Below are 288,358 nucleotides of genomic sequence, written 5' to 3' on the forward strand. Positions count from 1 at the left end.
GCTATCAAACCAATGTGCTAGCTACTGTCCATCCCAACTATGCTATCAAACCAATGTCATAGCTACTGTCCATCCCAACTATGCTACTATCAAACCAATGCGCTATCTACTGTCCATCCCAACTATGCTATCAAACCAATGTGCTAGCTACTGTCCATCCCAACTATGCTACTATCAAACCAATGTGCTATCTACTGTCCATCCCAACTATGCTATCAAACCAATGTGCTAGCTACTGTCCATCCCAACTATGCTACTATCAAACCAATGTGCTAGCTACTGTCCATCCCAACTATGCTGCAATCAAACCAATGTGCTAGCTACTGTCCATCCATCAAACCAATGCGCTAGCTACTGTCCATCCCAACTATGCTACTATCAAACCAATGCGCTAGCTACAGTCCATCCCAACTATGCTACTATCAAACCAATGCGCTAGCTACTGTCCATCCCAACTATGCTACTATCAAACCAATGCGCTAGCTACTGTCCATCCCAACTATGCTACTATCAAACCAATGCGCTAGCTACAGTCCATCCCAACTATGCTGCTATCAAACCAATTTGCTAGCTACTGTCCATCCCAACTATGCTATCAAACCAATGTAATAGCTACTGTCCATCCCAACTATGCTACTATCAAACCAATGTGCTAGCTACTGTCCATCCCAACTATGCTATCAAACCAATGTAATAGCTACTGTCCATCCCAACTATGCTGCAATCAAACCAATGTGCTAGCTACTGTCCATCCATCAAACCAATGCGCTAGCTACTGTCCATCCCAACTATGCTACTATCAAACCAATGTGCTAGCTACTGTTCATCCCAACTATGCTGCTATCAAACCAATGTGCTAGCTACTGTCCATCCCAACTATGCTTTCAAACCAATGCGCTAGCTACTGTCCATCCCAACTATGCTACTATCAAACCAATGCGCTAGCTACTGTCCATCCCAACTATGCTATCAAACCAATGTGCTAGCTACTGTCCATCCCAACTATGCTACTATCAAACCAATGTGCTAGCTACTGTCCATCCCAACTATGCTGCAATCAAACCAATGTGCTAGCTACTGTCCATCCATCAAACCAATGCGCTAGCTACTGTCCATCCCAACTATGCTACTATCAAACCAATGCGCTAGCTACTGTCCATCCCAACTATGCTACTATCAAACCAATGCGCTAGCTACTGTCCATCCCAACTATGCTACTATCAAACCAATGCGCTAGCTACTGTCCATCCCAACTATGCTACTATCAAACCAATGCGCTAGCTACAGTCCATCCCAACTATGCTACTATCAAACCAATGTGCTAGCTACTGTCCATCCCAACTATGCTACTATCAAACCAATGCGCTAGCTACTGTCCATCCCAACTATGCTACTATCAAACCAATGCGCTAGCTACAGTCCATCCCAACTATGCTGCTATCAAACCAATTTGCTAGCTACTGTCCATCCCAACTATGCTATCAAACCAATGTAATAGCTACTGTCCATCCCAACTATGCTACTATCAAACCAATGTGCTAGCTACTGTCCATCCCAACTATGCTATCAAACCAATGTAATAGCTACTGTCCATCCCAACTATGCTATCAAACCAATGTAATAGCTACTGTCCATCCCAACTATGCTGCAATCAAACCAATGTGCTAGTTACTGTCCATCCATCAAACCAATGCGCTAGCTACTGTCCATCCCAACTATGCTACTATCAAACCAATGTGCTAGCTACTGTTCATCCCAACTATGCTGCTATCAAACCAATGTGCTAGCTACTGTCCATCCCAACTATGCTATCAAACCAATGCGCTAGCTACTGTCCATCCCAACTATGCTACTATCAAACCAATGCGCTAGCTACTGTCCATCCCAACTATGCTATCAAACCAATGTGCTAGCTACTGTCCATCCCAACTATGCTATCAAACCAATGTGCTAGCTACTGTCCATCCCAACTATGCTGCAATCAAACCAATGTGCTAGCTACTGTCCATCCATCAAACCAATGCGCTAGCTACTGTCCATCCCAACTATGCTACTATCAAACCAATGCGCTAGCTACTGTCCATCCCAACTATGCTACTATCAAACCAATGCGCTAGCTACTGTCCATCCCAACTATGCTACTATCAAACCAATGCGCTAGCTACAGTCCATCCCAACTATGCTACTATCAAACCAATGCGCTAGCTACTGTCCATCCCAACTATGCTACTATCAAACCAATGCGCTAGCTACTGTCCATCCCAACTATGCTACTATCAAACCAATGCGCTAGCTACAGTCCATCCCAACTATGCTGCTATCAAACCAATTTGCTAGCTACTGTCCATCCCAACTATGCTATCAAACCAATGTAATAGCTACTGTCCATCCCAACTATGCTACTATCAAACCAATGCGCTAGCTACTGTCCATTCCAACTATGCTACTATCAAACCAATGTGCTAGCTACTGTCCATCCATCAAACCAATGTGCTAGCTACTTTCCATCCACACTATGCTACTATCAAACCAATGTGCTAGCTACAGTCCATCCCAACTATGCTGCTATCAAACCAATGTGCTAGCTACTGTCCATCCCAACTATGCTATCAAACCAATGAAATAGCTACTGTCCATCCCAACTATGCTACTATCAAACCAATGCGCTATCTACTGTCCATCCCAACTATGCTATCAAACCAATGTGCTAGCTACTGTCCATCCCAACTATGCTACTATCAAACCAATGTGCTATCTACTGTCCATCCCAACTATGCTACTATCATACCAATGCGCTAGCTACTGTCCATCCCAACTATGCTACTATCAAACCAATGCGCTAGCTACTGTCCATCCCAACTATGCTATCAAACCAATGTAATAGCTACTGTCCATCCCAACTATGCTACTATCAAACCAATGCGCTAGCTACTGTCCATTCCAACTATGCTACTATCAAACCAATGTGCTAGCTACTGTCCATCCATCAAACCAATGTGCTAGCTACTGTCCATCCACACTATGCTACTATCAAACCAATGTGCTAGCTACAGTCCATCCCAACTATGCTGCTATCAAACCAATGTGCTAGCTACTGTCCATCCCAACTATGCTATCAAACCAATGTAATAGCTACTGTCCATCCCAACTATGCTACTATCAAACCAATGCGCTATCTACTGACCATCCCAACTATGCTATCAAACCAATGTGCTAGCTACTGTCCATCCCAACTATGCTACTATCAAACCAATGTGCTAGCTACTGTCCATCCCAACTATGCTGCAATCAAACCAATGTGCTAGCTACTGTCCATCCATCAAACCAATGCGCTAGCTACTGTCCATCCCAACTATGCTACTATCAAACCAATGCGCTAGCTACTGTCCATCCCAACTATGCTACTATCAAACCAATGCGCTAGCTACTGTCCATCCCAACTATGCTACTATCAAACCAATGTGCTAGCTACTGTCCATCCCAACTATGCTGCTATCAAACCAATGCGCTAGCTACAGTCCATCCCAACTATGCTACTATCAAACCAATGCGCTAGCTACTGTCCATCCCAACTATGCTACTATCAAACCAATGCGCTAGCTACTGTCCATCCCAACTATGCTACTATCAAACCAATGCGCTAGCTACAGTCCATCCCAACTATGCTGCTATCAAACCAATTTGCTAGCTACTGTCCATCCCAACTATGCTATCAAACCAATGTAATAGCTACTGTCCATCCCAACTATGCTACTATCAAACCAATGTGCTAGCTACTGTCCATCCCAACTATGCTATCAAACCAATGTAATAGCTACTGTCCATCCCAACTATGCTGCAAGCAAACCAATGTGCTAGCTACTGTCCATCCATCAAACCAATGCGCTAGCTACTGTCCATCCCAACTATGCTACTATCAAACCAATGTGCTAGCTACTGTTCATCCCAACTATGCTGCTATCAAACCAATGTGCTAGCTACTGTCCATCCCAACTATGCTATCAAACCAATGCGCTAGCTACTGTCCATCCCAACTATGCTACTATCAAACCAATGCGCTAGCTACTGTCCATCCCAACTATGCTATCAAACCAATGTAATAGCTACTGTCCATCCCAACTATGCTACTATCAAACCAATGCGCTAGCTACTGTCCATTCCAACTATGCTACTATCAAACCAATGTGCTAGCTACTGTCCATCCATCAAACCAATGTGCTAGCTACTGTCCATCCACACTATGCTACTATCAAACCAATGTGCTAGCTACAGTCCATCCCAACTATGCTGCTATCAAACCAATGTGCTAGCTACTGTCCATCCCAACTATGCTATCAAACCAATGTAATAGCTACTGTCCATCCCAACTATGCTACTATCAAACCAATGCGCTATCTACTGTCCATCCCAACTATGCTATCAAACCAATGTGCTAGCTACTGTCCATCCCAACTATGCTACTATCAAACCAATGTGCTAGCTACTGTCCATCCCAACTATGCTGCAATCAAACCAATGTGCTAGCTACTGTCCATCCATCAAACCAATGCGCTAGCTACTGTCCATCCCAACTATGCTACTATCAAACCAATGCGCTAGCTACTGTCCATCCCAACTATGCTACTATCAAACCAATGCGCTAGCTACTGTCCATCCCAACTATGCTATCAAACCAATGTAATAGCTACTGTCCATCCCAACTATGCTACTATCAAACCAATGCGCTAGCTACTGTCCATTCCAACTATGCTACTATCAAACCAATGTGCTAGCTACTGTCCATCCATCAAACCAATGTGCTAGCTACTGTCCATCCACACTATGCTACTATCAAACCAATGTGCTAGCTACAGTCCATCCCAACTATGCTGCTATCAAACCAATGTGCTAGCTACTGTCCATCCCAACTATGCTATCAAACCAATGTAATAGCTACTGTCCATCCCAACTATGCTACTATCAAACCAATGCGCTATCTACTGTCCATCCCAACTATGCTATCAAACCAATGTGCTAGCTACTGTCCATCCCAACTATGCTACTATCAAACCAATGTGCTAGCTACTGTCCATCCCAACTATGCTGCAATCAAACCAATGTGCTAGCTACTGTCCATCCATCAAACCAATGCGCTAGCTACTGTCCATCCCAACTATGCTACTATCAAACCAATGCGCTAGCTACTGTCCATCCCAACTATGCTACTATCAAACCAATGCGCTAGCTACTGTCCATCCCAACTATGCTACTATCAAACCAATGCGCTAGCTACAGTCCATCCCAACTATGCTGCTATCAAACCAATTTGCTAGCTACTGTCCTTCCCAACTATGCTATCAAACCAATGTAATAGCTACTGTCCATCCCAACTATGCTGCAATCAAACCAATGTGCTAGCTACTGTCCATCCATCAAACCAATGCGCTAGCTACTGTCCATCCCAACTATGCTACTATCAAACCAATGTGCTAGCTACTGTTCATCCCAACTATGCTGCTATCAAACCAATGTGCTAGCTACTGTCCATCCCAACTATGCTATCAAACCAATGCGCTAGCTACTGTCCATCCCAACTATGCTACTATCAAACCAATGCGCTAGCTACTGTCCATCCCAACTATGCTATCAAACCAATGTAATAGCTACTGTCCATCCCAACTATGCTACTATCAAACCAATGCGCTAGCTACTGTCCATTCCAACTATGCTACTATCAAACCAATGTGCTAGCTACTGTCCATCCATCAAACCAATGTGCTAGCTACTGTCCATCCACACTATGCTACTATCAAACCAATGTGCTAGCTACAGTCCATCCCAACTATGCTGCTATCAAACCAATGTGCTAGCTACTGTCCATCCCAACTATGCTATCAAACCAATGTCATAGCTACTGTCCATCCCAACTATGCTACTATCAAACCAATGCGCTATCTACTGTCCATCCCAACTATGCTATCAAACCAATGTGCTAGCTACTGTCCATCCCAACTATGCTACTATCAAACCAATGTGCTATCTACTGTCCATCCCAACTATGCTATCAAACCAATGTGCTAGCTACTGTCCATCCCAACTATGCTACTATCAAACCAATGTGCTAGCTACTGTCCATCCCAACTATGCTGCAATCAAACCAATGTGCTAGCTACTGTCCATCCATCAAACCAATGCGCTAGCTACTGTCCATCCCAACTATGCTACTATCAAACCAATGCGCTAGCTACAGTCCATCCCAACTATGCTACTATCAAACCAATGCGCTAGCTACTGTCCATCCCAACTATGCTACTATCAAACCAATGCGCTAGCTACTGTCCATCCCAACTATGCTACTATCAAACCAATGCGCTAGCTACAGTCCATCCCAACTATGCTGCTATCAAACCAATTTGCTAGCTACTGTCCATCCCAACTATGCTATCAAACCAATGTAATAGCTACTGTCCATCCCAACTATGCTACTATCAAACCAATGTGCTAGCTACTGTCCATCCCAACTATGCTATCAAACCAATGTAATAGCTACTGTCCATCCCAACTATGCTGCAATCAAACCAATGTGCTAGCTACTGTCCATCCATCAAACCAATGCGCTAGCTACTGTCCATCCCAACTATGCTACTATCAAACCAATGTGCTAGCTACTGTTCATCCCAACTATGCTATCAAACCAATGTAATAGCTACTGTCCATCCCAACTATGCTACTATCAAACCAATGTGCTAGCTACTGTCCATCCCAACTATGCTATCAAACCAATGTAATAGCTACTGTCCATCCCAACTATGCTGCAATCAAACCAATGTGCTAGCTACTGTCCATCCATCAAACCAATGCGCTAGCTACTGTCCATCCCAACTATGCTACTATCAAACCAATGTGCTAGCTACTGTTCATCCCAACTATGCTGCTATCAAACCAATGTGCTAGCTACTGTCCATCCCAACTATGCTTTCAAACCAATGCGCTAGCTACTGTCCATCCCAACTATGCTACTATCAAACCAATGCGCTAGCTACTGTCCATCCCAACTATGCTATCAAACCAATGTGCTAGCTACTGTCCATCCCAACTATGCTACTATCAAACCAATGTGCTAGCTACTGTCCATCCCAACTATGCTGCAATCAAACCAATGTGCTAGCTACTGTCCATCCATCAAACCAATGCGCTAGCTACTGTCCATCCCAACTATGCTACTATCAAACCAATGCGCTAGCTACTGTCCATCCCAACTATGCTACTATCAAACCAATGCGCTAGCTACTGTCCATCCCAACTATGCTACTATCAAACCAATGCGCTAGCTACTGTCCATCCCAACTATGCTACTATCAAACCAATGCGCTAGCTACAGTCCATCCCAACTATGCTACTATCAAACCAATGTGCTAGCTACTGTCCATCCCAACTATGCTACTATCAAACCAATGCGCTAGCTACTGTCCATCCCAACTATGCTACTATCAAACCAATGCGCTAGCTACAGTCCATCCCAACTATGCTGCTATCAAACCAATTTGCTAGCTACTGTCCATCCCAACTATGCTATCAAACCAATGTAATAGCTACTGTCCATCCCAACTATGCTACTATCAAACCAATGTGCTAGCTACTGTCCATCCCAACTATGCTATCAAACCAATGTAATAGCTACTGTCCATCCCAACTATGCTATCAAACCAATGTAATAGCTACTGTCCATCCCAACTATGCTGCAATCAAACCAATGTGCTAGTTACTGTCCATCCATCAAACCAATGCGCTAGCTACTGTCCATCCCAACTATGCTACTATCAAACCAATGTGCTAGCTACTGTTCATCCCAACTATGCTGCTATCAAACCAATGTGCTAGCTACTGTCCATCCCAACTATGCTATCAAACCAATGCGCTAGCTACTGTCCATCCCAACTATGCTACTATCAAACCAATGCGCTAGCTACTGTCCATCCCAACTATGCTATCAAACCAATGTGCTAGCTACTGTCCATCCCAACTATGCTATCAAACCAATGTGCTAGCTACTGTCCATCCCAACTATGCTGCAATCAAACCAATGTGCTAGCTACTGTCCATCCATCAAACCAATGCGCTAGCTACTGTCCATCCCAACTATGCTACTATCAAACCAATGCGCTAGCTACTGTCCATCCCAACTATGCTACTATCAAACCAATGCGCTAGCTACTGTCCATCCCAACTATGCTACTATCAAACCAATGCGCTAGCTACAGTCCATCCCAACTATGCTACTATCAAACCAATGCGCTAGCTACTGTCCATCCCAACTATGCTACTATCAAACCAATGCGCTAGCTACTGTCCATCCCAACTATGCTACTATCAAACCAATGCGCTAGCTACAGTCCATCCCAACTATGCTGCTATCAAACCAATTTGCTAGCTACTGTCCATCCCAACTATGCTATCAAACCAATGTAATAGCTACTGTCCATCCCAACTATGCTACTATCAAACCAATGTGCTAGCTACTGTCCATCCCAACTATGCTACTATCAAACCAATGTAATAGCTACTGTCCATCCCAACTATGCTGCAATCAAACCAATGTGCTAGCTACTGTCCATCCATCAAACCAATGCGCTAGCTACTGTCCATCCCAACTATGCTACTATCAAACCAATGTGCTAGCTACTGTTCATCCCAACTATGCTGCTATCAAACCAATGTGCTAGCTACTGTCCATCCCAACTATGCTATCAAACCAATGCGCTAGCTACTGTCCATCCCAACTATGCTACTATCAAACCAATGCGCTAGCTACTGTCCATCCCAACTATGCTATCAAACCAATGTAATAGCTACTGTCCATCCCAACTATGCTACTATCAAACCAATGCGCTAGCTACTGTCCATTCCAACTATGCTACTATCAAACCAATGTGCTAGCTACTGTCCATCCATCAAACCAATGTGCTAGCTACTGTCCATCCACACTATGCTACTATCAAACCAATGTGCTAGCTACAGTCCATCCCAACTATGCTGCTATCAAACCAATGTGCTAGCTACTGTCCATCCCAACTATGCTGCAATCAAACCAATGTGCTAGCTACTGTCCATCCATCAAACCAATGCGATAGCTACTGTCCATCCCAACTATGCTACTATCAAACCAATGCGCTAGCTACTGTCCATCCCAACTATGCTACTATCAAACCAATGCGCTAGCTACTGTCCATCCCAACTATGCTACTATCAAACCAATGCGCTAGCTACTGTCCATCCCAACTATGCTACTATCAAACCAATGCGCTAGCTACAGTCCATCCCAACTATGCTACTATCAAACCAATGCGCTAGCTACTGTCCATCCCAACTATGCTACTATCAAACCAATGCGCTAGCTACTGTCCATCCCAACTATGCTACTATCAAACCAATGCGCTAGCTACAGTCCATCCCAACTATGCTGCTATCAAACCAATTTGCTAGCTACTGTCCATCCCAACTATGCTATCAAACCAATGTAATAGCTACTGTCCATCCCAACTATGCTACTATCAAACCAATGTGCTAGCTACTGTCCATCCCAACTATGCTATCAAACCAATGTAATAGCTACTGTCCATCCCAACTATGCTGCAATCAAACCAATGTGCTAGCTACTGTCCATCCATCAAACCAATGCGCTAGCTACTGTCCATCCCAACTATGCTACTATCAAACCAATGTGCTAGCTACTGTTCATCCCAACTATGCTGCTATCAAACCAATGTGCTAGCTACTGTCCATCCCAACTATGCTATCAAACCAATGCGCTAGCTACTGTCCATCCCAACTATGCTACTATCAAACCAATGCGCTAGCTACTGTCCATCCCAACTATGCTATCAAACCAATGTAATAGCTACTGTCCATCCCAACTATGCTACTATCAAACCAATGCGCTAGCTACTGTCCATTCCAACTATGCTACTATCAAACCAATGTGCTAGCTACTGTCCATCCATCAAACCAATGTGCTAGCTACTGTCCATCCACACTATGCTACTATCAAACCAATGTGCTAGCTACAGTCCATCCCAACTATGCTGCTATCAAACCAATGTGCTAGCTACTGTCCATCCCAACTATGCTATCAAACCAATGTAATAGCTACTGTCCATCCCAACTATGCTACTATCAAACCAATGCGCTATCTACTGTCCATCCCAACTATGCTATCAAACCAATGTGCTAGCTACTGTCCATCCCAACTATGCTACTATCAAACCAATGTGCTAGCTACTGTCCATCCCAACTATGCTGCAATCAAACCAATGTGCTAGCTACTGTCCATCCATCAAACCAATGCGCTAGCTACTGTCCATCCCAACTATGCTACTATCAAACCAATGCGCTAGCTACTGTCCATCCCAACTATGCTACTATCAAACCAATGCGCTAGCTACTGTCCATCCCAACTATGCTACTATCAAACCAATGCGCTAGCTACTGTCCATCCCAACTATGCTACTATCAAACCAATGCGCTAGCTACAGTCCATCCCAACTATGCTACTATCAAACCAATGCGCTAGCTACTGTCCATCCCAACTATGCTACTATCAAACCAATGCGCTAGCTACTGTCCATCCCAACTATGCTACTATCAAACCAATGCGCTAGCTACAGTCCATCCCAACTATGCTGCTATCAAACCAATGCGCTAGCTACTGTCCATCCCAACTATGCTATCAAACCAATGTAATAGCTACTGTCCATCCCAACTATGCTACTATCAAACCAATGCGCTAGCTACTGTCCATCCCAACTATGCTACTATCAAACCAATGCGCTAGCTACAGTCCATCCCAACTATGCTACTATCAAACCAATGCGCTAGCTACTGTCCATCCCAACTATGCTACTATCAAACCAATGCGCTAGCTACTGTCCATCCCAACTATGCTACTATCAAACCAATGCGCTAGCTTCAGTCCATCCCAACTATGCTGCTATCAAACCAATTTGCTAGCTACTGTCCATCCCAACTATGCTATCAAACCAATGTAATAGCTACTGTCCATCCCAACTATGCTACTATCAAACCAATGTGCTAGCTACTGTCCATCCCAACTATGCTATCAAACCAATGTAATAGCTACTGTCCATCCCAACTATGCTGCAATCAAACCAATGTGCTAGCTACTGTCCATCCATCAAACCAATGCGCTAGCTACTGTCCATCCCAACTATGCTACTATCAAACCAATGTGCTAGCTACTGTTCATCCCAACTATGCTGCTATCAAACCAATGTGCTAGCTACTGTCCATCCCAACTATGCTATCAAACCAATGCGCTAGCTACTGTCCATTCCAACTATGCTACTATCAAACCAATGCGCTAGCTACTGTCCATCCCAACTATGCTATCAAACCAATGTAATAGCTACTGTCCATCCCAACTATGCTACTATCAAACCAATGCGCTAGCTACTGTCCATTCCAACTATGCTGCTATCAAACCAATGTGCTAGCTACTGTCCATCCCAACTATGCTATCAAACCAATGCGCTAGCTACTGTCCATCCCAACTATGCTACTATCAAACCAATGCGCTAGCTACTGTCCATCCCAACTATGCTACTATCAAACCAATGCGCTAGCTACTGTCCATCCCAACTATGCTACTATCATACCAATGCGCTAGCTACTGTCCATCCCAACTATGCTACTATCAAACCAATGCGCTAGCTACTGTCCATCCCAACTATGCTATCAAACCAATGTAATAGCTACTGTCCATCCCAACTATGCTACTATCAAACCAATGCGCTAGCTACTGTCCATCCCAACTATGCTACTATCAAACCAATGCGCTAGCTACTGTCCATCCCAACTATGCTACTATCAAACCAATGCGCTAGCTACTGTCCATCCCAACTATGCTACTATCAAACCAATGCGCTAGCTACTGTCCATCCCAACTATGCTACTATCAAACCAATGCGCTAGCTACAGTCCATCCCAACTATGCTACTATCAAACCAATGCGCTAGCTACTGTCCATCCCAACTATGCTACTATCAAACCAATGCGCTAGCTACTGTCCATCCCAACTATGCTACTATCAAACCAATGCGCTAGCTACTGTCCATCCCAACTATGCTACTATCAAACCAATGCGCTAGCTACAGTCCATCCCAACTATGCTACTATCAAACCAATGTGCTAGCTACTGTCCATCCCAACTATGCTATCAAACCAATGTGCTAGCTACTGTCCATCCCAACTATGCTATCAAACCAATGTAATAGCTACTGTCCATCCCAACTATGCTGCAATCAAACCAATGTGCTAGCTACTGTCCATCCATCAAACCAATGCGCTAGCTACTGTCCATCCCAACTATGCTACTATCAAACCAATGTGCTAGCTACTGTTCATCCCAACTATGCTGCTATCAAACCAATGTGCTAGCTACTGTCCATCCCAACTATGCTATCAAACCAATGCGCTAGCTACTGTCCATCCCAACTATGCTACTATCAAACCAATGTGCTAGCTACTGTCCATCCCAACTATGCTGCAATCAAACCAATGTGCTAGCTACTGTCCATCCATCAAACCAATGCGCTAGCTACTGTCCATCCCAACTATGCTACTATCAAACCAATGCGCTAGCTACTGTCCATCCCAACTATGCTACTATCAAACCAATGCGCTAGCTACTGTCCATCCCAACTATGCTACTATCAAACCAATGCGCTAGCTACTGTCCATCCCAACTATGCTACTATCAAACCAATGCGCTAGCTACAGTCCATCCCAACTATGCTGCTATCAAACCAATTTGCTAGCTACTGTCCATCCCAACTATGCTATCAAACCAATGTAATAGCTACTGTCCATCCCAACTATGCTGCAATCAAACCAATGTGCTAGCTACTGTCCATCCATCAAACCAATGCGCTAGCTACTGTCCATCCCAACTATGCTACTATCAAACCAATGTGCTAGCTACTGTTCATCCCAACTATGCTGCTATCAAACCAATGTGCTAGCTACTGTCCATCCCAACTATGCTATCAAACCAATGCGCTAGCTACTGTCCATCCCAACTATGCTACTATCAAACCAATGCGCTAGCTACTGTCCATCCCAACTATGCTATCAAACCAATGTAATAGCTACTGTCCATCCCAACTATGCTACTATCAAACCAATGCGCTAGCTACTGTCCATTCCAACTATGCTACTATCAAACCAATGTGCTAGCTACTGTCCATCCATCAAACCAATGTGCTAGCTACTTTCCATCCACACTATGCTACTATCAAACCAATGTGCTAGCTACAGTCCATCCCAACTATGCTGCTATCAAACCAATGTGCTAGCTACTGTCCATCCCAACTATGCTATCAAACCAATGAAATAGCTACTGTCCATCCCAACTATGCTACTATCAAACCAATGTGCTAGCTACTGTCCATCCCAACTATGCTGCAATCAAACCAATGTGCTAGCTACTGTCCATCCATCAAACCAATGCGCTAGCTACTGTCCATCCCAACTATGCTACTATCAAACCAATGCGCTAGCTACTGTCCATTCCAACTATGCTACTATCAAACCAATGTGCTAGCTACTGTCCATCCATCAAACCAATGTGCTAGCTACTTTCCATCCACACTATGCTACTATCAAACCAATGTGCTAGCTACAGTCCATCCCAACTATGCTGCTATCAAACCAATGTGCTAGCTACTGTCCATCCCAACTATGCTATCAAACCAATGTAATAGCTACTGTCCATCCCAACTATGCTACTATCAAACCAATGCGCTATCTACTGTCCATCCCAACTATGCTATCAAACCAATGTGCTAGCTACTGTCCATCCCAACTATGCTGCAATCAAACCAATGTGCTAGCTACTGTCCATCCATCAAACCAATGCGCTAGCTACTGTCCATCCCAACTATGCTACTATCAAACCAATGCGCTAGCTACTGTCCATCCCAACTATGCTACTATCAAACCAATGCGCTAGCTACTGTCCATCCCAACTATGCTACTATCAAACCAATGTGCTAGCTACTGTCCATCCCAACTATGCTGCTATCAAACCAATGCGCTAGCTACAGTCCATCCCAACTATGCTACTATCAAACCAATGCGCTAGCTACTGTCCATCCCAACTATGCTACTATCAAACCAATGCGCTAGCTACTGTCCATCCCAACTATGCTACTATCAAACCAATGCGCTAGCTACAGTCCATCCCAACTATGCTGCTATCAAACCAATTTGCTAGCTACTGTCCATCCCAACTATGCTATCAAACCAATGTAATAGCTACTGTCCATCCCAACTATGCTACTATCAAACCAATGTGCTAGCTACTGTCCATCCCAACTATGCTATCAAACCAATGTTATAGCTACTGTCCATCCCAACTATGCTGCAAGCAAACCAATGTGCTAGCTACTGTCCATCCATCAAACCAATGCGCTAGCTACTGTCCATCCCAACTATGCTACTATCAAACCAATGTGCTAGCTACTGTTCATCCCAACTATGCTGCTATCAAACCAATGTGCTAGCTACTGTCCATCCCAACTATGCTATCAAACCAATGCGCTAGCTACTGTCCATCCCAACTATGCTACTATCAAACCAATGCGCTAGCTACTGTCCATCCCAACTATGCTATCAAACCAATGTAATAGCTACTGTCCATCCCAACTATGCTACTATCAAACCAATGCGCTAGCTACTGTCCATTCCAACTATGCTACTATCAAACCAATGTGCTAGCTACTGTCCATCCATCAAACCAATGTGCTAGCTACTGTCCATCCACACTATGCTACTATCAAACCAATGTGCTAGCTACAGTCCATCCCAACTATGCTGCTATCAAACCAATGTGCTAGCTACTGTCCATCCCAACTATGCTATCAAACCAATGTAATAGCTACTGTCCATCCCAACTATGCTACTATCAAACCAATGCGCTATCTACTGTCCATCCCAACTATGCTATCAAACCAATGTGCTAGCTACTGTCCATCCCAACTATGCTACTATCAAACCAATGTGCTAGCTACTGTCCATCCCAACTATGCTGCAATCAAACCAATGTGCTAGCTACTGTCCATCCATCAAACCAATGCGCTAGCTACTGTCCATCCCAACTATGCTACTATCAAACCAATGCGCTAGCTACTGTCCATCCCAACTATGCTACTATCAAACCAATGCGCTAGCTACTGTCCATCCCAACTATGCTATCAAACCAATGTAATAGCTACTGTCCATCCCAACTATGCTACTATCAAACCAATGCGCTAGCTACTGTCCATTCCAACTATGCTACTATCAAACCAATGTGCTAGCTACTGTCCATCCATCAAACCAATGTGCTAGCTACTGTCCATCCACACTATGCTACTATCAAACCAATGTGCTAGCTACAGTCCATCCCAACTATGCTGCTATCAAACCAATGTGCTAGCTACTGTCCATCCCAACTATGCTATCAAACCAATGTAATAGCTACTGTCCATCCCAACTATGCTACTATCAAACCAATGCGCTATCTACTGTCCATCCCAACTATGCTATCAAACCAATGTGCTAGCTACTGTCCATCCCAACTATACTACTATCAAACCAATGTGCTAGCTACTGTCCATCCCAACTATGCTGCAATCAAACCAATGTGCTAGCTACTGTCCATCCATCAAACCAATGCGCTAGCTACTGTCCATCCCAACTATGCTACTATCAAACCAATGCGCTAGCTACTGTCCATCCCAACTATGCTACTATCAAACCAATGCGCTAGCTACTGTCCATCCCAACTATGCTACTATCAAACCAATGCGCTAGCTACTGTCCATCCCAACTATGCTACTATCAAACCAATGCGCTAGCTACAGTCCATCCCAACTATGCTACTATCAAACCAATGCGCTAGCTACTGTCCATCCCAACTATGCTACTATCAAACCAATGCGCTAGCTACTGTCCATCCCAACTATGCTACTATCAAACCAATGCGCTAGCTACAGTCCATCCCAACTATGCTGCTATCAAACCAATTTGCTAGCTACTGTCCATCCCAACTATGCTATCAAACCAATGTAATAGCTACTGTCCATCCCAACTATGCTACTATCAAACCAATGTGCTAGCTACTGTCCATCCCAACTATGCTATCAAACCAATGTAATAGCTACTGTCCATCCCAACTATGCTGCAATCAAACCAATGTGCTAGCTACTGTCCATCCATCAAACCAATGCGCTAGCTACTGTCCATCCCAACTATGCTACTATCAAACCAATGTGCTAGCTACTGTTCATCCCAACTATGCTGCTATCAAACCAATGTGCTAGCTACTGTCCATCCCAACTATGCTATCAAACCAATGCGCTAGCTACTGTCCATCCCAACTATGCTACTATCAAACCAATGCGCTAGCTACTGTCCATCCCAACTATGCTATCAAACCAATGTGCTAGCTACTGTCCATCCCAACTATGCTACTATCAAACCAATGTGCTAGCTACTGTCCATCCTAACTATGCTGCAATCAAACCAATGTGCTAGCTACTGTCCATCCATCAAACCAATGCGCTAGCTACTGTCCATCCCAACTATGCTACTATCAAACCAATGCGCTAGCTACTGTCCATCCCAACTATGCTACTATCAAACCAATGCGCTAGCTACTGTCCATCCCAAATATGCTACTATCAAACCAATGCGCTAGCTACAGTCCATCCCAACTATGCTACTATCAAACCAATGCGCTAGCTACTGTCCATCCCAACTATGCTACTATCAAACCAATGCGCTAGCTACTGTCCATCCCAACTATGCTACTATCAAACCAATGCGCTAGCTACAGTCCATCCCAACTATGCTGCTATCAAACCAATTTGCTAGCTACTGTCCATCCCAACTATGCTATCAAACCAATGTAATAGCTACTGTCCATCCCAACTATGCTACTATCAAACCAATGTGCTAGCTACTGTCCATCCCAACTATGCTATCAAACCAATGTAATAGCTACTGTCCATCCATCAAACCAATGCGCTAGCTACTGTCCATCCCAACTATGCTACTATCAAACCAATGCGCTAGCTACTGTCCATTCCAACTATGCTACTATCAAACCAATGTGCTAGCTACTGTCCATCCATCAAACCAATGTGGTAGCTACTTTCCATCCACACTATGCTACTATCAAACCAATGTGCTAGCTACAGTCCATCCCAACTATGCTGCTATCAAACCAATGTGCTAGCTACTGTCCATCCCAACTATGCTATCAAACCAATGTAATAGCTACTGTCCATCCCAACTATGCTACTATCAAACCAATGCGCTATCTACTGTCCATCCCAACTATGCTATCAAACCAATGTGCTAGCTACTGTCCATCCCAACTATGCTGCAATCAAACCAATGTGCTAGCTACTGTCCATCCATCAAACCAATGCGCTAGCTACTGTCCATCCCAACTATGCTACTATCAAACCAATGCGCTAGCTACTGTCCATCCCAACTATGCTACTATCAAACCAATGCGCTAGCTACTGTCCATCCCAACTATGCTACTATCAAACCAATGTGCTAGCTACTGTCCATCCCAACTATGCTGCTATCAAACCAATGCGCTAGCTACAGTCCATCCCAACTATGCTACTATCAAACCAATGCGCTAGCTACTGTCCATCCCAACTATGCTACTATCAAACCAATGCGCTAGCTACTGTCCATCCCAACTATGCTACTATCAAACCAATGCGCTAGCTACAGTCCATCCCAACTATGCTGCTATCAAACCAATTTGCTAGCTACTGTCCATCCCAACTATGCTATCAAACCAATGTAATAGCTACTGTCCATCCCAACTATGCTACTATCAAACCAATGTGCTAGCTACTGTCCATCCCAACTATGCTATCAAACCAATGTTATAGCTACTGTCCATCCCAACTATGCTGCAAGCAAACCAATGTGCTAGCTACTGTCCATCCATCAAACCAATGCGCTAGCTACTGTCCATCCCAACTATGCTACTATCAAACCAATGTGCTAGCTACTGTTCATCCCAACTATGCTGCTATCAAACCAATGTGCTAGCTACTGTCCATCCCAACTATGCTATCAAACCAATGCGCTAGCTACTGTCCATCCCAACTATGCTACTATCAAACCAATGCGCTAGCTACTGTCCATCCCAACTATGCTATCAAACCAATGTAATAGCTACTGTCCATCCCAACTATGCTACTATCAAACCAATGCGCTAGCTACTGTCCATTCCAACTATGCTACTATCAAACCAATGTGCTAGCTACTGTCCATCCATCAAACCAATGTGCTAGCTACTGTCCATCCACACTATGCTACTATCAAACCAATGTGCTAGCTACAGTCCATCCCAACTATGCTGCTATCAAACCAATGTGCTAGCTACTGTCCATCCCAACTATGCTATCAAACCAATGTAATAGCTACTGTCCATCCCAACTATGCTACTATCAAACCAATGCGCTATCTACTGTCCATCCCAACTATGCTATCAAACCAATGTGCTAGCTACTGTCCATCCCAACTATGCTACTATCAAACCAATGTGCTAGCTACTGTCCATCCCAACTATGCTGCAATCAAACCAATGTGCTAGCTACTGTCCATCCATCAAACCAATGCGCTAGCTACTGTCCATCCCAACTATGCTACTATCAAACCAATGCGCTAGCTACTGTCCATCCCAACTATGCTACTATCAAACCAATGCGCTAGCTACTGTCCATCCCAACTATGCTATCAAACCAATGTAATAGCTACTGTCCATCCCAACTATGCTACTATCAAACCAATGCGCTAGCTACTGTCCATTCCAACTATGCTACTATCAAACCAATGTGCTAGCTACTGTCCATCCATCAAACCAATGTGCTAGCTACTGTCCATCCACACTATGCTACTATCAAACCAATGTGCTAGCTACAGTCCATCCCAACTATGCTGCTATCAAACCAATGTGCTAGCTACTGTCCATCCCAACTATGCTATCAAACCAATGTAATAGCTACTGTCCATCCCAACTATGCTACTATCAAACCAATGCGCTATCTACTGTCCATCCCAACTATGCTATCAAACCAATGTGCTAGCTACTGTCCATCCCAACTATACTACTATCAAACCAATGTGCTAGCTACTGTCCATCCCAACTATGCTGCAATCAAACCAATGTGCTAGCTACTGTCCATCCATCAAACCAATGCGCTAGCTACTGTCCATCCCAACTATGCTACTATCAAACCAATGCGCTAGCTACTGTCCATCCCAACTATGCTACTATCAAACCAATGCGCTAGCTACTGTCCATCCCAACTATGCTACTATCAAACCAATGCGCTAGCTACTGTCCATCCCAACTATGCTACTATCAAACCAATGCGCTAGCTACAGTCCATCCCAACTATGCTACTATCAAACCAATGCGCTAGCTACTGTCCATCCCAACTATGCTACTATCAAACCAATGCGCTAGCTACTGTCCATCCCAACTATGCTACTATCAAACCAATGCGCTAGCTACAGTCCATCCCAACTATGCTGCTATCAAACCAATTTGCTAGCTACTGTCCATCCCAACTATGCTATCAAACCAATGTAATAGCTACTGTCCATCCCAACTATGCTACTATCAAACCAATGTGCTAGCTACTGTCCATCCCAACTATGCTATCAAACCAATGTAATAGCTACTGTCCATCCCAACTATGCTGCAATCAAACCAATGTGCTAGCTACTGTCCATCCATCAAACCAATGCGCTAGCTACTGTCCATCCCAACTATGCTACTATCAAACCAATGTGCTAGCTACTGTTCATCCCAACTATGCTGCTATCAAACCAATGTGCTAGCTACTGTCCATCCCAACTATGCTATCAAACCAATGCGCTAGCTACTGTCCATCCCAACTATGCTACTATCAAACCAATGCGCTAGCTACTGTCCATCCCAACTATGCTATCAAACCAATGTGCTAGCTACTGTCCATCCCAACTATGCTACTATCAAACCAATGTGCTAGCTACTGTCCATCCTAACTATGCTGCAATCAAACCAATGTGCTAGCTACTGTCCATCCATCAAACCAATGCGCTAGCTACTGTCCATCCCAACTATGCTACTATCAAACCAATGCGCTAGCTACTGTCCATCCCAACTATGCTACTATCAAACCAATGCGCTAGCTACTGTCCATCCCAAATATGCTACTATCAAACCAATGCGCTAGCTACAGTCCATCCCAACTATGCTACTATCAAACCAATGCGCTAGCTACTGTCCATCCCAACTATGCTACTATCAAACCAATGCGCTAGCTACTGTCCATCCCAACTATGCTACTATCAAACCAATGCGCTAGCTACAGTCCATCCCAACTATGCTGCTATCAAACCAATTTGCTAGCTACTGTCCATCCCAACTATGCTATCAAACCAATGTAATAGCTACTGTCCATCCCAACTATGCTACTATCAAACCAATGTGCTAGCTACTGTCCATCCCAACTATGCTATCAAACCAATGTAATAGCTACTGTCCATCCCAACTATGCTACTATCAAACCAATGTGCTAGCTACTGTCCATCCCAACTATGCTATCAAACCAATGTAATAGCTACTGTCCATCCCAACTATGCTATCAAACCAATGTAATAGCTACTGTCCATCCCAACTATGCTGCAATCAAACCAATGTGCTAGCTACTGTCCATCCATCAAACCAATGCGCTAGCTACTGTCCATCCCAACTATGCTACTATCAAACCAATGTGCTAGCTACTGTTCATCCCAACTATGCTGCTATCAAACCAATGTGCTAGCTACTGTCCATCCCAACTATGCTATCAAACCAATGCGCTAGCTACTGTCCATCCCAACTATGCTACTATCAAACCAATGCGCTAGCTACTGTCCATCCCAACTATGCTATCAAACCAATGTGCTAGCTACTATCCATCCCAACTATGCTACTATCAAACCAATGTGCTAGCTACTGTCCATCCCAACTATGCTGCAATCAAACCAATTTGCTAGCTACTGTCCATCCCAACTATGCTATCAAACCAATGTAATAGCTACTGTCCATCCCAACTATGCTACTATCAAACCAATGTGCTAGCTACTGTCCATCCCAACTATGCTATCAAACCAATGTAATAGCTACTGTCCATCCCAACTATGCTGCAATCAAACCAATGTGCTAGCTACTGTCCATCCATCAAACCAATGCGCTAGCTACTGTCCATCCCAACTATGCTACTATCAAACCAATGTGCTAGCTACTGTTCATCCCAACTATGCTGCTATCAAACCAATGTGCTAGCTACTGTCCATCCCAACTATGCTATCAAACCAATGCGCTAGCTACTGTCCATCCCAACTATGCTACTATCAAACCAATGCGCTAGCTACTGTCCATCCCAACTATGCTATCAAACCAATGTGCTAGCTACTGTCCATCCCAACTATGCTACTATCAAACCAATGTGCTAGCTACTGTCCATCCCAACTATGCTGCAATCAAACCAATGTGCTAGCTACTGTCCATCCATCAAACCAATGCGCTAGCTACTGTCCATCCCAACTATGCTACTATCAAACCAATGCGCTAGCTACTGTCCATCCCAACTATGCTACTATCAAACCAATGCGCTAGCTACTGTCCATCCCAAATATGCTACTATCAAACCAATGCGCTAGCTACAGTCCATCCCAACTATGCTACTATCAAACCAATGCGCTAGCTACTGTCCATCCCAACTATGCTACTATCAAACCAATGCGCTAGCTACTGTCCATCCCAACTATGCTACTATCAAACCAATGCGCTAGCTACAGTCCATCCCAACTATGCTGCTATCAAACCAATTTGCTAGCTACTGTCCATCCCAACTATGCTATCAAACCAATGTAATAGCTACTGTCCATCCCAACTATGCTACTATCAAACCAATGTGCTAGCTACTGTCCATCCCAACTATGCTATCAAACCAATGTAATAGCTACTGTCCATCCCAACTATGCTACTATCAAACCAATGTGCTAGCTACTGTCCATCCCAACTATGCTATCAAACCAATGTAATAGCTACTGTCCATCCCAACTATGCTATCAAACCAATGTAATAGCTACTGTCCATCCCAACTATGCTGCAATCAAACCAATGTGCTAGCTACTGTCCATCCATCAAACCAATGCGCTAGCTACTGTCCATCCCAACTATGCTACTATCAAACCAATGTGCTAGCTACTGTTCATCCCAACTATGCTGCTATCAAACCAATGTGCTAGCTACTGTCCATCCCAACTATGCTATCAAACCAATGCGCTAGCTACTGTCCATCCCAACTATGCTACTATCAAACCAATGCGCTAGCTACTGTCCATCCCAACTATGCTATCAAACCAATGTGCTAGCTACTATCCATCCCAACTATGCTACTATCAAACCAATGTGCTAGCTACTGTCCATCCCAACTATGCTGCAATCAAACCAATGTGCTAGCTACTGTCCATCCATCAAACCAATGCGCTAGCTACTGTCCATCCCAACTATGCTACTATCAAACCAATGCGCTAGCTACTGTCCATCCCAACTATGCTACTATCAAACCAATGCGCTAGCTACTGTCCATCCCAACTATGCTACTATCAAACCAATGCGCTAGCTACTGTCCATCCCAACTATGCTACTATCAAACCAATGCGCTAGCTACAGTCCATCCCAACTATGCTGCTATCAAACCAATTTGCTAGCTACTGTCCTTCCCAACTATGCTATCAAACCAATGTAATAGCTACTGTCCATCCCAACTATGCTGCAATCAAACCAATGTGCTAGCTACTGTCCATCCATCAAACCAATGCGCTAGCTACTGTCCATCCCAACTATGCTACTATCAAACCAATGTGCTAGCTACTGTTCATCCCAACTATGCTGCTATCAAACCAATGTGCTAGCTACTGTCCATCCCAACTATGCTATCAAACCAATGCGCTAGCTACTGTCCATCCCAACTATGCTACTATCAAACCAATGCGCTAGCTACTGTCCATCCCAACTATGCTATCAAACCAATGTAATAGCTACTGTCCATCCCAACTATGCTACTATCAAACCAATGCGCTAGCTACTGTCCATTCCAACTATGCTACTATCAAACCAATGTGCTAGCTACTGTCCATCCATCAAACCAATGTGCTAGCTACTGTCCATCCACACTATGCTACTATCAAACCAATGTGCTAGCTACAGTCCATCCCAACTATGCTGCTATCAAACCAATGTGCTAGCTACTGTCCATCCCAACTATGCTATCAAACCAATGTAATAGCTACTGTCCATCCCAACTATGCTACTATCAAACCAATGCGCTATCTACTGTCCATCCCAACTATGCTATCAAACCAATGTGCTAGCTACTGTCCATCCCAACTATGCTACTATCAAACCAATGTGCTATCTACTGTCCATCCCAACTATGCTATCAAACCAATGTGCTAGCTACTGTCCATCCCAACTATGCTACTATCAAACCAATGTGCTAGCTACTGTCCATCCCAACTATGCTGCAATCAAACCAATGTGCTAGCTACTGTCCATCCATCAAACCAATGCGCTAGCTACTGTCCATCCCAACTATGCTACTATCAAACCAATGCGCTAGCTACTGTCCATCCCAACTATGCTACTATCAAACCAATGCGCTAGCTACTGTCCATCCCAACTATGCTACTATCAAACCAATGCGCTAGCTACAGTCCATCCCAACTATGCTACTATCAAACCAATGCGCTAGCTACTGTCCATCCCAACTATGCTACTATCAAACCAATGCGCTAGCTACTGTCCATCCCAACTATGCTACTATCAAACCAATGCGCTAGCTACAGTCCATCCCAACTATGCTGCTATCAAACCAATTTGCTAGCTACTGTCCATCCCAACTATGCTATCAAACCAATGTAATAGCTACTGTCCATCCCAACTATGCTACTATCAAACCAATGTGCTAGCTACTGTCCATCCCAACTATGCTATCAAACCAATGTAATAGCTACTGTCCATCCCAACTATGCTGCAATCAAACCAATGTGCTAGCTACTGTCCATCCATCAAACCAATGCGCTAGCTACTGTCCATCCCAACTATGCTACTATCAAACCAATGTGCTAGCTACTGTTCATCCCAACTATGCTGCTATCAAACCAATGTGCTAGCTACTGTCCATCCCAACTATGCTATCAAACCAATGCGCTAGCTACTGTCCATCCCAACTATGCTACTATCAAACCAATGCGCTAGCTACTGTCCATCCCAACTATGCTATCAAACCAATGTGCTAGCTACTGTCCATCCCAACTATGCTACTATCAAACCAATGTGCTAGCTACTGTCCATCCCAACTATGCTGCAATCAAACCAATGTGCTAGCTACTGTCCATCCATCAAACCAATGCGCTAGCTACTGTCCATCCCAACTATGCTACTATCAAACCAATGCGCTAGCTACTGTCCATCCCAACTATGCTACTATCAAACCAATGCGCTAGCTACTGTCCATCCCAACTATGCTACTATCAAACCAATGCGCTAGCTACTGTCCATCCCAACTATGCTACTATCAAACCAATGCGCTAGCTACAGTCCATCCCAACTATGCTACTATCAAACCAATGCGCTAGCTACTGTCCATCCCAACTATGCTACTATCAAACCAATGCGCTAGCTACTGTCCATCCCAACTATGCTACTATCAAACCAATGCGCTAGCTACTGTCCATCCCAACTATGCTATCAAACCAATGTGCTAGCTACTGTCCATCCCAACTATGCTACTATCAAACCAATGTGCTAGCTACTGTCCATCCTAACTATGCTGCAATCAAACCAATGTGCTAGCTACTGTCCATCCATCAAACCAATGCGCTAGCTACTGTCCATCCCAACTATGCTACTATCAAACCAATGCGCTAGCTACTGTCCATCCCAACTATGCTACTATCAAACCAATGCGCTAGCTACTGTCCATCCCAAATATGCTACTATCAAACCAATGCGCTAGCTACAGTCCATCCCAACTATGCTACTATCAAACCAATGCGCTAGCTACTGTCCATCCCAACTATGCTACTATCAAACCAATGCGCTAGCTACTGTCCATCCCAACTATGCTACTATCAAACCAATGCGCTAGCTACAGTCCATCCCAACTATGCTGCTATCAAACCAATTTGCTAGCTACTGTCCATCCCAACTATGCTATCAAACCAATGTAATAGCTACTGTCCATCCCAACTATGCTACTATCAAACCAATGTGCTAGCTACTGTCCATCCCAACTATGCTATCAAACCAATGTAATAGCTACTGTCCATCCCAACTATGCTACTATCAAACCAATGTGCTAGCTACTGTCCATCCCAACTATGCTATCAAACCAATGTAATAGCTACTGTCCATCCCAACTATGCTATCAAACCAATGTAATAGCTACTGTCCATCCCAACTATGCTGCAATCAAACCAATGTGCTAGCTACTGTCCATCCATCAAACCAATGCGCTAGCTACTGTCCATCCCAACTATGCTACTATCAAACCAATGTGCTAGCTACTGTTCATCCCAACTATGCTGCTATCAAACCAATGTGCTAGCTACTGTCCATCCCAACTATGCTATCAAACCAATGCGCTAGCTACTGTCCATCCCAACTATGCTACTATCAAACCAATGCGCTAGCTACTGTCCATCCCAACTATGCTATCAAACCAATGTGCTAGCTACTATCCATCCCAACTATGCTACTATCAAACCAATGTGCTAGCTACTGTCCATCCCAACTATGCTGCAATCAAACCAATTTGCTAGCTACTGTCCATCCCAACTATGCTATCAAACCAATGTAATAGCTACTGTCCATCCCAACTATGCTACTATCAAACCAATGTGCTAGCTACTGTCCATCCCAACTATGCTATCAAACCAATGTAATAGCTACTGTCCATCCCAACTATGCTGCAATCAAACCAATGTGCTAGCTACTGTCCATCCATCAAACCAATGCGCTAGCTACTGTCCATCCCAACTATGCTACTATCAAACCAATGTGCTAGCTACTGTTCATCCCAACTATGCTGCTATCAAACCAATGTGCTAGCTACTGTCCATCCCAACTATGCTATCAAACCAATGCGCTAGCTACTGTCCATCCCAACTATGCTACTATCAAACCAATGCGCTAGCTACTGTCCATCCCAACTATGCTATCAAACCAATGTGCTAGCTACTGTCCATCCCAACTATGCTACTATCAAACCAATGTGCTAGCTACTGTCCATCCCAACTATGCTGCAATCAAACCAATGTGCTAGCTACTGTCCATCCATCAAACCAATGCGCTAGCTACTGTCCATCCCAACTATGCTACTATCAAACCAATGCGCTAGCTACTGTCCATCCCAACTATGCTACTATCAAACCAATGCGCTAGCTACTGTCCATCCCAAATATGCTACTATCAAACCAATGCGCTAGCTACAGTCCATCCCAACTATGCTACTATCAAACCAATGCGCTAGCTACTGTCCATCCCAACTATGCTACTATCAAACCAATGCGCTAGCTACTGTCCATCCCAACTATGCTACTATCAAACCAATGCGCTAGCTACAGTCCATCCCAACTATGCTGCTATCAAACCAATTTGCTAGCTACTGTCCATCCCAACTATGCTATCAAACCAATGTAATAGCTACTGTCCATCCCAACTATGCTACTATCAAACCAATGTGCTAGCTACTGTCCATCCCAACTATGCTATCAAACCAATGTAATAGCTACTGTCCATCCCAACTATGCTACTATCAAACCAATGTGCTAGCTACTGTCCATCCCAACTATGCTATCAAACCAATGTAATAGCTACTGTCCATCCCAACTATGCTATCAAACCAATGTAATAGCTACTGTCCATCCCAACTATGCTGCAATCAAACCAATGTGCTAGCTACTGTCCATCCATCAAACCAATGCGCTAGCTACTGTCCATCCCAACTATGCTACTATCAAACCAATGTGCTAGCTACTGTTCATCCCAACTATGCTGCTATCAAACCAATGTGCTAGCTACTGTCCATCCCAACTATGCTATCAAACCAATGTGCTAGCTACTGTCCATCCCAACTATGCTACTATCAAACCAATGCGCTAGCTACTGTCCATCCCAACTATGCTATCAAACCAATGTGCTAGCTACTATCCATCCCAACTATGCTACTATCAAACCAATGTGCTAGCTACTGTCCATCCCAACTATGCTGCAATCAAACCAATGTGCTAGCTACTGTCCATCCATCAAACCAATGCGCTAGCTACTGTCCATCCCAACTATGCTACTATCAAACCAATGCGCTAGCTACTGTCCATCCCAACTATGCTACTATCAAACCAATGCGCTAGCTACTGTCCATCCCAACTATGCTACTATCAAACCAATGCGCTAGCTACTGTCCATCCCAACTATGCTACTATCAAACCAATGCGCTAGCTACAGTCCATCCCAACTATGCTGCTATCAAACCAATTTGCTAGCTACTGTCCTTCCCAACTATGCTATCAAACCAATGTAATAGCTACTGTCCATCCCAACTATGCTGCAATCAAACCAATGTGCTAGCTACTGTCCATCCATCAAACCAATGCGCTAGCTACTGTCCATCCCAACTATGCTACTATCAAACCAATGTGCTAGCTACTGTTCATCCCAACTATGCTGCTATCAAACCAATGTGCTAGCTACTGTCCATCCCAACTATGCTATCAAACCAATGCGCTAGCTACTGTCCATCCCAACTATGCTACTATCAAACCAATGCGCTAGCTACTGTCCATCCCAACTATGCTATCAAACCAATGTAATAGCTACTGTCCATCCCAACTATGCTACTATCAAACCAATGCGCTAGCTACTGTCCATTCCAACTATGCTACTATCAAACCAATGTGCTAGCTACTGTCCATCCATCAAACCAATGTGCTAGCTACTGTCCATCCACACTATGCTACTATCAAACCAATGTGCTAGCTACAGTCCATCCCAACTATGCTGCTATCAAACCAATGTGCTAGCTACTGTCCATCCCAACTATGCTATCAAACCAATGTAATAGCTACTGTCCATCCCAACTATGCTACTATCAAACCAATGCGCTATCTACTGTCCATCCCAACTATGCTATCAAACCAATGTGCTAGCTACTGTCCATCCCAACTATGCTACTATCAAACCAATGTGCTATCTACTGTCCATCCCAACTATGCTATCAAACCAATGTGCTAGCTACTGTCCATCCCAACTATGCTACTATCAAACCAATGTGCTAGCTACTGTCCATCCCAACTATGCTGCAATCAAACCAATGTGCTAGCTACTGTCCATCCATCAAACCAATGCGCTAGCTACTGTCCATCCCAACTATGCTACTATCAAACCAATGCGCTAGCTACTGTCCATCCCAACTATGCTACTATCAAACCAATGCGCTAGCTACTGTCCATCCCAACTATGCTACTATCAAACCAATGCGCTAGCTACAGTCCATCCCAACTATGCTACTATCAAACCAATGCGCTAGCTACTGTCCATCCCAACTATGCTACTATCAAACCAATGCGCTAGCTACTGTCCATCCCAACTATGCTACTATCAAACCAATGCGCTAGCTACAGTCCATCCCAACTATGCTGCTATCAAACCAATTTGCTAGCTACTGTCCATCCCAACTATGCTATCAAACCAATGTAATAGCTACTGTCCATCCCAACTATGCTACTATCAAACCAATGTGCTAGCTACTGTCCATCCCAACTATGCTATCAAACCAATGTAATAGCTACTGTCCATCCCAACTATGCTGCAATCAAACCAATGTGCTAGCTACTGTCCATCCATCAAACCAATGCGCTAGCTACTGTCCATCCCAACTATGCTACTATCAAACCAATGTGCTAGCTACTGTTCATCCCAACTATGCTGCTATCAAACCAATGTGCTAGCTACTGTCCATCCCAACTATGCTATCAAACCAATGCGCTAGCTACTGTCCATCCCAACTATGCTACTATCAAACCAATGCGCTAGCTACTGTCCATCCCAACTATGCTATCAAACCAATGTGCTAGCTACTGTCCATCCCAACTATGCTACTATCAAACCAATGTGCTAGCTACTGTCCATCCCAACTATGCTGCAATCAAACCAATGTGCTAGCTACTGTCCATCCATCAAACCAATGCGCTAGCTACTGTCCATCCCAACTATGCTACTATCAAACCAATGCGCTAGCTACTGTCCATCCCAACTATGCTACTATCAAACCAATGCGCTAGTTACTGTCCATCCCAACTATGCTACTATCAAACCAATGCGCTAGCTACTGTCCATCCCAACTATGCTACTATCAAACCAATGCGCTAGCTACAGTCCATCCCAACTATGCTACTATCAAACCAATGCGCTAGCTACTGTCCATCCCAACTATGCTACTATCAAACCAATGCGCTAGCTACTGTCCATCCCAACTATGCTACTATCAAACCAATGCGCTAGCTACAGTCCATCCCAACTATGCTGCTATCAAACCAATTTGCTAGCTACTGTCCATCCCAACTATGCTATTAAACCAATGTAATAGCTACTGTCCATCCCATCTATGCTACTATCAAACCAATGTGCTAGCTACTGTCCATCCCAACTATGCTATCAAACCAATGTAATAGCTACTGTCCATCCCAACTATGCTATCAAACCAATGTAATAGCTACTGTCCATCCCAACTATGCTGCAATCAAACCAATGTGCTAGCTACTGTCCATCCATCAAACCAATGCGCTAGCTACTGTCCATCCCAACTATGCTACTATCAAACCAATGTGCTAGCTACTGTTCATCCCAACTATGCTGCTATCAAACCAATGTGCTAGCTACTGTCCATCCCAACTATGCTATCAAACCAATGCGCTAGCTACTGTCCATCCCAACTATGCTACTATCAAACCAATGCGCTAGCTACTGTCCATCCCAACTATGCTATCAAACCAATGTGCTAGCTACTGTCCATCCCAACTATGCTACTATCAAACCAATGTGCTAGCTACTGTCCATCCCAACTATGCTGCAATCAAACCAATGTGCTAGCTACTGTCCATCCATCAAACCAATGCGCTAGCTACTGTCCATCCCAACTATGCTACTATCAAACCAATGCGCTAGCTACTGTCCATCCCAACTATGCTACTATCAAACCAATGCGCTAGCTACTGTCCATCCCAACTATGCTACTATCAAACCAATGCGCTAGCTACTGTCCATCCCAACTATGCTACTATCAAACCAATGCGCTAGCTACAGTCCATCCCAACTATGCTACTATCAAACCAATGCGCTAGCTACTGTCCATCCCAACTATGCTACTATCAAACCAATGCGCTAGCTACTGTCCATCCCAACTATGCTACTATCAAACCAATGCGCTAGCTACAGTCCATCCCAACTATGCTGCTATCAAACCAATTTGCTAGCTACTGTCCATCCCAACTATGCTATCAAACCAATGTAATAGCTACTGTCCATCCCAACTATGCTACTATCAAACCAATGTGCTAGCTACTGTCCATCCCAACTATGCTACTATCAAACCAATGTAATAGCTACTGTCCATCCCAACTATGCTGCAATCAAACCAATGTGCTAGCTACTGTCCATCCATCAAACCAATGCGCTAGCTACTGTCCATCCCAACTATGCTACTATCAAACCAATGTGCTAGCTACTGTTCATCCCAACTATGCTGCTATCAAACCAATGTGCTAGCTACTGTCCATCCCAACTATGCTATCAAACCAATGCGCTAGCTACTGTCCATCCCAACTATGCTACTATCAAACCAATGCGCTAGCTACTGTCCATCCCAACTATGCTATCAAACCAATGTAATAGCTACTGTCCATCCCAACTATGCTACTATCAAACCAATGCGCTAGCTACTGTCCATTCCAACTATGCTACTATCAAACCAATGTGCTAGCTACTGTCCATCCATCAAACCAATGTGCTAGCTACTGTCCATCCACACTATGCTACTATCAAACCAATGTGCTAGCTACAGTCCATCCCAACTATGCTGCTATCAAACCAATGTGCTAGCTACTGTCCATCCCAACTATGCTATCAAACCAATGTAATAGCTACTGTCCATCCCAACTATGCTACTATCAAACCAATGCGCTATCTACTGTCCATCCCAACTATGCTATCAAACCAATGTGCTAGCTACTGTCCATCCCAACTATGCTACTATCAAACCAATGTGCTATCTACTGTCCATCCCAACTATGCTATCAAACCAATGTGCTAGCTACTGTCCATCCCAACTATGCTACTATCAAACCAATGTGCTAGCTACTGTCCATCCCAACTATGCTGCAATCAAACCAATGTGCTAGCTACTGTCCATCCATCAAACCAATGCGCTAGCTACTGTCCATCCCAACTATGCTACTATCAAACCAATGCGCTAGCTACTGTCCATCCCAACTATGCTACTATCAAACCAATGCGCTAGCTACTGTCCATCCCAACTATGCTACTATCAAACCAATGCGCTAGCTACAGTCCATCCCAACTATGCTACTATCAAACCAATGCGCTAGCTACTGTCCATCCCAACTATGCTACTATCAAACCAATGCGCTAGCTACTGTCCATCCCAACTATGCTACTATCAAACCAATGCGCTAGCTACAGTCCATCCCAACTATGCTGCTATCAAACCAATTTGCTAGCTACTGTCCATCCCAACTATGCTATCAAACCAATGTAATAGCTACTGTCCATCCCAACTATGCTACTATCAAACCAATGTGCTAGCTACTGTCCATCCCAACTATGCTATCAAACCAATGTAATAGCTACTGTCCATCCCAACTATGCTGCAATCAAACCAATGTGCTAGCTACTGTCCATCCATCAAACCAATGCGCTAGCTACTGTCCATCCCAACTATGCTACTATCAAACCAATGTGCTAGCTACTGTTCATCCCAACTATGCTGCTATCAAACCAATGTGCTAGCTACTGTCCATCCCAACTATGCTATCAAACCAATGCGCTAGCTACTGTCCATCCCAACTATGCTACTATCAAACCAATGCGCTAGCTACTGTCCATCCCAACTATGCTATCAAACCAATGTGCTAGCTACTGTCCATCCCAACTATGCTACTATCAAACCAATGTGCTAGCTACTGTCCATCCCAACTATGCTGCAATCAAACCAATGTGCTAGCTACTGTCCATCCATCAAACCAATGCGCTAGCTACTGTCCATCCCAACTATGCTACTATCAAACCAATGCGCTAGCTACTGTCCATCCCAACTATGCTACTATCAAACCAATGCGCTAGTTACTGTCCATCCCAACTATGCTACTATCAAACCAATGCGCTAGCTACTGTCCATCCCAACTATGCTACTATCAAACCAATGCGCTAGCTACAGTCCATCCCAACTATGCTACTATCAAACCAATGCGCTAGCTACTGTCCATCCCAACTATGCTACTATCAAACCAATGCGCTAGCTACTGTCCATCCCAACTATGCTACTATCAAACCAATGCGCTAGCTACAGTCCATCCCAACTATGCTGCTATCAAACCAATTTGCTAGCTACTGTCCATCCCAACTATGCTATTAAACCAATGTAATAGCTACTGTCCATCCCATCTATGCTACTATCAAACCAATGTGCTAGCTACTGTCCATCCCAACTATGCTATCAAACCAATGTAATAGCTACTGTCCATCCCAACTATGCTATCAAACCAATGTAATAGCTACTGTCCATCCCAACTATGCTGCAATCAAACCAATGTGCTAGCTACTGTCCATCCATCAAACCAATGCGCTAGCTACTGTCCATCCCAACTATGCTACTATCAAACCAATGTGCTAGCTACTGTTCATCCCAACTATGCTGCTATCAAACCAATGTGCTAGCTACTGTCCATCCCAACTATGCTATCAAACCAATGCGCTAGCTACTGTCCATCCCAACTATGCTACTATCAAACCAATGCGCTAGCTACTGTCCATCCCAACTATGCTATCAAACCAATGTGCTAGCTACTGTCCATCCCAACTATGCTACTATCAAACCAATGTGCTAGCTACTGTCCATCCCAACTATGCTGCAATCAAACCAATGTGCTAGCTACTGTCCATCCATCAAACCAATGCGCTAGCTACTGTCCATCCCAACTATGCTACTATCAAACCAATGCGCTAGCTACTGTCCATCCCAACTATGCTACTATCAAACCAATGCGCTAGCTACTGTCCATCCCAACTATGCTACTATCAAACCAATGCGCTAGCTACTGTCCATCCCAACTATGCTACTATCAAACCAATGCGCTAGCTACAGTCCATCCCAACTATGCTACTATCAAACCAATGCGCTAGCTACTGTCCATCCCAACTATGCTACTATCAAACCAATGCGCTAGCTACTGTCCATCCCAACTATGCTACTATCAAACCAATGCGCTAGCTACAGTCCATCCCAACTATGCTGCTATCAAACCAATTTGCTAGCTACTGTCCATCCCAACTATGCTATCAAACCAATGTAATAGCTACTGTCCATCCCAACTATGCTACTATCAAACCAATGTGCTAGCTACTGTCCATCCCAACTATGCTACTATCAAACCAATGTAATAGCTACTGTCCATCCCAACTATGCTGCAATCAAACCAATGTGCTAGCTACTGTCCATCCATCAAACCAATGCGCTAGCTACTGTCCATCCCAACTATGCTACTATCAAACCAATGTGCTAGCTACTGTTCATCCCAACTATGCTGCTATCAAACCAATGTGCTAGCTACTGTCCATCCCAACTATGCTATCAAACCAATGCGCTAGCTACTGTCCATCCCAACTATGCTACTATCAAACCAATGCGCTAGCTACTGTCCATCCCAACTATGCTATCAAACCAATGTAATAGCTACTGTCCATCCCAACTATGCTACTATCAAACCAATGCGCTAGCTACTGTCCATTCCAACTATGCTACTATCAAACCAATGTGCTAGCTACTGTCCATCCATCAAACCAATGTGCTAGCTACTGTCCATCCACACTATGCTACTATCAAACCAATGTGCTAGCTACAGTCCATCCCAACTATGCTGCTATCAAACCAATGTGCTAGCTACTGTCCATCCCAACTATGCTATCAAACCAATGTAATAGCTACTGTCCATCCCAACTATACTACTATCAAACCAATGCGCTATCTACTGTCCATCCCAACTATGCTATCAAACCAATGTGCTAGCTACTGTCCATCCCAACTATGCTACTATCAAACCAATGTGCTAGCTACTGTCCATCCCAACTATGCTGCAATCAAACCAATGTGCTAGCTACTGTCCATCCATCAAACCAATGCGCTAGCTACTGTCCATCCCAACTATGCTACTATCAAACCAATGCGCTAGCTACTGTCCATCCCAACTATGCTACTATCAAACCAATGCGCTAGCTACTGTCCATCCCAACTATGCTACTATCAAACCAATGCGCTAGCTACTGTCCATCCCAACTATGCTACTATCAAACCAATGCGCTAGCTACAGTCCATCCCAACTATGCTACTATCAAACCAATGCGCTAGCTACTGTCCATCCCAACTATGCTACTATCAAACCAATGCGCTAGCTACTGTCCATCCCAACTATGCTACTATCAAACCAATGCGCTAGCTACAGTCCATCCCAACTATGCTGCTATCAAACCAATTTGCTAGCTACTGTCCATCCCAACTATGCTATCAAACCAATGTAATAGCTACTGTCCATCCCAACTATGCTACTATCAAACCAATGTGCTAGCTACTGTCCATCCCAACTATGCTATCAAACCAATGTAATAGCTACTGTCCATCCCAACTATGCTGCAATCAAACCAATGTGCTAGCTACTGTCCATCCATCAAACCAATGCGCTAGCTACTGTCCATCCCAACTATGCTACTATCAAACCAATGTGCTAGCTACTGTTCATCCCAACTATGCTGCTATCAAACCAATGTGCTAGCTACTGTCCATCCCAACTATGCTATCAAACCAATGCGCTAGCTACTGTCCATCCCAACTATGCTACTATCAAACCAATGCGCTAGCTACTGTCCATCCCAACTATGCTACTATCAAACCAATGCGCTAGCTACTGTCCATCCCAACTATGCTACTATCATACCAATGCGCTAGCTACTGTCCATCCCAACTATGCTACTATCAAACCAATGCGCTAGCTACTGTCCATCCCAACTATGCTATCAAACCAATGTAATAGCTACTGTCCATCCCAACTATGCTACTATCAAACCAATGCGCTAGCTACTGTCCATTCCAACTATGCTACTATCAAACCAATGTGCTAGCTACTGTCCATCCATCAAACCAATGTGCTAGCTACTGTCCATCCACACTATGCTACTATCAAACCAATGTGCTAGCTACAGTCCATCCCAACTATGCTGCTATCAAACCAATGTGCTAGCTACTGTCCATCCCAACTATGCTATCAAACCAATGTAATAGCTACTGTCCATCCCAACTATGCTACTATCAAACCAATGCGCTATCTACTGTCCATCCCAACTATGCTATCAAACCAATGTGCTAGCTACTGTCCATCCCAACTATGCTACTATCAAACCAATGTGCTAGCTACTGTCCATCCCAACTATGCTGCAATCAAACCAATGTGCTAGCTACTGTCCATCCATCAAACCAATGCGCTAGCTACTGTCCATCCCAACTATGCTACTATCAAACCAATGCGCTAGCTACTGTCCATCCCAACTATGCTACTATCAAACCAATGCGCTAGCTACTGTCCATCCCAACTATGCTACTATCAAACCAATGCGCTAGCTACTGTCCATCCCAACTATGCTACTATCAAACCAATGCGCTAGCTACAGTCCATCCCAACTATGCTACTATCAAACCAATGCGCTAGCTACTGTCCATCCCAACTATGCTACTATCAAACCAATGCGCTAGCTACTGTCCATCCCAACTATGCTACTATCAAACCAATGCGCTAGCTACAGTCCATCCCAACTATGCTGCTATCAAACCAATGCGCTAGCTACTGTCCATCCCAACTATGCTATCAAACCAATGTAATAGCTACTGTCCATCCCAACTATGCTACTATCAAACCAATGCGCTAGCTACTGTCCATCCCAACTATGCTACTATCAAACCAATGCGCTAGCTACAGTCCATCCCAACTATGCTACTATCAAACCAATGCGCTAGCTACTGTCCATCCCAACTATGCTACTATCAAACCAATGCGCTAGCTACTGTCCATCCCAACTATGCTACTATCAAACCAATGCGCTAGCTTCAGTCCATCCCAACTATGCTGCTATCAAACCAATTTGCTAGCTACTGTCCATCCCAACTATGCTATCAAACCAATGTAATAGCTACTGTCCATCCCAACTATGCTACTATCAAACCAATGTGCTAGCTACTGTCCATCCCAACTATGCTATCAAACCAATGTAATAGCTACTGTCCATCCCAACTATGCTGCAATCAAACCAATGTGCTAGCTACTGTCCATCCATCAAACCAATGCGCTAGCTACTGTCCATCCCAACTATGCTACTATCAAAACAATGTGCTAGCTACTGTTCATCCCAACTATGCTGCTATCAAACCAATGTGCTAGCTACTGTCCATCCCAACTATGCTATCAAACCAATGCGCTAGCTACTGTCCATCCCAACTATGCTACTATCAAACCAATGCGCTAGCTACTGTCCATCCCAACTATGCTATCAAACCAATGTAATAGCTACTGTCCATCCCAACTATGCTACTATCAAACCAATGCGCTAGCTACTGTCCATTCCAACTATGCTGCTATCAAACCAATGTGCTAGCTACTGTCCATCCCAACTATGCTATCAAACCAATGCGCTAGCTACTGTCCATCCCAACTATGCTACTATCAAACCAATGCGCTAGCTACTGTCCATCCCAACTATGCTACTATCAAACCAATGCGCTAGCTACTGTCCATCCCAACTATGCTACTATCATACCAATGCGCTAGCTACTGTCCATCCCAACTATGCTACTATCAAACCAATGAGCTAGCTACTGTCCATCCCAACTATGCTATCAAACCAATGTAATAGCTACTGTCCATCCCAACTATGCTACTATCAAACCAATGCGCTAGCTACTGTCCATCCCAACTATGCTACTATCAAACCAATGCGCTAGCTACTGTCCATCCCAACTATGCTACTATCAAACCAATGCGCTAGCTACTGTCCATCCCAACTATGCTACTATCAAACCAATGCGCTAGCTACTGTCCATCCCAACTATGCTACTATCAAACCAATGCGCTAGCTACAGTCCATCCCAACTATGCTACTATCAAACCAATGCGCTAGCTACTGTCCATCCCAACTATGCTGCTATCAAACCAATGCGCTAGCTACTGTCCATCCCAACTATGCTACTATCAAACCAATGCGCTAGCTACAGTCCATCCCAACTATGCTGCTATCAAACCAATTTGCTAGCTACTGTCCATCCCAACTATGCTATCAAACCAATGTTATAGCTACTGTCCATCCCAACTATGCTACTATCAAACCAATGTGCTAGCTACTGTCCATCCCAACTATGCTATCAAACCAATGTAATAGCTACTGTCCATCCCAACTATGCTATCAAACCAATGTAATAGCTACTGTCCATCCCAACTATGCTGCAATCAAACCAATGTGCTAGCTACTGTCCATCCATCAAACCAATGCGCTAGCTACTGTCCATCCCAACTATGCTACTATCAAACCAATGTGCTAGCTACTGTTCATCCCAACTATGCTGCTATCAAACCAATGTGCTAGCTACTGTCCATCCCAACTATGCTATCAAACCAATGCGCTAGCTACTGTCCATCCCAACTATGCTACTATCAAACCAATGCGCTAGCTACTGTCCATCCCAACTATGCTATCAAACCAATGTGCTAGCTACTGTCCATCCCAACTATGCTACTATCAAACCAATGTGCTAGCTACTGTCCATCCCAACTATGCTGCAATCAAACCAATGTGCTAGCTACTGTCCATCCATCAAACCAATGCGCTAGCTACTGTCCATCCCAACTATGCTACTATCAAACCAATGCACTAGCTACTGTCCATCCCAACTATGCTACTATCAAACCAATGCGCTAGCTACTGTCCATCCCAACTATGCTACTATCAAACCAATGCGCTAGCTACTGTCCATCCCAACTATGCTACTATCAAACCAATGCGCTAGCTACAGTCCATCCCAACTATGCTACTATCAAACCAATGCACTAGCTACTGTCCATCCCAACTATGCTACTATCAAACCAATGCGCTAGCTACTGTCCATCCCAACTATGCTACTATCAAACCAATGCGCTAGCTACAGTCCATCCCAACTATGCTGCTATCAAACCAATTTGCTAGCTACTGTCCATCCCAACTATGCTATCAAACCAATGTAATAGCTACTGTCCATCCCAACTATGCTACTATCAAACCAATGTGCTAGCTACTGTCCATCCCAACTATGCTATCAAACCAATGTAATAGCTACTGTCCATCCCAACTATGCTGCAATCAAACCAATGTGCTAGCTACTGTCCATCCATCAAACCAATGCGCTAGCTACTGTCCATCCCAACTATGCTACTATCAAACCAATGTGCTAGCTACTGTTCATCCCAACTATGCTGCTATCAAACCAATGTGCTAGCTACTGTCCATCCCAACTATGCTATCAAACCAATGCGCAAGCTACTGTCCATCCCAACTATGCTACTATCAAACCAATGCGCTAGCTACTGTCCATCCCAACTATGCTATCAAACCAATGTAATAGCTACTGTCCATCCCAACTATGCTACTATCAAACCAATGCGCTAGCTACTGTCCATTCCAACAATGCTACTATCAAACCAATGTGCTAGCTACTGTCCATCCATCAAACCAATGTGCTAGCTACTGTCCATCCACACTATGCTACTATCAAACCAATGTGCTAGCTACAGTCCATCCCAACTATGCTGCTATCAAACCAATGTGCTAGCTACTGTCCATCCCAACTATGCTATCAAACCAATGTAATAGCTACTGTCCATCCCAACTATGCTACTATCAAACCAATGCGCTATCTACTGTCCATCCCAACTATGCTATCAAACCAATGTGCTAGCTACTGTCCATCCCAACTATGCTACTATCAAACCAATGTGCTAGCTACTGTCCATCCCAACTATGCTGCAATCAAACCAATGTGCTAGCTACTGTCCATCCATCAAACCAATGCGCTAGCTACTGTCCATCCCAACTATGCTACTATCAAACCAATGCGCTAGCTACTGTCCATCCCAACTATGCTACTATCAAACCAATGCGCTAGCTACTGTCCATCCCAACTATGCTACTATCAAACCAATGCGCTAGCTACTGTCCATCCCAACTATGCTACTATCAAACCAATGCGCTAGCTACAGTCCATCCCAACTATGCTACTATCAAACCAATGCGCTAGCTACTGTCCATCCCAACTATGCTACTATCAAACCAATGCGCTAGCTACTGTCCATCCCAACTATGCTACTATCAAACCAATGCGCTAGCTACAGTCCATCCCAACTATGCTGCTATCAAACCAATTTGCTAGCTACTGTCCATCCCAACTATGCTATCAAACCAATGTAATAGCTACTGTCCATTCCAACTATGCTACTATCAAACCAATGTGCTAGCTACTGTCCATCCCAACTATGCTATCAAACCAATGTAATAGCTACTGTCCATCCCAACTATGCTGCAATCAAACCAATGTGCTAGCTACTGTCCATCCATCAAACCAATGCGCTAGCTACTGTCCATCCCAACTATGCTACTATCAAACCAATGTGCTAGCTACTGTTCATCCCAACTATGCTGCTATCAAACCAATGTGCTAGCTACTGTCCATCCCAACTATGCTATCAAACCAATGCGCTAGCTACTGTCCATCCCAACTATGCTACTATCAAACCAATGCGCTAGCTACTGTCCATCCCAACTATGCTACTATCAAACCAATGCGCTAGCTACTGTCCATCCCAACTATGCTACTATCATACCAATGCGCTAGCTACTGTCCATCCCAACTATGCTACTATCAAACCAATGCGCTAGCTACTGTCCATCCCAACTATGCTATCAAACCAATGTAATAGCTACTGTCCATCCCAACTATGCTACTATCAAACCAATGCGCTAGCTACTGTCCATTCCAACTATGCTACTATCAAACCAATGTGCTAGCTACTGTCCATCCATCAAACCAATGTGCTAGCTACTGTCCATCCACACTATGCTACTATCAAACCAATGTGCTAGCTACAGTCCATCCCAACTATGCTGCTATCAAACCAATGTGCTAGCTACTGTCCATCCCAACTATGCTATCAAACCAATGTAATAGCTACTGTCCATCCCAACTATGCTACTATCAAACCAATGCGCTATCTACTGTCCATCCCAACTATGCTATCAAACCAATGTGCTAGCTACTGTCCATCCCAACTATGCTACTATCAAACCAATGTGCTAGCTACTGTCCATCCCAACTATGCTGCAATCAAACCAATGTGCTAGCTACTGTCCATCCATCAAACCAATGCGCTAGCTACTGTCCATCCCAACTATGCTACTATCAAACCAATGCGCTAGCTACTGTCCATCCCAACTATGCTACTATCAAACCAATGCGCTAGCTACTGTCCATCCCAACTATGCTACTATCAAACCAATGCGCTAGCTACTGTCCATCCCAACTATGCTACTATCAAACCAATGCGCTAGCTACAGTCCATCCCAACTATGCTACTATCAAACCAATGCGCTAGCTACTGTCCATCCCAACTATGCTACTATCAAACCAATGCGCTAGCTACTGTCCATCCCAACTATGCTACTATCAAACCAATGCGCTAGCTACAGTCCATCCCAACTATGCTGCTATCAAACCAATTTGCTAGCTACTGTCCATCCCAACTATGCTATCAAACCAATGTAATAGCTACTGTCCATCCCAACTATGCTACTATCAAACCAATGCGCTAGCTACTGTCCATCCCAACTATGCTACTATCAAACCAATGCGCTAGCTACTGTCCATCCCAACTATGCTACTATCAAACCAATGCGCTAGCTACTGTCCATCCCAACTATGCTACTATCAAACCAATGCGCTAGCTTCAGTCCATCCCAACTATGCTGCTATCAAACCAATTTGCTAGCTACTGTCCATCCCAACTATGCTATCAAACCAATGTAATAGCTACTGTCCATCCCAACTATGCTACTATCAAACCAATGTGCTAGCTACTGTCCATCCCAACTATGCTATCAAACCAATGTAATAGCTACTGTCCATCCCAACTATGCTGCAATCAAACCAATGTGCTAGCTACTGTCCATCCATCAAACCAATGCGCTAGCTACTGTCCATCCCAACTATGCTACTATCAAACCAATGTGCTAGCTACTGTTCATCCCAACTATGCTGCTATCAAACCAATGTGCTAGCTACTGTCCATCCCAACTATGCTATCAAACCAATGCGCTAGCTACTGTCCATCCCAACTATGCTACTATCAAACCAATGCGCTAGCTACTGTCCATCCCAACTATGCTATCAAACCAATGTAATAGCTACTGTCCATCCCAACTATGCTACTATCAAACCAATGCGCTAGCTACTGTCCATTCCAACTATGCTGCTATCAAACCAATGTGCTAGCTACTGTCCATCCCAACTATGCTATCAAACCAATGCGCTAGCTACTGTCCATCCCAACTATGCTACTATCAAACCAATGCGCTAGCTACTGTCCATCCCAACTATGCTACTATCAAACCAATGCGCTAGCTACTGTCCATCCCAACTATGCTACTATCATACCAATGCGCTAGCTACTGTCCATCCCAACTATGCTACTATCAAACCAATGCGCTAGCTACTGTCCATCCCAACTATGCTATCAAACCAATGTAATAGCTACTGTCCATCCCAACTATGCTACTATCAAACCAATGCGCTAGCTACTGTCCATTCCAACTATGCTACTATCAAACCAATGTGCTAGCTACTGTCCATCCATCAAACCAATGTGCTAGCTACTGTCCATCCACACTATGCTACTATCAAACCAATGTGCTAGCTACAGTCCATCCCAACTATGCTGCTATCAAACCAATGTGCTAGCTACTGTCCATCCCAACTATGCTATCAAACCAATGTAATAGCTACTGTCCATCCCAACTATGCTACTATCAAACCAATGCGCTATCTACTGTCCATCCCAACTATGCTATCAAACCAATGTGCTAGCTACTGTCCATCCCAACTATGCTACTATCAAACCAATGTGCTAGCTACTGTCCATCCCAACTATGCTGCAATCAAACCAATGTGCTAGCTACTGTCCATCCATCAAACCAATGCGCTAGCTACTGTCCATCCCAACTATGCTACTATCAAACCAATGCGCTAGCTACTGTCCATCCCAACTATGCTACTATCAAACCAATGCGCTAGCTACTGTCCATCCCAACTATGCTACTATCAAACCAATGCGCTAGCTACTGTCCATCCCAACTATGCTACTATCAAACCAATTCGCTAGCTACAGTCCATCCCAACTATGCTACTATCAAACCAATGCGCTAGCTACTGTCCATCCCAACTATGCTACTATCAAACCAATGCGCTAGCTACTGTCCATCCCAACTATGCTACTATCAAACCAATGCGCTAGCTACAGTCCATCCCAACTATGCTACTATCAAACCAATGCGCTAGCTACTGTCCATCCCAACTATGCTACTATCAAACCAATGCGCTAGCTACTGTCCATCCCAACTATGCTACTATCAAACCAATGCGCTAGCTACAGTCCATCCCAACTATGCTGCTATCAAACCAATTTGCTAGCTACTGTCCATCCCAACTATGCTATCAAACCAATGTAATAGCTACTGTCCATCCCAACTATGCTACTATCAAACCAATGCGCTAGCTACTGTCCATCCCAACTATGCTACTATCAAACCAATGCGCTAGCTACTGTCCATCCCAACTATGCTACTATCAAACCAATGCGCTAGCTACTGTCCATCCCAACTATGCTACTATCAAACCAATGCGCTAGCTTCAGTCCATCCCAACTATGCTGCTATCAAACCAATTTGCTAGCTACTGTCCATCCCAACTATGCTATCAAACCAATGTAATAGCTACTGTCCATCCCAACTATGCTACTATCAAACCAATGTGCTAGCTACTGTCCATCCCAACTATGCTATCAAACCAATGTAATAGCTACTGTCCATCCCAACTATGCTGCAATCAAACCAATGTGCTAGCTACTGTCCATCCATCAAACCAATGCGCTAGCTACTGTCCATCCCAACTATGCTACTATCAAACCAATGTGCTAGCTACTGTTCATCCCAACTATGCTGCTATCAAACCAATGTGCTAGCTACTGTCCATCCCAACTATGCTATCAAACCAATGCGCTAGCTACTGTCCATCCCAACTATGCTACTATCAAACCAATGCGCTAGCTACTGTCCATCCCAACTATGCTATCAAACCAATGTAATAGCTACTGTCCATCCCAACTATGCTACTATCAAACCAATGCGCTAGCTACTGTCCATTCCAACTATGCTGCTATCAAACCAATGTGCTAGCTACTGTCCATCCCAACTATGCTATCAAACCAATGCGCTAGCTACTGTCCATCCCAACTATGCTACTATCAAACCAATGCGCTAGCTACTGTCCATCCCAACTATGCTACTATCAAACCAATGCACTAGCTACTGTCCATCCCAACTATGCTACTATCATACCAATGCGCTAGCTACTGTCCATCCCAACTATGCTACTATCAAACCAATGCGCTAGCTACTGTCCATCCCAACTATGCTATCAAACCAATGTAATAGCTACTGTCCATCCCAACTATGCTACTATCAAACCAATGCGCTAGCTACTGTCCATTCCAACTATGCTACTATCAAACCAATGTGCTAGCTACTGTCCATCCATCAAACCAATGTGCTAGCTACTGTCCATCCACACTATGCTACTATCAAACCAATGTGCTAGCTACAGTCCATCCCAACTATGCTGCTATCAAACCAATGTGCTAGCTACTGTCCATCCCAACTATGCTATCAAACCAATGTAATAGCTACTGTCCATCCCAACTATGCTACTATCAAACCAATGCGCTATCTACTGTCCATCCCAACTATGCTATCAAACCAATGTGCTAGCTACTGTCCATCCCAACTATGCTACTATCAAACCAATGTGCTAGCTACTGTCCATCCCAACTATGCTGCAATCAAACCAATGTGCTAGCTACTGTCCATCCATCAAACCAATGCGCTAGCTACTGTCCATCCCAACTATGCTACTATCAAACCAATGCGCTAGCTACTGTCCATCCCAACTATGCTACTATCAAACCAATGCGCTAGCTACTGTCCATCCCAACTATGCTACTATCAAACCAATGCGCTAGCTACTGTCCATCCCAACTATGCTACTATCAAACCAATTCGCTAGCTACAGTCCATCCCAACTATGCTACTATCAAACCAATGCGCTAGCTACTGTCCATCCCAACTATGCTACTATCAAACCAATGCGCTAGCTACTGTCCATCCCAACTATGCTACTATCAAACCAATGCGCTAGCTACAGTCCATCCCAACTATGCTGCTATCAAACCAATTTGCTAGCTACTGTCCATCCCAACTATGCTATCAAACCAATGTAATAGCTACTGTCCATCCCAACTATGCTACTATCAAACCAATGCGCTAGCTACTGTCCATCCCAACTATGCTACTATCAAACCAATGCGCTAGCTACAGTCCATCCCAACTATGCTACTATCAAACCAATGCGCTAGCTACTGTCCATCCCAACTATGCTACTATCAAACCAATGCGCTAGCTACTGTCCATCCCAACTATGCTACTATCAAACCAATGCGCTAGCTTCAGTCCATCCCAACTATGCTGCTATCAAACCAATTTGCTAGCTACTGTCCATCCCAACTATGCTATCAAACCAATGTAATAGCTACTGTCCATCCCAACTATGCTACTATCAAACCAATGTGCTAGCTACTGTCCATCCCAACTATGCTATCAAACCAATGTAATAGCTACTGTCCATCCCAACTATGCTGCAATCAAACCAATGTGCTAGCTACTGTCCATCCATCAAACCAATGCGCTAGCTACTGTCCATCCCAACTATGCTACTATCAAACCAATGTGCTAGCTACTGTTCATCCCAACTATGCTGCTATCAAACCAATGTGCTAGCTACTGTCCATCCCAACTATGCTATCAAACCAATGCGCTAGCTACTGTCCATCCCAACTATGCTACTATCAAACCAATGCGCTAGCTACTGTCCATCCCAACTATGCTATCAAACCAATGTAATAGCTACTGTCCATCCCAACTATGCTACTATCAAACCAATGCGCTAGCTACTGTCCATTCCAACTATGCTACTATCAAACCAATGTGCTAGCTACTGTCCATCCCAACTATGCTATCAAACCAATGTAATAGCTACTGTCCATCCCAACTATGCTGCAATCAAACCAATGTGCTAGCTACTGTCCATCCATCAAACCAATGCGCTAGCTACTGTCCATCCCAACTATGCTGCTATCAAACCAATTTGCTAGCTACTGTCCATCCCAACTATGCTATCAAACCAATGTAATAGCTACTGTCCATTCCAACTATGCTACTATCAAACCAATGTGCTAGCTACTGTCCATCCCAACTATGCTATCAAACCAATGTAATAGCTACTGTCCATCCCAACTATGCTGCAATCAAACCAATGTGCTAGCTACTGTCCATCCATCAAACCAATGCGCTAGCTACTGTCCATCCCAACTATGCTACTATCAAACCAATGTGCTAGCTACTGTTCATCCCAACTATGCTGCTATCAAACCAATGTGCTAGCTACTGTCCATCCCAACTATGCTATCAAACCAATGCGCTAGCTACTGTCCATCCCAACTATGCTACTATCAAACCAATGCGCTAGCTACTGTCCATCCCAACTATGCTACTATCAAACCAATGCGCTAGCTACTGTCCATCCCAACTATGCTACTATCATACCAATGCGCTAGCTACTGTCCATCCCAACTATGCTACTATCAAACCAATGCGCTAGCTACTGTCCATCCCAACTATGCTATCAAACCAATGTAATAGCTACTGTCCATCCCAACTATGCTACTATCAAACCAATGCGCTAGCTACTGTCCATTCCAACTATGCTACTATCAAACCAATGTGCTAGCTACTGTCCATCCATCAAACCAATGTGCTAGCTACTGTCCATCCACACTATGCTACTATCAAACCAATGTGCTAGCTACAGTCCATCCCAACTATGCTGCTATCAAACCAATGTGCTAGCTACTGTCCATCCCAACTATGCTATCAAACCAATGTAATAGCTACTGTCCATCCCAACTATGCTACTATCAAACCAATGCGCTATCTACTGTCCATCCCAACTATGCTATCAAACCAATGTGCTAGCTACTGTCCATCCCAACTATGCTACTATCAAACCAATGTGCTAGCTACTGTCCATCCCAACTATGCTGCAATCAAACCAATGTGCTAGCTACTGTCCATCCATCAAACCAATGCGCTAGCTACTGTCCATCCCAACTATGCTACTATCAAACCAATGCGCTAGCTACTGTCCATCCCAACTATGCTACTATCAAACCAATGCGCTAGCTACTGTCCATCCCAACTATGCTACTATCAAACCAATGCGCTAGCTACTGTCCATCCCAACTATGCTACTATCAAACCAATGCGCTAGCTACAGTCCATCCCAACTATGCTACTATCAAACCAATGCGCTAGCTACTGTCCATCCCAACTATGCTACTATCAAACCAATGCGCTAGCTACTGTCCATCCCAACTATGCTACTATCAAACCAATGCGCTAGCTACAGTCCATCCCAACTATGCTGCTATCAAACCAATTTGCTAGCTACTGTCCATCCCAACTATGCTATCAAACCAATGTAATAGCTACTGTCCATCCCAACTATGCTACTATCAAACCAATGCGCTAGCTACTGTCCATCCCAACTATGCTACTATCAAACCAATGCGCTAGCTACTGTCCATCCCAACTATGCTACTATCAAACCAATGCGCTAGCTACTGTCCATCCCAACTATGCTACTATCAAACCAATGCGCTAGCTTCAGTCCATCCCAACTATGCTGCTATCAAACCAATTTGCTAGCTACTGTCCATCCCAACTATGCTATCAAACCAATGTAATAGCTACTGTCCATCCCAACTATGCTACTATCAAACCAATGTGCTAGCTACTGTCCATCCCAACTATGCTATCAAACCAATGTAATAGCTACTGTCCATCCCAACTATGCTGCAATCAAACCAATGTGCTAGCTACTGTCCATCCATCAAACCAATGCGCTAGCTACTGTCCATCCCAACTATGCTACTATCAAACCAATGTGCTAGCTACTGTTCATCCCAACTATGCTGCTATCAAACCAATGTGCTAGCTACTGTCCATCCCAACTATGCTATCAAACCAATGCGCTAGCTACTGTCCATCCCAACTATGCTACTATCAAACCAATGCGCTAGCTACTGTCCATCCCAACTATGCTATCAAACCAATGTAATAGCTACTGTCCATCCCAACTATGCTACTATCAAACCAATGCGCTAGCTACTGTCCATTCCAACTATGCTGCTATCAAACCAATGTGCTAGCTACTGTCCATCCCAACTATGCTATCAAACCAATGCGCTAGCTACTGTCCATCCCAACTATGCTACTATCAAACCAATGCGCTAGCTACTGTCCATCCCAACTATGCTACTATCAAACCAATGCGCTAGCTACTGTCCATCCCAACTATGCTACTATCATACCAATGCGCTAGCTACTGTCCATCCCAACTATGCTACTATCAAACCAATGCGCTAGCTACTGTCCATCCCAACTATGCTATCAAACCAATGTAATAGCTACTGTCCATCCCAACTATGCTACTATCAAACCAATGCGCTAGCTACTGTCCATTCCAACTATGCTACTATCAAACCAATGTGCTAGCTACTGTCCATCCATCAAACCAATGTGCTAGCTACTGTCCATCCACACTATGCTACTATCAAACCAATGTGCTAGCTACAGTCCATCCCAACTATGCTGCTATCAAACCAATGTGCTAGCTACTGTCCATCCCAACTATGCTATCAAACCAATGTAATAGCTACTGTCCATCCCAACTATGCTACTATCAAACCAATGCGCTATCTACTGTCCATCCCAACTATGCTATCAAACCAATGTGCTAGCTACTGTCCATCCCAACTATGCTACTATCAAACCAATGTGCTAGCTACTGTCCATCCCAACTATGCTGCAATCAAACCAATGTGCTAGCTACTGTCCATCCATCAAACCAATGCGCTAGCTACTGTCCATCCCAACTATGCTACTATCAAACCAATGCGCTAGCTACTGTCCATCCCAACTATGCTACTATCAAACCAATGCGCTAGCTACTGTCCATCCCAACTATGCTACTATCAAACCAATGCGCTAGCTACTGTCCATCCCAACTATGCTACTATCAAACCAATTCGCTAGCTACAGTCCATCCCAACTATGCTACTATCAAACCAATGCGCTAGCTACTGTCCATCCCAACTATGCTACTATCAAACCAATGCGCTAGCTACTGTCCATCCCAACTATGCTACTATCAAACCAATGCGCTAGCTACAGTCCATCCCAACTATGCTACTATCAAACCAATGCGCTAGCTACTGTCCATCCCAACTATGCTACTATCAAACCAATGCGCTAGCTACTGTCCATCCCAACTATGCTACTATCAAACCAATGCGCTAGCTACAGTCCATCCCAACTATGCTGCTATCAAACCAATTTGCTAGCTACTGTCCATCCCAACTATGCTATCAAACCAATGTAATAGCTACTGTCCATCCCAACTATGCTACTATCAAACCAATGCGCTAGCTACTGTCCATCCCAACTATGCTACTATCAAACCAATGCGCTAGCTACTGTCCATCCCAACTATGCTACTATCAAACCAATGCGCTAGCTACTGTCCATCCCAACTATGCTACTATCAAACCAATGCGCTAGCTTCAGTCCATCCCAACTATGCTGCTATCAAACCAATTTGCTAGCTACTGTCCATCCCAACTATGCTATCAAACCAATGTAATAGCTACTGTCCATCCCAACTATGCTACTATCAAACCAATGTGCTAGCTACTGTCCATCCCAACTATGCTATCAAACCAATGTAATAGCTACTGTCCATCCCAACTATGCTGCAATCAAACCAATGTGCTAGCTACTGTCCATCCATCAAACCAATGCGCTAGCTACTGTCCATCCCAACTATGCTACTATCAAACCAATGTGCTAGCTACTGTTCATCCCAACTATGCTGCTATCAAACCAATGTGCTAGCTACTGTCCATCCCAACTATGCTATCAAACCAATGCGCTAGCTACTGTCCATCCCAACTATGCTACTATCAAACCAATGCGCTAGCTACTGTCCATCCCAACTATGCTATCAAACCAATGTAATAGCTACTGTCCATCCCAACTATGCTACTATCAAACCAATGCGCTAGCTACTGTCCATTCCAACTATGCTGCTATCAAACCAATGTGCTAGCTACTGTCCATCCCAACTATGCTATCAAACCAATGCGCTAGCTACTGTCCATCCCAACTATGCTACTATCAAACCAATGCGCTAGCTACTGTCCATCCCAACTATGCTACTATCAAACCAATGCACTAGCTACTGTCCATCCCAACTATGCTACTATCATACCAATGCGCTAGCTACTGTCCATCCCAACTATGCTACTATCAAACCAATGCGCTAGCTACTGTCCATCCCAACTATGCTATCAAACCAATGTAATAGCTACTGTCCATCCCAACTATGCTACTATCAAACCAATGCGCTAGCTACTGTCCATTCCAACTATGCTACTATCAAACCAATGTGCTAGCTACTGTCCATCCATCAAACCAATGTGCTAGCTACTGTCCATCCACACTATGCTACTATCAAACCAATGTGCTAGCTACAGTCCATCCCAACTATGCTGCTATCAAACCAATGTGCTAGCTACTGTCCATCCCAACTATGCTATCAAACCAATGTAATAGCTACTGTCCATCCCAACTATGCTACTATCAAACCAATGCGCTATCTACTGTCCATCCCAACTATGCTATCAAACCAATGTGCTAGCTACTGTCCATCCCAACTATGCTACTATCAAACCAATGTGCTAGCTACTGTCCATCCCAACTATGCTGCAATCAAACCAATGTGCTAGCTACTGTCCATCCATCAAACCAATGCGCTAGCTACTGTCCATCCCAACTATGCTACTATCAAACCAATGCGCTAGCTACTGTCCATCCCAACTATGCTACTATCAAACCAATGCGCTAGCTACTGTCCATCCCAACTATGCTACTATCAAACCAATGCGCTAGCTACTGTCCATCCCAACTATGCTACTATCAAACCAATTCGCTAGCTACAGTCCATCCCAACTATGCTACTATCAAACCAATGCGCTAGCTACTGTCCATCCCAACTATGCTACTATCAAACCAATGCGCTAGCTACTGTCCATCCCAACTATGCTACTATCAAACCAATGCGCTAGCTACAGTCCATCCCAACTATGCTGCTATCAAACCAATTTGCTAGCTACTGTCCATCCCAACTATGCTATCAAACCAATGTAATAGCTACTGTCCATCCCAACTATGCTACTATCAAACCAATGCGCTAGCTACTGTCCATCCCAACTATGCTACTATCAAACCAATGCGCTAGCTACAGTCCATCCCAACTATGCTACTATCAAACCAATGCGCTAGCTACTGTCCATCCCAACTATGCTACTATCAAACCAATGCGCTAGCTACTGTCCATCCCAACTATGCTACTATCAAACCAATGCGCTAGCTTCAGTCCATCCCAACTATGCTGCTATCAAACCAATTTGCTAGCTACTGTCCATCCCAACTATGCTATCAAACCAATGTAATAGCTACTGTCCATCCCAACTATGCTACTATCAAACCAATGTGCTAGCTACTGTCCATCCCAACTATGCTATCAAACCAATGTAATAGCTACTGTCCATCCCAACTATGCTGCAATCAAACCAATGTGCTAGCTACTGTCCATCCATCAAACCAATGCGCTAGCTACTGTCCATCCCAACTATGCTACTATCAAACCAATGTGCTAGCTACTGTTCATCCCAACTATGCTGCTATCAAACCAATGTGCTAGCTACTGTCCATCCCAACTATGCTATCAAACCAATGCGCTAGCTACTGTCCATCCCAACTATGCTACTATCAAACCAATGCGCTAGCTACTGTCCATCCCAACTATGCTATCAAACCAATGTAATAGCTACTGTCCATCCCAACTATGCTACTATCAAACCAATGCGCTAGCTACTGTCCATTCCAACTATGCTACTATCAAACCAATGTGCTAGCTACTGTCCATCCCAACTATGCTATCAAACCAATGTAATAGCTACTGTCCATCCCAACTATGCTGCAATCAAACCAATGTGCTAGCTACTGTCCATCCATCAAACCAATGCGCTAGCTACTGTCCATCCCAACTATGCTACTATCAAACCAATGTGCTAGCTACTGTTCATCCCAACTATGCTGCTATCAAACCAATGTGCTAGCTAATGTCCATCCCAACTATGCTATCAAACCAATGCGCTAGCTACTGTCCATCCCAACTATGCTACTATCAAACCAATGCGCTAGCTACTGCCATCCCAACTATGCTACTATCAAACCAATGCGCTAGCTACAGTCCATCCCAACTATGCTGCTATCAAACCAATTTGCTAGCTACTGTCCATCCCAACTATGCTATCAAACCAATGTAATAGCTACTGTCCATCCCAACTATGCTTCTATCAAACCAATGTGCTAGCTACTGTCCATCCCAACTATGCTATCAAACCAATGCGCTAGCTACAGTCCATCCCAACTATGCTACTATCAAACCAATGCGCTAGCTACTGTCCATCCCAACTATGCTACTATCAAACCAATGCGCTAGCTACTGTCCATCCCAACTATGCTACTATCAAACCAATGCGCTAGCTACAGTCCATCCCAACTATGCTGCTATCAAACCAATTTGCTAGCTACTGTCCATCCCAACTATGCTATCAAACCAATGTAATAGCTACTGTCCATCCCAACTATGCTACTATCAAACCAATGCGCTAGCTACTGTCCATCCCAACTATGCTACTATCAAACCAATGCGCTAGCTACAGTCCATCCCAACTATGCTACTATCAAACCAATGCGCTAGCTACTCTCCATCCCAACTATGCTACTATCAAACCAATGCGCTAGCTACTGTCCATCCCAACTATGCTACTATCAAACCAATGCGCTAGCTTCAGTCCATCCCAACTATGCTGCTATCAAACCAATTTGCTAGCTACTGTCCATCCCAACTATGCTATCAAACCAATGTTATAGCTACTGTCCATCCCAACTATGCTACTATCAAACCAATGTGCTAGCTACTGTCCATCCCAACTATGCTATCAAACCAATGTAATAGCTACTGTCCATCCCAACTATGCTGCAATCAAACCAATGTGCTAGCTACTGTCCATCCATCAAACCAATGCGCTAGCTACTGTCCATCCCAACTATGCTACTATCAAACCAATGTGCTAGCTACTGTTCATCCCAACTATGCTGCTATCATACCAATGTGCTAGCTACTGTCCATCCCAACTATGCTATCAAACCAATGCGCTAGCTACTGTCCATCCCAACTATGCTACTATCAAACCAATGCGCTAGCTACTGTCCATCCCAACTATGCTATCAAACCAATGTAATAGCTACTGTCCATCCCAACTATGCTACTATCAAACCAATGCGCTAGCTACTGTCCATTCCAACTATGCTGCTATCAAACCAATGTGCTAGCTACTGTCCATCCCAACTATGCTATCAAACCAATGCGCTAGCTACTGTCCATCCCAACTATGCTACTATCAAACCAATGCGCTAGCTACTGTCCATCCCAACTATGCTACTATCAAACCAATGCGCTAGCTACTGTCCATCCCAACTATGCTACAATCATACCAATGCGCTAGCTACTGTCCATCCCAACTATGCTACTATCAAACCAATGCGCTAGCTACTGTCCATCCCAACTATGCTATCAAACCAATGTAATAGCTACTGTCCATCCCAACTATGCTACTATCAAACCAATGCGCTAGCTACTGTCCATTCCAACTATGCTACTATCAAACCAATGTGCTAGCTACTGTCCATCCACACTATGCTACTTTCAAACCAATGTGCTAGCTACAGTCCATCCCAACTATGCTGCTATCAAACCAATGTGCTAGCTACTGTCCATCCCAACTATGCTATCAAACCAATGTAATAGCTACTGTCCATCCCAACTATGCTACTATCAAACCAATGCGCTAGCTACTGTCCATTCCAACTATGCTGCTATCAAACCAATGTGCTAGCTACTGTCCATCCCAACTATGCTATCAAACCAATGCGCTAGCTACTGTCCATCCCAACTATGCTACTATCAAACCAATGCGCTAGCTACTGTCCATCCCAACTATGCTACTATCAAACCAATGCGCTAGCTACTGTCCATCCCAACTATGCTACTATCATACCAATGCGCTAGCTACTGTCCATCCCAACTATGCTACTATCAAACCAATGCGCTAGCTACTGTCCATCCCAACTATGCTATCAAACCAATGTAATAGCTACTGTCCATCCCAACTATGCTACTATCAAACCAATGCGCTAGCTACTGTCCATTCCAACTATGCTACTATCAAACCAATGTGCTAGCTACTGTCCATCCATCAAACCAATGTGCTAGCTACTGTCCATCCACACTATGCTACTATCAAACCAATGTGCTAGCTACAGTCCATCCCAACTATGCTGCTATCAAACCAATGTGCTAGCTACTGTCCATCCCAACTATGCTATCAAACCAATGTAATAGCTACTGTCCATCCCAACTATGCTACTATCAAACCAATGCGCTATCTACTGTCCATCCCAACTATGCTATCAAACCAATGTGCTAGCTACTGTCCATCCCAACTATGCTACTATCAAACCAATGTGCTAGCTACTGTCCATCCCAACTATGCTGCAATCAAACCAATGTGCTAGCTACTGTCCATCCATCAAACCAATGCGCTAGCTACTGTCCATCCCAACTATGCTACTATCAAACCAATGCGCTAGCTACTGTCCATCCCAACTATGCTACTATCAAACCAATGCGCTAGCTACTGTCCATCCCAACTATGCTACTATCAAACCAATGCGCTAGCTACTGTCCATCCCAACTATGCTACTATCAAACCAATTCGCTAGCTACAGTCCATCCCAACTATGCTACTATCAAACCAATGCGCTAGCTACTGTCCATCCCAACTATGCTACTATCAAACCAATGCGCTAGCTACTGTCCATCCCAACTATGCTACTATCAAACCAATGCGCTAGCTACAGTCCATCCCAACTATGCTGCTATCAAACCAATTTGCTAGCTACTGTCCATCCCAACTATGCTATCAAACCAATGTAATAGCTACTGTCCATCCCAACTATGCTACTATCAAACCAATGCGCTAGCTACTGTCCATCCCAACTATGCTACTATCAAACCAATGCGCTAGCTACAGTCCATCCCAACTATGCTACTATCAAACCAATGCGCTAGCTACTGTCCATCCCAACTATGCTACTATCAAACCAATGCGCTAGCTACTGTCCATCCCAACTATGCTACTATCAAACCAATGCGCTAGCTTCAGTCCATCCCAACTATGCTGCTATCAAACCAATTTGCTAGCTACTGTCCATCCCAACTATGCTATCAAACCAATGTAATAGCTACTGTCCATCCCAACTATGCTACTATCAAACCAATGTGCTAGCTACTGTCCATCCCAACTATGCTATCAAACCAATGTAATAGCTACTGTCCATCCCAACTATGCTGCAATCAAACCAATGTGCTAGCTACTGTCCATCCATCAAACCAATGCGCTAGCTACTGTCCATCCCAACTATGCTACTATCAAACCAATGTGCTAGCTACTGTTCATCCCAACTATGCTGCTATCAAACCAATGTGCTAGCTACTGTCCATCCCAACTATGCTATCAAACCAATGCGCTAGCTACTGTCCATCCCAACTATGCTACTATCAAACCAATGCGCTAGCTACTGTCCATCCCAACTATGCTATCAAACCAATGTAATAGCTACTGTCCATCCCAACTATGCTACTATCAAACCAATGCGCTAGCTACTGTCCATTCCAACTATGCTACTATCAAACCAATGTGCTAGCTACTGTCCATCCCAACTATGCTATCAAACCAATGTAATAGCTACTGTCCATCCCAACTATGCTGCAATCAAACCAATGTGCTAGCTACTGTCCATCCATCAAACCAATGCGCTAGCTACTGTCCATCCCAACTATGCTACTATCAAACCAATGTGCTAGCTACTGTTCATCCCAACTATGCTGCTATCAAACCAATGTGCTAGCTAATGTCCATCCCAACTATGCTATCAAACCAATGCGCTAGCTACTGTCCATCCCAACTATGCTACTATCAAACCAATGCGCTAGCTACTGCCATCCCAACTATGCTACTATCAAACCAATGCGCTAGCTACAGTCCATCCCAACTATGCTGCTATCAAACCAATTTGCTAGCTACTGTCCATCCCAACTATGCTATCAAACCAATGTAATAGCTACTGTCCATCCCAACTATGCTTCTATCAAACCAATGTGCTAGCTACTGTCCATCCCAACTATGCTATCAAACCAATGCGCTAGCTACAGTCCATCCCAACTATGCTACTATCAAACCAATGCGCTAGCTACTGTCCATCCCAACTATGCTACTATCAAACCAATGCGCTAGCTACTGTCCATCCCAACTATGCTACTATCAAACCAATGCGCTAGCTACAGTCCATCCCAACTATGCTGCTATCAAACCAATTTGCTAGCTACTGTCCATCCCAACTATGCTATCAAACCAATGTAATAGCTACTGTCCATCCCAACTATGCTACTATCAAACCAATGCGCTAGCTACTGTCCATCCCAACTATGCTACTATCAAACCAATGCGCTAGCTACAGTCCATCCCAACTATGCTACTATCAAACCAATGCGCTAGCTACTCTCCATCCCAACTATGCTACTATCAAACCAATGCGCTAGCTACTGTCCATCCCAACTATGCTACTATCAAACCAATGCGCTAGCTTCAGTCCATCCCAACTATGCTGCTATCAAACCAATTTGCTAGCTACTGTCCATCCCAACTATGCTATCAAACCAATGTTATAGCTACTGTCCATCCCAACTATGCTACTATCAAACCAATGTGCTAGCTACTGTCCATCCCAACTATGCTATCAAACCAATGTAATAGCTACTGTCCATCCCAACTATGCTGCAATCAAACCAATGTGCTAGCTACTGTCCATCCATCAAACCAATGCGCTAGCTACTGTCCATCCCAACTATGCTACTATCAAACCAATGTGCTAGCTACTGTTCATCCCAACTATGCTGCTATCATACCAATGTGCTAGCTACTGTCCATCCCAACTATGCTATCAAACCAATGCGCTAGCTACTGTCCATCCCAACTATGCTACTATCAAACCAATGCGCTAGCTACTGTCCATCCCAACTATGCTATCAAACCAATGTAATAGCTACTGTCCATCCCAACTATGCTACTATCAAACCAATGCGCTAGCTACTGTCCATTCCAACTATGCTGCTATCAAACCAATGTGCTAGCTACTGTCCATCCCAACTATGCTATCAAACCAATGCGCTAGCTACTGTCCATCCCAACTATGCTACTATCAAACCAATGCGCTAGCTACTGTCCATCCCAACTATGCTACTATCAAACCAATGCGCTAGCTACTGTCCATCCCAACTATGCTACTATCATACCAATGCGCTAGCTACTGTCCATCCCAACTATGCTACTATCAAACCAATGCGCTAGCTACTGTCCATCCCAACTATGCTATCAAACCAATGTAATAGCTACTGTCCATCCCAACTATGCTACTATCAAACCAATGCGCTAGCTACTGTCCATTCCAACTATGCTACTATCAAACCAATGTGCTAGCTACTGTCCATCCACACTATGCTACTTTCAAACCAATGTGCTAGCTACAGTCCATCCCAACTATGCTGCTATCAAACCAATGTGCTAGCTACTGTCCATCCCAACTATGCTATCAAACCAATGTAATAGCTACTGTCCATCCCAACTATGCTACTATCAAACCAATGCGCTATCTACTGTCCATCCCAACTATGCTATCAAACCAATGTGCTAGCTACTGTCCATCCCAACTATGCTACTATCAAACCAATGTGCTAGCTACTGTCCATCCCAACTATGCTGCAATCAAACCAATGTGCTAGCTACTGTCCATCCATCAAACCAATGCGCTAGCTACTGTCCATCCCAACTATGCTACTATCAAACCAATGCGCTAGCTACTGTCCATCCCAACTATGCTACTATCAAACCAATGCGCTAGCTACTGTCCATCCCAACTATGCTACTATCAAACCAATGCGCTAGCTACTGTCCATCCCAACTATGCTACTATCAAACCAATTCGCTAGCTACAGTCCATCCCAACTATGCTACTATCAAACCAATGCGCTAGCTACTGTCCATCCCAACTATGCTACTATCAAACCAATGCGCTAGCTACTGTCCATCCCAACTATGCTACTATCAAACCAATGCGCTAGCTACAGTCCATCCAAACTATGCTGCTATCAAACCAATTTGCTAGCTACTGTCCATCCCAACTATGCTATCAAACCAATGTAATAGCTACTGTCCATCCCAACTATGCTACTATCAAACCAATGCGCTAGCTACTGTCCATCCCAACTATGCTACTATCAAACCAATGCGCTAGCTACAGTCCATCCCAACTATGCTACTATCAAACCAATGCGCTAGCTACTGTCCATCCCAACTATGCTACTATCAAACCAATGCGCTAGCTACTGTCCATCCCAACTATGCTACTATCAAACCAATGCGCTAGCTTCAGTCCATCCCAACTATGCTGCTATCAAACCAATTTGCTAGCTACTGTCCATCCCAACTATGCTATCAAACCAATGTAATAGCTACTGTCCATCCCAACTATGCTACTATCAAACCAATGTGCTAGCTACTGTCCATCCCAACTATGCTATCAAACCAATGTAATAGCTACTGTCCATCCCAACTATGCTGCAATCAAACCAATGTGCTAGCTACTGTCCATCCATCAAACCAATGCGCTAGCTACTGTCCATCCCAACTATGCTACTATCAAACCAATGTGCTAGCTACTGTTCATCCCAACTATGCTGCTATCAAACCAATGTGCTAGCTACTGTCCATCCCAACTATGCTATCAAACCAATGCGCTAGCTACTGTCCATCCCAACTATGCTACTATCAAACCAATGCGCTAGCTACTGTCCATCCCAACTATGCTATCAAACCAATGTAATAGCTACTGTCCATCCCAACTATGCTACTATCAAACCAATGCGCTAGCTACTGTCCATTCCAACTATGCTACTATCAAACCAATGTGCTAGCTACTGTCCATCCCAACTATGCTATCAAACCAATGTAATAGCTACTGTCCATCCCAACTATGCTGCAATCAAACCAATGTGCTAGCTACTGTCCATCCATCAAACCAATGCGCTAGCTACTGTCCATCCCAACTATGCTACTATCAAACCAATGTGCTAGCTACTGTTCATCCCAACTATGCTGCTATCAAACCAATGTGCTAGCTAATGTCCATCCCAACTATGCTATCAAACCAATGCGCTAGCTACTGTCCATCCCAACTATGCTACTATCAAACCAATGCGCTAGCTACTGTCCATCCCAACTATGCTACTATCAAACCAATGCGCTAGCTACAGTCCATCCCAACTATGCTGCTATCAAACCAATTTGCTAGCTACTGTCCATCCCAACTATGCTATCAAACCAATGTAATAGCTACTGTCCATCCCAACTATGCTACTATCAAACCAATGTGCTAGCTACTGTCCATCCCAACTATGCTATCAAACCAATGTAATAGCTACTGTCCATCCCAACTATGCTGCAATCAAACCAATGTGCTAGCTACTGTCCATCCATCAAACCAATGCGCTAGCTACTGTCCATCCCAACTATGCTACTATCAAACCAATGTGCTAGCTACTGTTCATCCCAACTATGCTGCTATCAAACCAATGTGCTAGCTACTGTCCATCCCAACTATGCTATCAAACCAATGTAATAGCTACTGTCCATCCCAACTATGCTGCAATCAAACCAATGTGCTAGCTACTGTCCATCCATCAAACCAATGCGCTAGCTACTGTCCATCCCAACTATGCTACTATCAAACCAATGTGCTAGCTACTGTTCATCCCAACTATGCTGCTATCAAACCAATGTGCTAGCTACTGTCCATCCCAACCATGCTATCAAACCAATGCGCTAGCTACTGTCCATCCCAACTATGCTACTATCAAACAAATGCGCTAGCTACTGTCCATCCCAACTATGCTACTATCATACCAATGCGCTAGCTACTGTCCATCCCAACTATGCTACTATCAAACCAATGCGCTAGCTACTGTCCATCCCAACTATGCTATCAAACCAATGTAATAGCTACTGTCCATCCCAACTATGCTACTATCAAACCAATGCGCTAGCTACTGTCCATTCCAACTATGCTACTATCAAACCAATGTGCTAGCTACTGTCCATCCATCAAACCAATGTGCTAGCTACTGTCCATCCACACTATGCTACTATCAAACCAATGTGCTAGCTACAGTCCATCCCAACTATGCTGCTATCAAACCAATGTGCTAGCTACTGTCCATCCCAACTATGCTATCAAACCAATGTAATAGCTACTGTCCATCCCAACTATGCTACTATCAAACCTATGCGCTATCTACTGTCCATCCCAACTATGCTATCAAACCAATGTGCTAGCTACTGTCCATCCCAACTATGCTACTATCAAACCAATGTGCTAGCTACTGTCCATCCCAACTATGCTGCAATCAAACCAATGTGCTAGCTACTGTCCATCCATCAAACCAATGCGCTAGCTACTGTCCATCCCAACTATGCTACTATCAAACCAATGCGCTAGCTACTGTCCATCCCAACTATGCTACTATCAAACCAATGCGCTAGCTACTGTCCATCCCAACTATGCTACTATCAAACCAATGTGCTAGCTACTGTCCATCCCAACTATGCTACTATCAAACCAATGCGCTAGCTACAGTCCATCCCAACTATGCTACTATCAAACCAATGCGCTAGCTACTGTCCATCCCAACTATGCTACTATCAAACCAATGCGCTAGCTACTGTCCATCCCAACTATGCTACTATCAAACCAATGCGCTAGCTACAGTCCATCCCAACTATGCTGCTATCAAACCAATTTGCTAGCTACTGTCCATCCCAACTATGCTATCAAACCAATGTAATAGCTACTGTCCATCCCAACTATGCTACTATCAAACCAATGTGCTAGCTACTGTCCATCCCAACTATGCTATCAAACCAATGTAATAGCTACTGTCCATCCCAACTATGCTGCAATCAAACCAATGTGCTAGCTACTGTCCATCCATCAAACCAATGCGCTAGCTACTGTCCATCCCAACTATGCTACTATCAAACCAATGTGCTAGCTACTGTTCATCCCAACTATGCTGCTATCAAACCAATGTGCTAGCTACTGTCCATCCCAACTATGCTATCAAACCAATGCGCTAGCTACTGTCCATCCCAACTATGCTATCAAACCAATGTAATAGCTACTGTCCATCCCAACTATGCTACTATCAAACCAATGCGCTAGCTACTGTCCATTCCAACTATGCTACTATCAAACCAATGTGCTAGCTACTGTCCATCCATCAAACCAATGTGCTAGCTACTGTCCATCCACACTATGCTACTATCAAACCAATGTGCTAGCTACAGTCCATCCCAACTATGCTGCTATCAAACCAATGTGCTAGCTACTGTTCATCCCAAGTATGCTATCAAACCAATGTAATAGCTACTGTCCATCCCAACTATGCTACTATCAAACCAATGCGCTATCTACTGTCCATCCCAACTATGCTATCAAACCAATGCGCTAGCTACTGTCCATTCCAACTATGCTACTATCAAACCAATGTGCTAGCTACTGTCCATCCATCAAACCAATGTGCTAGCTACTGTCCATCCACACTATGCTACTATCAAACCAATGTGCTAGCTACAGTCCATCCCAACTATGCTGCTATCAAACCAATGTGCTAGCTACTGTCCATCCCAACTATGCTATCAAACCAATGTAATAGCTACTGTCCATCCCAACTATGCTACTATCAAACCTATGCGCTATCTACTGTCCATCCCAACTATGCTATCAAACCAATGTGCTAGCTACTGTCCATCCCAACTATGCTACTATCAAACCAATGTGCTAGCTACTGTCCATCCCAACTATGCTGCAATCAAACCAATGTGCTAGCTACTGTCCATCCATCAAACCAATGCGCTAGCTACTGTCCATCCCAACTATGCTACTATCAAACCAATGCGCTAGCTACTGTCCATCCCAACTATGCTACTATCAAACCAATGCGCTAGCTACTGTCCATCCCAACTATGCTACTATCAAACCAATGTGCTAGCTACTGTCCATCCCAACTATGCTACTATCAAACCAATGCGCTAGCTACAGTCCATCCCAACTATGCTATCAAACCAATGCGCTAGCTACTGTCCATCCCAACTATGCTACTATCAAACCAATGCGCTAGCTACTGTCCATCCCAACTATGCTACTATCAAACCAATGCGCTAGCTACAGTCCATCCCAACTATGCTGCTATCAAACCAATTTGCTAGCTACTGTCCATCCCAACTATGCTATCAAACCAATGTAATAGCTACTGTCCATCCCAACTATGCTACTATCAAACCAATGTGCTAGCTACTGTCCATCCCAACTATGCTATCAAACCAATGTAATAGCTACTGTCCATCCCAACTATGCTGCAATCAAACCAATGTGCTAGCTACTGTCCATCCATCAAACCAATGCGCTAGCTACTGTCCATCCCAACTATGCTACTATCAAACCAATGTGCTAGCTACTGTTCATCCCAACTATGCTGCTATCAAACCAATGTGCTAGCTACTGTCCATCCCAACTATGCTATCAAACCAATGCGCTAGCTACTGTCCATCCCAACTATGCTATCAAACCAATGTAATAGCTACTGTCCATCCCAACTATGCTACTATCAAACCAATGCGCTAGCTACTGTCCATTCCAACTATGCTACTATCAAACCAATGTGCTAGCTACTGTCCATCCATCAAACCAATGTGCTAGCTACTGTCCATCCACACTATGCTACTATCAAACCAATGTGCTAGCTACAGTCCATCCCAACTATGCTGCTATCAAACCAATGTGCTAGCTACTGTTCATCCCAACTATGCTATCAAACCAATGTAATAGCTACTGTCCATCCCAACTATGCTACTATCAAACCAATGCGCTATCTACTGTCCATCCCAACTATGCTATCAAACCAATGTGCTAGCTACTGTCCATCCCAACTATGCTACTATCAAACCAATGTGCTAGCTACTGTCCATCCCAACTATGCTGCAATCAAACCAATGTGCTAGCTACTGTCCATCCATCAAACCAATGCGCTAGCTACTGTCCATCCCAACTATGCTACTATCAAACCAATGCGCTAGCTACTGTCCATCCCAACTATGCTACTATCAAACCAATGCGCTAGCTACTGTCCATCCCAACTATGCTATCAAACCAATGTAATAGCTACTGTCCATCCCAACTATGCTACTATCAAACCAATGCGCTAGCTACTGTCCATTCCAACTATGCTACTATCAAACCAATGTGCTAGCTACTGTCCATCCATCAAACCAATGTGCTAGCTACTGTCCATCCACACTATGCTACTATCAAACCAATGTGCTAGCTACAGTCCATCCCAACTATGCTGCTATCAAACCAATGTGCTAGCTACTGTCCATCCCAACTATGCTATCAAACCAATGTAATAGCTACTGTCCATCCCAACTATGCTACTATCAAACCAATGCGCTATCTACTGTCCATCCCAACTATGCTATCAAACCAATGTGCTAGCTACTGTCCATCCCAACTATGCTACTATCAAACCAATGTGCTAGCTACTGTCCATCCCAACTATGCTGCAATCAAACCAATGTGCTAGCTACTGTCCATCCATCAAACCAATGCGCTAGCTACTGTCCATCCCAACTATGCTACTATCAAACCAATGCGCTAGCTACTGTCCATCCCAACTATGCTACTATCAAACCAATGCGCTAGCTACTGTCCATCCCAACTATGCTACTATCAAACCAATGCGCTAGCTACAGTCCATCCCAACTATGCTGCTATCAAACCAATTTGCTAGCTACTGTCCATCCCAACTATGCTATCAAACCAATGTAATAGCTACTGTCCATCCCAACTATGCTACTATCAAACCAATGCGCTAGCTACTGTCCATCCCAACTATGCTACTATCAAACCAATGCGCTAGCTACAGTCCATCCCAACTATGCTACTATCAAACCAATGCGCTAGCTACTGTCCATCCCAACTATGCTACTATCAAACCAATGCGCTAGCTACTGTCCATCCCAACTATGCTACTATCAAACCAATGCGCTAGCTTCAGTCCATCCCAACTATGCTGCTATCAAACCAATTTGCTAGCTACTGTCCATCCCAACTATGCTATCAAACCAATGTAATTGCTACTGTCCATCCCAACTATGCTACTATCAAACCAATGTGCTAGCTACTGTCCATCCCAACTATGCTATCAAACCAATGTAATAGCTACTGTCCATCCCAACTATGCTGCAATCAAACCAATGTGCTAGCTACTGTCCATCCATCAAACCAATGCGCTAGCTACTGTCCATCCCAACTATGCTACTATCAAACCAATGTGCTAGCTACTGTTCATCCCAACTATGCTGCTATCAAACCAATGTGCTAGCTACTGTCCATCCCAACTATGCTATCAAACCAATGCGCTAGCTACTGTCCATCCCAACTATGCTACTATCAAACCAATGCGCTAGCTACTGTCCATCCCAACTATGCTATCAAACCAATGTAATAGCTACTGTCCATCCCAACTATGCTACTATCAAACCAATGCGCTAGCTACTGTCCATTCCAACTATGCTACTATCAAACCAATGTGCTAGCTACTGTCCATCCCAACTATGCTATCAAACCAATGTAATAGCTACTGTCCATCCCAACTATGCTGCAATCAAACCAATGTGCTAGCTACTGTCCATCCATCAAACCAATGCGCTAGCTACTGTCCATCCCAACTATGCTACTATCAAACCAATGTGCTAGCTACTGTTCATCCCAACTATGCTGCTATCAAACCAATGTGCTAGCTAATGTCCATTCCAACTATGCTACTATCAAACCAATGTGCTAGCTACTGTCCATCCATCAAACCAATGTGCTAGCTACTGTCCATCCACACTATGCTACTATCAAACCAATGTGCTAGCTACAGTCCATCCCAACTATGCTGCTATCAAACCAATTTGCTAGCTACTGTCCATCCCAACTATGCTATCAAACCAATGTAATAGCTACTGTTCATCCCAACTATGCTATCAAACCAATGTAATAGCTACTGTCCATCCCAACTATGCTACTATCAAACCAATGCGCTATCTACTGTCCATCCCAACTATGCTATCAAACCAATGTGCTAGCTACTGTCCATCCCAACTATGCTACTATCAAACCAATGTGCTAGCTACTGTCCATCCCAACTATGCTGCAATCAAACCAATGTGCTAGCTACTGTCCATCCATCAAACCAATGCGCTAGCTACTGTCCATCCCAACTATGCTACTATCAAACCAATGCGCTAGCTACTGTCCATCCCAACTATGCTACTATCAAACCAATGCGCTAGCTACTGTCCATCCCAACTATGCTATCAAACCAATGTAATAGCTACTGTCCATCCCAACTATGCTACTATCAAACCAATGCGCTAGCTACTGTCCATTCCAACTATGCTACTATCAAACCAATGTGCTAGCTACTGTCCATCCATCAAACCAATGTGCTAGCTACTGTCCATCCACACTATGCTACTATCAAACCAATGTGCTAGCTACAGTCCATCCCAACTATGCTGCTATCAAACCAATGTGCTAGCTACTGTCCATCCCAACTATGCTATCAAACCAATGTAATAGCTACTGTCCATCCCAACTATGCTACTATCAAACCAATGCGCTATCTACTGTCCATCCCAACTATGCTATCAAACCAATGTGCTAGCTACTGTCCATCCCAACTATGCTACTATCAAACCAATGTGCTAGCTACTGTCCATCCCAACTATGCTGCAATCAAACCAATGTGCTAGCTACTGTCCATCCATCAAACCAATGCGCTAGCTACTGTCCATCCCAACTATGCTACTATCAAACCAATGCGCTAGCTACTGTCCATCCCAACTATGCTACTATCAAACCAATGCGCTAGCTACAGTCCATCCCAACTATGCTGCTATCAAACCAATTTGCTAGCTACTGTCCATCCCAACTATGCTATCAAACCAATGTAATAGCTACTGTCCATCCCAACTATGCTACTATCAAACCAATGCGCTAGCTACTGTCCATCCCAACTATGCTACTATCAAACCAATGCGCTAGCTACAGTCCATCCCAACTATGCTACTATCAAACCAATGCGCTAGCTACTGTCCATCCCAACTATGCTACTATCAAACCAATGCGCTAGCTACTGTCCATCCCAACTATGCTACTATCAAACCAATGCGCTAGCTTCAGTCCATCCCAACTATGCTGCTATCAAACCAATTTGCTAGCTACTGTCCATCCCAACTATGCTATCAAACCAATGTAATAGCTACTGTCCATCCCAACTATGCTACTATCAAACCAATGTGCTAGCTACTGTCCATCCCAACTATGCTATCAAACCAATGTAATAGCTACTGTCCATCCCAACTATGCTGCAATCAAACCAATGTGCTAGCTACTGTCCATCCATCAAACCAATGCGCTAGCTACTGTCCATCCCAACTATGCTACTATCAAACCAATGTGCTAGCTACTGTTCATCCCAACTATGCTGCTATCAAACCAATGTGCTAGCTACTGTCCATCCCAACTATGCTATCAAACCAATGCGCTAGCTACTGTCCATCCCAACTATGCTGCAATCAAACCAATGTGCTAGCTACTGTCCATCCATCAAACCAATGCGCTAGCTACTGTCCATCCCAACTATGCTACTATCAAACCAATGCGCTAGCTACTGTCCATCCCAACTATGCTACTATCAAACCAATGCGCTAGCTACAGTCCATCCCAACTATGCTGCTATCAAACCAATTTGCTAGCTACTGTCCATCCCAACTATGCTATCAAACCAATGTAATAGCTACTGTCCATCCCAACTATGCTACTATCAAACCAATGCGCTAGCTACTGTCCATCCCAACTATGCTACTATCAAACCAATGCGCTAGCTACAGTCCATCCCAACTATGCTACTATCAAACCAATGCGCTAGCTACTGTCCATCCCAACTATGCTACTATCAAACCAATGCGCTAGCTACTGTCCATCCCAACTATGCTACTATCAAACCAATGCGCTAGCTTCAGTCCATCCCAACTATGCTGCTATCAAACCAATTTGCTAGCTACTGTCCATCCCAACTATGCTATCAAACCAATGTAATAGCTACTGTCCATCCCAACTATGCTACTATCAAACCAATGTGCTAGCTACTGTCCATCCCAACTATGCTATCAAACCAATGTAATAGCTACTGTCCATCCCAACTATGCTGCAATCAAACCAATGTGCTAGCTACTGTCCATCCATCAAACCAATGCGCTAGCTACTGTCCATCCCAACTATGCTACTATCAAACCAATGTGCTAGCTACTGTTCATCCCAACTATGCTGCTATCAAACCAATGTGCTAGCTACTGTCCATCCCAACTATGCTATCAAACCAATGCGCTAGCTACTGTCCATCCCAACTATGCTACTATCAAACCAATGCGCTAGCTACTGTCCATCCCAACTATGCTATCAAACCAATGTAATAGCTACTGTCCATCCCAACTATGCTACTATCAAACCAATGCGCTAGCTACTGTCCATTCCAACTATGCTACTATCAAACCAATGTGCTAGCTACTGTCCATCCCAACTATGCTATCAAACCAATGTAATAGCTACTGTCCATCCCAACTATGCTGCAATCAAACCAATGTGCTAGCTACTGTCCATCCATCAAACCAATGCGCTAGCTACTGTCCATCCCAACTATGCTACTATCAAACCAATGTGCTAGCTACTGTTCATCCCAACTATGCTGCTATCAAACCAATGTGCTAGCTAATGTCCATTCCAACTATGCTACTATCAAACCAATGTGCTAGCTACTGTCCATCCATCAAACCAATGTGCTAGCTACTGTCCATCCACACTATGCTACTATCAAACCAATGTGCTAGCTACAGTCCATCCCAACTATGCTGCTATCAAACCAATTTGCTAGCTACTGTCCATCCCAACTATGCTATCAAACCAATGTAATAGCTACTGTCCATCCCAACTATGCTACTATCAAACCAATGTGCTAGCTACTGTCCATCCCAACTATGCTATCAAACCAATGTAATAGCTACTGTCCATCCCAACTATGCTATCAAACCAATGTGCTAGCTACTGTCCATCCCAACTATGCTACTATCAAACCAATGTGCTAGCTACTGTCCATCCCAACTATGCTGCAATCAAACCAATGTGCTAGCTACTGTCCATCCATCAAACCAATGCGCTAGCTACTGTCCATCCCAACTATGCTACTATCAAACCAATGCGCTAGCTACTGTCCATCCCAACTATGCTACTATCAAACCAATGCGCTAGCTACTGTCCATCCCAACTATGCTACTATCAAACCAATGCGCTAGCTACAGTCCATCCCAACTATGCTGCTATCAAACCAATTTGCTAGCTACTGTCCATCCCAACTATGCTATCAAACCAATGTAATAGCTACTGTCCATCCCAACTATGCTACTATCAAACCAATGCGCTAGCTACTGTCCATCCCAACTATGCTACTATCAAACCAATGCGCTAGCTACAGTCCATCCCAACTATGCTACTATCAAACCAATGCGCTAGCTACTGTCCATCCCAACTATGCTACTATCAAACCAATGCGCTAGCTACTGTCCATCCCAACTATGCTACTATCAAACCAATGCGCTAGCTTCAGTCCATCCCAACTATGCTGCTATCAAACCAATTTGCTAGCTACTGTCCATCCCAACTATGCTATCAAACCAATGTAATAGCTACTGTCCATCCCAACTATGCTACTATCAAACCAATGTGCTAGCTACTGTCCATCCCAACTATGCTATCAAACCAATGTAATAGCTACTGTCCATCCCAACTATGCTGCAATCAAACCAATGTGCTAGCTACTGTCCATCCATCAAACCAATGCGCTAGCTACTGTCCATCCCAACTATGCTACTATCAAACCAATGTGCTAGCTACTGTTCATCCCAACTATGCTGCTATCAAACCAATGTGCTAGCTACTGTCCATCCCAACTATGCTATCAAACCAATGCGCTAGCTACTGTCCATCCCAACTATGCTACTATCAAACCAATGCGCTAGCTACTGTCAATCCCAACTATGCTATCAAACCAATGTAATAGCTACTGTCCATCCCAACTATGCTACTATCAAACCAATGCGCTAGCTACTGTCCATTCCAACTATGCTACTATCAAACCAATGTGCTAGCTACTGTCCATCCCAACTATGCTATCAAACCAATGTAATAGCTACTGTCCATCCCAACTATGCTGCAATCAAACCAATGTGCTAGCTACTGTCCATCCATCAAACCAATGCGCTAGCTACTGTCCATCCCAACTATGCTACTATCAAACCAATGTGCTAGCTACTGTTCATCCCAACTATGCTGCTATCAAACCAATGTGCTAGCTAATGTCCATTCCAACTATGCTACTATCAAACCAATGTGCTAGCTACTGTCCATCCATCAAACCAATGTGCTAGCTACTGTCCATCCACACTATGCTACTATCAAACCAATGTGCTAGCTACAGTCCATCCCAACTATGCTGCTATCAAACCAATTTGCTAGCTACTGTCCATCCCAACTATGCTATCAAACCAATGTAATAGCTACTGTCCATCCCAACTATGCTACTATCAAACCAATGTGCTAGCTACTGTCCATCCCAACTATGCTATCAAACCAATGTAATAGCTACTGTCCATCCCAACTATGCTACTATCAAACCAATGTGCTAGCTACTGTCCATCCCAACTATGCTATCAAACCAATGTAATAGCTACTGTCCATCCCAACTATGCTGCAATCAAACCAATGTGCTAGCTACTGTCCATCCATCAAACCAATGCGCTAGCTACTGTCCATCCCAACTATGCTACTATCAAACCAATGTGCTAGCTACTGTTCATCCCAACTATGCTGCTATCAAACCAATGTGCTAGCTACTGTCCATCCCAACTATGCTATCAAACCAATGCGCTAGCTACTGTCCATCCCAACTATGCTACTATCAAACCAATGCGCTAGCTACTGTCCATCCCAACTATGCTACTATCAAACCAATGCGCTAGCTACAGTCCATCCCAACTATGCTGCTATCAAACCAATTTGCTAGCTACTGTCCATCCCAACTATGCTATCAAACCAATGTAATAGCTACTGTCCATCCCAACTATGCTACTATCAAACCAATGTGCTAGCTACTGTCCATCCCAACTATGCTATCAAACCAATGTAATAGCTACTGTCCATCCCAACTATGCTGCAATCAAACCAATGTGCTAGCTACTGTCCATCCATCAAACCAATGCGCTAGCTACTGTCCATCCCAACTATGCTACTATCAAACCAATGTGCTAGCTACTGTTCATCCCAACTATGCTGCTATCAAACCAATGTGCTAGCTACTGTCCATCCCAACTATGCTATCAAACCAATGCGCTAGCTACTGTCCATCCCAACTATGCTACTATCAAACCAATGCGCTAGCTACTGTCCATCCATCAAACCAATGTGCTAGCTACTGTCCATCCACACTATGCTACTATCAAACCAATGTGCTAGCTACAGTCCATCCCAACTATGCTGCTATCAAACCAATGTGCTAGCTACTGTCCATCCCAACTATGCTATCAAACCAATCTAATAGCTACTGTCCATCCCAACTATGCTACTATCAAACCAATGCGCTATCTACTGTCCATCCCAACTATGCTATCAAACCAATGTGCTAGCTACTGTCCATCCCAACTATGCTACTATCAAACCAATGTGCTAGCTACTGTCCATCCCAACTATGCTGCAATCAAACCAATGTGCTAGCTACTGTCCATCCATCAAACCAATGCGCTAGCTACTGTCCATCCCAACTATGCTACTATCAAACCAATGCGCTAGCTACTGTCCATCCCAACTATGCTACTATCAAACCAATGCGCTAGCTACTGTCCATCCCAACTATGCTACTATCAAACCAATGCGCTAGCTACTGTCCATCCCAACTATGCTACTATCAAACCAATGCGCTAGCTACAGTCCATCCCAACTATGCTGCTATCAAACCAATTTGCTAGCTACTGTCCATCCCAACTATGCTATCAAACCAATGTAATAGCTACTGTCCATCCCAACTATGCTACTATCAAACCAATGTGCTAGCTACTGTCCATCCCAACTATGCTATCAAACCAATGTAATAGCTACTGTCCATCCCAACTATGCTGCAATCAAACCAATGTGCTAGCTACTGTCCATCCATCAAACCAATGCGCTAGCTACTGTCCATCCCAACTATGCTACTATCAAACCAATGTGCTAGCTACTGTTCATCCCAACTATGCTGCTATCAAACCAATGTGCTAGCTACTGTCCATCCCAACTATGCTATCAAACCAATGCGCTAGCTACTGTCCATCCCAACTATGCTACTATCAAACCAATGCGCTAGCTACTGTCCATCCATCAAACCAATGTGCTAGCTACTGTCCATCCACACTATGCTACTATCAAACCAATGTGCTAGCTACAGTCCATCCCAACTATGCTGCTATCAAACCAATGTGCTAGCTACTGTCCATCCCAACTATGCTATCAAACCAATCTAATAGCTACTGTCCATCCCAACTATGCTACTATCAAACCAATGCGCTATCTACTGTCCATCCCAACTATGCTATCAAACCAATGTGCTAGCTACTGTCCATCCCAACTATGCTACTATCAAACCAATGTGCTAGCTACTGTCCATCCCAACTATGCTGCAATCAAACCAATGTGCTAGCTACTGTCCATCCATCAAACCAATGCGCTAGCTACTGTCCATCCCAACTATGCTACTATCAAACCAATGCGCTAGCTACTGTCCATCCCAACTATGCTACTATCAAACCAATGCGCTAGCTACTGTCCATCCCAACTATGCTACTATCAAACCAATGCGCTAGCTACTGTCCATCCCAACTATGCTACTATCAAACCAATGCGCTAGCTACAGTCCATCCCAACTATGCTGCTATCAAACCAATTTGCTAGCTACTGTCCATCCCAACTATGCTATCAAACCAATGTAATAGCTACTGTCCATCCCAACTATGCTACTATCAAACCAATGTGCTAGCTACTGTCCATCCCAACTATGCTATCAAACCAATGTAATAGCTACTGTCCATCCCAACTATGCTACTATCAAACCAATGTGCTAGCTACTGTCCATCCCAACTATGCTATCAAACCAATGTAATAGCTACTGTCCATCCCAACTATGCTGCAATCAAACCAATGTGCTAGCTACTGTCCATCCATCAAACCAATGCGCTAGCTACTGTCCATCCCAACTATGCTACTATCAAACCAATGTGCTAGCTACTGTTCATCCCAACTATGCTGCTATCAAACCAATGTGCTAGCTACTGTCCATCCCAACTATGCTATCAAACCAATGCGCTAGCTACTGTCCATCCCAACTATGCTACTATCAAACCAATGCGCTAGCTACTGTCCATCCCAACTATGCTACTATCAAACCAATGCGCTAGCTACAGTCCATCCCAACTATGCTGCTATCAAACCAATTTGCTAGCTACTGTCCATCCCAACTATGCTATCAAACCAATGTAATAGCTACTGTCCATCCCAACTATGCTACTATCAAACCAATGTGCTAGCTACTGTCCATCCCAACTATGCTATCAAACCAATGTAATAGCTACTGTCCATCCCAACTATGCTGCAATCAAACCAATGTGCTAGCTACTGTCCATCCATCAAACCAATGCGCTAGCTACTGTCCATCCCAACTATGCTACTATCAAACCAATGTGCTAGCTACTGTTCATCCCAACTATGCTGCTATCAAACCAATGTGCTAGCTACTGTCCATCCCAACTATGCTATCAAACCAATGCGCTAGCTACTGTCCATCCCAACTATGCTACTATCAAACCAATGCGCTAGCTACTGTCCATCCCAACTATGCTACTATCAAACCAATGCGCTAGCTACTGTCCATCCCAACTATGCTATCAAACCAATGTAATAGCTACTGTCCATCCCAACTATGCTGCAATCAAACCAATGTGCTAGCTACTGTCCATCCATCAAACCAATGCGCTAGCTACTGTCCATCCCAACTATGCTACTATCAAACCAATGTGCTAGCTACTGTTCATCCCAACTATGCTACTATCAAACCAATGCGCTAGCTACTGTCCATCCCAACTATGCTACTATCAAACCAATGCGCTAGCTTCAGTCCATCCCAACTATGCTGCTATCAAACCAATTTGCTAGCTACTGTCCATCCCAACTATGCTATCAAACCAATGTAATAGCTACTGTCCATCCCAACTATGCTACTATCAAACCAATGTGCTAGCTACTGTTCATCCCAACTATGCTGCTATCAAACCAATGTGCTAGCTACTGTCCATCCCAACTATGCTATCAAACCAATGCGCTAGCTACTGTCCATCCCAACTATGCTACTATCAAACCAATGCGCTAGCTACTGTCCATCCCAACTATGCTACTATCATACCAATGCGCTAGCTACTGTCCATCCCAACTATGCTACTATCAAACCAATGCGCTAGCTACTGTCCATCCCAACTATGCTATCAAACCAATGTAATAGCTACTGTCCATCCCAACTATGCTACTATCAAACCAATGCGCTAGCTACTGTCCATTCCAACTATGCTACTATCAAACCAATGTGCTAGCTACTGTCCATCCATCAAACCAATGTGCTAGCTACTGTCCATCCACACTATGCTACTATCAAACCAATGTGCTAGCTACAGTCCATCCCAACTATGCTGCTATCAAACCAATGTGCTAGCTACTGTCCATCCCAACTATGCTATCAAACCAATGTAATAGCTACTGTCCATCCCAACTATGCTACTATCAAACCAATGCGCTATCTACTGTCCATCCCAACTATGCTATCAAACCAATGTGCTAGCTACTGTCCATCCCAACTATGCTACTATCAAACCAATGTGCTAGCTACTGTCCATCCCAACTATGCTGCAATCAAACCAATGTGCTAGCTACTGTCCATCCATCAAACCAATGCGCTAGCTACTGTCCATCCCAACTATGCTACTATCAAACCAATGCGCTAGCTACTGTCCATCCCAACTATGCTACTATCAAACCAATGCGCTAGCTACTGTCCATCCCAACTATGCTACTATCAAACCAATGCGCTAGCTACAGTCCATCCCAACTATGCTGCTATCAAACCAATGTGCTAGCTACTGTCCATCCCAACTATGCTATCAAACCAATGTAATAGCTACTGTCCATCCCAACTATGCTACTATCAAACCAATGTGCTAGCTACTGTCCATCCCAACTATGCTATCAAACCAATGTAATAGCTACTGTCCATCCCAACTATGCTGCAATCAAACCAATGTGCTAGCTACTGTCCATCCATCAAACCAATGCGCTAGCTACTGTCCATCCCCACTATGCTACTATCAAACCAATGTGCTAGCTACTGTTCATCCCAACTATGCTGCTATCAAACCAATGTGCTAGCTACTGTCCATCCCAACTATGCTATCAAACCAATGCGCTAGCTACTGTCCATCCCAACTATGCTACTATCAAACCAATGCGCTAGCTACTGTCCATCCCAACTATGCTATCAAACCAATGTAATAGCTACTGTCCATCCCAACTATGCTACTATCAAACCAATGTGCTAGCTACTGTTCATCCCAACTATGCTGCTATCAAACCAATGTGCTAGCTACTGTCCATCCCAACTATGCTATCAAACCAATGCGCTAGCTACTGTCCATCCCAACTATGCTACTATCAAACCAATGCGCTAGCTACTGTCCATCCCAACTATGCTACTATCAAACCAATGCGCTAGCTACAGTCCATCCCAACTATGCTGCTATCAAACCAATTTGCTAGCTACTGTCCATCCCAACTATGCTATCAAACCAATGTAATAGCTACTGTCCATCCCAACTATGCTACTATCAAACCAATGTGCTAGCTACTGTCCATCCCAACTATGCTATCAAACCAATGTAATAGCTACTGTCCATCCCAACTATGCTGCAATCAAACCAATGTGCTAGCTACTGTCCATCCATCAAACCAATGCGCTAGCTACTGTCCATCCCAACTATGCTACTATCAAACCAATGTGCTAGCTACTGTTCATCCCAACTATGCTGCTATCAAACCAATGTGCTAGCTACTGTCCATCCCAACTATGCTATCAAACCAATGCGCTAGCTACTGTCCATCCCAACTATGCTACTATCAAACCAATGCGCTAGCTACTGTCCATCCATCAAACCAATGTGCTAGCTACTGTCCATCCACACTATGCTACTATCAAACCAATGTGCTAGCTACAGTCCATCCCAACTATGCTGCTATCAAACCAATGTGCTAGCTACTGTCCATCCCAACTATGCTATCAAACCAATCTAATAGCTACTGTCCATCCCAACTATGCTACTATCAAACCAATGCGCTATCTACTGTCCATCCCAACTATGCTATCAAACCAATGTGCTAGCTACTGTCCATCCCAACTATGCTACTATCAAACCAATGTGCTAGCTACTGTCCATCCCAACTATGCTGCAATCAAACCAATGTGCTAGCTACTGTCCATCCATCAAACCAATGCGCTAGCTACTGTCCATCCCAACTATGCTACTATCAAACCAATGCGCTAGCTACTGTCCATCCCAACTATGCTACTATCAAACCAATGCGCTAGCTACTGTCCATCCCAACTATGCTACTATCAAACCAATGCGCTAGCTACTGTCCATCCCAACTATGCTACTATCAAACCAATGCGCTAGCTACTGTCCATCCCAACTATGCTACTATCAAACCAATGCGCTAGCTACAGTCCATCCCAACTATGCTGCTATCAAACCAATTTGCTAGCTACTGTCCATCCCAACTATGCTATCAAACCAATGTAATAGCTACTGTCCATCCCAACTATGCTACTATCAAACCAATGTGCTAGCTACTGTCCATCCCAACTATGCTATCAAACCAATGTAATAGCTACTGTCCATCCCAACTATGCTACTATCAAACCAATGTGCTAGCTACTGTCCATCCCAACTATGCTATCAAACCAATGTAATAGCTACTGTCCATCCCAACTATGCTGCAATCAAACCAATGTGCTAGCTACTGTCCATCCATCAAACCAATGCGCTAGCTACTGTCCATCCCAACTATGCTACTATCAAACCAATGTGCTAGCTACTGTTCATCCCAACTATGCTGCTATCAAACCAATGTGCTAGCTACTGTCCATCCCAACTATGCTATCAAACCAATGCGCTAGCTACTGTCCATCCCAACTATGCTACTATCAAACCAATGCGCTAGCTACAGTCCATCCCAACTATGCTGCTATCAAACCAATTTGCTAGCTACTGTCCATCCCAACTATGCTATCAAACCAATGTAATAGCTACTGTCCATCCCAACTATGCTACTATCAAACCAATGTGCTAGCTACTGTCCATCCCAACTATGCTATCAAACCAATGTAATAGCTACTGTCCATCCCAACTATGCTACTATCAAACCAATGTGCTAGCTACTGTCCATCCCAACTATGCTATCAAACCAATGTAATAGCTACTGTCCATCCCAACTATGCTGCAATCAAACCAATGTGCTAGCTACTGTCCATCCATCAAACCAATGCGCTAGCTACTGTCCATCCCAACTATGCTACTATCAAACCAATGTGCTAGCTACTGTTCATCCCAACTATGCTGCTATCAAACCAATGTGCTAGCTACTGTCCATCCCAACTATGCTATCAAACCAATGCGCTAGCTACTGTCCATCCCAACTATGCTACTATCAAACCAATGCGCTAGCTACTGTCCATCCCAACTATGCTACTATCAAACCAATGCGCTAGCTACAGTCCATCCCAACTATGCTGCTATCAAACCAATTTGCTAGCTACTGTCCATCCCAACTATGCTATCAAACCAATGTAATAGCTACTGTCCATCCCAACTATGCTACTATCAAACCAATGTGCTAGCTACTGTCCATCCCAACTATGCTATCAAACCAATGTAATAGCTACTGTCCATCCCAACTATGCTGCAATCAAACCAATGTGCTAGCTACTGTCCATCCATCAAACCAATGCGCTAGCTACTGTCCATCCCAACTATGCTACTATCAAACCAATGTGCTAGCTACTGTTCATCCCAACTATGCTGCTATCAAACCAATGTGCTAGCTACTGTCCATCCCAACTATGCTATCAAACCAATGCGCTAGCTACTGTCCATCCCAACTATGCTACTATCAAACCAATGCGCTAGCTACTGTCCATCCCAACTATGCTACTATCAAACCAATGCGCTAGCTACTGTCCATCCCAACTATGCTATCAAACCAATGTAATAGCTACTGTCCATCCCAACTATGCTGCAATCAAACCAATGTGCTAGCTACTGTCCATCCATCAAACCAATGCGCTAGCTACTGTCCATCCCAACTATGCTACTATCAAACCAATGTGCTAGCTACTGTTCATCCCAACTATGCTGCTATCAAACCAATGTGCTAGCTACTGTCCATCCCAACTATGCTATCAAACCAATGCGCTAGCTACTGTCCATCCCAACTATGCTACTATCAAACCAATGCGCTAGCTACTGTCCATCCCAACTATGCTACTATCATACCAATGCGCTAGCTACTGTCCATCCCAACTATGCTACTATCAAACCAATGCGCTAGCTACTGTCCATCCCAACTATGCTATCAAACCAATGTAATAGCTACTGTCCATCCCAACTATGCTACTATCAAACCAATGCGCTAGCTACTGTCCATTCCAACTATGCTACTATCAAACCAATGTGCTAGCTACTGTCCATCCATCAAACCAATGTGCTAGCTACTGTCCATCCACACTATGCTACTATCAAACCAATGTGCTAGCTACAGTCCATCCCAACTATGCTGCTATCAAACCAATGTGCTAGCTACTGTCCATCCCAACAATGCTATCAAACCAATGTAATAGCTACTGTCCATCCCAACTATGCTACTATCAAACCAATGCGCTATCTACTGTCCATCCCAACTATGCTATCAAACCAATGTGCTAGCTACTGTCCATCCCAACTATGCTACTATCAAACCAATGTGCTAGCTACTGTCCATCCCAACTATGCTGCAATCAAACCAATGTGCTAGCTACTGTCCATCCATCAAACCAATGCGCTAGCTACTGTCCATCCCAACTATGCTACTATCAAACCAATGCGCTAGCTACTGTCCATCCCAACTATGCTACTATCAAACCAATGCGCTAGCTACTGTCCATCCCAACTATGCTACTATCAAACCAATGCGCTAGCTACAGTCCATCCCAACTATGCTGCTATCAAACCAATGTGCTAGCTACTGTCCATCCCAACTATGCTATCAAACCAATGTAATAGCTACTGTCCATCCCAACTATGCTACTATCAAACCAATGTGCTAGCTACTGTCCATCCCAACTATGCTATCAAACCAATGTAATAGCTACTGTCCATCCCAACTATGCTGCAATCAAACCAATGTGCTAGCTACTGTCCATCCATCAAACCAATGCGCTAGCTACTGTCCATCCCAACTATGCTACTATCAAACCAATGTGCTAGCTACTGTTCATCCCAACTATGCTGCTATCAAACCAATGTGCTAGCTACTGTCCATCCCAACTATGCTATCAAACCAATGCGCTAGCTACTGTCCATCCCAACTATGCTACTATCAAACCAATGCGCTAGCTACTGTCCATCCCAACTATGCTATCAAACCAATGTAATAGCTACTGTCCATCCCAACTATGCTACTATCAAACCAATGCGCTAGCTACTGTCCATCCCAACTATGCTACTATCAAACCAATGCGCTAGCTACTGTCCATCCATCAAACCAATGTGCTAGCTACTGTCCATCCACACTATGCTACTATCAAACCAATGTGCTAGCTACAGTCCATCCCAACTATGCTGCTATCAAACCAATGTGCTAGCTACTGTCCATCCCAACTATGCTATCAAACCAATGTAATAGCTACTGTCCATCCCAACTATGCTACTATCAAACCAATGCGCTATCTACTGTCCATCCCAACTATGCTATCAAACCAATGTGCTAGCTACTGTCCATCCCAACTATGCTACTATCAAACCAATGTGCTAGCTACTGTCCATCCCAACTATGCTGCAATCAAACTAATGTGCTAGCTACTGTCCATCCATCAAACCAATGCGCTAGCTACTGTCCATCCCAACTATGCTACTATCAAACCAATGCGCTAGCTACTGTCCATCCCAACTATGCTACTATCAAACCAATGCGCTAGCTACTGTCCATCCCAACTATGCTACTATCAAACCAATGCGCTAGCTACTGTCCATCCCAACTATGCTACTATCAAACCAATGCGCTAGCTACTGTCCATCCCAACTATGCTACTATCAAACCAATGCGCTAGCTACTGTCCATCCCAACTATGCTATCAAACCAATGTAATAGCTACTGTCCATCCCAACTATGCTGCAATCAAACCAATGTGCTAGCTACTGTCCATCCATCAAACCAATGCGCTAGCTACTGTCCATCCCAACTATGCTACTATCAAACCAATGTGCTAGCTACTGTTCATCCCAACTATGCTGCTATCAAACCAATGTGCTAGCTAATGTCCATTCCAACTATGCTACTATCAAACCAATGTGCTAGCTACTGTCCATCCATCAAACCAATGTGCTAGCTACTGTCCATCCACACTATGCTACTATCAAACCAATGTGCTAGCTACAGTCCATCCCAACTATGCTGCTATCAAACCAATTTGCTAGCTACTGTCCATCCCAACTATGCTATCAAACCAATGTAATAGCTACTGTCCATCCCAACTATGCTACTATCAAACCAATGTGCTAGCTACTGTCCATCCCAACTATGCTATCAAACCAATGTAATAGCTACTGTCCATCCCAACTATGCTATCAAACCAATGTGCTAGCTACTGTCCATCCCAACTATGCTACTATCAAACCAATGTGCTAGCTACTGTCCATCCCAACTATGCTGCAATCAAACCAATGTGCTAGCTACTGTCCATCCATCAAACCAATGCGCTAGCTACTGTCCATCCCAACTATGCTACTATCAAACCAATGCGCTAGCTACTGTCCATCCCAACTATGCTACTATCAAACCAATGCGCTAGCTACTGTCCATCCCAACTATGCTACTATCAAACCAATGCGCTAGCTACAGTCCATCCCAACTATGCTGCTATCAAACCAATTTGCTAGCTACTGTCCATCCCAACTATGCTATCAAACCAATGTAATAGCTACTGTCCATCCCAACTATGCTACTATCAAACCAATGCGCTAGCTACTGTCCATCCCAACTATGCTACTATCAAACCAATGCGCTAGCTACAGTCCATCCCAACTATGCTACTATCAAACCAATGCGCTAGCTACTGTCCATCCCAACTATGCTACTATCAAACCAATGCGCTAGCTACTGTCCATCCCAACTATGCTACTATCAAACCAATGCGCTAGCTTCAGTCCATCCCAACTATGCTGCTATCAAACCAATTTGCTAGCTACTGTCCATCCCAACTATGCTATCAAACCAATGTAATAGCTACTGTCCATCCCAACTATGCTACTATCAAACCAATGTGCTAGCTACTGTCCATCCCAACTATGCTATCAAACCAATGTAATAGCTACTGTCCATCCCAACTATGCTGCAATCAAACCAATGTGCTAGCTACTGTCCATCCATCAAACCAATGCGCTAGCTACTGTCCATCCCAACTATGCTACTATCAAACCAATGTGCTAGCTACTGTTCATCCCAACTATGCTGCTATCAAACCAATGTGCTAGCTACTGTCCATCCCAACTATGCTATCAAACCAATGCGCTAGCTACTGTCCATCCCAACTATGCTACTATCAAACCAATGCGCTAGCTACTGTCAATCCCAACTATGCTATCAAACCAATGTAATAGCTACTGTCCATCCCAACTATGCTACTATCAAACCAATGCGCTAGCTACTGTCCATTCCAACTATGCTACTATCAAACCAATGTGCTAGCTACTGTCCATCCCAACTATGCTATCAAACCAATGTAATAGCTACTGTCCATCCCAACTATGCTGCAATCAAACCAATGTGCTAGCTACTGTCCATCCATCAAACCAATGCGCTAGCTACTGTCCATCCCAACTATGCTACTATCAAACCAATGTGCTAGCTACTGTTCATCCCAACTATGCTGCTATCAAACCAATGTGCTAGCTAATGTCCATTCCAACTATGCTACTATCAAACCAATGTGCTAGCTACTGTCCATCCATCAAACCAATGTGCTAGCTACTGTCCATCCACACTATGCTACTATCAAACCAATGTGCTAGCTACAGTCCATCCCAACTATGCTGCTATCAAACCAATTTGCTAGCTACTGTCCATCCCAACTATGCTATCAAACCAATGTAATAGCTACTGTCCATCCCAACTATGCTACTATCAAACCAATGTGCTAGCTACTGTCCATCCCAACTATGCTATCAAACCAATGTAATAGCTACTGTCCATCCCAACTATGCTACTATCAAACCAATGTGCTAGCTACTGTCCATCCCAACTATGCTATCAAACCAATGTAATAGCTACTGTCCATCCCAACTATGCTGCAATCAAACCAATGTGCTAGCTACTGTCCATCCATCAAACCAATGCGCTAGCTACTGTCCATCCCAACTATGCTACTATCAAACCAATGTGCTAGCTACTGTTCATCCCAACTATGCTGCTATCAAACCAATGTGCTAGCTACTGTCCATCCCAACTATGCTATCAAACCAATGCGCTAGCTACTGTCCATCCCAACTATGCTACTATCAAACCAATGCGCTAGCTACTGTCCATCCCAACTATGCTACTATCAAACCAATGCGCTAGCTACAGTCCATCCCAACTATGCTGCTATCAAACCAATTTGCTAGCTACTGTCCATCCCAACTATGCTATCAAACCAATGTAATAGCTACTGTCCATCCCAACTATGCTACTATCAAACCAATGTGCTAGCTACTGTCCATCCCAACTATGCTATCAAACCAATGTAATAGCTACTGTCCATCCCAACTATGCTGCAATCAAACCAATGTGCTAGCTACTGTCCATCCATCAAACCAATGCGCTAGCTACTGTCCATCCCAACTATGCTACTATCAAACCAATGTGCTAGCTACTGTTCATCCCAACTATGCTGCTATCAAACCAATGTGCTAGCTACTGTCCATCCCAACTATGCTATCAAACCAATGCGCTAGCTACTGTCCATCCCAACTATGCTACTATCAAACCAATGCGCTAGCTACTGTCCATCCATCAAACCAATGTGCTAGCTACTGTCCATCCACACTATGCTACTATCAAACCAATGTGCTAGCTACAGTCCATCCCAACTATGCTGCTATCAAACCAATGTGCTAGCTACTGTCCATCCCAACTATGCTATCAAACCAATCTAATAGCTACTGTCCATCCCAACTATGCTACTATCAAACCAATGCGCTATCTACTGTCCATCCCAACTATGCTATCAAACCAATGTGCTAGCTACTGTCCATCCCAACTATGCTACTATCAAACCAATGTGCTAGCTACTGTCCATCCCAACTATGCTGCAATCAAACCAATGTGCTAGCTACTGTCCATCCATCAAACCAATGCGCTAGCTACTGTCCATCCCAACTATGCTACTATCAAACCAATGCGCTAGCTACTGTCCATCCCAACTATGCTACTATCAAACCAATGCGCTAGCTACTGTCCATCCCAACTATGCTACTATCAAACCAATGCGCTAGCTACTGTCCATCCCAACTATGCTACTATCAAACCAATGCGCTAGCTACTGTCCATCCCAACTATGCTACTATCAAACCAATGCGCTAGCTACAGTCCATCCCAACTATGCTGCTATCAAACCAATTTGCTAGCTACTGTCCATCCCAACTATGCTATCAAACCAATGTAATAGCTACTGTCCATCCCAACTATGCTACTATCAAACCAATGTGCTAGCTACTGTCCATCCCAACTATGCTATCAAACCAATGTAATAGCTACTGTCCATCCCAACTATGCTACTATCAAACCAATGTGCTAGCTACTGTCCATCCCAACTATGCTATCAAACCAATGTAATAGCTACTGTCCATCCCAACTATGCTGCAATCAAACCAATGTGCTAGCTACTGTCCATCCATCAAACCAATGCGCTAGCTACTGTCCATCCCAACTATGCTACTATCAAACCAATGTGCTAGCTACTGTTCATCCCAACTATGCTGCTATCAAACCAATGTGCTAGCTACTGTCCATCCCAACTATGCTATCAAACCAATGCGCTAGCTACTGTCCATCCCAACTATGCTACTATCAAACCAATGCGCTAGCTACTGTCCATCCCAACTATGCTACTATCAAACCAATGCGCTAGCTACAGTCCATCCCAACTATGCTGCTATCAAACCAATTTGCTAGCTACTGTCCATCCCAACTATGCTATCAAACCAATGTAATAGCTACTGTCCATCCCAACTTTGCTACTATCAAACCAATGTGCTAGCTACTGTCCATCCCAACTATGCTATCAAACCAATGTAATAGCTACTGTCCATCCCAACTATGCTGCAATCAAACCAATGTGCTAGCTACTGTCCATCCATCAAACCAATGCGCTAGCTACTGTCCATCCCAACTATGCTACTATCAAACCAATGTGCTAGCTACTGTTCATCCCAACTATGCTGCTATCAAACCAATGTGCTAGCTACTGTCCATCCCAACTATGCTATCAAACCAATGCGCTAGCTACTGTCCATCCCAACTATGCTACTATCAAACCAATGCGCTAGCTACTGTCCATCCCAACTATGCTACTATCAAACCAATGCGCTAGCTACTGTCCATCCCAACTATGCTATCAAACCAATGTAATAGCTACTGTCCATCCCAACTATGCTGCAATCAAACCAATGTGCTAGCTACTGTCCATCCATCAAAACAATGCGCTAGCTACTGTCCATCCCAACTATGCTACTATCAAACCAATGTGCTAGCTACTGTTCATCCCAACTATGCTGCTATCAAACCAATGTGCTAGCTACTGTCCATCCCAACTATGCTATCAAACCAATGCGCTAGCTACTGTCCATCCCAACTATGCTACTATCAAACCAATGCGCTAGCTACTGTCCATCCCAACTATGCTACTATCATACCAATGCGCTAGCTACTGTCCATCCCAACTATGCTACTATCAAACCAATGCGCTAGCTACTGTCCATCCCAACTATGCTATCAAACCAATGTAATAGCTACTGTCCATCCCAACTATGCTACTATCAAACCAATGCGCTAGCTACTGTCCATTCCAACTATGCTACTATCAAACCAATGTGCTAGCTACTGTCCATCCATCAAACCAATGTGCTAGCTACTGTCCATCCACACTATGCTACTATCAAACCAATGTGCTAGCTACAGTCCATCCCAACTATGCTGCTATCAAACCAATGTGCTAGCTACTGTCCATCCCAACTATGCTATCAAACCAATGTAATAGCTACTGTCCATCCCAACTATGCTACTATCAAACCAATGCGCTATCTACTGTCCATCCCAACTATGCTATCAAACCAATGTGCTAGCTACTGTCCATCCCAACTATGCTACTATCAAACCAATGTGCTAGCTACTGTCCATCCCAACTATGCTGCAATCAAACCAATGTGCTAGCTACTGTCCATCCATCAAACCAATGCGCTAGCTACTGTCCATCCCAACTATGCTACTATCAAACCAATGCGCTAGCTACTGTCCATCCCAACTATGCTACTATCAAACCAATGCGCTAGCTACTGTCCATCCCAACTATGCTACTATCAAACCAATGCGCTAGCTACAGTCCATCCCAACTATGCTGCTATCAAACCAATGTGCTAGCTACTGTCCATCCCAACTATGCTATCAAACCAATGTAATAGCTACTGTCCATCCCAACTATGCTACTATCAAACCAATGTGCTAGCTACTGTCCATCCCAACTATGCTATCAAACCAATGTAATAGCTACTGTCCATCCCAACTATGCTGCAATCAAACCAATGTGCTAGCTACTGTCCATCCATCAAACCAATGCGCTAGCTACTGTCCATCCCAACTATGCTACTATCAAACCAATGTGCTAGCTACTGTTCATCCCAACTATGCTGCTATCAAACCAATGTGCTAGCTACTGTCCATACCAACTATGCTATCAAACCAATGCGCTAGCTACTGTCCATCCCAACTATGCTACTATCAAACCAATGCGCTAGCTACTGTCCATCCCAACTATGCTATCAAACCAATGTAATAGCTACTGTCCATCCCAACTATGCTACTATCAAACCAATGCGCTAGCTACTGTCCATCCCAACTATGCTACTATCAAACCAATGCGCTAGCTACTGTCCATCCATCAAACCAATGTGCTAGCTACTGTCCATCCACACTATGCTACTATCAAACCAATGTGCTAGCTACAGTCCATCCCAACTATGCTGCTATCAAACCAATGTGCTAGCTACTGTCCATCCCAACTATGCTATCAAACCAATGTAATAGCTACTGTCCATCCCAACTATGCTACTATCAAACCAATGCGCTATCTACTGTCCATCCCAACTATGCTATCAAACCAATGTGCTAGCTACTGTCCATCCCAACTATGCTACTATCAAACCAATGTGCTAGCTACTGTCCATCCCAACTATGCTGCAATCAAACCAATGTGCTAGCTACTGTCCATCCATCAAACCAATGCGCTAGCTACTGTCCATCCCAACTATGCTACTATCAAACCAATGCGCTAGCTACTGTCCATCCCAACTATGCTACTATCAAACCAATGCGCTAGCTACTGTCCATCCCAACTATGCTACTATCAAACCAATGCGCTAGCTACTGTCCATCCCAACTATGCTACTATCAAACCAATGCGCTAGCTACTGTCCATCCCAACTATGCTACTATCAAACCAATGCGCTAGCTACAGTCCATCCCAACTATGCTATCAAACCAATTTGCTAGCTACTGTCCATCCCAACTATGCTATCAAACCAATGTAATAGCTACTGTCCATCCCAACTATGCTACTATCAAACCAATGTGCTAGCTACTGTCCATCCCAACTATGCTATCAAACCAATGTAATAGCTACTGTCCATCCCAACTATGCTACTATCAAACCAATGCGCTAGCTACTGTCCATCCCAACTATGCTATCAAACCAATGTAATAGCTACTGTCCATCCCAACTATGCTGCAATCAAACCAATGTGCTAGCTACTGTCCATCCATCAAACCAATGCGCTAGCTACTGTCCATCCCAACTATGCTACTATCAAACCAATGTGCTAGCTACTGTTCATCCCAACTATGCTGCTATCAAACCAATGTGCTAGCTACTGTCCATCCCAACTATGCTATCAAACCAATGCGCTAGCTACTGTCCATCCCAACTATGCTACTATCAAACCAATGCGCTAGCTACTGTCCATCCCAACTATGCTACTATCAAACCAATGCGCTAGCTACTGTCCATCCCAACTATGCTACTATCATACCAATGCGCTAGCTACTGTCCATCCCAACTATGCTACTATCAAACCAATGCGCTAGCTACTGTCCATCCCAACTATGCTATCAAACCAATGTAATAGCTACTGTCCATCCCAACTATGCAACTATCAAACCAATGCGCTAGCTACTGTCCATTCCAACTATGCTACTATCAAACCAATGTGCTAGCTACTGTCCATCCATCAAACCAATGTGCTAGCTACTGTCCATCCACACTATGCTACTATTAAACCAATGCGCTAGCTACTGTCCATCCCAACTATGCTACTATCATACCAATGCGCTAGCTACTGTCCATCCCAACTATGCTACTATCAAACCAATGCGCTAGCTACTGTCCATCCCAACTATGCTATCAAACCAATGTAATAGCTACTGTCCATCCCAACTATGCTACTATCAAACCAATGCGCTAGCTACTGTCCATTCCAACTATGCTACTATCAAACCAATGTGCTAGCTACTGTCCATCCATCAAACCAATGTGCTAGCTACTGTCCATCCACACTATGCTACTATCAAACCAATGTGCTAGCTACAGTCCATCCCAACTATGCTGCTATCAAACCAATGTGCTAGCTACTGTCCATCCCAACTATGCTATCAAACCAATGTAATAGCTACTGTCCATCCCAACTATGCTATCAAACCAATGTGCTAGCTACTGTCCATCCCAACTATGCTACTATCAAACCAATGTGCTAGCTACTGTCCATCCCAACTATGCTGCAATCAAACCAATGTGCTAGCTACTGTCCATCCATCAAACCAATGCGCTAGCTACTGTCCATCCCAACTATGCTACTATCAAACCAATGCGCTAGCTACTGTCCATCCCAACTATGCTACTATCAAACCAATGCGCTAGCTACTGTCCATCCCAACTATGCTACTATCAAACCAATGCGCTAGCTACTGTCCATCCCAACTATGCTACTATCAAACCAATGCGCTAGCTACAGTCCATCCCAACTATGCTACTATCAAACCAATGCGCTAGCTACTGTCCATCCCAACTATGCTACTATCAAACCAATGCGCTAGCTACTGTCCATCCCAACTATGCTACTATCAAACCAATGCGCTAGCTACAGTCCATCCCAACTATGCTGCTATCAAACCAATTTGCTAGCTACTGTCCATCCCAACTATGCTATCAAACCAATGTAATAGCTACTGTCCATCCCAACTATGCTACTATCAAACCAATGTGCTAGCTACTGTCCATCCCAACTATGCTATCAAACCAATGTAATAGCTACTGTCCATCCCAACTATGCTGCAATCAAACCAATGTGCTAGCTACTGTCCATCCATCAAACCAATGCGCTAGCTACTGTCCATCCCAACTATGCTACTATCAAACCAATGTGCTAGCTACTGTTCATCCCAACTATGCTGCTATCAAACCAATGTGCTAGCTACTGTCCATCCCAACTATGCTATCAAACCAATGCGCTAGCTACTGTCCATCCCAACTATGCTACTATTAAACCAATGCGCTAGCTACTGTCCATCCCAACTATGCTATCAAACCAATGTAATAGCTACTGTCCATCCCAACTATGCTACTATCAAACCAATGCGCTAGCTACTGTCCATTCCAACTATGCTACTATCAAACCAATGTGCTAGCTACTGTCCATCCATCAAACCAATGTGCTAGCTACTGTCCATCCACACTATGCTACTATCAAACCAATGTGCTAGCTACAGTCCATCCCAACTATGCTGCTATCAAACCAATGTGCTAGCTACTGTCCATCCCAACTATGCTATCAAACCAATGTAATAGCTACTGTCCATCCCAACTATGCTATCAAACCAATGTGCTAGCTACTGTCCATCCCAACTATGCTACTATCAAACCAATGTGCTAGCTACTGTCCATCCCAACTATGCTGCAATCAAACCAATGTGCTAGCTACTGTCCATCCATCAAACCAATGCGCTAGCTACTGTCCATCCCAACTATGCTACTATCAAACCAATGCGCTAGGTACTGTCCATCCCAACTATGCTACTATCAAACCAATGCGCTAGCTACTGTCCATCCCAACTATGCTACTATCAAACCAATGCGCTAGCTACAGTCCATCCCAACTATGCTACTATCAAACCAATGCGCTAGCTACTGTCCATCCCAACTATGCTACTATCAAACCAATGCGCTAGCTACTGTCCATCCCAACTATGCTACTATCAAACCAATGCGCTAGCTACAGTCCATCCCAACTATGCTGCTATCAAACCAATTTGCTAGCTACTGTCCATCCCAACTATGCTATCAAACCAATGTAATAGCTACTGTCCATCCCAACTATGCTACTATCAAACCAATGCGCTAGCTACTGTCCATCCCAACTATGCTACTATCAAACCAATGCGCTAGCTACTGTCCATCCCAACTATGCTACTATCAAACCAATGTGCTAGCTACTGTCCATCCCAACTATGCTGCAATCAAACCAATGTGCTAGCTACTGTCCATCCATCAAACCAATGCGCTAGCTACTGTCCATCCCAACTATGCTACTATCAAACCAATGTGCTAGCTACAGTCCATCCCAACTATGCTGCTATCAAACCAATGTGCTAGCTACTGTCAATCCCAACTATGCTATCAAACCAATGTAATAGCTACTGTCCATCCCAACTATGCTACTATCAAACCAATGCGCTATCTACTGTCCATCCCAACTATGCTATCAAACCAATGTGCTAGCTACTGTCCATCCCAACTATGCTACTATCAAACCAATGTGCTAGCTACTGTCCATCCCAACTATGCTGCAATCAAACCAATGTGCTAGCTACTGTCCATCCATCAAACCAATGCGCTAGCTACTGTCCATCCCAACTATGCTACTATCAAACCAATGCGCTAGCTACTGTCCATCCCAACTATGCTACTATCAAACCAATGCGCTAGCTACTGTCCATCCCAACTATGCTACTATCAAACCAATGCGCTAGCTACTGTCCATCCCAACTATGCTACTATCAAACCAATGCGCTAGCTACTGTCCATCCCAACTATGCTACTATCAAACCAATGCGCTAGCTACAGTCCATCCCAACTATGCTACTATCAAACCAATGCGCTAGCTACTGTCCATCCCAACTATGCTACTATCAAACCAATGCGCTAGCTACTGTCCATCCCAACTATGCTACTATCAAACCAATGCGCTAGCTACAGTCCATCCCAACTATGCTGCTATCAAACCAATTTGCTAGCTACTGTCCATCCCAACTATGCTATCAAACCAATGTAATAGCTACTGTCCATCCCAACTATGCTACTATCAAACCAATGCGCTAGCTACTGTCCATCCCAACTATGCTACTATCAAACCAATGCGCTAGCTACAGTCCATCCCAACTATGCTACTATCAAACCAATGCGCTATCTACTGTCCATCCCAACTATGCTACTATCAAACCAATGCGCTAGCTACTGTCCATCCCAACTATGCTACTATCAAACCAATGCGCTAGCTACTGTCCATCCCAACAATGCTATCAAACCAATGTGCTAGCTACTGTCCATCCCAACTATGCTACTATCAAACCAATGTGCTAGCTACTGTCCATCCCAACTATGCTGCAATCAAACCAATGTGCTAGCTACTGTCCATCCATCAAACCAATGCGCTAGCTACTGTCCATCCCAACTATGCTACTATCAAACCAATGTGCTAGCTACTGTTCATCCCAACTATGCTGCTATCAAACCAATGTGCTAGCTACTGTCCATCCCAACTATGCTACTATCAAAGCAATGCGCTAGCTACTGTCCATCCCAACTATGCTACTATCATACCAATGCGCTAGCTACTGTCCATCCCAACTATGCTACTATCAAACCAATGCGCTAGCTACTGTCCATCCCAACTATGCTATCAAACCAATGTAATAGCTACTGTCCATCCCAACTATGCTACTATCAAACCAATGCGCTAGCTACTGTCCATTCCAACTATGCTACTATCAAACCAATGTGCTAGCTACTGTCCATCCATCAAACCAATGTGCTAGCTACTGTCCATCCACACTATGCTACTATCAAACCAATGTGCTAGCTACAGTCCATCCCAACTATGCTGCTATCAAACCAATGTGCTAGCTACTGTCCATCCCAACTATGCTATCAAACCAATGTAATAGCTACTGTCCATCCCAACTATGCTACTATCAAACCAATGCGCTATCTACTGTCCATCCCAACTATGCTATCAAACCAATGTGCTAGCTACTGTCCATCCCAACTATGCTACTATCAAACCAATGTGCTAGCTACTGTCCATCCCAACTATGCTGCAATCAAACCAATGTGCTAGCTACTGTCCATCCATCAAACCAATGCGCTAGCTACTGTCCATCCCAACTATGCTACTATCAAACCAATGCGCTAGCTACTGTCCATCCCAACTATGCTACTATCAAACCAATGCGCTAGCTACTGTCCATCCCAACTATGCTACTATCAAACCAATGCGCTAGCTACTGTCCATCCCAACTATGCTACTATCAAACCAATGCGCTAGCTACAGTCCATCCCAACTATGCTACTATCAAACCAATGCGCTAGCTACTGTCCATCCCAACTATGCTACTATCAAACCAATGCGCTAGCTACTGTCCATCCCAACTATGCTACTATCAAACCAATGCGCTAGCTACAGTCCATCCCAACTATGCTGCTATCAAACCAATTTGCTAGCTACTGTCCATCCCAACTATGCTATCAAACCAATGTAATAGCTACTGTCCATCCCAACTATGCTACTATCAAACCAATGCGCTAGCTACTGTCCATCCCAACTATGCTACTATCAAACCAATGCGCTAGCTACTGTCCATCCCAACTATGCTACTATCAAACCAATGCGCTAGCTACAGTCCATCCCAACTATGCTGCAATCAAACCAATGTGCTAGCTACTGTCCATCCATCAAACCAATGCGCTAGCTACTGTCCATCCCAACTATGCTACTATCAAACCAATGCGCTAGCTACTGTCCATCCCAACTATGCTACTATCAAACCAATGCGCTAGCTACTGTCCATCCCAACTATGCTACTATCAAACCAATGTGCTAGCTACTGTCCATCCCAACTATGCTGCAATCAAACCAATGTGCTAGCTACTGTCCATCCATCAAACCAATGCGCTAGCTACTGTCCATCCCAACTATGCTACTATCAAACCAATGCGCTAGCTACTGTCCATCCCAACTATGCTACTATCAAACCAATGCGCTAGCTACTGTCCATCCCAACTATGCTACTATCAAACCAATGCGCTAGCTACTGTCCATCCCAACTATGCTACTATCAAACCAATGCGCTAGCTACAGTCCATCCCAACTATGCTACTATCAAACCAATGCGCTAGCTACTGTCCATCCCAACTATGCTACTATCAAACCAATGCGCTAGCTACTGTCCATCCCAACTATGCTACTATCAAACCAATGCGCTAGCTACAGTCCATCCCAACTATGCTGCTATCAAACCAATTTGCTAGCTACTGTCCATCCCAACTATGCTATCAAACCAATGTAATAGCTACAGTCCATCCCAACTATGCTACTATCAAACCAATGCGCTAGCTACTGTCCATCCCAACTATGCTACTATCAAACCAATGCGCTAGCTACTGTCCATCCCAACTATGCTACTATCAAACCAATGCGCTAGCTACAGTCCATCCCAACTATGCTGCTATCAAACCAATGTGCTAGCTACTGTCCATCCCAACTATGCTATCAAACCAATGTGCTAGCTACTGTCCATCCCAACTATGCTACTATCAAACCAATGCGCTAGCTACTGTCCATCCCAACTATGCTACTATCAAACCAATGCGCTAGCTACTGTCCATCCCAACTATGCTACTATCAAACCAATGCGCTAGCTACAGTCCATCCCAACTATGCTACTATCAAACCAATGCGCTAGCTACTGTCCATCCCAACTATGCTACTATCAAACCAATGCGCTAGCTACTGTCCATCCCAACTATGCTACTATCAAACCAATGCGCTAGCTACAGTCCATCCCAACTATGCTGCTATCAAACCAATTTGCTAGCTACTGTCCATCCCAACTATGCTATCAAACCAATGTAATAGCTACAGTCCATCCCAACTATGCTACTATCAAACCAATGCGCTAGCTACTGTCCATCCCAACTATGCTACTATCAAACCAATGCGCTAGCTACTGTCCATCCCAACTATGCTACTATCAAACCAATGCGCTAGCTACAGTCCATCCCAACTATGCTACTATCAAACCAATGCGCTAGCTACAGTCCATCCCAACTATGCTACTATCAAACCAATGCGCTAGCTACTGTCCATCCCAACTATGCTACTATCAAACCAATGCGCTAGCTACTGTCCATCCCAACTATGCTACTATCAAACCAATGCGCTAGCTACAGTCCATCCCAACTATGCTGCTATCAAACCAATTTGCTAGCTACTGTCCATCCCAACTATGCTATCAAACCAATGTAATAGCTACTGTCCATCCCAACTATGCTACTATCAAACCAATGTGCTAGCTACTGTCCATCCCAACTATGCTATCAAACCAATGTAATAGCTACTGTCCATCCCAACTATGCTATCAAACCAATGTAATAGCTACTGTCCATCCATCAAACCAATGCGCTAGCTACTGTCCATCCCAACTATGCTACTATCAAACCAATGTGCTAGCTACTGTTCATCCCAACTATGCTGCTATCAAACCAATGTGCTAGCTACTGTCCATCCCAACTATGCTATCAAACCAATGCGCTAGCTACTGTCCATCCCAACTATGCTACTATCAAACCAATGCGCTAGCTACTGTCCATCCCAACTATGCTATCAAACCAATGTAATAGCTACTGTCCATCCCAACTATGCTACTATCAAACCAATGCGCTAGCTACTGTCCATTCCAACTATGCTACTATCAAACCAATGTGCTAGCTACTGTCCATCCATCAAACCAATGTGCTAGCTACTGTCCATCCACACTATGCTACTATCAAACCAATGTGCTAGCTACAGTCCATCCCAACTATGCTGCTATCAAACCAATGTGCTAGCTACTGTCCATCCCAACTATGCTATCAAACCAATGTAATAGCTACTGTCCATCCCAACTATGCTACTATCAAACCAATGCGCTATCTACTGTCCATCCCAACTATGCTATCAAACCAATGTGCTAGCTACTGTCCATCCCAACTATGCTACTATCAAACCAATGTGCTAGCTACTGTCCATCCCAACTATGCTGCAATCAAACCAATGTGCTAGCTACTGTCCATCCATCAAACCAATGCGCTAGCTACTGTCCATCCCAACTATGCTACTATCAAACCAATGCGCTAGCTACTGTCCATCCCAACTATGCTACTATCAAACCAATGCGCTAGCTACTGTCCATCCCAACTATGCTATCAAACCAATGTAATAGCTACTGTTTATCCCAACTATGCTACTATCAAACCAATGCGCTAGCTACTGTCCATTCCAACTATGCTACTATCAAACCAATGTGCTAGCTACTGTCCATCCATCAAACCAATGTGCTAGCTACTGTCCATCCACACTATGCTACTATCAAACCAATGTGCTAGCTACAGTCCATCCCAACTATGCTGCTATCAAACCAATGTGCTAGCTACTGTCCATCCCAACTATGCTATCAAACCAATGTAATAGCTACTGTCCATCCCAACTATGCTACTATCAAACCAATGCGCTATCTACTGTCCATCCCAACTATGCTATCAAACCAATGTGCTAGCTACTGTCCATCCCAACTATGCTACTATCAAACCAATGTGCTAGCTACTGTCCATCCCAACTATGCTGCAATCAAACCAATGTGCTAGCTACTGTCCATCCATCAAACCAATGCGCTAGCTACTGTCCATCCCAACTATGCTACTATCAAACCAATGCGCTAGCTACTGTCCATCCCAACTATGCTACTATCAAACCAATGCGCTAGCTACTGTCCATCCCAACTATGCTACTATCAAACCAATGCGCTAGCTACTGTCCATCCCAACTATGCTACTATCAAACCAATGCGCTAGCTACAGTCCATCCCAACTATGCTACTATCAAACCAATGCGCTAGCTACTGTCCATCCCAACTATGCTACTATCAAACCAATGCGCTAGCTACTGTCCATCCCAACTATGCTACTATCAAACCAATGCGCTAGCTACAGTCCATCCCAACTATGCTGCTATCAAACCAATTTGCTAGCTACTGTCCATCCCAACTATGCTATCAAACCAATGTAATAGCTACTGTCCATCCCAACTATGCTACTATCAAACCAATGTGCTAGCTACTGTCCATCCCAACTATGCTATCAAACCAATGTAATAGCTACTGTCCATCCCAACTATGCTGCAATCAAACCAATGTGCTAGCTACTGTCCATCCATCAAACCAATGCGCTAGCTACTGTCCATCCCAACTATGCTACTATCAAACCAATGTGCTAGCTACTGTTCATCCCAACTATGCTGCTATCAAACCAATGTGCTAGCTACTGTCCATCCCAACTATGCTATCAAACCAATGCGCTAGCTACTGTCCATCCCAACTATGCTACTATCAAACCAATGCGCTAGCTACTGTCCATCCCAACTATGCTATCAAACCAATGTGCTAGCTACTGTCCATCCCAACTATGCTACTATCAAACCAATGTGCTAGCTACTGTCCATCCCAACTATGCTGCAATCAAACCAATGTGCTAGCTACTGTCCATCCATCAAACCAATGCGCTAGCTACTGTCCATCCCAACTATGCTACTATCAAACCAATGCGCTAGCTACTGTCCATCCCAACTATGCTACTATCAAACCAATGCGCTAGCTACTGTCCATCCCAACTATGCTACTATCAAACCAATGCGCTAGCTACTGTCCATCCCAACTATGCTACTATCAAACCAATGCGCTAGCTACAGTCCATCCCAACTATGCTACTATCAAACCAATGCGCTAGCTACTGTCCATCCCAACTATGCTACTATCAAACCAATGCGCTAGCTACTGTCCATCCCAACTATGCTACTATCAAACCAATGCGCTAGCTACAGTCCATCCCAACTATGCTGCTATCAAACCAATTTGCTAGCTACTGTCCATCCCAACTATGCTATCAAACCAATGTAATAGCTACTGTCCATCCCAACTATGCTACTATCAAACCAATGTGCTAGCTACTGTTCATCCCAACTATGCTGCTATCAAACCAATGTGCTAGCTACTGTCCATCCCAACTATGCTATCAAACCAATGCGCTAGCTACTGTCCATCCCAACTATGCTACTATCAAACCAATGCGCTAGCTACTGTCCATCCCAACTATGCTACTATCAAACCAATGCGCTAGCTACTGTCCATCCCAACTATGCTACTATCATACCAATGCGCTAGCTACTGTCCATCCCAACTATGCTACTATCAAACCAATGCGCTAGCTACTGTCCATCCCAACTATGCTATCAAACCAATGTAATAGCTACTGTCCATCCCAACTATGCTACTATCAAACCAATGCGCTAGCTACTGTCCATTCCAACTATGCTACTATCAAACCAATGTGCTAGCTACTGTCCATCCATCAAACCAATGTGCTAGCTACTGTCCATCCACACTATGCTACTATCAAACCAATGTGCTAGCTACAGTCCATCCCAACTATGCTGCTATCAAACCAATGTGCTAGCTACTGTCCATCCCAACTATGCTATCAAACCAATGTAATAGCTACTGTCCATCCCAACTATGCTACTATCAAACCAATGCGCTATCTACTATCCATCCCAACTATGCTATCAAACCAATGTGCTAGCTACTGTCCATCCCAACTATGCTACTATCAAACCAATGTGCTAGCTACTGTCCATCCCAACTATGCTGCAATCAAACCAATGTGCTAGCTACTGTCCATCCATCAAACCAATGCGCTAGCTACTGTCCATCCCAACTATGCTACTATCAAACCAATGCGCTAGCTACTGTCCATCCCAACTATGCTACTATCAAACCAATGCGCTAGCTACTGTCCATCCCAACTATGCTACTATCAAACCAATGTGCTAGCTACTGTCCATCCCAACTATGCTACTATCAAACCAATGCGCTAGCTACAGTCCATCCCAACTATGCTACTATCAAACCAATGCGCTAGCTACTGTCCATCCCAACTATGCTACTATCAAACCAATGCGCTAGCTACTGTCCATCCCAACTATGCTACTATCAAACCAATGCGCTAGCTACAGTCCATCCCAACTATGCTGCTATCAAACCAATTTGCTAGCTACTGTCCATCCCAACTATGCTATCAAACCAATGTAATAGCTACTGTCCATCCCAACTATGCTACTATCAAACCAATGTGCTAGCTACTGTCCATCCCAACTATGCTATCAAACCAATGTAATAGCTACTGTCCATCCCAACTATGCTATCAAACCAATGTAATAGCTACTGTCCATCCATCAAACCAATGCGCTAGCTACTGTCCATCCCAACTATGCTACTATCAAACCAATGTGCTAGCTACTGTTCATCCCAACTATGCTGCTATCAAACCAATGTGCTAGCTACTGTCCATCCCAACTATGCTATCAAACCAATGCGCTAGCTACTGTCCATCCCAACTATGCTACTATCAAACCAATGCGCTAGCTACTGTCCATCCCAACTATGCTATCAAACCAATGTAATAGCTACTGTCCATCCCAACTATGCTACTATCAAACCAATGCGCTAGCTACTGTCCATTCCAACTATGCTACTATCAAACCAATGTGCTAGCTACTGTCCATCCATCAAACCAATGTGCTAGCTACTGTCCATCCACACTATGCTACTATCAAACCAATGTGCTAGCTACAGTCCATCCCAACTATGCTGCTATCAAACCAATGTGCTAGCTACTGTCCATCCCAACTATGCTATCAAACCAATGTAATAGCTACTGTCCATCCCAACTATGCTACTATCAAACCAATGCGCTATCTACTGTCCATCCCAACTATGCTATCAAACCAATGTGCTAGCTACTGTCCATCCCAACTATGCTACTATCAAACCAATGTGCTAGCTACTGTCCATCCCAACTATGCTGCAATCAAACCAATGTGCTAGCTACTGTCCATCCATCAAACCAATGCGCTAGCTACTGTCCATCCCAACTATGCTACTATCAAACCAATGCGCTAGCTACTGTCCATCCCAACTATGCTACTATCAAACCAATGCGCTAGCTACTGTCCATCCCAACTATGCTATCAAACCAATGTAATAGCTACTGTTTATCCCAACTATGCTACTATCAAACCAATGCGCTAGCTACTGTCCATTCCAACTATGCTACTATCAAACCAATGTGCTAGCTACTGTCCATCCATCAAACCAATGTGCTAGCTACTGTCCATCCACACTATGCTACTATCAAACCAATGTGCTAGCTACAGTCCATCCCAACTATGCTGCTATCAAACCAATGTGCTAGCTACTGTCCATCCCAACTATGCTATCAAACCAATGTAATAGCTACTGTCCATCCCAACTATGCTACTATCAAACCAATGCGCTATCTACTGTCCATCCCAACTATGCTATCAAACCAATGTGCTAGCTACTGTCCATCCCAACTATGCTACTATCAAACCAATGTGCTAGCTACTGTCCATCCCAACTATGCTGCAATCAAACCAATGTGCTAGCTACTGTCCATCCATCAAACCAATGCGCTAGCTACTGTCCATCCCAACTATGCTACTATCAAACCAATGCGCTAGCTACTGTCCATCCCAACTATGCTACTATCAAACCAATGCGCTAGCTACTGTCCATCCCAACTATGCTACTATCAAACCAATGCGCTAGCTACTGTCCATCCCAACTATGCTACTATCAAACCAATGCGCTAGCTACAGTCCATCCCAACTATGCTACTATCAAACCAATGCGCTAGCTACTGTCCATCCCAACTATGCTACTATCAAACCAATGCGCTAGCTACTGTCCATCCCAACTATGCTACTATCAAACCAATGCGCTAGCTACAGTCCATCCCAACTATGCTGCTATCAAACCAATTTGCTAGCTACTGTCCATCCCAACTATGCTATCAAACCAATGTAATAGCTACTGTCCATCCCAACTATGCTACTATCAAACCAATGTGCTAGCTACTGTCCATCCCAACTATGCTATCAAACCAATGTAATAGCTACTGTCCATCCCAACTATGCTGCAATCAAACCAATGTGCTAGCTACTGTCCATCCATCAAACCAATGCGCTAGCTACTGTCCATCCCAACTATGCTACTATCAAACCAATGTGCTAGCTACTGTTCATCCCAACTATGCTGCTATCAAACCAATGTGCTAGCTACTGTCCATCCCAACTATGCTATCAAACCAATGCGCTAGCTACTGTCCATCCCAACTATGCTACTATCAAACCAATGCGCTAGCTACTGTCCATCCCAACTATGCTATCAAACCAATGTGCTAGCTACTGTCCATCCCAACTATGCTACTATCAAACCAATGTGCTAGCTACTGTCCATCCCAACTATGCTGCAATCAAACCAATGTGCTAGCTACTGTCCATCCATCAAACCAATGCGCTAGCTACTGTCCATCCCAACTATGCTACTATCAAACCAATGCGCTAGCTACTGTCCATCCCAACTATGCTACTATCAAACCAATGCGCTAGCTACTGTCCATCCCAACTATGCTACTATCAAACCAATGCGCTAGCTACTGTCCATCCCAACTATGCTACTATCAAACCAATGCGCTAGCTACAGTCCATCCCAACTATGCTACTATCAAACCAATGCGCTAGCTACTGTCCATCCCAACTATGCTACTATCAAACCAATGCGCTAGCTACTGTCCATCCCAACTATGCTACTATCAAACCAATGCGCTAGCTACAGTCCATCCCAACTATGCTGCTATCAAACCAATTTGCTAGCTACTGTCCATCCCAACTATGCTATCAAACCAATGTAATAGCTACTGTCCATCCCAACTATGCTACTATCAAACCAATGTGCTAGCTACTGTCCATCCCAACTATGCTATCAAACCAATGTAATAGCTACTGTCCATCCCAACTATGCTACTATCAAACCAATGTGCTAGCTACTGTCCATCCCAACTATGCTATCAAACCAATGTAATAGCTACTGTCCATCCCAACTATGCTATCAAACCAATGTAATAGCTACTGTCCATCCCAACTATGCTGCAATCAAACCAATGTGCTAGCTACTGTCCATCCATCAAACCAATGCGCTAGCTACTGTCCATCCCAACTATGCTACTATCAAACCAATGTGCTAGCTACTGTTCATCCCAACTATGCTGCTATCAAACAAATGTGCTAGCTACTGTCCATCCCAACTATGCTATCAAACCAATGCGCTAGCTACTGTCCATCCCAACTATGCTACTATCAAACCAATGCGCTAGCTACTGTCCATCCCAACTATGCTATCAAACCAATGTGCTAGCTACTGTCCATCCCAACTATGCTACTATCAAACCAATGTGCTAGCTACTGTCCATCCCAACTATGCTGCAATCAAACCAATGTGCTAGCTACTGTCCATCCATCAAACCAATGCGCTAGCTACTGTCCATCCCAACTATGCTACTCTCAAACCAATGCGCTAGCTACTGTCCATCCCAACTATGCTACTATCAAACCAATGCGCTAGCTACTGTCCATCCCAACTATGCTACTATCAAACCAATGCGCTAGCTACAGTCCATCCCAACTATGCTGCTATCAAACCAATTTGCTAGCTACTATCCATCCCAACTATGCTATCAAACCAATGTAATAGCTACTGTCCATCCCAACTATGCTGCAATCAAACCAATGTGCTAGCTATTGTCCATTCATCAAACCAATGCGCTAGCTACTGTCCATCCCAACTATGCTACTATCAAACCAATGTGCTAGCTACTGTTCATCCCAACTATGCTGCTATCAAACCAATGTGCTAGCTACTGTCCATCCCAACTATGCTATCAAACCAATGCGCTAGCTACTGTCCATCCCAACTATGCTACTATCAAACCAATGCGCTAGCTACTGTCCATCCCAACTATGCTATCAAACCAATGTAATAGCTACTGTCCATCCCAACTATGCTACTATCAAACCAATGCGCTAGCTACTGTCCATTCCAACTATGCTACTATCAAACCAATGTGCTAGCTACTGTCCATCCATCAAACCAATGTGCTAGCTACTTTCCATCCACACTATGCTACTATCAAACCAATGTGCTAGCTACAGTCCATCCCAACTATGCTGCTATCAAACCAATGTGCTAGCTACTGTCCATCCCAACTATGCTATCAAACCAATGAAATAGCTACTGTCCATCCCAACTATGCTACTATCAAACCAATGCGCTATCTACTGTCCATCCCAACTATGCTATCAAACCAATGTGCTAGCTACTGTCCATCCCAACTATGCTACTATCAAACCAATGTGCTATCTACTGTCCATCCCAACTATGCTACTATCATACCAATGCGCTAGCTACTGTCCATCCCAACTATGCTACTATCAAACCAATGCGCTAGCTACTGTCCATCCCAACTATGCTATCAAACCAATGTAATAGCTACTGTCCATCCCAACTATGCTACTATCAAACCAATGCGCTAGCTACTGTCCATTCCAACTATGCTACTATCAAACCAATGTGCTAGCTACTGTCCATCCATCAAACCAATGTGCTAGCTACTGTCCATCCACACTATGCTACTATCAAACCAATGTGCTAGCTACAGTCCATCCCAACTATGCTGCTATCAAACCAATGTGCTAGCTACTGTCCATCCCAACTATGCTATCAAACCAATGTAATAGCTACTGTCCATCCCAACTATGCTACTATCAAACCAATGCGCTATCTACTGTCCATCCCAACTATGCTATCAAACCAATGTGCTAGCTACTGTCCATCCCAACTATGCTACTATCAAACCAATGTGCTAGCTACTGTCCATCCCAACTATGCTGCAATCAAACCAATGTGCTAGCTACTGTCCATCCATCAAACCAATGCGCTAGCTACTGTCCATCCCAACTATGCTACTATCAAACCAATGCGCTAGCTACTGTCCATCCCAACTATGCTACTATCAAACCAATGCGCTAGCTACTGTCCATCCCAACTATGCTACTATCAAACCAATGTGCTAGCTACTGTCCATCCCAACTATGCTGCTATCAAACCAATGCGCTAGCTACAGTCCATCCCAACTATGCTACTATCAAACCAATGCGCTAGCTACTGTCCATCCCAACTATGCTACTATCAAACCAATGCGCTAGCTACAGTCCATCCCAACTATGCTGCTATCAAACCAATTTGCTAGCTACTGTCCATCCCAACTATGCTATCAAACCAATGTAATAGCTACTGTCCATCCCAACTATGCTACTATCAAACCAATGTGCTAGCTACTGTCCATCCCAACTATGCTATCAAACCAATGTAATAGCTACTGTCCATCCCAACTATGCTGCAAGCAAACCAATGTGCTAGCTACTGTCCATCCATCAAACCAATGCGCTAGCTACTGTCCATCCCAACTATGCTACTATCAAACCAATGTGCTAGCTACTGTTCATCCCAACTATGCTGCTATCAAACCAATGTGCTAGCTACTGTCCATCCCAACTATGCTATCAAACCAATGCGCTAGCTACTGTCCATCCCAACTATGCTACTATCAAACCAATGCGCTAGCTACTGTCCATCCCAACTATGCTATCAAACCAATGTAATAGCTACTGTCCATCCCAACTATGCTACTATCAAACCAATGCGCTAGCTACTGTCCATTCCAACTATGCTACTATCAAACCAATGTGCTAGCTACTGTCCATCCATCAAACCAATGTGCTAGCTACTGTCCATCCACACTATGCTACTATCAAACCAATGTGCTAGCTACAGTCCATCCCAACTATGCTGCTATCAAACCAATGTGCTAGCTACTGTCCATCCCAACTATGCTATCAAACCAATGTAATAGCTACTGTCCATCCCAACTATGCTACTATCAAACCAATGCGCTATCTACTGTCCATCCCAACTATGCTATCAAACCAATGTGCTAGCTACTGTCCATCCCAACTATGCTACTATCAAACCAATGTGCTAGCTACTGTCCATCCCAACTATGCTGCAATCAAACCAATGTGCTAGCTACTGTCCATCCATCAAACCAATGCGCTAGCTACTGTCCATCCCAACTATGCTACTATCAAACCAATGCGCTAGCTACTGTCCATCCCAACTATGCTACTATCAAACCAATGCGCTAGCTACTGTCCATCCCAACTATGCTATCAAACCAATGTAATAGCTACTGTCCATCCCAACTATGCTACTATCAAACCAATGCGCTAGCTACTGTCCATTCCAACTATGCTACTATCAAACCAATGTGCTAGCTACTGTCCATCCATCAAACCAATGTGCTAGCTACTGTCCATCCACACTATGCTACTATCAAACCAATGTGCTAGCTACAGTCCATCCCAACTATGCTGCTATCAAACCAATGTGCTAGCTACTGTCCATCCCAACTATGCTATCAAACCAATGTAATAGCTACTGTCCATCCCAACTATGCTACTATCAAACCAATGCGCTATCTACTGTCCATCCCAACTATGCTATCAAACCAATGTGCTAGCTACTGTCCATCCCAACTATGCTACTATCAAACCAATGTGCTAGCTACTGTCCATCCCAACTATGCTGCAATCAAACCAATGTGCTAGCTACTGTCCATCCATCAAACCAATGCGCTAGCTACTGTCCATCCCAACTATGCTACTATCAAACCAATGCGCTAGCTACTGTCCATCCCAACTATGCTACTATCAAACCAATGCGCTAGCTACTGTCCATCCCAACTATGCTACTATCAAACCAATGCGCTAGCTACTGTCCATCCCAACTATGCTACTATCAAACCAATGCGCTAGCTACAGTCCATCCCAACTATGCTACTATCAAACCAATGCGCTAGCTACTGTCCATCCCAACTATGCTACTATCAAACCAATGCGCTAGCTACTGTCCATCCCAACTATGCTACTATCAAACCAATGCGCTAGCTACAGTCCATCCCAACTATGCTGCTATCAAACCAATTTGCTAGCTACTGTCCATCCCAACTATGCTATCAAACCAATGTAATAGCTACTGTCCATCCCAACTATGCTACTATCAAACCAATGTGCTAGCTACTGTCCATCCCAACTATGCTATCAAACCAATGTAATAGCTACTGTCCATCCCAACTATGCTGCAATCAAACCAATGTGCTAGCTACTGTCCATCCATCAAACCAATGCGCTAGCTACTGTCCATCCCAACTATGCTACTATCAAACCAATGTGCTAGCTACTGTTCATCCCAACTATGCTGCTATCAAACCAATGTGCTAGCTACTGTCCATCCCAACTATGCTATCAAACCAATGCGCTAGCTACTGTCCATCCCAACTATGCTACTATCAAACCAATGCGCTAGCTACTGTCCATCCCAACTATGCTATCAAACCAATGTGCTAGCTACTGTCCATCCCAACTATGCTACTATCAAACCAATGTGCTAGCTACTGTCCATCCCAACTATGCTGCAATCAAACCAATGTGCTAGCTACTGTCCATCCATCAAACCAATGCGCTAGCTACTGTCCATCCCAACTATGCTACTATCAAACCAATGCGCTAGCTACTGTCCATCCCAACTATGCTACTATCAAACCAATGCGCTAGCTACTGTCCATCCCAAATATGCTACTATCAAACCAATTTGCTAGCTACTGTCCATCCCAACTATGCTATCAAACCAATGTAATAGCTACTGTCCATCCCAACTATGCTACTATCAAACCAATGTGCTAGCTACTGTCCATCCCAACTATGCTATCAAACCAATGTAATAGCTACTGTCCATCCCAACTATGCTACTATCAAACCAATGTGCTAGCTACTGTCCATCCCAACTATGCTATCAAACCAATGTAATAGCTACTGTCCATCCCAACTATGCTATCAAACCAATGTAATAGCTACTGTCCATCCCAACTATGCTATCAAACCAATGTGCTAGCTACTGTCCATCCATCAAACCAATGCGCTAGCTACTGTCCATCCCAACTATGCTACTATCAAACCAATGTGCTAGCTACTGTTCATCCCAACTATGCTGCTATCAAACCAATGTGCTAGCTACTGTCCATCCCAACTATGCTATCAAACCAATGCGCTAGCTACTGTCCATCCCAACTATGCTACTATCAAACCAATGCGCTAGCTACTGTCCATCCCAACTATGCTATCAAACCAATGTGCTAGCTACTATCCATCCCAACTATGCTACTATCAAACCAATGTGCTAGCTACTGTCCATCCCAACTATGCTGCAATCAAACCAATGTGCTAGCTACTGTCCATCCATCAAACCAATGCGCTAGCTACTGTCCATCCCAACTATGCTACTATCAAACCAATGCGCTAGCTACTGTCCATCCCAACTATGCTACTATCAAACCAATGCGCTAGCTACTGTCCATCCCAACTATGCTACTATCAAACCAATGCGCTAGCTACTGTCCATCCCAACTATGCTACTATCAAACCAATGCGCTAGCTACAGTCCATCCCAACTATGCTGCTATCAAACCAATTTGCTAGCTACTGTCCTTCCCAACTATGCTATCAAACCAATGTAATAGCTACTGTCCATCCCAACTATGCTGCAATCAAACCAATGTGCTAGCTACTGTCCATCCATCAAACCAATGCGCTAGCTACTGTCCATCCCAACTATGCTACTATCAAACCAATGTGCTAGCTACTGTTCATCCCAACTATGCTGCTATCAAACCAATGTGCTAGCTACTGTCCATCCCAACTATGCTATCAAACCAATGCGCTAGCTACTGTCCATCCCAACTATGCTACTATCAAACCAATGCGCTAGCTACTGTCCATCCCAACTATGCTATCAAACCAATGTAATAGCTACTGTCCATCCCAACTATGCTACTATCAAACCAATGCGCTAGCTACTGTCCATTCCAACTATGCTACTATCAAACCAATGTGCTAGCTACTGTCCATCCATCAAACCAATGTGCTAGCTACTGTCCATCCACACTATGCTACTATCAAACCAATGTGCTAGCTACAGTCCATCCCAACTATGCTGCTATCAAACCAATGTGCTAGCTACTGTCCATCCCAACTATGCTATCAAACCAATGTCATAGCTACTGTCCATCCCAACTATGCTACTATCAAACCAATGCGCTATCTACTGTCCATCCCAACTATGCTATCAAACCAATGTGCTAGCTACTGTCCATCCCAACTATGCTACTATCAAACCAATGTGCTATCTACTGTCCATCCCAACTATGCTATCAAACCAATGTGCTAGCTACTGTCCATCCCAACTATGCTACTATCAAACCAATGTGCTAGCTACTGTCCATCCCAACTATGCTGCAATCAAACCAATGTGCTAGCTACTGTCCATCCATCAAACCAATGCGCTAGCTACTGTCCATCCCAACTATGCTACTATCAAACCAATGCGCTAGCTACAGTCCATCCCAACTATGCTACTATCAAACCAATGCGCTAGCTACTGTCCATCCCAACTATGCTACTATCAAACCAATGCGCTAGCTACTGTCCATCCCAACTATGCTACTATCAAACCAATGCGCTAGCTACAGTCCATCCCAACTATGCTGCTATCAAACCAATTTGCTAGCTACTGTCCATCCCAACTATGCTATCAAACCAATGTAATAGCTACTGTCCATCCCAACTATGCTACTATCAAACCAATGTGCTAGCTACTGTCCATCCCAACTATGCTATCAAACCAATGTAATAGCTACTGTCCATCCCAACTATGCTGCAATCAAACCAATGTGCTAGCTACTGTCCATCCATCAAACCAATGCGCTAGCTACTGTCCATCCCAACTATGCTACTATCAAACCAATGTGCTAGCTACTGTTCATCCCAACTATGCTGCTATCAAACCAATGTGCTAGCTACTGTCCATCCCAACTATGCTTTCAAACCAATGCGCTAGCTACTGTCCATCCCAACTATGCTACTATCAAACCAATGCGCTAGCTACTGTCCATCCCAACTATGCTATCAAACCAATGTGCTAGCTACTGTCCATCCCAACTATGCTACTATCAAACCAATGTGCTAGCTACTGTCCATCCCAACTATGCTGCAATCAAACCAATGTGCTAGCTACTGTCCATCCATCAAACCAATGCGCTAGCTACTGTCCATCCCAACTATGCTACTATCAAACCAATGCGCTAGCTACTGTCCATCCCAACTATGCTACTATCAAACCAATGCGCTAGCTACTGTCCATCCCAACTATGCTACTATCAAACCAATGCGCTAGCTACTGTCCATCCCAACTATGCTACTATCAAACCAATGCGCTAGCTACAGTCCATCCCAACTATGCTACTATCAAACCAATGTGCTAGCTACTGTCCATCCCAACTATGCTACTATCAAACCAATGCGCTAGCTACTGTCCATCCCAACTATGCTACTATCAAACCAATGCGCTAGCTACAGTCCATCCCAACTATGCTGCTATCAAACCAATTTGCTAGCTACTGTCCATCCCAACTATGCTATCAAACCAATGTAATAGCTACTGTCCATCCCAACTATGCTACTATCAAACCAATGTGCTAGCTACTGTCCATCCCAACTATGCTATCAAACCAATGTAATAGCTACTGTCCATCCCAACTATGCTATCAAACCAATGTAATAGCTACTGTCCATCCCAACTATGCTGCAATCAAACCAATGTGCTAGTTACTGTCCATCCATCAAACCAATGCGCTAGCTACTGTCCATCCCAACTATGCTACTATCAAACCAATGTGCTAGCTACTGTTCATCCCAACTATGCTGCTATCAAACCAATGTGCTAGCTACTGTCCATCCCAACTATGCTATCAAACCAATGCGCTAGCTACTGTCCATCCCAACTATGCTACTATCAAACCAATGCGCTAGCTACTGTCCATCCCAACTATGCTATCAAACCAATGTGCTAGCTACTGTCCATCCCAACTATGCTATCAAACCAATGTGCTAGCTACTGTCCATCCCAACTATGCTGCAATCAAACCAATGTGCTAGCTACTGTCCATCCATCAAACCAATGCGCTAGCTACTGTCCATCCCAACTATGCTACTATCAAACCAATGCGCTAGCTACTGTCCATCCCAACTATGCTACTATCAAACCAATGCGCTAGCTACTGTCCATCCCAACTATGCTACTATCAAACCAATGCGCTAGCTACAGTCCATCCCAACTATGCTACTATCAAACCAATGCGCTAGCTACTGTCCATCCCAACTATGCTACTATCAAACCAATGCGCTAGCTACTGTCCATCCCAACTATGCTACTATCAAACCAATGCGCTAGCTACAGTCCATCCCAACTATGCTGCTATCAAACCAATTTGCTAGCTACTGTCCATCCCAACTATGCTATCAAACCAATGTAATAGCTACTGTCCATCCCAACTATGCTACTATCAAACCAATGCGCTAGCTACTGTCCATTCCAACTATGCTACTATCAAACCAATGTGCTAGCTACTGTCCATCCATCAAACCAATGTGCTAGCTACTTTCCATCCACACTATGCTACTATCAAACCAATGTGCTAGCTACAGTCCATCCCAACTATGCTGCTATCAAACCAATGTGCTAGCTACTGTCCATCCCAACTATGCTATCAAACCAATGAAATAGCTACTGTCCATCCCAACTATGCTACTATCAAACCAATGCGCTATCTACTGTCCATCCCAACTATGCTATCAAACCAATGTGCTAGCTACTGTCCATCCCAACTATGCTACTATCAAACCAATGTGCTATCTACTGTCCATCCCAACTATGCTACTATCATACCAATGCGCTAGCTACTGTCCATCCCAACTATGCTACTATCAAACCAATGCGCTAGCTACTGTCCATCCCAACTATGCTATCAAACCAATGTAATAGCTACTGTCCATCCCAACTATGCTACTATCAAACCAATGCGCTAGCTACTGTCCATTCCAACTATGCTACTATCAAACCAATGTGCTAGCTACTGTCCATCCATCAAACCAATGTGCTAGCTACTGTCCATCCACACTATGCTACTATCAAACCAATGTGCTAGCTACAGTCCATCCCAACTATGCTGCTATCAAACCAATGTGCTAGCTACTGTCCATCCCAACTATGCTATCAAACCAATGTAATAGCTACTGTCCATCCCAACTATGCTACTATCAAACCAATGCGCTATCTACTGACCATCCCAACTATGCTATCAAACCAATGTGCTAGCTACTGTCCATCCCAACTATGCTACTATCAAACCAATGTGCTAGCTACTGTCCATCCCAACTATGCTGCAATCAAACCAATGTGCTAGCTACTGTCCATCCATCAAACCAATGCGCTAGCTACTGTCCATCCCAACTATGCTACTATCAAACCAATGCGCTAGCTACTGTCCATCCCAACTATGCTACTATCAAACCAATGCGCTAGCTACTGTCCATCCCAACTATGCTACTATCAAACCAATGTGCTAGCTACTGTCCATCCCAACTATGCTGCTATCAAACCAATGCGCTAGCTACAGTCCATCCCAACTATGCTACTATCAAACCAATGCGCTAGCTACTGTCCATCCCAACTATGCTGCTATCAAACCAATGTGCTAGCTACTGTCCATCCCAACTATGCTATCAAACCAATGTAATAGCTACTGTCCATCCCAACTATGCTACTATCAAACCAATGCGCTATCTACTGACCATCCCAACTATGCTATCAAACCAATGTGCTAGCTACTGTCCATCCCAACTATGCTACTATCAAACCAATGTGCTAGCTACTGTCCATCCCAACTATGCTGCAATCAAACCAATGTGCTAGCTACTGTCCATCCATCAAACCAATGCGCTAGCTACTGTCCATCCCAACTATGCTACTATCAAACCAATGCGCTAGCTACTGTCCATCCCAACTATGCTACTATCAAACCAATGCGCTAGCTACTGTCCATCCCAACTATGCTACTATCAAACCAATGTGCTAGCTACTGTCCATCCAAACTATGCTGCTATCAAACCAATGCGCTAGCTACAGTCCATCCCAACTATGCTACTATCAAACCAATGCGCTAGCTACTGTCCATCCCAACTATGCTACTATCAAACCAATGCGCTAGCTACTGTCCATCCCAACTATGCTACTATCAAACCAATGCGCTAGCTACAGTCCATCCCAACTATGCTGCTATCAAACCAATTTGCTAGCTACTGTCCATCCCAACTATGCTATCAAACCAATGTAATAGCTACTGTCCATCCCAACTATGCTACTATCAAACCAATGTGCTAGCTACTGTCCATCCCAACTATGCTATCAAACCAATGTAATAGCTACTGTCCATCCCAACTATGCTGCAAGCAAACCAATGTGCTAGCTACTGTCCATCCATCAAACCAATGCGCTAGCTACTGTCCATCCCAACTATGCTACTATCAAACCAATGTGCTAGCTACTGTTCATCCCAACTATGCTGCTATCAAACCAATGTGCTAGCTACTGTCCATCCCAACTATGCTATCAAACCAATGCGCTAGCTACTGTCCATCCCAACTATGCTACTATCAAACCAATGCGCTAGCTACTGTCCATCCCAACTATGCTATCAAACCAATGTAATAGCTACTGTCCATCCCAACTATGCTACTATCAAACCAATGCGCTAGCTACTGTCCATTCCAACTATGCTACTATCAAACCAATGTGCTAGCTACTGTCCATCCATCAAACCAATGTGCTAGCTACTGTCCATCCACACTATGCTACTATCAAACCAATGTGCTAGCTACAGTCCATCCCAACTATGCTGCTATCAAACCAATGTGCTAGCTACTGTCCATCCCAACTATGCTATCAAACCAATGTAATAGCTACTGTCCATCCCAACTATGCTACTATCAAACCAATGCGCTATCTACTGTCCATCCCAACTATGCTATCAAACCAATGTGCTAGCTACTGTCCATCCCAACTATGCTACTATCAAACCAATGTGCTAGCTACTGTCCATCCCAACTATGCTGCAATCAAACCAATGTGCTAGCTACTGTCCATCCATCAAACCAATGCGCTAGCTACTGTCCATCCCAACTATGCTACTATCAAACCAATGCGCTAGCTACTGTCCATCCCAACTATGCTACTATCAAACCAATGCGCTAGCTACTGTCCATCCCAACTATGCTATCAAACCAATGTAATAGCTACTGTCCATCCCAACTATGCTACTATCAAACCAATGCGCTAGCTACTGTCCATTCCAACTATGCTACTATCAAACCAATGTGCTAGCTACTGTCCATCCATCAAACCAATGTGCTAGCTACTGTCCATCCACACTATGCTACTATCAAACCAATGTGCTAGCTACAGTCCATCCCAACTATGCTGCTATCAAACCAATGTGCTAGCTACTGTCCATCCCAACTATGCTATCAAACCAATGTAATAGCTACTGTCCATCCCAACTATGCTACTATCAAACCAATGCGCTATCTACTGTCCATCCCAACTATGCTATCAAACCAATGTGCTAGCTACTGTCCATCCCAACTATGCTACTATCAAACCAATGTGCTAGCTACTGTCCATCCCAACTATGCTGTAATCAAACCAATGTGCTAGCTACTGTCCATCCATCAAACCAATGCGCTAGCTACTGTCCATCCCAACTATGCTACTATCAAACCAATGCGCTAGCTACTGTCCATCCCAACTATGCTACTATCAAACCAATGCGCTAGCTACTGTCCATCCCAACTATGCTACTATCAAACCAATGCGCTAGCTACAGTCCATCCCAACTATGCTGCTATCAAACCAATTTGCTAGCTACTGTCCTTCCCAACTATGCTATCAAACCAATGTAATAGCTACTGTCCATCCCAACTATGCTGCAATCAAACCAATGTGCTAGCTACTGTCCATCCATCAAACCAATGCGCTAGCTACTGTCCATCCCAACTATGCTACTATCAAACCAATGTGCTAGCTACTGTTCATCCCAACTATGCTGCTATCAAACCAATGTGCTAGCTACTGTCCATCCCAACTATGCTATCAAACCAATGCGCTAGCTACTGTCCATCCCAACTATGCTACTATCAAACCAATGCGCTAGCTACTGTCCATCCCAACTATGCTATCAAACCAATGTAATAGCTACTGTCCATCCCAACTATGCTACTATCAAACCAATGCGCTAGCTACTGTCCATTCCAACTATGCTACTATCAAACCAATGTGCTAGCTACTGTCCATCCATCAAACCAATGTGCTAGCTACTGTCCATCCACACTATGCTACTATCAAACCAATGTGCTAGCTACAGTCCATCCCAACTATGCTGCTATCAAACCAATGTGCTAGCTACTGTCCATCCCAACTATGCTATCAAACCAATGTCATAGCTACTGTCCATCCCAACTATGCTACTATCAAACCAATGCGCTATCTACTGTCCATCCCAACTATGCTATCAAACCAATGTGCTAGCTACTGTCCATCCCAACTATGCTACTATCAAACCAATGTGCTATCTACTGTCCATCCCAACTATGCTATCAAACCAATGTGCTAGCTACTGTCCATCCCAACTATGCTACTATCAAACCAATGTGCTAGCTACTGTCCATCCCAACTATGCTGCAATCAAACCAATGTGCTAGCTACTGTCCATCCATCAAACCAATGCGCTAGCTACTGTCCATCCCAACTATGCTACTATCAAACCAATGCGCTAGCTACAGTCCATCCCAACTATGCTACTATCAAACCAATGCGCTAGCTACTGTCCATCCCAACTATGCTACTATCAAACCAATGCGCTAGCTACTGTCCATCCCAACTATGCTACTATCAAACCAATGCGCTAGCTACAGTCCATCCCAACTATGCTGCTATCAAACCAATTTGCTAGCTACTGTCCATCCCAACTATGCTATCAAACCAATGTAATAGCTACTGTCCATCCCAACTATGCTACTATCAAACCAATGTGCTAGCTACTGTCCATCCCAACTATGCTATCAAACCAATGTAATAGCTACTGTCCATCCCAACTATGCTGCAATCAAACCAATGTGCTAGCTACTGTCCATCCATCAAACCAATGCGCTAGCTACTGTCCATCCCAACTATGCTACTATCAAACCAATGTGCTAGCTACTGTTCATCCCAACTATGCTATCAAACCAATGTAATAGCTACTGTCCATCCCAACTATGCTACTATCAAACCAATGTGCTAGCTACTGTCCATCCCAACTATGCTATCAAACCAATGTAATAGCTACTGTCCATCCCAACTATGCTGCAATCAAACCAATGTGCTAGCTACTGTCCATCCATCAAACCAATGCGCTAGCTACTGTCCATCCCAACTATGCTACTATCAAACCAATGTGCTAGCTACTGTTCATCCCAACTATGCTGCTATCAAACCAATGTGCTAGCTACTGTCCATCCCAACTATGCTTTCAAACCAATGCGCTAGCTACTGTCCATCCCAACTATGCTACTATCAAACCAATGCGCTAGCTACTGTCCATCCCAACTATGCTATCAAACCAATGTGCTAGCTACTGTCCATCCCAACTATGCTACTATCAAACCAATGTGCTAGCTACTGTCCATCCCAACTATGCTGCAATCAAACCAATGTGCTAGCTACTGTCCATCCATCAAACCAATGCGCTAGCTACTGTCCATCCCAACTATGCTACTATCAAACCAATGCGCTAGCTACTGTCCATCCCAACTATGCTACTATCAAACCAATGCGCTAGCTACTGTCCATCCCAACTATGCTACTATCAAACCAATGCGCTAGCTACTGTCCATCCCAACTATGCTACTATCAAACCAATGCGCTAGCTACAGTCCATCCCAACTATGCTACTATCAAACCAATGTGCTAGCTACTGTCCATCCCAACTATGCTACTATCAAACCAATGCGCTAGCTACTGTCCATCCCAACTATGCTACTATCAAACCAATGCGCTAGCTACAGTCCATCCCAACTATGCTGCTATCAAACCAATTTGCTAGCTACTGTCCATCCCAACTATGCTATCAAACCAATGTAATAGCTACTGTCCATCCCAACTATGCTACTATCAAACCAATGTGCTAGCTACTGTCCATCCCAACTATGCTATCAAACCAATGTAATAGCTACTGTCCATCCCAACTATGCTATCAAACCAATGTAATAGCTACTGTCCATCCCAACTATGCTGCAATCAAACCAATGTGCTAGTTACTGTCCATCCATCAAACCAATGCGCTAGCTACTGTCCATCCCAACTATGCTACTATCAAACCAATGTGCTAGCTACTGTTCATCCCAACTATGCTGCTATCAAACCAATGTGCTAGCTACTGTCCATCCCAACTATGCTATCAAACCAATGCGCTAGCTACTGTCCATCCCAACTATGCTACTATCAAACCAATGCGCTAGCTACTGTCCATCCCAACTATGCTATCAAACCAATGTGCTAGCTACTGTCCATCCCAACTATGCTATCAAACCAATGTGCTAGCTACTGTCCATCCCAACTATGCTGCAATCAAACCAATGTGCTAGCTACTGTCCATCCATCAAACCAATGCGCTAGCTACTGTCCATCCCAACTATGCTACTATCAAACCAATGCGCTAGCTACTGTCCATCCCAACTATGCTACTATCAAACCAATGCGCTAGCTACTGTCCATCCCAACTATGCTACTATCAAACCAATGCGCTAGCTACAGTCCATCCCAACTATGCTACTATCAAACCAATGCGCTAGCTACTGTCCATCCCAACTATGCTACTATCAAACCAATGCGCTAGCTACTGTCCATCCCAACTATGCTACTATCAAACCAATGCGCTAGCTACAGTCCATCCCAACTATGCTGCTATCAAACCAATTTGCTAGCTACTGTCCATCCCAACTATGCTATCAAACCAATGTAATAGCTACTGTCCATCCCAACTATGCTACTATCAAACCAATGTGCTAGCTACTGTCCATCCCAACTATGCTACTATCAAACCAATGTAATAGCTACTGTCCATCCCAACTATGCTGCAATCAAACCAATGTGCTAGCTACTGTCCATCCATCAAACCAATGCGCTAGCTACTGTCCATCCCAACTATGCTACTATCAAACCAATGTGCTAGCTACTGTTCATCCCAACTATGCTGCTATCAAACCAATGTGCTAGCTACTGTCCATCCCAACTATGCTATCAAACCAATGCGCTAGCTACTGTCCATCCCAACTATGCTACTATCAAACCAATGCGCTAGCTACTGTCCATCCCAACTATGCTATCAAACCAATGTAATAGCTACTGTCCATCCCAACTATGCTACTATCAAACCAATGCGCTAGCTACTGTCCATTCCAACTATGCTACTATCAAACCAATGTGCTAGCTACTGTCCATCCATCAAACCAATGTGCTAGCTACTGTCCATCCACACTATGCTACTATCAAACCAATGTGCTAGCTACAGTCCATCCCAACTATGCTGCTATCAAACCAATGTGCTAGCTACTGTCCATCCCAACTATGCTGCAATCAAACCAATGTGCTAGCTACTGTCCATCCATCAAACCAATGCGCTAGCTACTGTCCATCCCAACTATGCTACTATCAAACCAATGCACTAGCTACTGTCCATCCCAACTATGCTACTATCAAACCAATGCGCTAGCTACTGTCCATCCCAACTATGCTACTATCAAACCAATGCGCTAGCTACTGTCCATCCCAACTATGCTACTATCAAACCAATGCGCTAGCTACAGTCCATCCCAACTATGCTACTATCAAACCAATGCGCTAGCTACTGTCCATCCCAACTATGCTACTATCAAACCAATGCGCTAGCTACTGTCCATCCCAACTATGCTACTATCAAACCAATGCGCTAGCTACAGTCCATCCCAACTATGCTGCTATCAAACCAATTTGCTAGCTACTGTCCATCCCAACTATGCTATCAAACCAATGTAATAGCTACTGTCCATCCCAACTATGCTACTATCAAACCAATGTGCTAGCTACTGTCCATCCCAACTATGCTATCAAACCAATGTAATAGCTACTGTCCATCCCAACTATGCTGCAATCAAACCAATGTGCTAGCTACTGTCCATCCATCAAACCAATGCGCTAGCTACTGTCCATCCCAACTATGCTACTATCAAACCAATGTGCTAGCTACTGTTCATCCCAACTATGCTGCTATCAAACCAATGTGCTAGCTACTGTCCATCCCAACTATGCTATCAAACCAATGCGCTAGCTACTGTCCATCCCAACTATGCTACTATCAAACCAATGCGCTAGCTACTGTCCATCCCAACTATGCTACTATCAAACCAATGCGCTAGCTACTGTCCATCCCAACTATGCTACTATCATACCAATGCGCTAGCTACTGTCCATCCCAACTATGCTACTATCAAACCAATGCGCTAGCTACTGTCCATCCCAACTATGCTATCAAACCAATGTAATAGCTACTGTCCATCCCAACTATGCTACTATCAAACCAATGCGCTAGCTACTGTCCATTCCAACTATGCTACTATCAAACCAATGTGCTAGCTACTGTCCATCCATCAAACCAATGTGCTAGCTACTGTCCATCCACACTATGCTACTATCAAACCAATGTGCTAGCTACAGTCCATCCCAACTATGCTGCTATCAAACCAATGTGCTAGCTACTGTCCATCCCAACTATGCTATCAAACCAATGTAATAGCTACTGTCCATCCCAACTATGCTACTATCAAACCAATGCGCTATCTACTGTCCATCCCAACTATGCTATCAAACCAATGTGCTAGCTACTGTCCATCCCAACTATGCTACTATCAAACCAATGTGCTAGCTACTGTCCATCCCAACTATGCTGCAATCAAACCAATGTGCTAGCTACTGTCCATCCATCAAACCAATGCGCTAGCTACTGTCCATCCCAACTATGCTACTATCAAACCAATGCGCTAGCTACTGTCCATCCCAACTATGCTACTATCAAACCAATGCGCTAGCTACTGTCCATCCCAACTATGCTACTATCAAACCAATGCGCTAGCTACTGTCCATCCCAACTATGCTACTATCAAACCAATGCGCTAGCTACAGTCCATCCCAACTATGCTACTATCAAACCAATGCGCTAGCTACTGTCCATCCCAACTATGCTACTATCAAACCAATGCGCTAGCTACTGTCCATCCCAACTATGCTACTATCAAACCAATGCGCTAGCTACAGTCCATCCCAACTATGCTGCTATCAAACCAATGCGCTAGCTACTGTCCATCCCAACTATGCTATCAAACCAATGTAATAGCTACTGTCCATCCCAACTATGCTACTATCAAACCAATGCGCTAGCTACTGTCCATCCCAACTATGCTACTATCAAACCAATGCGCTAGCTACAGTCCATCCCAACTATGCTACTATCAAACCAATGCGCTAGCTACTGTCCATCCCAACTATGCTACTATCAAACCAATGCGCTAGCTACTGTCCATCCCAACTATGCTACTATCAAACCAATGCGCTAGCTTCAGTCCATCCCAACTATGCTGCTATCAAACCAATTTGCTAGCTACTGTCCATCCCAACTATGCTATCAAACCAATGTAATAGCTACTGTCCATCCCAACTATGCTACTATCAAACCAATGTGCTAGCTACTGTCCATCCCAACTATGCTATCAAACCAATGTAATAGCTACTGTCCATCCCAACTATGCTGCAATCAAACCAATGTGCTAGCTACTGTCCATCCATCAAACCAATGCGCTAGCTACTGTCCATCCCAACTATGCTACTATCAAACCAATGTGCTAGCTACTGTTCATCCCAACTATGCTGCTATCAAACCAATGTGCTAGCTACTGTCCATCCCAACTATGCTATCAAACCAATGCGCTAGCTACTGTCCATCCCAACTATGCTACTATCAAACCAATGCGCTAGCTACTGTCCATCCCAACTATGCTATCAAACCAATGTAATAGCTACTGTCCATCCCAACTATGCTACTATCAAACCAATGCGCTAGCTACTGTCCATTCCAACTATGCTGCTATCAAACCAATGTGCTAGCTACTGTCCATCCCAACTATGCTATCAAACCAATGCGCTAGCTACTGTCCATCCCAACTATGCTACTATCAAACCAATGCGCTAGCTACTGTCCATCCCAACTATGCTACTATCAAACCAATGCGCTAGCTACTGTCCATCCCAACTATGCTACTATCATACCAATGCGCTAGCTACTGTCCATCCCAACTATGCTACTATCAAACCAATGCGCTAGCTACTGTCCATCCCAACTATGCTATCAAACCAATGTAATAGCTACTGTCCATCCCAACTATGCTACTATCAAACCAATGCGCTAGCTACTGTCCATCCCAACTATGCTACTATCAAACCAATGCGCTAGCTACTGTCCATCCCAACTATGCTACTATCAAACCAATGCGCTAGCTACTGTCCATCCCAACTATGCTACTATCAAACCAATGCGCTAGCTACTGTCCATCCCAACTATGCTACTATCAAACCAATGCGCTAGCTACAGTCCATCCCAACTATGCTACTATCAAACCAATGCGCTAGCTACTGTCCATCCCAACTATGCTACTATCAAACCAATGCGCTAGCTACTGTCCATCCCAACTATGCTACTATCAAACCAATGCGCTAGCTACTGTCCATCCCAACTATGCTACTATCAAACCAATGCGCTAGCTACAGTCCATCCCAACTATGCTACTATCAAACCAATGTGCTAGCTACTGTCCATCCCAACTATGCTATCAAACCAATGTGCTAGCTACTGTCCATCCCAACTATGCTATCAAACCAATGTAATAGCTACTGTCCATCCCAACTATGCTGCAATCAAACCAATGTGCTAGCTACTGTCCATCCATCAAACCAATGCGCTAGCTACTGTCCATCCCAACTATGCTACTATCAAACCAATGTGCTAGCTACTGTTCATCCCAACTATGCTGCTATCAAACCAATGTGCTAGCTACTGTCCATCCCAACTATGCTATCAAACCAATGCGCTAGCTACTGTCCATCCCAACTATGCTACTATCAAACCAATGTGCTAGCTACTGTCCATCCCAACTATGCTGCAATCAAACCAATGTGCTAGCTACTGTCCATCCATCAAACCAATGCGCTAGCTACTGTCCATCCCAACTATGCTACTATCAAACCAATGCGCTAGCTACTGTCCATCCCAACTATGCTACTATCAAACCAATGCGCTAGCTACTGTCCATCCCAACTATGCTACTATCAAACCAATGCGCTAGCTACTGTCCATCCCAACTATGCTACTATCAAACCAATGCGCTAGCTACAGTCCATCCCAACTATGCTGCTATCAAACCAATTTGCTAGCTACTGTCCATCCCAACTATGCTATCAAACCAATGTAATAGCTACTGTCCATCCCAACTATGCTGCAATCAAACCAATGTGCTAGCTACTGTCCATCCATCAAACCAATGCGCTAGCTACTGTCCATCCCAACTATGCTACTATCAAACCAATGTGCTAGCTACTGTTCATCCCAACTATGCTGCTATCAAACCAATGTGCTAGCTACTGTCCATCCCAACTATGCTATCAAACCAATGCGCTAGCTACTGTCCATCCCAACTATGCTACTATCAAACCAATGCGCTAGCTACTGTCCATCCCAACTATGCTATCAAACCAATGTAATAGCTACTGTCCATCCCAACTATGCTACTATCAAACCAATGCGCTAGCTACTGTCCATTCCAACTATGCTACTATCAAACCAATGTGCTAGCTACTGTCCATCCATCAAACCAATGTGCTAGCTACTTTCCATCCACACTATGCTACTATCAAACCAATGTGCTAGCTACAGTCCATCCCAACTATGCTGCTATCAAACCAATGTGCTAGCTACTGTCCATCCCAACTATGCTATCAAACCAATGAAATAGCTACTGTCCATCCCAACTATGCTACTATCAAACCAATGTGCTAGCTACTGTCCATCCCAACTATGCTGCAATCAAACCAATGTGCTAGCTACTGTCCATCCATCAAACCAATGCGCTAGCTACTGTCCATCCCAACTATGCTACTATCAAACCAATGCGCTAGCTACTGTCCATTCCAACTATGCTACTATCAAACCAATGTGCTAGCTACTGTCCATCCATCAAACCAATGTGCTAGCTACTTTCCATCCACACTATGCTACTATCAAACCAATGTGCTAGCTACAGTCCATCCCAACTATGCTGCTATCAAACCAATGTGCTAGCTACTGTCCATCCCAACTATGCTATCAAACCAATGTAATAGCTACTGTCCATCCCAACTATGCTACTATCAAACCAATGCGCTATCTACTGTCCATCCCAACTATGCTATCAAACCAATGTGCTAGCTACTGTCCATCCCAACTATGCTGCAATCAAACCAATGTGCTAGCTACTGTCCATCCATCAAACCAATGCGCTAGCTACTGTCCATCCCAACTATGCTACTATCAAACCAATGCGCTAGCTACTGTCCATCCCAACTATGCTACTATCAAACCAATGCGCTAGCTACTGTCCATCCCAACTATGCTACTATCAAACCAATGTGCTAGCTACTGTCCATCCCAACTATGCTGCTATCAAACCAATGCGCTAGCTACAGTCCATCCCAACTATGCTACTATCAAACCAATGCGCTAGCTACTGTCCATCCCAACTATGCTACTATCAAACCAATGCGCTAGCTACTGTCCATCCCAACTATGCTACTATCAAACCAATGCGCTAGCTACAGTCCATCCCAACTATGCTGCTATCAAACCAATTTGCTAGCTACTGTCCATCCCAACTATGCTATCAAACCAATGTAATAGCTACTGTCCATCCCAACTATGCTACTATCAAACCAATGTGCTAGCTACTGTCCATCCCAACTATGCTATCAAACCAATGTTATAGCTACTGTCCATCCCAACTATGCTGCAAGCAAACCAATGTGCTAGCTACTGTCCATCCATCAAACCAATGCGCTAGCTACTGTCCATCCCAACTATGCTACTATAAACCAATGTGCTAGCTACTGTTCATCCCAACTATGCTGCTATCAAACCAATGTGCTAGCTACTGTCCATCCCAACTATGCTATCAAACCAATGCGCTAGCTACTGTCCATCCCAACTATGCTACTATCAAACCAATGCGCTAGCTACTGTCCATCCCAACTATGCTATCAAACCAATGTAATAGCTACTGTCCATCCCAACTATGCTACTATCAAACCAATGCGCTAGCTACTGTCCATTCCAACTATGCTACTATCAAACCAATGTGCTAGCTACTGTCCATCCATCAAACCAATGTGCTAGCTACTGTCCATCCACACTATGCTACTATCAAACCAATGTGCTAGCTACAGTCCATCCCAACTATGCTGCTATCAAACCAATGTGCTAGCTACTGTCCATCCCAACTATGCTATCAAACCAATGTAATAGCTACTGTCCATCCCAACTATGCTACTATCAAACCAATGCGCTATCTACTGTCCATCCCAACTATGCTATCAAACCAATGTGCTAGCTACTGTCCATCCCAACTATGCTACTATCAAACCAATGTGCTAGCTACTGTCCATCCCAACTATGCTGCAATCAAACCAATGTGCTAGCTACTGTCCATCCATCAAACCAATGCGCTAGCTACTGTCCATCCCAACTATGCTACTATCAAACCAATGCGCTAGCTACTGTCCATCCCAACTATGCTACTATCAAACCAATGCGCTAGCTACTGTCCATCCCAACTATGCTATCAAACCAATGTAATAGCTACTGTCCATCCCAACTATGCTACTATCAAACCAATGCGCTAGCTACTGTCCATTCCAACTATGCTACTATCAAACCAATGTGCTAGCTACTGTCCATCCATCAAACCAATGTGCTAGCTACTGTCCATCCACACTATGCTACTATCAAACCAATGTGCTAGCTACAGTCCATCCCAACTATGCTGCTATCAAACCAATGTGCTAGCTACTGTCCATCCCAACTATGCTATCAAACCAATGTAATAGCTACTGTCCATCCCAACTATGCTACTATCAAACCAATGCGCTATCTACTGTCCATCCCAACTATGCTATCAAACCAATGTGCTAGCTACTGTCCATCCCAACTATACTACTATCAAACCAATGTGCTAGCTACTGTCCATCCCAACTATGCTGCAATCAAACCAATGTGCTAGCTACTGTCCATCCATCAAACCAATGCGCTAGCTACTGTCCATCCCAACTATGCTACTATCAAACCAATGCGCTAGCTACTGTCCATCCCAACTATGCTACTATCAAACCAATGCGCTAGCTACTGTCCATCCCAACTATGCTACTATCAAACCAATGCGCTAGCTACTGTCCATCCCAACTATGCTACTATCAAACCAATGCGCTAGCTACAGTCCATCCCAACTATGCTACTATCAAACCAATGCGCTAGCTACTGTCCATCCCAACTATGCTACTATCAAACCAATGCGCTAGCTACTGTCCATCCCAACTATGCTACTATCAAACCAATGCGCTAGCTACAGTCCATCCCAACTATGCTGCTATCAAACCAATTTGCTAGCTACTGTCCATCCCAACTATGCTATCAAACCAATGTAATAGCTACTGTCCATCCCAACTATGCTACTATCAAACCAATGTGCTAGCTACTGTCCATCCCAACTATGCTATCAAACCAATGTAATAGCTACTGTCCATCCCAACTATGCTGCAATCAAACCAATGTGCTAGCTACTGTCCATCCATCAAACCAATGCGCTAGCTACTGTCCATCCCAACTATGCTACTATCAAACCAATGTGCTAGCTACTGTTCATCCCAACTATGCTGCTATCAAACCAATGTGCTAGCTACTGTCCATCCCAACTATGCTATCAAACCAATGCGCTAGCTACTGTCCATCCCAACTATGCTACTATCAAACCAATGCGCTAGCTACTGTCCATCCCAACTATGCTATCAAACCAATGTGCTAGCTACTGTCCATCCCAACTATGCTACTATCAAACCAATGTGCTAGCTACTGTCCATCCTAACTATGCTGCAATCAAACCAATGTGCTAGCTACTGTCCATCCATCAAACCAATGCGCTAGCTACTGTCCATCCCAACTATGCTACTATCAAACCAATGCGCTAGCTACTGTCCATCCCAACTATGCTACTATCAAACCAATGCGCTAGCTACTGTCCATCCCAAATATGCTACTATCAAACCAATGCGCTAGCTACAGTCCATCCCAACTATGCTACTATCAAACCAATGCGCTAGCTACTGTCCATCCCAACTATGCTACTATCAAACCAATGCGCTAGCTACTGTCCATCCCAACTATGCTACTATCAAACCAATGCGCTAGCTACAGTCCATCCCAACTATGCTGCTATCAAACCAATTTGCTAGCTACTGTCCATCCCAACTATGCTATCAAACCAATGTAATAGCTACTGTCCATCCCAACTATGCTACTATCAAACCAATGTGCTAGCTACTGTCCATCCCAACTATGCTATCAAACCAATGTAATAGCTACTGTCCATCCCAACTATGCTACTATCAAACCAATGTGCTAGCTACTGTCCATCCCAACTATGCTATCAAACCAATGTAATAGCTACTGTCCATCCCAACTATGCTATCAAACCAATGTAATAGCTACTGTCCATCCCAACTATGCTGCAATCAAACCAATGTGCTAGCTACTGTCCATCCATCAAACCAATGCGCTAGCTACTGTCCATCCCAACTATGCTACTATCAAACCAATGTGCTAGCTACTGTTCATCCCAACTATGCTGCTATCAAACCAATGTGCTAGCTACTGTCCATCCCAACTATGCTATCAAACCAATGCGCTAGCTACTGTCCATCCCAACTATGCTACTATCAAACCAATGCGCTAGCTACTGTCCATCCCAACTATGCTATCAAACCAATGTGCTAGCTACTATCCATCCCAACTATGCTACTATCAAACCAATGTGCTAGCTACTGTCCATCCCAACTATGCTGCAATCAAACCAATTTGCTAGCTACTGTCCATCCCAACTATGCTATCAAACCAATGTAATAGCTACTGTCCATCCCAACTATGCTACTATCAAACCAATGTGCTAGCTACTGTCCATCCCAACTATGCTATCAAACCAATGTAATAGCTACTGTCCATCCCAACTATGCTGCAATCAAACCAATGTGCTAGCTACTGTCCATCCATCAAACCAATGCGCTAGCTACTGTCCATCCCAACTATGCTACTATCAAACCAATGTGCTAGCTACTGTTCATCCCAACTATGCTGCTATCAAACCAATGTGCTAGCTACTGTCCATCCCAACTATGCTATCAAACCAATGCGCTAGCTACTGTCCATCCCAACTATGCTACTATCAAACCAATGCGCTAGCTACTGTCCATCCCAACTATGCTATCAAACCAATGTGCTAGCTACTGTCCATCCCAACTATGCTACTATCAAACCAATGTGCTAGCTACTGTCCATCCCAACTATGCTGCAATCAAACCAATGTGCTAGCTACTGTCCATCCATCAAACCAATGCGCTAGCTACTGTCCATCCCAACTATGCTACTATCAAACCAATGCGCTAGCTACTGTCCATCCCAACTATGCTACTATCAAACCAATGCGCTAGCTACTGTCCATCCCAAATATGCTACTATCAAACCAATGCGCTAGCTACAGTCCATCCCAACTATGCTACTATCAAACCAATGCGCTAGCTACTGTCCATCCCAACTATGCTACTATCAAACCAATGCGCTAGCTACTGTCCATCCCAACTATGCTACTATCAAACCAATGCGCTAGCTACAGTCCATCCCAACTATGCTGCTATCAAACCAATTTGCTAGCTACTGTCCATCCCAACTATGCTATCAAACCAATGTAATAGCTACTGTCCATCCCAACTATGCTACTATCAAACCAATGTGCTAGCTACTGTCCATCCCAACTATGCTATCAAACCAATGTAATAGCTACTGTCCATCCCAACTATGCTACTATCAAACCAATGTGCTAGCTACTGTCCATCCCAACTATGCTATCAAACCAATGTAATAGCTACTGTCCATCCCAACTATGCTATCAAACCAATGTAATAGCTACTGTCCATCCCAACTATGCTGCAATCAAACCAATGTGCTAGCTACTGTCCATCCATCAAACCAATGCGCTAGCTACTGTCCATCCCAACTATGCTACTATCAAACCAATGTGCTAGCTACTGTTCATCCCAACTATGCTGCTATCAAACCAATGTGCTAGCTACTGTCCATCCCAACTATGCTATCAAACCAATGCGCTAGCTACTGTCCATCCCAACTATGCTACTATCAAACCAATGCGCTAGCTACTGTCCATCCCAACTATGCTATCAGACCAATGTGCTAGCTACTATCCATCCCAACTATGCTACTATCAAACCAATGTGCTAGCTACTGTCCATCCCAACTATGCTGCAATCAAACCAATGTGCTAGCTACTGTCCATCCATCAAACCAATGCGCTAGCTACTGTCCATCCCAACTATGCTACTATCAAACCAATGCGCTAGCTACTGTCCATCCCAACTATGCTACTATCAAACCAATGCGCTAGCTACTGTCCATCCCAACTATGCTACTATCAAACCAATGCGCTAGCTACTGTCCATCCCAACTATGCTACTATCAAACCAATGCGCTAGCTACAGTCCATCCCAACTATGCTGCTATCAAACCAATTTGCTAGCTACTGTCCTTCCCAACTATGCTATCAAACCAATGTAATAGCTACTGTCCATCCCAACTATGCTGCAATCAAACCAATGTGCTAGCTACTGTCCATCCATCAAACCAATGCGCTAGCTACTGTCCATCCCAACTATGCTACTATCAAACCAATGTGCTAGCTACTGTTCATCCCAACTATGCTGCTATCAAACCAATGTGCTAGCTACTGTCCATCCCAACTATGCTATCAAACCAATGCGCTAGCTACTGTCCATCCCAACTATGCTACTATCAAACCAATGCGCTAGCTACTGTCCATCCCAACTATGCTATCAAACCAATGTAATAGCTACTGTCCATCCCAACTATGCTACTATCAAACCAATGCGCTAGCTACTGTCCATTCCAACTATGCTACTATCAAACCAATGTGCTAGCTACTGTCCATCCATCAAACCAATGTGCTAGCTACTGTCCATCCACACTATGCTACTATCAAACCAATGTGCTAGCTACAGTCCATCCCAACTATGCTGCTATCAAACCAATGTGCTAGCTACTGTCCATCCCAACTATGCTATCAAACCAATGTAATAGCTACTGTCCATCCCAACTATGCTACTATCAAACCAATGCGCTATCTACTGTCCATCCCAACTATGCTATCAAACCAATGTGCTAGCTACTGTCCATCCCAACTATGCTACTATCAAACCAATGTGCTATCTACTGTCCATCCCAACTATGCTATCAAACCAATGTGCTAGCTACTGTCCATCCCAACTATGCTACTATCAAACCAATGTGCTAGCTACTGTCCATCCCAACTATGCTGCAATCAAACCAATGTGCTAGCTACTGTCCATCCATCAAACCAATGCGCTAGCTACTGTCCATCCCAACTATGCTACTATCAAACCAATGCGCTAGCTACTGTCCATCCCAACTATGCTACTATCAAACCAATGCGCTAGCTACTGTCCATCCCAACTATGCTACTATCAAACCAATGCGCTAGCTACAGTCCATCCCAACTATGCTACTATCAAACCAATGCGCTAGCTACTGTCCATCCCAACTATGCTACTATCAAACCAATGCGCTAGCTACTGTCCATCCCAACTATGCTACTATCAAACCAATGCGCTAGCTACAGTCCATCCCAACTATGCTGCTATCAAACCAATTTGCTAGCTACTGTCCATCCCAACTATGCTATCAAACCAATGTAATAGCTACTGTCCATCCCAACTATGCTACTATCAAACCAATGTGCTAGCTACTGTCCATCCCAACTATGCTATCAAACCAATGTAATAGCTACTGTCCATCCCAACTATGCTGCAATCAAACCAATGTGCTAGCTACTGTCCATCCATCAAACCAATGCGCTAGCTACTGTCCATCCCAACTATGCTACTATCAAACCAATGTGCTAGCTACTGTTCATCCCAACTATGCTGCTATCAAACCAATGTGCTAGCTACTGTCCATCCCAACTATGCTATCAAACCAATGCGCTAGCTACTGTCCATCCCAACTATGCTACTATCAAACCAATGCGCTAGCTACTGTCCATCCCAACTATGCTATCAAACCAATGTGCTAGCTACTGTCCATCCCAACTATGCTACTATCAAACCAATGTGCTAGCTACTGTCCATCCCAACTATGCTGCAATCAAACCAATGTGCTAGCTACTGTCCATCCATCAAACCAATGCGCTAGCTACTGTCCATCCCAACTATGCTACTATCAAACCAATGCGCTAGCTACTGTCCATCCCAACTATGCTACTATCAAACCAATGCGCTAGCTACTGTCCATCCCAACTATGCTACTATCAAACCAATGCGCTAGCTACTGTCCATCCCAACTATGCTACTATCAAACCAATGCGCTAGCTACAGTCCATCCCAACTATGCTACTATCAAACCAATGCGCTAGCTACTGTCCATCCCAACTATGCTACTATCAAACCAATGCGCTAGCTACTGTCCATCCCAACTATGCTACTATCAAACCAATGCGCTAGCTACTGTCCATCCCAACTATGCTATCAAACCAATGTGCTAGCTACTGTCCATCCCAACTATGCTACTATCAAACCAATGTGCTAGCTACTGTCCATCCTAACTATGCTGCAATCAAACCAATGTGCTAGCTACTGTCCATCCATCAAACCAATGCGCTAGCTACTGTCCATCCCAACTATGCTACTATCAAACCAATGCGCTAGCTACTGTCCATCCCAACTATGCTACTATCAAACCAATGCGCTAGCTACTGTCCATCCCAAATATGCTACTATCAAACCAATGCGCTAGCTACAGTCCATCCCAACTATGCTACTATCAAACCAATGCGCTAGCTACTGTCCATCCCAACTATGCTACTATCAAACCAATGCGCTAGCTACTGTCCATCCCAACTATGCTACTATCAAACCAATGCGCTAGCTACAGTCCATCCCAACTATGCTGCTATCAAACCAATTTGCTAGCTACTGTCCATCCCAACTATGCTATCAAACCAATGTAATAGCTACTGTCCATCCCAACTATGCTACTATCAAACCAATGTGCTAGCTACTGTCCATCCCAACTATGCTATCAAACCAATGTAATAGCTACTGTCCATCCCAACTATGCTACTATCAAACCAATGTGCTAGCTACTGTCCATCCCAACTATGCTATCAAACCAATGTAATAGCTACTGTCCATCCCAACTATGCTATCAAACCAATGTAATAGCTACTGTCCATCCCAACTATGCTGCAATCAAACCAATGTGCTAGCTACTGTCCATCCATCAAACCAATGCGCTAGCTACTGTCCATCCCAACTATGCTACTATCAAACCAATGTGCTAGCTACTGTTCATCCCAACTATGCTGCTATCAAACCAATGTGCTAGCTACTGTCCATCCCAACTATGCTATCAAACCAATGCGCTAGCTACTGTCCATCCCAACTATGCTACTATCAAACCAATGCGCTAGCTACTGTCCATCCCAACTATGCTATCAAACCAATGTGCTAGCTACTATCCATCCCAACTATGCTACTATCAAACCAATGTGCTAGCTACTGTCCATCCCAACTATGCTGCAATCAAACCAATTTGCTAGCTACTGTCCATCCCAACTATGCTATCAAACCAATGTAATAGCTACTGTCCATCCCAACTATGCTACTATCAAACCAATGTGCTAGCTACTGTCCATCCCAACTATGCTATCAAACCAATGTAATAGCTACTGTCCATCCCAACTATGCTGCAATCAAACCAATGTGCTAGCTACTGTCCATCCATCAAACCAATGCGCTAGCTACTGTCCATCCCAACTATGCTACTATCAAACCAATGTGCTAGCTACTGTTCATCCCAACTATGCTGCTATCAAACCAATGTGCTAGCTACTGTCCATCCCAACTATGCTATCAAACCAATGCGCTAGCTACTGTCCATCCCAACTATGCTACTATCAAACCAATGCGCTAGCTACTGTCCATCCCAACTATGCTATCAAACCAATGTGCTAGCTACTGTCCATCCCAACTATGCTACTATCAAACCAATGTGCTAGCTACTGTCCATCCCAACTATGCTGCAATCAAACCAATGTGCTAGCTACTGTCCATCCATCAAACCAATGCGCTAGCTACTGTCCATCCCAACTATGCTACTATCAAACCAATGCGCTAGCTACTGTCCATCCCAACTATGCTACTATCAAACCAATGCGCTAGCTACTGTCCATCCCAAATATGCTACTATCAAACCAATGCGCTAGCTACAGTCCATCCCAACTATGCTACTATCAAACCAATGCGCTAGCTACTGTCCATCCCAACTATGCTACTATCAAACCAATGCGCTAGCTACTGTCCATCCCAACTATGCTACTATCAAACCAATGCGCTAGCTACAGTCCATCCCAACTATGCTGCTATCAAACCAATTTGCTAGCTACTGTCCATCCCAACTATGCTATCAAACCAATGTAATAGCTACTGTCCATCCCAACTATGCTACTATCAAACCAATGTGCTAGCTACTGTCCATCCCAACTATGCTATCAAACCAATGTAATAGCTACTGTCCATCCCAACTATGCTACTATCAAACCAATGTGCTAGCTACTGTCCATCCCAACTATGCTATCAAACCAATGTAATAGCTACTGTCCATCCCAACTATGCTATCAAACCAATGTAATAGCTACTGTCCATCCCAACTATGCTGCAATCAAACCAATGTGCTAGCTACTGTCCATCCATCAAACCAATGCGCTAGCTACTGTCCATCCCAACTATGCTACTATCAAACCAATGTGCTAGCTACTGTTCATCCCAACTATGCTGCTATCAAACCAATGTGCTAGCTACTGTCCATCCCAACTATGCTATCAAACCAATGTGCTAGCTACTGTCCATCCCAACTATGCTACTATCAAACCAATGCGCTAGCTACTGTCCATCCCAACTATGCTATCAAACCAATGTGCTAGCTACTATCCATCCCAACTATGCTACTATCAAACCAATGTGCTAGCTACTGTCCATCCCAACTATGCTGCAATCAAACCAATGTGCTAGCTACTGTCCATCCATCAAACCAATGCGCTAGCTACTGTCCATCCCAACTATGCTACTATCAAACCAATGCGCTAGCTACTGTCCATCCCAACTATGCTACTATCAAACCAATGCGCTAGCTACTGTCCATCCCAACTATGCTACTATCAAACCAATGCGCTAGCTACTGTCCATCCCAACTATGCTACTATCAAACCAATGCGCTAGCTACAGTCCATCCCAACTATGCTGCTATCAAACCAATTTGCTAGCTACTGTCCTTCCCAACTATGCTATCAAACCAATGTAATAGCTACTGTCCATCCCAACTATGCTGCAATCAAACCAATGTGCTAGCTACTGTCCATCCATCAAACCAATGCGCTAGCTACTGTCCATCCCAACTATGCTACTATCAAACCAATGTGCTAGCTACTGTTCATCCCAACTATGCTGCTATCAAACCAATGTGCTAGCTACTGTCCATCCCAACTATGCTATCAAACCAATGCGCTAGCTACTGTCCATCCCAACTATGCTACTATCAAACCAATGCGCTAGCTACTGTCCATCCCAACTATGCTATCAAACCAATGTAATAGCTACTGTCCATCCCAACTATGCTACTATCAAACCAATGCGCTAGCTACTGTCCATTCCAACTATGCTACTATCAAACCAATGTGCTAGCTACTGTCCATCCATCAAACCAATGTGCTAGCTACTGTCCATCCACACTATGCTACTATCAAACCAATGTGCTAGCTACAGTCCATCCCAACTATGCTGCTATCAAACCAATGTGCTAGCTACTGTCCATCCCAACTATGCTATCAAACCAATGTAATAGCTACTGTCCATCCCAACTATGCTACTATCAAACCAATGCGCTATCTACTGTCCATCCCAACTATGCTATCAAACCAATGTGCTAGCTACTGTCCATCCCAACTATGCTACTATCAAACCAATGTGCTATCTACTGTCCATCCCAACTATGCTATCAAACCAATGTGCTAGCTACTGTCCATCCCAACTATGCTACTATCAAACCAATGTGCTAGCTACTGTCCATCCCAACTATGCTGCAATCAAACCAATGTGCTAGCTACTGTCCATCCATCAAACCAATGCGCTAGCTACTGTCCATCCCAACTATGCTACTATCAAACCAATGCGCTAGCTACTGTCCATCCCAACTATGCTACTATCAAACCAATGCGCTAGCTACTGTCCATCCCAACTATGCTACTATCAAACCAATGCGCTAGCTACAGTCCATCCCAACTATGCTACTATCAAACCAATGCGCTAGCTACTGTCCATCCCAACTATGCTACTATCAAACCAATGCGCTAGCTACTGTCCATCCCAACTATGCTACTATCAAACCAATGCGCTAGCTACAGTCCATCCCAACTATGCTGCTATCAAACCAATTTGCTAGCTACTGTCCATCCCAACTATGCTATCAAACCAATGTAATAGCTACTGTCCATCCCAACTATGCTACTATCAAACCAATGTGCTAGCTACTGTCCATCCCAACTATGCTATCAAACCAATGTAATAGCTACTGTCCATCCCAACTATGCTGCAATCAAACCAATGTGCTAGCTACTGTCCATCCATCAAACCAATGCGCTAGCTACTGTCCATCCCAACTATGCTACTATCAAACCAATGTGCTAGCTACTGTTCATCCCAACTATGCTGCTATCAAACCAATGTGCTAGCTACTGTCCATCCCAACTATGCTATCAAACCAATGCGCTAGCTACTGTCCATCCCAACTATGCTACTATCAAACCAATGCGCTAGCTACTGTCCATCCCAACTATGCTATCAAACCAATGTGCTAGCTACTGTCCATCCCAACTATGCTACTATCAAACCAATGTGCTAGCTACTGTCCATCCCAACTATGCTGCAATCAAACCAATGTGCTAGCTACTGTCCATCCATCAAACCAATGCGCTAGCTACTGTCCATCCCAACTATGCTACTATCAAACCAATGCGCTAGCTACTGTCCATCCCAACTATGCTACTATCAAACCAATGCGCTAGTTACTGTCCATCCCAACTATGCTACTATCAAACCAATGCGCTAGCTACTGTCCATCCCAACTATGCTACTATCAAACCAATGCGCTAGCTACAGTCCATCCCAACTATGCTACTATCAAACCAATGCGCTAGCTACTGTCCATCCCAACTATGCTACTATCAAACCAATGCGCTAGCTACTGTCCATCCCAACTATGCTACTATCAAACCAATGCGCTAGCTACAGTCCATCCCAACTATGCTGCTATCAAACCAATTTGCTAGCTACTGTCCATCCCAACTATGCTATCAAACCAATGTAATAGCTACTGTCCATCCCATCTATGCTACTATCAAACCAATGTGCTAGCTACTGTCCATCCCAACTATGCTATCAAACCAATGTAATAGCTACTGTCCATCCCAACTATGCTATCAAACCAATGTAATAGCTACTGTCCATCCCAACTATGCTGCAATCAAACCAATGTGCTAGCTACTGTCCATCCATCAAACCAATGCGCTAGCTACTGTCCATCCCAACTATGCTACTATCAAACCAATGTGCTAGCTACTGTTCATCCCAACTATGCTGCTATCAAACCAATGTGCTAGCTACTGTCCATCCCAACTATGCTATCAAACCAATGCGCTAGCTACTGTCCATCCCAACTATGCTACTATCAAACCAATGCGCTAGCTACTGTCCATCCCAACTATGCTATCAAACCAATGTGCTAGCTACTGTCCATCCCAACTATGCTACTATCAAACCAATGTGCTAGCTACTGTCCATCCCAACTATGCTGCAATCAAACCAATGTGCTAGCTACTGTCCATCCATCAAACCAATGCGCTAGCTACTGTCCATCCCAACTATGCTACTATCAAACCAATGCGCTAGCTACTGTCCATCCCAACTATGCTACTATCAAACCAATGCGCTAGCTACTGTCCATCCCAACTATGCTACTATCAAACCAATGCGCTAGCTACTGTCCATCCCAACTATGCTACTATCAAACCAATGCGCTAGCTACAGTCCATCCCAACTATGCTACTATCAAACCAATGCGCTAGCTACTGTCCATCCCAACTATGCTACTATCAAACCAATGCGCTAGCTACTGTCCATCCCAACTATGCTACTATCAAACCAATGCGCTAGCTACAGTCCATCCCAACTATGCTGCTATCAAACCAATTTGCTAGCTACTGTCCATCCCAACTATGCTATCAAACCAATGTAATAGCTACTGTCCATCCCAACTATGCTACTATCAAACCAATGTGCTAGCTACTGTCCATCCCAACTATGCTACTATCAAACCAATGTAATAGCTACTGTCCATCCCAACTATGCTGCAATCAAACCAATGTGCTAGCTACTGTCCATCCATCAAACCAATGCGCTAGCTACTGTCCATCCCAACTATGCTACTATCAAACCAATGTGCTAGCTACTGTTCATCCCAACTATGCTGCTATCAAACCAATGTGCTAGCTACTGTCCATCCCAACTATGCTATCAAACCAATGCGCTAGCTACTGTCCATCCCAACTATGCTACTATCAAACCAATGCGCTAGCTACTGTCCATCCCAACTATGCTATCAAACCAATGTAATAGCTACTGTCCATCCCAACTATGCTACTATCAAACCAATGCGCTAGCTACTGTCCATTCCAACTATGCTACTATCAAACCAATGTGCTAGCTACTGTCCATCCATCAAACCAATGTGCTAGCTACTGTCCATCCACACTATGCTACTATCAAACCAATGTGCTAGCTACAGTCCATCCCAACTATGCTGCTATCAAACCAATGTGCTAGCTACTGTCCATCCCAACTATGCTATCAAACCAATGTAATAGCTACTGTCCATCCCAACTATGCTACTATCAAACCAATGCGCTATCTACTGTCCATCCCAACTATGCTATCAAACCAATGTGCTAGCTACTGTCCATCCCAACTATGCTACTATCAAACCAATGTGCTAGCTACTGTCCATCCCAACTATGCTGCAATCAAACCAATGTGCTAGCTACTGTCCATCCATCAAACCAATGCGCTAGCTACTGTCCATCCCAACTATGCTACTATCAAACCAATGCGCTAGCTACTGTCCATCCCAACTATGCTACTATCAAACCAATGCGCTAGCTACTGTCCATCCCAACTATGCTACTATCAAACCAATGCGCTAGCTACTGTCCATCCCAACTATGCTACTATCAAACCAATGCGCTAGCTACAGTCCATCCCAACTATGCTACTATCAAACCAATGCGCTAGCTACTGTCCATCCCAACTATGCTACTATCAAACCAATGCGCTAGCTACTGTCCATCCCAACCCTACTAACACAATCAGGTTGCAGCAATGTTGCAGAAACGTGCAATTTAGACTTTTGTATGGTCCACTCAACGTCAAGTTAAACGTGCATGCAACGCAAACGCGGTATCTGCACACAAGTTGCTGCAACGTGCAGGTCCAACGTGTCTGCAACGTGCCTGCAATGTGTACACAACGTTGTGATTTCCGCGATGATTTCGATGTATATTGCTGCAACGTTGTATACACGTTTATATATTACTTTGTTACGTTGCTGCAACGTGGTCTACACTTCCGTTGGCTACATTTATAATTTGCATTACAAAACAAATCAGCTCTTTGCACAAGCTCCACTACTTCCTGAAACTACAGGCATATTTCTTTACCGTCCTATACTATTGGATAGCAATAGCGATGAATCCGGTGTGCAGCACACCTGATCAATCACTTCCATCCACTAGTATAGGACAGGAAAGAAATACGCCTGTAGAGTGTCAGGAAGTAGTGGAGCTTGTGCAAGGAGCCTATTAATGTCATAGTCAATGCAGCAAGCAAAATTATGGTACAAAAGTTATGACACAACACCATTCAGTCAAGAACAATTTATTTTATTAAAAAAGTACACAATGTCTGGCCTGCAACATGATAAACAAGTTTAAAAACAAAAAGGATAAAAAAAAATAATACAAAAACAGTTATTTACAAAAAAAATGGCAGGCTGTGCTCAGATAGGCTGGGGGTGGGCGTCAGATGGGCTGGGGGGGGGGGCTGTGCTCAGATGGGCTGGGGGGGGGGGCTGTGCTCAGATAGGCTGGGGGTGGGCGTCAGATGGGCTGGGGGGGGGGGCTGTGCTCAGATGGGCTGGGGGGGGGGGGCTGTGCTCAGATGGGCTGGGGGGGGGGGCTGTGCTCAGATGGGCTGGGGGGGGGGCTGTGCTCAGATGGGCTGGGGGGGGGGGCTGTGCTCAGATGGGCTGGGGGGGGGGGCTGTGCTCAGATGGGCTGCGGGTGGGCGTCAGATGGGCTGGGGGGGGGGGCTGTGCTCAGATGGGCTGGGGGGGGGGCTGTGCTCAGATGGGCTGGGGGGGGGGCTGTGCTCAGATGGGCTGGGGGGGGGGCTGTGCTCAGATGGGCTGGGGGGGGGGGCTGTGCTCAGATGGGCTGGGGGGCAGCTAGGAAGGGAAGTCTTCCTCATCAGAATGCTGGGGAGTGCTCAGATGGACTGTTCTTGGATGGGCTGTGCTCAGGCGGACTTCTGCAGATACCTAAAGACACAATGAAATGGCCGTAAATACACAACGCACATACATGCACAAAAAAGTGGTACACAATCTTTGGAACCATGCAGTCACACTGGGTAGGAGAAACCAAAAAAAAAGACATCACTTACCCTTCTGCATTTAGCAGGGGCATGTTTCAATGTCTCCTGCAGCTGGGCGGCCACCTCCGCCATCGTAGCCTTTGGCATGGAGACCATCACTGCACCTTTAAGTTATCAAGAAAGGTAATGGTTTCAATTCACATCGGTCATGGAACAAAGACGATGTATTAAAAAATATTCAAAATATGAACCATTTCTTACATGTTAGAACATTGAAGAGTGTCAAACTCTTCAGTGGCTTCTTCCCCTTCTTCCCGTGCACACTGTAGGCGCTCCACACCGCATGTGTGGCTACAGCTGACAGCACCCGCCGGACTGTGTCCGCCAAGTCTCTGCCACCAATGGCACCTAGGTATTGTGTCTGCAAAACAAAGACAGTCATTTACTGTACCCTTCCCTGCACTGCAAAAATAAGACAAAGTTCCGCCCTGCAGACACTCACCATCTTCCTCTGATGTTCCCGGTCCTTCAACCTGGCCTCACAGACCTGCAGCTCCTCGTCCGTTTGGGCAGGGTTCAGTACATCCAGCACTTCTCCCTGGGCTCCAGACTCCACAGGCCGCGTGCTCTGGGCCAGTTCCCTCACAGTCCGTGCCAGCTCACGGAGTTGCTCCCGCATCTCTGAGAACTGCTGATGTACAGACCTCTGGAAATCTAGATAAACACAGATGTGGCTATAAGTACATTGACATAAAACTAAATGAAACGGGATTAGCAGGAAACTTTATGGTGTTGGCTTTGGCTTCTGGCATTTGGAGGGAAACTAAATAAAGACAAGACAGGTAGACACCACAGCAGTACATGCCACTCTTACCTGGTCTGGCTGGGGTGCTGTATGATCTGGCTGGGGTGCTATACATGGGACTGGGCCCCGCTCGCCCACATGGGACAAGCTTGGAAAATCTGCAAGATGAGTAAAATGGTATTCAAAATAAATAAAAAATAGTCCAACTATCAGTGTGCAGTAGGCATAGACATTTCATTCTTAACACAAACATGCATACCTGGATTGTACAGCACACGTGGATTGTACTGGACCGCTGGCAGAGGCCTTTCAACTCCAGCACCTGGCACCTGGTCTTTGGCCTGCATAGTGGGGACCAATGGCTGCCCGGGGCTTGGAATATCTAGTGGAATATCAGTAAATTAGCTCAGATTACTCGATTTCAAAAGTACTACTCTTTTGGGACTGTTGAATGCACTTTAGTATATTACCTTCGTCACTGGAGTGATAGCATGTGTTGCGCCGTCTCTTTCGAACGTCTTGGCACTCGTCCATTGACGACTGCTGCTCAAAGACTTTTGCCATGAGCCTGGCACCTTCGTAATGATCTGTGTGCATAAAGTACCATAATCAATACATTTCAGACATCCTTTTTTCCTCAGAATAATGAGTCATGATCTTCCCCCCACCCCCATCAGTATTTTTTAATAGCTTAAAATGCAAACAGTACCAGTTGTGGACTTTGGGAAAACCCGGACTCTGTGGAGCGCCCAGCCAGGGTTAGGTTCCACACAGCTCTTTATCCGTTGGCTGACTCATTCATTGGCCAGGAACACATCTGCAACTGTGAGTGAAACCATTAGTAGCCGCTTCCCTGTACAATTGAAAAGTAGCACACCAAACACACAAACATGTTCTTACCCCATCCTTTTTGGAGAGCCAGGATACTGGGACAACCGACAGTGTCCTCCCCCAGAAACTCCACACTGCAATAGTCTGCCCAATAAACAAAAAAATATTAAGTTTATAAACACATAAGGACCCTATGGGAAAGTAGGCAGAGGGGAAGAAGCGACTAAAACAACAATTCAACAAGTCATTACAGCCGATAAGTAATTAGTGACACGCCACTATTCTATTTTTTTGATTCTCTGCCGGCCCAGGACAGATGCGGTCAATGGCGGTCAATCAGTGTGGGAAACATGAAGTTAGTTTAGGCAGTAGCCACTGCAGTGCACAGATTAAATGTATAAGGCCCGTGAATCATACGTTACTACTCGCAGTTTTAACAGGAACGCCTGTTTTTGACTCGTGTACTCCAACAATACACACCGATACTACTAATGTGGCAAACAAAGCTGCCTCCATCTTTGTTTCGAGCTATAACGCTATTGGTCCATGGTAACCCCGCTTACCTCGTGGGTGGCATTGTTCTCAGTCTCCTACTTTCCAGACAAATGGAAAATATATAAAGCATTATCTTGGCTTCGCCTTCACCTTTGCCTATGTAAAATTAGCCTAAGATTCGTGATGTCCTCAGAAAGCCTGACACGAGCGAGCTCCCAACGTGTCTCAAATTCAGCAGAGTCAAACAAACAAACAATTCACATGTGCAGCGGCCATTTTAGATTAGAACAGCTCAGACCGTTCGCTTGCTTATTTTTCTGCCAATGTTCGCGGCGAACACAAAGCCAGCAGTAACAGAAAAAATGTTTGCAATAGTTTGTCGGAGTATTTTCAATATTGTCTAAACGTTGGTCAAGTTCGGGCCTTGACTTAGCTAGCTAACACTAGGTAGCGTGCTAGCTAGCACTAGCTAACGTTAGCTAGCTAGCATTGGGCTTCCAATTCCTGAACTTAGTTTAGCGTGCAGGTTATGAGTTACTTCTGTTTACTTAAATTATTACCGGTAAGTAAACAAATAAATAGCTAAACCAACAGTCAAATCAATGTAATTTGATGAGGAAAAAAACCCCGAGGTAAACTTACCAGAGATGAAGTTCGCACCACACTGTGTTTGTTAGTCCCCAATCTGCTCTCTTTATGGCTTTAAACCACAGCTTTCGGCGGTTCCTCTGAAAAGGGTGACATCTCGAGGGGATGCTGAAGAATCTGAGGCCATCATCTTGTCCTTTTCTGTTTGTACAGTTCACAGCACAGCAGCTTTGAGGCATAATTAGCTACACGAAACGGAGCTGCTGTGGCTAGCGAGTTCGTTCCTCGTTCGCTCGTTCCTTTTTCCCAAAGAGGCTGCGTGCGTGCGCACCCCGCTGTGACGTAGACGGCGAACCCATCTATAGGGAGGGAAAGTGATCTCATCGCCCCCTAGTGGAAGCGTTCCATAATGCCGAGAGAATGAATGGGATTTCTCGACACGTCTTTTGAAAAATGATATCTTGGTCGACACCGAAACGTTAGTTTTAATTAATGAAAAAGCATTAAATTTATAACAAACAGGGAAATATACAATCAATAACATTTCTAAGATGAGTTATTCACCTCAAAATACAGTACAATATGAAGGATATAAGCGAAAATTTAAAAAAAGAACAAAAGACAGGAGCAGTTTGGCAAAGAATCCTGCCTACTTCAACTGTGAACCAAGCAAGCAGTGACGTCACGGGATAGCCCAATCCTAATGCTAGCCTAATAGGACTTTAATCCAACGTCACTGCAACGTTTATTTAATGACGTTGCAGGGACCCATATTGCAAATGTTTCTGCAACGTTGCAGAAAAGTCTAATTAGACTTAGGAGGGTAAAGTTATTTTCGACCTTAGATGGACGTTGTCACAACATCGCCTGATGGTAACGTTGCAACTTACCTAAGTACAACTTATGTGCAACGTTGCTGCAACCCACTGTGTTAGTAGGGAACTATGCTACTATCAAACCAATGCGCTAGCTACAGTCCATCCCAACTATGCTGCTATCAAACCAATTTGCTAGCTACTGTCCATCCCAACTATGCTATCAAACCAATGTAATAGCTACTGTCCATCCCAACTATGCTACTATCAAACCAATGTGCTAGCTACTGTCCATCCCAACTATGCTATCAAACCAATGTAATAGCTACTGTCCATCCCAACTATGCTGCAATCAAACCAATGTGCTAGCTACTGTCCATCCATCAAACCAATGCGCTAGCTACTGTCCATCCCAACTATGCTACTATCAAACCAATGTGCTAGCTACTGTTCATCCCAACTATGCTGCTATCAAACCAATGTGCTAGCTACTGTCCATCCCAACTATGCTATCAAACCAATGCGCTAGCTACTGTCCATCCCAACTATGCTACTATCAAACCAATGCGCTAGCTACTGTCCATCCCAACTATGCTACTATCAAACCAATGCGCTAGCTACTGTCCATCCCAACTATGCTACTATCATACCAATGCGCTAGCTACTGTCCATCCCAACTATGCTACTATCAAACCAATGCGCTAGCTACTGTCCATCCCAACTATGCTATCAAACCAATGTAATAGCTACTGTCCATCCCAACTATGCTACTATCAAACCAATGCGCTAGCTACTGTCCATTCCAACTATGCTACTATCAAACCAATGTGCTAGCTACTGTCCATCCATCAAACCAATGTGCTAGCTACTGTCCATCCACACTATGCTACTATCAAACCAATGTGCTAGCTACAGTCCATCCCAACTATGCTGCTATCAAACCAATGTGCTAGCTACTGTCCATCCCAACTATGCTATCAAACCAATGTAATAGCTACTGTCCATCCCAACTATGCTACTATCAAACCAATGCGCTATCTACTGTCCATCCCAACTATGCTATCAAACCAATGTGCTAGCTACTGTCCATCCCAACTATGCTACTATCAAACCAATGTGCTAGCTACTGTCCATCCCAACTATGCTGCAATCAAACCAATGTGCTAGCTACTGTCCATCCATCAAACCAATGCGCTAGCTACTGTCCATCCCAACTATGCTACTATCAAACCAATGCGCTAGCTACTGTCCATCCCAACTATGCTACTATCAAACCAATGCGCTAGCTACTGTCCATCCCAACTATGCTACTATCAAACCAATGCGCTAGCTACTGTCCATCCCAACTATGCTACTATCAAACCAATGCGCTAGCTACAGTCCATCCCAACTATGCTACTATCAAACCAATGCGCTAGCTACTGTCCATCCCAACTATGCTACTATCAAACCAATGCGCTAGCTACTGTCCATCCCAACTATGCTACTATCAAACCAATGCGCTAGCTACAGTCCATCCCAACTATGCTGCTATCAAACCAATGCGCTAGCTACTGTCCATCCCAACTATGCTATCAAACCAATGTAATAGCTACTGTCCATCCCAACTATGCTACTATCAAACCAATGCGCTAGCTACTGTCCATCCCAACTATGCTACTATCAAACCAATGCGCTAGCTACAGTCCATCCCAACTATGCTACTATCAAACCAATGCGCTAGCTACTGTCCATCCCAACTATGCTACTATCAAACCAATGCGCTAGCTACTGTCCATCCCAACTATGCTACTATCAAACCAATGCGCTAGCTTCAGTCCATCCCAACTATGCTGCTATCAAACCAATTTGCTAGCTACTGTCCATCCCAACTATGCTATCAAACCAATGTAATAGCTACTGTCCATCCCAACTATGCTACTATCAAACCAATGTGCTAGCTACTGTCCATCCCAACTATGCTATCAAACCAATGTAATAGCTACTGTCCATCCCAACTATGCTGCAATCAAACCAATGTGCTAGCTACTGTCCATCCATCAAACCAATGCGCTAGCTACTGTCCATCCCAACTATGCTACTATCAAAACAATGTGCTAGCTACTGTTCATCCCAACTATGCTGCTATCAAACCAATGTGCTAGCTACTGTCCATCCCAACTATGCTATCAAACCAATGCGCTAGCTACTGTCCATCCCAACTATGCTACTATCAAACCAATGCGCTAGCTACTGTCCATCCCAACTATGCTATCAAACCAATGTAATAGCTACTGTCCATCCCAACTATGCTACTATCAAACCAATGCGCTAGCTACTGTCCATTCCAACTATGCTGCTATCAAACCAATGTGCTAGCTACTGTCCATCCCAACTATGCTATCAAACCAATGCGCTAGCTACTGTCCATCCCAACTATGCTACTATCAAACCAATGCGCTAGCTACTGTCCATCCCAACTATGCTACTATCAAACCAATGCGCTAGCTACTGTCCATCCCAACTATGCTACTATCATACCAATGCGCTAGCTACTGTCCATCCCAACTATGCTACTATCAAACCAATGAGCTAGCTACTGTCCATCCCAACTATGCTATCAAACCAATGTAATAGCTACTGTCCATCCCAACTATGCTACTATCAAACCAATGCGCTAGCTACTGTCCATCCCAACTATGCTACTATCAAACCAATGCGCTAGCTACTGTCCATCCCAACTATGCTACTATCAAACCAATGCGCTAGCTACTGTCCATCCCAACTATGCTACTATCAAACCAATGCGCTAGCTACTGTCCATCCCAACTATGCTACTATCAAACCAATGCGCTAGCTACAGTCCATCCCAACTATGCTACTATCAAACCAATGCGCTAGCTACTGTCCATCCCAACTATGCTGCTATCAAACCAATGCGCTAGCTACTGTCCATCCCAACTATGCTACTATCAAACCAATGCGCTAGCTACAGTCCATCCCAACTATGCTGCTATCAAACCAATTTGCTAGCTACTGTCCATCCCAACTATGCTATCAAACCAATGTTATAGCTACTGTCCATCCCAACTATGCTACTATCAAACCAATGTGCTAGCTACTGTCCATCCCAACTATGCTATCAAACCAATGTAATAGCTACTGTCCATCCCAACTATGCTATCAAACCAATGTAATAGCTACTGTCCATCCCAACTATGCTGCAATCAAACCAATGTGCTAGCTACTGTCCATCCATCAAACCAATGCGCTAGCTACTGTCCATCCCAACTATGCTACTATCAAACCAATGTGCTAGCTACTGTTCATCCCAACTATGCTGCTATCAAACCAATGTGCTAGCTACTGTCCATCCCAACTATGCTATCAAACCAATGCGCTAGCTACTGTCCATCCCAACTATGCTACTATCAAACCAATGCGCTAGCTACTGTCCATCCCAACTATGCTATCAAACCAATGTGCTAGCTACTGTCCATCCCAACTATGCTACTATCAAACCAATGTGCTAGCTACTGTCCATCCCAACTATGCTGCAATCAAACCAATGTGCTAGCTACTGTCCATCCATCAAACCAATGCGCTAGCTACTGTCCATCCCAACTATGCTACTATCAAACCAATGCACTAGCTACTGTCCATCCCAACTATGCTACTATCAAACCAATGCGCTAGCTACTGTCCATCCCAACTATGCTACTATCAAACCAATGCGCTAGCTACTGTCCATCCCAACTATGCTACTATCAAACCAATGCGCTAGCTACAGTCCATCCCAACTATGCTACTATCAAACCAATGCACTAGCTACTGTCCATCCCAACTATGCTACTATCAAACCAATGCGCTAGCTACTGTCCATCCCAACTATGCTACTATCAAACCAATGCGCTAGCTACAGTCCATCCCAACTATGCTGCTATCAAACCAATTTGCTAGCTACTGTCCATCCCAACTATGCTATCAAACCAATGTAATAGCTACTGTCCATCCCAACTATGCTACTATCAAACCAATGTGCTAGCTACTGTCCATCCCAACTATGCTATCAAACCAATGTAATAGCTACTGTCCATCCCAACTATGCTGCAATCAAACCAATGTGCTAGCTACTGTCCATCCATCAAACCAATGCGCTAGCTACTGTCCATCCCAACTATGCTACTATCAAACCAATGTGCTAGCTACTGTTCATCCCAACTATGCTGCTATCAAACCAATGTGCTAGCTACTGTCCATCCCAACTATGCTATCAAACCAATGCGCAAGCTACTGTCCATCCCAACTATGCTACTATCAAACCAATGCGCTAGCTACTGTCCATCCCAACTATGCTATCAAACCAATGTAATAGCTACTGTCCATCCCAACTATGCTACTATCAAACCAATGCGCTAGCTACTGTCCATTCCAACAATGCTACTATCAAACCAATGTGCTAGCTACTGTCCATCCATCAAACCAATGTGCTAGCTACTGTCCATCCACACTATGCTACTATCAAACCAATGTGCTAGCTACAGTCCATCCCAACTATGCTGCTATCAAACCAATGTGCTAGCTACTGTCCATCCCAACTATGCTATCAAACCAATGTAATAGCTACTGTCCATCCCAACTATGCTACTATCAAACCAATGCGCTATCTACTGTCCATCCCAACTATGCTATCAAACCAATGTGCTAGCTACTGTCCATCCCAACTATGCTACTATCAAACCAATGTGCTAGCTACTGTCCATCCCAACTATGCTGCAATCAAACCAATGTGCTAGCTACTGTCCATCCATCAAACCAATGCGCTAGCTACTGTCCATCCCAACTATGCTACTATCAAACCAATGCGCTAGCTACTGTCCATCCCAACTATGCTACTATCAAACCAATGCGCTAGCTACTGTCCATCCCAACTATGCTACTATCAAACCAATGCGCTAGCTACTGTCCATCCCAACTATGCTACTATCAAACCAATGCGCTAGCTACAGTCCATCCCAACTATGCTACTATCAAACCAATGCGCTAGCTACTGTCCATCCCAACTATGCTACTATCAAACCAATGCGCTAGCTACTGTCCATCCCAACTATGCTACTATCAAACCAATGCGCTAGCTACAGTCCATCCCAACTATGCTGCTATCAAACCAATTTGCTAGCTACTGTCCATCCCAACTATGCTATCAAACCAATGTAATAGCTACTGTCCATTCCAACTATGCTACTATCAAACCAATGTGCTAGCTACTGTCCATCCCAACTATGCTATCAAACCAATGTAATAGCTACTGTCCATCCCAACTATGCTGCAATCAAACCAATGTGCTAGCTACTGTCCATCCATCAAACCAATGCGCTAGCTACTGTCCATCCCAACTATGCTACTATCAAACCAATGTGCTAGCTACTGTTCATCCCAACTATGCTGCTATCAAACCAATGTGCTAGCTACTGTCCATCCCAACTATGCTATCAAACCAATGCGCTAGCTACTGTCCATCCCAACTATGCTACTATCAAACCAATGCGCTAGCTACTGTCCATCCCAACTATGCTACTATCAAACCAATGCGCTAGCTACTGTCCATCCCAACTATGCTACTATCATACCAATGCGCTAGCTACTGTCCATCCCAACTATGCTACTATCAAACCAATGCGCTAGCTACTGTCCATCCCAACTATGCTATCAAACCAATGTAATAGCTACTGTCCATCCCAACTATGCTACTATCAAACCAATGCGCTAGCTACTGTCCATTCCAACTATGCTACTATCAAACCAATGTGCTAGCTACTGTCCATCCATCAAACCAATGTGCTAGCTACTGTCCATCCACACTATGCTACTATCAAACCAATGTGCTAGCTACAGTCCATCCCAACTATGCTGCTATCAAACCAATGTGCTAGCTACTGTCCATCCCAACTATGCTATCAAACCAATGTAATAGCTACTGTCCATCCCAACTATGCTACTATCAAACCAATGCGCTATCTACTGTCCATCCCAACTATGCTATCAAACCAATGTGCTAGCTACTGTCCATCCCAACTATGCTACTATCAAACCAATGTGCTAGCTACTGTCCATCCCAACTATGCTGCAATCAAACCAATGTGCTAGCTACTGTCCATCCATCAAACCAATGCGCTAGCTACTGTCCATCCCAACTATGCTACTATCAAACCAATGCGCTAGCTACTGTCCATCCCAACTATGCTACTATCAAACCAATGCGCTAGCTACTGTCCATCCCAACTATGCTACTATCAAACCAATGCGCTAGCTACTGTCCATCCCAACTATGCTACTATCAAACCAATGCGCTAGCTACAGTCCATCCCAACTATGCTACTATCAAACCAATGCGCTAGCTACTGTCCATCCCAACTATGCTACTATCAAACCAATGCGCTAGCTACTGTCCATCCCAACTATGCTACTATCAAACCAATGCGCTAGCTACAGTCCATCCCAACTATGCTGCTATCAAACCAATTTGCTAGCTACTGTCCATCCCAACTATGCTATCAAACCAATGTAATAGCTACTGTCCATTCCAACTATGCTACTATCAAACCAATGTGCTAGCTACTGTCCATCCCAACTATGCTATCAAACCAATGTAATAGCTACTGTCCATCCCAACTATGCTGCAATCAAACCAATGTGCTAGCTACTGTCCATCCATCAAACCAATGCGCTAGCTACTGTCCATCCCAACTATGCTACTATCAAACCAATGTGCTAGCTACTGTTCATCCCAACTATGCTGCTATCAAACCAATGTGCTAGCTACTGTCCATCCCAACTATGCTATCAAACCAATGCGCTAGCTACTGTCCATCCCAACTATGCTACTATCAAACCAATGCGCTAGCTACTGTCCATCCCAACTATGCTACTATCAAACCAATGCGCTAGCTACTGTCCATCCCAACTATGCTACTATCATACCAATGCGCTAGCTACTGTCCATCCCAACTATGCTACTATCAAACCAATGCGCTAGCTACTGTCCATCCCAACTATGCTATCAAACCAATGTAATAGCTACTGTCCATCCCAACTATGCTACTATCAAACCAATGCGCTAGCTACTGTCCATTCCAACTATGCTACTATCAAACCAATGTGCTAGCTACTGTCCATCCATCAAACCAATGTGCTAGCTACTGTCCATCCACACTATGCTACTATCAAACCAATGTGCTAGCTACAGTCCATCCCAACTATGCTGCTATCAAACCAATGTGCTAGCTACTGTCCATCCCAACTATGCTATCAAACCAATGTAATAGCTACTGTCCATCCCAACTATGCTACTATCAAACCAATGCGCTATCTACTGTCCATCCCAACTATGCTATCAAACCAATGTGCTAGCTACTGTCCATCCCAACTATGCTACTATCAAACCAATGTGCTAGCTACTGTCCATCCCAACTATGCTGCAATCAAACCAATGTGCTAGCTACTGTCCATCCATCAAACCAATGCGCTAGCTACTGTCCATCCCAACTATGCTACTATCAAACCAATGCGCTAGCTACTGTCCATCCCAACTATGCTACTATCAAACCAATGCGCTAGCTACTGTCCATCCCAACTATGCTACTATCAAACCAATGCGCTAGCTACTGTCCATCCCAACTATGCTACTATCAAACCAATGCGCTAGCTACAGTCCATCCCAACTATGCTACTATCAAACCAATGCGCTAGCTACTGTCCATCCCAACTATGCTACTATCAAACCAATGCGCTAGCTACTGTCCATCCCAACTATGCTACTATCAAACCAATGCGCTAGCTACAGTCCATCCCAACTATGCTGCTATCAAACCAATTTGCTAGCTACTGTCCATCCCAACTATGCTATCAAACCAATGTAATAGCTACTGTCCATCCCAACTATGCTACTATCAAACCAATGCGCTAGCTACTGTCCATCCCAACTATGCTACTATCAAACCAATGCGCTAGCTACTGTCCATCCCAACTATGCTACTATCAAACCAATGCGCTAGCTACTGTCCATCCCAACTATGCTACTATCAAACCAATGCGCTAGCTTCAGTCCATCCCAACTATGCTGCTATCAAACCAATTTGCTAGCTACTGTCCATCCCAACTATGCTATCAAACCAATGTAATAGCTACTGTCCATCCCAACTATGCTACTATCAAACCAATGTGCTAGCTACTGTCCATCCCAACTATGCTATCAAACCAATGTAATAGCTACTGTCCATCCCAACTATGCTGCAATCAAACCAATGTGCTAGCTACTGTCCATCCATCAAACCAATGCGCTAGCTACTGTCCATCCCAACTATGCTACTATCAAACCAATGTGCTAGCTACTGTTCATCCCAACTATGCTGCTATCAAACCAATGTGCTAGCTACTGTCCATCCCAACTATGCTATCAAACCAATGCGCTAGCTACTGTCCATCCCAACTATGCTACTATCAAACCAATGCGCTAGCTACTGTCCATCCCAACTATGCTATCAAACCAATGTAATAGCTACTGTCCATCCCAACTATGCTACTATCAAACCAATGCGCTAGCTACTGTCCATTCCAACTATGCTGCTATCAAACCAATGTGCTAGCTACTGTCCATCCCAACTATGCTATCAAACCAATGCGCTAGCTACTGTCCATCCCAACTATGCTACTATCAAACCAATGCGCTAGCTACTGTCCATCCCAACTATGCTACTATCAAACCAATGCGCTAGCTACTGTCCATCCCAACTATGCTACTATCATACCAATGCGCTAGCTACTGTCCATCCCAACTATGCTACTATCAAACCAATGCGCTAGCTACTGTCCATCCCAACTATGCTATCAAACCAATGTAATAGCTACTGTCCATCCCAACTATGCTACTATCAAACCAATGCGCTAGCTACTGTCCATTCCAACTATGCTACTATCAAACCAATGTGCTAGCTACTGTCCATCCATCAAACCAATGTGCTAGCTACTGTCCATCCACACTATGCTACTATCAAACCAATGTGCTAGCTACAGTCCATCCCAACTATGCTGCTATCAAACCAATGTGCTAGCTACTGTCCATCCCAACTATGCTATCAAACCAATGTAATAGCTACTGTCCATCCCAACTATGCTACTATCAAACCAATGCGCTATCTACTGTCCATCCCAACTATGCTATCAAACCAATGTGCTAGCTACTGTCCATCCCAACTATGCTACTATCAAACCAATGTGCTAGCTACTGTCCATCCCAACTATGCTGCAATCAAACCAATGTGCTAGCTACTGTCCATCCATCAAACCAATGCGCTAGCTACTGTCCATCCCAACTATGCTACTATCAAACCAATGCGCTAGCTACTGTCCATCCCAACTATGCTACTATCAAACCAATGCGCTAGCTACTGTCCATCCCAACTATGCTACTATCAAACCAATGCGCTAGCTACTGTCCATCCCAACTATGCTACTATCAAACCAATTCGCTAGCTACAGTCCATCCCAACTATGCTACTATCAAACCAATGCGCTAGCTACTGTCCATCCCAACTATGCTACTATCAAACCAATGCGCTAGCTACTGTCCATCCCAACTATGCTACTATCAAACCAATGCGCTAGCTACAGTCCATCCCAACTATGCTACTATCAAACCAATGCGCTAGCTACTGTCCATCCCAACTATGCTACTATCAAACCAATGCGCTAGCTACTGTCCATCCCAACTATGCTACTATCAAACCAATGCGCTAGCTACAGTCCATCCCAACTATGCTGCTATCAAACCAATTTGCTAGCTACTGTCCATCCCAACTATGCTATCAAACCAATGTAATAGCTACTGTCCATCCCAACTATGCTACTATCAAACCAATGCGCTAGCTACTGTCCATCCCAACTATGCTACTATCAAACCAATGCGCTAGCTACTGTCCATCCCAACTATGCTACTATCAAACCAATGCGCTAGCTACTGTCCATCCCAACTATGCTACTATCAAACCAATGCGCTAGCTTCAGTCCATCCCAACTATGCTGCTATCAAACCAATTTGCTAGCTACTGTCCATCCCAACTATGCTATCAAACCAATGTAATAGCTACTGTCCATCCCAACTATGCTACTATCAAACCAATGTGCTAGCTACTGTCCATCCCAACTATGCTATCAAACCAATGTAATAGCTACTGTCCATCCCAACTATGCTGCAATCAAACCAATGTGCTAGCTACTGTCCATCCATCAAACCAATGCGCTAGCTACTGTCCATCCCAACTATGCTACTATCAAACCAATGTGCTAGCTACTGTTCATCCCAACTATGCTGCTATCAAACCAATGTGCTAGCTACTGTCCATCCCAACTATGCTATCAAACCAATGCGCTAGCTACTGTCCATCCCAACTATGCTACTATCAAACCAATGCGCTAGCTACTGTCCATCCCAACTATGCTATCAAACCAATGTAATAGCTACTGTCCATCCCAACTATGCTACTATCAAACCAATGCGCTAGCTACTGTCCATTCCAACTATGCTGCTATCAAACCAATGTGCTAGCTACTGTCCATCCCAACTATGCTATCAAACCAATGCGCTAGCTACTGTCCATCCCAACTATGCTACTATCAAACCAATGCGCTAGCTACTGTCCATCCCAACTATGCTACTATCAAACCAATGCACTAGCTACTGTCCATCCCAACTATGCTACTATCATACCAATGCGCTAGCTACTGTCCATCCCAACTATGCTACTATCAAACCAATGCGCTAGCTACTGTCCATCCCAACTATGCTATCAAACCAATGTAATAGCTACTGTCCATCCCAACTATGCTACTATCAAACCAATGCGCTAGCTACTGTCCATTCCAACTATGCTACTATCAAACCAATGTGCTAGCTACTGTCCATCCATCAAACCAATGTGCTAGCTACTGTCCATCCACACTATGCTACTATCAAACCAATGTGCTAGCTACAGTCCATCCCAACTATGCTGCTATCAAACCAATGTGCTAGCTACTGTCCATCCCAACTATGCTATCAAACCAATGTAATAGCTACTGTCCATCCCAACTATGCTACTATCAAACCAATGCGCTATCTACTGTCCATCCCAACTATGCTATCAAACCAATGTGCTAGCTACTGTCCATCCCAACTATGCTACTATCAAACCAATGTGCTAGCTACTGTCCATCCCAACTATGCTGCAATCAAACCAATGTGCTAGCTACTGTCCATCCATCAAACCAATGCGCTAGCTACTGTCCATCCCAACTATGCTACTATCAAACCAATGCGCTAGCTACTGTCCATCCCAACTATGCTACTATCAAACCAATGCGCTAGCTACTGTCCATCCCAACTATGCTACTATCAAACCAATGCGCTAGCTACTGTCCATCCCAACTATGCTACTATCAAACCAATTCGCTAGCTACAGTCCATCCCAACTATGCTACTATCAAACCAATGCGCTAGCTACTGTCCATCCCAACTATGCTACTATCAAACCAATGCGCTAGCTACTGTCCATCCCAACTATGCTACTATCAAACCAATGCGCTAGCTACAGTCCATCCCAACTATGCTGCTATCAAACCAATTTGCTAGCTACTGTCCATCCCAACTATGCTATCAAACCAATGTAATAGCTACTGTCCATCCCAACTATGCTACTATCAAACCAATGCGCTAGCTACTGTCCATCCCAACTATGCTACTATCAAACCAATGCGCTAGCTACAGTCCATCCCAACTATGCTACTATCAAACCAATGCGCTAGCTACTGTCCATCCCAACTATGCTACTATCAAACCAATGCGCTAGCTACTGTCCATCCCAACTATGCTACTATCAAACCAATGCGCTAGCTTCAGTCCATCCCAACTATGCTGCTATCAAACCAATTTGCTAGCTACTGTCCATCCCAACTATGCTATCAAACCAATGTAATAGCTACTGTCCATCCCAACTATGCTACTATCAAACCAATGTGCTAGCTACTGTCCATCCCAACTATGCTATCAAACCAATGTAATAGCTACTGTCCATCCCAACTATGCTGCAATCAAACCAATGTGCTAGCTACTGTCCATCCATCAAACCAATGCGCTAGCTACTGTCCATCCCAACTATGCTACTATCAAACCAATGTGCTAGCTACTGTTCATCCCAACTATGCTGCTATCAAACCAATGTGCTAGCTACTGTCCATCCCAACTATGCTATCAAACCAATGCGCTAGCTACTGTCCATCCCAACTATGCTACTATCAAACCAATGCGCTAGCTACTGTCCATCCCAACTATGCTATCAAACCAATGTAATAGCTACTGTCCATCCCAACTATGCTACTATCAAACCAATGCGCTAGCTACTGTCCATTCCAACTATGCTACTATCAAACCAATGTGCTAGCTACTGTCCATCCCAACTATGCTATCAAACCAATGTAATAGCTACTGTCCATCCCAACTATGCTGCAATCAAACCAATGTGCTAGCTACTGTCCATCCATCAAACCAATGCGCTAGCTACTGTCCATCCCAACTATGCTACTATCAAACCAATGTGCTAGCTACTGTTCATCCCAACTATGCTGCTATCAAACCAATGTGCTAGCTAATGTCCATCCCAACTATGCTATCAAACCAATGCGCTAGCTACTGTCCATCCCAACTATGCTACTATCAAACCAATGCGCTAGCTACTGCCATCCCAACTATGCTACTATCAAACCAATGCGCTAGCTACAGTCCATCCCAACTATGCTGCTATCAAACCAATTTGCTAGCTACTGTCCATCCCAACTATGCTATCAAACCAATGTAATAGCTACTGTCCATCCCAACTATGCTTCTATCAAACCAATGTGCTAGCTACTGTCCATCCCAACTATGCTATCAAACCAATGCGCTAGCTACAGTCCATCCCAACTATGCTACTATCAAACCAATGCGCTAGCTACTGTCCATCCCAACTATGCTACTATCAAACCAATGCGCTAGCTACTGTCCATCCCAACTATGCTACTATCAAACCAATGCGCTAGCTACAGTCCATCCCAACTATGCTGCTATCAAACCAATTTGCTAGCTACTGTCCATCCCAACTATGCTATCAAACCAATGTAATAGCTACTGTCCATCCCAACTATGCTACTATCAAACCAATGCGCTAGCTACTGTCCATCCCAACTATGCTACTATCAAACCAATGCGCTAGCTACAGTCCATCCCAACTATGCTACTATCAAACCAATGCGCTAGCTACTCTCCATCCCAACTATGCTACTATCAAACCAATGCGCTAGCTACTGTCCATCCCAACTATGCTACTATCAAACCAATGCGCTAGCTTCAGTCCATCCCAACTATGCTGCTATCAAACCAATTTGCTAGCTACTGTCCATCCCAACTATGCTATCAAACCAATGTTATAGCTACTGTCCATCCCAACTATGCTACTATCAAACCAATGTGCTAGCTACTGTCCATCCCAACTATGCTATCAAACCAATGTAATAGCTACTGTCCATCCCAACTATGCTGCAATCAAACCAATGTGCTAGCTACTGTCCATCCATCAAACCAATGCGCTAGCTACTGTCCATCCCAACTATGCTACTATCAAACCAATGTGCTAGCTACTGTTCATCCCAACTATGCTGCTATCATACCAATGTGCTAGCTACTGTCCATCCCAACTATGCTATCAAACCAATGCGCTAGCTACTGTCCATCCCAACTATGCTACTATCAAACCAATGCGCTAGCTACTGTCCATCCCAACTATGCTATCAAACCAATGTAATAGCTACTGTCCATCCCAACTATGCTACTATCAAACCAATGCGCTAGCTACTGTCCATTCCAACTATGCTGCTATCAAACCAATGTGCTAGCTACTGTCCATCCCAACTATGCTATCAAACCAATGCGCTAGCTACTGTCCATCCCAACTATGCTACTATCAAACCAATGCGCTAGCTACTGTCCATCCCAACTATGCTACTATCAAACCAATGCGCTAGCTACTGTCCATCCCAACTATGCTACTATCATACCAATGCGCTAGCTACTGTCCATCCCAACTATGCTACTATCAAACCAATGCGCTAGCTACTGTCCATCCCAACTATGCTATCAAACCAATGTAATAGCTACTGTCCATCCCAACTATGCTACTATCAAACCAATGCGCTAGCTACTGTCCATTCCAACTATGCTACTATCAAACCAATGTGCTAGCTACTGTCCATCCACACTATGCTACTTTCAAACCAATGTGCTAGCTACAGTCCATCCCAACTATGCTGCTATCAAACCAATGTGCTAGCTACTGTCCATCCCAACTATGCTATCAAACCAATGTAATAGCTACTGTCCATCCCAACTATGCTACTATCAAACCAATGCGCTAGCTACTGTCCATTCCAACTATGCTGCTATCAAACCAATGTGCTAGCTACTGTCCATCCCAACTATGCTATCAAACCAATGCGCTAGCTACTGTCCATCCCAACTATGCTACTATCAAACCAATGCGCTAGCTACTGTCCATCCCAACTATGCTACTATCAAACCAATGCGCTAGCTACTGTCCATCCCAACTATGCTACTATCATACCAATGCGCTAGCTACTGTCCATCCCAACTATGCTACTATCAAACCAATGCGCTAGCTACTGTCCATCCCAACTATGCTATCAAACCAATGTAATAGCTACTGTCCATCCCAACTATGCTACTATCAAACCAATGCGCTAGCTACTGTCCATTCCAACTATGCTACTATCAAACCAATGTGCTAGCTACTGTCCATCCATCAAACCAATGTGCTAGCTACTGTCCATCCACACTATGCTACTATCAAACCAATGTGCTAGCTACAGTCCATCCCAACTATGCTGCTATCAAACCAATGTGCTAGCTACTGTCCATCCCAACTATGCTATCAAACCAATGTAATAGCTACTGTCCATCCCAACTATGCTACTATCAAACCAATGCGCTATCTACTGTCCATCCCAACTATGCTATCAAACCAATGTGCTAGCTACTGTCCATCCCAACTATGCTACTATCAAACCAATGTGCTAGCTACTGTCCATCCCAACTATGCTGCAATCAAACCAATGTGCTAGCTACTGTCCATCCATCAAACCAATGCGCTAGCTACTGTCCATCCCAACTATGCTACTATCAAACCAATGCGCTAGCTACTGTCCATCCCAACTATGCTACTATCAAACCAATGCGCTAGCTACTGTCCATCCCAACTATGCTACTATCAAACCAATGCGCTAGCTACTGTCCATCCCAACTATGCTACTATCAAACCAATTCGCTAGCTACAGTCCATCCCAACTATGCTACTATCAAACCAATGCGCTAGCTACTGTCCATCCCAACTATGCTACTATCAAACCAATGCGCTAGCTACTGTCCATCCCAACTATGCTACTATCAAACCAATGCGCTAGCTACAGTCCATCCCAACTATGCTGCTATCAAACCAATTTGCTAGCTACTGTCCATCCCAACTATGCTATCAAACCAATGTAATAGCTACTGTCCATCCCAACTATGCTACTATCAAACCAATGCGCTAGCTACTGTCCATCCCAACTATGCTACTATCAAACCAATGCGCTAGCTACAGTCCATCCCAACTATGCTACTATCAAACCAATGCGCTAGCTACTGTCCATCCCAACTATGCTACTATCAAACCAATGCGCTAGCTACTGTCCATCCCAACTATGCTACTATCAAACCAATGCGCTAGCTTCAGTCCATCCCAACTATGCTGCTATCAAACCAATTTGCTAGCTACTGTCCATCCCAACTATGCTATCAAACCAATGTAATAGCTACTGTCCATCCCAACTATGCTACTATCAAACCAATGTGCTAGCTACTGTCCATCCCAACTATGCTATCAAACCAATGTAATAGCTACTGTCCATCCCAACTATGCTGCAATCAAACCAATGTGCTAGCTACTGTCCATCCATCAAACCAATGCGCTAGCTACTGTCCATCCCAACTATGCTACTATCAAACCAATGTGCTAGCTACTGTTCATCCCAACTATGCTGCTATCAAACCAATGTGCTAGCTACTGTCCATCCCAACTATGCTATCAAACCAATGCGCTAGCTACTGTCCATCCCAACTATGCTACTATCAAACCAATGCGCTAGCTACTGTCCATCCCAACTATGCTATCAAACCAATGTAATAGCTACTGTCCATCCCAACTATGCTACTATCAAACCAATGCGCTAGCTACTGTCCATTCCAACTATGCTACTATCAAACCAATGTGCTAGCTACTGTCCATCCCAACTATGCTATCAAACCAATGTAATAGCTACTGTCCATCCCAACTATGCTGCAATCAAACCAATGTGCTAGCTACTGTCCATCCATCAAACCAATGCGCTAGCTACTGTCCATCCCAACTATGCTACTATCAAACCAATGTGCTAGCTACTGTTCATCCCAACTATGCTGCTATCAAACCAATGTGCTAGCTAATGTCCATCCCAACTATGCTATCAAACCAATGCGCTAGCTACTGTCCATCCCAACTATGCTACTATCAAACCAATGCGCTAGCTACTGCCATCCCAACTATGCTACTATCAAACCAATGCGCTAGCTACAGTCCATCCCAACTATGCTGCTATCAAACCAATTTGCTAGCTACTGTCCATCCCAACTATGCTATCAAACCAATGTAATAGCTACTGTCCATCCCAACTATGCTTCTATCAAACCAATGTGCTAGCTACTGTCCATCCCAACTATGCTATCAAACCAATGCGCTAGCTACAGTCCATCCCAACTATGCTACTATCAAACCAATGCGCTAGCTACTGTCCATCCCAACTATGCTACTATCAAACCAATGCGCTAGCTACTGTCCATCCCAACTATGCTACTATCAAACCAATGCGCTAGCTACAGTCCATCCCAACTATGCTGCTATCAAACCAATTTGCTAGCTACTGTCCATCCCAACTATGCTATCAAACCAATGTAATAGCTACTGTCCATCCCAACTATGCTACTATCAAACCAATGCGCTAGCTACTGTCCATCCCAACTATGCTACTATCAAACCAATGCGCTAGCTACAGTCCATCCCAACTATGCTACTATCAAACCAATGCGCTAGCTACTCTCCATCCCAACTATGCTACTATCAAACCAATGCGCTAGCTACTGTCCATCCCAACTATGCTACTATCAAACCAATGCGCTAGCTTCAGTCCATCCCAACTATGCTGCTATCAAACCAATTTGCTAGCTACTGTCCATCCCAACTATGCTATCAAACCAATGTTATAGCTACTGTCCATCCCAACTATGCTACTATCAAACCAATGTGCTAGCTACTGTCCATCCCAACTATGCTATCAAACCAATGTAATAGCTACTGTCCATCCCAACTATGCTGCAATCAAACCAATGTGCTAGCTACTGTCCATCCATCAAACCAATGCGCTAGCTACTGTCCATCCCAACTATGCTACTATCAAACCAATGTGCTAGCTACTGTTCATCCCAACTATGCTGCTATCATACCAATGTGCTAGCTACTGTCCATCCCAACTATGCTATCAAACCAATGCGCTAGCTACTGTCCATCCCAACTATGCTACTATCAAACCAATGCGCTAGCTACTGTCCATCCCAACTATGCTATCAAACCAATGTAATAGCTACTGTCCATCCCAACTATGCTACTATCAAACCAATGCGCTAGCTACTGTCCATTCCAACTATGCTGCTATCAAACCAATGTGCTAGCTACTGTCCATCCCAACTATGCTATCAAACCAATGCGCTAGCTACTGTCCATCCCAACTATGCTACTATCAAACCAATGCGCTAGCTACTGTCCATCCCAACTATGCTACTATCAAACCAATGCGCTAGCTACTGTCCATCCCAACTATGCTACTATCATACCAATGCGCTAGCTACTGTCCATCCCAACTATGCTACTATCAAACCAATGCGCTAGCTACTGTCCATCCCAACTATGCTATCAAACCAATGTAATAGCTACTGTCCATCCCAACTATGCTACTATCAAACCAATGCGCTAGCTACTGTCCATTCCAACTATGCTACTATCAAACCAATGTGCTAGCTACTGTCCATCCACACTATGCTACTTTCAAACCAATGTGCTAGCTACAGTCCATCCCAACTATGCTGCTATCAAACCAATGTGCTAGCTACTGTCCATCCCAACTATGCTATCAAACCAATGTAATAGCTACTGTCCATCCCAACTATGCTACTATCAAACCAATGCGCTATCTACTGTCCATCCCAACTATGCTATCAAACCAATGTGCTAGCTACTGTCCATCCCAACTATGCTACTATCAAACCAATGTGCTAGCTACTGTCCATCCCAACTATGCTGCAATCAAACCAATGTGCTAGCTACTGTCCATCCATCAAACCAATGCGCTAGCTACTGTCCATCCCAACTATGCTACTATCAAACCAATGCGCTAGCTACTGTCCATCCCAACTATGCTACTATCAAACCAATGCGCTAGCTACTGTCCATCCCAACTATGCTACTATCAAACCAATGCGCTAGCTACTGTCCATCCCAACTATGCTACTATCAAACCAATTCGCTAGCTACAGTCCATCCCAACTATGCTACTATCAAACCAATGCGCTAGCTACTGTCCATCCCAACTATGCTACTATCAAACCAATGCGCTAGCTACTGTCCATCCCAACTATGCTACTATCAAACCAATGCGCTAGCTACAGTCCATCCAAACTATGCTGCTATCAAACCAATTTGCTAGCTACTGTCCATCCCAACTATGCTATCAAACCAATGTAATAGCTACTGTCCATCCCAACTATGCTACTATCAAACCAATGCGCTAGCTACTGTCCATCCCAACTATGCTACTATCAAACCAATGCGCTAGCTACAGTCCATCCCAACTATGCTACTATCAAACCAATGCGCTAGCTACTGTCCATCCCAACTATGCTACTATCAAACCAATGCGCTAGCTACTGTCCATCCCAACTATGCTACTATCAAACCAATGCGCTAGCTTCAGTCCATCCCAACTATGCTGCTATCAAACCAATTTGCTAGCTACTGTCCATCCCAACTATGCTATCAAACCAATGTAATAGCTACTGTCCATCCCAACTATGCTACTATCAAACCAATGTGCTAGCTACTGTCCATCCCAACTATGCTATCAAACCAATGTAATAGCTACTGTCCATCCCAACTATGCTGCAATCAAACCAATGTGCTAGCTACTGTCCATCCATCAAACCAATGCGCTAGCTACTGTCCATCCCAACTATGCTACTATCAAACCAATGTGCTAGCTACTGTTCATCCCAACTATGCTGCTATCAAACCAATGTGCTAGCTACTGTCCATCCCAACTATGCTATCAAACCAATGCGCTAGCTACTGTCCATCCCAACTATGCTACTATCAAACCAATGCGCTAGCTACTGTCCATCCCAACTATGCTATCAAACCAATGTAATAGCTACTGTCCATCCCAACTATGCTACTATCAAACCAATGCGCTAGCTACTGTCCATTCCAACTATGCTACTATCAAACCAATGTGCTAGCTACTGTCCATCCCAACTATGCTATCAAACCAATGTAATAGCTACTGTCCATCCCAACTATGCTGCAATCAAACCAATGTGCTAGCTACTGTCCATCCATCAAACCAATGCGCTAGCTACTGTCCATCCCAACTATGCTACTATCAAACCAATGTGCTAGCTACTGTTCATCCCAACTATGCTGCTATCAAACCAATGTGCTAGCTAATGTCCATCCCAACTATGCTATCAAACCAATGCGCTAGCTACTGTCCATCCCAACTATGCTACTATCAAACCAATGCGCTAGCTACTGTCCATCCCAACTATGCTACTATCAAACCAATGCGCTAGCTACAGTCCATCCCAACTATGCTGCTATCAAACCAATTTGCTAGCTACTGTCCATCCCAACTATGCTATCAAACCAATGTAATAGCTACTGTCCATCCCAACTATGCTACTATCAAACCAATGTGCTAGCTACTGTCCATCCCAACTATGCTATCAAACCAATGTAATAGCTACTGTCCATCCCAACTATGCTGCAATCAAACCAATGTGCTAGCTACTGTCCATCCATCAAACCAATGCGCTAGCTACTGTCCATCCCAACTATGCTACTATCAAACCAATGTGCTAGCTACTGTTCATCCCAACTATGCTGCTATCAAACCAATGTGCTAGCTACTGTCCATCCCAACTATGCTATCAAACCAATGTAATAGCTACTGTCCATCCCAACTATGCTGCAATCAAACCAATGTGCTAGCTACTGTCCATCCATCAAACCAATGCGCTAGCTACTGTCCATCCCAACTATGCTACTATCAAACCAATGTGCTAGCTACTGTTCATCCCAACTATGCTGCTATCAAACCAATGTGCTAGCTACTGTCCATCCCAACCATGCTATCAAACCAATGCGCTAGCTACTGTCCATCCCAACTATGCTACTATCAAACCAATGCGCTAGCTACTGTCCATCCCAACTATGCTACTATCAAACAAATGCGCTAGCTACTGTCCATCCCAACTATGCTACTATCATACCAATGCGCTAGCTACTGTCCATCCCAACTATGCTACTATCAAACCAATGCGCTAGCTACTGTCCATCCCAACTATGCTATCAAACCAATGTAATAGCTACTGTCCATCCCAACTATGCTACTATCAAACCAATGCGCTAGCTACTGTCCATTCCAACTATGCTACTATCAAACCAATGTGCTAGCTACTGTCCATCCATCAAACCAATGTGCTAGCTACTGTCCATCCACACTATGCTACTATCAAACCAATGTGCTAGCTACAGTCCATCCCAACTATGCTGCTATCAAACCAATGTGCTAGCTACTGTCCATCCCAACTATGCTATCAAACCAATGTAATAGCTACTGTCCATCCCAACTATGCTACTATCAAACCTATGCGCTATCTACTGTCCATCCCAACTATGCTATCAAACCAATGTGCTAGCTACTGTCCATCCCAACTATGCTACTATCAAACCAATGTGCTAGCTACTGTCCATCCCAACTATGCTGCAATCAAACCAATGTGCTAGCTACTGTCCATCCATCAAACCAATGCGCTAGCTACTGTCCATCCCAACTATGCTACTATCAAACCAATGCGCTAGCTACTGTCCATCCCAACTATGCTACTATCAAACCAATGCGCTAGCTACTGTCCATCCCAACTATGCTACTATCAAACCAATGTGCTAGCTACTGTCCATCCCAACTATGCTACTATCAAACCAATGCGCTAGCTACAGTCCATCCCAACTATGCTACTATCAAACCAATGCGCTAGCTACTGTCCATCCCAACTATGCTACTATCAAACCAATGCGCTAGCTACTGTCCATCCCAACTATGCTACTATCAAACCAATGCGCTAGCTACAGTCCATCCCAACTATGCTGCTATCAAACCAATTTGCTAGCTACTGTCCATCCCAACTATGCTATCAAACCAATGTAATAGCTACTGTCCATCCCAACTATGCTACTATCAAACCAATGTGCTAGCTACTGTCCATCCCAACTATGCTATCAAACCAATGTAATAGCTACTGTCCATCCCAACTATGCTGCAATCAAACCAATGTGCTAGCTACTGTCCATCCATCAAACCAATGCGCTAGCTACTGTCCATCCCAACTATGCTACTATCAAACCAATGTGCTAGCTACTGTTCATCCCAACTATGCTGCTATCAAACCAATGTGCTAGCTACTGTCCATCCCAACTATGCTATCAAACCAATGCGCTAGCTACTGTCCATCCCAACTATGCTATCAAACCAATGTAATAGCTACTGTCCATCCCAACTATGCTACTATCAAACCAATGCGCTAGCTACTGTCCATTCCAACTATGCTACTATCAAACCAATGTGCTAGCTACTGTCCATCCATCAAACCAATGTGCTAGCTACTGTCCATCCACACTATGCTACTATCAAACCAATGTGCTAGCTACAGTCCATCCCAACTATGCTGCTATCAAACCAATGTGCTAGCTACTGTTCATCCCAAGTATGCTATCAAACCAATGTAATAGCTACTGTCCATCCCAACTATGCTACTATCAAACCAATGCGCTATCTACTGTCCATCCCAACTATGCTATCAAACCAATGCGCTAGCTACTGTCCATTCCAACTATGCTACTATCAAACCAATGTGCTAGCTACTGTCCATCCATCAAACCAATGTGCTAGCTACTGTCCATCCACACTATGCTACTATCAAACCAATGTGCTAGCTACAGTCCATCCCAACTATGCTGCTATCAAACCAATGTGCTAGCTACTGTCCATCCCAACTATGCTATCAAACCAATGTAATAGCTACTGTCCATCCCAACTATGCTACTATCAAACCTATGCGCTATCTACTGTCCATCCCAACTATGCTATCAAACCAATGTGCTAGCTACTGTCCATCCCAACTATGCTACTATCAAACCAATGTGCTAGCTACTGTCCATCCCAACTATGCTGCAATCAAACCAATGTGCTAGCTACTGTCCATCCATCAAACCAATGCGCTAGCTACTGTCCATCCCAACTATGCTACTATCAAACCAATGCGCTAGCTACTGTCCATCCCAACTATGCTACTATCAAACCAATGCGCTAGCTACTGTCCATCCCAACTATGCTACTATCAAACCAATGTGCTAGCTACTGTCCATCCCAACTATGCTACTATCAAACCAATGCGCTAGCTACAGTCCATCCCAACTATGCTATCAAACCAATGCGCTAGCTACTGTCCATCCCAACTATGCTACTATCAAACCAATGCGCTAGCTACTGTCCATCCCAACTATGCTACTATCAAACCAATGCGCTAGCTACAGTCCATCCCAACTATGCTGCTATCAAACCAATTTGCTAGCTACTGTCCATCCCAACTATGCTATCAAACCAATGTAATAGCTACTGTCCATCCCAACTATGCTACTATCAAACCAATGTGCTAGCTACTGTCCATCCCAACTATGCTATCAAACCAATGTAATAGCTACTGTCCATCCCAACTATGCTGCAATCAAACCAATGTGCTAGCTACTGTCCATCCATCAAACCAATGCGCTAGCTACTGTCCATCCCAACTATGCTACTATCAAACCAATGTGCTAGCTACTGTTCATCCCAACTATGCTGCTATCAAACCAATGTGCTAGCTACTGTCCATCCCAACTATGCTATCAAACCAATGCGCTAGCTACTGTCCATCCCAACTATGCTATCAAACCAATGTAATAGCTACTGTCCATCCCAACTATGCTACTATCAAACCAATGCGCTAGCTACTGTCCATTCCAACTATGCTACTATCAAACCAATGTTCTAGCTACTGTCCATCCATCAAACCAATGTGCTAGCTACTGTCCATCCACACTATGCTACTATCAAACCAATGTGCTAGCTACAGTCCATCCCAACTATGCTGCTATCAAACCAATGTGCTAGCTACTGTTCATCCCAACTATGCTATCAAACCAATGTAATAGCTACTGTCCATCCCAACTATGCTACTATCAAACCAATGCGCTATCTACTGTCCATCCCAACTATGCTATCAAACCAATGTGCTAGCTACTGTCCATCCCAACTATGCTACTATCAAACCAATGTGCTAGCTACTGTCCATCCCAACTATGCTGCAATCAAACCAATGTGCTAGCTACTGTCCATCCATCAAACCAATGCGCTAGCTACTGTCCATCCCAACTATGCTACTATCAAACCAATGCGCTAGCTACTGTCCATCCCAACTATGCTACTATCAAACCAATGCGCTAGCTACTGTCCATCCCAACTATGCTATCAAACCAATGTAATAGCTACTGTCCATCCCAACTATGCTACTATCAAACCAATGCGCTAGCTACTGTCCATTCCAACTATGCTACTATCAAACCAATGTGCTAGCTACTGTCCATCCATCAAACCAATGTGCTAGCTACTGTCCATCCACACTATGCTACTATCAAACCAATGTGCTAGCTACAGTCCATCCCAACTATGCTGCTATCAAACCAATGTGCTAGCTACTGTCCATCCCAACTATGCTATCAAACCAATGTAATAGCTACTGTCCATCCCAACTATGCTACTATCAAACCAATGCGCTATCTACTGTCCATCCCAACTATGCTATCAAACCAATGTGCTAGCTACTGTCCATCCCAACTATGCTACTATCAAACCAATGTGCTAGCTACTGTCCATCCCAACTATGCTGCAATCAAACCAATGTGCTAGCTACTGTCCATCCATCAAACCAATGCGCTAGCTACTGTCCATCCCAACTATGCTACTATCAAACCAATGCGCTAGCTACTGTCCATCCCAACTATGCTACTATCAAACCAATGCGCTAGCTACTGTCCATCCCAACTATGCTACTATCAAACCAATGCGCTAGCTACAGTCCATCCCAACTATGCTGCTATCAAACCAATTTGCTAGCTACTGTCCATCCCAACTATGCTATCAAACCAATGTAATAGCTACTGTCCATCCCAACTATGCTACTATCAAACCAATGCGCTAGCTACTGTCCATCCCAACTATGCTACTATCAAACCAATGCGCTAGCTACAGTCCATCCCAACTATGCTACTATCAAACCAATGCGCTAGCTACTGTCCATCCCAACTATGCTACTATCAAACCAATGCGCTAGCTACTGTCCATCCCAACTATGCTACTATCAAACCAATGCGCTAGCTTCAGTCCATCCCAACTATGCTGCTATCAAACCAATTTGCTAGCTACTGTCCATCCCAACTATGCTATCAAACCAATGTAATTGCTACTGTCCATCCCAACTATGCTACTATCAAACCAATGTGCTAGCTACTGTCCATCCCAACTATGCTATCAAACCAATGTAATAGCTACTGTCCATCCCAACTATGCTGCAATCAAACCAATGTGCTAGCTACTGTCCATCCATCAAACCAATGCGCTAGCTACTGTCCATCCCAACTATGCTACTATCAAACCAATGTGCTAGCTACTGTTCATCCCAACTATGCTGCTATCAAACCAATGTGCTAGCTACTGTCCATCCCAACTATGCTATCAAACCAATGCGCTAGCTACTGTCCATCCCAACTATGCTACTATCAAACCAATGCGCTAGCTACTGTCCATCCCAACTATGCTATCAAACCAATGTAATAGCTACTGTCCATCCCAACTATGCTACTATCAAACCAATGCGCTAGCTACTGTCCATTCCAACTATGCTACTATCAAACCAATGTGCTAGCTACTGTCCATCCCAACTATGCTATCAAACCAATGTAATAGCTACTGTCCATCCCAACTATGCTGCAATCAAACCAATGTGCTAGCTACTGTCCATCCATCAAACCAATGCGCTAGCTACTGTCCATCCCAACTATGCTACTATCAAACCAATGTGCTAGCTACTGTTCATCCCAACTATGCTGCTATCAAACCAATGTGCTAGCTAATGTCCATTCCAACTATGCTACTATCAAACCAATGTGCTAGCTACTGTCCATCCATCAAACCAATGTGCTAGCTACTGTCCATCCACACTATGCTACTATCAAACCAATGTGCTAGCTACAGTCCATCCCAACTATGCTGCTATCAAACCAATTTGCTAGCTACTGTCCATCCCAACTATGCTATCAAACCAATGTAATAGCTACTGTTCATCCCAACTATGCTATCAAACCAATGTAATAGCTACTGTCCATCCCAACTATGCTACTATCAAACCAATGCGCTATCTACTGTCCATCCCAACTATGCTATCAAACCAATGTGCTAGCTACTGTCCATCCCAACTATGCTACTATCAAACCAATGTGCTAGCTACTGTCCATCCCAACTATGCTGCAATCAAACCAATGTGCTAGCTACTGTCCATCCATCAAACCAATGCGCTAGCTACTGTCCATCCCAACTATGCTACTATCAAACCAATGCGCTAGCTACTGTCCATCCCAACTATGCTACTATCAAACCAATGCGCTAGCTACTGTCCATCCCAACTATGCTATCAAACCAATGTAATAGCTACTGTCCATCCCAACTATGCTACTATCAAACCAATGCGCTAGCTACTGTCCATTCCAACTATGCTACTATCAAACCAATGTGCTAGCTACTGTCCATCCATCAAACCAATGTGCTAGCTACTGTCCATCCACACTATGCTACTATCAAACCAATGTGCTAGCTACAGTCCATCCCAACTATGCTGCTATCAAACCAATGTGCTAGCTACTGTCCATCCCAACTATGCTATCAAACCAATGTAATAGCTACTGTCCATCCCAACTATGCTACTATCAAACCAATGCGCTATCTACTGTCCATCCCAACTATGCTATCAAACCAATGTGCTAGCTACTGTCCATCCCAACTATGCTACTATCAAACCAATGTGCTAGCTACTGTCCATCCCAACTATGCTGCAATCAAACCAATGTGCTAGCTACTGTCCATCCATCAAACCAATGCGCTAGCTACTGTCCATCCCAACTATGCTACTATCAAACCAATGCGCTAGCTACTGTCCATCCCAACTATGCTACTATCAAACCAATGCGCTAGCTACAGTCCATCCCAACTATGCTGCTATCAAACCAATTTGCTAGCTACTGTCCATCCCAACTATGCTATCAAACCAATGTAATAGCTACTGTCCATCCCAACTATGCTACTATCAAACCAATGCGCTAGCTACTGTCCATCCCAACTATGCTACTATCAAACCAATGCGCTAGCTACAGTCCATCCCAACTATGCTACTATCAAACCAATGCGCTAGCTACTGTCCATCCCAACTATGCTACTATCAAACCAATGCGCTAGCTACTGTCCATCCCAACTATGCTACTATCAAACCAATGCGCTAGCTTCAGTCCATCCCAACTATGCTGCTATCAAACCAATTTGCTAGCTACTGTCCATCCCAACTATGCTATCAAACCAATGTAATAGCTACTGTCCATCCCAACTATGCTACTATCAAACCAATGTGCTAGCTACTGTCCATCCCAACTATGCTATCAAACCAATGTAATAGCTACTGTCCATCCCAACTATGCTGCAATCAAACCAATGTGCTAGCTACTGTCCATCCATCAAACCAATGCGCTAGCTACTGTCCATCCCAACTATGCTACTATCAAACCAATGTGCTAGCTACTGTTCATCCCAACTATGCTGCTATCAAACCAATGTGCTAGCTACTGTCCATCCCAACTATGCTATCAAACCAATGCGCTAGCTACTGTCCATCCCAACTATGCTGCAATCAAACCAATGTGCTAGCTACTGTCCATCCATCAAACCAATGCGCTAGCTACTGTCCATCCCAACTATGCTACTATCAAACCAATGCGCTAGCTACTGTCCATCCCAACTATGCTACTATCAAACCAATGCGCTAGCTACAGTCCATCCCAACTATGCTGCTATCAAACCAATTTGCTAGCTACTGTCCATCCCAACTATGCTATCAAACCAATGTAATAGCTACTGTCCATCCCAACTATGCTACTATCAAACCAATGCGCTAGCTACTGTCCATCCCAACTATGCTACTATCAAACCAATGCGCTAGCTACAGTCCATCCCAACTATGCTACTATCAAACCAATGCGCTAGCTACTGTCCATCCCAACTATGCTACTATCAAACCAATGCGCTAGCTACTGTCCATCCCAACTATGCTACTATCAAACCAATGCGCTAGCTTCAGTCCATCCCAACTATGCTGCTATCAAACCAATTTGCTAGCTACTGTCCATCCCAACTATGCTATCAAACCAATGTAATAGCTACTGTCCATCCCAACTATGCTACTATCAAACCAATGTGCTAGCTACTGTCCATCCCAACTATGCTATCAAACCAATGTAATAGCTACTGTCCATCCCAACTATGCTGCAATCAAACCAATGTGCTAGCTACTGTCCATCCATCAAACCAATGCGCTAGCTACTGTCCATCCCAACTATGCTACTATCAAACCAATGTGCTAGCTACTGTTCATCCCAACTATGCTGCTATCAAACCAATGTGCTAGCTACTGTCCATCCCAACTATGCTATCAAACCAATGCGCTAGCTACTGTCCATCCCAACTATGCTACTATCAAACCAATGCGCTAGCTACTGTCCATCCCAACTATGCTATCAAACCAATGTAATAGCTACTGTCCATCCCAACTATGCTACTATCAAACCAATGCGCTAGCTACTGTCCATTCCAACTATGCTACTATCAAACCAATGTGCTAGCTACTGTCCATCCCAACTATGCTATCAAACCAATGTAATAGCTACTGTCCATCCCAACTATGCTGCAATCAAACCAATGTGCTAGCTACTGTCCATCCATCAAACCAATGCGCTAGCTACTGTCCATCCCAACTATGCTACTATCAAACCAATGTGCTAGCTACTGTTCATCCCAACTATGCTGCTATCAAACCAATGTGCTAGCTAATGTCCATTCCAACTATGCTACTATCAAACCAATGTGCTAGCTACTGTCCATCCATCAAACCAATGTGCTAGCTACTGTCCATCCACACTATGCTACTATCAAACCAATGTGCTAGCTACAGTCCATCCCAACTATGCTGCTATCAAACCAATTTGCTAGCTACTGTCCATCCCAACTATGCTATCAAACCAATGTAATAGCTACTGTCCATCCCAACTATGCTACTATCAAACCAATGTGCTAGCTACTGTCCATCCCAACTATGCTATCAAACCAATGTAATAGCTACTGTCCATCCCAACTATGCTATCAAACCAATGTGCTAGCTACTGTCCATCCCAACTATGCTACTATCAAACCAATGTGCTAGCTACTGTCCATCCCAACTATGCTGCAATCAAACCAATGTGCTAGCTACTGTCCATCCATCAAACCAATGCGCTAGCTACTGTCCATCCCAACTATGCTACTATCAAACCAATGCGCTAGCTACTGTCCATCCCAACTATGCTACTATCAAACCAATGCGCTAGCTACTGTCCATCCCAACTATGCTACTATCAAACCAATGCGCTAGCTACAGTCCATCCCAACTATGCTGCTATCAAACCAATTTGCTAGCTACTGTCCATCCCAACTATGCTATCAAACCAATGTAATAGCTACTGTCCATCCCAACTATGCTACTATCAAACCAATGCGCTAGCTACTGTCCATCCCAACTATGCTACTATCAAACCAATGCGCTAGCTACAGTCCATCCCAACTATGCTACTATCAAACCAATGCGCTAGCTACTGTCCATCCCAACTATGCTACTATCAAACCAATGCGCTAGCTACTGTCCATCCCAACTATGCTACTATCAAACCAATGCGCTAGCTTCAGTCCATCCCAACTATGCTGCTATCAAACCAATTTGCTAGCTACTGTCCATCCCAACTATGCTATCAAACCAATGTAATAGCTACTGTCCATCCCAACTATGCTACTATCAAACCAATGTGCTAGCTACTGTCCATCCCAACTATGCTATCAAACCAATGTAATAGCTACTGTCCATCCCAACTATGCTGCAATCAAACCAATGTGCTAGCTACTGTCCATCCATCAAACCAATGCGCTAGCTACTGTCCATCCCAACTATGCTACTATCAAACCAATGTGCTAGCTACTGTTCATCCCAACTATGCTGCTATCAAACCAATGTGCTAGCTACTGTCCATCCCAACTATGCTATCAAACCAATGCGCTAGCTACTGTCCATCCCAACTATGCTACTATCAAACCAATGCGCTAGCTACTGTCAATCCCAACTATGCTATCAAACCAATGTAATAGCTACTGTCCATCCCAACTATGCTACTATCAAACCAATGCGCTAGCTACTGTCCATTCCAACTATGCTACTATCAAACCAATGTGCTAGCTACTGTCCATCCCAACTATGCTATCAAACCAATGTAATAGCTACTGTCCATCCCAACTATGCTGCAATCAAACCAATGTGCTAGCTACTGTCCATCCATCAAACCAATGCGCTAGCTACTGTCCATCCCAACTATGCTACTATCAAACCAATGTGCTAGCTACTGTTCATCCCAACTATGCTGCTATCAAACCAATGTGCTAGCTAATGTCCATTCCAACTATGCTACTATCAAACCAATGTGCTAGCTACTGTCCATCCATCAAACCAATGTGCTAGCTACTGTCCATCCACACTATGCTACTATCAAACCAATGTGCTAGCTACAGTCCATCCCAACTATGCTGCTATCAAACCAATTTGCTAGCTACTGTCCATCCCAACTATGCTATCAAACCAATGTAATAGCTACTGTCCATCCCAACTATGCTACTATCAAACCAATGTGCTAGCTACTGTCCATCCCAACTATGCTATCAAACCAATGTAATAGCTACTGTCCATCCCAACTATGCTACTATCAAACCAATGTGCTAGCTACTGTCCATCCCAACTATGCTATCAAACCAATGTAATAGCTACTGTCCATCCCAACTATGCTGCAATCAAACCAATGTGCTAGCTACTGTCCATCCATCAAACCAATGCGCTAGCTACTGTCCATCCCAACTATGCTACTATCAAACCAATGTGCTAGCTACTGTTCATCCCAACTATGCTGCTATCAAACCAATGTGCTAGCTACTGTCCATCCCAACTATGCTATCAAACCAATGCGCTAGCTACTGTCCATCCCAACTATGCTACTATCAAACCAATGCGCTAGCTACTGTCCATCCCAACTATGCTACTATCAAACCAATGCGCTAGCTACAGTCCATCCCAACTATGCTGCTATCAAACCAATTTGCTAGCTACTGTCCATCCCAACTATGCTATCAAACCAATGTAATAGCTACTGTCCATCCCAACTATGCTACTATCAAACCAATGTGCTAGCTACTGTCCATCCCAACTATGCTATCAAACCAATGTAATAGCTACTGTCCATCCCAACTATGCTGCAATCAAACCAATGTGCTAGCTACTGTCCATCCATCAAACCAATGCGCTAGCTACTGTCCATCCCAACTATGCTACTATCAAACCAATGTGCTAGCTACTGTTCATCCCAACTATGCTGCTATCAAACCAATGTGCTAGCTACTGTCCATCCCAACTATGCTATCAAACCAATGCGCTAGCTACTGTCCATCCCAACTATGCTACTATCAAACCAATGCGCTAGCTACTGTCCATCCATCAAACCAATGTGCTAGCTACTGTCCATCCACACTATGCTACTATCAAACCAATGTGCTAGCTACAGTCCATCCCAACTATGCTGCTATCAAACCAATGTGCTAGCTACTGTCCATCCCAACTATGCTATCAAACCAATCTAATAGCTACTGTCCATCCCAACTATGCTACTATCAAACCAATGCGCTATCTACTGTCCATCCCAACTATGCTATCAAACCAATGTGCTAGCTACTGTCCATCCCAACTATGCTACTATCAAACCAATGTGCTAGCTACTGTCCATCCCAACTATGCTGCAATCAAACCAATGTGCTAGCTACTGTCCATCCATCAAACCAATGCGCTAGCTACTGTCCATCCCAACTATGCTACTATCAAACCAATGCGCTAGCTACTGTCCATCCCAACTATGCTACTATCAAACCAATGCGCTAGCTACTGTCCATCCCAACTATGCTACTATCAAACCAATGCGCTAGCTACTGTCCATCCCAACTATGCTACTATCAAACCAATGCGCTAGCTACAGTCCATCCCAACTATGCTGCTATCAAACCAATTTGCTAGCTACTGTCCATCCCAACTATGCTATCAAACCAATGTAATAGCTACTGTCCATCCCAACTATGCTACTATCAAACCAATGTGCTAGCTACTGTCCATCCCAACTATGCTATCAAACCAATGTAATAGCTACTGTCCATCCCAACTATGCTGCAATCAAACCAATGTGCTAGCTACTGTCCATCCATCAAACCAATGCGCTAGCTACTGTCCATCCCAACTATGCTACTATCAAACCAATGTGCTAGCTACTGTTCATCCCAACTATGCTGCTATCAAACCAATGTGCTAGCTACTGTCCATCCCAACTATGCTATCAAACCAATGCGCTAGCTACTGTCCATCCCAACTATGCTACTATCAAACCAATGCGCTAGCTACTGTCCATCCATCAAACCAATGTGCTAGCTACTGTCCATCCACACTATGCTACTATCAAACCAATGTGCTAGCTACAGTCCATCCCAACTATGCTGCTATCAAACCAATGTGCTAGCTACTGTCCATCCCAACTATGCTATCAAACCAATCTAATAGCTACTGTCCATCCCAACTATGCTACTATCAAACCAATGCGCTATCTACTGTCCATCCCAACTATGCTATCAAACCAATGTGCTAGCTACTGTCCATCCCAACTATGCTACTATCAAACCAATGTGCTAGCTACTGTCCATCCCAACTATGCTGCAATCAAACCAATGTGCTAGCTACTGTCCATCCATCAAACCAATGCGCTAGCTACTGTCCATCCCAACTATGCTACTATCAAACCAATGCGCTAGCTACTGTCCATCCCAACTATGCTACTATCAAACCAATGCGCTAGCTACTGTCCATCCCAACTATGCTACTATCAAACCAATGCGCTAGCTACTGTCCATCCCAACTATGCTACTATCAAACCAATGCGCTAGCTACAGTCCATCCCAACTATGCTGCTATCAAACCAATTTGCTAGCTACTGTCCATCCCAACTATGCTATCAAACCAATGTAATAGCTACTGTCCATCCCAACTATGCTACTATCAAACCAATGTGCTAGCTACTGTCCATCCCAACTATGCTATCAAACCAATGTAATAGCTACTGTCCATCCCAACTATGCTACTATCAAACCAATGTGCTAGCTACTGTCCATCCCAACTATGCTATCAAACCAATGTAATAGCTACTGTCCATCCCAACTATGCTGCAATCAAACCAATGTGCTAGCTACTGTCCATCCATCAAACCAATGCGCTAGCTACTGTCCATCCCAACTATGCTACTATCAAACCAATGTGCTAGCTACTGTTCATCCCAACTATGCTGCTATCAAACCAATGTGCTAGCTACTGTCCATCCCAACTATGCTATCAAACCAATGCGCTAGCTACTGTCCATCCCAACTATGCTACTATCAAACCAATGCGCTAGCTACTGTCCATCCCAACTATGCTACTATCAAACCAATGCGCTAGCTACAGTCCATCCCAACTATGCTGCTATCAAACCAATTTGCTAGCTACTGTCCATCCCAACTATGCTATCAAACCAATGTAATAGCTACTGTCCATCCCAACTATGCTACTATCAAACCAATGTGCTAGCTACTGTCCATCCCAACTATGCTATCAAACCAATGTAATAGCTACTGTCCATCCCAACTATGCTGCAATCAAACCAATGTGCTAGCTACTGTCCATCCATCAAACCAATGCGCTAGCTACTGTCCATCCCAACTATGCTACTATCAAACCAATGTGCTAGCTACTGTTCATCCCAACTATGCTGCTATCAAACCAATGTGCTAGCTACTGTCCATCCCAACTATGCTATCAAACCAATGCGCTAGCTACTGTCCATCCCAACTATGCTACTATCAAACCAATGCGCTAGCTACTGTCCATCCCAACTATGCTACTATCAAACCAATGCGCTAGCTACTGTCCATCCCAACTATGCTATCAAACCAATGTAATAGCTACTGTCCATCCCAACTATGCTGCAATCAAACCAATGTGCTAGCTACTGTCCATCCATCAAACCAATGCGCTAGCTACTGTCCATCCCAACTATGCTACTATCAAACCAATGTGCTAGCTACTGTTCATCCCAACTATGCTACTATCAAACCAATGCGCTAGCTACTGTCCATCCCAACTATGCTACTATCAAACCAATGCGCTAGCTTCAGTCCATCCCAACTATGCTGCTATCAAACCAATTTGCTAGCTACTGTCCATCCCAACTATGCTATCAAACCAACGTAATAGCTACTGTCCATCCCAACTATGCTACTATCAAACCAATGTGCTAGCTACTGTTCATCCCAACTATGCTGCTATCAAACCAATGTGCTAGCTACTGTCCATCCCAACTATGCTATCAAACCAATGCGCTAGCTACTGTCCATCCCAACTATGCTACTATCAAACCAATGCGCTAGCTACTGTCCATCCCAACTATGCTACTATCATACCAATGCGCTAGCTACTGTCCATCCCAACTATGCTACTATCAAACCAATGCGCTAGCTACTGTCCATCCCAACTATGCTATCAAACCAATGTAATAGCTACTGTCCATCCCAACTATGCTACTATCAAACCAATGCGCTAGCTACTGTCCATTCCAACTATGCTACTATCAAACCAATGTGCTAGCTACTGTCCATCCATCAAACCAATGTGCTAGCTACTGTCCATCCACACTATGCTACTATCAAACCAATGTGCTAGCTACAGTCCATCCCAACTATGCTGCTATCAAACCAATGTGCTAGCTACTGTCCATCCCAACTATGCTATCAAACCAATGTAATAGCTACTGTCCATCCCAACTATGCTACTATCAAACCAATGCGCTATCTACTGTCCATCCCAACTATGCTATCAAACCAATGTGCTAGCTACTGTCCATCCCAACTATGCTACTATCAAACCAATGTGCTAGCTACTGTCCATCCCAACTATGCTGCAATCAAACCAATGTGCTAGCTACTGTCCATCCATCAAACCAATGCGCTAGCTACTGTCCATCCCAACTATGCTACTATCAAACCAATGCGCTAGCTACTGTCCATCCCAACTATGCTACTATCAAACCAATGCGCTAGCTACTGTCCATCCCAACTATGCTACTATCAAACCAATGCGCTAGCTACAGTCCATCCCAACTATGCTGCTATCAAACCAATGTGCTAGCTACTGTCCATCCCAACTATGCTATCAAACCAATGTAATAGCTACTGTCCATCCCAACTATGCTACTATCAAACCAATGTGCTAGCTACTGTCCATCCCAACTATGCTATCAAACCAATGTAATAGCTACTGTCCATCCCAACTATGCTGCAATCAAACCAATGTGCTAGCTACTGTCCATCCATCAAACCAATGCGCTAGCTACTGTCCATCCCCACTATGCTACTATCAAACCAATGTGCTAGCTACTGTTCATCCCAACTATGCTGCTATCAAACCAATGTGCTAGCTACTGTCCATCCCAACTATGCTATCAAACCAATGCGCTAGCTACTGTCCATCCCAACTATGCTACTATCAAACCAATGCGCTAGCTACTGTCCATCCCAACTATGCTATCAAACCAATGTAATAGCTACTGTCCATCCCAACTATGCTACTATCAAACCAATGTGCTAGCTACTGTTCATCCCAACTATGCTGCTATCAAACCAATGTGCTAGCTACTGTCCATCCCAACTATGCTATCAAACCAATGCGCTAGCTACTGTCCATCCCAACTATGCTACTATCAAACCAATGCGCTAGCTACTGTCCATCCCAACTATGCTACTATCAAACCAATGCGCTAGCTACAGTCCATCCCAACTATGCTGCTATCAAACCAATTTGCTAGCTACTGTCCATCCCAACTATGCTATCAAACCAATGTAATAGCTACTGTCCATCCCAACTATGCTACTATCAAACCAATGTGCTAGCTACTGTCCATCCCAACTATGCTATCAAACCAATGTAATAGCTACTGTCCATCCCAACTATGCTGCAATCAAACCAATGTGCTAGCTACTGTCCATCCATCAAACCAATGCGCTAGCTACTGTCCATCCCAACTATGCTACTATCAAACCAATGTGCTAGCTACTGTTCATCCCAACTATGCTGCTATCAAACCAATGTGCTAGCTACTGTCCATCCCAACTATGCTATCAAACCAATGCGCTAGCTACTGTCCATCCCAACTATGCTACTATCAAACCAATGCGCTAGCTACTGTCCATCCATCAAACCAATGTGCTAGCTACTGTCCATCCACACTATGCTACTATCAAACCAATGTGCTAGCTACAGTCCATCCCAACTATGCTGCTATCAAACCAATGTGCTAGCTACTGTCCATCCCAACTATGCTATCAAACCAATCTAATAGCTACTGTCCATCCCAACTATGCTACTATCAAACCAATGCGCTATCTACTGTCCATCCCAACTATGCTATCAAACCAATGTGCTAGCTACTGTCCATCCCAACTATGCTACTATCAAACCAATGTGCTAGCTACTGTCCATCCCAACTATGCTGCAATCAAACCAATGTGCTAGCTACTGTCCATCCATCAAACCAATGCGCTAGCTACTGTCCATCCCAACTATGCTACTATCAAACCAATGCGCTAGCTACTGTCCATCCCAACTATGCTACTATCAAACCAATGCGCTAGCTACTGTCCATCCCAACTATGCTACTATCAAACCAATGCGCTAGCTACTGTCCATCCCAACTATGCTACTATCAAACCAATGCGCTAGCTACTGTCCATCCCAACTATGCTACTATCAAACCAATGCGCTAGCTACAGTCCATCCCAACTATGCTGCTATCAAACCAATTTGCTAGCTACTGTCCATCCCAACTATGCTATCAAACCAATGTAATAGCTACTGTCCATCCCAACTATGCTACTATCAAACCAATGTGCTAGCTACTGTCCATCCCAACTATGCTATCAAACCAATGTAATAGCTACTGTCCATCCCAACTATGCTACTATCAAACCAATGTGCTAGCTACTGTCCATCCCAACTATGCTATCAAACCAATGTAATAGCTACTGTCCATCCCAACTATGCTGCAATCAAACCAATGTGCTAGCTACTGTCCATCCATCAAACCAATGCGCTAGCTACTGTCCATCCCAACTATGCTACTATCAAACCAATGTGCTAGCTACTGTTCATCCCAACTATGCTGCTATCAAACCAATGTGCTAGCTACTGTCCATCCCAACTATGCTATCAAACCAATGCGCTAGCTACTGTCCATCCCAACTATGCTACTATCAAACCAATGCGCTAGCTACAGTCCATCCCAACTATGCTGCTATCAAACCAATTTGCTAGCTACTGTCCATCCCAACTATGCTATCAAACCAATGTAATAGCTACTGTCCATCCCAACTATGCTACTATCAAACCAATGTGCTAGCTACTGTCCATCCCAACTATGCTATCAAACCAATGTAATAGCTACTGTCCATCCCAACTATGCTACTATCAAACCAATGTGCTAGCTACTGTCCATCCCAACTATGCTATCAAACCAATGTAATAGCTACTGTCCATCCCAACTATGCTGCAATCAAACCAATGTGCTAGCTACTGTCCATCCATCAAACCAATGCGCTAGCTACTGTCCATCCCAACTATGCTACTATCAAACCAATGTGCTAGCTACTGTTCATCCCAACTATGCTGCTATCAAACCAATGTGCTAGCTACTGTCCATCCCAACTATGCTATCAAACCAATGCGCTAGCTACTGTCCATCCCAACTATGCTACTATCAAACCAATGCGCTAGCTACTGTCCATCCCAACTATGCTACTATCAAACCAATGCGCTAGCTACAGTCCATCCCAACTATGCTGCTATCAAACCAATTTGCTAGCTACTGTCCATCCCAACTATGCTATCAAACCAATGTAATAGCTACTGTCCATCCCAACTATGCTACTATCAAACCAATGTGCTAGCTACTGTCCATCCCAACTATGCTATCAAACCAATGTAATAGCTACTGTCCATCCCAACTATGCTGCAATCAAACCAATGTGCTAGCTACTGTCCATCCATCAAACCAATGCGCTAGCTACTGTCCATCCCAACTATGCTACTATCAAACCAATGTGCTAGCTACTGTTCATCCCAACTATGCTGCTATCAAACCAATGTGCTAGCTACTGTCCATCCCAACTATGCTATCAAACCAATGCGCTAGCTACTGTCCATCCCAACTATGCTACTATCAAACCAATGCGCTAGCTACTGTCCATCCCAACTATGCTACTATCAAACCAATGCGCTAGCTACTGTCCATCCCAACTATGCTATCAAACCAATGTAATAGCTACTGTCCATCCCAACTATGCTGCAATCAAACCAATGTGCTAGCTACTGTCCATCCATCAAACCAATGCGCTAGCTACTGTCCATCCCAACTATGCTACTATCAAACCAATGTGCTAGCTACTGTTCATCCCAACTATGCTGCTATCAAACCAATGTGCTAGCTACTGTCCATCCCAACTATGCTATCAAACCAATGCGCTAGCTACTGTCCATCCCAACTATGCTACTATCAAACCAATGCGCTAGCTACTGTCCATCCCAACTATGCTACTATCATACCAATGCGCTAGCTACTGTCCATCCCAACTATGCTACTATCAAACCAATGCGCTAGCTACTGTCCATCCCAACTATGCTATCAAACCAATGTAATAGCTACTGTCCATCCCAACTATGCTACTATCAAACCAATGCGCTAGCTACTGTCCATTCCAACTATGCTACTATCAAACCAATGTGCTAGCTACTGTCCATCCATCAAACCAATGTGCTAGCTACTGTCCATCCACACTATGCTACTATCAAACCAATGTGCTAGCTACAGTCCATCCCAACTATGCTGCTATCAAACCAATGTGCTAGCTACTGTCCATCCCAACAATGCTATCAAACCAATGTAATAGCTACTGTCCATCCCAACTATGCTACTATCAAACCAATGCGCTATCTACTGTCCATCCCAACTATGCTATCAAACCAATGTGCTAGCTACTGTCCATCCCAACTATGCTACTATCAAACCAATGTGCTAGCTACTGTCCATCCCAACTATGCTGCAATCAAACCAATGTGCTAGCTACTGTCCATCCATCAAACCAATGCGCTAGCTACTGTCCATCCCAACTATGCTACTATCAAACCAATGCGCTAGCTACTGTCCATCCCAACTATGCTACTATCAAACCAATGCGCTAGCTACTGTCCATCCCAACTATGCTACTATCAAACCAATGCGCTAGCTACAGTCCATCCCAACTATGCTGCTATCAAACCAATGTGCTAGCTACTGTCCATCCCAACTATGCTATCAAACCAATGTAATAGCTACTGTCCATCCCAACTATGCTACTATCAAACCAATGTGCTAGCTACTGTCCATCCCAACTATGCTATCAAACCAATGTAATAGCTACTGTCCATCCCAACTATGCTGCAATCAAACCAATGTGCTAGCTACTGTCCATCCATCAAACCAATGCGCTAGCTACTGTCCATCCCAACTATGCTACTATCAAACCAATGTGCTAGCTACTGTTCATCCCAACTATGCTGCTATCAAACCAATGTGCTAGCTACTGTCCATCCCAACTATGCTATCAAACCAATGCGCTAGCTACTGTCCATCCCAACTATGCTACTATCAAACCAATGCGCTAGCTACTGTCCATCCCAACTATGCTATCAAACCAATGTAATAGCTACTGTCCATCCCAACTATGCTACTATCAAACCAATGCGCTAGCTACTGTCCATCCCAACTATGCTACTATCAAACCAATGCGCTAGCTACTGTCCATCCATCAAACCAATGTGCTAGCTACTGTCCATCCACACTATGCTACTATCAAACCAATGTGCTAGCTACAGTCCATCCCAACTATGCTGCTATCAAACCAATGTGCTAGCTACTGTCCATCCCAACTATGCTATCAAACCAATGTAATAGCTACTGTCCATCCCAACTATGCTACTATCAAACCAATGCGCTATCTACTGTCCATCCCAACTATGCTATCAAACCAATGTGCTAGCTACTGTCCATCCCAACTATGCTACTATCAAACCAATGTGCTAGCTACTGTCCATCCCAACTATGCTGCAATCAAACCAATGTGCTAGCTACTGTCCATCCATCAAACCAATGCGCTAGCTACTGTCCATCCCAACTATGCTACTATCAAACCAATGCGCTAGCTACTGTCCATCCCAACTATGCTACTATCAAACCAATGCGCTAGCTACTGTCCATCCCAACTATGCTACTATCAAACCAATGCGCTAGCTACTGTCCATCCCAACTATGCTACTATCAAACCAATGCGCTAGCTACTGTCCATCCCAACTATGCTACTATCAAACCAATGCGCTAGCTACTGTCCATCCCAACTATGCTATCAAACCAATGTAATAGCTACTGTCCATCCCAACTATGCTGCAATCAAACCAATGTGCTAGCTACTGTCCATCCATCAAACCAATGCGCTAGCTACTGTCCATCCCAACTATGCTACTATCAAACCAATGTGCTAGCTACTGTTCATCCCAACTATGCTGCTATCAAACCAATGTGCTAGCTACTGTCCATCCATCAAACCAATGTGCTAGCTACTGTCCATCCACACTATGCTACTATCAAACCAATGTGCTAGCTACAGTCCATCCCAACTATGCTGCTATCAAACCAATTTGCTAGCTACTGTCCATCCCAACTATGCTATCAAACCAATGTAATAGCTACTGTCCATCCCAACTATGCTACTATCAAACCAATGTGCTAGCTACTGTCCATCCCAACTATGCTATCAAACCAATGTAATAGCTACTGTCCATCCCAACTATGCTATCAAACCAATGTGCTAGCTACTGTCCATCCCAACTATGCTACTATCAAACCAATGTGCTAGCTACTGTCCATCCCAACTATGCTGCAATCAAACCAATGTGCTAGCTACTGTCCATCCATCAAACCAATGCGCTAGCTACTGTCCATCCCAACTATGCTACTATCAAACCAATGCGCTAGCTACTGTCCATCCCAACTATGCTACTATCAAACCAATGCGCTAGCTACTGTCCATCCCAACTATGCTACTATCAAACCAATGCGCTAGCTACAGTCCATCCCAACTATGCTGCTATCAAACCAATTTGCTAGCTACTGTCCATCCCAACTATGCTATCAAACCAATGTAATAGCTACTGTCCATCCCAACTATGCTACTATCAAACCAATGCGCTAGCTACTGTCCATCCCAACTATGCTACTATCAAACCAATGCGCTAGCTACAGTCCATCCCAACTATGCTACTATCAAACCAATGCGCTAGCTACTGTCCATCCCAACTATGCTACTATCAAACCAATGCGCTAGCTACTGTCCATCCCAACTATGCTACTATCAAACCAATGCGCTAGCTTCAGTCCATCCCAACTATGCTGCTATCAAACCAATTTGCTAGCTACTGTCCATCCCAACTATGCTATCAAACCAATGTAATAGCTACTGTCCATCCCAACTATGCTACTATCAAACCAATGTGCTAGCTACTGTCCATCCCAACTATGCTATCAAACCAATGTAATAGCTACTGTCCATCCCAACTATGCTGCAATCAAACCAATGTGCTAGCTACTGTCCATCCATCAAACCAATGCGCTAGCTACTGTCCATCCCAACTATGCTACTATCAAACCAATGTGCTAGCTACTGTTCATCCCAACTATGCTGCTATCAAACCAATGTGCTAGCTACTGTCCATCCCAACTATGCTATCAAACCAATGCGCTAGCTACTGTCCATCCCAACTATGCTACTATCAAACCAATGCGCTAGCTACTGTCAATCCCAACTATGCTATCAAACCAATGTAATAGCTACTGTCCATCCCAACTATGCTACTATCAAACCAATGCGCTAGCTACTGTCCATTCCAACTATGCTACTATCAAACCAATGTGCTAGCTACTGTCCATCCCAACTATGCTATCAAACCAATGTAATAGCTACTGTCCATCCCAACTATGCTGCAATCAAACCAATGTGCTAGCTACTGTCCATCCATCAAACCAATGCGCTAGCTACTGTCCATCCCAACTATGCTACTATCAAACCAATGTGCTAGCTACTGTTCATCCCAACTATGCTGCTATCAAACCAATGTGCTAGCTAATGTCCATTCCAACTATGCTACTATCAAACCAATGTGCTAGCTACTGTCCATCCATCAAACCAATGTGCTAGCTACTGTCCATCCACACTATGCTACTATCAAACCAATGTGCTAGCTACAGTCCATCCCAACTATGCTGCTATCAAACCAATTTGCTAGCTACTGTCCATCCCAACTATGCTATCAAACCAATGTAATAGCTACTGTCCATCCCAACTATGCTACTATCAAACCAATGTGCTAGCTACTGTCCATCCCAACTATGCTATCAAACCAATGTAATAGCTACTGTCCATCCCAACTATGCTACTATCAAACCAATGTGCTAGCTACTGTCCATCCCAACTATGCTATCAAACCAATGTAATAGCTACTGTCCATCCCAACTATGCTGCAATCAAACCAATGTGCTAGCTACTGTCCATCCATCAAACCAATGCGCTAGCTACTGTCCATCCCAACTATGCTACTATCAAACCAATGTGCTAGCTACTGTTCATCCCAACTATGCTGCTATCAAACCAATGTGCTAGCTACTGTCCATCCCAACTATGCTATCAAACCAATGCGCTAGCTACTGTCCATCCCAACTATGCTACTATCAAACCAATGCGCTAGCTACTGTCCATCCCAACTATGCTACTATCAAACCAATGCGCTAGCTACAGTCCATCCCAACTATGCTGCTATCAAACCAATTTGCTAGCTACTGTCCATCCCAACTATGCTATCAAACCAATGTAATAGCTACTGTCCATCCCAACTATGCTACTATCAAACCAATGTGCTAGCTACTGTCCATCCCAACTATGCTATCAAACCAATGTAATAGCTACTGTCCATCCCAACTATGCTGCAATCAAACCAATGTGCTAGCTACTGTCCATCCATCAAACCAATGCGCTAGCTACTGTCCATCCCAACTATGCTACTATCAAACCAATGTGCTAGCTACTGTTCATCCCAACTATGCTGCTATCAAACCAATGTGCTAGCTACTGTCCATCCCAACTATGCTATCAAACCAATGCGCTAGCTACTGTCCATCCCAACTATGCTACTATCAAACCAATGCGCTAGCTACTGTCCATCCATCAAACCAATGTGCTAGCTACTGTCCATCCACACTATGCTACTATCAAACCAATGTGCTAGCTACAGTCCATCCCAACTATGCTGCTATCAAACCAATGTGCTAGCTACTGTCCATCCCAACTATGCTATCAAACCAATCTAATAGCTACTGTCCATCCCAACTATGCTACTATCAAACCAATGCGCTATCTACTGTCCATCCCAACTATGCTATCAAACCAATGTGCTAGCTACTGTCCATCCCAACTATGCTACTATCAAACCAATGTGCTAGCTACTGTCCATCCCAACTATGCTGCAATCAAACCAATGTGCTAGCTACTGTCCATCCATCAAACCAATGCGCTAGCTACTGTCCATCCCAACTATGCTACTATCAAACCAATGCGCTAGCTACTGTCCATCCCAACTATGCTACTATCAAACCAATGCGCTAGCTACTGTCCATCCCAACTATGCTACTATCAAACCAATGCGCTAGCTACTGTCCATCCCAACTATGCTACTATCAAACCAATGCGCTAGCTACTGTCCATCCCAACTATGCTACTATCAAACCAATGCGCTAGCTACAGTCCATCCCAACTATGCTGCTATCAAACCAATTTGCTAGCTACTGTCCATCCCAACTATGCTATCAAACCAATGTAATAGCTACTGTCCATCCCAACTATGCTACTATCAAACCAATGTGCTAGCTACTGTCCATCCCAACTATGCTATCAAACCAATGTAATAGCTACTGTCCATCCCAACTATGCTACTATCAAACCAATGTGCTAGCTACTGTCCATCCCAACTATGCTATCAAACCAATGTAATAGCTACTGTCCATCCCAACTATGCTGCAATCAAACCAATGTGCTAGCTACTGTCCATCCATCAAACCAATGCGCTAGCTACTGTCCATCCCAACTATGCTACTATCAAACCAATGTGCTAGCTACTGTTCATCCCAACTATGCTGCTATCAAACCAATGTGCTAGCTACTGTCCATCCCAACTATGCTATCAAACCAATGCGCTAGCTACTGTCCATCCCAACTATGCTACTATCAAACCAATGCGCTAGCTACTGTCCATCCCAACTATGCTACTATCAAACCAATGCGCTAGCTACAGTCCATCCCAACTATGCTGCTATCAAACCAATTTGCTAGCTACTGTCCATCCCAACTATGCTATCAAACCAATGTAATAGCTACTGTCCATCCCAACTTTGCTACTATCAAACCAATGTGCTAGCTACTGTCCATCCCAACTATGCTATCAAACCAATGTAATAGCTACTGTCCATCCCAACTATGCTGCAATCAAACCAATGTGCTAGCTACTGTCCATCCATCAAACCAATGCGCTAGCTACTGTCCATCCCAACTATGCTACTATCAAACCAATGTGCTAGCTACTGTTCATCCCAACTATGCTGCTATCAAACCAATGTGCTAGCTACTGTCCATCCCAACTATGCTATCAAACCAATGCGCTAGCTACTGTCCATCCCAACTATGCTACTATCAAACCAATGCGCTAGCTACTGTCCATCCCAACTATGCTACTATCAAACCAATGCGCTAGCTACTGTCCATCCCAACTATGCTATCAAACCAATGTAATAGCTACTGTCCATCCCAACTATGCTGCAATCAAACCAATGTGCTAGCTACTGTCCATCCATCAAACCAATGCGCTAGCTACTGTCCATCCCAACTATGCTACTATCAAACCAATGTGCTAGCTACTGTTCATCCCAACTATGCTGCTATCAAACCAATGTGCTAGCTACTGTCCATCCCAACTATGCTATCAAACCAATGCGCTAGCTACTGTCCATCCCAACTATGCTACTATCAAACCAATGCGCTAGCTACTGTCCATCCCAACTATGCTACTATCATACCAATGCGCTAGCTACTGTCCATCCCAACTATGCTACTATCAAACCAATGCGCTAGCTACTGTCCATCCCAACTATGCTATCAAACCAATGTAATAGCTACTGTCCATCCCAACTATGCTACTATCAAACCAATGCGCTAGCTACTGTCCATTCCAACTATGCTACTATCAAACCAATGTGCTAGCTACTGTCCATCCATCAAACCAATGTGCTAGCTACTGTCCATCCACACTATGCTACTATCAAACCAATGTGCTAGCTACAGTCCATCCCAACTATGCTGCTATCAAACCAATGTGCTAGCTACTGTCCATCCCAACTATGCTATCAAACCAATGTAATAGCTACTGTCCATCCCAACTATGCTACTATCAAACCAATGCGCTATCTACTGTCCATCCCAACTATGCTATCAAACCAATGTGCTAGCTACTGTCCATCCCAACTATGCTACTATCAAACCAATGTGCTAGCTACTGTCCATCCCAACTATGCTGCAATCAAACCAATGTGCTAGCTACTGTCCATCCATCAAACCAATGCGCTAGCTACTGTCCATCCCAACTATGCTACTATCAAACCAATGCGCTAGCTACTGTCCATCCCAACTATGCTACTATCAAACCAATGCGCTAGCTACTGTCCATCCCAACTATGCTACTATCAAACCAATGCGCTAGCTACAGTCCATCCCAACTATGCTGCTATCAAACCAATGTGCTAGCTACTGTCCATCCCAACTATGCTATCAAACCAATGTAATAGCTACTGTCCATCCCAACTATGCTACTATCAAACCAATGTGCTAGCTACTGTCCATCCCAACTATGCTATCAAACCAATGTAATAGCTACTGTCCATCCCAACTATGCTGCAATCAAACCAATGTGCTAGCTACTGTCCATCCATCAAACCAATGCGCTAGCTACTGTCCATCCCAACTATGCTACTATCAAACCAATGTGCTAGCTACTGTTCATCCCAACTATGCTGCTATCAAACCAATGTGCTAGCTACTGTCCATACCAACTATGCTATCAAACCAATGCGCTAGCTACTGTCCATCCCAACTATGCTACTATCAAACCAATGCGCTAGCTACTGTCCATCCCAACTATGCTATCAAACCAATGTAATAGCTACTGTCCATCCCAACTATGCTACTATCAAACCAATGCGCTAGCTACTGTCCATCCCAACTATGCTACTATCAAACCAATGCGCTAGCTACTGTCCATCCATCAAACCAATGTGCTAGCTACTGTCCATCCACACTATGCTACTATCAAACCAATGTGCTAGCTACAGTCCATCCCAACTATGCTGCTATCAAACCAATGTGCTAGCTACTGTCCATCCCAACTATGCTATCAAACCAATGTAATAGCTACTGTCCATCCCAACTATGCTACTATCAAACCAATGCGCTATCTACTGTCCATCCCAACTATGCTATCAAACCAATGTGCTAGCTACTGTCCATCCCAACTATGCTACTATCAAACCAATGTGCTAGCTACTGTCCATCCCAACTATGCTGCAATCAAACCAATGTGCTAGCTACTGTCCATCCATCAAACCAATGCGCTAGCTACTGTCCATCCCAACTATGCTACTATCAAACCAATGCGCTAGCTACTGTCCATCCCAACTATGCTACTATCAAACCAATGCGCTAGCTACTGTCCATCCCAACTATGCTACTATCAAACCAATGCGCTAGCTACTGTCCATCCCAACTATGCTACTATCAAACCAATGCGCTAGCTACTGTCCATCCCAACTATGCTACTATCAAACCAATGCGCTAGCTACAGTCCATCCCAACTATGCTATCAAACCAATTTGCTAGCTACTGTCCATCCCAACTATGCTATCAAACCAATGTAATAGCTACTGTCCATCCCAACTATGCTACTATCAAACCAATGTGCTAGCTACTGTCCATCCCAACTATGCTATCAAACCAATGTAATAGCTACTGTCCATCCCAACTATGCTACTATCAAACCAATGCGCTAGCTACTGTCCATCCCAACTATGCTATCAAACCAATGTAATAGCTACTGTCCATCCCAACTATGCTGCAATCAAACCAATGTGCTAGCTACTGTCCATCCATCAAACCAATGCGCTAGCTACTGTCCATCCCAACTATGCTACTATCAAACCAATGTGCTAGCTACTGTTCATCCCAACTATGCTGCTATCAAACCAATGTGCTAGCTACTGTCCATCCCAACTATGCTATCAAACCAATGCGCTAGCTACTGTCCATCCCAACTATGCTACTATCAAACCAATGCGCTAGCTACTGTCCATCCCAACTATGCTACTATCAAACCAATGCGCTAGCTACTGTCCATCCCAACTATGCTACTATCATACCAATGCGCTAGCTACTGTCCATCCCAACTATGCTACTATCAAACCAATGCGCTAGCTACTGTCCATCCCAACTATGCTATCAAACCAATGTAATAGCTACTGTCCATCCCAACTATGCAACTATCAAACCAATGCGCTAGCTACTGTCCATTCCAACTATGCTACTATCAAACCAATGTGCTAGCTACTGTCCATCCATCAAACCAATGTGCTAGCTACTGTCCATCCACACTATGCTACTATTAAACCAATGCGCTAGCTACTGTCCATCCCAACTATGCTACTATCATACCAATGCGCTAGCTACTGTCCATCCCAACTATGCTACTATCAAACCAATGCGCTAGCTACTGTCCATCCCAACTATGCTATCAAACCAATGTAATAGCTACTGTCCATCCCAACTATGCTACTATCAAACCAATGCGCTAGCTACTGTCCATTCCAACTATGCTACTATCAAACCAATGTGCTAGCTACTGTCCATCCATCAAACCAATGTGCTAGCTACTGTCCATCCACACTATGCTACTATCAAACCAATGTGCTAGCTACAGTCCATCCCAACTATGCTGCTATCAAACCAATGTGCTAGCTACTGTCCATCCCAACTATGCTATCAAACCAATGTAATAGCTACTGTCCATCCCAACTATGCTATCAAACCAATGTGCTAGCTACTGTCCATCCCAACTATGCTACTATCAAACCAATGTGCTAGCTACTGTCCATCCCAACTATGCTGCAATCAAACCAATGTGCTAGCTACTGTCCATCCATCAAACCAATGCGCTAGCTACTGTCCATCCCAACTATGCTACTATCAAACCAATGCGCTAGCTACTGTCCATCCCAACTATGCTACTATCAAACCAATGCGCTAGCTACTGTCCATCCCAACTATGCTACTATCAAACCAATGCGCTAGCTACTGTCCATCCCAACTATGCTACTATCAAACCAATGCGCTAGCTACAGTCCATCCCAACTATGCTACTATCAAACCAATGCGCTAGCTACTGTCCATCCCAACTATGCTACTATCAAACCAATGCGCTAGCTACTGTCCATCCCAACTATGCTACTATCAAACCAATGCGCTAGCTACAGTCCATCCCAACTATGCTGCTATCAAACCAATTTGCTAGCTACTGTCCATCCCAACTATGCTATCAAACCAATGTAATAGCTACTGTCCATCCCAACTATGCTACTATCAAACCAATGTGCTAGCTACTGTCCATCCCAACTATGCTATCAAACCAATGTAATAGCTACTGTCCATCCCAACTATGCTGCAATCAAACCAATGTGCTAGCTACTGTCCATCCATCAAACCAATGCGCTAGCTACTGTCCATCCCAACTATGCTACTATCAAACCAATGTGCTAGCTACTGTTCATCCCAACTATGCTGCTATCAAACCAATGTGCTAGCTACTGTCCATCCCAACTATGCTATCAAACCAATGCGCTAGCTACTGTCCATCCCAACTATGCTACTATTAAACCAATGCGCTAGCTACTGTCCATCCCAACTATGCTATCAAACCAATGTAATAGCTACTGTCCATCCCAACTATGCTACTATCAAACCAATGCGCTAGCTACTGTCCATTCCAACTATGCTACTATCAAACCAATGTGCTAGCTACTGTCCATCCATCAAACCAATGTGCTAGCTACTGTCCATCCACACTATGCTACTATCAAACCAATGTGCTAGCTACAGTCCATCCCAACTATGCTGCTATCAAACCAATGTGCTAGCTACTGTCCATCCCAACTATGCTATCAAACCAATGTAATAGCTACTGTCCATCCCAACTATGCTATCAAACCAATGTGCTAGCTACTGTCCATCCCAACTATGCTACTATCAAACCAATGTGCTAGCTACTGTCCATCCCAACTATGCTGCAATCAAACCAATGTGCTAGCTACTGTCCATCCATCAAACCAATGCGCTAGCTACTGTCCATCCCAACTATGCTACTATCAAACCAATGCGCTAGGTACTGTCCATCCCAACTATGCTACTATCAAACCAATGCGCTAGCTACTGTCCATCCCAACTATGCTACTATCAAACCAATGCGCTAGCTACAGTCCATCCCAACTATGCTACTATCAAACCAATGCGCTAGCTACTGTCCATCCCAACTATGCTACTATCAAACCAATGCGCTAGCTACTGTCCATCCCAACTATGCTACTATCAAACCAATGCGCTAGCTACAGTCCATCCCAACTATGCTGCTATCAAACCAATTTGCTAGCTACTGTCCATCCCAACTATGCTATCAAACCAATGTAATAGCTACTGTCCATCCCAACTATGCTACTATCAAACCAATGCGCTAGCTACTGTCCATCCCAACTATGCTACTATCAAACCAATGCGCTAGCTACTGTCCATCCCAACTATGCTACTATCAAACCAATGTGCTAGCTACTGTCCATCCCAACTATGCTGCAATCAAACCAATGTGCTAGCTACTGTCCATCCATCAAACCAATGCGCTAGCTACTGTCCATCCCAACTATGCTACTATCAAACCAATGTGCTAGCTACAGTCCATCCCAACTATGCTGCTATCAAACCAATGTGCTAGCTACTGTCAATCCCAACTATGCTATCAAACCAATGTAATAGCTACTGTCCATCCCAACTATGCTACTATCAAACCAATGCGCTATCTACTGTCCATCCCAACTATGCTATCAAACCAATGTGCTAGCTACTGTCCATCCCAACTATGCTACTATCAAACCAATGTGCTAGCTACTGTCCATCCCAACTATGCTGCAATCAAACCAATGTGCTAGCTACTGTCCATCCATCAAACCAATGCGCTAGCTACTGTCCATCCCAACTATGCTACTATCAAACCAATGCGCTAGCTACTGTCCATCCCAACTATGCTACTATCAAACCAATGCGCTAGCTACTGTCCATCCCAACTATGCTACTATCAAACCAATGCGCTAGCTACTGTCCATCCCAACTATGCTACTATCAAACCAATGCGCTAGCTACTGTCCATCCCAACTATGCTACTATCAAACCAATGCGCTAGCTACAGTCCATCCCAACTATGCTACTATCAAACCAATGCGCTAGCTACTGTCCATCCCAACTATGCTACTATCAAACCAATGCGCTAGCTACTGTCCATCCCAACTATGCTACTATCAAACCAATGCGCTAGCTACAGTCCATCCCAACTATGCTGCTATCAAACCAATTTGCTAGCTACTGTCCATCCCAACTATGCTATCAAACCAATGTAATAGCTACTGTCCATCCCAACTATGCTACTATCAAACCAATGCGCTAGCTACTGTCCATCCCAACTATGCTACTATCAAACCAATGCGCTAGCTACAGTCCATCCCAACTATGCTACTATCAAACCAATGCGCTATCTACTGTCCATCCCAACTATGCTACTATCAAACCAATGCGCTAGCTACTGTCCATCCCAACTATGCTACTATCAAACCAATGCGCTAGCTACTGTCCATCCCAACAATGCTATCAAACCAATGTGCTAGCTACTGTCCATCCCAACTATGCTACTATCAAACCAATGTGCTAGCTACTGTCCATCCCAACTATGCTGCAATCAAACCAATGTGCTAGCTACTGTCCATCCATCAAACCAATGCGCTAGCTACTGTCCATCCCAACTATGCTACTATCAAACCAATGTGCTAGCTACTGTTCATCCCAACTATGCTGCTATCAAACCAATGTGCTAGCTACTGTCCATCCCAACTATGCTACTATCAAAGCAATGCGCTAGCTACTGTCCATCCCAACTATGCTACTATCATACCAATGCGCTAGCTACTGTCCATCCCAACTATGCTACTATCAAACCAATGCGCTAGCTACTGTCCATCCCAACTATGCTATCAAACCAATGTAATAGCTACTGTCCATCCCAACTATGCTACTATCAAACCAATGCGCTAGCTACTGTCCATTCCAACTATGCTACTATCAAACCAATGTGCTAGCTACTGTCCATCCATCAAACCAATGTGCTAGCTACTGTCCATCCACACTATGCTACTATCAAACCAATGTGCTAGCTACAGTCCATCCCAACTATGCTGCTATCAAACCAATGTGCTAGCTACTGTCCATCCCAACTATGCTATCAAACCAATGTAATAGCTACTGTCCATCCCAACTATGCTACTATCAAACCAATGCGCTATCTACTGTCCATCCCAACTATGCTATCAAACCAATGTGCTAGCTACTGTCCATCCCAACTATGCTACTATCAAACCAATGTGCTAGCTACTGTCCATCCCAACTATGCTGCAATCAAACCAATGTGCTAGCTACTGTCCATCCATCAAACCAATGCGCTAGCTACTGTCCATCCCAACTATGCTACTATCAAACCAATGCGCTAGCTACTGTCCATCCCAACTATGCTACTATCAAACCAATGCGCTAGCTACTGTCCATCCCAACTATGCTACTATCAAACCAATGCGCTAGCTACTGTCCATCCCAACTATGCTACTATCAAACCAATGCGCTAGCTACAGTCCATCCCAACTATGCTACTATCAAACCAATGCGCTAGCTACTGTCCATCCCAACTATGCTACTATCAAACCAATGCGCTAGCTACTGTCCATCCCAACTATGCTACTATCAAACCAATGCGCTAGCTACAGTCCATCCCAACTATGCTGCTATCAAACCAATTTGCTAGCTACTGTCCATCCCAACTATGCTATCAAACCAATGTAATAGCTACTGTCCATCCCAACTATGCTACTATCAAACCAATGCGCTAGCTACTGTCCATCCCAACTATGCTACTATCAAACCAATGCGCTAGCTACTGTCCATCCCAACTATGCTACTATCAAACCAATGCGCTAGCTACAGTCCATCCCAACTATGCTGCAATCAAACCAATGTGCTAGCTACTGTCCATCCATCAAACCAATGCGCTAGCTACTGTCCATCCCAACTATGCTACTATCAAACCAATGCGCTAGCTACTGTCCATCCCAACTATGCTACTATCAAACCAATGCGCTAGCTACTGTCCATCCCAACTATGCTACTATCAAACCAATGTGCTAGCTACTGTCCATCCCAACTATGCTGCAATCAAACCAATGTGCTAGCTACTGTCCATCCATCAAACCAATGCGCTAGCTACTGTCCATCCCAACTATGCTACTATCAAACCAATGCGCTAGCTACTGTCCATCCCAACTATGCTACTATCAAACCAATGCGCTAGCTACTGTCCATCCCAACTATGCTACTATCAAACCAATGCGCTAGCTACTGTCCATCCCAACTATGCTACTATCAAACCAATGCGCTAGCTACAGTCCATCCCAACTATGCTACTATCAAACCAATGCGCTAGCTACTGTCCATCCCAACTATGCTACTATCAAACCAATGCGCTAGCTACTGTCCATCCCAACTATGCTACTATCAAACCAATGCGCTAGCTACAGTCCATCCCAACTATGCTGCTATCAAACCAATTTGCTAGCTACTGTCCATCCCAACTATGCTATCAAACCAATGTAATAGCTACAGTCCATCCCAACTATGCTACTATCAAACCAATGCGCTAGCTACTGTCCATCCCAACTATGCTACTATCAAACCAATGCGCTAGCTACTGTCCATCCCAACTATGCTACTATCAAACCAATGCGCTAGCTACAGTCCATCCCAACTATGCTGCTATCAAACCAATGTGCTAGCTACTGTCCATCCCAACTATGCTATCAAACCAATGTGCTAGCTACTGTCCATCCCAACTATGCTACTATCAAACCAATGCGCTAGCTACTGTCCATCCCAACTATGCTACTATCAAACCAATGCGCTAGCTACTGTCCATCCCAACTATGCTACTATCAAACCAATGCGCTAGCTACAGTCCATCCCAACTATGCTACTATCAAACCAATGCGCTAGCTACTGTCAATCCCAACTATGCTACTATCAAACCAATGCGCTAGCTACTGTCCATCCCAACTATGCTACTATCAAACCAATGCGCTAGCTACAGTCCATCCCAACTATGCTGCTATCAAACCAATTTGCTAGCTACTGTCCATCCCAACTATGCTATCAAACCAATGTAATAGCTACAGTCCATCCCAACTATGCTACTATCAAACCAATGCGCTAGCTACTGTCCATCCCAACTATGCTACTATCAAACCAATGCGCTAGCTACTGTCCATCCCAACTATGCTACTATCAAACCAATGCGCTAGCTACAGTCCATCCCAACTATGCTGCTATCAAACCAATGTGCTAGCTACTGTCCATCCCAACTATGCTATCAAACCAATGTGCTAGCTACTGTCCATCCCAACTATGCTACTATCAAACCAATGCGCTAGCTACTGTCCATCCCAACTATGCTACTATCAAACCAATGCGCTAGCTACTGTCCATCCCAACTATGCTACTATCAAACCAATGCGCTAGCTACAGTCCATCCCAACTATGCTACTATCAAACCAATGCGCTAGCTACTGTCCATCCCAACTATGCTACTATCAAACCAATGCGCTAGCTACTGTCCATCCCAACTATGCTACTATCAAACCAATGCGCTATCTACAGTCCATCCCAACTATGCTGCTATCAAACCAATTTGCTAGCTACTGTCCATCCCAACTATGCTATCAAACCAATGTAATAGCTACTGTCCATCCCAACTATGCTACTATCAAACCAATGCGCTAGCTACTGTCCATCCCAACTATGCTACTATCAAACCAATGCGCTAGCTACAGTCCATCCCAACTATGCTACTATCAAACCAATGCGCTAGCTACTGTCCATCCCAACTATGCTACTATCAAACCAATGCGCTAGCTACTGTCCATCCCAACTATGCTACTATCAAACCAATGCGCTAGCTACAGTCCATCCCAACTATGCTGCTATCAAACCAATGTGCTAGCTACTGTCCATCCCAACTATGCTATCAAACCAATGTAATAGCTACTGTCCATCCCAACTATGCTACTATCAAACCAATGCGCTATCTACTGTCCATCCCAACTATGCTACTATCAAACCAATGCGCTAGCTACTGTCCATCCCAACTATGCTACTATCAAACCAATGCGCTAGCTACTGTCCATCCCAACTATGCTATCAAACCAATGTGCTAGCTACTGTCCATCCCAACTATGCTACTATCAAACCAATGTGCTAGCTACTGTCCATCCCAACTATGCTGCAATCAAACCAATGTGCTAGCTACTGTCCATCCATCAAACCAATGCGCTAGCTACTGTCCATCCCAACTATGCTACTATCAAACCAATGTGCTAGCTACTGTTCATCCCAACTATGCTGCTATCAAACCAATGTGCTAGCTACTGTCCATCCCAACTATGCTGCAATCAAACCAATGTGCTAGCTACTGTCCATCCATCAAACCAATGCGCTAGCTACTGTCCATCCCAACTATGCTACTATCAAACCAATGTGCTAGCTACTGTTCATCCCAACTATGCTGCTATCAAACCAATGTGCTAGCTACTGTCCATCCCAACTATGCTATCAAACCAATGCGCTAGCTACTGTCCATCCCAACTATGCTACTATCAAACCAATGCGCTAGCTACTGTCCATCCCAACTATGCTACTATCAAACCAATGCGCTAGCTACTGTCCATCCCAACTATGCTACTATCATACCAATGCGCTAGCTACTGTCCATCCCAACTATGCTACTATCAAACCAATGCGCTAGCTACTGTCCATCCCAACTATGCTATCAAACCAATGTAATAGCTACTGTCCATCCCAACTATGCTACTATCAAACCAATGCGCTAGCTACTGTCCATTCCAACTATGCTACTATCAAACCAATGTGCTAGCTACTGTCCATCCATCAAACCAATGTGCTAGCTACTGTCCATCCACACTATGCTACCATCAAACCAATGTGCTAGCTACAGTCCATCCCAACTATGCTGCTATCAAACCAATGTGCTAGCTACTGTCCATCCCAACTATGCTATCAAACCAATGTAATAGCTACTGTCCATCCCAACTATGCTACTATCAAACCAATGCGCTATCTACTGTCCATCCCAACTATGCTACTATCAAACCAATGCGCTAGCTACTGTCCATCCCAACTATGCTACTATCAAACCAATGCGCTAGCTACTGTCCATCCCAACTATGCTTTCAAACCAATGTGCTAGCTACTGTCCATCCCAACTATGCTACTATCAAACCAATGTGCTAGCTACTGTCCATCCCAACTATGCTGCAATCAAACCAATGTGCTAGCTACTGTCCATCCATCAAACCAATGCGCTAGCTACTGTCCATCCCAACTATGCTACTATCAAACCAATGCGCTAGCTACTGTTCATCCCAACTATGCTGCTATCAAACCAATGTGCTAGCTACTGTCCATCCCAACTATGCTATCAAACCAATGCGCTAGCTACTGTCCATCCCAACTATGCTACTATCAAACCAATGCGCTAGCTACTGTCCATCCCAACTATGCTACTATCAAACCAATGCGCTAGCTACTGTCCATCCCAACTATGCTACTATCAAACCAATGCGCTAGCTACTGTCCATCCCAACTATGCTACTATCAAACCAATGCGCTAGCTACTGTCCATCCCAACAATGCTACTATCAAACCAATGCGCTAGCTACTGTCCATCCCAACTATGCTACTGTCAAACCAATGCACTAGCTACTGTCCATCCCAACTATGCTACTATCAAACCAATGCGCTAGCTACAGTCCATCCCAACTATGCTGCTATCAAACCAATTTGCTAGCTACTGTCCATCCCAACTATGCTATCAAACCAATGTTATAGCTACTGTCCATCCCAACTATGCTACTATCAAACCAATGTGCTAGCTACTGTCCATCCCAACTATGCTATCAAACCAATGTAATAGCTACTGTCCATCCCAACTATGCTACTATCAAACCAATGTGCTAGCTACTGTCCATCCCAACTATGCTATCAAACCAATGTAATAGCTACTGTCCATCCCAACTATGCTGCAATCAAACCAATGTGCTAGCTACTGTCCATCCATCAAACCAATGCGCTAGCTACTGTCCATCCCAACTATGCTACTATCAAACCAATGTGCTAGCTACTGTTCATCCCAACTATGCTGCTATCAAACCAATGTGCTAGCTACTGTCCATCCCAACTATGCTATCAAACCAATGCGCTAGCTACTGTCCATTCCAACTATGCTACTATCAAACCAATGTGCTAGCTACTGTCCATCCATCAAACCAATGTGCTAGCTACTGTCCATCCACACTATGCTACTATCAAACCAATGTGCTAGCTACAGTCCATCCCAACTATGCTGCTATCAAACCAATGTGCTAGCTACTGTCCATCCCAACTATGCTATCAAACCAATGTAATAGCTACTGTCCATCCCAACTATGCTACTATCAAACCAATGCGCTAGCTACAGTCCATCCCAACTATGCTGCTATCAAACCAATTTGCTAGCTACTGTCCATCCCAACTATGCTATCAAACCAATGTAATAGCTACTGTCCATCCCAACTATGCTACTATCAAACCAATGCGCTAGCTACTGTCCATCCCAACTATGCTACTATCAAACCAATGCGCTAGCTACAGTCCATCCCAACTATGCTACTATCAAACCAATGCGCTAGCTACTGTCCATCCCAACTATGCTACTATCAAACCAATGCGCTAGCTACTGTCCATCCCAACTATGCTACTATCAAACCAATGCGCTAGCTACAGTCCATCCCAACTATGCTGCTATCAAACCAATGTGCTAGCTACTGTCCATCCCAACTATGCTATCAAACCAATGTAATAGCTACTGTCCATCCCAACTATGCTACTATCAAACCAATGCGCTATCTACTGTCCATCCCAACTATGCTACTATCAAACCAATGCGCTAGCTACTGTCCATCCCAACTATGCTACTATCAAACCAATGCGCTAGCTACTGTCCATCCCAACTATGCTATCAAACCAATGTGCTAGCTACTGTCCATCCCAACTATGCTACTATCAAACCAATGTGCTAGCTACTGTCCATCCCAACTATGCTGCAATCAAACCAATGTGCTAGCTACTGTCCATCCATCAAACCAATGCGCTAGCTACTGTCCATCCCAACTATGCTACTATCAAACCAATGTGCTAGCTACTGTTCATCCCAACTATGCTGCTATCAAACCAATGTGCTAGCTACTGTCCATCCCAACTATGCTGCAATCAAACCAATGTGCTAGCTACTATCCATCCATCAAACCAATGCGCTAGCTACTGTCCATCCCAACTATGCTACTATCAAACCAATGTGCTAGCTACTGTTCATCCCAACTATGCTGCTATCAAACCAATGTGCTAGCTACTGTCCATCCCAACTATGCTATCAAACCAATGCGCTAGCTACTGTCCATCCCAACTATGCTACTATCAAACCAATGCGCTAGCTACTGTCCATCCCAACTATGCTACTATCAAACCAATGCGCTAGCTACTGTCCATCCCAACTATGCTACTATCAAACCAATGTGCTAGCTACTGTCCATCCCAACTATGCTGCAATCAAACCAATGTGCTAGCTACTGTCCATCCATCAAACCAATGCGCTAGCTACTGTCCATCCCAACTATGCTACTATCAAACCAATGCGCTAGCTACTGTTCATCCCAACTATGCTGCTATCAAACCAATGTGCTAGCTACTGTCCATCCCAACTATGCTATCAAACCAATGCGCTAGCTACTGTCCATCCCAACTATGCTACTATCAAACCAATGCGCTAGCTACTGTCCATCCCAACTATGCTACTATCAAACCAATGCGCTAGCTACTGTCCATCCCAACTATGCTACTATCAAACCAATGCGCTAGCTACTGTCCATCCCAACTATGCTACTATCAAACCAATGCGCTAGCTACTGTCCATCCCAACTATGCTACTATCAAACCAATGCGCTAGCTACTGTCCATCCCAACTATGCTACTGTCAAACCAATGCACTAGCTACTGTCCATCCCAACTATGCTACTATCAAACCAATGCGCTAGCTACAGTCCATCCCAACTATGCTGCTATCAAACCAATTTGCTAGCTACTGTCCATCCCAACTATGCTATCAAACCAATGTTATAGCTACTGTCCATCCCAACTATGCTACTATCAAACCAATGTGCTAGCTACTGTCCATCCCAACTATGCTATCAAACCAATGTAATAGCTACTGTCCATCCCAACTATGCTACTATCAAACCAATGTGCTAGCTACTGTCCATCCCAACTATGCTATCAAACCAATGTAATAGCTACTGTCCATCCCAACTATGCTGCAATCAAACCAATGTGCTAGCTACTGTCCATCCATCAAACCAATGCGCTAGCTACTGTCCATCCCAACTATGCTACTATCAAACCAATGTGCTAGCTACTGTTCATCCCAACTATGCTGCTATCAAACCAATGTGCTAGCTACTGTCCATCCCAACTATGCTATCAAACCAATGCGCTAGCTACTGTCCATTCCAACTATGCTACTATCAAACCAATGTGCTAGCTACTGTCCATCCATCAAACCAATGTGCTAGCTACTGTCCATCCACACTATGCTACTATCAAACCAATGTGCTAGCTACAGTCCATCCCAACTATGCTGCTATCAAACCAATGTGCTAGCTACTGTCCATCCCAACTATGCTATCAAACCAATGTAATAGCTACTGTCCATCCCAACTATGCTACTATCAAACCAATGCGCTAGCTACAGTCCATCCCAACTATGCTGCTATCAAACCAATTTGCTAGCTACTGTCCATCCCAACTATGCTATCAAACCAATGTAATAGCTACTGTCCATCCCAACTATGCTACTATCAAACCAATGCGCTAGCTACTGTCCATCCCAACTATGCTACTATCAAACCAATGCGCTAGCTACAGTCCATCCCAACTATGCTACTATCAAACCAATGCGCTAGCTACTGTCCATCCCAACTATGCTACTATCAAACCAATGCGCTAGCTACTGTCCATCCCAACTATGCTACTATCAAACCAATGCGCTAGCTACAGTCCATCCCAACTATGCTGCTATCAAACCAATGTGCTAGCTACTGTCCATCCCAACTATGCTATCAAACCAATGTAATAGCTACTGTCCATCCCAACTATGCTACTATCAAACCAATGCGCTATCTACTGTCCATCCCAACTATGCTACTATCAAACCAATGCGCTAGCTACTGTCCATCCCAACTATGCTACTATCAAACCAATGCGCTAGCTACTGTCCATCCCAACTATGCTATCAAACCAATGTGCTAGCTACTGTCCATCCCAACTATGCTACTATCAAACCAATGTGCTAGCTACTGTCCATCCCAACTATGCTGCAATCAAACCAATGTGCTAGCTACTGTCCATCCATCAAACCAATGCGCTAGCTACTGTCCATCCCAACTATGCTACTATCAAACCAATGTGCTAGCTACTGTTCATCCCAACTATGCTGCTATCAAACCAATGTGCTAGCTACTGTCCATCCCAACTATGCTGCAATCAAACCAATGTGCTAGCTACTATCCATCCATCAAACCAATGCGCTAGCTACTGTCCATCCCAACTATGCTACTATCAAACCAATGTGCTAGCTACTGTTCATCCCAACTATGCTGCTATCAAACCAATGTGCTAGCTACTGTCCATCCCAACTATGCTATCAAACCAATGCGCTAGCTACTGTCCATCCCAACTATGCTACTATCAAACCAATGCGCTAGCTACTGTCCATCCCAACTATGCTACTATCAAACCAATGCGCTAGCTACTGTCCATCCCAACTATGCTACTATCATACCAATGCGCTAGCTACTGTCCATCCCAACTATGCTACTATCAAACCAATGCGCTAGCTACTGTCCATCCCAACTATGCTATCAAACCAATGTAATAGCTACTGTCCATCCCAACTATGCTACTTTCAAACCAATGCGCTAGCTACTGTCCATTCCAACTATGCTACTATCAAACCAATGTGCTAGCTACTGTCCATCCATCAAACCAATGTGCTAGCTACTGTCCATCCACACTATGCTACCATCAAACCAATGTGCTAGCTACAGTCCATCCCAACTATGCTGCTATCAAACCAATGTGCTAGCTACTGTCCATCCCAACTATGCTATCAAACCAATGTAATAGCTACTGTCCATCCCAACTATGCTACTATCAAACCAATGCGCTATCTACTGTCCATCCCAACTATGCTACTATCAAACCAATGCGCTAGCTACTGTCCATCCCAACTATGCTACTATCAAACCAATGCGCTAGCTACTGTCCATCCCAACTATGCTACTATCAAACCAATGCGCTAGCTACTGTCCATCCCAACTATGCTACTATCAAACCAATGCGCTAGCTACTGTCCATCCCAACTATGCTACTATCAAACCAATGCGCTAGCTACTGTCCATCCCAACTATGCTACTGTCAAACCAATGCACTAGCTACTGTCCATCCCAACTATGCTACTATCAAACCAATGCGCTAGCTACAGTCCATCCCAACTATGCTGCTATCAAACCAATTTGCTAGCTACTGTCCATCCCAACTATGCTATCAAACCAATGTTATAGCTACTGTCCATCCCAACTATGCTACTATCAAACCAATGTGCTAGCTACTGTCCATCCCAACTATGCTATCAAACCAATGTAATAGCTACTGTCCATCCCAGCTATGCTACTATCAAACCAATGTGCTAGCTACTGTCCATCCCAACTATGCTATCAAACCAATGTAATAGCTACTGTCCATCCCAACTATGCTGCAATCAAACCAATGTGCTAGCTACTGTCCATCCATCAAACCAATGCGCTAGCTACTGTCCATCCCAACTATGCTACTATCAAACCAATGTGCTAGCTACTGTTCATCCCAACTATGCTGCTATCAAACCAATGTGCTAGCTACTGTCCATCCCAACTATGCTATCAAACCAATGCGCTAGCTACTGTCCATTCCAACTATGCTACTATCAAACCAATGTGCTAGCTACTGTCCATCCATCAAACCAATGTGCTAGCTACTGTCCATCCACACTATGCTACTATCAAACCAATGTGCTAGCTACAGTCCATCCCAACTATGCTGCTATCAAACCAATGTGCTAGCTACTGTCCATCCCAACTATGCTATCAAACCAATGTAATAGCTACTGTCCATCCCAACTATGCTACTATCAAACCAATGCGCTAGCTACAGTCCATCCCAACTATGCTGCTATCAAACCAATTTGCTAGCTACTGTCCATCCCAACTATGCTATCAAACCAATGTAATAGCTACTGTCCATCCCAACTATGCTACTATCAAACCAATGCGCTAGCTACTGTCCATCCCAACTATGCTACTATCAAACCAATGCGCTAGCTACAGTCCATCCCAACTATGCTACTATCAAACCAATGCGCTAGCTACTGTCCATCCCAACTATGCTACTATCAAACCAATGCGCTAGCTACTGTCCATCCCAACTATGCTACTATCAAACCAATGCGCTAGCTACAGTCCATCCCAACTATGCTGCTATCAAACCAATGTGCTAGCTACTGTCCATCCCAACTATGCTATCAAACCAATGTAATAGCTACTGTCCATCCCAACTATGCTACTATCAAACCAATGCGCTATCTACTGTCCATCCCAACTATGCTACTATCAAACCAATGCGCTAGCTACTGTCCATCCCAACTATGCTACTATCAAACCAATGCGCTAGCTACTGTCCATCCCAACTATGCTATCAAACCAATGTGCTAGCTACTGTCCATCCCAACTATGCTACTATCAAACCAATGTGCTAGCTACTGTCCATCCCAACTATGCTGCAATCAAACCAATGTGCTAGCTACTGTCCATCCATCAAACCAATGCGCTAGCTACTGTCCATCCCAACTATGCTACTATCAAACCAATGTGCTAGCTACTGTTCATCCCAACTATGCTGCTATCAAACCAATGTGCTAGCTACTGTCCATCCCAACTATGCTGCAATCAAACCAATGTGCTAGCTACTATCCATCCATCAAACCAATGCGCTAGCTACTGTCCATCCCAACTATGCTACTATCAAACCAATGTGCTAGCTACTGTTCATCCCAACTATGCTGCTATCAAACCAATGTGCTAGCTACTGTCCATCCCAACTATGCTATCAAACCAATGCGCTAGCTACTGTCCATCCCAACTATGCTACTATCAAACCAATGCGCTAGCTACTGTCCATCCCAACTATGCTACTATCAAACCAATGCGCTAGCTACTGTCCATCCCAACTATGCTACTATCATACCAATGCGCTAGCTACTGTCCATCCCAACTATGCTACTATCAAACCAATGCGCTAGCTACTGTCCATTCCAACTATGCTACTATCAAACCAATGTGCTAGCTACTGTCCATCCATCAAACCAATGTGCTAGCTACTGTCCATCCACACTATGCTACCATCAAACCAATGTGCTAGCTACAGTCCATCCCAACTATGCTGCTATCAAACCAATGTGCTAGCTACTGTCCATCCCAACTATGCTATCAAACCAATGTAATAGATACTGTCCATCCCAACTATGCTACTATCAAACCAATGCGCTATCTACTGTCCATCCCAACTATGCTACTATCAAACCAATGCGCTAGCTACTGTCCATCCCAACTATGCTACTATCAAACCAATGCGCTAGCTACTGTCCATCCCAACTATGCTATCAAACCAATGTGCTAGCTACTGTCCATCCCAACTATGCTACTATCAAACCAATGTGCTAGCTACTGTCCATCCCAACTATGCTGCAATCAAACCAATGTGCTAGCTACTGTCCATCCATCAAACCAATGCGCTAGCTACTGTCCATCCCAACTATGCTACTATCAAACCAATGCGCTAGCTACTGTTCATCCCAACTATGCTGCTATCAAACCAATGTGCTAGCTACTGTCCATCCCAACTATGCTATCAAACCAATGCGCTAGCTACTGTCCATCCCAACTATGCTACTATCAAACCAATGCGCTAGCTACTGTCCATCCCAACTATGCTACTATCAAACCAATGCGCTAGCTACTGTCCATCCCAACTATGCTACTATCAAACCAATGCGCTAGCTACTGTCCATCCCAACTATGCTACTATCAAACCAATGCGCTAGCTACTGTCCATCCCAACTATGCTACTGTCAAACCAATGCACTAGCTACTGTCCATCCCAACTATGCTACTATCAAACCAATGCGCTAGCTACAGTCCATCCCAACTATGCTGCTATCAAACCAATTTGCTAGCTACTGTCCATCCCAACTATGCTATCAAACCAATGTTATAGCTACTGTCCATCCCAACTATGCTACTATCAAACCAATGTGCTAGCTACTGTCCATCCCAACTATGCTATCAAACCAATGTAATAGCTACTGTCCATCCCAACTATGCTACTATCAAACCAATGTGCTAGCTACTGTCCATCCCAACTATGCTATCAAACCAATGTAATAGCTACTGTCCATCCCAACTATGCTGCAATCAAACCAATGTGCTAGCTACTGTCCATCCATCAAACCAATGCGCTAGCTACTGTCCATCCCAACTATGCTACTATCAAACCAATGTGCTAGCTACTGTTCATCCCAACTATGCTGCTATCAAACCAATGTGCTAGCTACTGTCCATCCCAACTATGCTATCAAACCAATGCGCTAGCTACTGTCCATTCCAACTATGCTACTATCAAACCAATGTGCTAGCTACTGTCCATCCATCAAACCAATGTGCTAGCTACTGTCCATCCACACTATGCTACTATCAAACCAATGTGCTAGCTACAGTCCATCCCAACTATGCTGCTATCAAACCAATGTGCTAGCTACTGTCCATCCCAACTATGCTATCAAACCAATGTAATAGCTACTGTCCATCCCAACTATGCTACTATCAAACCAATGCGCTATCTACTGTCCATCCCAACTATGCTATCAAACCAATGTGCTAGCTACTGTCCATCCCAACTATGCTACTATCAAACCAATGTGCTAGCTACTGTCCATCCCAACTATGCTGCAATCAAACCAATGTGCTAGCTACTGTCCATCCATCAAACCAATGCGCTAGCTACTGTCCATCCCAACTATGCTACTATCAAACCAATGCGCTAGCTACTGTCCATCCCAACTATGCTACTATCAAACCAATGCGCTAGCTACTGTCCATCCCAACTATGCTACTATCAAACCAATGCGCTAGCTACTGTCCATCCCAACTATGCTACTATCAAACCAATGCGCTAGCTACAGTCCATCCCAACTATGCTACTATCAAACCAATGCGCTAGCTACTGTCCATCCCAACTATGCTACTATCAAACCAATGCGCTAGCTACTGTCCATCCCAACTATGCTGCTATCAAACCAATGTGCTAGCTACTGTCCATCCCAACTATGCTATCAAACCAATGTAATAGCTACTGTCCATCCCAACTATGCTACTATCAAACCAATGCGCTATCTACTGTCCATCCCAACTATGCTATCAAACCAATGTGCTAGCTACTGTCCATCCCAACTATGCTACTATCAAACCAATGTGCTAGCTACTGTCCATCCCAACTATGCTGCAATCAAACCAATGTGCTAGCTACTGTCCATCCATCAAACCAATGCGCTAGCTACTGTCCATCCCAACTATGCTACTATCAAACCAATGCGCTAGCTACTGTCCATCCCAACTATGCTACTATCAAACCAATGCGCTAGCTACTGTCCATCCCAACTATGCTACTATCAAACCAATGCGCTAGCTACTGTCCATCCCAACTATGCTACTATCAAACCAATGCGCTAGCTACAGTCCATCCCAACTATGCTACTATCAAACCAATGCGCTAGCTACTGTCCATCCCAACTATGCTACTATCAAACCAATGCGCTAGCTACTGTCCATCCCAACTATGCTACTATCAAACCAATGCGCTAGCTACAGTCCATCCCAACTATGCTGCTATCAAACCAATGTGCTAGCTACTGTCCATCCCAACTATGCTATCAAACCAATGTAATAGCTACTGTCCATCCCAACTATGCTACTATCAAACCAATGCGCTATCTACTGTCCATCCCAACTATGCTACTATCAAACCAATGCGCTAGCTACTGTCCATCCCAACTATGCTATCAAACCAATGTGCTAGCTACTGTCCATCCCAACTATGCTACTATCAAACCAATGTGCTAGCTACTGTCCATCCCAACTATGCTGCAATCAAACCAATGTGCTAGCTACTGTCCATCCATCAAACCAATGCGCTAGCTACTGTCCATCCCAACTATGCTACTATCAAACCAATGTGCTAGCTACTGTTCATCCCAACTATGCTGCTATCAAACCAATGTGCTAGCTACTGTCCATCCCAACTATGCTGCAATCAAACCAATGTGCTAGCTACTGTCCATCCATCAAACCAATGCGCTAGCTACTGTCCATCCCAACTATGCTACTATCAAACCAATGTGCTAGCTACTGTTCATCCCAACTATGCTGCTATCAAACCAATGTGCTAGCTACTGTCCATCCCAACTATGCTATCAAACCAATGCGCTAGCTACTGTCCATCCCAACTATGCTACTATCAAACCAATGCGCTAGCTACTGTCCATCCCAACTATGCTACTATCAAACCAATGCGCTAGCTACTGTCCATCCCAACTATGCTACTATCATACCAATGCGCTAGCTACTGTCCATCCCAACTATGCTACTATCAAACCAATGCGCTAGCTACTGTCCATCCCAACTATGCTATCAAACCAATGTAATAGCTACTGTCCATCCCAACTATGCTACTATCAAACCAATGCGCTAGCTACTGTCCATTCCAACTATGCTACTATCAAACCAATGTGCTAGCTACTGTCCATCCATCAAACCAATGTGCTAGCTTCTGTCCATCCACACTATGCTACCATCAAACCAATGTGCTAGCTACAGTCCATCCCAACTATGCTGCTATCAAACCAATGTGCTAGCTACTGTCCATCCCAACTATGCTATCAAACCAATGTAATAGCTACTGTCCATCCCAACTATGCTACTATCAAACCAATGCGCTATCTACTGTCCATCCCAACTATGCTACTATCAAACCAATGCGCTAGCTACTGTCCATCCCAACTATGCTACTATCAAACCAATGCGCTAGCTACTGTCCATCCCAACTATGCTATCAAACCAATGTGCTAGCTACTGTCCATCCCAACTATGCTACTATCAAACCAATGTGCTAGCTACTGTCCATCCCAACTATGCTGCAATCAAACCAATGTGCTAGCTACTGTCCATCCATCAAACCAATGCGCTAGCTACTGTCCATCCCAACTATGCTACTATCAAACCAATGCGCTAGCTACTGTTCATCCCAACTATGCTGCTATCAAACCAATGTGCTAGCTACTGTCCATCCCAACTATGCTATCAAACCAATGCGCTAGCTACTGTCCATCCCAACTATGCTACTATCAAACCAATGCGCTAGCTACTGTCCATCCCAACTATGCTACTATCAAACCAATGCGCTAGCTACTGTCCATCCCAACTATGCTACTATCAAACCAATGCGCTAGCTACTGTCCATCCCAACTATGCTACTATCAAACCAATGCGCTAGCTACTGTCCATCCCAACTATGCTACTATCAAACCAATGCGCTAGCTACTGTCCATCCCAACTATGCTACTGTCAAACCAATGCACTAGCTACTGTCCATCCCAACTATGCTACTATCAAACCAATGCGCTAGCTACAGTCCATCCCAACTATGCTGCTATCAAACCAATTTGCTAGCTACTGTCCATCCCAACTATGCTATCAAACCAATGTTATAGCTACTGTCCATCCCAACTATGCTACTATCAAACCAATGTGCTAGCTACTGTCCATCCCAACTATGCTATCAAACCAATGTAATAGCTACTGTCCATCCCAACTATGCTACTATCAAACCAATGTGCTAGCTACTGTCCATCCCAACTATGCTATCAAACCAATGTAATAGCTACTGTCCATCCCAACTATGCTGCAATCAAACCAATGTGCTAGCTACTGTCCATCCATCAAACCAATGCACTAGCTACTGTCCATCCCAACTATGCTACTATCAAACCAATGTGCTAGCTACTGTTCATCCCAACTATGCTGCTATCAAACCAATGTGCTAGCTACTGTCCATCCCAACTATGCTATCAAACCAATGCGCTAGCTACTGTCCATTCCAACTATGCTACTATCAAACCAATGTGCTAGCTACTGTCCATCCATCAAACCAATGTGCTAGCTACTGTCCATCCACACTATGCTACTATCAAACCAATGTGCTAGCTACAGTCCATCCCAACTATGCTGCTATCAAACCAATGTGCTAGCTACTGTCCATCCCAACTATGCTATCAAACCAATGTAATAGCTACTGTCCATCCCAACTATGCTACTATCAAACCAATGCGCTATCTACTGTCCATCCCAACTATGCTATCAAACCAATGTGCTAGCTACTGTCCATCCCAACTATGCTACTATCAAACCAATGTGCTAGCTACTGTCCATCCCAACTATGCTGCAATCAAACCAATGTGCTAGCTACTGTCCATCCATCAAACCAATGCGCTAGCTACTGTCCATCCCAACTATGCTACTATCAAACCAATGCGCTAGCTACTGTCCATCCCAACTATGCTACTATCAAACCAATGCGCTAGCTACTGTCCATCCCAACTATGCTACTATCAAACCAATGCGCTAGCTACTGTCCATCCCAACTATGCTACTATCAAACCAATGCGCTAGCTACAGTCCATCCCAACTATGCTACTATCAAACCAATGCGCTAGCTACTGTCCATCCCAACTATGCTACTATCAAACCAATGCGCTAGCTACTGTCCATCCCAACTATGCTACTATCAAACCAATGCGCTAGCTACAGTCCATCCCAACTATGCTGCTATCAAACCAATTTGCTAGCTACTGTCCATCCCAACTATGCTATCAAACCAATGTAATAGCTACTGTCCATCCCAACTATGCTACTATCAAACCAATGTGCTAGCTACTGTCCATCCCAACTATGCAATCAAACCAATGTGCTAGCTACTGTCCATCCCAACTATGCTGCAATCAAACCAATGTGCTAGCTACTGTCCATCCATCAAACCAATGCGCTAGCTACTGTCCATCCCAACTATGCTACTATCAAACCAATGTGCTAGCTACTGTTCATCCCAACTATGCTGCTATCAAACCAATGTGCTAGCTACTGTCCATCCCAACTATGCTATCAAACCAATGCGCTAGCTACTGTCCATCCCAACTATGCTACTATCAAACCAATGCGCTAGCTACTGTCCATCCCAACTATGCTACTATCAAACTAATGCGCTAGCTACTGTCCATCCCAACTATGCTATCAAACCAATGTTATAGCTACTGTCCATCCCAACTATGCTGCAATCAAACCAATGTGCTAGCTACTGTCCATCCATCAAACCAATGCGCTAGCTACTGTCCATCCCAACTATGCTACTATCAAACCAATGTGCTAGCTACTGTTCATCCCAACTATGCTGCTATCAAACCAATGTGCTAGCTACTGTCCATCCATCAAACCAATGTGCTAGCTACTGTCCATCCCAACTATGCTATCAAACCAATGTAATAGCTACTGTCCATCCCAACTATGCTACTATCAAACCAATGCGCTATCTACTGTCCATCCCAACTATGCTACTATCAAACCAATGCGCTAGCTACTGTCCATCCCAACTATGCTACTATCAAACCAATGCGCTAGCTACTGTCCATCCCAACTATGCTATCAAACCAATGTGCTAGCTACTGTCCATCCCAACTATGCTACTATCAAACCAATGTGCTAGCTACTGTCCATCCCAACTATGCTGCAATCAAACCAATGTGCTAGCTACTGTCCATCCATCAAACCAATGCGCTAGCTACTGTCCATCCCAACTATGCTACTATCAAACCAATGTGCTAGCTACTGTTCATCCCAACTATGCTGCTATCAAACCAATGTGCTAGCTACTGTCCATCCCAACTATGCTGCAATCAAACCAATGTGCTAGCTACTGTCCATCCATCAAACCAATGCGCTAGCTACTGTCCATCCCAACTATGCTACTATCAAACCAATGTGCTAGCTACTGTTCATCCCAACTATGCTGCTATCAAACCAATGTGCTAGCTACTGTCCATCCCAACTATGCTATCAAACCAATGCGCTAGCTACTGTCCATCCCAACTATGCTACTATCAAACCAATGCGCTAGCTACTGTCCATCCCAACTATGCTACTATCAAACCAATGCGCTAGCTACTGTCCATCCCAACTATGCTACTATCATACCAATGCGCTAGCTACTGTCCATCCCAACTATGCTACTATCAAACCAATGCGCTAGCTACTGTCCATCCCAACTATGCTATCAAACCAATGTAATAGCTACTGTCCATCCCAACTATGCTACTATCAAACCAATGCGCTAGCTACTGTCCATTCCAACTATGCTACTATCAAACCAATGTGCTAGCTACTGTCCATCCATCAAACCAATGTGCTAGCTACTGTCCATCCACACTATGCTACCATCAAACCAATGTGCTAGCTACAGTCCATCCCAACTATGCTGCTATCAAACCAATGTGCTAGCTACTGTCCATCCCAACTATGCTATCAAACCAATGTAATAGCTACTGTCCATCCCAACTATGCTACTATCAAACCAATGCGCTATCTACTGTCCATCCCAACTATGCTACTATCAAACCAATGCGCTAGCTACTGTCCATCCCAACTATGCTACTATCAAACCAATGCGCTAGCTACTGTCCATCCCAACTATGCTATCAAACCAATGTGCTAGCTACTGTCCATCCCAACTATGCTACTATCAAACCAATGTGCTAGCTACTGTCCATCCCAACTATGCTGCAATCAAACCAATGTGCTAGCTACTGTCCATCCATCAAACCAATGCGCTAGCTACTGTCCATCCCAACTATGCTACTATCAAACCAATGCGCTAGCTACTGTTCATCCCAACTATGCTGCTATCAAACCAATGTGCTAGCTACTGTCCATCCCAACTATGCTATTAAACCAATGCGCTAGCTACTGTCCATCCCAACTATGCTACTATCAAACCAATGCGCTAGCTACTGTCCATCCCAACTATGCTACTATCAAACCAATGCGCTAGCTACTGTCCATCCCAACTATGCTACTATCAAACCAATGCGCTAGCTACAGTCCATCCCAACTATGCTACTATCAAACCAATGCGCTAGCTACTGTCCATCCCAACTATGCTACTATCAAACCAATGCGCTAGCTACTGTCCATCCCAACTATGCTACTATCAAACCAATGCGCTAGCTACAGTCCATCCCAACTATGCTGCTATCAAACCAATTTGCTAGCTACTGTCCATCCCAACTATGCTATCAAACCAATGTAATAGCTACTGTCCATCCCAACTATGCTACTATCAAACCAATGTGCTAGCTACTGTCCATCCCAACTATGCAATCAAACCAATGTGCTAGCTACTGTCCATCCCAACTATGCTGCAATCAAACCAATGTGCTAGCTACTGTCCATCCATCAAACCAATGCGCTAGCTACTGTCCATCCCAACTATGCTACTATCAAACCAATGTGCTAGCTACTGTTCATCCCAACTATGCTGCTATCAAACCAATGTGCTAGCTACTGTCCATCCCAACTATGCTATCAAACCAATGCGCTAGCTACTGTCCATCCCAACTATGCTACTATCAAACCAATGCGCTAGCTACTGTCCATCCCAACTATGCTATCAAACCAATGTAATAGCTACTGTCCATCCCAACTATGCTGCAATCAAACCAATGTGCTAGCTACTGTCCATCCATCAAACCAATGCGCTAGCTACTGTCCATCCCAACTATGCTACTATCAAACCAATGTGCTAGCTACTGTTCATCCCAACTATGCTGCTATCAAACCAATGTGCTAGCTACTGTCCATCCATCAAACCAATGTGCTAGCTACTGTCCATCCCAACTATGCTATCAAACCAATGTAATAGCTACTGTCCATCCCAACTATGCTACTATCAAACCAATGCGCTATCTACTGTCCATCCCAACTATGCTACTATCAAACCAATGCGCTAGCTACTGTCCATCCCAACTATGCTACTATCAAACCAATGCGCTAGCTACTGTCCATCCCAACTATGCTATCAAACCAATGTGCTAGCTACTGTCCATCCCAACTATGCTACTATCAAACCAATGTGCTAGCTACTGTCCATCCCAACTATGCTGCAATCAAACCAATGTGCTAGCTACTGTCCATCCATCAAACCAATGCGCTAGCTACTGTCCATCCCAACTATGCTACTATCAAACCAATGTGCTAGCTACTGTTCATCCCAACTATGCTGCTATCAAACCAATGTGCTAGCTACTGTCCATCCCAACTATGCTGCAATCAAACCAATGTGCTAGCTACTGTCCATCCATCAAACCAATGCGCTAGCTACTGTCCATCCCAACTATGCTACTATCAAACCAATGTGCTAGCTACTGTTCATCCCAACTATGCTGCTATCAAACCAATGTGCTAGCTACTGTCCATCCCAACTATGCTATCAAACCAATGCGCTAGCTACTGTCCATCCCAACTATGCTACTATCAAACCAATGCGCTAGCTACTGTCCATCCCAACTATGCTACTATCAAACCAATGCGCTAGCTACTGTCCATCCCAACTATGCTACTATCATACCAATGCGCTAGCTACTGTCCATCCCAACTATGCTACTATCAAACCAATGCGCTAGCTACTGTCCATCCCAACTATGCTATCAAACCAATGTAATAGCTACTGTCCATCCCAACTATGCTACTATCAAACCAATGCGCTAGCTACTGTCCATTCCAACTATGCTACTATCAAACCAATGTGCTAGCTACTGTCCATCCATCAAACCAATGTGCTAGCTACTGTCCATCCACACTATGCTACCATCAAACCAATGTGCTAGCTACAGTCCATCCCAACTATGCTGCTATCAAACCAATGTGCTAGCTACTGTCCATCCCAACTATGCTATCAAACCAATGTAATAGCTACTGTCCATCCCAACTATGCTACTATCAAACCAATGCGCTATCTACTGTCCATCCCAACTATGCTACTATCAAACCAATGCGCTAGCTACTGTCCATCCCAACTATGCTACTATCAAACCAATGCGCTAGCTACTGTCCATCCCAACTATGCTATCAAACCAATGTGCTAGCTACTGTCCATCCCAACTATGCTACTATCAAACCAATGTGCTAGCTACTGTCCATCCCAACTATGCTGCAATCAAACCAATGTGCTAGCTACTGTCCATCCATCAAACCAATGCGCTAGCTACTGTCCATCCCAACTATGCTACTATCAAACCAATGCGCTAGCTACTGTTCATCCCAACTATGCTGCTATCAAACCAATGTGCTAGCTACTGTCCATCCCAACTATGCTATCAAACCAATGCGCTAGCTACTGTCCATCCCAACTATGCTACTATCAAACCAATGCGCTAGCTACTGTCCATCCCAACTATGCTACTATCAAACCAATGCGCTAGCTACTGTCCATCCCAACTATGCTACTATCAAACCAATGCGCTAGCTACTGTCCATCCCAACTATGCTACTATCAAACCAATGCGCTAGCTACTGTCCATCCCAACTATGCTACTATCAAACCAATGCACTAGCTACTGTCCATCCCAACTATGCTACTGTCAAACCAATGCGCTAGCTACTGTCCATCCCAACTATGCTACTATCAAACCAATGCGCTAGCTACAGTCCATCCCAACTATGCTGCTATCAAACCAATTTGCTAGCTACTGTCCATCCCAACTATGCTATCAAACCAATGTTATAGCTACTGTCCATCCCAACTATGCTACTATCAAACCAATGTGCTAGCTACTGTCCATCCCAACTATGCTATCAAACCAATGTAATAGCTACTGTCCATCCCAACTATGCTACTATCAAACCAATGTGCTAGCTACTGTCCATCCCAACTATGCTATCAAACCAATGTAATAGCTACTGTCCATCCCAACTATGCTGCAATCAAACCAATGTGCTAGCTACTGTCCATCCATCAAACCAATGCGCTAGCTACTGTCCATCCCAACTATGCTACTATCAAACCAATGTGCTAGCTACTGTTCATCCCAACTATGCTGCTATCAAACCAATGTGCTAGCTACTGTCCATCCCAACTATGCTATCAAACCAATGCGCTAGCTACTGTCCATTCCAACTATGCTACTATCAAACCAATGTGCTAGCTACTGTCCATCCATCAAACCAATGTGCTAGCTACTGTCCATCCACACTATGCTACTATCAAACCAATGTGCTAGCTACAGTCCATCCCAACTATGCTGCTATCAAACCAATGTGCTAGCTACTGTCCATCCCAACTATGCTATCAAACCAATGTAATAGCTACTGTCCATCCCAACTATGCTACTATCAAACCAATGCGCTATCTACTGTCCATCCCAACTATGCTATCAAACCAATGTGCTAGCTACTGTCCATCCCAACTATGCTACTATCAAACCAATGTGCTAGCTACTGTCCATCCCAACTATGCTGCAATCAAACCAATGTGCTAGCTACTGTCCATCCATCAAACCAATGCGCTAGCTACTGTCCATCCCAACTATGCTACTATCAAACCAATGCGCTAGCTACTGTCCATCCCAACTATGCTACTATCAAACCAATGCGCTAGCTACTGTCCATCCCAACTATGCTACTATCAAACCAATGCGCTAGCTACTGTCCATCCCAACTATGCTACTATCAAACCAATGCGCTAGCTACAGTCCATCCCAACTATGCTACTATCAAACCAATGCGCTAGCTACAGTCCATCCCAACTATGCTGCTATCAAACCAATTTGCTAGCTACTGTCCATCCCAACTATGCTATCAAACCAATGTTATAGCTACTGTCCATCCCAACTATGCTACTATCAAACCAATGTGCTAGCTACTGTCCATCCCAACTATGCTATCAAACCAATGTAATAGCTACTGTCCATCCCAACTATGCTACTATCAAACCAATGTGCTAGCTACTGTCCATCCCAACTATGCTATCAAACCAATGTAATAGCTACTGTCCATCCCAACTATGCTGCAATCAAACCATTGTGCTAGCTACTGTCCATCCATCAAACCAATGCGCTAGCTACTGTCCATCCCAACTATGCTACTATCAAACCAATGTGCTAGCTACTGTTCATCCCAACTATGCTGCTATCAAACCAATGTGCTAGCTACTGTCCATCCCAACTATGCTATCAAACCAATGCGCTAGCTACTGTCCATTCCAACTATGCTACTATCAAACCAATGTGCTAGCTACTGTCCATCCATCAAACCAATGTGCTAGCTACTGTCCATCCACACTATGCTACTATCAAACCAATGTGCTAGCTACAGTCCATCCCAACTATGCTGCTATCAAACCAATGTGCTAGCTACTGTCCATCCCAACTATGCTATCAAACCAATGTAATAGCTACTGTCCATCCCAACTATGCTACTATCAAACCAATGCGCTATCTACTGTCCATCCCAACTATGCTATCAAACCAATGTGCTAGCTACTGTCCATCCCAACTATGCTACTATCAAACCAATGTGCTAGCTACTGTCCATCCCAACTATGCTGCAATCAAACCAATGTGCTAGCTACTGTCCATCCATCAAACCAATGCGCTAGCTACTGTCCATCCCAACTATGCTACTATCAAACCAATGCGCTAGCTACTGTTCATCCCAACTATGCTGCTATCAAACCAATGTGCTAGCTACTGTCCATCCCAACTATGCTATCAAACCAATGCGCTAGCTACTGTCCATCCCAACTATGCTACTATCAAACCAATGCGCTAGCTACTGTCCATCCCAACTATGCTACTATCAAACCAATGCGCTAGCTACTGTCCATCCCAACTATGCTACTATCAAACCAATGCGCTAGCTACTGTCCATCCCAACTATGCTACTATCAAACCAATGCGCTAGCTACAGTCCATCCCAACTATGCTGCTATCAAACCAATTTGCTAGCTACTGTCCATCCCAACTATGCTATCAAACCAATGTAATAGCTACTGTCCATCCCAACTATGCTACTATCAAACCAATGTGCTAGCTACTGTCCATCCCAACTATGCAATCAAACCAATGTAATAGCTACTGTCCATCCCAACTATGCTGCAATCAAACCAATGTGCTAGCTACTGTCCATCCATCAAACCAATGCGCTAGCTACTGTCCATCCCAACTATGCTACTATCAAACCAATGTGCTAGCTACTGTTCATCCCAACTATGCTGCTATCAAACCAATGTGCTAGCTACTGTCCATCCCAACTATGCTATCAAACCAATGCGCTAGCTACTGTCCATCCCAACTATGCTACTATCAAACCAATGCGCTAGCTACTGTCCATCCCAACTATGCTACTATCAAACTAATGCGCTAGCTACTGTCCATCCCAACTATGCTATCAAACCAATGTAATAGCTACTGTCCATCCCAACTATGCTGCAATCAAACCAATGTGCTAGCTACTGTCCATCCATCAAACCAATGCGCTAGCTACTGTCCATCCCAACTATGCTACTATCAAACCAATGTGCTAGCTACTGTTCATCCCAACTATGCTGCTATCAAACCAATGTGCTAGCTACTGTCCATCCCAACTATGCTATCAAACCAATGCGCTAGCTACTGTCCATCCCAACTATGCTACTATCAAACCAATGCGCTAGCTACTGTCCATCCCAACTATGCTACTATCAAACCAATGCGCTAGCTACTGTCCATCCCAACTATGCTACTATCATACCAATGCGCTAGCTACTGTCCATCCCAACTATGCTACTATCAAACCAATGCGCTAGCTACTGTCCATCCCAACTATGCTATCAAACCAATGTAATAGCTACTGTCCATCCCAACTATGCTACTATCAAACCAATGCGCTAGCTACTGTCCATCCCAACTATGCTACTATCATACCAATGCGCTAGCTACTGTCCATCCCAACTATGCTACTATCAAACCAATGCGCTAGCTACTGTCCATCCCAACTATGCTATCAAACCAATGTAATAGCTACTGTCCATCCCAACTATGCTACTATCAAACCAATGCGCTAGCTACTGTCCATCCCAACTATGCTACTATCAAACCAATGCGCTAGCTACAGTCCATCCCAACTATGCTACTATCAAACCAATGCGCTAGCTACTGTCCATCCCAACTATGCTACTATCAAACCAATGCGCTAGCTACTGTCCATCCCAACTATGCTACTATCAAACCAATGCGCTAGCTACTGTCCATCCCAACTATGCTACTATCAAACTAATGCGCTAGCTACTGTCCATCCCAACTATGCTATCAAACCAATGTAATAGCTACTGTCCATCCCAACTATGCTGCAATCAAACCAATGTGCTAGCTACTGTCCATCCATCAAACCAATGCGCTAGCTACTGTCCATCCCAACTATGCTACTATCAAACCAATGTGCTAGCTACTGTTCATCCCAACTATGCTGCTATCAAACCAATGTGCTAGCTACTGTCCATCCATCAAACCAATGTGCTAGCTACTGTCCATCCCAACTATGCTATCAAACCAATGTAATAGCTCCTGTCCATCCCAACTATGCTACTATCAAACCAATGCGCTATCTACTGTCCATCCCAACTATGCTACTATCAAACCAATGCGCTAGCTACTGTCCATCCCAACTATGCTACTATCAAACCAATGCGCTAGCTACTGTCCATCCCAACTATGCTATCAAACCAATGTGCTAGCAACTGTCCATCCCAACTATGCTACTATCAAACCAATGTGCTAGCTACTGTCCATCCCAACTATGCTGCAATCAAACCAATGTGCTAGCTACTGTCCATCCATCAAACCAATGCGCTAGCTACTGTCCATCCCAACTATGCTACTATCAAACCAATGTGCTAGCTACTGTTCATCCCAACTATGCTGCTATCAAACCAATGTGCTAGCTACTGTCCATCCCAACTATGCTGCAATCAAACCAATGTGCTAGCTTCTGTCCATCCATCAAACCAATGCGCTAGCTACTGTCCATCCCAACTATGCTACTATCAAACCAATGTGCTAGCTACTGTTCATCCCAACTATGCTGCTATCAAACCAATGTGCTAGCTACTGTCCATCCCAACTATGCTATCAAACCAATGCGCTAGCTACTGTCCATCCCAACTATGCTACTATCAAACCAATGCGCTAGCTACTGTCCATCCCAACTATGCTACTATCATACCAATGCGCTAGCTACTGTCCATCCCAACTATGCTACTATCAAACCAATGCGCTAGCTACTGTCCATCCCAACTATGCTATCAAACCAATGTAATAGCTACTGTCCATCCCAACTATGCTACTATCAAACCAATGCGCTAGCTACTGTCCATTCCAACTATGCTACTATCAAACCAATGTGCTAGCTACTGTCCATCCATCAAACCAATGTGCTAGCTACTGTCCATCCACACTATGCTACCATCAAACCAATGTGCTAGCTACAGTCCATCCCAACTATGCTGCTATCAAACCAATGTGCTAGCTACTGTCCATCCCAACTATGCTATCAAACCAATGTAATAGCTACTGTCCATCCCAACTATGCTACTATCAAACCAATGCGCTATCTACTGTCCATCCCAACTATGCTACTATCAAACCAATGCGCTAGCTACTGTCCATCCCAACTATGCTACTATCAAACCAATGCGCTAGCTACTGTCCATCCCAACTATGCTATCAAACCAATGTGCTAGCTACTGTCCATCCCAACTATGCTACTATCAAACCAATGTGCTAGCTACTGTCCATCCCAACTATGCTGCAATCAAACCAATGTGCTAGCTACTGTCCATCCATCAAACCAATGCGCTAGCTACTGTCCATCCCAACTATGCTACTATCAAACCAATGCGCTAGCTACTGTTCATCCCAACTATGCTGCTATCAAACCAATGTGCTAGCTACTGTCCATCCCAACTATGCTATCAAACCAATGCGCTAGCTACTGTCCATCCCAACTATGCTACTATCAAACCAATGCGCTAGCTACTGTCCATCCCAACTATGCTACTATCAAACCAATGCGCTAGCTACTGTCCATCCCAACTATGCTACTATCAAACCAATGCGCTAGCTACTGTCCATCCCAACTATGCTACTATCAAACCAATGCGCTAGCTACTGTCCATCCCAACTATGCTACTATCAAACCAATGCACTAGCTACTGTCCATCCCAACTATGCTACTGTCAAACCAATGCGCTAGCTACTGTCCATCCCAACTATGCTACTATCAAACCAATGCGCTAGCTACAGTCCATCCCAACTATGCTGCTATCAAACCAATTTGCTAGCTACTGTCCATCCCAACTATGCTATCAAACCAATGTTATAGCTACTGTCCATCCCAACTATGCTACTATCAAACCAATGTGCTAGCTACTGTCCATCCCAACTATGCTATCAAACCAATGTAATAGCTACTGTCCATCCCAACTATGCTACTATCAAACCAATGTGCTAGCTACTGTCCATCCCAACTATGCTATCAAACCAATGTAATAGCTACTGTCCATCCCAACTATGCTGCAATCAAACCAATGTGCTAGCTACTGTCCATCCATCAAACCAATGCGCTAGCTACTGTCCATCCCAACTATGCTACTATCAAACCAATGTGCTAGCTACTGTTCATCCCAACTATGCTGCTATCAAACCAATGTGCTAGCTACTGTCCATCCCAACTATGCTATCAAACCAATGCGCTAGCTACTGTCCATACCAACTATGCTACTATCAAACCAATGTGCTAGCTACTGTCCATCCATCAAACCAATGTGCTAGCTACTGTCCATCCACACTATGCTACTATCAAACCAATGTGCTAGCTACAGTCCATCCCAACTATGCTGCTATCAAACCAATGTGCTAGCTACTGTCCATCCCAACTATGCTATCAAACCAATGTAATAGCTACTGTCCATCCCAACTATGCTACTATCAAACCAATGCGCTATCTACTGTCCATCCCAACTATGCTATCAAACCAATGTGCTAGCTACTGTCCATCCCAACTATGCTACTATCAAACCAATGTGCTAGCTACTGTCCATCCCAACTATGCTGCAATCAAACCAATGTGCTAGCTACTGTCCATCCATCAAACCAATGCGCTAGCTACTGTCCATCCCAACTATGCTACTATCAAACCAATGCGCTAGCTACTGTCCATCCCAACTATGCTACTATCAAACCAATGCGCTAGCTACTGTCCATCCCAACTATGCTACTATCAAACCAATGCGCTAGCTACTGTCCATCCCAACTATGCTACTATCAAACCAATGCACTAGCTACAGTCCATCCCAACTATGCTACTATCAAACCAATGCGCTAGCTACAGTCCATCCCAACTATGCTGCTATCAAACCAATTTGCTAGCTACTGTCCATCCCAACTATGCTATCAAACCAATGTTATAGCTACTGTCCATCCCAACTATGCTACTATCAAACCAATGTGCTAGCTACTGTCCATCCCAACTATGCTATCAAACCAATGTAATAGCTACTGGCCATCCCAACTATGCTACTATCAAACCAATGTGCTAGCTACTGTCCATCCCAACTATGCTATCAAACCAATGTAATAGCTACTGTCCATCCCAACTATGCTGCAATCAAACCATTGTGCTAGCTACTGTCCATCCATCAAACCAATGCGCTAGCTACTGTCCATCCCAACTATGCTACTATCAAACCAATGTGCTAGCTACTGTTCATCCCAACTATGCTGCTATCAAACCAATGTGCTAGCTACTGTCCATCCCAACTATGCTATCAAACCAATGCGCTAGCTACTGTCCATTCCAACTATGCTACTATCAAACCAATGTGCTAGCTACTGTCCATCCATCAAACCAATGTGCTAGCTACTGTCCATCCACACTATGCTACTATCAAACCAATGTGCTAGCTACAGTCCATCCCAACTATGCTGCTATCAAACCAATGTGCTAGCTACTGTCCATCCCAACTATGCTATCAAACCAATGTAATAGCTACTGTCCATCCCAACTATGCTACTATCAAACCAATGCGCTATCTACTGTCCATCCCAACTATGCTATCAAACCAATGTGCTAGCTACTGTCCATCCCAACTATGCTACTATCAAACCAATGTGCTAGCTACTGTCCATCCCAACTATGCTGCAATCAAACCAATGTGCTAGCTACTGTCCATCCATCAAACCAATGCGCTAGCTACTGTCCATCCCAACTATGCTACTATCAAACCAATGCGCTAGCTACTGTTCATCCCAACTATGCTGCTATCAAACCAATGTGCTAGCTACTGTCCATCCCAACTATGCTATCAAACCAATGCGCTAGCTACTGTCCATCCCAACTATGCTACTATCAAACCAATGCGCTAGCTACTGTCCATCCCAACTATGCTACTATCAAACCAATGCGCTAGCTACTGTCCATCCCAACTATGCTACTATCAAACCAATGCGCTAGCTACTGTCCATCCCAACTATGCTACTATCAAACCAATGCGCTAGCTACAGTCCATCCCAACTATGCTGCTATCAAACCAATTTGCTAGCTACTGTCCATCCCAACTATGCTATCAAACCAATGTAATAGCTACTGTCCATCCCAACTATGCTACTATCAAACCAATGTGCTAGCTACTGTCCATCCCAACTATGCAATCAAACCAATGTAATAGCTACTGTCCATCCCAACTATGCTGCAATCAAACCAATGTGCTAGCTACTGTCCATCCATCAAACCAATGCGCTAGCTACTGTCCATCCCAACTATGCTACTATCAAACCAATGTGCTAGCTACTGTTCATCCCAACTATGCTGCTATCAAACCAATGTGCTAGCTACTGTCCATCCCAACTATGCTATCAAACCAATGCGCTAGCTACTGTCCATCCCAACTATGCTACTATCAAACCAATGCGCTAGCTACTGTCCATCCCAACTATGCTACTATCAAACTAATGCGCTAGCTACTGTCCATCCCAACTATGCTATCAAACCAATGTAATAGCTACTGTCCATCCCAACTATGCTGCAATCAAACCAATGTGCTAGCTACTGTCCATCCATCAAACCAATGCGCTAGCTACTGTCCATCCCAACTATGCTACTATCAAACCAATGTGCTAGCTACTGTTCATCCCAACTATGCTGCTATCAAACCAATGTGCTAGCTACTGTCCATCCCAACTATGCTATCAAACCAATGCGCTAGCTACTGTCCATCCCAACTATGCTACTATCAAACCAATGCGCTAGCTACTGTCCATCCCAACTATGCTATCAAACCAATGTAATAGCTACTGTCCATCCCAACTATGCTGCAATCAAACCAATGTGCTAGCTACTGTCCATCCATCAAACCAATGCGCTAGCTACTGTCCATCCCAACTATGCTACTATCAAACCAATGTGCTAGCTACTGTTCATCCCAACTATGCTGCTATCAAACCAATGTGCTAGCTACTGTCCATCCCAACTATGCTATCAAACCAATGTGCTAGCTACTGTCCATCCCAACTATGCTACTATCAAACCAATGCGCTAGCTACTGTCCATCCCAACTATGCTACTATCAAACCAATGCGCTAGCTACTGTCCATCCCAACTATGCTACTATCATACCAATGCGCTAGCTACTGTCCATCCCAACTATGCTACTATCAAACCAATGCGCTAGCTACTGTCCATCCCAACTATGCTATCAAACCAATGTAATAGCTACTGTCCATCCCAACTATGCTACTATCAAACCAATGCGCTAGCTACTGTCTATTCCAACTATGCTACTATCAAACCAATGTGCTAGCTACTGTCCATCCATCAAACCAATGTGCTAGCTACTGTCCATCCACACTATGCTACTATCAAACCAATGTGCTAGCTACAGTCCATCCCAACTATGCTGCTATCAAACCAATGTGCTAGCTACTGTCCATCCCAACTATGCTATCAAACCAATGTAATAGCTACTGTCCATCCCAACTATGCTACTATCAAACCAATGCGCTATCTACTGTCCATCCCAACTATGCTATCAAACCAATGTGCTAGCTACTGTCCATCCCAACTATGCTACTATCAAACCAATGTAATAGCTACTGTCCATCCCAACTATGCTACTATCAAACCAATGCGCTATCTACTGTCCATCCCAACTATGCTATCAAACCAATGTGCTAGCTACTGTCCATCCCAACTATGCTACTATCAAACCAATGTGCTAGCTACTGTCCATCCCAACTATGCTGCAATCAAACCAATGTGCTAGCTACTGTCCATCCATCAAACCAATGCGCTAGCTACTGTCCATCCCAACTATGCTACTATCAAACCAATGCGCTAGCTACTGTCCATCCCAACTATGCTACTATCAAACCAATGCGCTAGCTACTGTCCATCCCAACTATGCTACTATCAAACCAATGCGCTAGCTACAGTCCATCCCAACTATGCTGCTATCAAACCAATGTGCTAGCTACTGTCCATCCCAACTATGCTATCAAACCAATGTAATAGCTACTGTCCATCCCAACTATGCTACTATCAAACCAATGTGCTAGCTACTGTCCATCCCAACTATGCTATCAAACCAATGTAATAGCTACTGTCCATCCCAACTATGCTATCAAACCAATGTAATAGCTACTGTCCATCCATCAAACCAATGCGCTAGCTACTGTCCATCCCAACTATGCTACTATCAAACCAATGTGCTAGCTACTGTTCATCCCAACTATGCTGCTATCAAACCAATGTGCTAGCTACTGTCCATCCCAACAATGCTATCAAACCAATGCGCTTGCTACTGTCCATCCCAACTATGCTACTATCAAACCAATGCGCTAGCTACTGTCCATCCCAACTATGCTATCAAACCAATGTAATAGCTACTGTCCATCCCAACTATGCTACTATCAAACCAATGCGCTAGCTACTGTCCATCCCAACTATGCTACTATCAAACCAATGCGCTAGCTACTGTCCATCCATCAAACCAATGTGCTAGCTACTGTCCATCCACACTATGCTACTATCAAACCAATGTGCTAGCTACAGTCCATCCCAACTATGCTGCTATCAAACCAATGTGCTAGCTACTGTCCATCCCAACTATGCTATCAAACCAATGTAATAGCTACTGTCCATCCCAACTATGCTACTATCAAACCAATGCGCTATCTACTGTCCATCCCAACTATGCTATCAAACCAATGTGCTAGCTACTGTCCATCCCAACTATGCTACTATCAAACCAATGTGCTAGCTACTGTCCATCCCAACTATGCTGCAATCAAACCAATGTGCTAGCTACTGTCCATCCATCAAACCAATGCGCTAGCTACTGTCCATCCCAACTATGCTACTATCAAACCAATGCACTAGCTACTGTCCATCCCAACTATGCTACTATCAAACCAATGCGCTAGCTACTGTCCATCCCAACTATGCTACTATCAAACCAATGCGCTAGCTACTGTCCATCCCAACTATGCTACTATCAAACCAATGCGCTAGCTACTGTCCATCCCAACTATGCTACTATCAAACCAATGCGCTAGCTACAGTCCATCCCAACTATGCTTCTATCAAACCAATGCGCTAGCTACTGTCCATCCCAACTATGCTACTATCAAACCAATGCGCTAGCTACAGTCCATCCCAACTATGCTACTATCAAACCAATGCGCTAGCTACTGTCCATCCCAACTATGCTACTATCAAACCAATGCGCTAGCTACTGTCCATCCCAACTATGCTACTATCAAACCAATGCGCTAGCTACAGTCCATCCCAACTATGCTGCTATCAAACCAATTTGCTAGCTACTGTCCATCCCAACTATGCTATCAAACCAATGTAATAGCTACTGTCCATCCCAACTATGCTACTATCAAACCAATGTGCTAGCTACTGTCCATCCCAACTATGCTATCAAACCAATGTAATAGCTACTGTCCATCCCAACTATGCTGCAATCAAACCAATGTGCTAGCTACTGTCCATCCATCAAACCAATGCGCTAGCTACTGTCCATCCCAACTATGCTACTATCAAACCAATGTGCTAGCTACTGTTCATCCCAACTATGCTGCTATCAAACCAATGTGCTAGCTACTGTCCATCCCAACTATGCTATCAAACCAATGCGCTAGCTACTGTCCATCCCAACTATGCTACTATCAAACCAATGCGCTAGCTACTGTCCATCCCAACTATGCTACTATCAAACCAATGCGCTAGCTACTGTCCATCCCAACTATGCTACTATCATACCAATGCGCTAGCTACTGTCCATCCCAACTATGCTACTATCAAACCAATGCGCTAGCTACTGTCCATCCCAACTATGCTATCAAACCAATGTAATAGCTACTGTCCATCCCAACTATGCTACTATCAAACCAATGCGCTAGCTACTGTCCATTCCAACAATGCTACTATCAAACCAATGTGCTAGCTACTGTCCATCCATCAAACCAATGTGCTAGCTACTGTCCATCCACACTATGCTACTATCAAACCAATGTGCTAGCTACAGTCCATCCCAACTATGCTGCTATCAAACCAATGTGCTAGCTACTGTCCATCACAACTATGCTATCAAACCAATGTAATAGCTACTGTCCATCCCAACTATGCTACTATCAAACCAATGCGCTATCTACTGTCCATCCCAACTATGCTATCAAACCAATGTGCTAGCTACTGTCCATCCCAACTATGCTACTATCAAACCAATGTGCTAGCTACTGTCCATCCCAACTATGCTGCAATCAAACCAATGTGCTAGCTACTGTCCATCCATCAAACCAATGCGCTAGCTACTGTCCATCCCAACTATGCTACTATCAAACCAATGCGCTAGCTACTGTCCATCCCAACTATGCTACTATCAAACCAATGCGCTAGCTACTGTCCATCCCAACTATGCTACTATCAAACCAATGCGCTAGCTACAGTCCATCCCAACTATGCTACTATCAAACCAATGCGCTAGCTACTGTCCATCCCAACTATGCTACTATCAAACCAATGCGCTAGCTACTGTCCATCCCAACTATGCTACTATCAAACCAATGCGCTAGCTACAGTCCATCCCAACTATGCTGCTATCAAACCAATTTGCTAGCTACTGTCCATCCCAACTATGCTATCAAACCAATGTGATAGCTACTGTCCATCCCAACTATGCTTCTATCAAACCAATGCGCTAGCTACTGTCCATCCCAACTATGCTACTATCAAACCAATGCGCTAGCTACAGTCCATCCCAACTATGCTACTATCAAACCAATGCGCTAGCTACTGTCCATCCCAACTATGCTACTATCAAACCAATGCGCTAGCTACTGTCCATCCCAACTATGCTACTATCAAACCAATGCGCTAGCTACAGTCCATCCCAACTATGCTGCTATCAAACCAATTTGCTAGCTACTGTCCATCCCAACTATGCTATCAAACCAATGTAATAGCTACTGTCCATCCCAACTATGCTACTATCAAACCAATGTGCTAGCTACTGTCCATCCCAACTATGCTATCAAACCAATGTAATAGCTACTGTCCATCCCAACTATGCTGCAATCAAACCAATGTGCTAGCTACTGTCCATCCATCAAACCAATGCGCTAGCTACTGTCCATCCCAACTATGCTACTATCAAACCAATGTGCTAGCTACTGTTCATCCCAACTATGCTGCTATCAAACCAATGTGCTAGCTACTGTCCATCCCAACTATGCTATCAAACCAATGCGCTAGCTACTGTCCATCCCAACTATGCTACTATCAAACCAATGCGCTAGCTACTGTCCATCCCAACTATGCTACTATCAAACCAATGCGCTAGCTACTGTCCATCCCAACTATGCTACTATCATACCAATGCGCTAGCTACTGTCCATCCCAACTATGCTACTATCAAACCAATGCGCTAGCTACTGTCCATCCCAACTATGCTATCAAACCAATGTAATAGCTACTGTCCATCCCAACTATGCTACTATCAAACCAATGTGCTAGCTACTGTCCATCCATCAAACCAATGTGCTAGCTACTGTCCATCCACACTATGCTACTATCAAACCAATGTGCTAGCTACAGTCCATCCCAACTATGCTGCTATCAAACCAATGTGCTAGCTACTGTCAATCCCAACTATGCTATCAAACCAATGTAATAGCTACTGTCCATCCCAACTATGCTACTATCAAACCAATGCGCTATCTACTGTCCATCCCAACTATGCTATCAAACCAATGTGCTAGCTACTGTCCATCCCAACTATGCTACTATCAAACCAATGTGCTAGCTACTGTCCATCCCAACTATGCTGCAATCAAACCAATGTGCTAGCTACTGTCCATCCATCAAACCAATGCGCTAGCTACTGTCCATCCCAACTATGCTACTATCAAACCAATGCGCTAGCTACTGTCCATCCCAACTATGCTACTATCAAACCAATGCGCTAGCTACAGTCCATCCCAACTATGCTACTATCAAACCAACGCGCTAGCTACTGTCCATCCCAACTATGCTAATATCAAACCAATGCGCTAGCTACTGTCCATCCCAACTATGCTACTATCAAACCAATGCGCTAGCTACAGTCCATCCCAACTATGCTGCTATCAAACCAATTTGCTAGCTACTGTCCATCCCAACTATGCTATCAAACCAATGTGATAGCTACTGTCCATCCCAACTATGCTTCTATCAAACCAATGCGCTAGCTACTGTCCATCCCAACTATGCTACTATCAAACCAATGCGCTAGCTACAGTCCATCCCAACTATGCTACTATCAAACCAATGCGCTAGCTACTGTCCATCCCAACTATGCTACTATCAAACCAATGCGCTAGCTACTGTCCATCCCAACTATGCTACTATCAAACCAATGCGCTAGCTACAGTCCATCCCAACTATGCTGCTATCAAACCAATTTGCTAGCTACTGTCCATCCCAACTATGCTATCAAACCAATGTAATAGCTACTGTCCATCCCAACTATGCTACTATCAAACCAATGTGCTAGCTACTGTCCATCCCAACTATGCTATCAAACCAATGTAATAGCTACTGTCCATCCCAACTATGCTGCAATCAAACCAATGTGCTAGCTACTGTCCATCCATCAAACCAATGCGCTAGCTACTGTCCATCCCAACTATGCTACTATCAAACCAATGTGCTAGCTACTGTTCATCCCAACTATGCTGCTATCAAACCAATGTGCTAGCTACTGTCCATCCCAACTATGCTATCAAACCAATGCGCTAGCTACTGTCCATCCCAACTATGCTACTATCAAACCAATGCGCTAGCTACTGTCCATCCCAACTATGCTACTATCAAACCAATGCGCTAGCTACTGTCCATCCCAACTATGCTACTATCATACCAATGCGCTAGCTACAGTCCATCCCAACTATGCTACTATCAAACCAATGCGCTAGCTACTGTCCATCCCAACTATGCTATCAAACCAATGTAATAGCTACTGTCCATCCCAACTATGCTACTATCAAACCAATGTGCTAGCTACTGTCCATCCATCAAACCAATGTGCTAGCTACTGTCCATCCACACTATGCTACTATCAAACCAATGTGCTAGCTACAGTCCATCCCAACTATGCTGCTATCAAACCAATGTGCTAGCTACTGTCAATCCCAACTATGCTATCAAACCAATGTAATAGCTACTGTCCATCCCAACTATGCTACTATCAAACCAATGCGCTATCTACTGTCCATCCCAACTATGCTATCAAACCAATGTGCTAGCTACTGTCCATCCCAACTATGCTACTATCAAACCAATGTGCTAGCTACTGTCCATCCCAACTATGCTGCAATCAAACCAATGTGCTAGCTACTGTCCATCCATCAAACCAATGCGCTAGCTACTGTCCATCCCAACTATGCTACTATCAAACCAATGCGCTAGCTACTGTCCATCCCAACTATGCTACTATCAAACCAATGCGCTAGCTACAGTCCATCCCAACTATGCTACTATCAAACCAATGCGCTAGCTACTGTCCATCCCAACTATGCTACTATCAAACCAATGCGCTAGCTACTGTCCATCCCAACTATGCTACTATCAAACCAATGCGCTAGCTACTGTCCATCCCAACTATGCTACTATCAAACCAATGGGCTAGCTACTGTCCATCCCAACTATGCTACTATCAAACCAATGCGCTAGCTACAGTCCATCCCAACTATGCTGCTATCAAACCAATTTGCTAGCTACTGTCCATCCCAACTATGCTATCAAACCAATGTAATAGCTACTGTCCATCCCAACTATGCTACTATCAAACCAATGCGCTAGCTACTGTCCATCCCAACTATGCTACTATCAAACCAATGCGCTAGCTACAGTCCATCCCAACTATGCTACTATCAAACCAATGCGCTAGCTACTGTCCATCCCAACTATGCTACTATCAAACCAATGCGCTAGCTACTGTCCATCCCAACTATGCTGCTATCAAACCAATGTGCTAGCTACTGTCCATCCCAACTATGCTATCAAACCAATGTAATAGCTACTGTCCATCCCAACTATGCTACTATCAAACCAATGCGCTATCTACTGTCCATCCCAACTATGCTACTATCAAACCAATGCGCTAGCTACTGTCCATCCCAACTATGCTACTATCAAACCAATGCGCTAGCTACTGTCCATCCCAACTATGCTATCAAACCAATGTGCTAGCTACTGTCCATCCCAACTATGCTACTATCAAACCAATGTGCTAGCTACTGTCCATCCCAACTATGCTGCAATCAAACCAATGTGCTAGCTACTGTTCATCCCAACTATGCTGCTATCAAACCAATGTGCTAGCTACTGTCCATCCCAACTATGCTATCAAACCAATGCGCTAGCTACTGTCCATCCCAACTATGCTACTATCAAACCAATGCGCTAGCTACTGTCCATCCCAACTATGCTACTATCATACCACTGCGCTAGCTACTGTCCATCCCAACTATGCTACTATCAAACCAATGCGCTAGCTACTGTCCATCCCAACTATGCTATCAAACCAATGTAATAGCTACTGTCCATCCCAACTATGCTACTATCAAACCAATGCGCTAGCTACTGTCCATTCCAACTATGCTACTATCAAACCAATGTGCTAGCTACTGTCCATCCATAAAACCAATGTGCTAGCTACTGTCCATCCACACTATGCTACTATCAAACCAATGTGCTAGCTACAGTCCATCCCAACTATGCTGCTATCAAACCAATGTGCTAGCTACTGTCCATCCCAACTATGCTATCAAACCAATGTAATAGCTACTGTCCATCCCAACTATGCTACTATCAAACCAATGCGCTATCTACTGTCCATCCCAACTATGCTATCAAACCAATGTGCTAGCTACTGTCCATCCCAACTATGCTACTATCAAACCAATGTGCTAGCTACTGTCCTTCCCAACTATGCTGCAATCAAACCAATGTGCTAGCTACTGTCCATCCATCAAACCAATGCGCTAGCTACTGTCCATCCCAACTATGCTACTATCAAACCAATGCGCTAGCTACTGTCCATCCCAACTATGCTACTATCAAACCAATGCGCTAGCTACTGTCCATCCCAACTATGCTACTATCAAACCAATGAGCTAGCTACTGTCCATCCCAACTATGCTACTATCAAACCAATGCGCTAGCTACAGTCCATCCCAACTATGCTACTATCAAACCAATGCGCTAGCTACTGTCCATCCCAACTATGCTACTATCAAACCAATGCGCTAGCTACTGTCCATCCCAACTATGCTACTATCAAACCAATGCGCTAGCTACAGTCCATCCCAACTATGCTGCTATCAAACCAATTTGCTAGCTACTGTCCATCCCAACTATGCTATCAAACCAATGTAATAGCTACTGTCCATCCCAACTATGCTACTATCAAACCAATGCGCTAGCTACTGTCCATCCCAACTATGCTACTATCAAACCAATGCGCTAGCTACAGTCCATCCCAACTATGCTACTATCAAACCAATGCGCTAGCTACTGTCCATCCCAACTATGCTACTATCAAACCAATGCGCTAGCTACTGTCCATCCCAACTATGCTATCAAACCAATGTGCTAGCTACTGTCCATCCCAACTATGCTACTATCAAACCAATGTGCTAGCTACTGTCCATCCCAACTATGCTGCAATCAAACCAATGTGCTAGCTACTGTCCATCCATCAAACCAATGCGCTAGCTACTGTCCATCCCAACTATGCTACTATCAAACCAATGCGCTAGCTACTGTCCATCCCAACTATGCTATCAAACCAATGTGCTAGCTACTGTCCATCCCAACTATGCTACTATCAAACCAATGTGCTAGCTACTGTCCATCCCAACTATGCTACTATCAAACCAATGCGCTAGCTACTGTCCATCCCAACTATGCTACTATCAAACCAATGCGCTAGCTACAGTCCATCCCAACTATGCTGCTATCAAACCAATTTGCTAGCTACTGTCCATCCCAACTATGCTATCAAACCAATGTGCTAGCTACTGTCCATCCCAACTATGCTGCTATCAAACCAATGTGCTAGCTACTGTCCATCCATCAAACCAATGCGCTAGCTACTGTCCATCCCAACTATGCTACTATCAAACCAATGCGCTAGCTACTGTCCATCCCAACTATGCTACTATCAAACCAATGCGCTAGCTACAGTCCATCCCAACTATGCTACTATCAAACCAATGCGCTAGCTACTGTCCATCCCAACTATGCTACTATCAAACCAATGCGCTAGCTACTGTCCATCCCAACTATGCTACTATCAAACCAATGCGCTAGCTACAGTCCATCCCAACTATGCTGCTATCAAACCAATGTGCTAGCTACTGTCCATCCCAACTATGCTGCTATCAAACCAATGTAATAGCTACTGTCCATCCCTACTATGCTACTATCAAACCAATGCGCTAGCTACTGTCCATCCCAACTATGCTACTATCAAACCAATGCGCTAGCTACTGTCCATCCCAACTATGCTACTATCAAACCAATGCGCTAGCTACAGTCCATCCCAACTATGCTACTATCAAACCAATGCGCTAGCTACTGTCCATCCCAACTATGCTACTATCAAACCAATGCGCTAGCTACTGTCCATCCCAACTATGCTACTATCAAACCAATGTGCTAGCTACTGTCCATCCCAACTATGCTACTATCAAACCAATGTGCTAGCTACTGTCCATCCATCAAACCAATGTGCTAGCTACTGTCCATCCCAACTATGCTTCTATCAAACCAATGCACTAGCTACTGTCCATCCCAACTATGCTACTATCAAACCAATGCGCTAGCTACTGTCCATCCCAACTATGCTACTATCAAACCAATGTGCTAGCTACTGTCCATCCATCAAACCAATGTGCTAGCTACTGTCCATCCACACTATGCTACTATCAAACCAATGCGCTAGCTACTGTCCATCCCAACTATGATGCTATCAAACCAATGCGCTAGCTACTGTCCATCCCAACTATGCTACTATCAAACCAATGCGCTAGCTACTGTCCATCCCAACTATGCTATCAAACTAATGTAATAGCTACTGTCCATCCCAACTATGCTACTATCAAACCAATGCGCTAGCTACTGTCCATCCCAACTATGCTACTATCAAACCAACGCGCTAGCTACTGTCCATCCCAACTATGCTACTATCAAACCAATGCGCTAGCTACTGTCCATCCCAACTATGCTACTATCAAACCAATGCGCTAGCTACTGTCCATCCCAACTATGATACTATCAAACCAATGTGCTAGCTACTGTCCATCCCAACTATGCTACTATCAAACCAATGCGCTAGCTACAGTCCATCCCAACTATGCTGCTATCAAACCAATGTGCTAGCTACTGTCCATCCCAACTATGCTATCAAACCAATGTAATAGCTACTGTCCATCCCAACTATGCTACTATCAAACCAATGCGCTATCTACTGTCCATCCCAACTATGCTACTATCAAACCAATGTGCTAGCTACTGTCCATCCCAACTATGCTACTATCAAACCAATGCACTAGCTACTGTCCATCCCAACTATGCTATCAAACCAATGTGCTAGCTACTGTCCATCCCAACTATGCTACTATCAAACCAATGTGCTAGCTACTGTCCATCCCAACAATGCTGCAATCAAACCAATGTGCTAGCTACTGTCCATCCATCAAACCAATGCGCTAGCTACTGTCCATCCCAACAATGCTGCAATCAAACCAATGTGCTAGCTACTGTCCATCCATCAAACCAATGCGCTAGCTACTGTCCATCCCAACTATGCTATCAAACCAATGTAATAGCTACTGTCCATCCCAACTATGCTACTATCAAACCAATGCCCTAGCTACTGTCCATCCCAACTATGCTACTATCAAACCAATGTGCTAGCTACAGTCCATCCCAACTATGCTGCTATCAAACCAATGTGCTAGCTACTGTCCATCCCAACTATGCTACTATCAAACCAATGCACTAGCTACTGTCCATCCCAACTATGCTACTATCAAACCAATGCGCTAGCTACTGTCCATCCCAACTATGCTACTATCAAACCAATGTGCTAGCTACTGTCCATCCCAACTATGCTACTATCAAACCAATGTGCTAGCTACTGTCCATCCCAACTATGCTACTATCAAACCAATGTGCTAGCTACTATCCATCCCAACTATGCTATCAAACCAATGTAATAGCTACTGTCCATCCCAACTATGCTACTATCAAACCAATGCGCTAGCTGCTGTCCATCCTAACTATGCTACTATCAAACCAATGCGCTAGCTACTGTCCATCCCAACTATCCTACTATCAAACCAATGTGCTAGCTACTGTCCATCCCAACTATGCTACTATCAAACCAATGTGCTAGCTACTGTCCATCCCAACTATGCTGCTATCAAACCAATGTGCTAGCTACTGTCCATCCATCAAACCAATGTGCTAGCTACTGTCCATCCCAACTATGCTTCTATCAAACCAATGCGCTAGCTACTGTCCATCCCAACTATGCTACTATCAAACCAATGCGCTAGCTACTGTCCATCCCAACTATGCTACTATCAAACCAATGTGCTAGCTACTGTCCATCCATCAAACCAATGTGCTAGCTTCTGTCCATCCACACTATGCTACTATCAAACCAATGCGCTAGCTACTGTCCATCCCAACTATGATGCTATCAAACCAATGCGCTAGCTACTGTCCATCCCAACTATGCTACTATCAAACCAATGCGCTAGCTACTGTCCATCCCAACTATGCTATCAAACCAATGTAATAGCTACTGTCCATCCCAACTATGCTACTATCAAACCAATGCGCTAGCTACTGTCCATCCCAACTATGCTACTATCAAACCAACGCGCTAGCTACTGTCCATCCCAACTATGCTACTATCAAACCAATGCGCTAGCTACTGTCCATCCCAACTATGCTACTATCAAACCAATGCGCTAGCTACTGTCCATCCCAACTATGCTACTATCAAACCAATGTGCTAGCTACTGTCCATCCCAACTATGCTACTATCAAACCAATGCGCTAGCTACAGTCCATCCCAACTATGCTGCTATCAAACCAATGTGCTAGCTACTGTCCATCCCAACTATGCTATCAAACCAATGTAATAGCTACTGTCCATCCCAACTATGCTACTATCAAACCAATGCGCTATCTACTGTCCATCCCAACTATGCTACTATCAAACCAATGTGCTAGCTACTGTCCATCCCAACTATGCTACTATCAAACCAATGCACTAGCTACTGTCCATCCCAACTATGCTATCAAACCAATGTGCTAGCTACTGTCCATCCCAACTATGCTACTATCAAACCAATGTGCTAGCTACTGTCCATCCCAACAATGCTGCAATAAAACCAATGTGCTAGCTACTGTCCATCCATCAAACCAATGCGCTAGCTACTGTCCATCCCAACTATGCTATCAAACCAATGTAATAGCTACTGTCCATCCCAACTATGCTACTATCAAACCAATGCCCTAGCTACTGTCCATCCCAACTATGCTACTATCAAACCAATGTGCTAGCTACAGTCCATCCCAACTATGCTGCTATCAAACCAATGTGCTAGCTACTGTCCATCCCAACTATGCTATCAAACCAATGTAATAGCTACTGTCCATCCCAACTATGCTACTATCAAACCAATGCGCTATCTACTGTCCATCCCAACTATGCTACTATCAAACCAATGCGCTAGCTACTGTCCATCCCAACTATGCTACTATCAAACCAATGCGCTAGCTACTGTCCATCCCAACTATGCTATCAAACCAATGTGCTAGCTACTGTCCATCCCAACTATGCTACTATCAAACCAATGTGCTAGCTACTGTCCATCCCAACTATGCTGCAATCAAACCAATGTGCTAGCTACTGTCCATCCATCAAACCAATGCGCTAGCTACTGTCCATCCCAACTATGCTACTATCAAACCAATGCGCTAGCTACTGTCCATCCCAACTATGCTACTATCAAACCAATGCGCTAGCTACTGTCCATCCCATCTATGCTACTATCAAACCAATGTGATAGCTACTGTACATCCCAACTATGCTACTATCAAACCAATGTGCTAGCTACTGTACATCCCAACTATGCTACTATCAAACCAATGTGCTAGCTACTGTACATCCCAACTATGCTATTAAACCAATGTGCTAGTTACTGTACATCCCAACTATGCTATTATCAAACCAATGTGCTAGCTACTGTACATCCCAGCTATGCTACTATCAAACCTATGTGCTAGCTACTGTACATCCCAACTATGCTATCAACCCTATGTGGTAGCTACTGTCCATCCCAACTATGCTACTATCAAACCAATGTGCTAGCTACTGTACATCCCAACTATGCTATTATCAAACCAGTGTGCTAGCTACTGTACATCCCAGCTATGCTACTATCAAACCAATGTGCTAGCTACTGTCCATCCCAACTATGCTACTGTCAAACCTATGTGCTAGCTACTGTACATCCCAACTATGCTACTATCAAACCAATGTGCTAGCTACTGTACATCCCAACTATGCTACTATCAAACCAATGTGCTAGCTACTGTCCATCCCAACTATGCTACTATCAAACCAATGCGCTAGCTACTGTCCATCCCAACTATGCTACTATCAAACCAATGCGCTAGCTACAGTCCATCCCAACTATGCTACTATCAAACCAATGCGCTAGCTACTGTCCATCCCAACTATGCTACTATCAAACCAATGCGCTAGCTACTGTCCATCCCAACTATGCTACTATCAAACCAATGCGCTAGCTACAGTCCATCCCAACTATGCTGCTATCAAACCAATGTGCTAGCTACTGTCCATCCCAACTATGCTATCAAACCAATGTAATAGCTACTGTCCATCCCAACTATGCTACTATCAAACCAATGCGCTATCTACTGTCCATCCCAACTATGCTACTATCAAACCAATGCGCTAGCTACTGTCCATCCCAACTATGCTACTATCAAACCAATGCGCTAGCTACTGTCCATCCCAACTATGCTATCAAACCAATGTGCTAGCTACTGTCCATCCCAACTATGCTACTATCAAACCAATGTGCTAGCTACTGTCCATCCCAACTATGCTGCAATCAAACCAATGTGCTAGCTACTGTCCATCCATCAAACCAATGCGCTAGCTACTGTCCATCCCAACTATGCTACTATCAAACCAATGTGCTAGCTACTGTTCATCCCAACTATGCTGCTATCAAACCAATGTGCTAGCTACTGTCCATCCCAACTATGCTGCAATCAAACCAATGTGCTAGCTACTGTCCATCCATCAAACCAATGCGCTAGCTACTGTCCATCCCAACTATGCTACTATCAAACCAATGTGCTAGCTACTGTTCATCCCAACTATGCTGCTATCAAACCAATGTGCTAGCTACTGTCCATCCCAACTATGCTATCAAACCAATGCGCTAGCTACTGTCCATCCCAACTATGCTACTATCAAACCAATGCGCTAGCTACTGTCCATCCCAACTATGCTACTATCAAACCAATGCGCTAGCTACTGTCCATCCCAACTATGCTACTATCATACCAATGCGCTAGCTACTGTCCATCCCAACTATGCTACTATCAAACCAATGCGCTAGCTACTGTCCATCCCAACTATGCTATCAAACCAATGTAATAGCTACTGTCCATCCCAACTATGCTACTATCAAACCAATGCGCTAGCTACTGTCCATTCCAACTATGCTACTATCAAACCAATGTGCTAGCTACTGTCCATCCATCAAACCAATGTGCTAGCTACTGTCCATCCACACTATGCTACCATCAAACCAATGTGCTAGCTACAGTCCATCCCAACTATGCTGCTATCAAACCAATGTGCTAGCTACTGTCCATCCCAACTATGCTATCAAACCAATGTAATAGCTACTGTCCATCCCAACTATGCTACTATCAAACCAATGCGCTATCTACTGTCCATCCCAACTATGCTACTATCAAACCAATGCGCTAGCTACTGTCCATCCCAACTATGCTACTATCAAACCAATGCGCTAGCTACTGTCCATCCCAACTATGCTATCAAACCAATGTGCTAGCTACTGTCCATCCCAACTATGCTACTATCAAACCAATGTGCTAGCTACTGTCCATCCCAACTATGCTGCAATCAAACCAATGTGCTAGCTACTGTCCATCCATCAAACCAATGCGCTAGCTACTGTCCATCCCAACTATGCTACTATCAAACCAATGCGCTAGCTACTGTTCATCCCAACTATGCTGCTATCAAACCAATGTGCTAGCTACTGTCCATCCCAACTATGCTATCAAACCAATGCGCTAGCTACTGTCCATCCCAACTATGCTACTATCAAACCAATGCGCTAGCTACTGTCCATCCCAACTATGCTACTATCAAACCAATGCGCTAGCTACTGTCCATCCCAACTATGCTACTATCAAACCAATGCGCTAGCAACTGTCCATCCCAACTATGCTACTATCAAACCAATGCGCTAGCTACTGTCCATCCCAACTATGCTACTATCAAACCAATGCGCTAGCTACTGTCCATCCCAACTATGCTACTGTCAAACCAATGCGCTAGCTACTGTCCATCCCAACTATGCTACTATCAAACCAATGCGCTAGCTACAGTCCATCCCAACTATGCTGCTATCAAACCAATTTGCTAGCTACTGTCCATCCCAACTATGCTATCAAACCAATGTTATAGCTACTGTCCATCCCAACTATGCTACTATCAAACCAATGTGCTAGCTACTGTCCATCCCAACTATGCTATCAAACCAATGTAATAGCTACTGTCCATCCCAACTATGCTACTATCAAACCAATGTGCTAGCTACTGTCCATCCCAACTATGCTATCAAACCAATGTAATAGCTACTGTCCATCCCAACTATGCTGCAATCAAACCAATGTGCTAGCTACTGTCCATCCATCAAACCAATGCGCTAGCTACTGTCCATCCCAACTATGCTACTATCAAACCAATGTGCTAGCTACTGTTCATCCCAACTATGCTGCTATCAAACCAATGTGCTAGCTACTGTCCATCCCAACTATGCTATCAAACCAATGCGCTAGCTACTGTCCATTCCAACTATGCTACTATCAAACCAATGTGCTAGCTACTGTCCATCCATCAAACCAATGTGCTAGCTACTGTCCATCCACACTATGCTACTATCAAACCAATGTGCTAGCTACAGTCCATCCCAACTATGCTGCTATCAAACCAATGTGCTAGCTACTGTCCATCCCAACTATGCTATCAAACCAATGTAATAGCTACTGTCCATCCCAACTATGCTACTATCAAACCAATGCGCTATCTACTGTCCATCCCAACTATGCTATCAAACCAATGTGCTAGCTACTGTCCATCCCAACTATGCTACTATCAAACCAATGTGCTAGCTACTGTCCATCCCAACTATGCTGCAATCAAACCAATGTGCTAGCTACTGTCCATCCATCAAACCAATGCGCTAGCTACTGTCCATCCCAACTATGCTACTATCAAACCAATGCGCTAGCTACTGTCCATCCCAACTATGCTACTATCAAACCAATGCGCTAGCTACTGTCCATCCCAACTATGCTACTATCAAACCAATGCGCTAGCTACTGTCCATCCCAACTATGCTACTATCAAACCAATGCGCTAGCTACAGTCCATCCCAACTATGCTACTATCAAACCAATGCGCTAGCTACTGTCCATCCCAACTATGCTACTATCAAACCAATGCGCTAGCTACTGTCCATCCCAACTATGCTACTATCAAACCAATGCGCTAGCTACAGTCCATCCCAACTATGCTGCTATCAAACCAATTTGCTAGCTACTGTCCATCCCAACTATGCTATCAAACCAATGTAATAGCTACTGTCCATCCCAACTATGCTACTATCAAACCAATGTGCTAGCTACTGTCCATCCCAACTATGCAATCAAACCAATGTAATAGCTACTGTCCATCCCAACTATGCTGCAATCAAACCAATGTGCTAGCTACTGTCCATCCATCAAACCAATGCGCTAGCTACTGTCCATCCCAACTATGCTACTATCAAACCAATGTGCTAGCTACTGTTCATCCCAACTATGCTGCTATCAAACCAATGTGCTAGCTACTGTCCATCCCAACTATGCTATCAAACCAATGCGCTAGCTACTGTCCATCCCAACTATGCTACTATCAAACCAATGCGCTAGCTACTGTCCATCCCAACTATGCTACTATCAAACTAATGCGCTAGCTACTGTCCATCCCAACTATGCTATCAAACCAATGTAATAGCTACTGTCCATCCCAACTATGCTGCAATCAAACCAATGTGCTAGCTACTGTCCATCCATCAAACCAATGCGCTAGCTACTGTCCATCCCAACTATGCTACTATCAAACCAATGTGCTAGCTACTGTTCATCCCAACTATGCTGCTATCAAACCAATGTGCTAGCTACTGTCCATCCATCAAACCAATGTGCTAGCTACTGTCCATCCCAACTATGCTATCAAACCAATGTAATAGCTACTGTCCATCCCAACTATGCTACTATCAAACCAATGTGCTATCTACTGTCCATCCCAACTATGCTACTATCAAACCAATGCGCTAGCTACTGTCCATCCCAACTATGCTACTATCAAACCAATGCGCTAGCTACTGTCCATCCCAACTATGCTATCAAACCAATGTGCTAGCTACTGTCCATCCCAACTATGCTACTATCAAACCAATGTGCTAGCTACTGTCCATCCCAACTATGCTGCAATCAAACCAATGTGCTAGCTACTGTCCATCCATCAAACCAATGCGCTAGCTACTGTCCATCCCAACTATGCTACTATCAAACCAATGTGCTAGCTACTGTTCATCCCAACTATGCTGCTATCAAACCAATGTGCTAGCTACTGTCCATCCCAACTATGCTGCAATCAAACCAATGTGCTAGCTACTGTCCATCCATCAAACCAATGCGCTAGCTACTGTCCATCCCAACTATGCTACTATCAAACCAATGTGCTAGCTACTGTTCATCCCAACTATGCTGCTATCAAACCAATGTGCTAGCTACTGTCCATCCCAACTATGCTATCAAACCAATGCGCTAGCTACTGTCCATCCCAACTATGCTACTATCAAACCAATGCGCTAGCTACTGTCCATCCCAACTATGCTACTATCAAACCAATGCGCTAGCTACTGTCCATCCCAACTATGCTACTATCATACCAATGCGCTAGCTACTGTCCATCCCAACTATGCTACTATCAAACCAATGCGCTAGCTACTGTCCATCCCAACTATGCTATCAAACCAATGTAATAGCTACTGTCCATCCCAACTATGCTACTATCAAACCAATGCGCTAGCTACTGTCCATTCCAACTATGCTACTATCAAACCAATGTGCTAGCTACTGTCCATCCATCAAACCAATGTGCTAGCTACTGTCCATCCACACTATGCTACCATCAAACCAATGTGCTAGCTACAGTCCATCCCAACTATGCTGCTATCAAACCAATGTGCTAGCTACTGTCCATCCCAACTATGCTATCAAACCAATGTAATAGCTACTGTCCATCCCAACTATGCTACTATCAAACCAATGCGCTATCTACTGTCCATCCCAACTATGCTACTATCAAACCAATGCGCTAGCTACTGTCCATCCCAACTATGCTACTATCAAACCAATGCGCTAGCTACTGTCCATCCCAACTATGCTATCAAACCAATGTGCTAGCTACTGTCCATCCCAACTATGCTACTATCAAACCAATGTGCTAGCTACTGTCCATCCCAACTATGCTGCAATCAAACCAATGTGCTAGCTACTGTCCATCCATCAAACCAATGCGCTAGCTACTGTCCATCCCAACTATGCTACTATCAAACCAATGCGCTAGCTACTGTTCATCCCAACTATGCTGCTATCAAACCAATGTGCTAGCTACTGTCCATCCCAACTATGCTATCAAACCAATGCGCTAGCTACTGTCCATCCCAACTATGCTACTATCAAACCAATGCGCTAGCTACTGTCCATCCCAACTATGCTACTATCAAACCAATGCGCTAGCTACTGTCCATCCCAACTATGCTACTATCAAACCAATGCGCTAGCTACTGTCCATCCCAACTATGCTACTATCAAACCAATGCGCTAGCTACTGTCCATCCCAACTATGCTACTATCAAACCAATGCACTAGCTACTGTCCATCCCAACTATGCTACTGTCAAACCAATGCGCTAGCTACTGTCCATCCCAACTATGCTACTATCAAACCAATGCGCTAGCTACAGTCCATCCCAACTATGCTGCTATCAAACCAATTTGCTAGCTACTGTCCATCCCAACTATGCTATCAAACCAATGTTATAGCTACTGTCCATCCCAACTATGCTACTATCAAACCAATGTGCTAGCTACTGTCCATCCCAACTATGCTATCAAACCAATGTAATAGCTACTTTCCATCCCAACTATGCTACTATCAAACCAATGTGCTAGCTACTGTCCATCCCAACTATGCTATCAAACCAATGTAATAGCTACTGTCCATCCCAACTATGCTGCAATCAAACCAATGTGCTAGCTACTGTCCATCCATCAAACCAATGCGCTAGCTACTGTCCATCCCAACTATGCTACTATCAAACCAATGTGCTAGCTACTGTTCATCCCAACTATGCTGCTATCAAACCAATGTGCTAGCTACTGTCCATCCCAACTATGCTATCAAACCAATGCGCTAGCTACTGTCCATTCCAACTATGCTACTATCAAACCAATGTGCTAGCTACTGTCCATCCATCAAACCAATGTGCTAGCTACTGTCCATCCACACTATGCTACTATCAAACCAATGTGCTAGCTACAGTCCATCCCAACTATGCTGCTATCAAACCAATGTGCTAGCTACTGTCCATCCCAACTATGCTATCAAACCAATGTAATAGCTACTGTCCATCCCAACTATGCTACTATCAAACCAATGCGCTATCTACTGTCCATCCCAACTATGCTATCAAACCAATGTGCTAGCTACTGTCCATCCCAACTATGCTACTATCAAACCAATGTGCTAGCTACTGTCCATCCCAACTATGCTGCAATCAAACCAATGTGCTAGCTACTGTCCATCCATCAAACCAATGCGCTAGCTACTGTCCATCCCAACTATGCTACTATCAAACCAATGCGCTAGCTACTGTCCATCCCAACTATGCTACTATCAAACCAATGCGCTAGCTACTGTCCATCCCAACTATGCTACTATCAAACCAATGCGCTAGCTACTGTCCATCCCAACTATGCTACTATCAAACCAATGCGCTAGCTACAGTCCATCCCAACTATGCTACTATCAAACCAATGCGCTAGCTACAGTCCATCCCAACTATGCTGCTATCAAACCAATTTGCTAGCTACTGTCCATCCCAACTATGCTATCAAACCAATGTTATAGCTACTGTCCATCCCAACTATGCTACTATCAAACCAATGTGCTAGCTACTGTCCATCCCAACTATGCTATCAAACCAATGTAATAGCTACTGTCCATCCCAACTATGCTACTATCAAACCAATGTGCTAGCTACTGTCCATCCCAACTATGCTATCAAACCAATGTAATAGCTACTGTCCATCCCAACTATGCTGCAATCAAACCAATGTAATAGCTACTGTCCATCCATCAAACCAATGCGCTAGCTACTGTCCATCCCAACTATGCTACTATCAAACCAATGTGCTAGCTACTGTTCATCCCAACTATGCTGCTATCAAACCAATGTGCTAGCTACTGTCCATCCCAACTATGCTATCAAACCAATGCGCTAGCTACTGTCCATTCCAACTATGCTACTATCAAACCAATGTGCTAGCTACTGTCCATCCATCAAACCAATGTGCTAGCTACTGTCCATCCACACTATGCTACTATCAAACCAATGTGCTAGCTACAGTCCATCCTAACTATGCTGCTATCAAACCAATGTGCTAGCTACTGTCCATCCCAACTATGCTATCAAACCAATGTAATAGCTACTGTCCATCCCAACTATGCTATCAAACCAATGTGCTAGCTACTGTCCATCCCAACTATGCTACTATCAAACCAATGTGCTAGCTACTGTCCATCCCAACTATGCTGCAATCAAACCAATGTGCTAGCTACTGTCCATCCATCAAACCAATGCGCTAGCTACTGTCCATCCCAACTATGCTACTATCAAACCAATGCGCTAGCTACTGTTCATCCCAACTATGCTGCTATCAAACCAATGTGCTAGCTACTGTCCATCCCAACTATGCTATCAAACCAATGCGCTAGCTACTGTCCATCCCAACTATGCTACTATCAAACCAATGCGCTAGCTACTGTCCATCCCAACTATGCTACTATCAAACCAATGCGCTAGCTACTGTCCATCCCAACTATGCTACTATCAAACCAATGCGCTAGCTACTGTCCATCCCAACTATGCTACTATCAAACCAATGCGCTAGCTACAGTCCATCCCAACTATGCTGCTATCAAACCAATTTGCTAGCTACTGTCCATCCCAACTATGCTATCAAACCAATGTAATAGCTACTGTCCATCCCAACTATGCTACTATCAAACCAATGTGCTAGCTACTGTCCATCCCAACTATGCAATCAAACCAATGTAATAGCTACTGTCCATCCCAACTATGCTGCAATCAAACCAATGTGCTAGCTACTGTCCATCCATCAAACCAATGCGCTAGCTACTGTCCATCCCAACTATGCTACTATCAAACCAATGTGCTAGCTACTGTTCATCCCAACTATGCTGCTATCAAACCAATGTGCTAGCTACTGTCCATCCCAACTATGCTATCAAATCAATGCGCTAGCTACTGTCCATCCCAACTATGCTACTATCAAACCAATGCGCTAGCTACTGTCCATCCCAACTATGCTACTATCAAACTAATGCGCTAGCTACTGTCCATCCCAACTATGCTATCAAACCAATGTAATAGCTACTGTCCATCCCAACTATGCTGCAATCAAACCAATGTGCTAGCTACTGTCCATCCATCAAACCAATGCGCTAGCTACTGTCCATCCCAACTATGCTACTATCAAACCAATGTGCTAGCTACTGTTCATCCCAACTATGCTGCTATCAAACCAATGTGCTAGCTACTGTCCATCCCAACTATGCTATCAAACCAATGCGCTAGCTACTGTCCATCCCAACTATGCTACTATCAAACCAATGCGCTAGCTACTGTCCATCCCAACTATGCTACTATCAAACCAATGCGCTAGCTACTGTCCATCCCAACTATGCTACTATCATACCAATGCGCTAGCTACTGTCCATCCCAACTATGCTACTATCAAACCAATGCGCTAGCTACTGTCCATCCCAACTATGCTATCAAACCAATGTAATAGCTACTGTCCATCCCAACTATGCGACTATAAAACCAATGCGCTAGCTACTGTCCATTCCAACTATGCTACTATCAAACCAATGTGCTAGCTACTGTCCATCCATCAAACCAATGTGCTAGCTACTGTCCATCCACACTATGCTACCATCAAACCAATGTGCTAGCTACAGTCCATCCCAACTATGCTGCTATCAAACCAATGTGCTAGCTACTGTCCATCCCAACTATGCTATCAAACCAATGTAATAGCTACTGTCCATCCCAACTATGCTACTATCAAACCAATGTGCTATCTACTGTCCATCCCAACTATGCTACTATCAAACCAATGCGCTAGCTACTGTCCATCCCAACTATGCTACTATCAAACCAATGCGCTAGCTACTGTCCATCCCAACTATGCTATCAAACCAATGTGCTAGCTACTGTCCATCCCAACTATGCTACTATCAAACCAATGTGCTAGCTACTGTCCATCCCAACTATGCTGCAATCAAACCAATGTGCTAGCTACTGTCCATCCATCAAACCAATGCGCTAGCTACTGTCCATCCCAACTATGCTACTATCAAACCAATGCGCTAGCTACTGTTCATCCCAACTATGCTGCTATCAAACCAATGTGCTAGCTACTGTCCATCCCAACTATGCTATCAAACCAATGTGCTAGCTACTGTCCATCCCAACTATGCTACTATCAAACCAATGCGCTAGCTACTGTCCATCCCAACTATGCTACTATCAAACCAATGCGCTAGCTACTGTCCATCCCAACTATGCTACTATCAAACCAATGCGCTAGCTACTGTCCATCCCAACTATGCTACTATCAAACCAATGCGCTAGCTACTGTCCATCCCAACTATGCTACTATCAAACCACTGCGCTAGCTACTGTCCATCCCAACTATGCTACTGTCAAACCAATGCGCTAGCTACTGTCCATCCCAACTATGCTACTATCAAACCAATGCGCTAGCTACAGTCCATCCCAACTATGCTGCTATCAAACCAATTTGCTAGCTACTGTCCATCCCAACTATGCTATCAAACCAATGTTATAGCTACTGTCCATCCCAACTATGCTGCTATCAAACCAATGTGCTAGCTACTGTCCATCCCAACTATGCTATCAAACCAATGCGCTAGCTACTGTCCATCCCAACTATGCTACTATCAAACCAATGCGCTAGCTACTGTCCATCCCAACTATGCTACTATCAAACTAATGCGCTAGCTACTGTCCATCCCAACTATGCTATCAAACCAATGTAATAGCTACTGTCCATCCCAACTATGCTGCAATCAAACCAATGTGCTAGCTACTGTCCATCCATCAAACCAATGCGCTAGCTACTGTCCATCCCAACTATGCTACTATCAAACCAATGTGCTAGCTACTGTTCATCCCAACTATGCTGCTATCAAACCAATGTGCTAGCTACTGTCCATCCCAACTATGCTATCAAACCAATGCGCTAGCTACTGTCCATCCCAACTATGCTACTATCAAACCAATGCGCTAGCTACTGTCCATCCCAACTATGCTACTATCAAACCAATGCGCTAGCTACTGTCCATCCCAACTATGCTACTATCATACCAATGCGCTAGCTACTGTCCATCCCAACTATGCTACTATCAAACCAATGCGCTAGCTACTGTCCATCCCAACTATGCTATCAAACCAATGTAATAGCTACTGTCCATCCCAACTATGCTACTATCAAACCAATGCGCTAGCTACTGTCCATTCCAACTATGCTACTATCAAACCAATGTGCTAGCTACTGTCCATCCATCAAACCAATGTGCTAGCTACTGTCCATCCACACTATGCTACCATCAAACCAATGTGCTAGCTACAGTCCATCCCAACTATGCTGCTATCAAACCAATGTGCTAGCTACTGTCCATCCCAACTATGCTATCAAACCAATGTAATAGCTACTGTCCATCCCAACTATGCTACTATCAAACCAATGCGCTATCTACTGTCCATCCCAACTATGCTACTATCAAACCAATGCGCTAGCTACTGTCCATCCCAACTATGCTACTATCAAACCAATGCGCTAGCTACTGTCCATCCCAACTATGCTATCAAACCAATGTGCTAGCTACTGTCCATCCCAACTATGCTACTATCAAACCAATGTGCTAGCTACTGTCCATCCCAACTATGCTGCAATCAAACCAATGTGCTAGCTACTGTCCATCCATCAAACCAATGCGCTAGCTACTGTCCATCCCAACTATGCTACTATCAAACCAATGCGCTAGCTACTGTTCATCCCAACTATGCTGCTATCAAACCAATGTGCTAGCTACTGTCCATCCCAACTATGCTATCAAACCAATGCGCTAGCTACTGTCCATCCCAACTATGCTACTATCAAACCAATGCGCTAGCTACTGTCCATCCCAACTATGCTACTATCAAACCAATGCGCTAGCTACTGTCCATCCCAACTATGCTACTATCAAACCAATGCGCTAGCTACTGTCCATCCCAACTATGCTACTATCAAACCAATGCGCTAGCTACTGTCCATCCCAACTATGCTACTATCAAACCAATGCGCTAGCTACTGTCCATCCCAACTATGCTACTGTCAAACCAATGCGCTAGCTACTGTCCATCCCAACTATGCTACTATCAAACCAATGCGCTAGCTACAGTCCATCCCAACTATGCTGCTATCAAACCAATTTGCTAGCTACTGTCCATCCCAACTATGCTACTGTCAAACCAATGCGCTAGCTACTGTCCATCCCAACTATGCTACTATCAAACCAATGCGCTAGCTACAGTCCATCCCAACTATGCTGCTATCAAACCAATTTGCTAGCTACTGTCCATCCCAACTATGCTATCAAACCAATGTTATAGCTACTGTCCATCCCAACTATGCTGCTATCAAACCAATGTGCTAGCTACTGTCCATCCCAACTATGCTATCAAACCAATGTAATAGCTACTGTCCATCCCAACTATGCTGCAATCAAACCAATGTGCTAGCTACTGTCCATCCATCAAACCAATGCGCTAGCTACTGTCCATCCCAACTATGCTACTATCAAACCAATGTGCTAGCTACTGTTCATCCCAACTATGCTGCTATCAAACCAATGTGCTAGCTACTGTCCATCCCAACTATGCTATCAAACCAATGCGCTAGCTACTGTCCATCCCAACTATGCTACTATCAAACCAATGCGCTAGCTACTGTCCATCCCAACTATGCTACTATCAAACCAATGCGCTAGCTACTGTCCATCCCAACTATGCTACTATCATACCAATGCGCTAGCTACTGTCCATCCCAACTATGCTACTATCAAACCAATGCGCTAGCTACTGTCCATCCCAACTATGCTATCAAACCAATGTAATAGCTACTGTCCATCCCAACTATGCTACTATCAAACCAATGCGCTAGCTACTGTCCATTCCAACTATGCTACTATCAAACCAATGTGCTAGCTACTGTCCATCCATCAAACCAATGTGCTAGCTACTGTCCATCCACACTATGCTACCATCAAACCAATGTGCTAGCTACAGTCCATCCCAACTATGCTGCTATCAAACCAATGTGCTAGCTACTGTCCATCCCAACTATGCTATCAAACCAATGTAATAGCTACTGTCCATCCCAACTATGCTACTATCAAACCAATGCGCTATCTACTGTCCATCCCAACTATGCTACTATCAAACCAATGCGCTAGCTACTGTCCATCCCAACTATGCTACTATCAAACCAATGCGCTAGCTACTGTCCATCCCAACTATGCTATCAAACCAATGTGCTAGCTACTGTCCATCCCAACTATGCTACTATCAAACCAATGTGCTAGCTACTGTCCATCCCAACTATGCTGCAATCAAACCAATGTGCTAGCTACTGTCCATCCATCAAACCAATGCGCTAGCTACTGTCCATCCCAACTATGCTACTATCAAACCAATGCGCTAGCTACTGTTCATCCCAACTATGCTGCTATCAAACCAATGTGCTAGCTACTGTCCATCCCAACTATGCTATCAAACCAATGCGCTAGCTACTGTCCATCCCAACTATGCTACTATCAAACCAATGCGCTAGCTACTGTCCATCCCAACTATGCTACTATCAAACCAATGCGCTAGCTACTGTCCATCCCAACTATGCTACTATCAAACCAATGCGCTAGCTACTGTCCATCCCAACTATGCTACTATCAAACCAATGCGCTAGCTACTGTCCATCCCAACTATGCTACTATCAAACCAATGCGCTAGCTACTGTCCATCCCAACTATGCTACTGTCAAACCAATGCGCTAGCTACTGTCCATCCCAACTATGCTACTATCAAACCAATGCGCTAGCTACAGTCCATCCCAACTATGCTGCTATCAAACCAATTTGCTAGCTACTGTCCATCCCAACTATGCTATCAAACCAATGTTATAGCTACTGTCCATCCCAACTATGCTACTATCAAACCAATGTGCTAGCTACTGTCCATCCCAACTATGCTATCAAACCAATGTAATAGCTACTGTCCATCCCAACTATGCTACTATCAAACCAATGTGCTAGCTACTGTCCATCCCAACTATGCTATCAAACCAATGTAATAGCTACTGTCCATCCCAACTATGCTGCAATCAAACCAATGTAATAGCTACTGTCCATCCATCAAACCAATGCGCTAGCTACTGTCCATCCCAACTATGCTACTATCAAACCAATGTGCTAGCTACTGTTCATCCCAACTATGCTGCTATCAAACCAATGTGCTAGCTACTGTCCATCCCAACTATGCTATCAAACCAATGCGCTAGCTACTGTCCATTCCAACTATGCTACTATCAAACCAATGTGCTAGCTACTGTCCATCCATCAAACCAATGTGCTAGCTACTGTCCATCCCAACTATGCTACTATCAAACCAATGCGCTAGCTACTGTCCATCCCAACTATGCTACTATCAAACCAATGCGCTAGCTACTGTCCATCCCAACTATGCTACTATCATACCAATGCGCTAGCTACTGTCCATCCCAACTATGCTACTATCAAACCAATGCGCTAGCTACTGTCCATCCCAACTATGCTATCAAACCAATGTAATAGCTACTGTCCATCCCAACTATGCTACTATCAAACCAATGCGCTAGCTACTGTCCATTCCAACTATGCTACTATCAAACCAATGTGCTAGCTACTGTCCATCCATCAAACCAATGTGCTAGCTACTGTCCATCCACACTATGCTACCATCAAACCAATGTGCTAGCTACAGTCCATCCCAACTATGCTGCTATCAAACCAATGTGCTAGCTACTGTCCATCCCAACTATGCTATCAAACCAATGTAATAGCTACTGTCCATCCCAACTATGCTACTATCAAACCAATGCGCTATCTACTGTCCATCCCAACTATGCTACTATCAAACCAATGCGCTAGCTACTGTCCATCCCAACTATGCTACTATCAAACCAATGCGCTAGCTACTGTCCATCCCAACTATGCTATCAAACCAATGTGCTAGCTACTGTCCATCCCAACTATGCTACTATCAAACCAATGTGCTAGCTACTGTCCATCCCAACTATGCTGCAATCAAACCAATGTGCTAGCTACTGTCCATCCATCAAACCAATGCGCTAGCTACTGTCCATCCCAACTATGCTACTATCAAACCAATGCGCTAGCTACTGTTCATCCCAACTATGCTGCTATCAAACCAATGTGCTAGCTACTGTCCATCCCAACTATGCTATCAAACCAATGCGCTAGCTACTGTCCATCCCAACTATGCTACTATCAAACCAATGCGCTAGCTACTGTCCATCCCAACTATGCTACTATCAAACCAATGCGCTAGCTACTGTCCATCCCAACTATGCTACTATCAAACCAATGCGCTAGCTACTGTCCATCCCAACTATGCTACTATCAAACCAATGCGCTAGCTACTGTCCATCCCAACTATGCTACTATCAAACCAATGCGCTAGCTACTGTCCATCCCAACTATGCTACTGTCAAACCAATGCGCTAGCTACTGTCCATCCCAACTATGCTACTATCAAACCAATGCGCTAGCTACAGTCCATCCCAACTATGCTGCTATCAAACCAATTTGCTAGCTACTGTCCATCCCAACTATGCTACTGTCAAACCAATGCGCTAGCTACTGTCCATCCCAACTATGCTACTATCAAACCAATGCGCTAGCTACAGTCCATCCCAACTATGCTGCTATCAAACCAATTTGCTAGCTACTGTCCATCCCAACTATGCTATCAAACCAATGTTATAGCTACTGTCCATCCCAACTATGCTGCTATCAAACCAATGTGCTAGCTACTGTCCATCCCAACTATGCTATCAAACCAATGCGCTAGCTACTGTCCATCCCAACTATGCTACTATCAAACCAATGCGCTAGCTACTGTCCATCCCAACTATGCTACTATCAAACTAATGCGCTAGCTACTGTCCATCCCAACTATGCTATCAAACCAATGTAATAGCTACTGTCCATCCCAACTATGCTGCAATCAAACCAATGTGCTAGCTACTGTCCATCCATCAAACCAATGCGCTAGCTACTGTCCATCCCAACTATGCTACTATCAAACCAATGTGCTAGCTACTGTTCATCCCAACTATGCTGCTATCAAACCAATGTGCTAGCTACTGTCCATCCCAACTATGCTATCAAACCAATGCGCTAGCTACTGTCCATCCCAACTATGCTACTATCAAACCAATGCGCTAGCTACTGTCCATCCCAACTATGCTACTATCAAACCAATGCGCTAGCTACTGTCCATCCCAACTATGCTACTATCATACCAATGCGCTAGCTACTGTCCATCCCAACTATGCTACTATCAAACCAATGCGCTAGCTACTGTCCATCCCAACTATGCTACTATCAAACCAATGCGCTAGCTACTGTCCATCCCAACTATGCTACTATCATACCAATGCGCTAGCTACTGTCCATCCCAACTATGCTACTATCAAACCAATGCGCTAGCTACTGTCCATCCCAACTATGCTATCAAACCAATGTAATAGCTACTGTCCATCCCAACTATGCTACTATCAAACCAATGCGCTAGCTACTGTCCATTCCAACTATGCTACTATCAAACCAATGTGCTAGCTACTGTCCATCCATCAAACCAATGTGCTAGCTACTGTCCATCCACACTATGCTACCATCAAACCAATGTGCTAGCTACAGTCCATCCCAACTATGCTGCTATCAAACCAATGTGCTAGCTACTGTCCATCCCAACTATGCTATCAAACCAATGTAATAGCTACTGTCCATCCCAACTATGCTACTATCAAACCAATGCGCTATCTACTGTCCATCCCAACTATGCTACTATCAAACCAATGCGCTAGCTACTGTCCATCCCAACTATGCTACTATCAAACCAATGCGCTAGCTACTGTCCATCCCAACTATGCTATCAAACCAATGTGCTAGCTACTGTCCATCCCAACTATGCTACTATCAAACCAATGTGCTAGCTACTGTCCATCCCAACTATGCTGCAATCAAACCAATGTGCTAGCTACTGTCCATCCATCAAACCAATGCGCTAGCTACTGTCCATCCCAACTATGCTACTATCAAACCAATGCGCTAGCTACTGTTCATCCCAACTATGCTGCTATCAAACCAATGTGCTAGCTACTGTCCATCCCAACTATGCTATCAAACCAATGCGCTAGCTACTGTCCATCCCAACTATGCTACTATCAAACCAATGCGCTAGCTACTGTCCATCCCAACTATGCTACTATCAAACCAATGCGCTAGCTACTGTCCATCCCAACTATGCTACTATCAAACCAATGCGCTAGCTACTGTCCATCCCAACTATGCTACTATCAAACCAATGCGCTAGCTACTGTCCATCCCAACTATGCTACTATCAAACCAATGCGCTAGCTACTGTCCATCCCAACTATGCTACTGTCAAACCAATGCGCTAGCTACTGTCCATCCCAACTATGCTACTATCAAACCAATGCGCTAGCTACAGTCCATCCCAACTATGCTGCTATCAAACCAATTTGCTAGCTACTGTCCATCCCAACTATGCTATCAAACCAATGTTATAGCTACTGTCCATCCCAACTATGCTACTATCAAACCAATGTGCTAGCTACTGTCCATCCCAACTATGCTATCAAACCAATGTAATAGCTACTGTCCATCCCAACTATGCTACTATCAAACCAATGTGCTAGCTACTGTCCATCCCAACTATGCTATCAAACCAATGTAATAGCTACTGTCCATCCCAACTATGCTGCAATCAAACCAATGTAATAGCTACTGTCCATCCATCAAACCAATGCGCTAGCTACTGTCCATCCCAACTATGCTACTATCAAACCAATGTGCTAGCTACTGTTCATCCCAACTATGCTGCTATCAAACCAATGTGCTAGCTACTGTCCATCCCAACTATGCTATCAAACCAATGCGCTAGCTACTGTCCATTCCAACTATGCTACTATCAAACCAATGTGCTAGCTACTGTCCATCCATCAAACCAATGTGCTAGCTACTGTCCATCCACACTATGCTACTATCAAACCAATGTGCTAGCTACAGTCCATCCCAACTATGCTGCTATCAAACCAATGTGCTAGCTACTGTCCATCCCAACAATGCTATCAAACCAATGTAATAGCTACTGTCCATCCCAACTATGCTACTATCAAACCAATGCGCTATCTACTGTCCATCCCAACTATGCTATCAAACCAATGTGCTAGCTACTGTCCATCCCAACTATGCTACTATCAAACCAATGTGCTAGCTACTGTCCATCCCAACTATGCTGCAATCAAACCAATGTGCTAGCTACTGTCCATCCATCAAACCAATGCGCTAGCTACTGTCCATCCCAACTATGCTACTATCAAACCAATGCGCTAGCTACTGTCCATCCCAACTATGCTACTATCAAACCAATGCGCTAGCTACTGTCCATCCCAACTATGCTACTATCAAACCAATGCGCTAGCTACTGTCCATCCCAACTATGCTACTATCAAACCAATGCGCTAGCTACAGTCCATCCCAACTATGCTACTATCAAACCAATGCGCTAGCTACTGTCCATCCCAACTATGCTACTATCAAACCAATGCGCTAGCTACTGTCCATCCCAACTATGCTACTATCAAACCAATGCGCTAGCTACAGTCCATCCCAACTATGCTGCTATCAAACCAATTTGCTAGCTACTGTCCATCCCAACTATGCTATCAAACCAATGTAATAGCTACTGTCCATCCCAACTATGCTACTATCAAACCAATGTGCTAGCTACTGTCCATCCCAACTATGCAATCAAACCAATGTAATAGCTACTGTCCATCCCAACTATGCTGCAATCAAACCAATGTGCTAGCTACTGTCCATCCATCAAACCAATGCGCTAGCTACTGTCCATCCCAACTATGCTACTATCAAACCAATGTGCTAGCTACTGTTCATCCCAACTATGCTGCTATCAAACCAATGTGCTAGCTACTGTCCATCCCAACTATGCTATCAAACCAATGCGCTAGCTACTGTCCATCCCAACTATGCTACTATCAAACCAATGCGCTAGCTACTGTCCATCCCAACTATGCTACTATCAAACTAATGCGCTAGCTACTGTCCATCCCAACTATGCTATCAAACCACTGTAATAGCTACTGTCCATCCCAACTATGCTGCAATCAAACCAATGTGCTAGCTACTGTCCATCCATCAAACCAATGCGCTAGCTACTGTCCATCCCAACTATGCTACTATCAAACCAATGTGCTAGCTACTGTTCATCCCAACTATGCTGCTATCAAACCAATGTGCTAGCTACTGTCCATCCCAACTATGCTATCAAACCAATGCGCTAGCTACTGTCCATCCCAACTATGCTACTATCAAACCAATGCGCTAGCTACTGTCCATCCCAACTATGCTACTATCAAACCAATGCGCTAGCTACTGTCCATCCCAACTATGCTACTATCATACCAATGCGCTAGCTACTGTCCATCCCAACTATGCTACTATCAAACCAATGCGCTAGCTACTGTCCATCCCAACTATGCTATCAAACCAATGTAATAGCTACTGTCCATCCCAACTATGCTACTATCAAACCAATGCGCTAGCTACTGTCCATTCCAACTATGCTACTATCAAACCAATGTGCTAGCTACTGTCCATCCATCAAACCAATGTGCTAGCTACTGTCCATCCACACTATGCTACTATCAAACCAATGTGCTAGCTACAGTCCATCCCAACTATGCTGCTATCAAACCAATGTGCTAGCTACTGTCCATCCCAACTATGCTATCAAACCAATGTAATAGCTACTGTCCATCCCAACTATGCTACTATCAAACCAATGCGCTATCTACTGTCCATCCCAACTATGCTATCAAACCAATGTGCTAGCTACTGTCCATCCCAACTATGCTACTATCAAACCAATGTGCTAGCTACTGTCCATCCCAACTATGCTGCAATCAAACCAATGTGCTAGCTACTGTCCATCCATCAAACCAATGCGCTAGCTACTGTCCATCCCAACTATGCTACTATCAAACCAATGCGCTAGCTACTGTCCATCCCAACTATGCTACTATCAAAGCAATGCGCTAGCTACTGTCCATCCCAACTATGCTACTATCAAACCAATGCGCTAGCTACAGTCCATCCCAACTATGCTGCTATCAAACCAATGTGCTAGCTACTGTCCATCCCAACTATGCTATCAAACCAATGTAATAGCTACTGTCCATCCCAACTATGCTACTATCAAACCAATGTGCTAGCTACTGTCCATCCCAACTATGCTATCTATCAAACCAATGTGCTAGCTACTGTCCATCCCAACCATGCTGCAATCAAACCAATGTGCTAGCTACTGTCCATCCATCAAACCAATGCGCTAGCTACTGTCCATCCCAACTATGCTACTATCAAACCAATGCGCTAGCTACTGTCCATCCCAACTATGCTACTATCAAACCAATGCGCTAGCTACAGTCCATCCCAACTATGCTACTATCAAACCAATGCGCTAGCTACTGTCCATCCCAACTATGCTACTATCAAACCAATGCGCTAGCTACTGTCCATCCCAACTATGCTACTATCAAACCAATGCGCTAGCTACTGTCCATCCCAACTATGCTACTATCAAACCAATGCGCTAGCTACTGTCCATCCCAACTATGCTACTATCAAACCAATGCGCTAGCTACAGTCCATCCCAACTATGCTGCTATCAAACCAATTTGCTAGCTACTGTCCATCCCAACTATGCTATCAAACCAATGTAATAGCTACTGTCCATCCCAACTATGCTACTATCAAACCAATGCGCTAGCTACTGTCCATCCCAACTATGCTACTATCAAACCAATGCGCTAGCTACAGTCCATCCCAACTATGCTACTATCAAACCAATGCGCTAGCTACTGTCCATCCCAACTATGCTACTATCAAACCAATGCGCTAGCTACTGTCCATCCCAACTATGCTACTATCAAACCAATGCGCTAGCTACAGTCCATCCCAACTATGCTGCTATCAAACCAATGTGCTAGCTACTGTCCATCCCAACTATGCTATCAAACCAATGTAATAGCTACTGTCCATCCCAACTATGCTACTATCAAACCAATGCGCTATCTACTGTCCATCCCAACTATGCTACTATCAAACCAATGCGCTAGCTACTGTCCATCCCAACTATGCTACTATCAAACCAATGCGCTAGCTACTGTCCATCCCAACTATGCTATCAAACCAATGTGCTAGCTACTGTCCATCCCAACTATGCTACTATCAAACCAATGTGCTAGCTACTGTCCATCCCAACTATGCTGCAATCAAACCAATGTGCTAGCTACTGTCCATCCATCAAACCAATGCGCTAGCTACTGTCCATCCCAACTATGCTACTATCAAACCAATGTGCTAGCTACTGTTCATCCCAACTATGCTGCTATCAAACCAATGTGCTAGCTACTGTCCATCCCAACTATGCTATCAAACCAATGCGCTAGCTACTGTCCATCCCAACTATGCTACTATCAAACCAATGCGCTAGCTACTGTCCATCCCAACTATGCTACTATCATACCAATGCGCTAGCTACTGTCCATCCCAACTATGCTACTATCAAACCAATGCGCTAGCTACTGTCCATCCCAACTATGCTATCAAACCAATGTAATAGCTACTGTCCATCCCAACTATGCTACTATCAAACCAATGCGCTAGCTACTGTCCATTCCAACTATGCTACTATCAAACCAATGTGCTAGCTACTGTCCATCCATCAAACCAATGTGCTAGCTACTGTCCATCCACACTATGCTACTATCAAACCAATGTGCTAGCTACAGTCCATCCCAACTATGCTGCTATCAAACCAATGTGCTAGCTACTGTCCATCCCAACTATGCTATCAAACCAATGTAATAGCTACTGTCCATCCCAACTATGCTACTATCAAACCAATGCGCTATCTACTGTCCATCCCAACTATGCTATCAAACCAATGTGCTAGCTACTGTCCATCCCAACTATGCTACTATCAAACCAATGTGCTAGCTACTGTCCTTCCCAACTATGCTGCAATCAAACCAATGTGCTAGCTACTGTCCATCCATCAAACCAATGCGCTAGCTACTGTCCATCCCAACTATGCTACTATCAAACCAATGCGCTAGCTACTGTCCATCCCAACTATGCTACTATCAAACCAATGCGCTAGCTACTGTCCATCCCAACTATGCTACTATCAAACCAATGAGCTAGCTACTGTCCATCCCAACTATGCTACTATCAAACCAATGCGCTAGCTACAGTCCATCCCAACTATGCTACTATCAAACCAATGCGCTAGCTACTGTCCATCCCAACTATGCTACTATCAAACCAATGCGCTAGCTACTGTCCATCCCAACTATGCTACTATCAAACCAATGCGCTAGCTACAGTCCATCCCAACTATGCTGCTATCAAACCAATTTGCTAGCTACTGTCCATCCCAACTATGCTATCAAACCAATGTAATAGCTACTGTCCATCCCAACTATGCTACTATCAAACCAATGCGCTAGCTACTGTCCATCCCAACTATGCTACTATCAAACCAATGCGCTAGCTACAGTCCATCCCAACTATTCTACTATCAAACCAATGCGCTAGCTACTGTCCATCCCAACTATGCTACTATCAAACCAATGCGCTAGCTACTGTCCATCCCAACTATGCTATCAAACCAATGTGCTAGCTACTGTCCATCCCAACTATGCTACTATCAAACCAATGTGCTAGCTACTGTCCATCCCAACTATGCTGCAATCAAACCAATGTGCTAGCTACTGTCCATCCATCAAACCAATGCGCTAGCTACTGTCCATCCCAACTATGCTACTATCAAACCAATGCGCTAGCTACTGTCCATCCCAACTATGCTATCAAACCAATGTAATAGCTACTGTCCATCCCAACTATGCTACTATCAAACCAATGTGCTAGCTACTGTCCATCCCAACTATGCTACTATCAAACCAATGCGCTAGCTACTGTCCATCCCAACTATGCTACTATCAAACCAATGCGCTAGCTACAGTCCATCCCAACTATGCTGCTATCAAACCAATTTGCTAGCTACTGTCCATCCCAACTATGCTATCAAACCAATGTGCTAGCTACTGTCCATCCCAACTATGCTGCTATCAAACCAATGTGCTAGCTACTGTCCATCCATCAAACCAATGCGCTAGCTACTGTCCATCCCAACTATGCTACTATCAAACCAATGCGCTAGCTACTGTCCATCCCAACTATGCTACTATCAAACCAATGCGCTAGCTACAGTCCATCCCAACTATGCTACTATCAAACCAATGCGCTAGCTACTGCCCATCCCAACTATGCTACTATCAAACCAATGCGCTAGCTACTGTCCATCCCAACTATGCTACTATCAAACCAATGCGCTAGCTACAGTCCATCCCAACTATGCTGCTATCAAACCAATGCGCTAGCTACTGTCCATCCCAACTATGCTGCTATCAAACCAATGTAATAGCTACTGTCCATCCCTACTATGCTACTATCAAACCAATGCGCTAGCTACTGTCCATCCCAACTATGCTACTATCAAACCAATGCGCTAGCTACTGTCCATCCCAACTATGCTGCTATCAAACCAATTTGCTAGCTACTGTCCATCCCAACTATGCTATCAAACCAATGTAATAGCTACTGTCCATCCCAACTATGCTACTATCAAACCAATGCGCTAGCTACTGTCCATCCCAACTATGCTACTATCAAACCAATGCGCTAGCTACAGTCCATCCCAACTATGCTACTATCAAACCAATGCGCTAGCTACTGTCCATCCCAACTATGCTACTATCAAACCAATGCGCTAGCTACTGTCCATCCCAACTATGCTATCAAACCAATGTGCTAGCTACTGTCCATCCCAACTATGCTACTATCAAACCAATGTGCTAGCTACTGTCCATCCCAACTATGCTGCAATCAAACCAATGTGCTAGCTACTGTCCATCCATCAAACCAATGCGCTAGCTACTGTCCATCCCAACTATGCTACTATCAAACCAATGCGCTAGCTACTGTCCATCCCAACTATGCTACTATCAAACCAATGCGCTAGCTACTGTCCATCCCAACTATGCTATCAAACCAATGTGCTAGCTACTGTCCATCCCAACTATGCTACTATCAAACCAATGTGCTAGCTACTGTCCATCCCAACTATGCTGCAATCAAACCAATGTGCTAGCTACTGTCCATCCATCAAACCAATGCGCTAGCTACTGTCCATCCCAACTATGCTACTATCAAACCAATGTGCTAGCTACTGTTCATCCCAACTATGCTGCTATCAAACCAATGTGCTAGCTACTGTCCATCCCAACTATGCTATCAAACCAATGCGCTAGCTACTGTCCATCCCAACTATGCTACTATCAAACCAATGCGCTAGCTACTGTCCATCCCAACTATGCTACTATCATACCAATGCGCTAGCTACTGTCCATCCCAACTATGCTACTATCAAACCAATGCGCTAGCTACTGTCCATCCCAACTATGCTATCAAACCAATGTAATAGCTACTGTCCATCCCAACTATGCTACTATCAAACCAATGCGCTAGCTACTGTCCATTCCAACTATGCTACTATCAAACCAATGTGCTAGCTACTGTCCATCCATCAAACCAATGTGCTAGCTACTGTCCATCCACACTATGCTACTATCAAACCAATGTGCTAGCTACAGTCCATCCCAACTATGCTGCTATCAAACCAATGTGCTAGCTACTGTCCATCCCAACTATGCTATCAAACCAATGTAATAGCTACTGTCCATCCCAACTATGCTACTATCAAACCAATGCGCTATCTACTGTCCATCCCAACTATGCTATCAAACCAATGTGCTAGCTACTGTCCATCCCAACTATGCTACTATCAAACCAATGTGCTAGCTACTGTCCTTCCCAACTATGCTGCAATCAAACCAATGTGCTAGCTACTGTCCATCCATCAAACCAATGCGCTAGCTACTGTCCATCCCAACTATGCTACTATCAAACCAATGCGCTAGCTACTGTCCATCCCAACTATGCTACTATCAAACCAATGCGCTAGCTACTGTCCATCCCAACTATGCTACTATCAAACCAATGAGCTAGCTACTGTCCATCCCAACTATGCTACTATCAAACCAATGCGCTAGCTACAGTCCATCCCAACTATGCTACTATCAAACCAATGCGCTAGCTACTGTCCATCCCAACTATGCTACTATCAAACCAATGCGCTAGCTACTGTCCATCCCAACTATGCTACTATCAAACCAATGCGCTAGCTACAGTCCATCCCAACTATGCTGCTATCAAACCAATTTGCTAGCTACTGTCCATCCCAACTATGCTATCAAACCAATGTAATAGCTACTGTCCATCCCAACTATGCTACTATCAAACCAATGCGCTAGCTACTGTCCATCCCAACTATGCTACTATCAAACCAATGCGCTAGCTACAGTCCATCCCAACTATTCTACTATCAAACCAATGCGCTAGCTACTGTCCATCCCAACTATGCTACTATCAAACCAATGCGCTAGCTACTGTCCATCCCAACTATGCTATCAAACCAATGTGCTAGCTACTGTCCATCCCAACTATGCTACTATCAAACCAATGTGCTAGCTACTGTCCATCCCAACTATGCTGCAATCAAACCAATGTGCTAGCTACTGTCCATCCATCAAACCAATGCGCTAGCTACTGTCCATCCCAACTATGCTACTATCAAACCAATGCGCTAGCTACTGTCCATCCCAACTATGCTATCAAACCAATGTAATAGCTACTGTCCATCCCAACTATGCTACTATCAAACCAATGTGCTAGCTACTGTCCATCCCAACTATGCTACTATCAAACCAATGCGCTAGCTACTGTCCATCCCAACTATGCTACTATCAAACCAATGCGCTAGCTACAGTCCATCCCAACTATGCTGCTATCAAACCAATTTGCTAGCTACTGTCCATCCCAACTATGCTATCAAACCAATGTGCTAGCTACTGTCCATCCCAACTATGCTGCTATCAAACCAATGTGCTAGCTACTGTCCATCCATCAAACCAATGCGCTAGCTACTGTCCATCCCAACTATGCTACTATCAAACCAATGCGCTAGCTACTGTCCATCCCAACTATGCTACTATCAAACCAATGCGCTAGCTACAGTCCATCCCAACTATGCTACTATCAAACCAATGCGCTAGCTACTGCCCATCCCAACTATGCTACTATCAAACCAATGCGCTAGCTACTGTCCATCCCAACTATGCTACTATCAAACCAATGCGCTAGCTACAGTCCATCCCAACTATGCTGCTATCAAACCAATGCGCTAGCTACTGTCCATCCCAACTATGCTGCTATCAAACCAATGTAATAGCTACTGTCCATCCCTACTATGCTACTATCAAACCAATGCGCTAGCTACTGTCCATCCCAACTATGCTACTATCAAACCAATGCGCTAGCTACTGTCCATCCCAACTATGCTGCTATCAAACCAATTTGCTAGCTACTGTCCATCCCAACTATGCTATCAAACCAATGTAATAGCTACTGTCCATCCCAACTATGCTACTATCAAACCAATGCGCTAGCTACTGTCCATCCCAACTATGCTACTATCAAACCAATGCGCTAGCTACAGTCCATCCCAACTATGCTACTATCAAACCAATGCGCTAGCTACTGTCCATCCCAACTATGCTACTATCAAACCAATGCGCTAGCTACTGTCCATCCCAACTATGCTATCAAACCAATGTGCTAGCTACTGTCCATCCCAACTATGCTACTATCAAACCAATGTGCTAGCTACTGTCCATCCCAACTATGCTGCAATCAAACCAATGTGCTAGCTACTGTCCATCCATCAAACCAATGCGCTAGCTACTGTCCATCCCAACTATGCTACTATCAAACCAATGCGCTAGCTACTGTCCATCCCAACTATGCTATCAAACCAATGTAATAGCTACTGTCCATCCCAACTATGCTACTATCAAACCAATGTGCTAGCTACTGTCCATCCCAACTATGCTACTATCAAACCAATGCGCTAGCTACTGTCCATCCCAACTATGCTACTATCAAACCAATGCGCTAGCTACAGTCCATCCCAACTATGCTGCTATCAAACCAATTTGCTAGCTACTGTCCATCCCAACTATGCTATCAAACCAATGTGCTAGCTACTGTCCATCCCAACTATGCTGCTATCAAACCAATGTGCTAGCTACTGTCCATCCATCAAACCAATGCGCTAGCTACTGTCCATCCCAACTATGCTACTATCAAACCAATGCGCTAGCTACTGTCCATCCCAACTATGCTACTATCAAACCAATGCGCTAGCTACAGTCCATCCCAACTATGCTACTATCAAACCAATGCGCTAGCTACTGTCCATCCCAACTATGCTACTATCAAACCAATGCGCTAGCTACTGTCCATCCCAACTATGCTACTATCAAACCAATGCGCTAGCTACAGTCCATCCCAACTATGCTGCTATCAAACCAATGTGCTAGCTACTGTCCATCCCAACTATGCTGCTATCAAACCAATGTAATAGCTACTGTCCATCCCTACTATGCTACTATCAAACCAATGCGCTAGCTACTGTCCATCCCAACTATGCTACTATCAAACCAATGCGCTAGCTACTGTCCATCCCAACTATGCTACTATCAAACCAATGCGCTAGCTACAGTCCATCCCAACTATGCTACTATCAAACCAATGCGCTAGCTACTGTCCATCCCAACTATGCTACTATCAAACCAATGCACTAGCTACTGTCCATCCCAACTATGCTACTATCAAACCAATGCGCTAGCTACTGTCCATCCCAACTATGCTACTATCAAACCAATGTGCTAGCTACTGTCCATCCCAACTATGCTACTATCAAACCAATGTGCTAGCTACTGTCCATCCCAACTATGCTACTATCAAACCAATGTGCTAGCTACTATCCATCCCAACTATGCTATCAAACCAATGTAATAGCTACTGTCCATCCCAACTATGCTACTATCAAACCAATGCGCTAGCTGCTGTCCATCCCAACTATGCTACTATCAAACCAATGCGCTAGCTACTGTCCATCCCAACTATCCTACTATCAAACCAATGTGCTAGCTACTGTCCATCCCAACTATGCTACTATCAAACCAATGTGCTAGCTACTGTCCATCCCAACTATGCTGCTATCAAACCAATGTGCTAGCTACTGTCCATCCATCAAACCAATGTGCTAGCTACTGTCCATCCCAACTATGCTTCTATCAAACCAATGCGCTAGCTACTGTCCATCCCAACTATGCTACTATCAAACCAATGCGCTAGCTACTGTCCATCCCAACTATGCTACTATCAAACCAATGTGCTAGCTACTGTCCATCCATCAAACCAATGTGCTAGCTACTGTCCATCCACACTATGCTACTATCAAACCAATGCGCTAGCTACTGTCCATCCCAACTATGATGCTATCAAACCAATGCGCTAGCTACTGTCCATCCCAACTATGCTACTATCAAACCAATGCGCTAGCTACTGTCCATCCCAACTATGCTATCAAACCAATGTAATAGCTACTGTCCATCCCAACTATGCTACTATCAAACCAATGCGCTAGCTACTGTCCATCCCAACTATGCTACTATCAAACCAACGCGCTAGCTACTGTCCATCCCAACTATGCTACTATCAAACCAATGCGCTAGCTACTGTCCATCCCAACTATGCTACTATCAAACCAATGCGCTAGCTACTGTCCATCCCAACTATGCTACTATCAAACCAATGTGCTAGCTACTGTCCATCCCAACTATGCTACTATCAAACCAATGCGCTAGCTACAGTCCATCCCAACTATGCTGCTATCAAACCAATGTGCTAGCTATTGTCCATCCCAACTATGCTATCAAACCAATGTAATAGCTACTGTCCATCCCAACTATGCTACTATCAAACCAATGCGCTATCTACTGTCCATCCCAACTATGCTACTATCAAACCAATGTGCTAGCTACTGTCCATCCCAACTATGCTACTATCAAACCAATGCACTAGCTACTGTCCATCCCAACTATGCTATCAAACCAATGTGCTAGCTACTGTCCATCCCAACTATGCTACTATCAAACCAATGTGCTAGCTACTGTCCATCCCAACAATGCTGCAATCAAACCAATGTGCTAGCTACTGTCCATCCATCAAACCAATGGGCTAGCTACTGTCCATCCCAACTATGCTATCAAACCAATGTAATAGCTACTGTCCATCCCAACTATGCTACTATCAAACCAATGCCCTAGCTACTGTCCATCCCAACTATGCTACTATCAAACCAATGTGCTAGCTACAGTCCATCCCAACTATGCTGCTATCAAACCAATGTGCTAGCTACTGTCCATCCCAACTATGCTACTATCAAACCAATGCACTAGCTACTGTCCATCCCAACTATGCTACTATCAAACCAATGCGCTAGCTACTGTCCATCCCAACTATGCTACTATCAAACCAATGTGCTAGCTACTGTCCATCCCAACTATGCTACTATCAAACCAATGTGCTAGCTACTGTCCATCCCAACTATGCTACTATCAAACCAATGTGCTAGCTACTATCCATCCCAACTATGCTATCAAACCAATGTAATAGCTACTGTCCATCCCAACTATGCTACTATCAAACCAATGCGCTAGCTGCTGTCCATCCCAACTATGCTACTATCAAACCAATGCGCTAGCTACTGTCCATCCCAACTATCCTACTATCAAACCAATGTGCTAGCTACTGTCCATCCCAACTATGCTACTATCAAACCAATGTGCTAGCTACTGTCCATCCCAACTATGCTGCTATCAAACCAATGTGCTAGCTACTGTCCATCCATCAAACCAATGTGCTAGCTACTGTCCATCCCAACTATGCTTCTATCAAACCAATGCGCTAGCTACTGTCCATCCCAACTATGCTACTATCAAACCAATGCGCTAGCTACTGTCCATCCCAACTATGCTACTATCAAACCAATGTGCTAGCTACTGTCCATCCATCAAACCAATGTGCTAGCTACTGTCCATCCACACTATGCTACTATCAAACCAATGCGCTAGCTACTGTCCATCCCAACTATGATGCTATCAAACCAATGCGCTAGCTACTGTCCATCCCAACTATGCTACTATCAAACCAATGCGCTAGCTACTGTCCATCCCAACTATGCTATCAAACCAATGTAATAGCTACTGTCCATCCCAACTATGCTACTATCAAACCAATGCGCTAGCTACTGTCCATCCCAACTATGCTACTATCAAACCAACGCGCTAGCTACTGTCCATCCCAACTATGCTACTATCAAACCAATGCGCTAGCTACTGTCCATCCCAACTATGCTACTATCAAACCAATGCGCTAGCTACTGTCCATCCCAACTATGCTACTATCAAACCAATGTGCTAGCTACTGTCCATCCCAACTATGCTACTATCAAACCAATGTGCTAGCTACTGTCCATCCCAACTATGCTACTATCAAACCAATGTGCTAGCTACTATCCATCCCAACTATGCTATCAAACCAATGTAATAGCTACTGTCCATCCCAACTATGCTACTATCAAACCAATGCGCTAGCTGCTGTCCATCCCAACTATGCTACTATCAAACCAATGCGCTAGCTACTGTCCATCCCAACTATCCTACTATCAAACCAATGTGCTAGCTACTGTCCATCCCAACTATGCTACTATCAAACCAATGTGCTAGCTACTGTCCATCCCAACTATGCTGCTATCAAACCAATGTGCTAGCTACTGTCCATCCATCAAACCAATGTGCTAGCTACTGTCCATCCCAACTATGCTTCTATCAAACCAATGCGCTAGCTACTGTCCATCCCAACTATGCTACTATCAAACCAATGCGCTAGCTACTGTCCATCCCAACTATGCTACTATCAAACCAATGTGCTAGCTACTGTCCATCCATCAAACCAATGTGCTAGCTACTGTCCATCCACACTATGCTACTATCAAACCAATGCGCTAGCTACTGTCCATCCCAACTATGATGCTATCAAACCAATGCGCTAGCTACTGTCCATCCCAACTATGCTACTATCAAACCAATGCGCTAGCTACTGTCCATCCCAACTATGCTATCAAACCAATGTAATAGCTACTGTCCATCCCAACTATGCTACTATCAAACCAATGCGCTAGCTACTGTCCATCCCAACTATGCTACTATCAAACCAACGCGCTAGCTACTGTCAATCCCAACTATGCTACTATCAAACCAATGCGCTAGCTACTGTCCATCCCAACTATGCTACTATCAAACCAATGCGCTAGCTACTGTCCATCCCAACTATGCTACTATCAAACCAATGTGCTAGCTACTGTCCATCCCAACTATGCTACTATCAAACCAATGCGCTAGCTACAGTCCATCCCAACTATGCTGCTATCAAACCAATGTGCTAGCTACTGTCCATCCCAACTATGCTATCAAACCAATGTAATAGCTACTGTCCATCCCAACTATGCTACTATCAAACCAATGTGCTAGCTACTGTCCATCCCAACTATGCTACTATCAAACCAATGCACTAGCTACTGTCCATCCCAACTATGCTATCAAACCAATGTGCTAGCTACTGTCCATCCCAACTATGCTACTATCAAACCAATGTGCTAGCTACTGTCCATCCCAACAATGCTGCAATCAAACCAATGTGCTAGCTACTGTCCATCCATCAAACCAATGCGCTAGCTACTGTCCATCCCAACTATGCTATCAAACCAATGTAATAGCTACTGTCCATCCCAACTATGCTACTATCAAACCAATGCCCTAGCTACTGTCCATCCCAACTATGCTACTATCAAACCAATGTGCTAGCTACAGTCCATCCCAACTATGCTGCTATCAAACCAATGTGCTAGCTACTGTCCATCCCAACTATGCTATCAAACCAATGTAATAGCTACTGTCCATCCCAACTATGCTACTATCAAACCAATGCGCTATCTACTGTCCATCCCAACTATGCTACTATCAAACCAATGCGCTAGCTACTGTCCATCCCAACTATGCTACTATCAAACCAATGCGCTAGCTACTGTCCATCCCAACTATGCTATCAAACCAATGTGCTAGCTACTGTCCATCCCAACTATGCTACTATCAAACCAATGTGCTAGCTACTGTCCATCCCAACTATGCTGCAATCAAACCAATGTGCTAGCTACTGTCCATCCATCAAACCAATGCGCTAGCTACTGTCCATCCCAACTATGCTACTATCAAACCAATGCGCTAGCTACTGTCCATCCCAACTATGCTACTATCAAACCAATGCGCTAGCTACTGTCCATCCCATCTATGCTACTATCAAACCAATGTGATAGCTACTGTACATCCCAACTATGCTACTATCAAACCAATGTGCTAGCTACTGTACATCCCAACTATGCTACTATCAAACCAATGTGCTAGCTACTGTACATCCCAACTATGCTATTAAACCAATGTGCTAGTTACTGTACATCCCAACTATGCTATTATCAAACCAATGTGCTAGCTACTGTACATCCCAGCTATGCTACTATCAAACCAATGTGCTAGCTACTGTACATCCCAACTATGCTATCAACCCTATGTGGTAGCTACTGTCCATCCCAACTATGCTACTATCAAACCAATGTGCTAGCTACTGTACATCCCAACTATGCTATTATCAAACCAGTGTGCTAGCTACTGTACATCCCAGCTATGCTACTATCAAACCAATGTGCTAGCTACTGTCCATCCCAACTATGCTACTGTCAAACCTATGTGCTAGCTACTGTACATCCCAACTATGCTACTATCAAACCAATGTGCTAGCTACTGTACATCCCAACTATGCTACTATCAAACCAATGTGCTAGCTACTGTCCATCCCAACTATGCTACTATCAAACCAATGTAGTAGCTACTTTACATCCCAACTATGCTATCAAACCTATGTGCTAGCTACAGTACATCCCATCTATGCTACTATCAAACCAATGTAGTAGCTACTTTACATCCCAACTATGCTACTATCAAACCAATGTGCTAGATAATGTACATCCCAACTATGCTACTATCAAACCAATGTGCTATAGCATAGTAGCATAGTTGGGATGGACAGTACTAGCATATTGGTTTGATAGTAGCATAGTTGGGATATACAGTAGCAACTACATTGGTTTGATAATAGCATAGTTGGGATGTACAGTAGCTAGCACATTGCTTTGATAGTAGCATAGTTGGGATGGACAGTAGCTACCACATAGGGTTGATAGCATAGTTGGGATGTACAGTAGCTAGCACATTGGTTTGATAGTAGCATAGCTGGGATGTACAGTAGCTAGCACATTGGTTTGATAATAGCATAGTTGGGATGTACAGTAGCTAGCACATTGGTTTGATAGTAGCATAGTTGGGATGGACAGTAGCTACCACATAGGGTTGATAGCATAGTTGGGATGTACAGTAGCTAGCACATTGGTTTGATAGTAGCATAGTTGGGATGTACAGTAGCTAGCACATTGGTTTGATAGTAGCATAGTTGGGATGGACAGTAGCTACCACATAGGTTTGATAGCATAGTTGGGATGTACAGTAGCTAGCATATTGGTTTTATAGTAGCATAGTTGGGATGTACAGTAGCTAGCACATTGGTTGGATAGTAGCATAGTTGGGATGTACAGTAGCTAGCACATTGGTTTGATAGTAGCATAGTTGGGATGGACAGTAGCTAGCACATTGGTTTGATAGTAGCATAGTTGGGATGTACAGTAGCTAGCACATTTGTTTGATAGCAGCATAGTTGGGATGGACAGTAGCTAGCACATTGGTTTGATAGTAGCATAGTTGGGATGTACAGTAGCTAGCACAATCGTTTGACAGTAGCATAGTTGGGATGTACAGTAGCTAGCACATTGGTTTGATATTAGCATAGTTTGGATGGACAGTAGCTAGCACATTGCTTTGATAGTAGCATAGTTGGGATGTACAGTAGCTAGCACAATCGCTTGACAGTAGCATAGTTGGGATGTACAGTAGCTAGCACATTGGTTTGATAGTAGCATAGTTGGGATGTACAGTAGCTAGCACATAGGTTTGATAGAATAGTTGGGATGTACAGTAGCTAGCACATTGGTTTGATAGTAGCATAGTTGGGATGTACAGTAGCTAGTACATTGGTTTGATAGTAGCATAGTTGGGATGGACAGTAGCTAGCACATTGGTTTGATAGTAGCATAGTTGGGATAGACAGTAGTTAGCACATTGGTTTGACAGTAGCATAGTTGGGATGTACAGTAGCTAGCACATTGGTTTAATAACATAGTTGGGATGTACAGTAGCTAGCACATTGGTTTGATAGTAGCATAGTTGGGATGGACAGTAGCTAGCACATTGGTTTGATAGTAGCATAGTTGCGATGGACAGTAGCTAGCACATTGGTTTGATAATAGCATAGTTGGGATGTACAGTAGCTAGCACATTGGTTTGATAGTAGCATAGCTGGGATGTACAGTAGCTAGCACATTGGTTTGATAATAGCATAGTTGGGATGTACAGTAGCTAGCACATTGGTTTGATAGTAGCATAGTTGGGATGTACAGTAGCTAGCACATTGGTTTGATAGTAGCATAGTTGGGATGTACAGTAGCTAGCACATTGGTTTGATAGCATAGTTGGGATGTACAGTAGCTACCACATAGGGTTGATAGCATAGTTGGGATGTACAGTAGCTAGCACATTGGTTTGATAGTAGCATAGTTGGGATATACAGTAGCTAGCACATTGGTTTGATAGTAGCATAGTTGGGATGTACAGTAGCTAGCACATTGGTTTGATAGTAGCATAGTTGGGATGTACAGTAGCTAGTACATTGGTTTGATAGTAGCACAGTTGGGATGGACAGTAGCTAGCACATTGGTTTGATAGTAGCATAGTTGGGATGGACAGTAGCTAGCACATTGGTTTGATAGTAGCATAGTTGGGATGTACAGTAGCTAGCACATAGGTTTGATAGCAGAGTTGGGATGTACAGTAGCTAGCACATTGGTTTGATAGTAGCACAGTTGGGATGGACAGTAGCTAGCACATTGGTTTGATAGTAGCATAGTTGGGATGGACAGTAACTAGCACATTGGTTTGATAGTAGCATAGTTGGGACGTACAGTAGCTAGCACATAGGTTTGATAGCAGAGTTGGGATGTACAGTAGCTAGCACATTGGTTTGATAGTAGCATAGTTGGAATGTACAGTAGCTAGCACATAGTTTTGATAGCATAGTTGGGATGTACAGTAGCTTGCACATTGGTTTGATAGTAGCATAGTTTGGATGGACAGTAGCTAGCACATTGGTTTGATAGTAGCATAGTTGGGATGTAAAGTAGCTACTACATTGGTTTGATAGTAGCATAGTTGGGATGTACAGTAGCTAGCACATTGGTTTGATAGCATAGTTGGGATGTACAGTAGCTAGCACATTGGTTTGATAGCATAGTTGGGATGTACAGTAGCTAGCACAATCGTTTGATAGTAGCATAGTTGGGATGTACAGTAGCTAGCACAATTGTTTGACAGTAGCATAGTTGGGATGGACAGTAGCTAGCACATTGGTTTGATAGTAGCATAGCTGGGATGTACAGTAGCTAGCACATTGGTTTGATAATAGCATAGTTGGGATGTACAGGAGCTAGCACATTGGTTTGATAGTAGCATAGTTGGGATGGACAGTAGCTACCACATAGGGTTGATAGCATAGTTGGGATGGACAGTAGCTAGCACATTGGTTTGATAGTAACATAGCTGGGATGTACAGTAGCTAGCACATGGGTTTGATAATAGCATAGTTGGGATGTACAGTAGCTAGCACATTGTTTTGAGAGTAGCATAGTTGGGATGTACAGTAGCTACCACATAGGGTTGATAGCATAGTTGGGGTGTACAGTAGCTAGCACATTGGTTTGATAGTAGCATAGTTGGGATATACAGTAGCTAGCACATTGGTTTGATAGTAGCATAGTTGGGATGTACAGTAGCTAGCACATTGGTTTGATAGTAGCATAGTTGGGATGGACAGTAGCTACCACATAGGGTTGATAGCATAGTTGGGATGTACAGTAGCTAGCACATTGGTTTGATAGTAGCATAGTTGGGATGGACAGTAGCTAGCACATTGGTTTGATAGTAGCATAGTTGGGATGTACAGTAGCTAGTACATTGGTTTGATAGTAGCACAGTTGGGATGGACAGTAGCTAGCACATTGGTTTGATAGTAGCATAGTTGGGATGGACAGTAGCTAGCACATGGGTTTGATAGTAGCATAGTTGGGATGTACAGTAGCTAGCACATAGGTTTGATAGCAGAGTTGGGATGTACAGTAGCTAGCACATTGGTTTGATAGTAGCACAGCTGGGATGGACAGTAGCTAGCACATTGGTTTGATAGTAGCATAGTTGGGATGGACCGTAACTAGCACATTGGTTTGATAGTAGCATAGTTGGGATGTACAGTAGCTAGCACATAGGTTTGATAGCAGAGTTGGGATGTACAGTAGCTAGCACATTGGTTTGATAGTAGCATAGTTGGAATGTACAGTAGCTAGCACATAGTTTTGATAGCATAGTTGGGATGTACAGTAGCTAGTACATTGGTTTGATAGTAGCACAGTTGGGATGGACAGTAGCTAGCACATTGGTTTGATAGTAGCATAGTTGGGAAGGACAGTAGCTAGCACATTGGTTTGATAGTAGCATAGTTGGGATGTACAGTAGCTAGCACATTGGTTTGATAGTAGCATAGTTGGGATGGACAGTAGCTAGCACATTGGTTTGATAGTAGTATAGTTGGGATGGACAGTAGCTACCACATAGGGTTGATAATAGCATAGTTGGGATGTACAGTAGCTAGCATATTGGTTTTATAGTAGCATAGTTGGGATGTACAGTAGCTAGCACATTGGTTGGATAGTAGCATAGTTGGGATGTACAGTAGCTAGCACATTGGTTTGATAGTAGCATATTTGGGATGGACAGTAGCTAGCACATTTGTTTGATAGCAGCATAGTTGGGATGGACAGTAGCTAGCACATTGGTTTGATAGTAGCATAGTTGGGATGTACAGTAGCTAGCACAATCGTTTGACAGTAGCATAGTTGGGATGTACAGTAGCTAGCACATTGGTTTGATAGTAGCATAGTTTGGATGGACAGTAGCTAGCACATTGGTTTGATAGTAGCATAGTTGGGATGTACAGTAGCTAGCACAATCGCTTGACAGTAGCATAGTTGGGATGTACAGTAGCTAGCACATTGGTTTGATAGTAGCATAGTTGGGATGTACAGTAGCTAGCACATTGGTTTGATAGTAGCATAGCTGGGATGTACAGTAGCTAGCACATTGGTTTGATAATAGCATAGTTGGGATGTACAGTAGCAAGCACATTGGTTTGATAGTAGCATAGTTGGGATGTACAGTAGCTAGCACATTGGTTTGATAGTAGCATTGTTGGGATCTACAGTAGCTAGCACATTGGTTTGATAGCATAGTTGGGATGTACAGTAGCTAGCACATTGGTTTGATAGCATAGTTGGGATGTACAGTAGCTACCACAAAGGGTTGATAGCATAGTTGGAATGTACAGTAGCTAGCACATTGGTTTGATAGTAGCATAGTTGGGATATACAGTAGCTAGCACATTGGTTTGATAGTAGCATAGTTGGGATGTACAGTAGCTAGCACATTGGTTTGATAGTAGCATAGTTGGGATGTACAGTAGCTAGTACATTGGTTTGATAGTAGCACAGTTGGTATGGACAGTAGCTAGCACATTGGTTTGATAGTAGCATAGTTGGGATGGACAGTAGCTAGCACATTGGTTTGATAGTAGCATAGTTGGGATGTACAGTAGCTAGTACATTGGTTTGATAGTAGCACAGTTGGGATGGACAGTAGCTAGCACATTGGTTTGATAGTAGCATAGTTGGGATGGACAGTAGCTAGCACATTGGTTTGATAGTAGCATAGTTGGGATGTACAGTAGCTAGCACATAGGTTTGATAGCAGAGTTGGGATGTACATTAGCTAGCACATTGGTTTGATAGTAGCACAGCTGGGATGGACAGTAGCTAGCACATTGGTTTGATAGTAGCATAGTTGGGATGGACCGTAACTAGCACATTGGTTTGATAGTAGCATAGTTGGGATGTACAGTAGCTAGCAAATAGGTTTGATAGCAGAGTTGGGATGTACAGTAGCTAGCACATTGGTTTGATAGTAGCATAGTTGGAATGTACAGTAGCTAGCACATAGTTTTGATAGCATAGTTGGGATGTACAGTAGCTAGTACATTGGTTTGATAGTAGCACAGTTGGGATGGACAGTAGCTAGCACATTGGTTTGATAGTAGCATAGTTGGGAAGGACAGTAGCTAGCACATTGGTTTGATAGTAGCATAGTTGGGATGTACAGTAGCTAGCACATTGGTTTGATAGTAGCATAGTTGGGATGGACAGTAGCTAGCACATTGGTTTGATAGTAGTATAGTTGGGATGGACAGTAGCTACCACATAGGGTTGATAATAGCATAGTTGGGATGTACAGTAGCTAGCATATTGGTTTTATAGTAGCATAGTTGGGATGTACAGTAGCTAGCACATTGGTTGGATAGTAGCATAGTTGGGATGTACAGTAGCTAGCACATTGGTTTGATAGTAGCATATTTGGGATGGACAGTAGCTAGCACATTTGTTTGATAGCAGCATAGTTGGGATGGACAGTAGCTAGCACATTGGTTTGATAGTAGCATAGTTGGGATGTACAGTAGCTAGCACAATCGTTTGACAGTAGCATAGTTGGGATGTACAGTAGCTAGCACATTGGTTTGATAGTAGCATAGTTTGGATGGACAGTAGCTAGCACATTGGTTTGATAGTAGCATAGTTGGGATGTACAGTAGCTAGCACAATCGCTTGACAGTAGCATAGTTGGGATGTACAGTAGCTAGCACATTGGTTTGATAGTAGCATAGTTGGGATGTACAGTAGCTAGCACATTGGTTTGATAGTAGCATAGCTGGGATGTACAGTAGCTAGCACATTGGTTTGATAATAGCATAGTTGGGATGTACAGTAGCTAGCACATTGGTTTGATAGTAGCATAGTTGGGATGTACAGTAGCTAGCACATTGGTTTGATAGTAGCATAGTTGGGATGTACAGTAGCTAGCACATAGGTTTGATAGCAGAGTTGGGATGTACAGTAGCTAGCACATTGGTTTGATAGTAGCATAGTTGGAATGTACAGTAGCTAGCACATAGTTTTGATAGCATAGTTGGGATGTACAGTAGCTAGCACATTGGTTTGATAGTAGCATAGTTTGGATGGACAGTAGCTAGCACATTGGTTTGATAGTAGCATAGTTGGGATGTAAAGTAGCTACTACATTGGTTTGATAGTAGCATAGTTGGGATGTACAGTAGCTAGCACATTGGTTTGATAATAGCATAGTTGGGATGTACAGGAGCTAGCACATTGGTTTGATAGTAGCATAGTTGGGATGGACAGTAGCTACCACATAGGGTTGATAGCATAGTTGGGATGGACAGTAGCTAGCACATTGGTTTGATAGTAACATAGCTGGGATGTACAGTAGCTAGCACATTGGTTTGATAATAGCATAGTTGGGATGTACAGTAGCTAGCACATTGGTTTGAGAGTAGCATAGTTGGGATGTACAGTAGCTACCACATAGGGTTGATAGAATAGTTGGGGTGTACAGTAGCTAGCACATTGGTTTGATAGTAGCATAGTTGGGATATACAGTAGCTAGCACATTGGTTTGATAGTAGCATAGTTGGGATGTACAGTAGCTAGCACATTGGTTTGATAGTAGCATAGTTGGGATGGACAGTAGCTACCACATAGGGTTGATAGCATAGTTGGGATGTACAGTAGCTAGCACATTGGTTTGATAGTAGCATAGTTGGGATGGACAGTAGCTAGCACATTGGTTTGATAGTAGCATAGTTGGGATGTACAGTAGCTAGTACATTGGTTTGATAGTAGCACAGTTGGGATGGACAGTAGCTAGCACATTGGTTTGATAGTAGCATAGTTGGGATGGACAGTAGCTAGCACATTGGTTTGATAGTAGCATAGTTGGGATGGACAGTAGCTAGCACATTGGTTTGATAGTAGCATAGTTGGGATGTACAGTAGCTAGCACAATCGTTTGACAGTAGCATAGTTGGGATGTACAGTAGCTAGCACATTGGTTTGATAGTAGCATAGTTTGGATGGACAGTAGCTAGCACATTGGTTTGATAGTAGCATAGTTGGGATGTACAGTAGCTAGCACAATCGCTTGACAGTAGCATAGTTGGGATGTACAGTAGCTAGCACATTGGTTTGATAGTAGCATAGTTGGGATGTACAGTAGCTAGCACATTGGTTTGATAGTATCATAGCTGGGATGTACAGTAGCTAGCACATTGGTTTGATAATAGCATAGTTGGGATGTACAGTAGCTAGCACATTGGTTTGATAGTAGCATAGTTGGGATGTACAGTAGCTAGCACATTGGTTTGATAGTAGCATAGTTGGGATGTACAGTAGCTAGCACATTGGTTTGATAGCATAGTTGGGATGTACAGTAGCTAGCACATTGGTTTGATAGCATAGTTGGGATGTACAGTAGCTACCACAAAGGGTTGATAGCATAGTTGGGATGTACAGTAGCTAGCACATTGGTTTGATAGTAGCATAGTTGGGATATACAGTAGCTAGCACATTGGTTTGATAGTAGCATAGTTGGGATGTACAGTAGCTAGCACATTGGTTTGATAGTAGCATAGTTGGGATGTACAGTAGCTAGTACATTGGTTTGATAGTAGCACAGTTGGTATGGACAGTAGCTAGCACATTGGTTTGATAGTAGCATAGTTGGGATGGACAGTAGCTAGCACATTGGTTTGATAGTAGCATAGTTGGGATGTACAGTAGCTAGCACATTGGTTTGATAGTAGCATAGTTGGGATGGACAGTAGCTACCACATATGGTTGATAGCATAGTTGGGATGTACAGTAGCTAGCACATTGGTTTGATAGTAGCATAGCTGGGATGTACAGTAGCTAGCACATTGGTTTGATAATAGCATAGTTGGGATGTACAGTAGCTAGCACATTGGTTTGAGAGTAGCATAGTTGGGATGTACAGTAGCTACCACATAGGGTTGATAGCATAGTTGGGATGTACAGTAGCTAGCACATTGGTTTGATAGTAGCATAGTTGGGATATACAGTAGCTAGCACATTGGTTTGATAGTAGCATAGTTGGGATGTACAGTAGCTAGCACATAGGTTTGATAGCAGAGTTGGGATGTACAGTAGCTAGCACATTGGTTTGATAGTAGCATAGTTGGAATGTACAGTAGCTAGCACATAGTTTTGATAGCATAGTTGGGATGTACAGTAGCTAGTACATTGGTTTGATAGTAGCACAGTTGGGATGGACAGTAGCTAGCACATTGGTTTGATAGTAGCATAGTTGGGAAGGACAGTAGCTAGCACATTGGTTTGATAGTAGCATAGTTGGGATGTACAGTAGCTAGCACATTGGTTTGATAGTAGCATAGTTGGGATGGACAGTAGCTAGCACATTGGTTTGATAGTAGTATAGTTGGGATGGACAGTAGCTACCACATAGGGTTGATAATAGCATAGTTGGGATGTACAGTAGCTAGCATATTGGTTTTATAGTAGCATAGTTGGGATGTACAGTAGCTAGCACATTGGTAGGATAGTAGCATAGTTGGGATGTACAGTAGCTAGCACATTGGTTTGATAGTAGCATATTTGGGATGGACAGTAGCTAGCACATTTGTTTGATAGCAGCATAGTTGGGATGGACAGTAGCTAGCACATTGGTTTGATAGTAGCATAGTTGGGATGTACAGTAGCTAGAACAATCGTTTGACAGTAGCATAGTTGGGATGTACAGTAGCTAGCACATTGGTTTGATAGTAGCATAGTTTGGATGGACAGTAGCTAGCACATTGGTTTGATAGTAGCATAGTTGGGATGTACAGTAGCTAGCACAATCGCTTGACAGTAGCATAGTTGGGATGTACAGTAGCTAGCACATTGGTTTGATAGTAGCATAGTTGGGATGTACAGTAGCTAGCACATTGGTTTGATAGTATCATAGCTGGGATGTACAGTAGCTAGCACATTGGTTTGATAATAGCATAGTTGGGATGTACAGTAGCTAGCACATTGGTTTGATTGTAGCATAGTTGGGATGTACAGTAGCTAGCACATTGGTTTGATAGTAGCATAGTTGGGATGTACAGTAGCTAGCACATTGGTTTGATAGCATTGTTGGGATGTACAGTAGCTAGCACATTGGTTTGATAGCATAGTTGGGATGTACAGTAGCTACCACAAAGGGTTGATAGCATAGTTGGGATGTACAGTAGCTAGCACATTGGTTTGATAGTAGCATAGTTGGGATATACAGTAGCTAGCACATTGGTTTGATAGTAGCATAGTTGGGATGTACAGTAGCTAGCACATTGGTTTGATAGTAGCATAGTTGGGATGTACAGTAGCTAGTACATTGGTTTGATAGTAGCACAGTTGGTATGGACAGTAGCTAGCACATTGGTTTGATAGTAGCATAGTTGGGATGGACAGTAGCTAGCACATTGGTTTGATAGTAGCATAGTTGGGATGTACAGTAGCTAGCACATTGGTTTGATAGTAGCATAGTTGGGATGGACAGTAGCTACCACATAGGGTTGATAGCATAGTTGGGATGTACAGTAGCTAGCACATTGGTTTGATAGTAGCATAGCTGGGATGTACAGTAGCTAGCACATTGGTTTGATAATAGCATAGTTGGGATGTACAGTAGCTAGCACATTGGTTTGAGAGTAGCATAGTTGGGATGTACAGTAGCTACCACATAGGGTTGATAGCATAGTTGGGATGTACAGTAGCTAGCACATTGGTTTGATAGTAGCATAGTTGGGATATACAGTAGCTAGCACATTGGTTTGATAGTAGCATAGTTGGGATGTACAGTAGCTAGTACATTGGTTTGATAGTAGCACAGTTGGGATGGACAGTAGCTAGCACATTGGTTTGATAGTAGCATAGTTGGGATGTACAGTAGCTAGCACATAGGTTTGATAGCAGAGTTGGGATGTACAGTAGCTAGCACATTGGTTTGATAGTAGCACAGTTGGGATAGACAGTAGCTAGCACATTGGTTTGATAGTAGCATAGTTGGGATGGACAGTAACTAGCACATTGGTTTGATAGTAGCATAGTTGGGATGTACAGTAGCTAGCACATAGGTTTGATAGCAGAGTTGGGATGTACAGTAGCTAGCACATTGGTTTGATAGTAGCATAGTTGGAATGTACAGTAGCTAGCAGATAGTTTTGATAGCATAGTTGGGATGTACAGTAGCTAGCACATTGGTTTGATAGTAGCATAGTTTGGATGGACAGTAGCTAGCACATTGGTTTGATAGTAGCATAGTTGGGATGTAAAGTAGCTACTACATTGGTTTGATAGTAGCATAGTTGGGATGTACAGTAGCTACTACATTGGTTTGATAGTAGCATAGTTGGGATGTACAGTAGCTAGCACATTGGTTTGATAGTAGCATAGTTGGAATGTACAGTAGCTAGCACATAGTTTTGATAGCATAGTTGGAATGTACAGTAGCTAGCACATAGTTTTGATAGCATAGTTGGGATGTACAGTAGCTAGTACATTGGTTTGATAGTAGCACAGTTGGGATGGACAGTAGCTAGCACATTGGTTTGATAGTAGCATAGTTGGGAAGGACAGTAGCTAGCACATTGGTTTGATAGTAGCATAGTTGGGATGTACAGTAGCTAGCACATTGGTTTGATAGTAGCATAGTTGGGATGGACAGTAGCTAGCACATTGGTTTGATAGTAGTATAGTTGGGATGGACAGTAGCTACCACATAGGGTTGATAATAGCATAGTTGGGATGTACAGTAGCTAGCATATTGGTTTTATAGTAGCATAGTTGGGATGTACAGTAGCTAGCACATTGGTTGGATAGTAGCATAGTTGGGATGTACAGTAGCTAGCACATTGGTTTGATAGTAGCATAGTTGGGATGGACAGTAGCTAGCACATTGGTTTGATAGTAGCATAGTTGGGATGTACAGTAGCTAGCACAATCGTTTGACAGTAGCATAGTTGGGATGTACAGTAGCTAGCACATTGGTTTGATAGTAGCATAGTTTGGATGGACAGTAGCTAGCACATTGGTTTGATAGTAGCATAGTTGGGATGTACAGTAGCTAGCACAATCGCTTGACAGTAGCATAGTTGGGATGTACAGTAGCTAGCACATTGGTTTGATAGTAGCATAGTTGGGATGTACAGTAGCTAGCACAATCGCTTGACAGTAGCATAGTTGGGATGTACAGTAGCTAGCACATTGGTTTGATAGTAGCATAGTTGGGATGTACAGTAGCTAGTACATTGGTTTGATAGTAGCATAGTTGGGATGGACAGTAGCTAGCACATTGGTTTGATAGTAGCATAGTTGGGATAGACAGTAGTTAGCACATTGGTTTGACAGTAGCATAGTTGGGATGTACAGTAGCTAGCACATTGGTTTAATAACATAGTTGGGATGTACAGTAGCTAGCACATTGGTTTGATAGTAGCATAGTTGGGATTTACAGTAGCTAGCACATTGGTTTGATAGCATAGTTGGGATGTACAGTAGCTAGCACATTGGTTTGATAGCATAGTTGGGATGTACAGTAGCTAGCACAATCGTTTGATAGTAGCATAGTTGGGATGTACAGTAGCTAGCACATTGGTTTGATAGTAGCATAGCTGGGATGTACAGTAGCTAGCACATTGGTTTGATAATAGCATAGTTGGGATGTACAGTAGCTAGCACATTGGTTTGATAGTAGCATAGTTGGGATGGACAGTAGCTACCACATAGGGTTGATAGCATAGTTGGGATGTACAGTAGCTAGCACATTGGTTTGATAGTAGCATAGCTGGGATGTACAGTAGCTAGCACATTGGTTTGATAATAGCATAGTTGGGATGTACAGTAGCTAGCACATTGGTTTGAGAGTAGCATAGTTGGGATGTACAGTAGCTACCACATAGGGTTGATAGCATAGTTGGGATGTACAGTAGCTAGCACATTGGTTTGATAGTAGCATAGTTGGGATATACAGTAGCTAGCACATTGGTTTGATAGTAGCATAGTTGGGATGTACAGTAGCTAGCACATTGGTTTGATAGTAGCATAGTTGGGATGTACAGTAGCTAGTACATTGGTTTGATAGTAGCACAGTTGGGATGGACAGTAGCTAGCACATTGGTTTGATAGTAGCATAGTTGGGATGTACAGTAGCTAGCACAAAGGTTTGATAGCAGAGTTGGGATGTACAGTAGCTAGCACATTGGTTTGATAGTAGCACAGTTGGGATGGACAGTAGCTAGCACATTGGTTTGATAGTAGCATAGTTGGGATGGACAGTAACTAGCACATTGGTTTGATAGTAGCATAGTTGGGATGTACAGTAGCTAGCACATAGGTTTGATAGGTTTGATAGCAGAGTTGGGATGTACAGTAGCTAGCACATTGGTTTGATAGTAGCATAGTTGGAATGTACACTAGCTAGCACATAGTTTTGATAGCATAGTTGGGATGTACAGTAGCTAGCACATTGGTTTGATAGTAGCATAGTTTGGATGGTCAGTAGCTAGCACATTGGTTTGATAGTAGCATAGTTGGGATGTAAAGTAGCTACTACATTGGTTTGATAGTAGCATAGTTGGGATGTACAGTAGCTACTACATTGGTTTGATAGTAGCATAGTTGGGATGTACAGTAGCTAGCACATTGGTTTGATAGTAGCATAGTTGGGATGTACAGTAGCTAGTACATTGGTTTGATAGTAGCACAGTTGGGATGGACAGTAGCTAGCACATTGGTTTGATAGTAGCATAGTTGGGATGTACAGTAGCTAGCACAAAGGTTTGATAGCAGAGTTGGGATGTACAGTAGCTAGCACATTGGTTTGATAGTAGCACAGTTGGGATGGACAGTAGCTAGCACATTGGTTTGATAGTAGCATAGTTGGGATGGACAGTAACTAGCACATTGGTTTGATAGTAGCATAGTTGGGATGTACAGTAGCTAGCACATAGGTTTGATAGGTTTGATAGCAGAGTTGGGATGTACAGTAGCTAGCACATTGGTTTGATAGTAGCATAGTTGGAATGTACAGTAGCTAGCACATAGTTTTGATAGCATAGTTGGGATGTACAGTAGCTAGCACATTGGTTTGATAGTAGCATAGTTTGGATGGACAGTAGCTAGCACATTGATTTGATAGTAGCATAGTTGGGATGTAAAGTAGCTACTACATTGGTTTGATAGTAGCATAGTTGGGATGTACAGTAGCTACTACATTGGTTTGATAGTAGCATAGTTGGGATGTACAGTAGCTAGCACATTGGTTTGATAGTAGCATAGCTGGGATGTACAGTAGCTAGCACATTGGTTTGATAGCATAGTTGGGATGTACAGTAGCTAGCACATTGGTTTGATAGCATAGTTGGGATGTACAGTAGCTAGCACAATCGTTTGATAGTAGCATAGTTGGGATGTACAGTAGCTAGCACAATTGTTTGACAGTAGCATAGTTGGGATGGACAGTAGCTAGCACATTGGTTTGATAGTAGCATAGCTGGGATGTACAGTAGCTAGCACATTGGTTTGATAATAGCATAGTTGGGATGTACAGGAGCTAGCACATTGGTTTGATAGTAGCATAGTTGGGATGGACAGTAGCTACCACATAGGGTTGATAGCATAGTTGGGATGGACAGTAGCTAGCACATTGGTTTGATAGTAACATAGCTGGGATGTACAGTAGCTACCACATAGGGTTGATAGCATAGTTGGGATGTACAGTAGCTAGCACATTGGTTTGATAGTAGCATAGTGGGATATACAGTAGCTAGCACATTGGTTTGATAGTAGCATAGTTGGGATGTACAGTAGCTAGCACATTGGTTTGATAGTAGCATAGTTGGGATGGACAGTAGCTACCACATAGGGTTGATAGCATAGTTGGGATGTACAGTAACTAGCACATTGGTTTGATAGTAGCATAGTTGGGATGGACAGTAGCTAGCACATTGGTTTGATAATAGCATAGCTGGGATGTACAGTAGCTAGCACATTGGTTTGATAGTAGCATAGTTGGGATGGACAGTAACTAGCACATTGGTTTGATAGTAGCATAGTTGGGATGTACAGTAGCTAGTGTCACGTGATAGTGGGAGAATCAATGGCCAGCTACTGAAGTAGCACTTCTCATCAATACTCCCAGAATCCAGTGAACTAGGTATCCCCCTTTACCACACAACAGGCAGACCAAACGATTAGGGAATAAACCTCTGATCTTTATTACATCAATATAAATATACACTTCATAATTACACATTTAAGACATGGGCCCTAAGGGATGCATATATCTCGGCCTGGGGCTACTTCATCAGACAACCTCTCCTGGACATGGCTACCCACTACAATCTCTGCCCTGGTCAAACAGGTGAGTACACTCCAAACACAATACCTAGTTAACAAGGGCCTAGCAGGCAACACACTAAAAATGGTACACTGGGGACAGGGGTAAGTCTGGGGACCTAGGACACTACAGTGCTCCTGCCAGGGCGCTACAGAGGGCCAGAATTCCACAGACAGTAAAAATCAAATACACTCAATGTTAAGTCTCACACAGGGATCACTACACACAGTTACCACCAAATACCTTGCTCAGGGAGACTGGGTTACTTCACTACAATAGGCTATCATCTCACATGCTAGAGGTTACTCCACTACAAACGGTGACTTCAATACAATAGGCTATCATTTCACATGCTAGAGGTTACTCCACTACAAACGGTGTCTGGGGTGGATAGACTACACTGAGTCCTCTAGCAGGCACTTGGTCTAGCGTCACACCTCCCTATGCTACCCCTCCCCTCATTGAATGCAAGGAAAAATAGCCTACTAGGCCTACACAGCAAGCAAGTCGGTGACGCACTCCAAAAGCATTCACTCGTGTATGGGGGCAGTTGGACCTAGCGGTCACCACTCTGGAGGTAGGCTATATCTGTCTGTAGTCCTCAGAATCCCGACTATGCCCTCTTCCTTTTAGGCCAATAAAACGGGAACGACTATGGAACAGTCTTGAACAAAGATTTGGGAAATAAATGTTTAGTTCAAGTACACCGGGGCCAGGCCGGGAGATTTTCCCTCCACTCCCGGGTGGCCCAAACTCAAGTGTAGGCTATCACTGGTCACTCACGTCTCTGTCGTGTGGTGGCTATTGCGCACGCATACAATTGCTTAGCCTCTGCTCCTGGGGTGATTGCTGGTTTCCTTGGGTAGGCTACTTATCCAACAATGAACACAAACGGCAAATTGAGTCCGTAGTCCTCACGGATCACTTGGGTACGTTGTCCAGTTTTAGGTGAGAAGACTGTTTGAGTAGCCTACGGGCCCGTCTCCGAACTCCAATCAGTCCACCCTGCCGTCCAATCCTCGTTTAGTTAGGCGTATGTCTCTGCCGGCGCGTACACTGTCCGTTCTCTCCCGTCCAGCCGGTCCTCTCCCCTCTTCAAACAGCCTCCAGCCAATCACCTGGTACCTGTGGAAGGCTGCACACCTGGCTCCACTCATACAATCACCACTCATACAATCACCACTCATGCAATCACCCACGATTCATCATTCCCTCAGCACATATACCCCAGCCCGTGACACTCTCCCCCCCTTTCATCAATGGCCGTCCCGGCCATTACAACTGTCTGAACCGTAAGGGCCGCATACCAAAGTTACTACGCCGAGACCGGCGGTGTCCAATAGGTGGTTCCTGAACAATGGCCAGCTCCTCTTCCTGAACTGCTACATCAGTTAGCCCAGGCCCACCCCTCAGACTACTCAGGTCTTCTACCAGACCGGGACCATCTAGAATAGCTTCCTGGTCCATACTCAACCTATCTGGGCTTGGGGGTATACCTACAGGTTCGGCCTGCTCGGCCAGAGGGGGCCCGATGGCTAAGGCTGATTCGAGCTGGTTGACAGGGGGTACCTCACAGGGAGGGGAGGATGCTTCTTGAACAGCTGGTTCGGGGGTAGGCAGAGGGAACAAGGGGAAGGCCGGGGCATGGGGTTCTAGGGGCTCATTCGACAAGACTGGCTCTCCTTGGTCTTCTGCAGGGGCCTGGATACCCACCGGGCAGGGGCGTAGGTTGTTGCGGTGGAGGGTACGGACAGGACCCTCACGCCCCTCAGGGCGAATGATATATACGGGTTGGTCGGGTCGTGGTTGCCCAACCACCACCTGGGGTTTCGGGACCCATCTGGGAGCCAGCTTCCCTTGGGCACGGCGCCGGAAGTTCCGCACCAGAACTCGTTCCCCTGGCAGTAAAGGCAGTGTCCGAGCCCCTTGGTCATGCCGTGCCTGGTCCCAGGCCTGCCGTCTGGCAGCATTAGTCTTTACTCTGGCATAGGCGGCCATCAACTGTCGATGGTGGCTCTGGACCCACCCTTCCACTGTGTCCCTCTGTTGGGGGGGTGATACCTCGTGCAGCATATCGACAGGTAGCCTGGCATGGCGGCCAAACACGACAAAGTGAGGAGTCATACCTGTGCTGGCGTGGGTGGCGTTGTTATAGGCCTGGACCAGGAAAGGCAGCTGGTGGTGCCACTGGGGCTGAACCTCTGGGTCTAGGGAGCTCAACAGGGCGATCAATGTCTGGTTGAACCTTTCGCAGGCCCCGTTCCCCTGGGGGTGATAAGGTGTAGTGCGGCTCTTCACACAGCCGTACATATCACACAACTGCTGCATTAGGTGGGACTCGAAGGCGGCCCCCTGGTCTGTCAAGAACCGCTCGGGGCACCCAAAGGGCTGGATCAGGGCTGACCAAAGAGCCTTCACCGTACTCATCGCCGTCTGGTCTTTGGTGGGCACTGCGAAAGCATAACGGGAGAACAGGTCGGTGATTACCAAGATGTACGGGTATGTATCGTTCGGACGGCCTAGAGCTAAATAGTCCAGCCCCACCACCTCAAAGGGGTAACTACTTTGGATTGATTTCAGCGGCGCACGTGGCTCGGGGCCCGCCTTGCTCACGGTGCACGTTGAGCACTCTGCAGTCCAGGCCCGCACCTCCTTACCCATCCCAGGCCAGAAAAACCGTCGGCGGAGGATGGATAGCACCTTCTCTGAGCTAGAATGGCCGGCTGCCTGATGGTACTCTCTCCAAAGGGCCTGGGTTCGGTCGGCCGGCACGACCAGTTGATGGACTAGTGTCTGGGTGTCAGGCTCTTCCACGCTCCGTACCAAGAGGCCCTCACGGATGCTCAACCGCCCCCACTCCTGCAACAGATAACGGATAGACAGAGGTGCTTGGCAACGAATATTCGGCGGGGGTGGCTTACCGGATTCCAACCAGAGACAGACCTGTTGTAAGCCTGGGTCCTGTCGTTGCCACAACCCCCAGGTATTAGTACCCGGGCCGGCCGAGTCCATAGCCACGTCTTCCCTCGTTCCGTCCTCTAAGTGGACCGGTGCACCAACCACCTGGACCGCCGCACTCATGGTCCCAGGCAGCCTGGACAGCAGGTCAGCATTCTGGTTTGTGGTACCTGGACGATATTTCAGCACGTAGGAATAGTTAGCAAGCTGAGCCACCCACCTCTGCTCATGTGCTCCCAACCGAGCCGTATCCAAATGCACCAGGGGATTGTTATCAGTGTAGATGGTGATCTGTGCCCCCCAGAGATAGTCTTTAAACTTCTCTGTCACCGCCCACTTTAGTGCCAGGAGTTCCAACTTGAACGAGCTGTAATTCTGATCATTTTTCTCTGTGGGAGACAGACTGCGGCTGGCATATGCAATGACCCGTTCTTGGCCCTCCTGCACTTGTGACAATACTGCCCCCAAGCCGCCCAAGCTGGCATCAGTGTATAGCTTGAAGGGTTGGGTGAAGTCGGCGAATGCCAGGATTGGGGTCTCCAGCAGCTTCTGCTTCAATTGGTCAAAAGCCTGCTGGCAGGCTGGAGTCCACGCCACTGGGGCAGAGGAGCGGATGGCGACGCCTTGGGATACCTGGTGCAAGGGGCCGGCAATCCGGCTGAAGCCCCGAATAAACCGTCGGTAGTACCCTACAAACCCCAAGAAGGAGCGCACCTGCTTCACAGTGGTGGGGATCGGCCAGCCCCTGACAGCCCGGGTCTTTTCGGGGTCTGTGGCAACCCCTCGTCCACTCACTATGTGGCCCAGGTAAGAGACCTCCCTCCGAAACAGCCGGCACTTCCCAGGCTGAAGCTTGAGGCCATGATCCTGGAGGCGTTGGAACACCCGCTCTAGGTGGTCTAGGTGACTCTGGAAATCAGGAGAATAAACAATCACATCGTCAAGGTAAATGAGCAGGTGGTCGTGTACTTGCCCTCCTAGGCACCGTTGCATGAGCCTCTGGAAAGTAGCTGGCGCATTACACAGTCCAAAGGGCATCCTCTCGAACTGATAGAGGCCTAATGGTGTAGTAAAGGCTGTTTTCTCTTGGTCTTTGGGACACATCTCCACTTGCCAGTAGCCACTATGGAGATCGAGGGTGCTGTACCACGCTGCCTGCTTCAAGCTGGTCAGGGACTCCTCAATTCGGGGTAGGGGGAAAGCGTCCTTATGGGTGACCGCATTCAGCTTTCGGTAATCGACGCAAAACCGCCAGGATCCGTCCTTCTTGCGCACTAGGACCACTGGTGCAGCCCAGGGACTGGAGCTCTCCCGTACTACCTTGTTGTCAATCATGGTCTGCAGCAGTGTCCGTAATTCAGCGTACAGGTTAGGCGGGACTGGCCGGTACCGCTCGCGGATGGGGGGGGCTCCTCTTGTTGGGATCTGATGCTGGACCATCCCAGTGCGCCCAAAATCTTCCTCATGGGCAGCAAAGACATGTGTCCAGCGCTGCAGTAGGGTAGTCAGTTGCTGTTGTTGCTCTGTGGTGAGCCCCTCCCCCTCCAGTTCCAGTGCTGGGTGGCCAGCCGTCGAGGTTCCCTTCACAGGCCGTACATCGACCTCCACGATCCCTGGCTCAGTGTCTCTCAACACCAACTGGTTTGCCC

General features: G+C 44.1%; 1 protein-coding gene across 1 annotated transcript; it reads right to left on the reverse strand.

Annotated features, from left to right (window-relative positions):
- Positions 1-136,495: 136,495 nt before the first annotated feature.
- Positions 136,496-137,357, reverse strand: LOC311320966 (uncharacterized protein; the record flags this gene model as incomplete). Its single annotated transcript, XM_084452833.1, has 4 exons — positions 136,496-136,622; positions 136,748-136,842; positions 136,940-137,099; positions 137,181-137,357. The coding sequence occupies 4 exons, from the start codon at positions 137,355-137,357 to the stop codon at positions 136,530-136,532; spliced, it is 525 nt and encodes a 174-aa protein (XP_084308959.1). The 3' UTR covers positions 136,496-136,529.
- Positions 137,358-288,358: the final 151,001 nt, after the last annotated feature.

This window comes from Borostomias antarcticus (genome assembly GCF_949987555.1).
Source record: "Borostomias antarcticus genome assembly, chromosome: 18".
NCBI classification, from domain to species: Eukaryota; Metazoa; Chordata; class Actinopteri; order Stomiiformes; family Stomiidae; genus Borostomias; species Borostomias antarcticus.